At 39.0% G+C, this 231,420-nt stretch overlaps 42 protein-coding genes, 1 long non-coding RNA gene and 3 pseudogenes across 53 annotated transcripts; 26 read left to right on the forward strand and 20 right to left on the reverse strand.

Moving 5' to 3' along the window:
• Positions 1-2,804: 2,804 nt before the first annotated feature.
• Positions 2,805-6,547, forward strand: LOC126798864 (cyclic nucleotide-gated ion channel 2). The gene is made up of 8 exons (XM_050525939.1): positions 2,805-2,966; positions 3,204-3,849; positions 4,428-4,643; positions 4,723-5,048; positions 5,149-5,260; positions 5,346-5,582; positions 5,670-5,756; positions 5,835-6,547. Exons 1-8 carry the CDS (start codon positions 2,941-2,943, stop codon positions 6,327-6,329), a joined length of 2,145 nt encoding a protein of 714 aa, XP_050381896.1. The 5' UTR covers positions 2,805-2,940; the 3' UTR covers positions 6,330-6,547.
• Positions 6,548-7,786: 1,239 nt separating this feature from the next.
• LOC126800072 (phosphatidylinositol 3,4,5-trisphosphate 3-phosphatase and protein-tyrosine-phosphatase PTEN1) lies at positions 7,787-10,175 on the forward strand. The gene is made up of 7 exons (XM_050527354.1): positions 7,787-8,089; positions 8,184-8,360; positions 8,885-8,998; positions 9,202-9,390; positions 9,503-9,739; positions 9,832-9,933; positions 10,035-10,175. Exons 1-7 carry the CDS (start codon positions 7,787-7,789, stop codon positions 10,173-10,175), a joined length of 1,263 nt encoding a protein of 420 aa, XP_050383311.1.
• A 1,225-nt stretch (positions 10,176-11,400) lies between these two features.
• On the reverse strand, positions 11,401-12,276 carry LOC126799698 (uncharacterized; annotated as a pseudogene).
• A 5,955-nt stretch (positions 12,277-18,231) lies between these two features.
• On the forward strand, positions 18,232-24,049 carry LOC126801215 (probable ubiquitin conjugation factor E4). Its single transcript, XM_050528693.1, has 16 exons — positions 18,232-19,201; positions 19,540-19,738; positions 19,865-20,016; positions 20,101-20,371; positions 20,496-20,639; positions 20,840-21,043; positions 21,144-21,256; positions 21,343-21,472; positions 21,578-21,667; positions 21,780-21,983; positions 22,076-22,171; positions 22,270-22,392; positions 22,963-23,055; positions 23,202-23,366; positions 23,431-23,520; positions 23,605-24,049. Exons 1-16 carry the CDS (start codon positions 18,354-18,356, stop codon positions 23,779-23,781), a joined length of 3,099 nt encoding a protein of 1,032 aa, XP_050384650.1. The 5' UTR covers positions 18,232-18,353; the 3' UTR covers positions 23,782-24,049.
• A 134-nt stretch (positions 24,050-24,183) lies between these two features.
• LOC126797387 (uncharacterized) lies at positions 24,184-28,051 on the reverse strand. Its single transcript, XM_050524023.1, is given in 7 exon segments — positions 24,184-24,667; positions 25,007-25,145; positions 25,429-25,490; positions 25,710-25,802; positions 25,804-25,855; positions 26,180-26,843; positions 27,820-28,051. Coding segments are annotated over 7 exon segments (1,341 nt in total). The 3' UTR covers positions 24,184-24,568.
• LOC126799643 (probable mitochondrial saccharopine dehydrogenase-like oxidoreductase At5g39410) lies at positions 27,740-31,208 on the reverse strand. Its single transcript, XM_050526883.1, is given in 5 exon segments — positions 27,740-28,564; positions 28,707-29,356; positions 29,491-29,791; positions 30,607-31,028; positions 31,031-31,208. Coding segments are annotated over 3 exon segments (603 nt in total). The 3' UTR covers positions 27,740-28,564; positions 28,707-29,356; positions 29,491-29,788.
• Positions 31,209-39,940: 8,732 nt separating this feature from the next.
• On the forward strand, positions 39,941-40,708 carry LOC126797388 (ketol-acid reductoisomerase, chloroplastic-like). Its single transcript, XM_050524024.1, has 3 exons — positions 39,941-40,135; positions 40,228-40,435; positions 40,557-40,708. Exons 1-3 carry the CDS (start codon positions 39,941-39,943, stop codon positions 40,706-40,708), a joined length of 555 nt encoding a protein of 184 aa, XP_050379981.1.
• A 1,820-nt stretch (positions 40,709-42,528) lies between these two features.
• On the reverse strand, positions 42,529-46,560 carry LOC126799360 (uncharacterized). The gene is made up of 4 exons (XM_050526556.1): positions 46,316-46,560; positions 45,208-45,443; positions 44,426-45,077; positions 42,529-44,284 (listed from the first exon to the last, which is right to left on the reverse strand). Exons 2-4 carry the CDS (start codon positions 45,439-45,441, stop codon positions 42,648-42,650), a joined length of 2,523 nt encoding a protein of 840 aa, XP_050382513.1. The 5' UTR covers positions 45,442-45,443; positions 46,316-46,560; the 3' UTR covers positions 42,529-42,647.
• A 2,776-nt stretch (positions 46,561-49,336) lies between these two features.
• LOC126797389 (uncharacterized) lies at positions 49,337-50,408 on the reverse strand. The gene is given in 2 exon segments (XM_050524025.1): positions 49,337-50,197; positions 50,288-50,408. Coding segments are annotated over 2 exon segments (882 nt in total). The 3' UTR covers positions 49,337-49,436.
• Positions 49,337-53,438, reverse strand: LOC126797390 (pentatricopeptide repeat-containing protein At3g29230). Its single transcript, XM_050524028.1, is given in 6 exon segments — positions 49,337-50,197; positions 50,288-50,739; positions 51,007-51,818; positions 51,820-52,091; positions 52,093-52,497; positions 53,397-53,438. Coding segments are annotated over 4 exon segments (1,443 nt in total). The 3' UTR covers positions 49,337-50,197; positions 50,288-50,739; positions 51,007-51,094.
• LOC126798764 (chorismate mutase 1, chloroplastic) lies at positions 53,252-56,234 on the forward strand. Its single transcript, XM_050525815.1, has 6 exons — positions 53,252-53,683; positions 54,234-54,459; positions 54,544-54,630; positions 55,192-55,335; positions 55,518-55,610; positions 55,732-56,234. Exons 1-6 carry the CDS (start codon positions 53,511-53,513, stop codon positions 55,972-55,974), a joined length of 966 nt encoding a protein of 321 aa, XP_050381772.1. The 5' UTR covers positions 53,252-53,510; the 3' UTR covers positions 55,975-56,234.
• Positions 56,235-65,565: 9,331 nt separating this feature from the next.
• On the forward strand, positions 65,566-66,915 carry LOC126799199 (lamin-like protein). Its single transcript, XM_050526349.1, has 2 exons — positions 65,566-65,832; positions 66,338-66,915. Exons 1-2 carry the CDS (start codon positions 65,634-65,636, stop codon positions 66,679-66,681), a joined length of 543 nt encoding a protein of 180 aa, XP_050382306.1. The 5' UTR covers positions 65,566-65,633; the 3' UTR covers positions 66,682-66,915.
• A 1,762-nt stretch (positions 66,916-68,677) lies between these two features.
• Positions 68,678-69,976, forward strand: LOC126800218 (lamin-like protein). The gene is made up of 2 exons (XM_050527534.1): positions 68,678-68,843; positions 69,645-69,976. The coding sequence occupies exons 1-2, from the start codon at positions 68,678-68,680 to the stop codon at positions 69,974-69,976; spliced, it is 498 nt and encodes a 165-aa protein (XP_050383491.1).
• A 917-nt stretch (positions 69,977-70,893) lies between these two features.
• On the forward strand, positions 70,894-72,660 carry LOC126799908 (cell division topological specificity factor homolog, chloroplastic-like). The gene is made up of 2 exons (XM_050527169.1): positions 70,894-71,031; positions 71,878-72,660. Exons 1-2 carry the CDS (start codon positions 70,942-70,944, stop codon positions 72,493-72,495), a joined length of 708 nt encoding a protein of 235 aa, XP_050383126.1. The 5' UTR covers positions 70,894-70,941; the 3' UTR covers positions 72,496-72,660.
• A 162-nt stretch (positions 72,661-72,822) lies between these two features.
• On the forward strand, positions 72,823-75,285 carry LOC126799768 (uncharacterized). Its single transcript, XM_050527034.1, has 7 exons — positions 72,823-73,115; positions 73,368-73,462; positions 73,550-73,655; positions 73,777-73,895; positions 74,119-74,302; positions 74,455-74,598; positions 74,788-75,285. Exons 1-7 carry the CDS (start codon positions 72,837-72,839, stop codon positions 75,076-75,078), a joined length of 1,218 nt encoding a protein of 405 aa, XP_050382991.1. The 5' UTR covers positions 72,823-72,836; the 3' UTR covers positions 75,079-75,285.
• Positions 75,286-77,311: 2,026 nt separating this feature from the next.
• LOC126801073 (probable WRKY transcription factor 3) lies at positions 77,312-80,817 on the forward strand. The gene is made up of 4 exons (XM_050528525.1): positions 77,312-77,931; positions 78,850-79,508; positions 79,601-79,759; positions 80,227-80,817. Exons 1-4 carry the CDS (start codon positions 77,503-77,505, stop codon positions 80,507-80,509), a joined length of 1,530 nt encoding a protein of 509 aa, XP_050384482.1. The 5' UTR covers positions 77,312-77,502; the 3' UTR covers positions 80,510-80,817.
• Positions 80,818-81,852: 1,035 nt separating this feature from the next.
• LOC126797551 (cyclin-dependent kinase C-2 C-like) lies at positions 81,853-85,858 on the forward strand. Its single transcript, XM_050524195.1, has 9 exons — positions 81,853-82,770; positions 82,912-83,196; positions 83,284-83,601; positions 83,716-83,943; positions 84,096-84,193; positions 84,289-84,391; positions 84,473-84,898; positions 84,991-85,126; positions 85,220-85,858. Exons 1-9 carry the CDS (start codon positions 82,279-82,281, stop codon positions 85,243-85,245), a joined length of 2,112 nt encoding a protein of 703 aa, XP_050380152.1. The 5' UTR covers positions 81,853-82,278; the 3' UTR covers positions 85,246-85,858.
• Positions 85,581-86,798, forward strand: LOC126797391 (probable threonine--tRNA ligase, cytoplasmic). Its single transcript, XM_050524029.1, is given in 3 exon segments — positions 85,581-85,770; positions 86,345-86,638; positions 86,641-86,798. Coding segments are annotated over 3 exon segments (642 nt in total).
• An 873-nt stretch (positions 86,799-87,671) lies between these two features.
• LOC126797552 (protein ENHANCED DISEASE RESISTANCE 2) lies at positions 87,672-92,102 on the reverse strand. 2 transcript variants are annotated; one of them, XM_050524198.1, is made up of 11 exons: positions 91,339-91,365; positions 91,181-91,240; positions 90,645-90,966; positions 90,453-90,536; positions 89,579-90,004; positions 89,232-89,367; positions 88,955-89,117; positions 88,738-88,866; positions 88,346-88,540; positions 88,110-88,232; positions 87,672-87,996 (listed from the first exon to the last, which is right to left on the reverse strand). In XM_050524198.1, exons 3-11 carry the CDS (start codon positions 90,901-90,903, stop codon positions 87,886-87,888), a joined length of 1,626 nt encoding a protein of 541 aa, XP_050380155.1. In that variant the 5' UTR covers positions 90,904-90,966; positions 91,181-91,240; positions 91,339-91,365; the 3' UTR covers positions 87,672-87,885. The 2 variants fall into 2 exon arrangements, with proteins under 2 accessions (XP_050380155.1, XP_050380154.1); XM_050524197.1 differs by lacking the exons at positions 91,181-91,240; positions 91,339-91,365 and adding an exon at positions 91,698-92,102.
• An 11,501-nt stretch (positions 92,103-103,603) lies between these two features.
• Positions 103,604-105,653, forward strand: LOC126799311 (uncharacterized). Of its 3 annotated transcripts, none has more exons than XM_050526488.1 (3): positions 103,604-103,770; positions 104,583-104,872; positions 105,287-105,653. In XM_050526488.1, the coding sequence occupies exons 2-3, from the start codon at positions 104,605-104,607 to the stop codon at positions 105,364-105,366; spliced, it is 348 nt and encodes a 115-aa protein (XP_050382445.1). In that variant the 5' UTR covers positions 103,604-103,770; positions 104,583-104,604; the 3' UTR covers positions 105,367-105,653. The 3 variants fall into 3 exon arrangements, with proteins under 3 accessions (XP_050382445.1, XP_050382447.1, XP_050382448.1); XM_050526490.1 differs by having other exon boundaries at positions 103,628-103,770; positions 104,561-104,872; XM_050526491.1 differs by having other exon boundaries at positions 103,633-103,770; positions 104,565-104,872.
• Positions 105,654-106,612: 959 nt separating this feature from the next.
• LOC126797547 (SNF1-related protein kinase catalytic subunit alpha KIN10) lies at positions 106,613-111,075 on the forward strand. Of its 2 annotated transcripts, none has more exons than XM_050524192.1 (11): positions 106,613-106,762; positions 107,540-107,734; positions 107,828-108,012; positions 108,098-108,280; positions 108,377-108,508; positions 108,640-108,825; positions 109,145-109,234; positions 109,312-109,395; positions 109,755-109,904; positions 110,203-110,445; positions 110,645-111,075. In XM_050524192.1, exons 2-11 carry the CDS (start codon positions 107,545-107,547, stop codon positions 110,756-110,758), a joined length of 1,557 nt encoding a protein of 518 aa, XP_050380149.1. In that variant the 5' UTR covers positions 106,613-106,762; positions 107,540-107,544; the 3' UTR covers positions 110,759-111,075. The 2 variants fall into 2 exon arrangements, with proteins under 2 accessions (XP_050380149.1, XP_050380150.1); XM_050524193.1 differs by having other exon boundaries at positions 106,621-106,762; positions 107,545-107,734.
• Positions 111,076-112,214: 1,139 nt separating this feature from the next.
• On the forward strand, positions 112,215-114,420 carry LOC126799613 (endo-1,3(4)-beta-glucanase 1-like). The gene has a single exon (XM_050526851.1). The coding sequence runs from the start codon at positions 112,215-112,217 to the stop codon at positions 114,282-114,284; it is 2,070 nt and encodes a 689-aa protein (XP_050382808.1). The 3' UTR covers positions 114,285-114,420.
• A 1,292-nt stretch (positions 114,421-115,712) lies between these two features.
• LOC126799615 (endo-1,3(4)-beta-glucanase 1-like) lies at positions 115,713-117,827 on the forward strand. Its single transcript, XM_050526853.1, has one exon. It carries the CDS (start codon positions 115,713-115,715, stop codon positions 117,795-117,797), a length of 2,085 nt encoding a protein of 694 aa, XP_050382810.1. The 3' UTR covers positions 117,798-117,827.
• Positions 117,828-121,025: 3,198 nt separating this feature from the next.
• Positions 121,026-124,891, forward strand: LOC126797392 (probable endo-1,3(4)-beta-glucanase ARB_01444; annotated as a pseudogene).
• A 408-nt stretch (positions 124,892-125,299) lies between these two features.
• Positions 125,300-126,729, reverse strand: LOC126799919 (ethylene-responsive transcription factor ERN1-like). The gene has a single exon (XM_050527182.1). It carries the CDS (start codon positions 126,684-126,686, stop codon positions 125,427-125,429), a length of 1,260 nt encoding a protein of 419 aa, XP_050383139.1. The 5' UTR covers positions 126,687-126,729; the 3' UTR covers positions 125,300-125,426.
• Positions 126,730-128,482: 1,753 nt separating this feature from the next.
• LOC126797197 (CSC1-like protein HYP1) lies at positions 128,483-134,651 on the reverse strand. Of its 4 annotated transcripts, none has more exons than XM_050523862.1 (11): positions 134,265-134,651; positions 134,027-134,179; positions 133,559-133,622; positions 133,245-133,454; positions 132,873-133,052; positions 132,177-132,475; positions 131,813-132,089; positions 130,790-131,065; positions 130,099-130,332; positions 129,511-129,670; positions 128,483-128,950 (listed from the first exon to the last, which is right to left on the reverse strand). In XM_050523862.1, the coding sequence occupies exons 1-10, from the start codon at positions 134,552-134,554 to the stop codon at positions 129,512-129,514; spliced, it is 2,142 nt and encodes a 713-aa protein (XP_050379819.1). In that variant the 5' UTR covers positions 134,555-134,651; the 3' UTR covers positions 128,483-128,950; position 129,511. The 4 variants fall into 4 exon arrangements, with proteins under 4 accessions (XP_050379819.1, XP_050379817.1, XP_050379820.1 ...); XM_050523860.1 differs by having other exon boundaries at positions 128,483-128,961; XM_050523863.1 differs by lacking the exon at positions 128,483-128,950 and adding an exon at positions 129,007-129,260.
• Positions 134,652-135,739: 1,088 nt separating this feature from the next.
• Positions 135,740-138,729, forward strand: LOC126797788 (vesicle transport v-SNARE 13). The gene is made up of 6 exons (XM_050524507.1): positions 135,740-135,903; positions 136,016-136,126; positions 137,332-137,390; positions 137,477-137,665; positions 138,068-138,238; positions 138,420-138,729. The coding sequence occupies exons 2-6, from the start codon at positions 136,033-136,035 to the stop codon at positions 138,567-138,569; spliced, it is 663 nt and encodes a 220-aa protein (XP_050380464.1). The 5' UTR covers positions 135,740-135,903; positions 136,016-136,032; the 3' UTR covers positions 138,570-138,729.
• A 124-nt stretch (positions 138,730-138,853) lies between these two features.
• LOC126797786 (pentatricopeptide repeat-containing protein At5g15340, mitochondrial) lies at positions 138,854-141,074 on the forward strand. Its single transcript, XM_050524506.1, has one exon. It carries the CDS (start codon positions 138,905-138,907, stop codon positions 140,807-140,809), a length of 1,905 nt encoding a protein of 634 aa, XP_050380463.1. The 5' UTR covers positions 138,854-138,904; the 3' UTR covers positions 140,810-141,074.
• Positions 141,075-141,668: 594 nt separating this feature from the next.
• On the forward strand, positions 141,669-142,511 carry LOC126801019 (expansin-A23-like). The gene is made up of 2 exons (XM_050528466.1): positions 141,669-141,801; positions 141,886-142,511. Exons 1-2 carry the CDS (start codon positions 141,669-141,671, stop codon positions 142,509-142,511), a joined length of 759 nt encoding a protein of 252 aa, XP_050384423.1.
• Positions 142,512-143,499: 988 nt separating this feature from the next.
• LOC126797393 (F-box/kelch-repeat protein At3g06240-like) lies at positions 143,500-146,183 on the forward strand. Its single transcript, XM_050524030.1, has 2 exons — positions 143,500-144,934; positions 146,140-146,183. The coding sequence occupies exon 1, from the start codon at positions 143,506-143,508 to the stop codon at positions 144,922-144,924; it is 1,419 nt and encodes a 472-aa protein (XP_050379987.1). The 5' UTR covers positions 143,500-143,505; the 3' UTR covers positions 144,925-144,934; positions 146,140-146,183.
• Positions 146,184-146,192: 9 nt separating this feature from the next.
• LOC126797394 (F-box/kelch-repeat protein At3g06240-like) lies at positions 146,193-154,753 on the forward strand (annotated as a pseudogene).
• LOC126801020 (uncharacterized) lies at positions 150,741-152,968 on the reverse strand. Its single transcript, XM_050528467.1, has 3 exons — positions 152,681-152,968; positions 152,171-152,234; positions 150,741-150,927 (listed from the first exon to the last, which is right to left on the reverse strand). The coding sequence occupies exons 1-3, from the start codon at positions 152,906-152,908 to the stop codon at positions 150,902-150,904; spliced, it is 318 nt and encodes a 105-aa protein (XP_050384424.1). The 5' UTR covers positions 152,909-152,968; the 3' UTR covers positions 150,741-150,901.
• Positions 154,754-155,626: 873 nt separating the features above from the next.
• LOC126797395 (uncharacterized) lies at positions 155,627-156,753 on the reverse strand. Its single transcript, XM_050524031.1, has 5 exons — positions 156,538-156,753; positions 156,385-156,468; positions 156,125-156,274; positions 155,839-156,039; positions 155,627-155,722 (listed from the first exon to the last, which is right to left on the reverse strand). The coding sequence occupies exons 1-5, from the start codon at positions 156,751-156,753 to the stop codon at positions 155,627-155,629; spliced, it is 747 nt and encodes a 248-aa protein (XP_050379988.1).
• A 468-nt stretch (positions 156,754-157,221) lies between these two features.
• LOC126799244 (pectinesterase 31) lies at positions 157,222-160,264 on the reverse strand. The gene is made up of 6 exons (XM_050526406.1): positions 159,959-160,264; positions 159,772-159,876; positions 159,268-159,345; positions 158,748-158,935; positions 158,254-158,427; positions 157,222-157,726 (listed from the first exon to the last, which is right to left on the reverse strand). The coding sequence occupies exons 1-6, from the start codon at positions 160,202-160,204 to the stop codon at positions 157,564-157,566; spliced, it is 954 nt and encodes a 317-aa protein (XP_050382363.1). The 5' UTR covers positions 160,205-160,264; the 3' UTR covers positions 157,222-157,563.
• A 2,384-nt stretch (positions 160,265-162,648) lies between these two features.
• Positions 162,649-165,132, forward strand: LOC126797999 (uncharacterized protein At5g39570). Of its 2 annotated transcripts, XM_050524808.1 has the most exons (3): positions 162,649-163,744; positions 163,799-164,012; positions 164,799-165,132. In XM_050524808.1, the coding sequence occupies exons 1-3, from the start codon at positions 162,681-162,683 to the stop codon at positions 164,880-164,882; spliced, it is 1,362 nt and encodes a 453-aa protein (XP_050380765.1). In that variant the 5' UTR covers positions 162,649-162,680; the 3' UTR covers positions 164,883-165,132. The 2 variants fall into 2 exon arrangements, with proteins under 2 accessions (XP_050380765.1, XP_050380764.1); XM_050524807.1 differs by having other exon boundaries at positions 162,649-164,012.
• A 111-nt stretch (positions 165,133-165,243) lies between these two features.
• Positions 165,244-167,203, reverse strand: LOC126797998 (pentatricopeptide repeat-containing protein At2g20540-like). The gene has a single exon (XM_050524806.1). The coding sequence runs from the start codon at positions 167,200-167,202 to the stop codon at positions 165,739-165,741; it is 1,464 nt and encodes a 487-aa protein (XP_050380763.1). The 5' UTR covers position 167,203; the 3' UTR covers positions 165,244-165,738.
• A 365-nt stretch (positions 167,204-167,568) lies between these two features.
• Positions 167,569-169,594, reverse strand: LOC126798001 (transmembrane emp24 domain-containing protein p24delta7-like). Its single transcript, XM_050524809.1, has 4 exons — positions 169,244-169,594; positions 168,735-168,944; positions 168,304-168,380; positions 167,569-167,853 (listed from the first exon to the last, which is right to left on the reverse strand). The coding sequence occupies exons 1-4, from the start codon at positions 169,445-169,447 to the stop codon at positions 167,709-167,711; spliced, it is 636 nt and encodes a 211-aa protein (XP_050380766.1). The 5' UTR covers positions 169,448-169,594; the 3' UTR covers positions 167,569-167,708.
• Positions 169,595-170,704: 1,110 nt separating this feature from the next.
• On the forward strand, positions 170,705-174,916 carry LOC126800954 (phosphate transporter PHO1 homolog 9-like). Of its 3 annotated transcripts, none has more exons than XM_050528386.1 (13): positions 170,730-171,534; positions 171,685-172,000; positions 172,090-172,138; positions 172,228-172,299; positions 172,394-172,523; positions 172,671-172,791; positions 172,909-173,167; positions 173,263-173,367; positions 173,461-173,505; positions 173,606-173,755; positions 173,876-174,154; positions 174,239-174,378; positions 174,501-174,916. In XM_050528386.1, exons 1-13 carry the CDS (start codon positions 171,003-171,005, stop codon positions 174,598-174,600), a joined length of 2,298 nt encoding a protein of 765 aa, XP_050384343.1. In that variant the 5' UTR covers positions 170,730-171,002; the 3' UTR covers positions 174,601-174,916. The 3 variants fall into 3 exon arrangements, with proteins under 3 accessions (XP_050384344.1, XP_050384343.1, XP_050384345.1); XM_050528388.1 differs by having other exon boundaries at positions 171,388-171,534; positions 171,693-172,000; XM_050528387.1 differs by lacking the exons at positions 174,239-174,378; positions 174,501-174,916 and having other exon boundaries at positions 170,705-171,534; positions 173,955-174,082.
• An 834-nt stretch (positions 174,917-175,750) lies between these two features.
• On the reverse strand, positions 175,751-177,702 carry LOC126799104 (SPX domain-containing protein 4). Its single transcript, XM_050526225.1, has 3 exons — positions 177,291-177,702; positions 176,560-176,725; positions 175,751-176,431 (listed from the first exon to the last, which is right to left on the reverse strand). Exons 1-3 carry the CDS (start codon positions 177,597-177,599, stop codon positions 175,950-175,952), a joined length of 957 nt encoding a protein of 318 aa, XP_050382182.1. The 5' UTR covers positions 177,600-177,702; the 3' UTR covers positions 175,751-175,949.
• Positions 177,703-178,500: 798 nt separating this feature from the next.
• On the reverse strand, positions 178,501-182,093 carry LOC126797785 (cystathionine gamma-synthase 1, chloroplastic). The gene is made up of 11 exons (XM_050524505.1): positions 181,498-182,093; positions 181,257-181,360; positions 181,017-181,090; positions 180,737-180,905; positions 180,534-180,593; positions 180,236-180,439; positions 180,044-180,130; positions 179,695-179,802; positions 179,430-179,525; positions 179,234-179,352; positions 178,501-178,886 (listed from the first exon to the last, which is right to left on the reverse strand). The coding sequence occupies exons 1-11, from the start codon at positions 182,000-182,002 to the stop codon at positions 178,763-178,765; spliced, it is 1,650 nt and encodes a 549-aa protein (XP_050380462.1). The 5' UTR covers positions 182,003-182,093; the 3' UTR covers positions 178,501-178,762.
• A 5,931-nt stretch (positions 182,094-188,024) lies between these two features.
• LOC126799816 (uncharacterized) lies at positions 188,025-189,777 on the forward strand. Its single transcript, XR_007672656.1, has 3 exons — positions 188,025-188,124; positions 188,231-188,355; positions 189,462-189,777. It is a non-coding gene; the product is annotated as an uncharacterized LOC126799816 (long non-coding RNA).
• Positions 189,778-193,650: 3,873 nt separating this feature from the next.
• LOC126800872 (transcription factor MYB106) lies at positions 193,651-195,796 on the reverse strand. Its single transcript, XM_050528293.1, has 3 exons — positions 195,645-195,796; positions 195,433-195,562; positions 193,651-194,604 (listed from the first exon to the last, which is right to left on the reverse strand). Exons 1-3 carry the CDS (start codon positions 195,775-195,777, stop codon positions 193,749-193,751), a joined length of 1,119 nt encoding a protein of 372 aa, XP_050384250.1. The 5' UTR covers positions 195,778-195,796; the 3' UTR covers positions 193,651-193,748.
• Positions 195,797-208,809: 13,013 nt separating this feature from the next.
• On the reverse strand, positions 208,810-210,496 carry LOC126798286 (NAC domain-containing protein 92-like). Its single transcript, XM_050525205.1, has 3 exons — positions 210,050-210,496; positions 209,660-209,937; positions 208,810-209,573 (listed from the first exon to the last, which is right to left on the reverse strand). The coding sequence occupies exons 1-3, from the start codon at positions 210,234-210,236 to the stop codon at positions 209,001-209,003; spliced, it is 1,038 nt and encodes a 345-aa protein (XP_050381162.1). The 5' UTR covers positions 210,237-210,496; the 3' UTR covers positions 208,810-209,000.
• Positions 210,497-216,659: 6,163 nt separating this feature from the next.
• Positions 216,660-218,337, forward strand: LOC126799034 (pentatricopeptide repeat-containing protein At5g15300). The gene has a single exon (XM_050526144.1). It carries the CDS (start codon positions 216,664-216,666, stop codon positions 218,266-218,268), a length of 1,605 nt encoding a protein of 534 aa, XP_050382101.1. The 5' UTR covers positions 216,660-216,663; the 3' UTR covers positions 218,269-218,337.
• Positions 218,338-218,460: 123 nt separating this feature from the next.
• On the reverse strand, positions 218,461-219,778 carry LOC126799035 (casparian strip membrane protein 1). Its single transcript, XM_050526145.1, has 3 exons — positions 219,505-219,778; positions 219,288-219,411; positions 218,461-218,875 (listed from the first exon to the last, which is right to left on the reverse strand). The coding sequence occupies exons 1-3, from the start codon at positions 219,726-219,728 to the stop codon at positions 218,660-218,662; spliced, it is 564 nt and encodes a 187-aa protein (XP_050382102.1). The 5' UTR covers positions 219,729-219,778; the 3' UTR covers positions 218,461-218,659.
• Positions 219,779-220,806: 1,028 nt separating this feature from the next.
• On the reverse strand, positions 220,807-225,296 carry LOC126798248 (pentatricopeptide repeat-containing protein At5g15280, mitochondrial). The gene is made up of 2 exons (XM_050525155.1): positions 221,344-225,296; positions 220,807-221,240 (listed from the first exon to the last, which is right to left on the reverse strand). The coding sequence occupies exon 1, from the start codon at positions 225,279-225,281 to the stop codon at positions 221,517-221,519; it is 3,765 nt and encodes a 1,254-aa protein (XP_050381112.1). The 5' UTR covers positions 225,282-225,296; the 3' UTR covers positions 220,807-221,240; positions 221,344-221,516.
• Between the last annotated feature and the right edge of the window lie 6,124 nt (positions 225,297-231,420).

The following is a 231,420-nucleotide window of genomic DNA, read 5'->3' on the forward strand; positions in this document are numbered from 1 at the left end:
AACGATCACCAAATCGATTGAAAATTTGTATAGATGATCTTGCTATATGTACTTAAATACTAAACGGTAAAGATGTAAAAATGTGACCGAAAAATTGACAAAATAGGAAAATCTGCTCTTTAATTTCAAAGCAGACCTCCACTATGGAAGTGACCTTCACCCTTCCACTAAGGGATCCATTTTTTTGTCTTTTAAAGAGATAAGTCACTTGATCAACTTCTCGATCACATTTCAACATCTTCACTGTTCAACATTTAGATTCTAATATGTATATCACATTTGTAAAATTTCAGCCAAAATGGAGGTGTTTAAGGCATTCAAAACTATGAATTAAAACTTATAAGCATAGACGATTCATGTTTGACAGATTTGGTGCGTCCATTGTTTTCATCAAGTTTGATACTTAAACAATCACTATTTTGGTTGAAATTTTACAGATGTGATTACACATTATACCCTAAAAATTTAACTATAGAGATGTAAAAATGTCACCGAAAAGTTAATGAATGAGCTGTCATTTTAAAATACCAAAAAAATGGATCTTTTAGTGGAATGGCTCTCTATATCCATATATATATGGTGATCGTACGTGATATCATTTATTCCCGGAATAACGAGAAGAAACAATGAAGATGCAATACTCGAGAGTACACCCTATATATATGACATGGATCACCCATGCATTCACCCGAATCCGGCCATGCCAGCTACCTTATTGGGTCTAAACTTCTGCAATTTTGAATTCCGGTCGGTAATCAACTCCAATCGATCGATCGAGTAGAACTTTGACTATAAGGAAAAACCGAATATGATAGTACGTACTCATAGTAGGTAGTAGGCTGATTATTCTATCAAATTATTTGAATCTAGGATGATTATTCGCAGTCAAGCATATTAATTTGCATGCATCGATTCTGATAATAATTATAAATTAACTAAAGTTGATGCCTTGATGGTTTGTCCAGTACGTTAGGGTTTCATTTAGGAATCTTCCTAAGCAAGTGAAAAACTCTTCCGAATGACCATGCATAAGGGAAAACAAAGTTCGGGAATGACGCAGCGCTCTATCTCATAAGATTTGAGCATATTAATTGTTCGATTCCAAAAGATGTACTACGTACGTGATCTTCTTTTACAAAAGAGGCCGGAAAGTACAGTAATTAAACAATCCTTTTAACTAACCTGTTTAATTCATTATTGGATGCATTTGAGATGGGAGATATAACACCTCACCAAAGAAATGGTCTTCAATTAAATCAAATCAATGTCAAATGATACGGTGATCGCGAGTTCTTAAAATATCGTATAATTTAATTTACTTCAAACATACATGAACTGAATTCCAGAATATACTAATGTGGCCCCAAGCAAAGTCATCATAAACCTTCTAAGGAGTTTTCAAGTATGACACTCAATAATTCTTTCTATTGATGGAAGTTTCATCTACCCTATATGGTATTCGTTTATGTAATTTTACTCTGATAATCGTATCAAACATAATGAAAACGTCAAATAATTATGAAACCTTTTAAGACTCGTGTGGCCGGGAAATATATAAGGAATAAATTTTGGAGCATAGGAAATTAGGAACCGATCGATGGTTGTGAAATTTCTGGTAACAAAATACATGAATATTGCATTATGTTCGTGATGCAACAGCACATTCTTGGCTTGTTTAAGTTTAAAAGTCTATGAATTTATTTCATACAACTCTTTATTTGTTATTTTTTTTGTTGGTATATATATTAATTTCGATCCTTAGCCACAAGAAGATAAAGGAGAAAGGAAAATAACTGAAATCATTCCCAACAAGTAGAGATAATGAGATCGGAGAAACTGTGGAGATGATGCCTCTGACCATCAAATCAACCATCACTGTATATATTTCTGGGCCATTCCCCAATTGAATGACGACGAAGAGGTATTACGACTGTCAACTACTAAAGCCAAATTCAATGATTAACTTCTGATTCACATTCATCTTCTTTAATACTATTTGTGTGAAACAGGTTATGCCCTTTCGATGCATGATTGCATGGTACATCAATCTTTTTACCCTTTTATTTTATTTTATTTACGTTCTTTTAAAAATTGAAAGGAGGCATTTCATTTAACGGAAACAAAAACAATAATAGAAATGAATAATCCGACCTCACTTCAACGCCCAATTTCGTAACATGTGAACTCTTTTGGCTGTAGTTTCTATATTTTCCTTACCATCTCGTAAACGAAACGGTCAAAACTAGTCCTTCTTTTAATTTAACCCGGACGGGGAAAGGTAAATAGATATATATTAGGATTGTCATGAACTAATTTCCGAAAGAATTTCAATTTGCAACTTGGTCCATGCATGTATTTGAGAAACTCTCACAGAGAAAGTTGTGAAATTGATCGATCGAATCATCGTTTTGGGGTTCGATCGTACGTACACCCTGCTAGGGTTCAGTGAAACAGCGTACACGTAAGATTCCAGCCAGCATTGATTCTATTCTCAACGTTTAGAACTTATGAGACATGCTGTTACATCATTAACCATGAACTTACTGGCATTTTGTTACAGTGTAAGAAGGTCAAGTCTGGTAAGATCGAATATATGTAAGATGATGTGGGGTGGTCCTTCGGAAACGATATCGGCGGTGACATGGAGAGGTCAGTCGCGGACCCCAGATTTGCTGGGGCAAAAGGCCAGCTTAAGCTAGCCACCCTACCACCACGTTGCCTTGCTTCCTTAGATGTTCAATAAACTCCTTCCTCTCTTCGATCATGTGCTACCTGACACACTCACCAATTACCCTAATGACAAATCAAAACCCTTCCCCCCACCACAACTATAATTATCGTCTTCCTCCTCTCCCTTCGTTCATTTCTTCCTCTGCTTCTCCTTCCTTATTGTACTAAGATCCCATATATGGTTAAGCTCTCTTTCCTCTCACCATCACCATGTCCTCCAACTTCTCCCTTCCAAGGTTTCATGACTTTTCTTCTCTTATTGTCTCTTGATCTGATAATAAAACTCGAACACGATCTCTAGCTCAGAACGTGATGGTCTCTTCTTTCGGAATCATAGGCACTTCCATGAATAGACCAGCACTGAGCAGCTAAGCTAACCTAGCTCACCGGATCGTCTGTTAATTAGTTTTTGAAACAATCAATATTTTACGTGAATGAATTTTTCTCTAACTGTGTTACTCCCAAATGTTCAGGTGGACGGTATTCCACCGCCGGCAGAACTCACAGACCGGCGGCGGCCCTAGCGATAGTGACAACAGCAACAACGTTGTGGAAGACAACCCCATCTCAATCTCGACCTCGGTGGTCGAATGTTACGCTTGCACTCAGGTCGGAGTTCCGGTCTTCCACTCGACCAGCTGCGATGGCGCCCACCAACCTCAATGGGAAGCCTCGGCGGGGTCTTCATTAGTCCCAATCCAATCCCGGAGCGACCTCAAGAAGGGCCTTCGCCGTAACCCTGTTGGACCATTCGGCGAGGTCCTCGACCCGCGCACGAAGCGCGTGCAGAGATGGAACCGCGCCTTCCTCCTCGCGCGTGGGATGGCCCTCGCCATCGACCCGCTCTTCTTCTACGCCCTCTCCATCGGCCGCGGTGGTACCCCTTGCCTTTACATGGACGGCGGCTTGGCGGCAATCGTGACGGTGCTCCGTACGTCCGTGGACGCCGTACACCTCTGCCACCTGTGGCTTCAGTTCAGGCTTGCTTACGTATCTAGGGAGTCGCTGGTGGTCGGCTGCGGCAAGCTCGTGTGGGATGCACGCGCGATCGCGTCGCATTATGTTCGGTCCTTGAAGGGCTTCTGGTTTGATGCCTTTGTTATTCTTCCGGTTCCTCAGGTGAGACGTCGGAGAATAGTCCAGTTCAGTCCAGTCCAGTCAGTCAGAGTATGGCTGCCTATGATTTATCTGAAAATTTGAAATTACCATATATTTAACTCATTCCCCCTGTAAATTTTACTATTTAACTTTATGGTTCATCACCTGCTCAAGTAATCATATATATATGAACGAATGTTTTTTTGTTATACGACATTAAAAAAGAGAGAACAAAAATTTCGGCAGAGAAAATTGAGGAGTACTTATAGAAACAGTTTTCACGTGATGAATAGAAACTGAAGTAAAAGTATTTATAGCTGGTACTCTGGGACCAGTTGCAGTTGTTTTTGTCTCTGAGTTGAATCTTGGTCATAGATAAATTTGATTCTTCATGATTGAAGGAATATGTCAACAGTGAAAAAATTGAAAAATGGTGTCTCAGTTGGTTCAATGTCTTGGAAACATTTATATTGGTGCATCTAAATTTAAGCTGATTATCGAGTTGTTTCACCCGTATCTAATGACATTTACAAGCTATTGATCTGGATAGTGTGGGTGTGTGCTGAAAAGTGACGCTGTTTCTCTGTTATATATTGCAGGCTGTGTTTTGGCTTGTTCTTCCAAAACTGATCAGGGAAGAGAAGATCAAAGTGATAATGACAATTCTTCTAGTAATATTCTTATTCCAATTCCTCCCAAAAGTCTACCACAGCATCTGTTTGATGAGAAGAATGGCGAAGGTTACAGGGTACATTTTCGGCACCATTTGGTGGGGTTTTGGTCTCAACCTCATTGCCTACTTCATTGCCTCACATGTAATTTCTCTAACTCAGAATTCTACATTAAAAAACAATTGCGTGCTCATATGACTTGAATGGTGATCATGTTTTACAGGTTGCTGGGGGATGCTGGTATGTACTTGCGATACAGCGAGTGGCTTCCTGCCTAAAGCAACAGTGTGAATTGCGTGGGACTTGCAATCTCTCTTTGTCATGCTCAAAGGAAGTTTGTTACCAGTCTCTGATACCGAATTCCATGGAAGCAAGTCCTTGTGGTAATAACGTGACAAATGTGTTGAGAAAGCCTTACAGCCCTTACTGCTTAGATGTTAATGGAACATTCAACTACGGTATCTATCAGATGGCTCTTCCTATCATATCTAGCAACTCCGTACCAATTAAGATCCTTTATCCCATCTTCTGGGGCCTAATGACTCTCAGGTATCTTGCATAACAAGCCATAACCACAACGGCATGACTTTGCATCCTTTCATTAAACGAGTAATCTAATTGAGACCCTCTTTACTTGGAACAATTACAGCACCTTTGGCAATGATCTTGAACCGACAAGCCACTGGCTAGAAGTGATTTTCAGTATATGCATTGTGCTCAGTGGGTTATTGCTCTTCACTTTGCTTATTGGGAACATTCAGGTGAGTATGTAGTTGTTTAGATATACGCTTAATTTGTTATACGCTAACTCTGACAAGGAGGAATTAACATTGCTTGTGAATCAAGGTATTTCTGCACGCGGTGATGGCAAAGAAGAGGAAAATGCAGCTGAGGTGTAGAGATATGGAATGGTGGATGAGAAGAAGGCAGTTGCCATCAGGTCTGCGAAGAAGAGTTAGACATTATGAACGCCATAGATGGGTGACAATGGGGGGTGAAGACGAGATGGATTTGGTCAAAGACTTGCCTGAAGGTCTTCGAAGAGAAATTAAACGCCACTTATGCATAGACCTCATAAAGAAGGTAATTAAACATAGTCGAGGACCTGAGGTGAGATATTCATAATTGGTTATATGAATCCTTAACAACATACACTATTGTATTTTTCAGGTACCTCTGTTCCACAACTTAGATGATCTTATTCTTGACAACATATGCGATCGTGTTAGGCCTCTGGTCTTCTCTAAAGATGAAAAGGTAACAAATTCATTGTCACAAGAGAGTTGCACTATAATTACAAAGACATTCAATGATGGTGTGATCTAAATTCAACAGATAATTAGAGAAGGAGATCCTGTGCCGAAGATGCTATTCATTGTGCGTGGACGCATAAAGCGCAGCCAAGGCCTAAGCAAAGGCATGGTGGGAACCAATGTGCTTGAACCGGGTGGGTTTCTAGGTGACGAGCTTCTCTCATGGTGCCTACGCCGGCCCTTCATAGATCGCCTTCCAGCATCATCCGCGACCTTTGCTTGCATTGAATCAACAGAAGCGTTTGGCCTCAGTGCAAGCGACCTCAGATACATTACAGACCACTTCCGGTACAAATTTGCAAACGAGAGGCTCAAGAGAACTGCAAGATACTACTCTTCCAATTGGAGAACATGGGCTGCTGTAAATATACAATTCGCTTGGCGCCGCTACAGGCTGAGGACTATAGGTCCTGTGATTCCCGTAGAGACCACCGAACAAAATGGAGGCGCCGATCGTAAGCTCTTGAAATATGCTGCATTATTCATGTCACTTAGGCCGCATGATCATCTTGAGTAAATATATAAAAGCTCTATATAGTACTCTTGTCACTCTAGCTTGTTTTGCATTTGAGTCCCCGTACTCCACTGTTAGTCAATAAAGTCTTGTTCATTTAGGATGCTAAATTCTTTGCGTGAGTTTTCAGATCATGTCGTGGAGGTTTGAAAATATGGTACGTTACTCATGTAGAACTCTATTGTGTCTAATAAGATGATATATTTCTTTGTCAATGATGACATACATGAATCTTTCGTCGCGATTAAACAGCTTTTTACTACACTCTACTTTTCCTTCTAGCATTTATCGAAGGCCTTATCTTTGATTACAAGGAACAAGCCATCAAACAAATACACTTCAATTTGAATTATAACAAATTCCAAAACGTTGTCAAATCACTCAAATGTTGAAATATAATGATGTTCAACTACGTACCATATATTTACAATTGGATACGTACTGCATGTTTGCGTGTACAACGATTGAACCGAAGCTAGCGACATGAACACTAGAATTCAATGGACTTGTAAATATCACCAGCGTCTTTTCCCAATTCAGTTCAGACATCACAAGGTTAGTTTAGTTACTACGATGTTGTGTCATTTAACCTAATAATACGTAAGTCATTTACATTGTGATTTCGTATTCTCTCTGTTGGAGGCATATACAGAATACGGACAACATAGCATCTGGATAAACAATAAACGACACAGTAAGTAACTTCGGCTATCAGATGATTTCGATCTGCAACGTACGTATCCCGTTTGACTCCAGTGTGATATTGTCGGTGTCACTAGTCGATTTCTTCAGTTGCAACAAATATTTTACCTCTATCTTAAATCTTTGTTGGATAAATTGGGGAATTTATCCCAGTGAAAAGAAGATCGAAGAATTGAAGAAGAAAAATTAACATATGCAGGCCTGTACTGGCAAGCTAGGGCATCTGTTTGGTACGAACATGCAGTACCCCAACTCCCAGATTCCCGCCAATCCCAGCGGTAAGTGTGAGCGCATCTAAATTTATATTCTCAGTCAAATTTCCTTTGATTATTATTTTCTTTTGTCACAAAAAATTCCTCCAAATTTGGGGGCTAGGAACCCAAATTTAGCTCGGAGTTTTCAATCGCAATGAGGTTTTCACTGCCCCTCTCTCCTTTCTAAACTAACGGTAATGGAGGTCATCATCACCTTCCACACCTCCTGGCCACCCTGACCCCAAACATTGTTTCTTTCTCCCAGCTTATTCTAGGGTTCCCCATTTTGAATTGGGGTTTCGTCTGTTTTGCCCTAGAATTTGCTTCCATAATCCAATTACCAAAGCATCAAAATATCAATTGATGTTCAGCTCTGCAGGTACACGTACGTAAAATCTCAATTCATATTAAGTGTGTATGCAGTTCGGATTATTTTTGTTTGATTTCTTGGGGTTTCTTCATGATCTTTTTGATCAGGCACCATTGTACCATCCGCAAATAGAAATGGGAACGACCTTAACAAAGGAACAAGTGGTGAGGGTGCCGGTGCCGGTGCCGGGAAGGCTTGAAAACCTAACCTTACAACACCAATTGATCAATTGCCTAAGTAACAGCTTTTACATCCGTAACTTGGTGTCCAAGCAACGCAGGCGAATGCTTGTTGCTGGCTTCGATCTTGACATGTCTTACATTTCCGACCGCATATTGGCAATGTCCTTCCCTTCGGAGCGAATACGTGCAATGTTTCGGAATCCTCTCTGGCAGGTCAAGTCTGTGCTTGATATGAGGCATCCAGAACATTACAAGGTATTGGTTCTTAAATAATTACACAGGACCTCTTCATTTTTCTCCCTTATGATGTTAATGTAGTCTGGTGATTATGAATGGGGCCGTTTTCCAGATCTATAACCTCTGCATTGAAGAGCATTATGATCCGTCTCATTTCCATGGCCGTGTGGAGAGGTATCCTTTTGATGATAACCATGTTCCACCTCTTGCAATGGTCAAGCTTTTCTGCGAGAGTGTGCAATTATGGCTCAATAGTGACCCAGAAAACATTGCTGTTATACACTGTATGGTAAGCATAATGAAAAGAAAATTTAGGTGTTTTTTTATTTACTTGGAATCTATTTCAACCTCAATCCTCGTCGTCAAGTTGCAATATTGCAATGTTTCCAAAATTTGGCTAGTCAGGTGTTGTCAATCAATCTCTTTCATTTTGTTTTTTATGATTGGTATGACCCATCTAATTCCATTCTCCAATTCAAATAACTACACCATACTAGAACCCAAAAAAATAAATGTTCAAAGGAGCATCCCCTTGGTTTATACATATACCAAACTACTGTTATATATAGGGTAATGTTTCTTCCTTATTGATGAAATAACAGAAGAAACATTCTCCTGCTCTTAGTGAATGAATAGATATGCATGTGTTTGGCAGCTCAAGAACCAGTTATCCAGTGAAAGATAATCTATTTTTCAACAATGTCTTTGTTATCTGATCCAACGGCATTATTTTGTTAGATAAAGCTGTTAAATACAAGTAATAATTAATGTCCTTGCAAAATTTCCATATTTGGCACTTTGATCTGGCTGCAGGCAGGCAAAGGCCGAACCGGCTTAATGGTATGCGCGTATCTAGTCTACTGTGGGATGTCAGCAGAGGAAGCACTTCAACTCTATGCTCATAGACGGACTACCAACAATGAAGGAGTAAGTCACATTAGGTATAATACAAAAATAACAAATTGAAGTCATATTACCGTTCTGAGAAAGAACCATTTTCACTTAATACTTGGTGATAAAATTATAGTCTACGTACATAATCAGTTGCTTGGTTTGAGTATTGTTTTCTGTGATCTGAAACACTAACAAGAAACAAGCTCGTTGCCATGCCTATATATGTACTTGAACAGGTCTCGATACCAAGCCAACGTCGTTATGTAGGGTATTGGGAAAGTTGTCTCTCTTTCCCTTCGGAAGTTGAGGATGGACCTCCTAAAGTCAAATTACCTCAGATGTGTAGCAGAGAACTACGAAGAATCAGATTATATGACACACTTAACACTGATAAGATCTTTTTTGTGGTCTCTGAGTTGCAAGAGGTATACTATTTTCTATGTTCTGATCAGCTATAAGTTTTTTACTGTTCTGAGTTGCAATAGAATAAGTGTTTCCTTCTATCTACGTACTTAAGAAATCCACCCATATTATCAGATTCCTGGTCAGATGTATCGTCCATCAATAGAAGTTTCCAGGAGTTCTTGCAAACAAATCAAGAAAGGGTATCAGAGAACTAGCAGTCCACGCTATTATCTCTCTTTCATAGAAGGTGATGAAGATGACAAGAAACCAGATGCAGACAAACCTCGTGTTGTTGTTCAAATGGATACAGAAAGTTCCATACTATACCAGAAGGCATGTCTTGAATATTACTTTGACAATCCTGTGCAGGTAAGTTGGTAATGGTTATTGAATAGTACTTCTGGTTCGATGATATTCTGAAATGTCTGTTTCTAAGTCTGTTTGTCACATTGCTTGGAAAGGTAACCGGAGATGTGCGTGTCATATTCTATCAAAAAATGAACGGAGGGCGTCTCTTCTACGCTTGCTTCAACACTGCATTCATCAAGAACAGTTTGCTACAGGTATTGCCTTCTTTCCTAAGAACACCAGGAATCATGAAGATTTGAAGAATATATATACATGGAAAAGTTATAGGTTGTGAATCCATCGTGCTTAATTACAGCTCACAGTTCGGGATTTGGATAAAATTGGGAAGAAAGGAAGATCAATATGTGGCCCTAAATTCTGCTTGGAGTTGCTATTTGGTCCTGCCAATGCAAAACACTCACCCTCAACTCCACGCGACAATCGTGATGTGCTGTGAAGTCTTAGCAAGGGTGTGTTCAAGGAGATTAGTCTACTGGTGGTTTTATGACTCTGGGAAGTCTTAGCATAGATGTGCTCAAGGAGATCAGTCTACTGGTTGTTTTATGACTTATAAATTTCACCTCTGTAATTTTCTCAGGAATTGATCCACTTCTCTTGATAAAAGGCCAACAACCCTGCAGTGTTACTGCTTAACCGTATACTTATAATGCGAACCAACTCACTGTTCCTGCTTTGGTACCATTTATTTTTCGTTGGCAGAAAGTGTAGGAATAACAAGAAGTTTTGTATCATAGTACTTGGAGTATAATTTTGAAGATGTAGTTCAATTTTGGTATGTTATTCTTTCCTTTACATTTTCACCACTTAGATCTGCATACCGATTACTTTTCTGTCCTCTATTATTCCAATTACATGTATCCAGAGCCGCATAGTAAAGAAGATCAAAACCTAATTGGATAAATCATCCAATATCATTAAGTTATGTTATCATCAGCAGATGTATAACAGCAACTAGGTTTGTAAATACTAAGCAAGCGTTCAAGTTCTAAAAGGTTGCCCGTTAAAAGATCCAGAATGCACATGAGGTTCAAGTCCTCCCCACTTCAGCGTCCAACAATGTCCTGCATATAAAATTCATGCGTGGCAGTTTCCATCAACACCTAAATGCTAAAGATATCATACAAACACTAATTGACATTGCTTTTCAAGTGCTCACTTACATCAGGAAGCAATAGCAGATGAAGTGCTGGGTTAGTGCAGTTGCTAATGTAGTTCTGCTAACTGCGGAGTTTGGACCGGCAACAGTCAGAGATGACCAAATGCTGCAACTTATCAACTTATAAAAGGAGGTCTTAGAAGTTAGAACACGTCCCTGCAGTGACATTGGCTTCAGAGTTGATGCGTTCTACTCTGGAGGACCCGTAAAGAAGCATACATAACATGTGGCTCGCAGCAGGACAATCGCAGCTTGACACTGGATTTATAGGTAATCTCTAATTAGGTATCCCCCAATAAAATTTGGGCTATATTTTCGGAACAGTGTGAACTACAGGTACTAGGTGTTTGTTAATGATTCTTCTAAAAGACAGGCAGCCTCGAGACAATGTTCAGCTTGCTACAGAAGACATCCAAATTAGTTGCATGAAGCTTCTAAATGTCGGGACTCTCTGGAGTAGCCATTTTGCACACAGAACATAACACAACAGAAAGTTTACACAAAATGGAGCCAAATGTCCTTACAGGAACTGAGAGATTTTTATTAAAAATTGTACAAAATTGGAAATTTTAATTTCATTTGCACAAGATGTATAGGAACTGAGCAGAACAACCATGTTCAGTCCGCCTTCATACCTATGAATACACATATACTCTAACTCTTAAGTGACACGAATTAGAAGTACCACCATGATGAATATACTTGTCATTAGAAACATCAAAAGCCATGTGAAACACGAAGTCTTGGAGGACTTTGAGTATATATCAGACGCCCGTGCAGTGGCATGACCAGTGCTTGCCAAGCTCTTTTCAACAGCCTCCTCTGTAGAATCAAGTAGTTTTTCAGTGTTCTTTACGGAGTGGCTCATCACCAGACTAGTCTCTTTGAGCTGCCTTGCCAGCCCAACCATTTCATCAGTCAAATCCTCTTGAAGTCTCCTGTGTTTCTCAATGTGCGCTTGGGCGGCAGCGTCAAGTTTGACAGGCGACAAAGAACCTGCACCAAGAGTCTCACGAGTTCCATCTTGTACAGTTGAGTTGGGCACAACTCTCCTTCTAAGACCTGGAGAATGTGGACTCTGAATATCAGCTGTCTCAGACGACACTGCTTTGACCGAAATTCTTGCGAGGGACTCCTGCGGTTCTTGCAAATCAGGCAATGCAGCAGCTAATTTCGAAGCAATTGCTTCAATCTTCTCCGAATAGTCACTCAAAACAGCCTTGGAAACTCTCGGTAATCCTTCTGGTGTTCTCTCTTCGGCCAGTTGCTCTACCTGTTCTCGTAATGTAGCGACCTAATGGGAAAGCTTTGCCTGGTTTGTTTGCTGAGGAGCAGCTGCAAGCAGCCTCCTCAAGTTCACCTCTGTCTTACTGATTTTCATACCAAAACTCTGTCAAAGTATGAAACCTCAACTTAGGCATTATAGTGATTACAAAATGCAAATGTAATCCAACTCTGTTAGTTTACAGAAACAGATAGAATAATTCTGAACATACTTCTGGGATGCCTGAGAATTCTGTGCAAGTAAATAATGCTAATTGTTTAAAATCCTAACACAATAGTGAAACATATAACATTCATAAGATTAAGGGTAAGTCAATATAACAATCCAGTAATTAAAAGAGTTAAGAAGATCTAATCTTGTATATGCAGGAATCGAATTCAAACATAAACAAGAGATACCTGGGTACGAGGGAAGCCGATCGAACTGTGGTCGGATACTACTGGGAAGGAAAACAGAAACAGTTAAGAATGAAAGTGAGACAAGAAATAAGGTTCCGTCCGCCGTCCGATTAAACGTTCCGTCGCGACATCGGTCTCTCAAAGATTGAATCTTGCAGAATCGATCTTCTGCAAATCTTTTGTTCTACAGCCTACTCATTTGTTTGTTCTTTTTGGGCCTGGACTTGGTCAATGGTTGTTTGGGCCTTCAGACCCTTAGTTGTTTACGGGTCCATCAGTGCGTCAGTATAGACTTCCAGTAGGTGTAGTCTAATTCAAATGTTGTTTTTTTGGCAAGAAGAAAAATTCATCTTGTCGTTAAACCAAAGAGATCATACAATGCTCAGAGACTACCCTAGATCTCAGTCCATATGGAATGATTTTCCAAAGCCTAGTAATATTCTTAACTCATTTTCTCTTGATTGGAATGCTTGGATTGCTGCTCAGATTCATTGTAACTCCATTATTCAGAAGAATACCGAGTGGTGCAACTGGTTTGTTTTTATTTGCTGGTTTATATGGAAGTGGAGGAGTAAGGTTGTTTTTTATTCAAGTTTCATGATACCTCTCTGTCCTGATAAATTATTTGGGGATATGTTGATGAATGGAATGCTGCAAATCTCAGGAGAAATGCTGAAACTATCTATAACCATATCTTTTTGGCCTGGCAAAAACCTGTTGAGAATATTTTCAAGTTAAATGCTGATGGTTCTAAATGCACTGCCACTGGAAAGATTGGAGCGGGGAGTGTGTTTGTAACGACCCCAAAATTTCGAGCTTAAAAACTCAAAATTCTAAAGTCGTTAAACACCAAATAATCTCAAATAAATCGAAATCATTAAAGCGTAACAGCGGATCACATCTGAGTTTAAAATATGACTCAGTCAAGCCGATTATTACAAACCCAAATGATAATTCAACATATAACAAATGGAATTGTATAATCCTCACAACAACCTCACAAATAAAATCACACCAAATCACACACAGAATCCACGCTGGAACCTCACCACGACTGGATGCGATCGACTTCGAGTCTTCGGAGTCGTCACTCAATCACCACTACTCAGCACCTGCGGAAGTATCCCCTACACCATTGAAATTGGTGCACCGGGATTGCAACACAAACCCGGTAAGCTTTACAGCTCGTATGAGTAAAATATTAAAATAATTCTCGTCTCATAAAAGACACAACTCCACATCAACACAGTATAATGAAAATCATGAGAAAACTAGCAACCCATCTGGTTACTCTAATATTTTCACAAAATGGTAACTAATGAGCGCTGGTACACATCTGTTACCCCTCACTTAGTATACCGCTGATGTTGGGCAACCACCCGCCACCCAACATCCAAAACAAGCTGAGTACCCATGAGCAGATAACCACCCGTTACCTCCATGCAGTACTATGGCAGACAGACTAGAGCTCTAACTGTATCGTAACTTTCGCCCGGCCAAAGGCTAGGTTCCGACTTGCCTCACATGTACAATAATCTCACATCATATTGTACCACACATCACGTCCGAAGACAAATCACAATAGTTCACATTTTCCGTGATAAAATCACGTACAATAATCACACATCATATTGTACGTTTTAAAACTTTCACGATATATCCACAATAAAAATCATAACAGTACATTATATAGCAAACTATATATATTCGTATTTATTACCATTTATACAATATATACATAGCCCACTATATCCTATACATGTCATATTTCATAAACACCTGAAGAATTACGTACAATATTCTCACATACTCATGCTCAATTTTCCGTCACCGAAATGACTATTTTTAATGCATTATTAACAGTACGTAATTTAATGAACGATATATATATTATGTACCTATTACCATTATACTATATATATATAGTCCACTAAATTATATACATGTTATAATTCATTTGATAAACACACTTGCAAAATGTTGAATCACCACGAGGGTAGATTCGTAATTCAGTGAGATTTTACTCACCTTATCGACTTGAGCGTAAATCCTCAATTTCCGATGATAATTCCTTTCCTCGATTTAGCGATCACCTTAAGAAAATGAGACAAGCATTTAGAATCGTTTCGTAAACCTTTAAATGCCAAAACAGTAATAAACGGTTACTGTTCAGCAATTTTGGTCTATACGAAGTTACTGTTCACGGTTCACTATTCACGGTTACTGTGCAATACTCAATTAATACGCATTTCTGTACGTATAAGTACTATATACGTATTTCTGCACGTATAAATACTATATACGTATTTCTGTACGTATAAATATTAAATACGTATTTCTGTACGTATAAATAATAATACGTATTTCTGTACGTATAAATATTAATACGTATTTCTGTACGTATAAATATTAATACGTATTTCTGTACGTATAAATATTAATACGTATTTCTGTACGTATAAATATTAATACGTATTTCTGTACGTATAAATATTAATACGTATTTCTGTACGTATAAATATTAATACGTATTTCTGTACGTATACGTACGATTTAAATGTAAATACAACTCAGTAAATAAAATTTACTAAATTACCCTTTTACAAATTACTTTTTACATTTACTGAAAGTAATTTATAATTACATTTACTGAAGGTAAAAATTAATTACATTTACCGTAGTAATTAAAATTTACATTTACATTTACCGTTACACAGTAAATTACCAAAATACCCCTTTCAGTCAAAACTATTTACACCGCCGCCACACGGCGGCGCGTGTGGCACACGCGCCACCTCCGGCCGGCCGCGCGTGGAACCCACGCGCCGAGGCTAACCACGGCGCGTATCGCGCCACCGCCGCCTCCAAAATCACCCTCCTTCCTCCCTTCTTCCTTCACTCTGTCTCACGCTCCTCCAGGCCACCCCACAACCTCACACGCGCCGCCTCTAGGCGGCGGTAACCTCTCCTTCCAACCCCCTCCAACCCCCCTCCGATCTCCACACATCCAATCCAAAATCATCCAAAATCCACACACAACATCAATATCATCAATCCTTACCTTGAATCTCACAATAGAGCTCTTGAATCGACGATGAAAGTGGAGGAGATCGAGCAGCAGTGGAGGTAGACGGCAACTAGAGGCTCAACCCTTCGGCGCGGGTGCGAGGGTGAGCTGGGGCGGTGGCGAGCTTGCCCGAGCTCGTCGACGACGGGGAGGCACGGTGATGAGGTCCCCAAGCTTCAATCTGTCGCGTGGAATCGGGGAAGGGACTTGGTTTCGAGAGGAAGAGAGAGGACCTCGAGAGAGAGAGAAGAGAAGAGGGAAGGGAGGAACTCGGGTTGAGAGGGAGAGGTGAGATTGAGGGAAAGAGAGAGTGAGGTTTTCGGGGTGGGAGAGAGAGAAGCCGAGAGAGAAGGAAGAGAAGAGGGGAGTGCGGCGGGGTGAGTGAGGGGAAGGGGTTTCCACAAATGGAAACCCTAAAACAAAATGGTTCTATTTATACCAAATTCTAAAATCGGAAACAACTTCTATCGTTAATAACGTTTACATACGACGTCCGATTCGAACGCGTCACATACTCACGAACTCGTATCGACGAGCTCTACAACTTCCGTGAAGAAAGTTTTCACAACCGAGCGACGAAATAAAAGTCGATAAATTCGTTCGGAAACGTAACGTTTTCTTATTAAACGTTCTCGGAACGCTTCCGTTTCCGTTTCGTAACGATTGCAAACAACTCAAATTCGATTTAAAACAAAATTCACAACTCAATAGAATTTAATTAAATTCAAATATTGTTTGAAAACGAGGGTTATTACAGTGTTGAGGGACCATCTTAGTGTGGGTGGAATTCTTGATGCTGAGGCTTGGGGATTATTTTTTGGGCTAAAATTGGCTTCTGATATGCACATGTCCCAGTTGGAGGTGGAGTCTGATTCTACAGTGCTTGTGCAGCTGATCCAAAATGCTGATTTTGACACTCACCCTTTTGGCTCTTTGCTCTCTGGCTGCTTAAATTTTATGAAGAAGATGAGGAATGTTTGCATCAACCACATTTTTAGGGAATGTAATGCAACTGATGATACCCTTGCAAAGAATAGCATCACGCATGAGCTTGGTCTGATTGTCTTTGATAGTCCACTTGTCCATGCTGCCCAGGCTTTCCTTGATGATATTGCTTCTGCTTCTAAAGCTAGGAAGTGCTCTTATGTAAACTCTTAAGTTCCTTGTTTGGGTCTTTTTGATCCCGTTTGTAACCAAAAAGAAAAGAAAAGAGAGATGATACCATAAACCGGGTTGAAACAAAGAACAAACACAAACAAACAGTTGGAATGTTAGTAGTGTCTTTATCAATTTTATTTCGATTAGGGTGTCTTCATCGATTTGGTGAGGCTTCCTACTCGCTATTCTATTATTTCCACAACTGATTATCTCATTGTAACTATTCTATTATCGACCAAGAATGCTTGCAGCGCCGCCTTCGTCGGCGACCTGCTGACTAGCGCCACTAGACATGCCCAGAACCGCAATGGCGACGTCTCCAGAACCGCGTAGTCGGCCGGATTTTGAACCTGGCTCTCCAACGAACCCAGTGCTGCTTTTGCATGCCCTCGACGCCACAGCCAAGCCCTGTGCAATCCGACACCATCACAAGCTAGGCCCTCAGTCTAGCATTCCAGATCTCCGACGTTTGACGCATCTGGAAGACAGGGCCCCAAACACAGTCGTTTCTCGACCTAGAACCGGCGACTCTCTCTTCCGGCCAGTGCGCCAACGACGCCCACGAAGAAAAAAAGAGATTATAAGAAAACTAATAAAACTATATTTACCAAAAATCACTTTGATTACCCACAATGACAATAAATTCATTGTGATATCGGTATATAGGGGTATCAAATATCTCGAGGTATCTAAGAAAATTCCCTTTTGATTTATGGACATAAAACTTGTTTGGTGACATTAGTTTTTAATGGCTAATGATATTGAAAAGTAACTCGATCTGAGGGCGCTGTTCCAAGAGAACTTGGGTTCCAATCACTAGTATTGTTCTATATATCCAGCCAGACAATATATGGAGTATTGGATAAAGATTTAGAGGCAGAGTTGAAACACATTTCTAGCTCTTTATAGACCAATATCTAGTTCTCATAATCCTATTGATAAAGGTCTCAAGACATGCTGTTAAAACATAACAACAAAGTAATTGAGATAGTATACTCACGGTCATGTTTTGATTGACTTGTGAATTTGGTCATCGAAATGAAATACAATATGAATTATTGGAGACATGACCACTTATTTACAGGTTTACAAGAGTTCACAAAACATTGAGAAAACGTAAGATATAGAGTCTCAATAATATTATGTACAAGGCCTAGATAATATTTAATAATTAGTAACTAGTAAACTCTGGTTAGATTATATGTTATTCACACAAAATCAACGAAGTACTCCACACATACTGTTTACTGATTTCTCTTCCAGAGGATTTGAAGTAAATAAAAGCCTAAAGTTACTTATGGAAGCTACCAGAATACCCAATAGTAGCAAACCCAAACCCAAACCCAAACCCAAACCCGGCCCAAATTACATTCCTAATAGTTTTCTCGTATCCAAATTCCCAAGTCGTCTTCTTCTCCTTCCCAGAACTCATCAAACTTCTCAGAGTGAGACAATGGCTTCTCTCACTACCCTTTAGCTCCATCCTCAATCAAAAAACAATCAAAACCCAAAACCCTAATCACTCTTCTCTGCTGAATTCGATTACAAACATGGCCACCCCAAAACCCCAGAGGTCCAAGGAGGAGGTGGAAGACATCATCCTCCGCAAAATCTTCCAGGTCACCCTGACGGAGCCGCCGCCGACCGCCGACCCCAAATCCCCCGTCGTCTACCTCGAGATGACCGCCGCCGAGATTCTCAGCGAGGGCAAGCCGATGAGGCTCACGCGCGACCTCATGGAGTCGATCCTCATCGACCGCCTCATGGGCAACTTCTCCGCCGCCGCCGAGCCGCCGTTCCAGTACCTCGTCGGCTGCTACCGCCGCGCCCACGACGAGAGCCGCAAGATCACCGCCATGAAAGACAAGAACATCAAGGCCGACATGGAGTCCCTCACCAAACAAGCCAAAAAGCTCTCGGTCTCCTACTGCAGGATCCATTTGGGCAACCCGGACTCGTTTCCGAGCTCGGGTTCGGATCCGGCAACCGGGTCGCCGTTACTGCCGTTGCTCTTTTCTGAAGTGGCGAGCTCGGTGGGCGGTTTCGGTAGTGGCTCCACTAGTAGTGGGGCCCAGTGTCCTCCGGGTTTTTTGGATGAGTTTTTTAAGGACGCGGATTTCGATACCTTGGACCCGATTTTTAAGGCGCTGTATGAAGAGCTGAGGGAGATTGTTCTTAAGGTTTCGGCGTTGGGGAACTTTGCTCAGCCGTTGAGGGCTTTGTTGTACTTGGTTAGCATTCCGGCTGGGGCTAAGAGTCTGGTGAATCACCCGTGGTGGATTCCGAAAGGGGTTTACTTGAATGGGAGGGTTATTGAGAGGACTAGTATTTTGGGCCCTTTTTTCCATGTTAGTGCATTGCCTGATCATCCTATTTTCAAGAGCCAGCCCGATGTCGGGTGAGTTCTTTGTGTGTTTATCAGTCAATGTGCATTGGTTTGTAGAGTGTTTGCTGGGTTGGTTTTGGTTGTTTGGTGTGATATAGTAGACATGTTGCTTTTCTCTATAGGAGTCAGTTGGCTTGTTGCTGTTTTATTGTTTCTGAAGTTTAGCATCTAATGAGGGGACTATAGTATCAGTGATTTTATGCTTCTTCAGTTTGATGTTAAATCACGTATGCAATTGGTTATTGGTGTATCTATGTGGGTATGGTTATCTTGTTAAGCAGTTCACTTTTTTTATCTTTCGTGAGGTTTCTTATATACGTCGATTTTCTCTTAAATGTTGTCAACACCAGGCAGCAGTGTTTTTCAGAGAACACTAAGGAAAGTGAGATGCGGATTTCGTACACCACGATAAAGACATATATGAATGATTTATATGAAGGCCTTGCGGAAGTTCTCCGCACACTATTAAAAAATCCGGAGACTCGTGAGAATGTTCTTGAGTATCTTGCTGAGGTTATCAACAAAAACTCATCAAGGGCTCATATTCAGGTACGTGTATTCCATTATCTGTCTTGCCAGACGTCTTTCTCTTGTGATAACTGATGTCTCTGAATCTCTTGGTCTCTGGTTTCTCTAAAAAGTTTATTAACAACCTCAGCAAATTATTGGTCACAGGTCGATCCTCTCTCTTGTGCGAGTTCTGGCATGTTTGTCAATCTCAGTGCTGTCATGCTGCGACTTTGCGAGCCATTTCTGGATGTAAATTTAAGTAAAAGGGACAGAATCGACCCAAAATATGTATTCTATGGTAACCGTTTGGAGTTAAGGTAAGCATATTTTCAATTAGCGGAAGTGTCTTTTCTTTTCTAGATTTTATACATGTCTAACCACTGTTCATGGACCTATATTAGAGGTTTGACTGCTCTGCATGCATCATCTGAAGAAGTTACTGAATGGATCAACAAAGATAGTCTAGGGAATGCTGGTGGTGATGGTCAAAATCGTCTTACACAATCCCAAGAAGCCACCAGTTCTGGCACTAATATCTCTCAACCTTCTAATGTGAAGCTGGGCGGCCAAAAATCAAAATATACATTTATATGTGAATGCTTCTTCATGACTGCAAGGGTGCTTAATCTGGGTTTATTGAAAGCATTTTCTGACTATAAGCATCTAGTACAGGTACTTAATTAGTGTACTCTTTTTGCCGAGAAGAATTACCACACTTCTGAGTAACGATTTCAAATTATAATACTCTTCACTGTAAATTATGTTGTAATATACATGTCAAAATTACTCAATCCAGGACATGCAGAGGTCTGAAGATACACTAAAAGCCTTAAAAAACCAGGCGCCTTCTCCTCAATTGAAGATTGATATAGCTCGCCTTGAGAAAGAATTAGAGTTGTATAAACAGGAAAAGCGTTGTCATGAAGCTCAAATACTTACGGTATACCTAAACTTTGTGTGTCCGTTATCGTGTGCTTTTTGTGAAGTTGTAACTTGCATGTGTTTGTGTATGTGCGCGCACATTAAGTAGAGTTATTTATTAGTTCCCCTAACTTATTAGACTTCATTGGAGGTCTCTTTAATTTCCATATGGGCATTCGATTGATTTTGTTGCTGATGTTTAAAAATCACTGCCTTCAGGATGAACCACTCTTAGAGAGGGCTCTTTCATTCTACCGGTTGATGGTGGTATGGCTGGTTCGCTTGGTTGGTGGATTTAAAATGCCTCTGCCATCAACTTGCCCTGTTGAACTTGCATCTATGCCAGAACATTTTGTGGAAGATGCAATGGAGTTGCTTATATTTGCTTCGCGGATGCCAAAAGCATTTCATGGGATCATGTTGGTGGGCTTCCTATAATAAAGCAATAGGCTTTTGTTCTTTTTGTTATCCTCATATTCGTATGTTATTTTTTGACATGTATTTTTATTTTTAAATTTTGCAGGATGAATTTATGAACTTCATTATAATGTTCATGGCAAGTCCAGAATATATCCGGAATCCATATCTAAGAGCAAAGATGGTTGAAGTCCTGACCTGCTTGATGCCTCGTCCAGGGTGATTGAATATTTCTATTTTAGATTGGTCTGTGCATTTTGAAGATGACAATTAGGTACTTATAGATTTCTGTACTGTATTTGCAGTCATCAACCAACTGCTGTCACAGCTGCTGCTACGAGCTTGTTCGAAGGGCACCAACTGTCTCTCGAGTATCTTGTGAGGAATCTCTTGAAACTCTATGTCGACATTGAGTTTACTGGTTCTCATACACAGGTGAGTGCTCTCATGTTCATGTCTTTTACTGGGACTTTATATGATTCCACTCAGTGTTATCAATTGCGTTCCTAATGCCTGGTGTTTTGCTTTTGATCTGTGTAGTTCTATGACAAGTTTAACATCCGCCATAATATTGCCGAACTTCTTGAATATCTTTGGCAAGTCCCCAGTCATCAGAATGCATGGAAACAGGTACACAAATTTCATTGAAAGACTTGTTAGAAATATTAATTATATGTTCAGTATGGTGTACTCTTATCATTATTGCTTGTGCTTGACTACACGAACTTGTATATTGTTCCAGATTGCTAGGGAAGAGGAGAAAGGCGTATATTTGAATTTCTTGAACTTCTTGATCAATGATAGTATATATCTTCTGGATGAAAGTCTTAACAAGATTCTTGAGCACAAAGAACTGGAAGCTGAGATGTCAAACACTGCAGAATGGGAGCGTAGACCTGCTCAAGAGAGGCAGGAGAGAACCCGCCTGTTCCGCTCTCAAGAAAATGTTTGTCTTGTTCTCCCATAACAGAACTACCATAACTGTTTTTTTTCATGAACTAAGAGACTAATCAAATGAATACCTTTGTGCTTTAATAGATCATTCGAATTGATATGAAGTTAGCGAATGAAGATGTGAGTATGTTGGCATTTACTACAGAACAAATTACAGCTCCTTTTCTACTTGCTGAGATGGTAAAATCTTTATCCTGATATTAACCCTTTTATAATCAGTTTCTCGTAGCATTTCCACAATAATATTCATTAAAATCATTTGGTATTTGTTTTTCCAGGTCGAAAGGGTGGCAAGCATGCTCAATTACTTTTTGTTGCAATTAGTAGGTCCTCAAAGGAAATCTCTTAGTCTGAAAGACCCTGAGAAGTATGAGTTCCGTCCAAAGCAATTGCTTAAGCAGGTTGGAATACCTCTTTGTTGAACTCGTTATCTGAAATTACCTGTATTTACTGAATAATTTATGGAAGGAGCATTGGTTCATTACCTTCACTTCAAGTTGATGAGTTGGATCACAATCTTAAGATGAAAACTATGCTAGGCAGTGCTAGTTAACACCTCGGACTCTCTTAGGTTTGATTATGACTGAGTTATTTGCATTTAAGTGCCCTGGTGGCTGTGTGTTATAAATGAATGTTGAAGTAATGTCTGCGTTCCAGTTCTGGACAAAGAAAAGAATGCCCCAAGTTGTCTTCCGGTTGAAGATAAAGATAATGGGCTAAATTGGGACGGTGCCATGTTGAACATGTTGTTCCATACTGATGTTTTTCCTAACATTATTCTCTAGTAGCAGTACTTTTGAATTTAACATTGAAATTTCAACTATTGTTTCACAAAGCTGAGCGGTTGACCTATAATAATGTTTCAGTCTAATGGCACCTTGATTTTGATACTTTGGTTCTAATTTTGCATATGTTAATGCTGTTACTACAAGTCAAAATACCTGTCTAACTTTTTCTTTATCTCTGTGAAGATTGTGTATATTTATGTTCATCTAGCAAGAGGTGATAAGGAAAATATCTTCCCAGCTGCCATCTCAAAGGATGGCCGATCTTACAATGAGCAGGTAATTGAACTGATGAAAAGTTTTAGTTAACTGCCATACGGTTAATGTTTGGTTTTACGAATTAGGGGTATTCAAACGACAGTGATATCTGTCGGTTATAATCTCCTATCTGACTGGAAGAACCTGATATTTGGATATGGCTGCAGTTGTTTAGTGCTGCTGCAGATGTCCTAATAAGAATTGGTGAAGATGGGAAGGTCATACAGGAGTTCATTGAGCTCGGTTCAAAAGCCAAGGTTGCTGCATCTGAGGCCATGGACGTCGAAGCTGTTCTTGGGGATATACCTGATGAATTCCTTGACCCAATTCAGGTATATCTTGTGTTTTATGATAAACAAGTTTGAGCACACTTTGATTGTTTTTCTCTTCTTGCAGTACACTTTGATGAAGGATCCAGTTATCTTACCGTCTTCAAGAATGACGGTAGACCGACCCGTCATACAAAGGCATCTCCTTAGCGATAGTGTATGTCATCCCTGCCCCCCTTAATCTATACAGCTGATGCTATTAATACGCAGCTCCTACTAATATATCTGTCATGATATGCAGAGTGATCCATTCAATCGTTCCCATCTTACTGCGGACATGTTGATACCAGATGATGAATTGAAGGCAAAAATACAAGACTTTATTAGGTCGCAAGAGTTGAAGCGCAGGGAAAGCCTGAGCATGCAGAGCGACAAGGCAACAATACACACCACATCTAGTGAAATGCTAATTGATTAGATCATTAGAACCTTGTTAATATAATATTAGCTGCTGAGGTGGTGATTGTGATTAAGTGATGAACGAAGCAAGTGATCATATGGGTAATTTTATTTTGTATACCTACAATTACTGATCTGTAAAGTTATGTAAATTTATCAATACGTTGGCATCTGTTATGGTGGTAGCTTTTTTTTTCCGATGACGGCATTTATACTATTGAAACTGCTGATGTAATGGAGTCTTTTAGAATTTGACAACTTGTGATTGAAAACATAAGAAACTTTAATGGTGGTAGCTTTTTTTTTCCGATGACGGCATTTATACTATTGAAACTGCTGATGTAATGGAGTCTTTTAGAATTTGACAACTTGTGATTGAAAACATAAGAAACTTTAAACAAAATGTAAACGACATCAAAGATTCTTCTGAACAATGATTTAGCATCTGGTTTTAACTTTTTGCTTCTGAACAATGATTTAGCATCTAGTGTAAACTTTTTGTCCCAGGGATCATTGGTTCTATACTTCTATTGAACAATATCACAACCAAAATGGTATAGCATCAACCCGAATAGAGATAATCCTCCAGATTTTACAACGGATCCGGGCATGATGGTCTTCCAAAATGAATTCCTACTGACTTTTGCGTGCTCAAAGATAATGCCTGACATGCCTTGTTTGTTAACGGACTGCTCCCTTCCCGTTAATTTTGAGATACATGTTTGTCCTCGTTCTTCAATAAAGATCAGATATCAGACAACATTTTTTCATAGCCTTGGTACAAACAGAGCTGCCTTCCGCTTCACCTACTCATGAGCAATGCTAATTGAATTCTTGCTGTGACGCAGAGAGAAGTCAGCAAGAAGAATTTGGTTCTCCTCAGGTGTCAGGTCACCATGACTTCCCTGCAAACACCAAAAATATATCACCATGACTTCACAGTATCTTTCCCATCATTTGAGCTGTTTTACAGCTAAAGATCAAGTGAGTCATTGGGCAAAGCTGATAAACAAGCCCTGACGAGGACCTTCCAACAACTTTTTATTTTTATTTAAAAAAATATATAGCTCAACATATTCACTACATTCTAGCAATACAATTCAGTATAAAATTTGATTAATTTCTAACATCAATAGGCAGCATACAATATATGACTTTTTTTTATTGTCGTGTACTGAATCTCATAAGATGTTACTTCAAATATGCTTAAATAGAATCCAAGATAGTCTCAATATTATCCTTACCAGGCGAGAAGTTCTATCACAAACAGCATGGTGCATGAGAATGCCTGCAGCAACTGAAACGTTGAAAGAGTCCACCATGCCTTTCATTGGAATACTACAATGTAAATCTGACAAATCCAGTGCCTCATCACTTATTCCCCTACATTCATACATGGAAACTGATACTTAGGAAACTACATCACCTAAGAGAATACCATCAACAATGGATCACATCTGCAACTGTGCATCACACAGACCATGACACAGAATTAATAACTTTCAAGAAGGTTGTAAGCAAAGTATGATTTGCTTATCTTTCTTGGCTAAATGTAAAATGTCCTTTCAGTGACGAACGAATATTTTTGTCACGATAAAACAAGCAAACAAGCTAGAAAATAGCCCGGAGACTCATATCATTGAACAGTAGAGAAAAATAGCAGTACCTGTTTTCATTTCCAACTAGTATTGCTGTTGGGCAGGACCAGTCCATGCCATAAATAGACACCTTAATAAGTATGAAGGGTTACTCAGATAAGTGCTTCAAATATCAAGATGCAGAACAATAAAAGAAAAATACAAGACAATTCAATCACTTGAATTCAGAAAAAGGCCAAGTTTGAAACCTGTTCAGATCAGGGTGAGTTCCTGGAATTCATTACTACTGTTTTTAACATTGTTATTGATGCAAACAAATTCTACAGGAGGCAAAGAAGTGGAATATTACCGCATCCATCCCCACATGTGTTGTGGCAATTCAATAACCACGTGAAGTTAGAACCTCAAAGCACTCTTGAGTGGAGTCCCAAAGTTCAATATGACAATACCAACCACTCCTCTGCTCCCATGCTGACATGGCGATTTTCTCTGTACCTGAAACAAGAACAAGCTTTCGGTTAACAAAAAAAGTCATTCATCCATCACAAACTATATAAATTACAAAACAATGTAATGAGTTAAAATGACACATTCTAAAATATCCCATCAACTATATCAGTTTCTTATAGCACCTGGACACAACTATGTTAAGTGGCCTTATAGATGCTACATTGCACTTAAAATCAACACACCCAACATTCCTCATCAAAATAGACAAAGCTCAACCCCAAAAGCAACATTACTATCGAAAACAATTTAGAACAATGTACATTCTTTACAACTAAAACCAGACCCTTTTCACCTAAAATGGCGTTGCACCTTTTCGACGCGTCACAAGACAGCACATGAACCGACTGAATCCCGAGAGCATCGGCCGATCGGAACACCGCCGACACATTCCCAAAGTCTCCCAAACCCTCCACCACCAAGCACACCGAGTAGCTCCGATTCCTCACCACATTTCTAAACCTCTCCTTCCTCACATCCATTATCAAAGGGTCCACCGCTTCCAGCATGTCCCCGCTGCTGAGGTAAGCGCCGCCGCAGTCGAATCTGTCCAGGTACGGAAACCACCGCCCTCCGCCGCCGCTGCCGGACCGGAGATGGCGGCGCTCCATTTACATGAACTTCACGACGTCGTCTCGGTGCGTGAGGATGTGCTCCACCGTGTCTTGTGACTCCGACGGATCTAGGGTTTCGGAAGTTGGGGACGGAGCTTCGTCGGCGAAATATGCGGCGGCTTCTGCTGCAATTGAAGCGTGTGGCCGAGAAGCGACGTTGTTCTGGGAGAGTCTGAGCCCTAATTTGATCAAAGGCACACAATTTGAATCATATGGTTGTGATTTTTGGGGGTAGAAATTTCTAGAGAGAGAGAGAGAGAGTACCTTTTTTGGGGGAAAGAGGAGAGAAGCGAAGATTGAGGAGAGGGTTGAATTTTGGTGAATTTTGGCGCGAAGCTTGAGAGTGAGATTTCCAGTGAGAACTGAAGTTTTGGGGATTGGATAAAGCTCCGGGATTTTTACTGCAGCTAAACGACGTCGTTCGCGGGTCGAATGTTCGGAGCAATAATCATTCGGCCCATGCGACCAAACATAACTAGATCGGGCTTGGAGAAATTATGGTTTTATTTTTGTTTTAATATTTTTTTTCAATTTCCTTTCCTGTATCCTACCACTTAACTACGCAAAAGGGTCGCATCCGCCACAAACAAGTCTCTGTCGTGACCAAACAATTTACAGAACATCTGTATTCATCGCCGATCTCCCTTAATTGGTAACCTTAAATTTTATATTATCTTTCTGAAGAAAAAAAATATGCAAGAAGGTGATTAGGTGAAGCATGACATATAGGAGAGTGATATCACAAAATAGTGTACACCTCTTGTAATTAAGGATGTCAATGCCTTGGGAGGCAGAGTATTTAAAATTAAGTTCAAACATTGATTAAGTCATTTATTTAGTCTTTTGCCGAGGGAACCATTTCTCCGATATCCATGGCCTTGAGAACAGTTGGGGTTTAAGAGAAGGAGAATTTGAGAGAGAAACTTTAGCTCTGTTCTATCGACTTTGAGAGAATGAAATAGAGAAGAGCAGCTATATGAGCTACAAATCCTACAATGCTCTAACAAACTTGATGATCTGTCCAATGTCCATCACACATTCTCTAGTCATTAAGTACAAAGTTCTACCTAATTATGTTTAATAGTGTATACTGGATAGCATTAGCGCGCCTAATCTCATTTTTCCACCCTCATTTGCTTAAGATTTGAGAACGTTTGGTCAAAACGTGCGTTTACGAAGCACCAAACCATACAAACTATTTGTCTATATGTACTGATGTAGCTTGCACAGCACATCCACTCCAACTCTAATCGCCATGTCTAACTCAAAAGATTCTCATGCACAGCCTCTTCTTCCTCACATAGCTCTATTCCCATGCGCCGGAATGGGCCACCTGACCCCCTTCCTCCTCCTCGCTTCCATGCTCTCCTCCTCCCAGAACTGCCTGGTCACCTTGATAACGGCCTCCCCTCCTGTGTCTGCTGCAGAGTCCACCCACATCTCCTTGTTCCTTGCTCAACACCCCAAAGTCAACCGCCTTGAGTTCCGACTCCTTCCACCCGATCCAAGCACCAACACCATTCCCGACCCTTTCTTTCTCCAATGGCAAACCACCAACGCCTCTATCCATCTCCTCTACCCCTCACTTGCTTTCTCATTGCCACTTCTCTCGGCCATCTTCACTGATTTTATTGTAGCATATGGATGTGTGTGAATTGAAAGAAGCAATTAACCACTTTGGTTGACATGTTGACCTCTTTGGTTGACATTTATGGCTGCCACTGATTTTCTCTTGATGCATGCTTAACATCCTTTTGTTGACAATCTTGTAGAGAGGAGGAACGGATGTGCATGATTCAAGTAAGATTTCTGCTGCAACACAATTGAAGCCCTATTAGAGCGTGTGGATGTAAAACTGTTTGCTTGAATTGATGTCCAGTTGGTAGGAAGTGACTCGGAAATGGTTGCCACATAAGACTTAGAAGCCTCAGCAGTGACTGTAAATCTCTGTCTGAGATTTCTATACCGAAAATTGTCCTCTTGGCAGGCTCACATGCTTTCCTAGTTTCAGTACATGATGGTTCACAAGGCTTCTTAGAATCAGGAAGGCCAAAGCTTCCACCCAAATAAATTTTTGTTTGATCTGAAATGACACCATATATTCTATTAGTTTAACTCTGCAGACACTTTAGAGAAACCTACCGAATGAGGTACATTCTTAGAGATTGAAACAGACCAAGTTCTTGATGATGAAGAAACAAGAAATTAAAAAACTAGATTCTTACCCGCCTTGGGAGCATTTGTTAACCATTCCTTTTGGTTGCTTTCATTCTTCAAATGCAGAGTACTAACTCCTCTATCCTTTCTAAATTGTATTCTCTGGAAACTTCTTTGCCAAAGGCCAGACACCGTTGTGAAGGCAGACATTTTGTCAACCTGGATGGGTTCATTCAGAGTGGTCAAATAGCTTCTCTCTAAATACAAGCCAGAGCTCAAAGGACCACTATTATTGGCTAGATGCTTCACCATTGCGATCAAATAACATTTAGCTTCATTTCTCCAGATAGGAGGATTAGTTTCGGTTGCTGATCCCAATAAAACTCCTTCTGGTTCTTCTCCATCACTGATATATTCATCAGCGGGAAGTTCCAGGTTGAACAATCTCCGCTGGAGCTTTTTGACTCCACATTGGCTGGGGCCACAACTGGTTGGCTGGGTGTTTGCAATAGAATTACAATATGGTTGGCCGTTGGCTGCTGATACCAGTAGTCGACATAGATAATTTATGATAAATCAGAACTAACCAAGGGAAACCAGATGAAAAAAGAGGTAATTGTGATGCCGCTGCTGCTTTTTGATGTTTGAACAACTCATTGCTTTTTATCTCATTCATCAAGTCCTTTTGCCTTACGTAATGACGATGAGGTTCATTGAGCTGGACACAAAATCACAGTTAAACATGTTCAAGTATTCGATAACTATCTTGTGGGTACAGAAATTAGAGCTTTGTTAACAAGATCAGATTTCACAGCAAAAATAAACAAACAACCAAGTTTGTAGAACATAGACCTGATGTTTGAATATAGATTCGTGCTTTGATATCATTTGCTTCACTTGTTCCTTAGTGCATTCATGAAATCCATCAACAACTAGCCTTGTCGAGAGTATGTCATATTGTTCCCCATTCTTCAAGGTTTTGTCCTCGTGGGGTAGGGATCACCATGGCCAACATAGCTAGTTAGAGTCGGTATGGTATAATATCTTGGTAGATACATCTTTGACTGTATTACAGTTCCCGTTCCAGCAGTTGGCCCAAAAAATTGCCAAATTGGTTCAGACATAGAGAGAAGTACTGAACTTCTAAAAATCACTGATAAAGAAACAGAATACTTAGTATCTTTTACCAAAACAACCAGCAGACCTAAAATATGGTCTAACTAGAGACCAAAAATCAAATGCTGAGTGGAATCAATAACAGAAAACTAAGTAATTGAGTAAGCAGATGTCTTTGCTGAATGATCAGCAAGATTCCACATTCCTTCTCTCTCCATTAGTGTACTGAAACTACCATCTTCATTCAAAACCACAAAGATATGCAACAATCCATTATTAAAACCAAAATATTCGTTTATGTGTATCTTGGATATCAATTTTCTACTGCTAGACTCTGATAAATCTAAAAACTTCAAAGCAACTTGCAATAAGGATAAAACTGAATTTGTATGGCTAGTTATGACAACAGAACTAAAATGAACACTGTACAAAGATGTGTGTGGTATCATACCGCAATGGAAGTGCAGTATACACTATGCCCTATCAATAAGCAAACCACTGCTTCAGTCAGTAAGGAATTTTAAGGAAGCAAGATACAACAAAGAAGAAAGACACACAAGCTTCAACTGTTATTGTATTCTAACTAACCATAACAGAACTAAGAAGCACAAGCTTCAACTATTATTGTATTCTAACTAACCATAACAGCACCTAAATCTTGACTAGTATGACATCGATAGAGCTAGTATAACTTAAATGACAGTATACAAAGACATATACGGTATCATATAGCATTGGAAGTACAGTACTACACTATCAATAAGCAAACCATTGATTACTTCAGTATAAATTTGAACGAATACATCACAAAGAACAAAGAAACAAGTGTGGTACTTTAATAAAACTCATTACTTGTGGCCTCGGCTTTTTGGGTCTGGACCGCCGGAGCTGCATCAACTTATCGGCATTGGCCACACCCAACACCGCCGACTCAAACGTCCCGAAGTTACCGGCAATTCTCTTGTCAGATTCCAAGCTCAAGTGAGCCTCCACCCTATTCGGCACCGCCGCCCCCACCCACTGCCTCGAGTTAAACATGAGCCCAAACTCCGCCGGAACAGAGTCAAACCCACAAGCCGAAATGACCAGAGAGCCCTTCTCCGCCGCCTTATCAAAGTAACTGGCCTCCATTCTCTCCATGAACTCCGGCACTCCGCATATGTCGAGATAGTCGCAGCCGGTCTCGACGCATGCAGCGACGACGGGCTCGCCGTAGAGTCGGAAGGGCCCCACGCAGTTGAGGACGAGGCGGGTTTGGGAGCAGAGGCGGCGGCCCAGTTGAGGGTGTGGGAGAGCTTGGTGGGGTTGCGGCCGGCTAAGGCTAGAGACTTGAGAGGTGAGGAGGGAGTGTTGAGAATGAGAAACTTGAGGGCTTCTTTGACGACGTACTTTCCGGTGAAGCCGGAGGCGCCGAGGATGATGAGATCGTAGGGAGGGTTGGGGAGGTCTGACATGTTTGAGAGTGACTGAGACTCGGAGAAGGATGTTGAAGATGACGAGTTGACTACATATTTATATTTTATAATGTGACGCAAGTCCGATGAAACTTGTGTCCACTTGTAGAATGAGGCCTTGAGCCCAACACAGATTGCATACGTGGTGTGACTATGGACTGAATTTGAGCCATCCCGGCCCGGCCCACTTTTGAAATTTTAAAATCGCTCCCCGCCCTTTTTCAAAGTCTCTGTTTTCAGCCCCATTTCCAAAATACTGGAACTTCTCAATGAATCAATGATTGGGGGATAGTTCGTGGAAAGATCGTATCGGATAAGTTGACAGTAGAAGCAGATCTACATGACTTGGGTTGCAGCGTTGTGAGATTTGAGATTAATCAAAAGCCTATAGAAGTATAGAACCTGCTATTATATGATTTGGAAACTACCTTGTTAATTCCCTTGTGCTATTGTAATCATAATGCGACAGCTATCAGAATAAAACTAGCATTGTTATCGATCTTTTTCACGAAATTGAATTCTCTATTTACAGCCCAAATCCCAAATCAGAATTAATTTATTACAAACTTGTTCTAGCAGAGTGACATGTTCATATCTTTCATTCTATCTGATGTATCAAAGGTGGCAGATATAGAAATCAAACTGGTATCTCAGTGGTGTGGTTCTGGGATTCATGCTCTGTCTCGCGCCCGTTGTTCCTGATGACCAGGTCTTTCAATTTCTTAGAGGCACGAGCAACTGCTGCAATTGCATTGCTATCCATTAAGCGACGGTTCAAATCAATCAGCTTCTGTTTCACTTCTCCAAATACTCGAAAAACAGGTGCAAGTGCATTATGAAATAGTGTTTTCAGGGACAGGTAAGAGTCGCTCACAAACCATACAAGGCAGATGCACCAGAAGAAGAGTAGGGTCAGTCCGAAAGGTAAAAGAAGGACGAGCAGCTCTATAATAAGGGACAAACTTCCAAGTAAGAGACTGATTTTGATCATCATATCTTCCATATCTGCATTAATGTGATCAGCTAGCGGGACTGCCATCAAAAACAAAGACAGGCCATAAATGCATGTCACAATGATGAATACGTTCATAAGCTGAGTGCCTTGGACCGTCGAATATGGAGAGGCAGTTGGAAACTTGAGTTGGAGGCAGAAGCCAAAGACCCCGATGAGAGAAATTATGCATGTATGCAATTTCACTATAGAATATCCAGGAAGAGCAGCCTCCGTCCTTGTGTTGGTGCTATGACAGAGAAAATTAACTAAGTTAGAACTCTGTTCTTTATCTATGTCAATTAAATTAGAAGAAGCACCGCATTCTTAGAAAAATAAAACAAAGTGGGTTGTCTAAAGGTACGGTGTGTTAATTAGTCGAGGATATAAAAAAAAGATGATGGTTTAAAACAGGGGTTTCTTTAATCAATACTGTTGAATTTTGGTAAATCAAGAAGAGGATATTGGCAGCTGGTGTACAAATTGTATAGAAGCCAGGTCCCACGAGGCGGCAACATCCTTCCCACAAGGGTAAAATAAATCTTTCTCTACTCCCCAAACTCATTAACAAGTTAAAACCAACCTCACCAGTCACCATTGTCCTCCGAGAAAGCCAGCGTTGCTGCCCACCGAGACGTCATATGATGAAAAATCGACAACTATGAGCAATAGAAAGAGAGAATAGAGGTTGATCGAGAAATCAAAATAGTGTTCTGGCCTCTGGGAGTTTTGAGTAGTACGTGAAAATGCCAACAACATTATATGATATCGACAGAGGAAATGAGCGAATCTCATGAGATTTTAAGTCCCAAAACAGCATCTACAGTCTGAATGCAATTTAGACATAATAGAGATAAGGAACGCGGCGCTTGGCTATGATCAGGCAGCTCTCGGCTTGAATTGAACAGCCTGATATCAATGAAAGGTTGACTCTCTAACAAAGAAAGAATTCCTCAGCAGAATACGTAGTAGATATAAGCTAGGAAATTATATATTAGAAAGCAACCACAAGAGGTCGATCGAAGAGCATGCAAATGAAGCAATATTTGATATAAGCTGCAGAGAAAGGAAACATGCACGTCTATATTACTAACACTTGTAAACGGTGAGAGATAGCGATTCCTCTGTCCTCCATTCCTCGGCTTTATGCCTTTCGAGGGTGCGGAGGTGCCTCAGTCTCACCCTTCCTTCTTTAGCTTCCCAACTTGATGGAATATTGGGAATCGAAGTGCGAGGCATTTCAAGTTTACAAGCAATGCATTTCAATCCCGATAGGAAAGAGGAGAGACCGTCACAATTTTTGTCTTTGCCGTCTCTAACCGGCCTCTGCGTACCTTAATGCATTTCGTCTGATTATGTCTTTGTTTTCTATACTGTTGTCTTTCTGTTTTTCTATTTAGGGGTATTTATCATCTTAGAAGCCAAGGATGAGCAGTTTCTTAAACTATTACCAACAAAATTATTCACGAAATGTAAATAATACGATGTAAACATGTACCCTACATCTAAACAAGTGTTTGTTTACAATATTGTAGTTTTCCTACGGTCAGTCGGTCACTAATTGACCAAGAGAGTCTGCCCACATTTGCCAAAGAAGATCTGCCCACATTTGCCAAAGGAGGAATTGCCCTGTAATTGGTATCTGCTGTTTCTCAGATTAGCAAAGGAGGGACTACCCTGTATCTGTACTTTCTGTTTTAAATTCCTACTGGGATGATGGGATCACCACCATCCTCCACACTGGACCAGAAATTGTTTGTAATATTGATACTGAGACCCTCATAACTGAATAATATTCAAAGTGTATATATCCTGCACAATTCCTAATTTAATGTATATGCTTAATAAGTTTATATAGTCATTACAAAACATAACAAACGGCATGTATTCTCCAAATCGAATGACTGAATTCGTTGCAGTAATTTTACGTGGTAACAGTAGAAATAGAAATTACAGTTTTACACTTGGTAGCTTCTTGCTATGTTCCTTGCGTTTCCTGCTCTGTCGAATTGCAACTCCTCTTGATCAAATCCTTCAATTTCTCATAAGCGCAACTAAGACCGGTAACTGCACTACTTCCCATCAGGCGGGCTTTCATTGCTATCAGCTTCACTACTTGGAATTCACTCAAGGTTACAACAAGAGATGCACATAGTTTTTTTAAGGTCTGGTATGACTTGATCGCAAGGGTAACGAAACAGATGATCCAGAAGAAGAGTGTGAGCCATCCGAAAGGCGGAAACGGGATGAGCAGCTCTAAAACAGAAGCAAGAGTTCCGAGCAAGATGCTTATCCTATTCATCAACTCTCCGAAGTCTGTGTTGTTGTGATCGGTTTGGAGTATCATGACACCAAATGATCCACAGTAGGAGGATATGTCAATAATAAATAGCCTCATCAGTATGGTACTTCTGTGGTCCAGCACAAATGGAGATGCATTTGTGAACTTCAGTTGGAGGCAAAGGCCTAAAATGGTGATGAGAGAGAAAATGCATTTGTGCAATGCCATTACAGAATTTCTCCAATTTGGAAACTCCTCCATTCCACTACTGCTATAATGATCATGAGAGTATTAATTGAAGTGGAATTTCACTGAAATTTTATGTATATTATGCTGGTCTACCAAGCTGTATATCGTTAATCTTGCTATGAAGCAATATAAAGATTCAGAAGAGGTCCCCTGTTCTATTTTACTCTAGATAAATCTTTGGGTTTCCTTAGCTAACAATTAACTTTGTTCCCCTTGAATTTTGGGGTTTCAAGAAGAGCATATATATAGACTCACAGTTAAGAACAACTATGCATGGCTACTAACAAAGAGAACAAAGAGAACTAGTGCCATGTGCCAGAGTGACTAGAAACAAGGTAAGTATTTTCCTTAATCACAATATGAATGTATACAACATCAAACTAACTTATATATAAGCTAACTACAAGTGCTTCCTTGATTTCCTCCATGAATCACTCCCGTGATTTATGGAGTTAATGGAGTTAATCATGCTGCACTAACACGCACTAAACGCACTCACTAACACTCACTAACACGCACTAACACTCCCCCTCAAGTTGGCGCATATACATCAACCATGCCCAACTTGCTAAGTGCGTCATAAAAAGCCTTTTTAGACACTCATTTTGTGAGCATATCGGCAAGTTGCTCTTCTGTAGGAACAAAAGGAAAACTAATGATCTTCGCGTCTAGCTTCTCCTTTATAAAGTGACGATCAACCTCCACATGTTTTGTACGATCATGTTGCACCGGATTATGTGAAATATCAATGGCTGCCTTGTTATCACAGTATAGCTGCATAGCATACTCATGCTTAATACCCAAATCTTGTAGCAAATTTTTAAGCCATAATAATTCACACACTCCCTGAGCCATACCTCTGTATTCTGCTTCAGCACTAGATCGAGCTACCACTTTTTGTTTTTTACTCTTCCATGTAACAAGATTACCCCCAACAAAGGTAAAGTACCCTGATGTGGATCTCCGATCTGTAATATTTCCAGCCCAGTCTGCATCTGTGAAGCCACAAACCTCAAGGATATTACTGTGATTGGAGAACATTACTCCTCTTCCAGGTGCTGACTTCAAGTACCTCAAAATCCTCACAACAGCATCCATGTGGTCTACACTGGGATTATGCATGAACTGACTCACTACACTTACTGCATATGCAACATCTGGTCTCGTATGTGATAAATAAATCAAGCGTCCAACTAGCCTATGATAACGAGGTTTTTCAGTAGGCACTTGATCTGGATATTCTGCTAACCGATGGTTCTGCTCAATAGGAGTATCAATGGGAGTGCAATCCAGCATACCGGTCTCCGTTAGTAGATCAAGGATGTACTTTCTCTGACACAGATAGATACTATCACTTCCTCTGGCAACCTCAATGCCTAAGAAGTACTTGAGTGTACCTAGGTCTTTCATCTCAAATTATGTGGCTAGCTGTTTCTGTAATCTATCCACCTCAACAGTATCATTCCCAGTAACTACCATATCATCAACATATATAATTAGGGCTGTTACATTTCCTTGTTGATGTCTGAGAAATAATGTGTGGTCTGAGTTACTCTGTCTGTAGCCAATTTTCCTCATGAATTGTGAGAATCTTCCAAACCAAGCACGAGGTGACTGTTTAAGACCATACAAAGACTTTCTCAATCTGCATACAAATTTACTTGGAGAAGCGGACGCATATCCAGGTGGAAGATCCATGTACACTTCTTCTGTAAGTTCTCCATGGAGGAATGCATTCTTAACATCAAACTGTCTAAGTGGCCAGTTTAAGTTAGCAGCACAAGAAAGTAATACCCGAATAGTGTTTATCTTTGCAACAGGTGCAAATGTCTCATCATAGTCTATGCCATATGTCTGGGTGAACCCCTTTGCTACTAGGCGTGCTTTATACCAGCTCACTGACCCATCTGGATTATGCTTCACTGTAAACACCCAACGACATCCTACAGTCTTCTTGCCATGTGGTGGAGATACAAGCTCCCAAGTATTGTTCTTTTGTAATACTTCCATTTCTTCCTCCATTGCTTTCCTCCATTTTGGATCTCCCAATGCATCATGTACTTTGTTAGGCACTGATACAGTAGATATTTGATTCACAAATGATTCATATGACTTAGACAATCTTTTGGTAGACATAAAATTTGCCACAGGATACTTAGCTTTAGCCTGAAGGGTAGGTTCATATTTTTTTGTTGGCTGACCCCGAGTAGACCTATTTGGTAAGACATATTCTCGACTATTAGCCTCACTAGTATTAGTCCTAGTAGAATGACTAACCTCAGATGAGTGATCTTCCGTACCAAGAGAGCATTGGTCAGGTGTAATAGTAGTATCGGAGACATGAGGGGCAGTTGTGTTATCATCTTCTGGTTCCTGAATCTATGGAGTAATGACACCAGAATTATCGGATGGTGCTTGTGTAGCTGATATTTTGATAATCTCAATTGAGCCTGAACCTGTCACCATACCTACTGGTGTATTTGTCCCCCCCTTCCCATGATACAGCTCTTCAAAATACGAATTCTCCCCCTGAAGAGCAGTATCGGAAGAGGAAAAATAGCTCATGTCCTCAAAGAAAGTAACATCCATAGAGACATAGTACTTCCTAGTATGTGGATGGTAGCACCAGTATCCTTTCTGATGTCCTCCATACCCAACAAAGACACATTTAACAGCCCGTACATCCAACTTAGACCGCTGGTGTTTTGAAAGATGGACAAAAGCAACACAACCGAAAACACGAGCAGGAAGATTATGAAAAGAGGGTAAGGAGACATGAGATGCAAACACCTCATATGGAACTTTTCCCTGAAGGACACGAGAGGGAAGACGATTAATAAGGTGGGCAGAAGTTATGACAGCATCACCCCAAAGGGACGGAGGCATATGGGCACTAAAAAGAAGACACCGAGCCATATCAAGTAAATGACGGTTTTTTCTTTCAGAAACTCCATTTTGCTCAGGTGTGTAAGGACACGTGGTTTGATGAACAATTCCATGTGTGGTAAAGAACTCCTGAAAGACATGATTCACATATTCCCCCCCCCCATTATCAGAACGAAGAATTTTAACCGTGGTATTATATTGTGTTTGGACATTGTTATAGAAGGCCTGAAAAGCTGGAAAAACCTCATTTTTAGTTTTGAGGAGAACAATCCATGAAAGACGGGTGCAATCATCAATAAATGAGACATAATACCGCATCCCGGACACAGTAGACTCTTTGGAAGGACCCCAAACATCAGAATGAATTAATTCAAAAGGAAAAGTACTTTTATTAGAAGTACTAGGAGAATAAGTAGACCGATGACTCTTTCCTAAAACACATGTCTCACAACGTAAGGAAGACTCATCCACACTAAAAAACAAAGTAGGCATGGATTTTTTCATAATACTAAAATATGGATGCCTTAAGCGATGATGCCATAACCAAACTTCACTTAGCTTGTCAGAAGTGGAGATTAAAGCGGTCCGAGACTGTGCCCCTGGTTTCTCCCCCGCATATGTCTGATCCAGATGAAACAACCTGCCCCTCAGATACCCCCGACCAATGAACTCCCCGGTGAGAAGATCCTGAAATATCACATACATAGGAAAAAATGTCACAGAACACTTAGCATCAGCGTTCAATTGTGGGACAGATATCAAATGATGAGATAAAGCAGGTACATATAGCACATTGTGAAGTTCTATGGTGGGAGTAATACGAACTGACCCTTTTCCTAATACGGGGAATGCCTCACCATTAGCATTAGTAACATAGGGTACTGGTCGAGGAGACAATACGGTAAAATAAGATTTGTCATAAGTCATATGATCAGATGCACCCGAATCAATAATCCAAGTATCAAAACCAACAAAGGTAGAAATATTTAAAGCCATACCAATTTTGCCACGACCAGCTATGGATGGGTAGGTACTGCCCCTCCTGCGGTATGATGATCATGTCCAACCACACCATAGAGATCGGGATCCTGGAAAATTTGAATAGCTGCTTTTGCTGGGGGATGATAACTCGGTTTCTTAGGCCGAAGGTGTGGATACAGCTTCCAACAGGTTGCACGAGCATGGGTAGTACTATGACAATAAGAGCAAGGAGGGCGGGGCTAATTCCCGAAGCCTGGTGGTGGTCCTTGCTGATGAAGTGGAGCTGGAGGGACCCGCTGAAAGGGTGAGGCAGGAAAGCGAGCACGAACAGTAAGGCTGGAAACTTCAACTTGTGTCTGATGAAGACTCTCTTGATGAGATTCATCCTTCCGGATATATGTGAAAGCTGCAATGAGGCTAGGGGGTTCGGTTTGTCGGAGTAATTCTCCTTTCGCATTGTTATGTTTGGCATCAAGTCCTTTCAGGAAATGGTGAACTCGTTCAAGCTCCTTCTCACGTTGGTACCAAACAATATCCTCCTGATTCTTGATCATGCAAGGACGTTTCATATCAATTTCAGCCCAGACATTCTTTAGTTTAGTGAAATATTGCGCAACCGGTTGCCCATCTTGTTGTATTGCCAAAGCGGTGCACATTAACTCATGAACTTGGATGAAATCAGAGTCATTAGTGTATAAATCTTCAAGTGTTTGCCATATAGCCTGCGCAGTATCACATGCCTCCACCAGATCAACTATTTCTTCATTCATAGCTTTCCACAAGACGGACATCACAAGGCCGTCATCGTCGTCCCATTTAGTGTAGGCAACAATATCATCTGCACTAGGCGCCTTAGTAACTCCGGTGACATGCCCCATTTTGTGCATGCCTTGAAGATGAGCCGCCATAATTCGCTTCCATTTTCGGAAATTGGTCTCATTGAGCTTAGTTCCTCCAAATGACCCATTGTCGGAACTCTTGACAGATACTTCAAATTTCGGAACATCAGCTTCGTCTCCAGAACCCATTGAAAATTAGAAAACGAAGAAAAAAAAACTGTCGAGGGTGTACGTGCACTGTCGGTGAACCTACACTGACAACAAATATCACCAACTTGAACCGGATCGGGTCGGGTCAGATCTTGGACCGGGTCGGGTCGAATCCGGGTCGGGTGAAAATTTTCGGATCCAACAAATCTCTGGATGAAATATTATCAATAGCTTCTCCTTTATACCTTCTCTGGTTGGGTTGAATAAGATCTGATCCAACAAACTTCAGAGAGGATGCAGCGGTGCTGGTGGAGGGGAGCAGCGTGCTTGATGCGGCGGCGAACCGGCGAGCTTGATGCGGCGGTGGAGCTTTGCAGCGGTGCCGGATCCCTTCCAGGGTATTAAGCAGATCGGTGTTTTCGGTTGGGGTTCTCAGGGACCTGCTCAAGCTCAGAACTTGAGAGATTCTCTAGCTGAAGCAAAGTCTGATATTGTGGTCAAGATTGGGCTAGGAAGGGGTCCCGTTCTTTTGATGAAGCTCGCGCAGCTGGTTTCACTGAGGAGAGTGGGACTTTGGGTGATATATGGGAAACCGTTTCAGGCAGTGATCTTGTGTTGCTACTGATTTCTGATTCTGCACAGGCAGATAATTATGAGAAAATATTCTCACACATGAAACCAAACAGCATACTAGGTCTTTCCCACGGTTTCCTTCTGGGGCATTTGCAGTCAGTAGGACTTGACTTTCCTAAGAATATCAGTGTAATTACTGTTTGCCCGAAGGGAATGGGCCCATCAGTAAGGAGACTTTATGTTCAAGGCAAAGAGATAAATGTGGAGGTTAGACCAGGTGAGTATAAAATCAGCTAATTTTTCATGGGAAGAGCATTTGCTGAAGTCTACACTGAGAAATATAAATGTGGAGGTTAGACCAGGTGAAACGGTTGCTATATGTGGATAAGTTGGCTCAGGCAAGTCAAGCCTTCTAGCTGCAATTCTTGGAGAAATTCCAACTGTGCAGCGGTATGTTGAAAGAGAAGATGGCAAGCTTGCACAAACACGCAAGGAATGGAAAAACAAAAAAACCCAGAAAGGAGCAGAGCAATGCTCTGATACCAATTAGAAACAAGGTAAGTATTTTCCTTAATCACAATATGAATGTATACAACATCAAACTAACTTATATATAAGCTAACTACAAGTGCTTCCTTGATTTCCTCCATGAAGTTAATCATGCTGCACTAACACGCACTAACAGAGTGCATAACAGAGAAGCTTTACATTTTCAGGCAAATATAGAAAAGCAGCAAAACACTAAAAGTTTATATGTAAGGTAACATGAGTTACATAGAGAGATTATTTGGGCCCATTTCATTTCAGTATCTGAAGCTTTAGAGTTATGTTCCTGTCTTTTTCCAGGGAAAAATGAAACAGAGTTAGCTTAGTTTGAAGGGCCCTAGTAAGAGTTACCTTATTTTTTCTTTTCAGGTTAGATTTATGTCCTACAAATATCGGTCCAAGTCTTCAGTTCTGTTAGGCTGGCGTTTTTTGGATGTCTAAGAACAGTTTGGCTTGTTGGAGGTTTATCGAGGAGTGAGGGAGAGACAATGGGGAAAGTGCGCGGCGGAGATACGAAGATTTTTAAAACCTCCTCAGGTGATCATTCCATGAAGAACAACCAATGCAGTGTGTTTCAAATTCAGGAAGAATTATATTGAAAAACTAAAGAATAACAAGAACTTATATCCAGAGCAAGGTAAGAAATAAAGGAAGAACATACGAAGAACGATGAAGAGAAAAACTAAGGCAAAAATGCAACTTACAGTTGTGAAGAGGTGCTGCACTCAGGATACAAATCTATATATAGAGAGTCGGGAAAGTCGTTCTGGAGGAAGAGCTTGATTCAATAATAGTTGGTTCCGCGAGTGGGTGAGGATATATAAATATAATAAACTGTGATCAAGTTCACTAATGCTGATTTGTGTGTGAGTGCTCGTATGCTCATTTGTGTGTGTGAGGAAAAATAAATATAATAAACTGTGATCGATCAAGTTCACTAATGCTCATTTGAAAGTTCACTTCTCATTTGTGTGTGAGGATATATAAATATAATAAACTAAAAGTTCACAAATTTTTTCAACTGCTGCGAATTATAAAAGGGCTTCAGTTGGAAATGTCCAATGACTCCAATCTATCCATAAGAAGTCAAGAACCAAACGGTTCTATTTTACCAAAAATCCATAGGAGACGACCGTAATTTTTCCTGCATGAAATTTTTCGACACCTGATTTTGGCTTGTACACATGGGACTTTTGGCCAAGCAATGTTTGCGCTGTAGACCATTTCATTGTTCAATGTATGATGGAGAACGTTCTAAGCGCCTTCGCTCCGAGAGCTGTGAAAATCTGAAATATGTCCAAAAATTAAAAATTAAAAATGATCGACTGTGAAAAGGTTTCCAACTGTAAAAGTTTAACTGTTTGATGTCTGGATGAGTTGTTTTTAAGTCCCTAGAAAATGGTCCTTCCAATTACTTGATTCTAAAAGATGAAAAAAAAAAATTCTGAAGTCTTGTCAAGTTTAGATTGGTTGATTTCTTCATTGCTGCAAATTTTTGGTTAGTTTTGGTCTAGTTAAAATGAGACATTAACCAAAAAAAAAAGTTAAAATGAGACATTGGCTTAGTTCCCCTCTGCTGTAATTTTTCATCTTCATTGATATCTTACCAGTCAGTCAGATGTTGATTTCTTCTCCATCCTGTTTGGCCAAAAAAGAAAGTTCATACCATGGTCAATTTCTCAATGACTCGACTCTGATATATAAGGGTATGGAGATTTTGTTATCACCTGTTCTGCAGAACACCCATAACAATCGAAATATAATTAAATTCAAGGTAGAATGGATAACCAAATCGTGCTCAAATATAATCTATTCGATCAGAACAGCTCTATCACACTCTTGAGTCTTGCAGCAATGTTACACTTTTCAGTTCAGCATCACTTTTCTATGAACTTATTATATGATTCATCATACAAGTACACTAATTGAATGAATGATCTCCTTTATTTTTGAGAAACAGGACTATAAATCGGATATCTCTGCCGCGGTGGACGCCTTGTCCTCTTACCCCAGCCTGTCACTGCCGTATTTCTTTCCTCAGGCTCCTGCAGCAACACACATTGAGGCTGCTGCTCCATCTGAGGCTGACTAACTCCTCCCTGTACAGTACTAGTAGGGGATAGTGTGCAAGTTCCCAAACGCTTCCTCCCTCTTCCCCCGCTAGGCTTACCAGCATTTTTCTGTGAAAAACCAGACTGCCAGCTACCACCACTTGATCTAATTGACCCTTCAAATGTTTGAAGATCGTCAGTCACCTCATTTCTTGACAAACAAGCAATACCAGGGAGAACGTCCCTCTGGAAATCCTTCCTTTGCCTCCCTCTCCTCGTCTGGCCCCTTTGTGGCCGCTTTGACAATGACATTTCTTCTTTTGGGTTTTCCGGGGCCACATTGCAGCAATGATCTATCTTGGTTTCTGCCATATTTAATGTCATGTACTCAAAGTAATCCATTGAGTTCAGAGAGGAATCTTCATCCGTCTGTCCAAGATTTTGTTCGTTTGAAGAAGCTATTTCTGCAAACCACAGAAGGGAGTTGTCAACGACAGTCACATCTCCTTCACGGCAAGAGCTTATTTGGTCAAGACAATGTGCAGCATTTTCTTGCATCGTATGAGCTTGTGATGAGATGGCAACCAGAGCCTTAGCCGCAACGCTAATTAGGCCATCATGAGCCTCTTCTTTACATTTTTTTTCCTCAGAAACTTCTCCAACATTGACATCTCCTGCAACTATTACTGCTGCCTGCACATCTATTGGAGTTTCTTCTTCAGTTAAACATCTGTTCAAGTCTATTTGATGCCCTGCGTGAGCTTTGTCATTCTGTGCTTCGAGTTGCTCTCTACACATAAGTGGTGCATGATCATGAATTGCATCGCCTTTAACAAACCCAACTTTAACAGAAATGTCATTGTCAACTGCTGAAGCAACAGGACCTTTACAAAGTGAAGCAGATTCAAGCCAATGCAATCTTCCTTGTGGGGCTTCTTGGTTCCCCAGTCTCTGGACAAATTTATTATCATGCACATAAGTTGAAGGCTTTGCATCCGGCCTGCAACCTCCACTCGAATAGTGCCACTGAGCAGCATTTGGTGTAAAACCATCTGCATAGGGGAAGCCTACGCTGATTAGAGGCTTATAACTTTGTAATTCATTGCTCTCAATCTTGGTACGAAAGCAGACACCATTCTGGTGTGACAGTTCACCTTTCAGACCTGGAGTTGATGATATGGAATTGCAATCTAAAAGCAATCTCTCAATGGTAACTTCAGGTTTCTGCTGCAACATAATTGAAGCCCTATTAGAGCGTGTGGAGGTAAAACTGTTCGCTTGAACTGATGTCCAGTTGTTGCTCAAGCTGCTAGGAGGTCCTGCCCAAGTAGGAAGCGACTCGGAAATGGTTGCCGCATAAGACTTAGAAGCCTCAGCAGATGACTTTAAATCTCTGTCTGATATTTCTATACCGAAAATTGTCCTCTTGGCAGGCTCACATGCTTTCCTAGCTTCAGTATATGATGGTTCACAAGGCTTCTTAGAATCTGGAAGGCCAAAGCTTCCACCAAAATAAGTTTTTGTTTGATCTGAAATGACACCATATATTCTATTAGATTAACTCTGCAGACACTTCAGAGAAACCTACTGATGAGGTACATTTTTAGAGATTGAAACAAACCAAGTCCTCGATGAAAAAGAAACAAGAAATCAAAAAACTAAATTCTTACCCTCCTTGGGAGCATTTGTTAACCATTCCCTTTGGTTGCTTTCATTCTTCAAATGCAGAGTACTAACTCCTCCATCCTTTCCCAACTGTGGATTCTCTGGAAACTTCTTTGGAAAAGGCCAGACACCTTTGTACACGTTCGTTGAGGCAGACATTTTGTCAACCTGAATGGATTCATTTAGAGTGGTCATATAGCTTCTCTCTAAATACAAACCAGAGCTCAAAGGACCACTGTTATTGCTAGATGCTTCAGCATAGCGATTAAATAACACTTTAGCTTCATTTCTCCTGATATGAGGATAAGTTTCGGTTGCTGGTCCCAATAATACTCCTTCTGGTTCTCCATCGCTGATATATTCATCAGCAGGAAGTTCCAGGTTGAACAATCTCCTATGGAGCTTTTTGACTCCACTTTGGTTGGGGCCACAACTGGTTGGCTGGGTGTTTGCAATAGAAATACAATATGATTGGCTGCTAATACCAGTAGTCGACATAGATGGTTTATGATAATCGGAACCAACCAAGGGAAAACCAGATGAAAAAAGAGGTAGTTGTGATGCCGCTGCTGCTTTTTGATGTTTGAGCACCTCTTTGCTTTTTATCTCATCCATCAAGTCCTTTTGCCTTTTATAAAGACGATGAAGTTCATTGAGCTGGAAACAAAATCACAGATAAACATGTTCAAGTATTAGATAACTATCTTGTGGGTACAGAAATTAGAGATATGTTGACAAGTTCTGATTTCAGAGCCAACAAAAAAAACAAAGTTTGTAGAAAATAGACCTGATGTTTGAACATAGATTCATGCTTTAATATCATTTGCTTCACTTGTTCCTTACTGCATTCATGAAATCCATCAACAACTAGCCTCGTCGAGAGTATGTCATGGTGTTGCCCATTCTTCAAGGTTTTGTTCTGGTGGAGTAGGGACCATCCACCATGGCCAACATTGCTAGTTAGAGTCGGTATGGTATAATATCCTGGTAGATACATCTTTGACTGTATTTCAGTTCCCATTCCTGCAGTTGGCCCAAAAACATTGCCAAATCGGTTCAGATGTAGAGAGAAGTACTAAACTTCTAAAATTCACTGATAGAAACAGAATACTCAGTATCTTTTACCAAAACAACCAGCAGACCTAAAATATGGTCTAACAAGAGACCAAAAATCAATGCTGAGTGGAATCAATAACAGAAAACTGTCTAACTGAACAAGCAGTAGTCTTTGCTCAAAGATCAGCAAGATTCCACATTCCTTTTCTCTCCATTAGTGCACTGAAACTACCATCTTCATTCAAAACCACAAAAAAAAGAAGAAGACAATTTCGTTATCTAATCGTATGCACAATTGATAGAAAATTAGAAAAAGCATTCATTTTTAGTCAAAACCATTAACTATACGTCCGGGTTGGGTAGATCTTCGACCAATCTTACTAACATCTGAAAAGGGAATAAAATATCATCTAAACCCTACTGCAGCTCAAGATTACCAAATTCGCAACTTATTGTCCATCTTGTGACCAAAAGAGTAAATATATATTTTTTTCATTTGACCATGAACTCAGCTAAAATCATATATGATTCTCAGAAATGAACAATATTTAGTCTCAACCAACAAATAATTTCCAGAAATGTACAGGTGTTGAAAGCAATACTGAACATCCAGCTAGATAGTCCCTTCAGACCGGCACAGAGAAACCCAAAAAGGAATAAACTTGGCTAATCAACATCAGAAGATAACAAAGAAATCAAAACTTGACCAATTACCCAAATCAATGTTAATGTATTGGCTGAAGATATCAAAAGAGCAACCAACAAACCAGAGAGATAGACAGAATCAAACCCAACAGAAGCATCAAATTCTAAATAAAGACACAAAATTTAGAATATACCTCATATGGTGAATTGGTGATCCTCCTATCTAAGCTGTCCGAGAACCAGAACAGAAAGACAAACAGTGAATACAAGCCAAACAAGGAAGTGGGCACTTCTCTACTGCCATTGAAGATTGCAGATGAAAACTTAGCCTAATTATCCCCAGACAGAAGAATATCCAGAAAGAGAGAAGAGCAGTTTTGTTTCAGATCTGCTGGGCCAGAATCTAATGAGAAAATAGAGGGATCCCACATCCCAAACACAAGAAAATCTTTCCTACAAATGACTTCAATTTTGTCAACTTGTGGTCTGCCATTATTCTAAATATTTATATATATAAATAGATAAAATCAAAGAATACATCTTTGCTTCACCTATGGCCTTGGTTTCAATGATTTCTCTCTAGTCTCTACCCCAATATAATAAATTACTTTTCTTTTCTGGGTTTTTCAAGATGTGAAAGATAGCCCATTTTCTTCCACATTTTTATTTTTCTAGATTCTCTCCATGGTTTTTGGGTAACTCAATATTATAATGTAGGGGGAAGTACTTAAAAAGATGTAGACACCTGGGTTTTACTGACGCAACCCTAACAGTTTCCTAATGTGGCTCAGACCCTACTTCCTTGGACCTTTCTAAAACCCCACGCGCGCGTGTTTCTCGCAGGATAAGATTTTCCTTTGTCTTTGCCAAGTACATGGTTGTACGAGGACGACGTCGGCTGTCGGAGAGTCTTATCCGTGCGCCTCCTCTAGCGCGTGGGGATTACAATTTTACAAAATCAAAATCTTTTTCACTGCTTGAAGACTTGAACCAGATTAGATAGACAGTAAATTGGAATATGCATTGGAGTTACGTTGCAATTATGCAAAGGGGAAAATAGAGACTGTTTTGTTGGGTATTGGATTTGTTTTTGTTGTTCTTCCAAATTTGATTGGATTATTCTTCCATTTGTATAGGTCAACTGGAATATTTGGGGGATGAATTTTGTTATACGTTTATATTACATCATGGCTATTATGGTACATAAGTATTAGGATAATGATATTTAGATTCTCTTTATTGGTTTTTGATTGTTCACAATGTTGTTCAGACGTTGACGTTTTAACTATAATGCTCCATGACAACCAAGATGGGTTCTTATCTTCATTATCTTCTGGAAACGTAGAGCTGGGTCTAATCATTTAACTAATCACTCATTTATTGGTTTCCAATCTTTTATCATTTATTTTTATTGTGTTGAGCTGCTTTGCTCAAATTAACAACTTACGTAAATTGTGACGTCTATAATTGCGTAAGGATTTATTAATTAATCAACCTAAAAATAAATTTACTTATCATATATTCTCAGATTAAATATGTATTTGGTATCATAATTTAGTTCCATTGTCTAATCTGAAATTTGTTTCTCTTTTAAGAGAAAGACTAGGATGACCTAGAGTCAGAGGCAAGCACAATGGTACTTGGAGTACTGTTAGTAAAAAGGAAATACGCACTAAGTATTGCATCTATAGAAAAAATACCATTCTTCATATCTAGTTTGACCTGTATATAAGTATATTAGTATACATGTTACTTCGTTACAACACATGGTATTCCTTTCTTGTCCAAAAATCATATACCTTTCTTGTATGCACTGTGCAGGGTGTAATTTATCGTCATTAGTTAGAAATAGCACATAATCTTGGAAGGAAATCTTCCAATCATCGGAATCATCAAACGGCCAGTTCATCAAATAAATGTGAAGGACATATTTCAAGATAACGAGTCACATTAGCTAGCTAGATGAGTTGGTTTACATTTATTCACGAAACAGAAAATGACATGACATGCATATTAATTATGAAGAAATCCATTCACTTAATTAGATGGTTTTACATCTACTAAACAGAACATGACCAAAGATCAACCTTCTTTACGTACTAAGTTTGAGCTTATGATCTTCTCTTTCTCATCTGCTGCTGCTGCTGCTTCAATGCAACTTTGTTTACGTACGACTTCAACCATATTTCTTCGACCTATTTAATCTACTGTTTCGCCCTTACCAGCTTACAGGTAGACAGTGTCTTCTGACTCTTCTCCACAATTATTACCCACCTCATCCGCAAACATATATGCTATAAATACACTGCAACTGTAGACTTGCAGAAGAAGATCGAAGTTCATAAATTTGTTTATGTGTGGGTGTGCAGAGTTACATAAGCATGGATGTGCATGAAAGCTGAGATGCTGGTCCTAAGATTTGGTACACAGTATTTTTAAAGCCAGAAGCTTATTTGTACACTACTGCCCAACTGCCTGTATGGAACATGGTCAGTTAGTTTCTTTGTAACAGAAGCCAACCTCTCTTGAAGTTCTTACCTAAGAATTTGCGAGTCAGGTACACAATCCAGAGTTGAATTTTCTGTAACAAAAAAATGGTCCACAATTTCATGTTCACTAATACTCATATTTATTTGACCCAAAAAACAAAACTAATACTTGTATAGTTGTATTTGAACACTATTTCTGTCGAGTAAAATGAATCTTTATCATCTTCTTTTTAAGAAAGAAAATCAAAAAATTGAGACCTGAGATCCATGGTGAGGAATTGCTTGAATTGAACATAAACAAAATTAAATCTGAATATCCCAGACATATATACAGTAGTATTACTTCTAGTATATGCAACGAGATAAACAATGTTTGACCCCAAGAATAGGCATACATATCAACCCTCCACATAGCTTTTTATGTGGAGATGTAGCCCGAACACTACTACTGTTCGACAAACTTAACAAAAACTCTACAATACATGATGTTTTTTTTCCAACTAAGATTTGGCTGATCTGCAACATCTGCAACACACTTGAGTTTTTTCACTTCTTAAAAATTATTTTCAACAATCTTGTTCTTAAGATTTCTTAGCGCATTGCGTAGATTAACTCATAGGACGTGAGAAGCAAATAAAGCAGATTATCTTTCGAAAGTTCACTAACTTTCTAGAGATGCAAATTGATCATTACGAAGTTCATTGATCGGAGTTAGTACACTACAAATTTTAAGACAAACCTTTCACAAATGAGAAGAATGGAATTTGTACGTGTACATACAGTTTAACCGATTAACATAAGTTACATTAGATAACGATTAACGATTTCAGCGGACCTTTCTACGGCCCATAATCCCAAGAACCTTCTCCCAAAGCCCATCACTTCCCACATGAGTAAAGTCAATTACACTTGGGCTACAAGCTGCCACAGTCCAATACCCAGCACTTATCTCATGCTTCAATTGCTCCTTTTCCCACCCACAATATCCATCAAAGAACCTAAAGTCCCCAAGCCCTACCATATTCCTCTCCACCATTTCAGCTGCACAACCCACACTTTCCTTTGTGCCATAATACAATCCCTTCATCACCTCATCAAAAACACCACTTTTCCCAACTCTATCACCACCCTTCTTGGGCCTAACCAAGAACAACCCTTCCTCCAAAGGCCCACCAAAGAACAGCGGCCTATCAGAGAATGTCCCGGCAACATCTAACGCCGTCGATCTTGTCTCCTTGATCGACATTAGTGAGGGTCGGTTCAGTATAATGCCGGACGGGCCCAAAGGCCCAGTGGACATAACCAAGATAACTGTCCGTTCGAAAATATGGACCCCGTCGAGCTTTTCGGTGGCCAGGAGTAGGCAGCCTCTTTCGGGCTCGTTGATAGTGTCGGCCCACCTGTCACCAACAGTGATGGACTGTGGTTGATCCACCACTGTATCTAGATCAGCAACTGAGGAAGTAGGCAATTTGGGGAGTGCTACTTTCTCTGCAGCTACTAGTTTTGCTCTAAATGATCGTCAATCGGTGTCGTTGGAAGGTTTGTGGTCATCACCGGACGGTGAAGATGACTCCATTCGGAAACCTATGATTTGACAAACACTCATGAGTCATGAAACCAATGCATGAAAAAAAGAAGCAGGAAGTACTATTTGAAAAAAAAAAAACAACTTACATGCCATCGAAGATGAAATGCCAACTTTTTTGCTTTGAAATTGAGTAGAATTTCTCTTGGGGAAAGTAGCAGACTCCAAGGTTTTGGTGAAGGAGTTTGAGGCAAGGAAACAAGCTTCCATGTCTAGTTCTTTTCTGCTCTACTTTCTTCGCTCTTCTGAGTTTTGATGGGTGATCAAAGGTTCAAAGCTGGCAAGGAATAAAGAGCAAAATGATTCTGATATATACAATATGTTAGGCAAATGTGCACCACATGAGTTGTGTTTGATCCAATCCCATTATTCATATCCCATCCCAATCCATGTTGGAGGTCTCTTTTAGCTTCCAAAGTATGGGCCAGTGGATATGTCATTACACTTGGCACAAGAGAACAAAGACCTAGTCCTTTTTTCTGGGTGATGACCCGTGATCCTCATGCCCAGGCATTTGTGCAGCTCTTGTTTCCCATAAAGTCTGAAACACCAACTAGTGATTAGTGATTTATCATAATTTCAAGAACACGGTTACATTCTTGAGCAAACTGTAGAATTTTTTTTGGTAAATATAAATAATTTCATTGACAAATTAAGGTAAGGTTCCAACCAAATCAGCCAGAATGATCAGTGACACAGTAAGGCAGTAACAAATCATCCTGGCAATTGAAGATGGTTACATGAGCAAGAACCAGATCACCCCCTTCTATATATCAAGTTATCAACAGGTAAACATAAATATTCTTACACTATATTGGTGAGAAGTTTCTCTTTTTCGCCAATGTAAGAGGCTTGCAGAAGTGTTTGTTGAGTGCACCTACTCTAATGGTAATACACTAATACTTGTTGAGGATGTGTCCGCTGGCTTCAGGTCTGTTAATCATCCCATATATGTCGCTTGATCTAGGATGAACTCTATCAAATACTGTAAACTCATGTACCTCATCATCCACCTCGATGGAACTAGCCCCTGAAGTTTTCTGCATTCCTGTGCTCCTCATTTGTAGCCTGATATTGGCCATGTTTTCCCAATCACCAGCCGCAGCATACATATTTGACATAATGGAAAAAATTCCTGGATCTGATGGTTCTAACTTAACCAGCTGATCCAGGGCCTTCTCTGCTAGTTCAAGATCATTATGCATCCGGCACGATCCCAAAAGTGTACCCCATATAACAGCATTTGGTTCCATCGGCATGCTTTGCACAAGCCTAAAAGCTTCCCTGAGACGGCCTCCCCGACCCAAAAGGTCAATCATGCAACCATAATGCTCAACTTCGGGTACAATCCCATATTTTGTTTCCATCGTATGGAAAGCATCAAGCCCCTCCTCCCCAAAGCCTGAATGCGTGCAGGCACATAACACGCCAATGAAGGTGACTTTATCCGGCCTAAACCCATCCTTCTCCATTCTAGAGAACAGATGAAGGGCTTTCTCACCATGTCCATGCATGCCTAACCCTTGGAGCATAGAATTCCAAGACACCAAATCTTTCTTTGATATCCCATCAAACACTCTATACGCCTCCTCCAAGCCACCACATTTCGCATACATATTTCAAAACGGGAGTACTACACTTAAACCTATTCCTCTCAATAGACTCATGAACTTTCTTCCCCAACGCAATCAAACCAGACTCGGCACAAGCAGCCAATATACTAATAACAGCCCCATTATCCAGCTTCAATCCATCTCTCTCCATCTCATCATACAACATAATCGCCTCCCCCTTCTGCGCATACCCCGAAATAATAATCGTCCACGGAACCAAATTCTTAAACGGCATTCTATCAAACATCATCCTCGCCATCCCCATGTCCCCCAACTTTGCTATACACCAACACCATAGTCGACCACGACACCACATTCCTCTGGGGCATCCTCTCAAACAGCTCAAACGCTTCCTCCATCTACCCCGCCCTCGCGTACCCATCCAGCATCGAGTTCCAGCTCACCGCGTCTCTCTCAGGCATTTCACCGAACAGCTCCCGTGCATCACTCACCTCCCCAGCGATGAGCTCTGGGGCGGTGTGGGGGTCTTGGTGGAGATGGGCTTTGAGGATTTGGGCGTGGATTTGTTTGATGTGGGCGAGTTTGTGCAGCGGTGGAGGTCGGAGAGGTTTTGGTCGAGGAGTCGGCGTCGGGAAACCCAACCGGGAGAGCGGGCTGGGAGGCACATTTGCATGGCGGGAAATGAGCGGCGGTTCAGATATGGGTTCGCGGCGGTTTTTGTGTGGCTAAGGTTTGTTGGGCCTAGAGAATTGGACTAAAGGGAGTCATTTTGTTGGGCTCTAAATTGGGCTCGGTATTTACGGATTTAACGACTTGTGTTTAGCCGGAAAGTCTCATGTTTGCCCGGAAACGTCAGACTTGTGTTTAGCTGAAACACGAGTCGGGTTAGGTACTTTCCTTTTTCTAAAGTAATGCAAATTCCTTTTTCTAAAGTAATGCAAATTAAGCAATAACGATCAGGTTATAATTGTGAATAGTGTGGAGCCCTCATGAAATACGAATCAGGTTGAAAGTGTCAAAACGTGTGGTGTCGTTTCACACTTAAGCGCATAAACGTATGTAACGCCTTACATTCAACATGAAAGCGTCTCTAGTCGATGAAAATGAAATTTGAAAAGTTAGTATAACTAACGAAAAATTGGGGTCTAGTAATACCAATATAAAAGGGAATATAGAAATGTATAACCCGATTGATAAAGTGGCTTTTACATTCCTTAGATTTGAACATAGATTTTGGATTAGTCTTATAATAAGAGAAGTTTCACTAAGAAAGTGGGTATCTAATGGCCATTTAGGAACAATTTATGACACTTAACCTCAATAATATTCCGTAAGCACAATTGTCCCCATTATCATATTGTCGCTACAAATATTCCACATTTGAAGGAATAAGCAGGTGTCATTGGGTCGGTAGCACAAGCAACCAGTCTTGTCTTTTATGTATCTAAGCCTAGCAACCTAAGCTAAGCAACCAGAGGAAATCAGAGACTCAAACTCAGTGCCTTGTGTCCCACATCGAACCACAAAGAGAACCCAGACAAAGTCACCTCTCAAATCGAATAGGTTTATGAGTTTAACATGACTTAGTTTCATGTTTCAATCTACCCACTAAGTAGCCACCTACCGTCTCCCACCCACCACCAAAAATCCCAATTCCTAATCCCATTTTGTTTTTTCTTCTATTTATAGCTTCAATCTTTGGACCAAAGCTTCAATCTTTTCTCTCTGTTTGTGATCAATGGAGGCTCAACTGTTCAGGGCCTCTTCGTCTTCTGCGATTCTCGCTGCTCCTCGAGCCTCAGGATTCAATTACTCGGTGGCCCTGAGAAAAAGTCACAGCTTCACATGTGTCAGTTCTGGCTTAGCTAAGAAAGGAAGCCTGTCAGTTCAGGCGACCGTAACTTCAAATGGGTACAAATACAGCAACTCTTTTCTCTCAAATTGATAAATTTTGTTTCTTTAGATTCATGGATCTGTGGATTGTTCTGTTATCAAGATATTTCTGTATATTTTTCTGCTTGTTATGCCTGTATCCAAAACCCAATGAACTGCATTGATCAAAGTCATAAAACATTTACGAACATCTAACTGATCTAAGTAAGCAAATATATAGTACATTTCCGGATGACATGCATAATTTAATCCTATAACTGGAGCTCAGTAATAGGTCACCATGCTGTGATGTCTGAGCTGATGTTCTTGGATGATTGACAGCTTAGCTTCTTTTCCACTTTGTTATTATTAAATATATTTCACTCAGTAATGATCTTTTGTTTCTTTTTGGGTCTCAACTCAAGTACTCACCCTAGATGTTGTGAATTTGGCAAGTTTTACCTAGATAAACTCAAATTTATACTTCATCATACCAGTACGCAGGTTTATGATTGCTGGATAAATTGGAAGCAACTTGCTTTCAATCTACTTCAATCAAATTCTGACATTAGTCTGCTGATATTTGTAGAACGTTGGTCACAAAGAATAGGGTGGATGAAACTGATAATTTGACCCTAGAAGGTATAAGACACTCTTTGATTCGTCAGGAGGATAGCATCATATTTAGCCTTCTGGAGAGATCTCAGTATTGTCATAATGCGTCTACATATGACCCCAATGCTTTTCCTATGGACGGGTTCCAGGGCTCTTTGGTAGAGTACATTCTTCAAGAAACAGAAAAACTTCATGCTCAGGTATGTAAACCTTGTTTTGGAACAGTAAGAATAATTGAACAAAGAGAGTTTCTGACTTTGTTATTAACATTTCATTGCAATCAGGTGGGTAGATACAGCAGTCCTGATGAGCATGCTTTCTTCCCAGAGCACCTGCCTGCTCCTGTGTTACCGCCTCTGCAATACCCTGAGGTATATATCGAGAAATTATGAGCTTATGAACTTATAACATTTACTATGCAGGCAATGACAACCTCTGAAAAACACCTTGTATCATAGTGATCAACCTGGTTTGAAATTTATGAAACTTGGTCATTTTATGGTATATATATCCTAAAATTAGCTGATATAACTTTGAAATGACTGTTATATGATTTATTAGATCAATTTAACATGGTAGTCAATTATATCTGCTGCAAAATTAAATTAGAACACTTTGAGATCTTATCATGATCTATGGTACAAATTAAGAATCTTATCAGTGAAGCGAAGCAGCTCTTTTTTTATCTTTATTTTTCTTTTTGGGAATAGAGTGATGCAAACCAGTTAAAGAATAGATCTCTTCATAGTCATCCCTTAACAGAAAACTCAGTACAATGACAGCTTGCCTGTTTTTAAAGTTTGTGTTGTCTGTGACTCTGTGTATGTCTTCTTTGTTGAGCATCTTGTGTGGTAGCCGCAATTTGTGTTCGAATATTATTTTGGGTGGTAACAAATTTCATGAACTCAACGTATGTATAAACTTCCAAATAGGTGCTGCATCCCATTGCCCGCTCAATTAATATAAATAAAAAGGTCTGGGAGCTGTACTTCAGAGATATCCTTCCAAGACTGGTTAAGGAAGGAGATGATGGTAATAATGGATCAACTGCTGTTTGCGACACAATGTGCTTGCAGGTATTCATTTTAATTATGTATTGCATCATATAAATTTGGAGACTATGCAACTTTTGCTCTTGTCAGTCTCCCCATAATGTCTATCACTCAATGTAACAAGTGCACTTGTTGCATGCTGTAATTTCTATAGTAAAGTACTTTATTTCCTGAATGTAACTACTGACGTTATCCTTTGGTGGCAGACTCTTTCAAAGAGAATCCATTATGGTAAATTTGTAGCAGAGTGTAAGTTCCGCTCCGCTCCAGAGTCCTATGAAGCTGCCATTAAAGAACAGGTACATGTTGTTCAATGCATATTCTTGGTTTCTGTCACAGTTTCTTTAATCTTAAGTTTTGGATATTTCCTGCACTTGCTGATGCAGCTCTTTCTTACGGTGGTGCTGTTTAATATTTCAGAATAGGGACAAGCTGATGGCTTTGTTGACTTACCCAACTGTTGAGGACGCAATCATCAAGAGGGTGGAAATGAAAGCCAAAACTTATGGGCAAGAGGTTACAGTGTACAAAGTGAAAGAGGAACAACCCGGCTTGCAGGTTTATAAGATGAAACCAGAATTGGTGGCCGATTTGTATGGGGAATGGATCATGCCATTGACAAAGCAAGTTCAAGTTGAATATTTATTAAGAAGGTTGGATTAAGAGGTTATCTCCAATACCTATTTGACTGAAGTACAAAAATTTGTGTTTCTTTAGACAACTCGCTATATGTAATTTGCCAGTTCATGTTATTATTTTGTGATTATAACAAGCACCGTCCTATTTGATTGTGTAAGTTTCGAAATAAGCATCATAGCCATAAAATGGATGGACTTCCAATCTTGATTGGTTGCTGACCTTGCTTTGTCTACAAGCTTTATAGAATATATTGAAAAATAGCCATGAGCCAGAAGGCTGTGCATATTCTCTCTCTCTTTTGGATGCAATACTAGTTCTGGAGCAATAACTAGTAAAAACAGAGTTCTGGCAGAGAGATCTCTATGCAATTTGGTTGATTAGCTGAATGATCTTAGACCAACATACTGGTATAACTATATATGCCAGTTCGTGCTTTGTACAATCATCATCAGACATTGAATGAGCAAATGAAAAAGCATCATAGTGATCATACAGTGGGTTACAGGTGGTCAAGATATATAGTTCCCGCTGAATGTGACTAGTCATTACTATCTCTTGGGTGAGCAACGGCTTCAGCGATGCAGGAAAGAAGCTCACTCTCCGAGTCCAAAACATGGAAGAAGAAAAAAACGAAGGACAGCTTCTCCAAAAGATGAACAAGATCAGCAATGAACATTCATAGTAAAGGACTAAAAGGTCATCGACTTGCTTGAGAACAACTATGCTTGTTACATGTATGCTTGATACTTCTAGAATCAACATAAAATTATATTGGCCAGATACTAATTTATGAAGTTAACGACGGGCAGATTTGTATGGTAATATGTGCTGAAACTGCTGATACGTTATTATGCTAATTCTACAAGAACAATCATTATGAGTCTATGACCCTTCATAGAGTCGCACATGGAAGACAGAGTGATCTGGCCTTTATCTCCCTTCCCACCAAATCCTCTTAAGTTTTGAAACTTTTTAGGGGGAACCCAGACAAATCAAACGCCAGTTGCACTATATTATCATATCCAGAAAAGCTGTCTATTTATCATTAGTTATTGGTAGATGAACTATTTGACTATTTCCTTTTGCCAAGAGTCTGAAGTACAGACTACTTTATCATTCCATGTGAACTGTTTCTGTAAAATTTCATGGTTCAATAACCCCTCAAAACTTAGGAAACAAGAGAGGGGAAAGGGATTAAGGCCTAGTTTGGTACAGCTGAGTTGTGAGTAAAATAACTTTTGAACCTGTTGTGAGCAAAATGGTTTTTGAAGAGAAAATAGTTGAGGTGTTTAATAAACTGTTTTCATAAGTGTTGTAAGAGCGAAAAACAAATTTTTTTGCGTTTGGTAAGTTGTAAGCAAAATAGTTTTAGGTAGGTATAATTACCAAAATAAGAGTGAAGCCGTGAAGAAAGAGAGAGTTTTTTTTTGTTGGGGTACATTATGTAATTTCATCAAGTTTCTAAGAATACCCATTGGGATTTTGAAAATTGCATTTAATCATTGCTACAGTAGCTCCGTGTTTTTTGATAAAAGCAGCTTTCAATTTCAAAAACTACTTCTTCCTAGCTTTTAAATTTCAGTTGTTGGAGAAATCAATTTTAACCAAAAGTTGTTTCGGAGATTTACCAAACACCATATATCAACCCTAAAAGTCATTTCAAAAGCCATTCCAAAAGCCCTCCCAAACTGCGCCTTAAGTAAATCTAACTTTCAGAAACCCTCCTATATAGACACTCCATTAGATAGAACTTTCAATGTTAACTTTTTATTGGACAAATAGGTCTTGCTTAGACTTAAATTTCTGGAAAATCCATGAGCTCTATGAAAGTCACCATGAAAGTCAAATCATTATAAAAGTTACACATGAAAGACAGTAGATGATTGTGGCCCAGCTATTTCCCAATTCAATTTGGTACCTTATGAGGGAAACATAATTCTATTTTTAGAAGTTTTATCATCAAAACCCCTTAAGAAAATGGCTAGAGCTTTCTTTACACCAATTAATGGTCAATACAATGCATTATTTCATGCAATGCTTACTCATATTCTATTGCAGGTTGGTGATGACAAATGACAACCATTAATTCGATGGAAAAGCCAGATATTGAGCTGTAATCATTTTGTCCAAAATCAAACGGCAAAGAAAGGCTCATTCCGCCTTGTCATATCATGATAAACTTTATCCATAATTTTGTTCCTTTCAGTGGCTTTAGTTCACCATCTTCTCACCGCAGCAGGTCAGTTCACCATCATCTTCAGAGAGAGAGAAAAAAAACCATGCCACAAAAACATTGATTTTGTTCCGGGAGAATTACTATTCTACCCTTATGTGTGTCTTAACCTAATAGGTTTCATGTTATAAGATAGATTAGCATCTCCGTAATAGATTAGGACTCCGAATCCTACGGGATTGTGGTTTTGTAATGCCTATTTATAGGCCCCCATATCATTCAATAATACACAATTATTTCATCCTGAAACACGTTATCAGCACGTTGCTCTAAAAACCCTGAACTTTTAGAGCCCTATTTTTTCTCTCTCTCTCTCTCCTCCGCCGGCCGCCGTCGATTCCAAGCTCCGGCATCTCCTCGCCGGCGCACCTCCTGCAGCCGCCGCACCGCAGCCCCCCCCCCCCCCCCCGCAGCCCCAGCCCCGCAACCCCTGCGTGCTGCCCCCGCAGCCCCGCGCGCAGCCCCTGCACGCTGCCCCCGCAGCCCCGCACGCTGCCCTGCCCTGCAGCCCCTGCGACCCCCCTGCTGCCCCTGCACGCAGCCTCCGCAGCCCCGCAGGGTATCCTCCGCAAAAACATCTTTTTGCCCCGACAAACCCCGCATCAGAGGATTCAAAATTGCTCCTCCCGCATATATACGCAATGAACGCGAACTGCACAAGCAAACTCTTCGCTCAAGAGAAGCTAATCCCGTCTTCTCTACCCTTTTGGGCCTTTAAACTATTTCTCTTTTTTCCTTTTTCTTTTCCTATTGCTTATTAAATCATTTATTTGCACGTTTTCGTTTTCTAACTCTGTTTCGCGTGCTTGCATAGGAAAAGTGATTACTCGTCGTACTATGGTGATGACATTCATGCTGAGATGGACGATACTTTTGCCATCTACATACGATTCCGATCGTATCCTCCCAAGATTTTTATGTCATCGGACGAAGATCGAAAAGGAATTCAACAAGCAACTTCATGCATGACGATCGATTTGCAGAGCAATTTACTTATATGCGGTCTATTTGGCAGACCAACAAGTATGTTTTTCTTAAAGTTGCTGCTTTTGAAGATATATATATAAATTATCGGGCGCTATTAGCCTTTTTTTTCATGTCTTCTTTTCCGGCCTTTCTTATAACGCCGATGAGACCAAAGAGGGATATGATTCCCCTCTTGGTCGACGTTTTTCGTGTGACGGTCCTGGGGGAGTCACTTTATTATTTAAAAAGGAAGATATCGATTTCGTGTGGTCGCCTGAGTGCACCGCTGTTTTGGGTGCGATCATGAGAATCGCCGATATGCATCGATTATTTTGTGACCATATACATCACAACCCTTCTAATTCCGGTTACATACTTGAATATTTCGATTATTCGAAACCTATACAACCCTCGTTTTTTATGGATGCGTCGCCATCGCGACTGTTATTTGAATGTTTGAGTTTTCTTAAACTCATGTCTATAAACGATAATCCCAAGGTCTACGTACTCATTTATTTGAGTTGATTCATTACTCTGATGCAGCACTATTTGCTGACAAAAGATCCCAAAAATAAAGAATTCTATGGGACACACTTAAAGTGATTTAATGAACGTCTATGACGTTGTATTATCAGAGTTGACCTTGATGCATACTCCACATCCAATAAACACATGCCATTTTTGGCACCTGTATCTATTTCTTGAGGGAATTTTGGAGATGGAAAAGTAACATTCTTCCATTCTCAAGTAAGCAAACATTTTTGAGCCTCAGGCTAAGGCTCCGCCCGATCCGATATGCAAGATTTTGTTCCTACGGACTTTTGATTAGTCAATCTATTTTGACTATGTTTTCTGCTTACTATTTTTCAAGTATGACGTTGGCATTGCCATGATTATTGCTCGACTTTAGCTTAAGTCGTCTATTGGAATTGGAAGCTTGGCTGTGTTGTATTAAATATTGGCATATTCTATAAAATTTCTCGTATTTCTTGTTTACAAGATGGACTCGTGAGAATTTTATTTGCCTTGGCTTAGCATGCATGGTCAACGTTTGCAACTCACGTGGTTTTTAAATTGGCCGCTTTTGGGTTACATGGGACCCCAATAGCACTACATTGTGATTTTGGACCTTCAAATTTGGAAAACGGACCTCGGAACGTCAAAATTGACGTCGTTTTTCCCGGTTACTGTTCCGGCGTTTCCGGAACATTTTCCGGCGTATTCGCCACCTTCCGGCCATATTCCGGCGTTTCCGGCACCGCCACCCGGTTCCTACCAGCGTCCCCTGTCGGACCTGAAGTTCCGGCCTACATACCGGTCAGTTTCCGGTTTTCCGGCAATCGGTGCCGCCGGTTTTCGGCGAGTTTTTTCGACGATTTTTTCATCGTTTCTCGTCATTTTTCCGGCATATTTCCAGCAGTTTTTACTGCCACGTTTTCCGAGTCCAAATTTCACCTGGTTTTGAGTTATTTTGACATGGTTTTCCGGTTAATTTTCCGGTTTTCGCCAAGTCGTTTCATAGCTCAAACGATTTTATTATTATTAGTGACCACCCGCACCAATTGGATGGTCTTTACCACCCAAATTGTTTGGTATTCAACTGCTCCAATACCATGTCTTTCCAACTCTTGAGTTGAAGAATGTAGTTCTATTGCCATGTGATACATTCGATGGGATTGCCATTTGTTTCAATCCCCTCTCTTACAATATCCTACGGCGTATTGTGTAGAGAAGTTCACCGCGTCGTTCACTCTCTTAATCTTCATTTTGAGAATGTCCCGCCGTGAAATCGAGTGTCTTGCTAATTGCGTAACCACCCACACTGTCCTACGGCGCAGGTAGTTGTTTTACGGATCTCATGCGGAGATTGTGTTGTATATCTTCGTGCCTTGCTAAGTTTTAAAGGCCATACATGCCAATGATGGATTTTCATCATGATATTTGTGTTAAGAATGGAGAGGAATAAATCTGTCTGATTTCATTGACACTATCTTTTTCAAGCTTCGACAGTAGCTTTGTTAGCTTGCAGACATAGTTTTGCTTGCCTGCAGCAGTAGTTTATGTAACTCCAGATTCTTTGAATCATGGGTTCGGTTTTACTGTCTTCTCGGTTTTGATATGATCATTTTTGGTCATTTTGAACAAGATATGATGATTCGAATTCTTTGAAATTCACATTATCATCTATTTTTCATGTTCACGAAGCGATTGGAGGACCACCTCACCCATGCTCCACACGGTGAGGCCGAGCCTGCCTATTTCGGCGGCTCCATGGCATTAAGGCCGTCGGTGGCGGCATCCCATCCTTCACAGGAGCTTGTGATGCCTCCCGTGTTTTCTAATGCCTCCATGGTAATCTCTGATGCCCATCGCTCATTTTGCAAAGCTTGTTCTTTTGCTAGATTTCAAGGAAATCCTTATTTGCTAAGGCTCCAACCGAGAACATTCCATTCTTACAGAGTATTTAAGGTGACATTAGTGGACCCTATCCAACCGAATACAGACATTTTTCGGTATTTTTATGGTATAGGTTGAGAGCATCGACGCGTTGGTCACATGTCGCTTTGCTTTCCACAAGAAACGCTGCATTCACTAAAGTTTTTAGCTATGATCATCATACTAAGGGCTCACCACTCTTCCTATCCTCTCAAATCTATTTGAATGGATACCGTTGGAGAGTTCACCTCCACGACTTTGATGATTTCGTTTTGCATGTCTACTAGGATCGTCGTTGAACATATTATTCCTCATGTTCATTCTCAGTACGATCTAGCAGAGCTCAGACTTGGTTATGGGTACTAACCTGCCGATTTTTGCATGGAGATATGTAATGATGTTGCATGCAGCGACACTTATTCGTTTTAGACCCACAACTTGCCAAGCGTTTAGTGCATACCAGATGGTTACTGGATACGATCCCAACGTTCTTTTCCTTAAACGCCTATTTGGTTAAAGTTGTTTATGTGCCTCTATTGTAGTTATCTCAATGGGTCTACTTGAAACGATTAAGTATTCTGGTTGGTTATGATTTATGAATCACTAACACTTGTCCGCTATTTCCAATCTACAACCGTTGATCTCTATCCTGCGATATTAGCAGACGGTCACTTTGATGAGACATACTTCCCGTCGTTAGGGGGAGATATGGAATGCTCCCATTCTGGTTTTTAACGCCAGGAATTGACGTGGTGTGGCACTTTGTCTCATTAAGATCCCGCACTAATCAAAGTGAGTAAATGTGCAACGCATTATCGACCTCCAGAAAGTCAAAGATTCGATGCTCAATGACATTACCGATATTGCGAAAGTGACGAGATCGCACATAAATGCTGTGATGTGCCGGTAAGGTTGGGACTCTCAGAATATGAGAGAATTTCATATGACCTGGTCCTAGCACCGTTGGCACCATCCCTGACAGTGGGAAGGAAGCCGGCGATGGCACCATCGTACGCTGTGGTGTTGTCGGCGCCCGTGGCGTTGCACCACAAAACAAGGGCGGCAAACGCAAAGATGGACTAGTAAGGGTCATAGCTTCGGTCTTGGCTCCTGCCTAGATGAGGGGGAGACCATTATTCTCTGGAATCAAAACCAGAAAGAAGCGAAGTGCGTAGGCACAAGTATTTCGCCTATCATCAAGAGATATTCTCTAAACATGTGTATCAACTAAGTTTCTGTGGGACGCTACAGACTCCTTTTGTTGATGTTAGAGAAGAACATAAATCTCACAAATTGATCATATACAGCGCGCGCGCGTGTTTAATGGATTGATATCTCATGATTGATGATGTATTCGCTTATGCTCTTATTCCGTTGTAAAGCATCAACGATGAGCAATTTGACCGAAGTGGAAAGAATCAATACAGGCTGAAATAGACTTGTTATGTTGGTCGTTGTTCGTAAGTGTAATGAGAAAGATGAAGTCATGCGATATATGCAGGACTTATGGCGCAAAGATTGTCTCATTATCCTAGTATTGACTACGATGAGTTATATTCTCTCGTTATGGACATAATTGCTTTCCGCTACTTGATCAGTAGTAGTGTCCATGAAAACTGATTTGCAGCATATGATAGTGGTCATATAATATCTGTAAAGGGATCTTGACGCAGATATGAGAGTGCTCGAGGGACTTTAAATGCCTCCAGACCACGGAGAGATTATGTAATCAGATTGCGACGTTCGAGAGAACGTAGTACAATCGGTTGCAAGAACGCATACCCATATGTGTTCATATGAAGCTAATTCTAGATTCTCTATTCCGTCTAAGTATAGATGATGAAGAGATTCAATGAGCTATACATTCATACATGTTAGTGTTGTTGGGACACTATTGCTTTCATTATGACGTGATTAACTATGCGCCTATGCATTGTCATTGGACTTGCATTGCTTATTTGACATGGGTTTAGTTCTACACTTAGTGAACCAACACAAATCCTATCCACACCAATGCCGCCAGCAGCTCCAGTAACATCAACGTACGCCTTGGTGTAGCAGTCGACACTGGTAGCGTAGGGGATGCGTACGGTTCCGTCTAGGACCAAAATCAGTCCTTCATTGGTCTATTCCCCCATTCTTTTGTGAAAGACACATTGAATGTGACAAATCAGAATCTGTCCAGTTTCGTAGGTCAACTTCAACGAGACCTACATGACAGCTCGCTCGATGAAATATGGTGAAATTAGTACCGTTGGAAAGGTCTATGTGTCTACTTTCCAGGGACACCAAGCATTCGTTCATAGCTATCATATTGAGTGAGTTATGGCCGTTTTAGCAAAATAGGACAGTTCTGTCCGGAAATTTGCAAGTCAGTTAACTTCGACAGAGCATTGTGAACTGCTCCAATCGGATGAGGTTGTGAACCTTATGTCACTGGAAAGCCACGGGTGTCTACTTTTCAGAACATTTTACGGTTCGCTGATACCTATTTTGACGAAGAAGTTATGGCCGTTTAAGTGAGTGAACGTCATTCTATCCGAGAATCTGATTTTCATTGCAAACTCTTGTTTTGAGTTGTTATGCAATCTTGTTTCCTAAGATCTAAGTTTGGCTAAGTATAGCATGGATGATCTAAGGATGTGTGGCTAGATTAATGATTAATCATTAGCCCAAGACTACGTTTGAGAAGCATGTAATGAACGTTGTATACGTTGTTCTTTGTACTCCATGATTATGGCACTAATCAGGGGAAGTTGTTTCGTAGACTTCAGGAGGAGTCTACCTCACATGATGCTATCAAATGTAGACGGTGCGTTGTGCTCTTTTTCCCTTCGATCAAGCTTTTGTTTTTACCCAAGAGGTTTTTATTTTGCTTGACAAGATTTTTACCGAGGCAACGATGTGTGCACCATGCAACCTAGGCATGCGACACAAGGGGGAGTGTTCCGGGAGAATTACTATTCTACCCTTATGTGTGTCTTAGCCTAATAGGTTTCCTGTTATGAGATATATTAACATCTCCGTAATAGATTAGGACTCCGAATCCTACGGGATTGTGGTTTTGTAATGCCTATATATAGGCCCCCATATCATTCAATAATACACAATTATTTCATCCTGAAACAGATTTCTAATAGAGTTTGGTATTTATTAATACTAAGTCTGTTAGAATCTCTTAAAATCAACAATCTAATAAATCTCTTAAAATTAGTAGAGTTTTGAATACCACCTAATTTAGCATGATTTTTTTAAATCATGATTGAATATCTCAAGATTTTGAATGAATTTGTAAAATCGTGATTGAATACCTGCTGATTTTTAAGAATTCTTGAAATACAACAAAATCCTATAGATTCATGATTCAATACACCCCCCTTAATGTTCTCGCATGGTTATTCACACAGTCACACGGTACCTAAGCCGAATATATAAATTAGTTTACGTGCACCATGTAATATGGAGGAATTTACTTCGGTAGAAAAAAAAATATCATGTGCTGAAATTTGTCTATTATTCCTGCTTATTTGAAGTTTAAACGCTACAAGATTATAGAACATGCCAAAACATGCGTAATTTGAGTTATAGCAATACAGAAGGTAAACGGTCGTAAAATTTAAGTTGATGAGTTGATCAAGGTGATTGAAGTTACTGCCTTACTGGAGTTGATCGAGGTGATGGTCATAAAGAACGAGATAAGAGAATCCCCTAAATTGTTGCCTTCAACAGCATTGTTTTCTATTTTGGTTACAACTTGCAACTATTTTTCTAGTAAATTTGATATTGGCTTGAAACAGATAATTAAACTAAAAGTATTTAATCATTTGTATTTATACTATATAGTAATCAGATTAACTAACATGAAGGATTCAAGATAAGTAGCCTCTGGTCTGTAGATCTGAATAGTGAATCACTCATCCATTTCTTTATAAATTTAGGGCCCCATTATAAACAAACTCCTCTGACAAAACAAGTCTAAACCAGAAACAGAGTGTTCCAGACTGAGAGAGAGAGAGAGAGAGAGAGAGAGAGAGAGAGAGAGGGAACAATGGAGGTGGTTAGAAGAGGGTTTGGCTTTGGGTCTGGTTCAGCTTTGGCGGCTGTGGTGGTCTTGGCCTTGGTTTTGGTCATGGTTCCAGAAACCTCAGCTACTCGTTTTACTGTGGGAGGTAACAAGGGCTGGACTACCAATGTTAACTACACTATTTGGGCTCAAGACCGGCACTTCTACAATGGAGATTGGCTTTGTAAGCTCTCACTATCTCAGTTTGTTTGCCTTCCAGATCTAACTTGTTGTTCTATAACTGAAAGTTCCAATCTTTGGTTCAAGTTTTGCTTCATTTGGAGTTTAAGTGAGTCGGATCTGTATAATGGCATAGTAGGTTCTGCTTCAATGTGCTTATGTGGGGGTTTTGTTTTGCAGATATTAGCTGTAGTTTGCCTCGACTCTGCTTAAATTTGTTAGAGTAGCTTTACTTGGGTGGTTTCTGAATCTTGTTTCTTTGATTTAAAGCTTTCATTTTGCACACTGAGATAAATGTAGGAAAGAGAACATTATTTTCCTCAAATCCATAGATTCCTTACTTAAATGAGGTTCCTTGTATAAGTTCTGAATAAGTCTTTCTTAAACCGCTAGCTGAATCAGATCTGCAACTGGTCCTATTTTTGCTCTTGTTTGTTGCTGTGAAGTAATCTAATTGCCTTATTACTACTAAGATGAACTAATTAAGATACCATATTTGGTTTCCCCAGATTTTGTGTATGATAGGAACCAGCAGGATATCCTAGAGGTGAACAAGACAAACTATGAGTTATGCAATTCAGATCATCCACTGCACAATTATACTACTGGAGCTGGAAGAGATGTGGTTCCACTAAATGTGACTAGACACTACTATTTCTTGAGTAGCAAGGGCTTCTGCTACAGTGGTATGAAGATGGCTATCAAGGTGGTAAACCCACCCCCACCTCCCAAAGCTGCCCCGGCGACAAGCAAGGGCGGTGCTCCGTTATCGCCTGTATTTAGATCTCAATTTGTGTTGCCAGCCATTTTTGCCATTGGGGCAGTTTGGGATGCATTTCTTAGGTTCTGCTAGCATAAACTAAGGTAACATTGATGGGTGAGGATATCGAAATGAGTAATCAGTGAGGATATCCAAATCATATTTTAGACAATTTCTTCATTGTTTGTCCACATTAATCCTTGTACCTTAGGTTTCTTGTTGCTTTTTTGGGTTTGTGATTTGTTGGTGTTTTAATTCATGTTGGTGGAATTGTTGAGAAATGAATGCTGTTGGTAATTTCAATTGATATTCTTTCAGATTGGTATAGTTTTCTTTATATGTTGGACTTGGAGTAATTAGTGGCGTTGATCATGGAAGTGATAGCGAGTTGTTGAGATTTGTTGTGTTATTCAATTAATGCCCTTAATTTAAGCATGGTGCTCATGTGCTCCATCTATACGAAACGCTTGGGTTTTGAGGCAGATAGGCCTCAACTTTATCTTTGTATTAACACCGATGTTCTAAATATCTCGATATATATTTAATATATATATTTGATATATTCACGATGTTAAAAAAATGATATGATAAATTGTTTATTGGTTTATTATATCGGTCAATCAAAAAAAATTAAATTAAATAACGATATATCAGTGTTTTTTTTAATTTTTTTTTTTTAAAATCACGTCATTTTGAAAAAATAATTTAAAGAAAATGGAAATTTCTTTGATAGTATTCGATGACGAGAGAGTTTATGATAAATGATCACCTCTATTTTTATTAATTAATATTATTTATGTATTTTACTTGTTAAAATAATCAAATAAATTTTTTATGAAGTTTATTTACTACATTTATTTCTATAAGTTTTAATTTTTCAAGTTTATTTGGTATATTTTCATGTATATGTTTATAAATATATTAAATTTAATTAAAAATTAGCAAAAACGATAAATCCGGTATATCGAGATATATTCCCGTTATATCATTATTTTATAAAATCGATACAATGACGATAACGCTATTTAGACCATTAATTAGCACAACATGGATATTGGTCGTGTGTCATAATCATAGTTGTCTAACTTCATGATCTCTTGGGAACACGAGTGAATGACAGCAATATCAATTTGGATTTGGGTAATATACTAATACTACTTGTGTTTAGAGTGATTGGCATTCATATAATGCAATCCGTAAACTTCGATGGAGCAATGCCGAATTCAAGTTAGAAGATGAAAGAGTTAGGGAAGGTTTCAGGAGCTAGCTTGATCATTTGTTTGTCATTTTCGTTGAGCACTAAACATTTCATACTAGACATTGGTCTAACACAAATATTCTACCTTTACTTAAAAAGCCTTAACCTTGATTAATTATCCAAAACATGATCGATGAAAAAGAGTTGTATATCACATAAACCTTGATGAAAAAGTTCTCATAAAGTCCCAAATCTCAATGAACCATATCTCAAGGACTCATTCCAAGGGGGCGGACCGGCGGATCATGCAAATCAATCTTCCACTTGGCTAATTAATGGCTAGTGCTTAGTTAAACCCTAGCATATTAATCCAATTAGCAAGTTTCACATTGAGGCTTGAAGTTCAAGTCTTCAAGACTCGTTTTCCCTTTTCTTTTCATTTATTACTTTTTCTTTCTCTCAAATTTGTCTCTATTATTACGAATCTCACTTTGCTTACTTACCACTGTCATTAGAACGTGGATTTCGCTTTGCCTTTCACAAACCCTCTTCCTTCTTGTTCTGCTTTTACTGACAGTAAACGCAGAGAGTTGCATCCTTCTTTCTTTCAAATAGGAATACAGAGTTTGGTAGATTTGACTTGGACTCGAAAGTGACTAGAACCTGCGAGTAAAATGTGACAGGTCCATACGTAAATTTCGAAGTTTTTGACAGAAGTGAAAAGAGTAATAGCCAGCTTGTAACGTTCGAGATTGATCCTTCTTCCCATATATATACATTCATACCATATATACCATATACCACATTATATAGATGTCCCCTTTCAGAGAGTTTTGAAGAGAATTCGCACACTGAGAGATCTAGATTTCTTTGTGTTTGTGGGGGGAATTGATGAGAATTAGAATGATGACGGTGACGGTGGTAGTGGTGGTGGCTTTTCTACTGCCGGGTGCGATGGCCAAGCTGTATAAAGTGGGAGACGAACAGGGATGGAGCCCGAACGTGAATTACACTGAATGGTCCGCGGATAAAGAAGTTAACGTCGGTGAATGGCTGAGTACGTACCATAACTTCCTCCTCCTCGCTGATTCACTACTCTCTGATTATGCATGTATGAGTCCTTTCACAAAATTGGGATCATAATTTACAGGTTACCACAAATCAATGATGGTTGTGTTTTGTTTCAATCCATCCATATCATGTTTCATTCCTTCTCCAGATTCCCGTAGATATTGATAGGCTCTTAGAATTACCATCATAAATTCATAATTATAACTTTCTCAATTTGACAGTTAATTTGCTCGGTCAACTTGGACATATTCAGTCAATAATAAACAAGACATGCTTAACTACTGGAATTTCATCACTATAAGCATGGTTTCAGTGAAGTTTATATTGAGTTTACAGTATGATTAATCAGGCTCTTTTTTAGTTCTTGGCCCTTCTTGTCATCTACTTTATCAAAAAATGGGATAATGTCTTATCATCCGGCAACAATATTCGTTCTCTCTTTTATGTAATTGAACGCGCGTGCACCCTCGTTATATCAGCAATTTATGATTTAATTTCTGGTAATTGATACCATTCGTTTGCCGAGTTTAATTTTGGTGTGTCAAGATTAAAGCTTTATAAGAGTATATGGAATGAGGAACACATGATTGATACTAAGGAAGAAAGAAGAAAAAGCAATGATATTCCAAAGTGGAAAAGCAAATAATACGAACGATTTTGCATTTCCATGTAGTATATGTGTTTGATAGCTGATACAACACTACATTATTAATCTACTTGATTAGTTCATTGATTTTGCTTAGCATAAGTATTGACATTGCATTCTTCTTATGGTGATTCAAACTAGTATTTAATTTCGACAAGAGGTACTACAATGTGCTGGAGGTGAATAAGACTAGCTTCGACAGCTGCAATGACCAAGTATTCATAACCAATATCACCCGTGGCGGGCGAGATGTGTTTGAACTGAAAGAGGCTAGGCCGTACTACTTCCTCTCAAGCGGAGGCTACTGCTACCATGGAATGAAACTTGCTCTTGTTGTCCAAGAACAGCCGCCGCTTGCTCCGGCACTGGCTCCCGCCAATAATGCTTATCCCAGTTCATTAACCTCCTGCGGTCAGATCTCCATTCTGTCCCTGATTTTGGCTTCCATTGCTTTGATGACAAACTTTAGTTAGTACGACTTGGAATTACGTTTGGGTTGTAGAAATGAGGAAATGAGATTGTATTTCATGGTGATGTTTATGTGACTTGATATTGTGCTCGGTTGCTGATGAACATTATCTAATTTACTTCTTTTTTTGGCTCTCTTGTGTTTAATGTATCTATGGGCTCTTTTGCTTTTTGTGGCTCGCTTCTGCTTTGTGTATCTCTATATTTAGTCAGATTAGTGACCTTTTATCTTACTCAATCTAAAAGTACAGGAAATCTGCAAGTATGACACATATTATATATATCACGGTTTTTCTAAAGACAAATTGACTTGGAAGTTGGAAGTATGAAATTTAAATTCCTTCGTATAAATTATTCAAATTGGCTATATGCTCAATGATAGTAATAAGGATCTTGGGTTTAACTTTGCAGTTCACACAATCTAACTCGATTAGGAGATCGAAGTATGCTAGTTCTTAAATTGAAAAATATGAATCATAAACGAGACAGCCTTTCAGGCTATGATAGGCTAGCTCCAACAGTAGTTGATGGCGCTCATATGGCTCAAGCTTAATCCCCTCTCTAGCCTTTAGCAGATTCTCCTTGAGTTCATTCCTTACGCTAATTGCTTGTACACTTTCTCATCATCTGTAGTGGAGTCTATGCAATTTGCCTGCATATTTTTATGTAAGTACCTCTCTCATCGTTGAATCGCTGGATCATCTGTGTTTCTTAGAAATTGAAAGAATGTGTGTTTGGAGGTGGAGATGAGCGTTTTATAAAGAATGGCGAGCCCTCTAGGGTTTGAAGATTTCAGGGTCGATTACAAATTTCTTGAGCTCAAAGTTTCACCGAATTACAAAAACACCCCCTTTCAGTTTTCCTGAGTTTTGTTGACTGATACTGTTGACCCAGCCGCCAAATACACTCTTGAGCTCAAAACCCAACTGATAATAGTTCTGAGGAGAAGAGAGCACATAGTGAAACTAAAATGGCGGTTTCTAGGGACTTTGGCATCTCCGCAGCATTGGGTTCTTGTCCTTTTAAGCACCGTCTGGGAAGCTCGTTCCAACCTCCTAAGGTTTGCATTTTCCCCCAATTTGTTTTTTGTTTTCTGCAAAATATTTAAAATTTCATGCATTATGTTACTGGGTGTTCATTGTTATCTTCATTTCAATCATATATTAGTATGCATTTTCCATTTGGGTACCCGATTTGGATCTTGTTGGCTGCTGGTTCTGTTTTTGTGAATTCTCAATTCAATTAGTTACTGTCTGAGTGTGAAAATTTAAGCTCAGAATAAATAAGTTAATTTGCAGTAAGCTTTCACAGCAAAAATGCTTTTTGGAACCCGGTAAAACTCAATTAGAGGTTTTGGCAGAGCAATAAATTAATAATGTTGTATTATCAAAAATAGGATTTACCAAGATTCAAGAATGTGAATAGTTAAATAGAGTAATTATAGAATGTGAGAGTAAAGATTGCTATCTTTGTTTTGCATATCTTGTAAGTGTTCAGCATAAGGGATTGTAACCGCTGATACCTTTTATTCATCCCTGTCTTGTTTTCATTGAAAGTTGTAGTTTTTAGTGATGCAGGACCTATTTGTTAATAAATTTATGGAGTTGAGTTTCTTTATGTTTAGTTTGGGAATGCATTAGCTCTGCTGTAAAGTAGATTCAATAAGTATGGATTTGGCTTGGTTTCTTTTGAAGAGTGTCTGAAGCAGAGATCTAGGACAAGAGTTTTGCCCCCAATCTCTCATTAAATAATATAATGTGTTTGCATACCTTTGTTATATTAAATTCATCACAGTGCTCTTGAATGCAACATAATATTGTCCTATGGGTTCAAGTTTGGGGCTTTGAATGTTGAAGTTTGAAATTTTGTTACCAGATTGATCAATTACCGATCACTTCTCATGCAGGTAAACTTTAAGGGTTGTTATGGTGGAATTGTCGGTAACACATGGGAGATGAGTCGGATGACACAATCATCGTGCTTAAATACGGAAGGATACAAGTCTAACTGCCACTATAACCAGTCGTTGGGGATCGCAGAAGACAGTGAATTTAATGTTGAACTTGTAAGCCTAGAAACAGAAGGGTTTCTCCTTGACGCTATCAACATGAGCTTCTTCAAGCGTTTGAACTTGGCATGGAAGATAATGTTCCCTTCACCATTGACTAGAAGAAGTTCCAATGCAAGGATTGCCAAGCAACGGTTACAAATGATCCTGTTATCTGATCGATGTGCAGTAACCGATGGTGCAAAGCAGAAGATTGTGAGCAACATTGTGAGCACTCTATCTGATTTTGTGGAGATAGACTCAGAGGACAAAGTCCAGCTTAGCGTCTCATCAGATTCAGAAATGGGTACTGTGTACTCTGTTACAGTTCCTGTTCGGCGCGTGAAGCTTGAACATCAAGCTGTGGATGAGCTCAATGTCATGACAAATGCTGAGACAGCTGAGTACAAGGACACCAGGATATCATCAGATTCTGCTGATGTTACCTTTGATTTCCACCTCCCTAACAAGTCTTAGTAAAATCCATGCTCATTGACCCTTTTACTCAAGTAGATAACCAAGTTGTTTGGTACTCAAGGATCAAAATTTTGAGATGTAATTTGTAAATGTAAGCTCTTGCTTTGTAGGTAGCTTTAACTAGAGAGTGGTGTAGCTACTAGCCTACTAGCTAGTTAGTTCATAAATGACATTGCCTTTGTTCTCAATTCTCAACTCTTATCAAATTCTTAATGTGTGATGTACCAGGTTATGTGGGCAAAGCCCAAAATATAAGCCTGGTTTGAATTGACCCATTTGAGATAAGATATTATAACCCAAGCTCTGCTCTCTTCCAAAGAGCTCCACCTTGCTCTGTTTCAATGGCTTCCACTTACAGCTGCTATTCACTCTCACTCCCTCCAATACCCAACTCACCAAACCTTAAAAAAACCCAACTCTTTCCCACAAGGCATTACACCCCAAACATGTTTTCCTCCTCCATTTCCAAACCTTGGATCCACGGAATCCGAGCTACCAACTCATCGGCACCTTCTACGGCGGTTGAAGAAGCTCTCAAGGCTAGCCAGGAAGCAATGAGCATTGAGAATCTTCAGAGCTTCGTCAAACTCAACTTGGGCAAGTGGAATGGCTCCTTCTTTGTAAGTACTTAGTGTTTAAACTTGGCCATGAAGATGTTTGGCTGCAAAAGTTTTAAACTTTACTGAGCTAAATGCAAGTAGCTTGTTGGGTGTTTGGTTTTCTGGGTTTAGTTAATAAAAGATCAAATTTTTAATTCTTTTTTTTGTACTATTATGTCTTGGCAGCTAAACAAGAAAAAGATAGAAGTAAGGTTCTGGTGATGTATTATTGATTTATTGGAGATTATTCATTTGTTTGAGTAATATTTTCAGCAATTTGATGCTTTGGGGAATCTGTTGCACAAAGTGAATACCAAGCTTTCAGCTGGTTCTTATGGAGAAGATGAACTCCTCAGTCTTATTCAAACGTAAGCTTCAGTTCCCCTCAATGTATAGTGATATCCGAGGACAAGTTTTGACTGTCTAGAATGACTTGATGCTATCATGTTCTGCAGATTATATATCAAACAAGCCGCATCAAGTGGATACGAAGATGAGGAAGAATGGGCAGAATACAAAATCAAGGAAACCAACATGTTTACTGTGGATAAATATCAACAGGTGGGATTTTCCTAAGAACTTTGTGTTGCCTTATACGTTATTTTCAATGAAGAGATAACTGGTAGAATAGTTTTCATGATTAATTGTTTTATGTTGAATATCTATTGTGATTAGTCTGCAGATTGGCTTCTTCCCCAATGAGAGAGCCTTTTCCCTAAGGTACCAGACGGCTGGCATGTTGGAAACTGTGTTAAGACAAGGGGTTCTTGGGGAAGATGACACTGGTGAAGAATCACCAAAGTGAGTGCTTCCACTTTCAAAAGGTGTTATAAGGAATTAGTGTATAAGCATGACTGTTTCCATTACTGCGTAGAACTAAGGCAGCAATTGGTTGAGATGTCTCATGTTGTTTTGTTCTTGTTTCTTTTCATTCATGTTTATACGCAGACTTTCATTCTTTCACTAAATAAAATTGCTCACTGATCCCAAGTCCATTGTTCTCATCAAATTTTATTTTGTGTAGAAATCTAAAGCTTCCCTCCCGTAAGCCTTCTATTGTATGTGAAAGTTGTCTGTATTCACTAGAGAAAGATATGCGAATACGAGCGTTCCATATCATGGACCCAAAAGGTATTAGCGAGATGCTTCTCATCTTCCTTGAGGAAAGAGGTGATGGAGTGCTTCCTCCTTCCATCAATAATACTGTTGTAAGTTTTACAAAGAAAGCTATCATCAAGGTCTTATATATGTATTAGAAACTGAATACACAGAAAGCTTGTAGCTATCAACGCCTTTTAATTATGTCATTTTGTTTTTGAGTGTTTCATTATTGATTTTTTTTTTCATTTGTCTATCTCAGGAAAGCACAGATAGGATTTTGCCATTTCTTGGCAAGTGGAAAGGTCATTCTATAACAAAACGAAGTGGTGTTTATGGATCAACAATGGCTGAATCTGATACTGTAGCGTCACTTGAAATAGATGATAACGGCCAAATTATTCAGGTATCTTTCACTCTATGGTGTTTACTAATCATATATCGTACTTCTTCAGATAAGAATCCACTACCATATCTGTGATTTAATTATTCAGGCATATTTAATAATGGATTATGTTCTTGTCAGGTATCTGTGATTTTCTTCTTCTTACTTCCATCTCTTTTATTTTCCGTTTTTGATATTCAATACTATCAGGACATTACTTCCACTTCCGCTGCTGGTGATGTTACCACTAACGTGCCGTGGACAGGCATCAAGTCAGACAATTTGGTTACATTTGAAGGAGGTTACCAGATGATACTATTGCCCGGTGGCATGTACATGGGATGTCCGTGTGATGTAGGCAAGAATGTTGCGGAATCCGTATCATTCCATCTGGAGTTTGGTTGGGTTGAGTCCCCTGGCAAGAGACAAAGACTAGTTCGCACTTATGATGTTGAAGGTTTGGCTGTCTCTACGACTTACATTTATGAGACAAAAATTTGATTATTGCAGATATACTCGTAGAACTTTAGAAGACAATTCTGCAGAATCCCATTTTGCGTTTTGGTCACGATTCTGCAGAAACCTATCTGAAGTGCCAATTTGTATTATGCTCGAACTAGTTGAGAGTTGAACCTCGAGTAACGTATGTTTGATTATTGTTTGTGATACATGCTGTACATTATCTGTGTATGGAGTTTCTAAAGCCTCAATTACACAGTTCATTAGTATGACCACATGCTGTATATTGTTATCTTCTTTGATTCAAACTGGAGCAAGACTGAGTTCTGTTTTCTGCATTCTAGACTTGTAATTGCAGAAAACCAAAGCTGGTTTGTGACAATATTACATTTTATTAATCTTAACCTGTTTTCTTCGAATTAGTAGAAGCTATCCAGATAATGCAGATATGATTTTATAGCCTCACACTTTGTTTAGGGCCAGTTCGGATATATACTTGCGTAGATTCATGTATCTCGGAACCTAATGAATCTGAGGCACTTTCAATCCAATGTGTCTGAATGAAACCTCAACAGCTTGAGGTTGTTTAAGCAAGAAACGTGCAAGTCGGCTAATAGGAGTAATAGCCATGTCTCTCTCGGGGCCCTTGAATCCTTGATCGATGTTTGTCGTAAGAAACTCGTCGGCATTTTCAGTGCATAAAAGAATTTGTTAGATTTGTAATGACGTGCACAACTTGATAGAAAGATCATGTCATTTGGTTCTAAACAGCTGGGACTATGAATTATATGTGCCCCCAACCAACCACCAAATTGCACGTCAAATTAAATACAACCACTCCACTTCCTACCTTATAATATGGCATTTTGACTTATTTTACATGTAAACAGCTATAAATGAAAGAAGCTTTAGGATTAGCCATTCATGTATAAATGAAATAGAAGCAAACCCAGCTTTTTGGATGAGTCGTTCATAAATAAATTCAAGGACATGCTCTTTGTCAACAACAGAAAAGAACACGTAATTTAAAGTATGATTAACAAATATATATGTCAATTTTGTTGCGCAATACTATATCATATGAACGTGATCGGAAATTCTTGATTAAGATTTTTTAGAAAGTTCTGCTGCAAAATAGAGTTTGTATGTTGAAATTAAAATTATGAACATGAAACGTACCGTCTACTACTTGCTGCTTCTCATTTCTATATGATGATTCGACTGTCTAAAAAGTCAGAGGAAAAATGATGATGGGGTGCACATAGAATTTGAATAACGAAGTATAAAGAGTGATCGATGAGCTCAACAAGGTGATTAGAAGATAGATGTTCAGTTTGGAAGAATAATTAAATCGACAATGCAATAAGATGATTAATAGATGGGAAAATAACATTTATGAATTTTGGGTCTCCATCATGATGATGACACGACGCATAGCAACTTCTGCAGTTTTGTCACTGATTTTTAATTTTCCAACTCTGATATTTGTTCAAATCCAAAACCTCTGATATTTATTTATCTACAATTATAATTCACAAACAATAAGTGTCTCATAAAGCTATATATAATTTAATACATGTCTATTTCTTGTTCTATTTTCATCGAGTAAACGCAAATATTTCGATGTTTACAATAGTACTAACTGATAATTTTTCCTTTGTTCGTAAGAGACTCACTTGATGTCGCTCTAACCATATTACATCTAGATTCCAGTATAGAATGATTAGAATCACATGAAACATTTAGACAATTAGTACTAAAACATTGAGAATTCTTCTAAAATTTGCAAGTTGATGTGCACAAGTAAATAAAATATTGTTTAACAAACACTAATTGTATATCGAAAAACAAAATCAAAATTTATTCATTCAAGTAATTCCCCTATTTTCTTGATTTCATTTTGTTTACCACCTGCGAATTTAAGTTAACTGTTCTTTTTCTACATCTTCTCAAATTCATCTACACCACATTGAGATTAATCTCTTCATATAGACATGAACAAAAAAGAGAACTTATTACATACCCTAGAAAGTAGAAAATTAAGGTTTCTTTTGTTGTATTGGCCTTGTCCTGATCTTAGACGCCGGAAAGATTAGAGTCATCATCATCTATCCATCTTTCCCCAAATTAATTTCATTTTTGCATCAGATTTTCCCATTTAGATTTAACCAAAGCCATTAAAAACCTCAATAAATTAAATAACCCACTAAAAAGAAATTTAATTATATAAACCAACAAAATTGTCCATTTTTTTCATTTCAGCTGCCTGGACTTTCAATCCCCCCACTTGAAATTCAGGATAGCACGAAATCCACAGAGAACAAAATCACCCAACCGAGCAGTTGCAGAGGAAGATAGAACTCAACAAGCACAGATTTTCTAGAAGACAGAGAAAAGGACAAGACACTTCTTCACAGAACAGAGTTCAGAAACAGAGCAAATCATCATTAAAGTTCCCAACTTTTAATGGCGGCTAAGCACCAAGACTCGATTTCAGCACCGCAGCCTCAGCGGCCGGTAATAACACTCCCTCCGAGGCCTTCCGCGGAGGCCCTCTTCGGCGGTGGATCTGGAGCCAGCCCTGGCCCGATGACTCTGGTCTCAAGCTTCTTCTCTGATTCACCGTACGACTCAGACTTCAGGTCCTTCTCTCAGCTTCTTGCTGGAGCTATGGGGTCGCCTTTGGCGCAAGTCAGGCCTATTATGTTTGGACAGAGCCAAAACCCAGCTGGGAAAGAAGGTGGTGGGTCTGAAAATGGAGGGGAGAAGAGTTCTGGGTTTAAGCAGAGTAGGCCTATGAATTTGATGGTGACTCACTCGCCATTGTTTACTGTCCCACCAGGGTTGAGCCCTTCAGGATTGCTCAACTCGCCTGCCGGGTTCTTTGCACCTCCGGTAAGTAATGAATCGGTAATTTGTGAATGTAATTGTGCTCTGTTGTTTGCTGGTCATGTACTTGTTTGAGAGAGTTGAAGGTGCTGATTTTGTAACTGTGTAATGCTTGGTGTATTTTTGGGTTGAGGATAAGATCTAGGTGGTTGTTGGTATTTACTTTTTTTTTTTTTTTTGATTTTGTGTGGTTCTTAATGTTGAGAAGTTGGGGTCTTGGATGCTTGTGATCTCTGATGTTGGGGATTTTAATGGTTTGTTTGGATGTCATTCTGGGATTCGCAGAGTTTGTTTATATCTTTTGTAGTGGTATGATGTAAGCACAAGGCTGTATAATTTTCTTTTTAGGAGATCAATTGAATTAAGTGTTGGGACAGAATGCATGTAATGCCTTTGATTTGTAATAACTGGCATTCAATTGCAACGTCTGCCACTTCCTGATACTCAGTTCCCGGAAGGATTTCTTCATGAACTTGTATGCCAATAAAAGAGAACTTCAGTTACTCTTCAATAAAATCGGGTCCTAGGTTATGATGTTGGCATAAAATTGTACAAATGCAGTGCATCTATAGCTAACTGTAACTTTGCTTCATTTCCCTGTGTGTTACCATAGATCTTCAACCGCATTCAAAGTCGACTAACTGTGATTATGCATGAGTTAAGCATCTTGGATCTCTTTTGCCTAAAGCTGTTCAAATTGATTAACCATATAAATCAGATGTTGAGGCTGAGGAAAGGTGAACATATGAAAAACAGATATTTTAGCCATACAATAGTGTTGCATATGTCACAGGTGATATGCAACATATGGTGATCTTGTTGCTTGGCACCTTATTGACTTTCAACATGGTACCATATTATTTTGTAAAAAGGGCTGGCTAGTATTAGTATCTGCTATTGATAATTTCTCTTGTTTCAATGCAGAGCCCATTTGGAATATCACACCAGCAGGCCTTGGCACATGTCACTGCACTAGCTCAGTCTAATCTGCAGATGCAAGCTGAATATCAATCTTCTTTAGTAGCTGCTCCCACAGAATATCAGCCAAGTAATCCCTCTGCAGTCCCTAACGAAGCTTCTCAACAACAGACAACACCCTCAACATCTGAACTTGGAAGTTCCTTGGTGCAATCAATAGAGGCCTCTCAGTCCGAGAGAAATTATTCATCATCCCATGTCACTGATAAACCCGCAGATGATCGTTATAATTGGCGAAAATATGGACAGAAGCAGGTTAAAGGCAGTGAATATCCGAGAAGCTACTATAAATGCACACATCTGAACTGCCCTGTCAAAAAGAAAGTTGAGCGTTCTCCTGCTGGTGAAATAACTGAGATTATATACAAAGGGCAACATAACCATGAGCCACCTCAACCGAATAAACGTACAAAAGATGGAGGTGGTCAGAATGGACATACGGATTCTCAGCCTAAGCTTGAAAATGGTTCACAGGAAGCTATGCCTGAGAGGGGATATGAGCAAACTCAAGCTGCTCCTGTGCAGTTACCAAGTGACAATGAAGACTTAGGTGATGTGGAAACCAGGGAAGAAGGGAATTTTGATGAACCTAATCCAAAGAGAAGGCATGTCTCAAATCTTGCTTATATATACTTGTTCAATACTAAACTCCTTTCTTTTTTCTTAAAATCAAAATTTCTATTGTGTGGAATTGCAGGAACATTGATGGTGTCGCAGCCGAGGTAGCTATGCCTCACAAGACGGTGACAGAACCTAAAATTATTGTGCAAACAAGGAGTGAAGTTGATCTTCTTGATGATGGTTATAGATGGAGAAAGTATGGACAAAAAGTAGTCAAAGGGAATCCTCATCCAAGGTGGGTACTTTCTTAATACGTTTATTTGCTTATTTTGAGTTACTAATCATATAGTCTTCAATTATGGTGTTAACATGTTGATTTGAGAATATATAAAGCATATAAAGTAATAAACGGACAAGTGAAGTTGTTTGGTTGTTGGTCCCAGTTGGAAGGATACTGAAGTCTCTTTGCTTTCTTCACATTTACTTATCTTGTATATGATCTAGAAGATATTAACAACAATTAGAAGATAAATAGAGTTGAAGATATAGATTTAGGGATTGCCATGAACTCACGACTCTCTTGTGGAGCTACTCACAAGTCATTTGATTAAAAAATAATATAAATATTCAAGAGCTAGTCCGCTAGCTATAACTTATAAGATTAGTGGTGCATGAAAATTGTTCTCCATTATTTTTTTATGCACTAGGTGCATGCTTTTCTGTTGCGAGCGTTGTTTCTAATATAAATTTTTGAATTAACAGAAGTTATTACAAGTGCACATATGCTGGATGCAATGTGCGGAAGCATGTTGAGAGAGCTGCCAATGACCCCAAAGCTGTCATAACCACGTATGAAGGCAAACACAACCATGATGTTCCAGCAGCTAGAAATAGCAGCCACAATATAGCCAATAACGCCTCGCAGTTTAAAGCACCCACAGTTGTGGCAGCCGAGAAGCATCCCCTACTTAAAGGGAGAGAATTTAGCAACAATGACCAGAGACCAGTACTTCTTCAGCTTAAAGAAGAGCAAATTGCTGTGTAATTAAGGTGTTTGCTAGTCAAGTACAGCGAACTAACATGGTGCAAAATGAATAAGAAAAGAGCTATAAAGGTTTGTTGTTGTGTGTAATAGTTGTTTTTCTTTTCTTTTTCTTTTCTGCATATATATACATATCTATTATATGTAGATGCTTAATAAGTTTTGCTGGATGGTTTGTACATGTTGAAGGCAGTTCTAGTATCACAGTATATAATTATTTCACACTGAAACTAGGAATATACAACTGATATATAAATGTACCTTTGAACTACAGTTGCTGTTGGCTTGGCTATTCTTGGTCTATATATGTTCCTATCTGTTCAATTTTTTGGTCAGTTGTCCCTTTCTGTTATTGTGACTAGCACAAAGCAATAAACCAACCATCAAAGTTTGGATGTTTGATCACTCATCTGCCATGTTAGAATTTGCCGTCCTTTTTTTTTAAATTTGACTGGATCTTTGATCTGGTTTCTAATGTCTACTAGGGTATGTTTGGGAAAAACTAAGGAACACTGTCGAGCATTGTGTAAAACAACAGGCCAAATGTCCATAATTCCGTTAAAATGTATTTTTTTTAGCTATCAGAATTCTTTTAGATACTTTAGCAGCATGGCTTCATAAAGATTCTGACCCAAAATCTCAGGAACATTGACCGACACCCTTGAACCAGAAGGGTCTTAACTTTGTCCTTTACACTAAACTATTTGGTGTACACTACTGTACAGTAACAAGATCAAGATGAGGTCAATTTTCTGTTCCTCCTTTCTTAAGATTTTGGTCTTCTTAATTTACTTTTCAATACATAGAATTCAGGTGACAAAAGCTAAACAATATTCTAACTAGTTCTGTTCTTCATGTGTGTTGGAGATATAATCAATCATACAATGCAGTGGGGCTGTTAGGCAGTTGGCCTGCAACCACCATCACCTCCCCTCAGAGTGAGATGATGAAAGAAACATGCCAAAAAAACAACCCACCAATTTCTTTCTCTTTATTTTTTTTAACTTCCTTTTCTATCTTCTTTGAATTCAAATATGCCCCTCTCTGTTTGACTGCATCTGTTACCCCAAAACCAACCCCATTACCAAAGCTTGACAAAACAAGAGCAAACAAACTGAAATAACTAAGCTTTGTTGTTCCGGAGTATTGAAACTCGAATAACTAAGACATCTCGTAAATTGTATATTAATTCAACGGCTCTCGACTCCAAAACGGTTACAACATTTCCACCTGTATTTTTGGCAGTGATTAGGAAACAAAATTGAAGACAATTAGAGAGAGAGAGAGAGAGAGAGAGAGAGAGAGAGAGAGAGAGAGGAAGAAGAAGTAGTAGTTTCTTTGTTCGGACCCACGTCGTCTCCGGACAATTTGGCATTTCCCAAACTCATAACGCTGCCCGCACATTTGGCCGAAATCGAGCAGCATTGGCGTAATGGGAGGCAGAGATTCACAAAAACAATGACCACCCCATTCTGACTTGCCTTTTTGCATTTTCCTTCGTCCTTCATTTTCATCGACCTTCATTCTTCTTCTTCTTCGTCTTCTCCAGCGATCTCACCAGAGTTGCTGCGACCCATTCATTTCCCAGCTGCTCGTGTTCCGTAATGGCGGGGTGAACTCCCCTTCCTTTATCGGACCCTTGCTCTCTCGCTCTTCCATTTCTCGATCACAAGGCTCTGCTTCTTGTTCTTGATATTCATTATAGGTCGGCAGCGTAACTTTTCCGATTACTATTCCATGCTGACGGGAATTTGCGGCGGCGGAGGAGACGAATGGGTTGCATCAGCTCGAAACGGGCGGCTCCGAGGTCCCCATGTATTGAGTATTCAGCGGCATTGACAAAGAACGGCTCTGTTGTTCTTGAGCCTTCCTTGAGCAGCAAGAAAAAGACCGAGCAGAATACTAATAATCTCAACTCGTGTCATTCTTCCGAGTTGCGGAAGATCGGCAGCAGTAAGAAGAAGGGCAATGGTTTTAACAAGAAGGATCAGGCTGATCAGACCCACAATGTTGAGGAGAAGGACAACAACAGTAAGGACAATAAGCCGTCCGAGGATCATAAGAGCAAGGAACTGAAGAATATTAAGTCCAAGAAGGAGGGCTTTGGGAAAGGTGGTTTCAGCTTCAAGTTTGGTTTCTCTCATAGATCTTTGGAGGCTGAACAAGTAGCCGCCGGCTGGCCTTCTTGGCTCAGCGCTGCTGCCGGAGAAGCCATCTACGGTTGGGTGCCCCTCAAGGCTGACGCTTATGAAAAGTTGGAGAAGGTGATGAATCACACCATTCTCACCTAATATGTGCATTTTTTTTATCTGTGGTTTTGATATTGAGAACTAACTTGGTACAATGTTGAGATTGAATTTGATAATGGTAATATGTAATTGCTCTACTTTGTGAATTTGATGTAGATTGGACAAGGAACATACAGCAGTGTATTTAGAGCACGGGAAGTTGAAACTGGGAGGATTCTGGCACTTAAGAAAGTGCGTTTTGACAACTTTCAACCAGAGAGTATTAGGTTTATGGCTCGGGAGATTATGATTCTTCGTAGGCTTGATCATCCGAACATTATGAAACTGGAGGGGATAATAACATCTAGATCATCGAGTAGCATATATCTAGTGTTTGAATACATGGAGCATGATCTGGCTGGACTAGTTGCTGCTAATGACATCAAATTTAGTGATGTGCAGGTTGGTTTTTGCTTACCTTCTTTACCAGGTTTTGCAGGAGTATGAGACTCTGTGTATTTGATTGAATCTTAATTGCTTTCTGTATAGATTAAATGCTACATGAGGCAGTTATTCTCGGCAGTGGAGCATTGTCATATGAGAGGTATTATGCATCGAGACATCAAGGCATCGAATATATTGGTGAACAATGATGGGATTCTGAAGTTGGCAGATTTTGGATTGGCAAATGTGGTAAACTCAAAAAGCAAGCAACCATTAACAAGTAGGGTGGTGACATTGTGGTATCGTCCTCCGGAACTCTTGATGGGGGCAACTGAGTATGGAGTATCCGTGGATCTCTGGAGTGTGGGATGTGTGCTTGCAGAACTCTTTCTAGGGAAGCCTATTCTTAAAGGAAGAACTGAGGTGATTAGTGCTTGCAATATAACCTGTTTTCATTACTTAAAAGTCCAATTCGCCACAATGTCATGGATATTGCAGCTGACATTGGTACAAGTGTATAACCCTCATTTACTGCAGGTTGAACAATTACACAAAATTTTCAAGCTTTGTGGTTCTCCACCTGAAGAGTACTGGAAGAACTCGAAGCTTCCTCATGCAACAATGTTTAAACCTCAGTATTCTTATGAGAGCTCTCTTAAGGAGAGATGCAAGGAATTTCCAACCACATCAGTGGACTTGTTACAAACGCTTCTTTCAGTAGAACCTTACAAGCGTGGAACTGCCTCCTCTGCCCTTATGTCTGAGGTAATAATACGGAACTGCTCTCAAGAAGAACTGCTTCTGTGTTCCAGTTGGGGCTCTCCATTGTGAATTTGTGATTTGTTACAACTTCCTAGAACCATTCATGAACTTAGCCCTTTGCTGATCTAGTGTTCTCATGCCATCTTTTCTTGCAGTATTTCAGAACAAAGCCTTATGCTTGCGAACCATCAAAGTTGCCCAAGTATCCTCCTACCAAGGAAATGGATGCTAAGAGTCGTGAAGATGCACAGAAGTAATAATTTTTTTAACTTGATCATTATCCAAACTGAGAACTAATGCAACAACTTTCAGGCAACTTATTTTCTAGTATCTGAACTGTGTTTTCAGGAAAAAGCATGGTCCTCGAGCACGAGATACAGCAGCCAGGAAACCAAGGAGATTCCGAAAGAATTTGCAAGAGACCAACTCTGCAAAGATAGCACTAAAAGAGGTTATCTCTGCTCTTTCATTTGGGAACAAGTAGTAAGCAATCCTCAAGCTAATTTAACAGAATGTATCCTTGATTATGCAGGATGGACAAGACGATAACAGTAACCAATCTTCTCATAGAAACAACGGAGGTTACCCCCATATCTTAAGGCCAAAAACAAACCTTCTGCATAGAGAGTCTCAGAAAGCAGCATTCGATACAGTTTCAGAGAACTGCGAGTTCAATGCAACCCAAGGAGACAGCACAGTATCGTCTGCTGCAGACGCACAATCAGGAGGAGCAAGCGGCTTTGCATGGGCTAAAAGGCGAAATGCAGAATTCAGTACTAAATCTGTGGTTTCAGATGGTTCAAAAAGCCAGTTCAGTGTGTTAGATACAACTTTCGCCAAAAGTGCATTTGATCTGTCAAAACCAGGGAATGAATATGCCAAGGCAATCCGAAAGATGCGAACTTTTGATGGATCAGAACTTTTCGATGCAGAAGTTCCCGAATATATAGAAAACAGGGTATGATTACTTTGGACACAATCAAGAATCATCACGCTTTATACAACAATGACTCAAATACTAATGATGTTATTCTCTTACAACTTTCCTAGGTTCACAAATCAGTAGACAAACATGTCATTGACTTCTCGGGTCCATTACTAACCCAACAGAGTAGAATGGATGAACACTTGCGAAGAAACGAGAGCCAAATTCGACATGTGGCTCGCAGATCAAGATTCGAAAGAGGTACAAATCCCCTATCTTGAACCCTTTACCATGAACTTCCAAGTACAGATCACACATTCCCTGCTCACATCACTCATCAACATCCTATTGCAGAAGCAGAACCAGCACCCTCACAGTGAAACACCCAAAAGTTCGGCAATGCTTGTTCAAACAAAATCATCGAAAACCGTCCCGCATAGCTGGATCGACATGATTCAAATTGACATATATCTTGTGTTGAGTTCCATTCTAACGTGTTCATTAGTGATTCCCTTGGAGAAAGTTTCATACCAACAGTGTACACAGAAACACCTTAGAAGACAATGTAGTGAACAGAACCCAAACAAACAACAATTTTTTTAGAAGCGAAAACTGCTCTGCTGTGCTCTAATTACCACTGTCTATCTCTATCTGAATTATTACTTAATTGGGTATTATACAATTTCATGTGCAGTACAAAATCAATACGATTACCATGAGCAACAAATTTCTACATAAAATTGCAAAATTGATGAACCCAATTGAAAAACTGATGAACCCAGATGGGATCAAGAGCACAGGAACTGAAAGAAGAGATCTTGAGAGAAGGAAAGAGAATGTAGGGCGAATAGAACGCTCTCAAGCTAGAGAGAGCAGGAGAGCGGACATGGATGCCCCCAAAGCAAGTTTGTTAATGTGCGCCCAACGCACTAACGTGCGCCACGATTAAACCTCTCCCGTGGAATACCACGCCACCCCTAACTCAAGAGGGAAGCGCTCGGCCTCGGGCGCTTTGTTTAGCTCCTCTTCACCTTCTTCATTTCTTTATATAGCCCCCTGAACAACCCTAATCCTTTTTTGTTTTTTTTTTCATAATAAAATTAAAATATATATTAAAAAAAAGCCTGTGTGAAAGCTAGTTGAATAAGGACTTATTTTCCCAATAATCTTAGGAACAAAAGCTCACATGGTATAAGTTTTTAGGAATAACAAAGCTCTATATAAAGGGTCTTGTGAAGTTGATTCACATTGTCTGAACCAAAACAATCGTAATTATGCATAAGGAGGTGTTGATTCTAGCGACTTCCTCAGCTGTTTGCGTCCTAATTGGTACTTTAGGAGGCTACTTATTAGGAAGAGCCAGTAGAAGCCGTAAAGGTCAAATTACACCACAAATTGATCAGCAACAAGATGAAGCATCCGTGGCGGACCGTCCCGAAAACAATGTGCAACCACCAACCGTCGCGGTGGTTTCCTAAGCTAAAGAGGAGAACATGAAGTCCATTATCCGCAAAAGAATCGAACTTTTCGAGTCCATCAAGGCCAAACAAAAGGCCCACATTCAGTCTCTCCCTGAGGAATTCATCAAGATTACACTGGATGGGCAGGTGAAGGAGGGGAAGAAGTGGATAACTTCCCCTTTGAAGATTGCTGAGGAGGTTTCAAAGACTTCGGCATCAAATGCTTTGGTTGCTGAGGTCAATGGGGCTCTATGGGACATGACAAGGCCTTTGGAGTGTGACTGTGAGCTTAAGATATTCACATTTGAAGACGAAGCCGTGACACTTTCTGGCACTCTAGTGCGCATATTCTTGGACAGGCAATTGAGGCTGAGTTTGCATGCAAGCTCTGTATTGGTCCCTGCACAACAAAACAAGAGGAGTTCTACTATGATGCATACTTCGGCGGTTTGGGATTGAATAATAAGCACTAAAAGAAAATTGAATCTGAGGCAAAGAAGGCTGTTAAGGAGAAACGGTACTTCGAGCGCATTGAAGTAACAATGGAACAGGCCCATGAGCTTTTCTCTGATAACAAATTCAAGATTGAGATCATCAATGAGCTTCATGCAGATAAGACTATAACTGTATACAAATGTGGCAACTTGGTGGACTTGTGCAGTGGACCTCATATACCAAATACTTCCTTTGTCAAGGCATTTAGATGTTTGAAGGCTTCTTCAGCGAGTTTATGGAATATCGCATCCAGATAAAAGTTATTTGCTCCGTCTCACAGAATTCCACGTCAGGCAATTGTTTGCTCCGTCTCACAGAATTCCAAGGCTTATGCTGTTCAGGTTCAGGAATGGATTCGGCGCGCTGGTTACCATGATGTTGATGTTGGTTGACACAAGTGATGAATCAGTAGGTAAAAAGGTTCTAAGAGCTCAGCTCGAACAGTACAACTATAATCTAGTTGTTGGTGACAAGGAAGCCAAAAGTAACCAGGTGAGCGTACGAGGTAGAGATAAAAAAGATGAAGTGGTAGCATCGATCATCTCCTCCAGTCCTTTGAAAAACAAGTAGAAGATTTCCGTTAGCAGTTTCTCAGTTTTTCTTGTTCTTCAATTGTACAGTAATTATACTGTGATATTTCTTCGCCGAACACCAATATATAATTCGTACTTCTATAAATTATGAGTTTAAGTCTTTGTTCCTCTTCCCAGTTAATTTTACCTACTCAAATGAAAGTCAGAAGCTGGTGAGGGAGTAAAGTTGATTAATCAAGATTAATAAGCGGAAATATAAATTATATTTGATTAACTAGGGACTAGTTAGTTGGTTATCATGCTTGCAAAGACCTTGTTGCAAACTTGCAATTACATACATGTGAACAAATACCTAGTCCTAACTCCCTCGGCCTCACTCCTAAGCAGCTTATGAAGGTAGTACTTACAAAGCTGCTGGGAGGTAGTAGTCACAAAGGAAAACCTTCCTGGGTGTACAGAAGGACGGCTTGGTCACAACATTCAGGAGTATCTTCCATCTCTAAATTCCAAGTCTTGCATCTAATCATCTATGTCATTCATCATTAGTGATTAGACTTGGTATTTGACCATGATCAACAAAATCAATCTTGTTCAGTCTCATACAGCACAGCACTTGCTCAGGCAACTCTTCCTGTTTTTGTGCCTATAAAATGAGAGGAAATATAGAGTTAGTGAAGATGTTGAATGTTTGTTTATTTTCAGATGATGAAGAACATTCCTCACAAAATGAATGAATACTATATACAAAATGGCTACCTGGATAGTTAAACCCATATCTAGTATTCCATTCTGCAGACGTTCTCTAAAAGATTCAAGTCCCTTCCTCGATATGTAGCTGAAGCGATGAATGTCCAGATCAATCTCAAAATAATTAGGACCCTGCGTGTGAGAAAGCTTGATGATGTCAGAAAAATGTATCCTTGTACCGACATGGTAGCTCTCATCATTCGTAACCCACAATATGAAAGCTCATTAAAGTAAAAGAGTCTTACCCTATAAAATTGGTGCTGGGGGCGTGAAAGTACTGGTTTATCATTATATGCATGTAAAAGCTTCTTCTCAGCAGAACTCAAGTTGAGTTCATCAGGGTTAACCACTCCAGCCACGATCTTTAACCTTTCTCTAAAAGGTACAGTTGAATCCTTTGCAAAGCCTTTGACCTTTTCTGTTTCATCTTCAACCATTTTCTGAAGCATAATTGAAACACATCATCAGATCAAGTATATTGATTATATATTAAAATCACCAAATGAGACTGAAAGTCAGTAAAGGAACAAGTCATATCTAAGAAGAAATGCGAAAAATTACAATTCGTTGAAAACAAAACAACTAGATTCTTTCAATGTCCTGAGCAGTAAGTGTATCAGTAAATTAGTGTCCTTACATTGATGCTTTCCTGGAATTGGGGAGAGATGTCTCTATCAAAATTGTCTGAAACTTTAAAATACAGTACAAGACTCATTCCCTCGCCATCACTATCACCAAGGAACATGGCAGCTGGATAAGTTGGCAACTGCAACCAGGCACAAAACAAGAATATGATAAGCTGTTCGGGAATAAAAGCACATATCTAGCTGATCAGGTTCTGCATTTTGAAGTACCTGTATATTTACAATGAGGAGTGCAGGAACTTTTACATCTGCGTTTACTTTTGGAAGCTCAAGATATTGAGCTATGTGATGTATCTTTTGGGGGCAGACAAATAGATCAATGCCTAATGGAGTATATGGACTGTAGTTCGCAGCCGGTACCTTTCGTTTATCTCTACATGGTAAAGCCAATAGAAAATTATAATGTGATATGAGTAACTAGGGACTAGCTGTAAATCAATAAATTCAGTCAAGATTAATTTTAACAAAGAAATTGCCGAAACTATACTTGAAATAGTTCTCCCCACGGAGTTTGAAATTGGAGGGTGGAATCTCAGACCAACATCCTGGAGTCACCTTCTCTCCTTTACAACAAGGAATGACAAGTCCTGCTCTAGGCCGACTCAGAAACCTTTTTGATTGACCTGCACATGTATCAATTCTCAGCCGTGCAACGAAAGTAATGCAACCAAGACAACGTGTTCTACAACCAGGACTACCAAGTGATGCATAAATAACTTATATATACTGGCCATTAAGGAATTGAGAGTAATGAATGACCTTCTGAAATTGCAAAGAGAAGATATGTAATTTCTTTCTACAAAGAAAAAAAAATTAAATTATGTGAACACTTACATTGTTCATTGGTTTCTTCTGCATCACAGGACCTCCTTTTGAAAGAAAGTCTGAAAACTGATGATGGTTTTCTTTGAGAATTTGTTTGTGCGTGTAAATTCTTATCATTGAAACTTAGAGAATGTATCAAGCGAGCCAATCCCGATTTCTCATTAGAATTACGCCGATCCTCCCTCAGTCCTTTAAAGCTTCCACGAGATTGGTCTAGCAACTGCTTCCTGTCTACGCCCTGGACACTAGTATGGGGAAACCGATTTGAATCCCTATGTTCATCTTTGCCCATGACTTTGCCTCCATCTATTTTTGTATAGCTCTGGTATTCTTCATATTTGCACCCATTATCAACAAAGCATGCAGATCTTTCATACTGAAGTACTTGACCACCAGGGATATTCCCAGTTGCATTGCCCGCAATAGGAAAACTATCTGTAACAGAAGGGAAGATTATATAAAAAATAAAAAATCAGCTCTTTTCCATAATGTATCTCTGAACTTTGCTTCAAATTTCTAAAAATAATTTAGAATATATAGATTTCAAATATATATCTATATATGCAGAATACTGAATTTAGTAGATGCAAGAAAACGTATAAGCAGCATACTGAATTCTTGGGGCACCTCAATCAATTATTCAATTTAAACCCACCAAGAACACTGCCTATAATATGAAAATGAAAGTTGTCATGATCTTAGGTATGCTACTTATGGTATTCAGTAGAAGTTGTGATTTGTGAATCGTGGACATCTAAGTATGCATCTTGAGGTTAAACTAACTTAAGTTTACTCCAGATTGTAACGTAGCCATGTCAATGGATGTAGTACACATTTTTTACATGAAAGAAAGCTATCATTTAGACCGGTTTGAGGCCATTACCTCCATGTAGACTAACATAGTCGTCGTCTGATTCAGATTCCAGAATACTAACAGAGTCAAACCAAGATTCATCTTGGCAAATTGCTGCAAATGAATAAATTCTAAATGTGAATTTCAACAGAAAACTAACACTGAAACAGTAAGTATTGGCCAAAATATAGTTCAACTTCAAAAGGAAAAGAGAGCACAAACCATTTGCATTATTAGATGGAGTGTGGTGCCATTGCAGCTCGGTGAGATGGAATTTCGAATTAGAAACCTTAGACCTTGTGCAAGTAGCTGTTGCACCATTCTCAAACCCCATATGTACATACTCGCTGACAGAATAGTCTGCTACTCGAGCTCCTCCATCACTATTCCTCTTCTTAGTGCCATTTACCTTCCCACGGCGTTTAATGCCCCTACGACTTTTTTTCTGTGATTTAGATGGAGTTGAAACACAACCACCCATTTGCAGCTTCTAAATCAGGCAAGTCCCTCAGACACAATTGTGTTCAAAACGTAATCCAACAGCCTAATAACATGAAACAACTGAGACAAATTACACAAAAGAAATAAAGATTGCTAAGAGAACACAAGGATCATAAATAAACACATGTAAGATTAACGAATACAATGAGTTTATCACATAATACTTGGCCATAAGCTGACAGGTAATGTAAATACCACACTAGTAATTCAACCAAAGATTCATCCTTGAACATGAATATCAAATTTCTGATCCATACCTAAAACAAAGTCACTGATCGACTCTTAGTCCCTCACTAGTTTTAGAGCTTGTGACTCCCCTTCCACACACAAATTAGTTCAGAAATCAATACCCACAAAATCACTGCGCATCTTCTAAACTTGGAAAACAGATACATAAAGAGAGAAAGAGCGTCACCCTCAACCACCCTCTGAGTTTCAAGGAAGCTCAAGCTTCTGTTTTTAACTAATAAACTGGCAAAAGAAAGGTCGCAGAAACGGCACAGGGCCCACATCCAACGAGAACCAAAAATACAAACGAATAAGACTACTTGAAGGTTCAAAGTTCAAGCAATCATGCATAAACATTACATCAATAAACAACAACGCCAATGATTCATCATCATCCCAACCACAATATAAGAGTGAAATCTTTCTGCAGATATCAAAAACATAGAAGCTGCAGAACATGATTCCATTACAGACCCAACAGAAAATTTTAAAATTTGACAGCAACCCAGAAGTCTAAAGCAATCAGTTATGAGTCAAAACCAGTACCTTGTATCTAGATTGATGATTAAGACTCCCTCTCTCTGAAACAACAAACAGAGCCAAACCCAGAAACCAGAGAGAGAGAATCAATGCATGGGAGCGGATGGGTCCGACAATGTCGGATCCGGGTCCGAATGCTGATTCGTTGCTCTGTTTTTCCTGATGAAGCTTTGGATTGGAGTAAAGGGATGAAAGGAAAAGAAGGTAGGATATAGAGGAAGTTAAATTTATATAGAAATGGGCACTGTTTTTGGTATTTGTGATCGTCTCCGGCCTTGAGTTTAGCAATGCTGTCCGAGACTTAGCTGGCCAATATCAGATAGAAAGAGAGTTGAGGTTGTCAAACACTTCTTCAGGCATTGGCCTTGGCTCCACGTCTGTCTTTCTTCAACAAAATTCGGAAATATCAGATTTTTTGTTTCTGTTTTTCCCACTCTGTTTGTCAAAATGCGAACCACTTGATCTGTTTAAGATGTCAGGTTCTAGCTCTGTGTTTACTGTTGTGCATGATTGAAGCTTTTAAAGAAAAGGTCTGCCTTTGATTGTTTTTTTGGTTTCAAAAGTGTCTCTTTTTTTGGGTTTTAGGGAAAGAATGTTATTTGTATTTAGACATCCTCATTTGCTAAAGTTTGATTACAATATTATTCACTAGATACAATTCGAATGATAATAATTTAGCCGCTCTACTAATTTGAATGATTCTAATGACAAAGTAAAGTGGGTGTGAAACTATTGCAACTATGAGTGGACCTAGCCGCTCTACTATTTTGGGTTTTCCAAAACCTAGTTTTATCTCTAGTCGTCATGTCGTCATGCATTCTTTCCCTCTTCCATCCCCTACTCCTCTCTTAAATGATACTGCAGAGGTCTCTCAATTTAGTTAAGTAATGTCAAATCACTAATTATTTTGAATTTTTTATCACATCGTCTTGAATAACACTAACGTGATTTAATCATGTTGACTTTACATGTTATGGAGTCAATTATTCCATGGAATTTGATGATCACAACCTAAGATTCTTGAAAACTACAACATCCCGTGTTTTAAGTTTTAACATGTAGTTAACCATTAATTCATCATAATTATCCACTAATATAAGTCCCATTTGAGAATTATTAAGAGGTTTATACTTGTAACATATAATTCCTTATTGCATGCAAGTAGAGATTGGCATATTGAACCACATGATCGTACATGAACTCATGGTAATAATATAGCAATTGGAAATGATCGACCTCAACCAATTAAAGAGACTGTCTTCCTAATTTTGCATAATTATTTGGTCTGTGTCTTGACATGATCATATGGTTTACAGCTTCAAACAGCTGCTTTTGTTTCTCTGCCTGCCATTCGTATAGTTTTGATATATAATCACTTTCTCTAGATGCATCTCTACAAACAAAAGAGAAACTCTGAAAATGAGTGATGGTGACAACCAAAACACTAAAAGCAAACTAACCTATAATGATATTTGTAAGCATAAAGAGAGATTAGGAGGCTTTGTTCTAGCTAGGTCTTATAATTCTCAGTTCGATCTTGAGCGATAGGGGTATCGCAATCGCGTGCCAACTTTAATTTATTCGAATATAACAACCATATTCAGCTTAATGTTTTCGTTGCCGCTGATTAGAATAAAGGAATTGATTGATCGAAGTAGTAGATTAATATATATATATATATATATATATGAGTTTTTCAAAATTTAATCATAGCATTAATACTTCAAATTTTAAGTATTGAAATATACTTTATCGATCATTACAATGCCTGATTCTTAATTTAGAAGTATTTACTACGTCTTTTATTTTCAAGTTTCTTATTAAAGAACTCATGACACGATCGAGAGACGTGAAAATAGAACACCGTACCATAGTGATGGAGAAAAGGATGGAGATAGGGATAGATCGATCGAGATGGTTTTGTGATCAGTTTTTATTATGAGAGTAATACCAGAGACGAAAAAGAACCCTACATTTCTAGCTTGCGCGCTAATGATCGAATCAAAGTGAGCTCGGGTAACAAGCTAAAGCAAATTGATGAAAATGATGTAAATTTAAATATTTAATGATGAGGTTTGAGTATGATGCAAAATTCCATCGTGGCGTAGAACTCTACTTAACCTAATGACATGACCAGCTTATGCTGCATGCCCTCATGATTTGCCCAAGAGACTCATTTCCTCTGTTTTGACATCTCCAAAGTGGAACATATGCATGAAGATATGTATCAGCTTTGGAGCTTTTGGACCTAACTGAAGTTAGTTTTCAGACAATTATTGATGAAAAAAAAAACAGGTGAATATTACTTGCAACTTTGCAAAAAATGAATGAATAATGGTGAGTATGTTGTTTCATTCGGTTGTGAATATCTCAAGAGTTGAAAAGAAGACGAAGGAAGGAGCTGCCCCGAAATATAGTACGTGTATTAATACTGTACTTAATCATGTCAAAGGGACCGATAGACACATAATTGTCCGTTTAATTATACGATTGCAAGTGGCATCACTGGCATGCACGTACTACGTAATTATAATTAAACAATCTTAACATAACAATATGGTGCACCATGATTTGCCTAATTAGGTAAATACTTCAATTCGATGCTTAAACAGTTAAACATGCAAAATTTTGATTAAGTCCTTAATTAACTCTTCCGATACATGAATGTAACAAGTACTTACCCCGCAGTGTAGTAAAACTATATATAAATTAAATTACTACTTGTGTTTACCATTACATGCATGCTTATTCAGTGTTCATCACCTCGATCAAACTAGCTAAGGATGGATCTATAGATTTGATGAAAGAGGTGTTACCAATAAGTGGCTAGCAGTAGAAAAAAAAAAGTGGCGATCGGTCGATGAGAAAAGTTGAATTGCTTGAGTTTTTATTGATAATTCATATACAAATTGCTTCCTATATATAGGCTAATTCATTCACCTACTCACTCCACTATCTCCACCACTATACCTACTACTCACACCTACTACATTCCACTAACACTCCCCCTCAAGTTGGCGCATACACATCAACCATGCCCAACTTGCAAAGTGAGTCATAAAAAACATTCTTGGACACTCCTTTGGTGAGTATATCTGCAAGTTGCTCTTCTGTAGGAACAAACGGAAAGCAAATGATCTCAGCGTCTAACTTCTCTTTTATAAAGTGACGATCAACCTCTACATGTTTTGTACGATCATGTTGCACAGGATTTTGTGAAATATTAATAGCTGCCTTGTTGTCACAGTATAGTTGTATAGCATTCTTAGGTTTAACACCCAAATCTTGTAGCAAATTCCTAATCCACAACAACTCGCACACTCCTTGAGCCATACCTCTGTATTCTGCTTCAGCACTAGATCGAGCTACCACATTTTGTTTCTTACTCCTCCATGTAACAAGGTTACCTCCAACAAAGGTAAAATACCCTGATGTTGACCTCCGATCTGTAATGTTTCCAGCCCAGTCTGCATCTGTGAAGCCACAAACATCAACGATATTGTTGTGATTAGAAAACATTACTCCTCTCCCTGGGGCTGACTTCAAGTACCTCAAGATCCTTACAACAGCATCCATGTGGTCCTCACTGGGGTTATGCATGAACTGACTTACTACACTTACTGCATACGCAACATCTGGTCTGGTATGTGATAGATAAATCAGGCGCCCGACTAGCCTCTGATAACGCGGTTTGTCAGTAGGGACTTGATCTGGATACTCTGCTAACCGGTGGTTCTGCTCAATAGGAGTATCAATGGGAGTGCAGTCCAACATACCTGTCTCTGTTAGTAGATCAAGGATGTACTTCCTTTGACACAGATAGATACCTTTACTTCCCCGGGCTACTTCAATGCCTAAGAAGTACTTGAGTGTACCTAGGTCCTTCATCTCAAACTCTGTGGCAAGCTGTTTCTGTAATCTATCCACCTCAACAGTATCATTCCCAGTAACTACCATATCATCAACATATATAATTAGGGCTGTTACCTTCCTTTGTTGATGTTTGAGAAATAACGTGTGGTCTGAATTACTTTGTCTGTAGCCAAGTTTCCTCATGAATTGTGAGAATCTTCCGAACCAAGCACGAGGTGACTGTTTAAGACCATACAAAGACTTTCTCAATCTGCATACGGAGTTACTTGGGGAGGTGGCCACATATCCAGGCGGAAGATCCATGTATACTTCCTCTATTAGTTCTCCATGAAGGAATGCATTCTTGACATCAAACTGCCTAAGTGGCCAGTTCAAGTTAGCAGCGACAGAGATCAATACCCGGATAGTGTTCATCTTTGCCACAGGTGCAAATGTCTCATCATAGTCTATGCCATATGTCTGGGTGTACCCCTTCGCTACTAGGCGTGCTTTATACCGGTTTACTGACCCATCTGGATTATGTTTCACTGTAAACACCCAACGACATCCTACGGTTTTCTTGCCATATGGTGGAGGTACAAGCTCCCAAGTATTGTTCTTTTGTAATGCTTCCATCTCTTCCTCCATTGCTTTCCTCCATTTTGGATCTCCCAATGCATCCTGCACTTTGTTAGGTACTGATACAGTAGATATTTGATTCACAAATGACTCATATGACTTAGATAATCTTTTGGTAGATATAAAGTTTGCCACTGGATACTTGGCTTTAGTCTGAAGGGTAGGCTCATATTTTTTTTTTGGTTGTCCCCGAGTAGACCTATTTGGCAAAACATATTGTCTACTAGTATCCCTAATAGAATGACTAACCTCAGGTGAGTGATCTTCTGTACCAGGAGGGCATTGGTCAGGGGTATAAACAGTGATACGGGAGATATGAGGGGCAGTTGTGTTGTCAGCTTCTGGTGTCTCAATTGATTGAGTGACAACCTCTGGTGGCGCCTGTGTGGCTGATGATTGAGTAACAACCTCTGGTGGCGCCTGCGTGGCTGATACTTTGGTAATCTCAACGGGACCTGTTACCACATCGACTGGCTCACTTGTCTCCCCCTTTCCATGATATAACTCTTCAAAATATGAATTCTCCCCCTGAAGAGTAGTATCAGAAGAGGAAAAATAACTCATATCCTCAAAAAAGGTAACATCCAGAGTGACATAGTACTTCCGAGTAGGGGGTGATAGCACCGGTATCCTTTCTGATGTCCTCCGTACCCAACAAACACACATTTAATTGCCCGGGCATCCAACTTAGAACGTTGATGTTGTGGAAGATGAACAAAAGCAACACAACCGAAAACACGGGCAGGAAGATTATGAAAAGAGGGTAAGGAGACATGAGATGCAAGCACCTCATAGGGAACTTTCCCTTGAAGGACACGAGATGGAAGACGATTAATAAGGTGGGCGGAAGTAATGACAGCATCACCCCAAAGGTATTTAGGCATGTGGGCACTAAAGAGAATACACCGAGCCATTTCAAGTAAATGACGATTTTTTCTTTCAGAAACCCCATTTTGCTCAGGTGTGTAAGGACACGTTGTTTGATGAACAATTCCATGTGTGTTAAAGAACTCCTGAAAGACATGATTCACATATTCCCCCCCCATTATCAGACCGAAGAATGCGAATGGTGGCATTATATTGTGTTTGGACAGAGGTATAGAAGGCACGAAAAGCTGAAAAAACCTCATTTTTATTTTTAAGAAGAACAATCCATGAGAGACGTGTGCAATCATCAATAAATGACACAAAATATCGCATTCCTGATACAGTTGACTCTTTCGAGGGTCCCCAAACATCAGAATGGATTAATTCAAAAGGAAGAAAACTTTTAGTAGAAGTACTAGGGGAATAAGTAGATCGATGACTCTTGCCCAAAACACATGTCTCACAACATAAACAAGACTCGTCCACATTAATAAATAAAGTAGGCATGGATTTTTTCATAACACTAAAGGATGGATGCCCTAAGCGACGATGCCATAACCAAACTTCACTTAGCTTGTCAGAAGTGGAGAGTAAAGCGGTCTGAGACGGTCCCCCTGGTTTTTCCCTTGCGTATGTCAGATCCAGATGAAACAACCGGCCCCTCAGATACCCCCGACCAATTACCCGTCTGGTGAGAAGATCCTGAAAGATCACATACATAGGAAAAAAGGTCACAGAGCACTGAGCGTCAGCGTTCAATTGGGGAACAGAGATCAAATGATGAGATAAAGCAGGAACATAGAGTACATTGTGAAGCTCTATGGTGGGAGTAATACGAACAGACCCTGTCCCTAATACGGGGAATGCCTCACCATTAGCATTAGTAACATAGGGTACGGGTGGAGGGGATAATACGGTAAAATAAGATTTGGCATAAGTCATATGATCAGATGCACCAGAATCAATAATCCAGGTATCAGAACTAACAGAGTGAGAAATATTGAATGCCATACCAATTTGACCACGGCCAACGATGGATGCGGTAGGTGCTCCTCCAGCAGTATGATGATCCTGCCCAACCACACCATAGATATCGAGTTCCGGAACTAAGTGAAGAGCTGTTGTTGCCTTTGCCTGGGGACGATAATTAGGCCTTTTGGGCCTAAGATGTGGATATAATTTCCAACAGGTCGCACGAGCATGGTTGGTGTCATGGCAATAAGAGCAAGGAGGGCGGGGCTGATTCCCGAAACCTGGTGGTGGTCCATGTCGATGAAGGGGAGCGGAAGTTGCTTGCGGAAGAGGTGGTGCCGGAGATCGAGCATGAACAGTAAGGCTGGAAATGACAGCCGGTGCCGGAAGAATACTCTCTTGCTGAGACTCATCCTTTCGGATATAGGTGAAAGCGGTGAGTAGGCTAGGTGGTTCGGTCATTCGGAGCAATTCGCCTTTCGCACTGGTATGCTTGGCATCAAGACCTTTCAGAAAATGGTGAACTCGTTCAAGCTCCTTCTCCTTTTGGTACCAAACGATATCCTCTTGATTTTGAATCATGCAAGGACGTTTCGCATCAATCTCAGCCCAAATATTCTTTAGTTTGGTGAAATAGTGCGCCACCGGTTGCCCATCCTGGTGTATGGCCAAAGCTGTGCACATCAACTCATGAACCTGTATGAAATCAGAGTCATTACTAAATAAGCTAGTTAGTGTCTCCCATATTGCCTGTGCGGTAGCACATGCCTCCACCAGATCAACTATCTCATCATTCATAGCTTTCCACAAGACTGACATAACGAGACCATCATCGTCGTCCCATTTAGTGTAGGCAACAATATCCTCAGGACTAGGAGCTTTAGTGACGCCGGTGACATGTCCCATCTTATGCATGCCTCGAAGATGAGCAGTCATAAGTCGTTTCCATTTACGGAAATTGGTTCCGTTGAGTTTGGTGCCCCCAAATGATCCACTATCAGAACTTTTGACAGATACTTCGAAGGTCGGGAGCTGAGAACCCTCAGTTTCGTGTCCAGAACCCATTGAAAAGAAACAAAGTATTAAGATAGCAAACAAAAAACAAAAAATGAGAACAATCTGTCGTCGGTGTATTTGCACTGACGGTGAGTATGAACCGACAAAATCTGGCGAACCGGGTCGGATTGGTGGACCGGGTCGGGTCGGGTCGGTGGACCGGGTCGGATCGGTGGACCGGGTCGGGTCGGTGGACCGGGTCAGATCGGAGTACCGGGTCGGGTTGGTGGACCGGGTCGGATGACCGGGTCGAATCTGTTGACTGGGTCGGGTCTAGAGCGTTTTTTTTGGGGCCGGGCCGGGGCGAGCTCTAACCGGGTCGGTGTAGAGAGATCGGGGAAATGCTTCGGCGAGCAGCGGCGACTGAGGACGTCCGGCGAGCAGCGGCGAGGAGCGGCGAGCAGCGACAAGCGGCGGCGAGCGGTGGCGAGCAGCGGCGAGCGGAGGCGAGCAGCGGCGAGCAGCGGCGAGCGGAGGCGAGCGGAGGCGAGCAGCGGCGAGCGGAGAGACTACTTCGGGTCGAGTAAGATCACCGGAGATCGTTGGATGGCGCAGGGAAGGAGGCAGAACCCGACCGGAAGAGATGAAAGGCAGAAATGGAAGGCAGAACCCGACCGGAAGAAGAAAAAAACGGGAAAAAAGTCCCAGAAAAAAAACAGAGCTCAATGCTCTGATACCAAGTTGAATTGCTTGAGTTTTTATTGATAATTCATATACAAATTGCTTCCTATATATAGGCTAATTCATTCACCTACTCACTCCACTATCTCCACCACTATACCTACTACTCACACCTACTACATTCCACTAACAAGAAAGAGCAAAGATCTCACATGCCATGCACGCAAATACAGGAGCACGAAATATGGCAAAGAAAAAGAAAGTCGCCGGATACATTCATCGTTGGTTTAAAAAGCTTGTTGTTCTTCTGGATCGAAGTTCATGTATATAATATATTTATATACGTGTGTGTGTAGTTATATATACCTGGGAATGACTTCATGCAATATTTAAGTATATATCATCTTTCTCATTATTGATTATCACCTGCACATGCTTGTCTACTGTATTATGGAAACTAAAAAGACGACGATCGATATATTCAATTTGTTGGTAATTAGGATAGATGCATCATCACTAGTTCTGAAACTAACAAGAACATATACGCAAAAACAAAACCATATATATATATATATCATATCTCTAAAACTAAGAAGATCTGATTATATATTGGAACTGGCGTAGCTTTTCTTGAATATATATTCAGGTTCAATTAATGTGTTGGCATTCTCGCTAGCTACTTGGATCAGTGTGGAGAAAAAAAAAAAAGCAAAGCAAGAGCATATCAGCACATGATATTAGAGATTAGGTTAGGGTTTTGAGGGAGAAGCAGTAGCATCAGCTAGCAAGAGCTTTTCCACTTTTCTAGACTGTGGTTGCTGGAAGCTTCATAAAGCCTTAAGGCTACACGCATTATTTATAAATTGACACTCCATATTTGTGATATTCAATGCAATTGGCAATGATAGAAATCGTAGAATGCCCCTTCCTATACAGTAATGAGTGGATACGGTATACACCCAACACTATTACGTACTTGCATTCACGTATCAGGAGCCACGGGTGGTATACTGATGTCCCGTACGTTCCACTTATGTTGGTAGTTAGTAGCATTTGAGTCTCCACTATTGGATTATTGATTTCGAGCCTCATAGTGTAAATGATAGATTGTAGCTCTATATTTGGGAAAAATTTAGTATATATCAATGTATGCTATACATTTCACATCTGACGGTCAATATTGTTTTATGAGTGAGGTTAGAAAAATAATATCTATTATCAACCGTTGGATGTGAGTACATATCATACATTGATGTATAGTAGATTAACTCATATATTTGTCCTCTCTGACAAGAGAAGTTAGGTTACAAGTAGGCCAAATAATAGTTCCAATGGCCCCTTGTAACAACTTCTTATTTATGAATGAAATGTTTTCATTAGATTTCAATTAATGAAGTTAAAATTTCAAAATTACAAACGAATCATTGAAAAATCAGTTTAGTATACAATATCCTAACTTTGTTTTAAAACTTTAAGAGTATCTTATATGCACGGTCTACAAAACCCACAATGTATTTATATGATTTCTTTTAATTTAGGCCGTCAATACTATGTGACAAAATTGAACAAACGCATTATATTTTATTTGTTCTTATTTATGCCAGATTGAACAAGCACGTTATATGCTCATTACCATCGTCCATCTTATAGGCAAACGAGTTATTTATATTTAATTTTGACAATATCATCATGCTAAAACCATATTAAACATTGGTCACAATAACAAAGGATCCTTGCTCTTGAATGTACATTAGTGATAGTAACTGAGACTTAAAATTGGGGTAAAGTGATATGGAGTAAATCAATTCAACATCGCAAAACTCTTGTTGTTTGGAAGGCTCTCTATGGGCATTTACTAATTGATGATGTTTTACAACGACGATGTTTTTCACTTCTATCTCGTTGCTTTTTTTTGTGGAAGTCATGCGGAATCAGGTACATATATTCTTTTGCATTGTTCTGAAAAATGTGGCTTTATGGAAATGAGTTTGCCTTCTATTTTATCATTCATTCTCGCCTTGGGGTACCCTTGATGAAGTGTTTAATGATGTTGGTGTTTCAACGTTCCCAAAACCTAAACGTTGATTTTGGTTTCTAGTCTCCTGTAATCTAATTTGGTTTATTTGAATCATTAAGAATCTGATGCGTTTCAAATGTAAGATTTTTAATGTGTTGGAAACCTAACGTCATATTTTGGAATTGTTCAGAGAATCTGCTCTTTATTCTTTTCATCTTTACAAGAAGCATCACGATATGTCTATTTTCTCTATTCTTGGTATCTCACAACTGTTTGCCAATGCTACCAGTTTCATCCCGTCCTTTAATTAAGAGTTTCTTGGCTGAAGGTTTGCTATTTGCTACGAGTTTTTATATCTATGATTTTGCATGTGTGAGTGTACACATACTAAATTGAGTTTTTGTTTATCTTCTTTGTTAGAGTTTATCAGACATATGAAATTATGTTCTTTTGTCAAAACCGAGACTTAAGTAATGAGCCGCAGCCGGCATAGGGCTGGATTGGTTGGTATACCAGTCTTAATTTTCCAATACCATATACCAACCAATATATATTTGGTATGAAAAATCCACAATTTATACCAACCAATAACGTTGGTATACCAATTAAGTGGTACGGTTGGTACTCGGTTGGTACGGTTGGTAATGGGCTTGTACCAACATATTTAAGGCCCAATCCAAATAAATAATAATAAATAAGTGAAATAACAATAGAATTCTAAAGTCTTATATAACTTCAACCAAATTACCAAATACAAAGTCATAAATAGAAAGTCAAAGTCCAAATAGTCAAACTGTTAAAGTACTTATGAATTCTCAAAACAATTGAAAAAATAAATGATAGGTTTAAATGCGATATATGTTGACATGTTGTAAGCAGTGATGGTGCTACTGATAGGTCTAAGCATTTGTACTTGGGAATTCGATTGAATCGATTCATTCATAATTAAATAAAGAAATTGAAGACGAGAAAAATAGTGTACTTGAGAAAGAAACTTTCAATAATCGGGTTCATTGATATTCCTGGTATAGTAGATGCTATCACACATACAATCATACTCAATTCGATGGAATTGTTTGATCTTAAAGGGGATCTTCTATAATTTCGCACGTGAGGGGTTATTTCTTGGTTTCGTCCAGTCATTAATAACTTGATTATTTTTAGATAATAGTAGATAGAAACAACGCTTGTAAGGAGTCCTATTGAAACCAAGAAATATAGGCCTGCCTGCCATCCACACCAGAATAAATTAAGTTTTCCGAAAAAACCTGCTAGTGGAGGAAGACCTCCTAAGGATAAGAGACATAGGGCTAAAGATAGAGCCAAAAAAGGATCTTTTGTGTATAATCCTGCATAATCTCGAATGTTATCAGTTCCGGTACGTAGACCAAATGATACAATGCAAGCAAAAGTTCCCAGATTCATGGAGATATAGAACAGCATATAAGTTATCATGCTTGCATATCCACCATTTGAGTCTCCAACAATTATTCCAATAATTACATATCCAATTTGACCTATGGACGGATTAGATTAAGGTTAGTAAATATATATGGTTTGAATTTATTTTTCAATAAATCTACAATTGAAATTTAAAGATATATATATATTTTTTTAATTAAATAATTTAATATAATATAAGTTGGTAGGTACGATATACCATGGTATATGGAAAATCTATACCACCTACCTACCGTATTTTTAATATTGGTACGGTATACTGTACCATATACCATGTACCAAGTATTTGGTATACCAACATATTTGGTACGGTTGGTATATGAATTGGTTGGAATGGTTTTCTATACCATTGCCACCCCTAAGCCGGCAGATCAAGATAACAAGGCCCATATCAAAGAACCCAATTAGCACTTTTCTTCCTCTTAAATCTTCAATTTTCATTCTTATTCCATTTCCACCTATCACTGCTGAACCCCCAATTGATCCATTTCTTATTGACTTGACCTGAGTTACATTCCAATTTAGGGTTCCGCCATTATCAGACAAGAGTTTTCTGGCTTGGGATCGCTGTTCAGGTCGAAAACACAAGTCTCTGTAAGTAGATTCTGACAGTTCTTCTCATTTGGTTCATGGGTTCCGTGAATTGGATTGGATTGAATTGAGTACTTTTGTTTTCAGTCTTGATTCCATTTGGGTACTTTTGTTCTTTGATTTCGAGTAACTTTATTTAATTGGGTTATCTAGCAGAACAAGGTTTAGTCATGTTTGATCGAGTGGGCGATTTTGTGCATCTTTGATTTCCTAAAATGGTTTGCATAATCGTGCCTGGATTTAGCTCCCCAAGCTTTGTTAGTTTTTACAATGTTATGATCGACTGACCAGAGTGTTGGATTATAGAGGGTTTGCCTTTTCAATTCAAGTATAAGAAGATCTGAACCTGCATCTCCAAAAAAAAAAAAAGGAAATGGGAAATATGTCATTGAAGTAAAGTAATGAGAACATAAACTCACTGTGCGCATAATTACTCTCTATTCCTCTAGAGGCAAATGACACTCAATATCTATGCCGAACTGAGCTTGTACTAGAGTTCTGTTTAAACTTTAAACAGATTGTTTCGTCTTCGATAGGTTGCCCTTCATTATATTAACATGCATATCATTAATGGTTCTTTAGGGGTTTAGTATGTTGATTTTGAAAATTGAATTTGGGTGCTTTTGGGTATTGCGTTGTGGTTTAGCTTCCATGCTGTGGTTGAGGAAGTCCGTGTTGATTTGTAATTGTCTTTGTTTAACCTTTTCGCTGTCCTATTCTTTATGCATGCATGGCTGGATTTTGCTCGTCTGTTGAAACAAATGTAACATTATGTATGTTTTTGGCTACTTAGTCAGGTTCATTATTGATCTCAGGTCTTCTTGAACATCATTTGGTATGGCATCTAGGCGCAATGTCCAGTACAGCCGCCTTGCTACTGATGAAGATGATGATTATAATGGGACAGGCAATGACCGTCGGTTTGACTATACACCAAAGTCGTTTGATAAAGTTCCATGGAAATCCATCGGCCTTGCTCTTTTCCTCCTTTCACTTGGATCATTCCTTCTCTTTCTTTCCTATTTCATTTTCACTGGTCACATGGGAGGGGAGATGTCCCAAGCCTATGGCCTTTTAGCTCTCGGCATTCTCACTTTCCTCCCAGGTATGTCAAGATATACTTTTATTTCATAGTTGTCAGTCCTGTGTGTACTGTCAACTTATAGTTCTACGACTTATGGGTTATATAATGTATGCTATCTAAGTTGAGTTTTGGATTTTATTCAGTGACTTTATTCCAAACAGTCGAAAAAATTTCATGTAGACTATGACACACGTATATGCTGTACTTCCCCTAATTCCCTTGTTATATTTAATTTCAATGTAACTATATTGCTATTGGAGTAAAGCATAAACCATATATGTGAAAATGACTACCATCTAGCTGGAATGTATTTTCTTATATTCTGCTTGCATGTGTACCTGGATGCCTTTAGATGATTCTTGAGCTTTAAGTTGCAGAACTTCTTGATACTTTTCAGGAGGTTGATTAACTGACTGCATGGTTTCATAACTGCAGGCTTTTATGAGACGCGAATTGCTTATTATGCATGGAGAGGTGCAAAGGGTTTCCGTTTTGCATCCATACCCGACTACTAGGCTGTTGTTGTCCGCCAACTTTTGCGAATAATGCTGTAATGGTGACACTTTTAGTAGACACAATCATGTAGATCCACATTGTAAAGAGCCACATGAATGATATTTGTGGCATGTTTGTTTCTTTATTGTCAAATGACTCAGTCTGCAATCGGCTTAGAGTTTAGTAAACAGTAAGTGAATGCCTAGTTGCCTACTTTGTTCATTCTATAATTGCTCTTCAGACTTTGAGGTTGTACTACTGTTCATCTAGCCCTCTGAATCAAGCGTACTTTGATTTCATTCTTGAAGCTATGCTGTGTGCACTTAACTATTTTGCATTCCAAGAAGTTCTGATGGTGATATTTTACACTGTCATTGGTATACTTTCATGTTTCTTAGAATCCATCAGTTCTTTAAAATAATCATCAAGCCGGTCAAGTTTGAAAGCAATATCCGACGTGTAGGAAAATGATAAGAAAGATTTACAGAATAAAAATATCACATCTGTCTTAGTTGTAACTGACTCAGCTAGCAATATATTTTTGAGCAAGAATAAACTTATCTCCACAAACAAAATTAGCATCTTAACATCGATCCTATCAATCTATCATCCCACAATATCATACCAAATCTCATTTGATATGATCTTGACATTCTGTTCATCTAGAAACCAGGTTAATTTGTACTATTTGTTGTTGTAAATGCAAATTGGTGTTCTGAATCTCATTGAATGTACCAGAGTTAAGATAAAGTAAAAATGTAAGATTGTATTTTTTTTACATGTCAAATGAGTTTGGCTCCGAGTTTTGTATAAATTATGAGTTTAAATTCTTAAATAATCTGACTACTAAGGTGTTTAGTAAATCAACTTATTTCTTAACTTCACGAACTCTAATGCAATTTATAGGTAGATTATAAAAAACGCAAAATAGAGTTTTTAGAAACGGTGCTACTAATAAAATCTGCAAATTCGGAAGAATCACCTAATTTGGCCCGGAGTTTGTCAAACAGAAACGGTGAACAGTAAAAATAAAGAAGTTGGAATCAATACGTTAGCTATTTTGGCCCCCTCAACTACCTCGAACTCTCTGATTCCCATAACCACCCCACCGAAATCCCCATTCTATCCCTCAAGCCAAACCCAATACTGGCAATTGAACCTCAACTCCTCCGTCATTAATCCAAATCATATGGGCGAATCAGTAATTACATCAAGGTTAACAGAAATATAACAGTCTCTGTAAAAACAAAGAAGGAAAGGAAAGAACACTCGGGCGCCCCAATCTTCTTCTTCTTCTTCTTCTTCTCTGAAATTCGAGTTTGGGGTCTCTGCAACTTGATTCATTCCGCCATCAAAATTCCACAGAGACCCTTTTCGCCTTTGCATTCCCAACTTCGATTTCGGATTCTAATTTCTGTAATTACTTTTCTCAATCTCATTCAATTTTCTGTTTACTATTTTTTTCATGGATGAATTGTTTGGTTGCTTCATTGGTTTGATATCTGTTTTGGGTTTATGGGATCCCTTGTGGGTCTGATTGGAATTGGGTTTTTGTTTCTGGGTTTGGGTGAATTAGGATTTGTTCTTTGGGTAGAGTGTGATTTATTTTATTGGGGGTTGGTTCTTGTTTCTAAATTGGAAGATGGGTTTTGTAATTGGATGGGTGTCTAGCTTAAAGGTGTTGGCTTTCTGTGATTTTGGTTTGTGATTTAGGAAGATGTGTGTTTGTTGGGTTTGGATGAAATCTGATTTTAATCTTGTTTATGGAGCTGTCCAATAAGTAATTGAAGATTTGAGTATTCAAGCATACTGTAAAGTTCATATCCCTTTACACACTGTGGAGGAAATAGTTGTTATGAATGTTGACTTTTCCGAGTCGGTGGGGTTTAAGTTGTTCTATGCTTGCACTAGAAGAATAATATGATGAGATTTTGAGTAGAGGGTTAAAGTAGAAGGAGAGTGAATTATTTACAAACGTAACTGTTCATGTTCCTTGAGTTACTTGTGGAAATAGGTGGGGGTTTTCTATTGGTGTAGGGAGTCGTTTTATGATAGCTTATGTATGGAACACAATTCTCGGTTATTGTGATGTTATAATAACATCCTGTATATCACTATACAATATTTACAATTGTGTCGTTGTTTTGAGTTCCTTGCATGTTTTTATGAAATATTTATCATGCCATGTGATAGGAAAGATGGATGGACCGGTTGGGCGTGGAGGCAGCAGCGCAGATGCGTATCTACCGAATTACAAGCTTGGAAAAACTCTTGGTATTGGTTCTTTTGGCAAGGTCAAAATTGCCGAGCATGCACTAACTGGCCACAAAGTTGCTATCAAGATCCTTAACAGGCGCAAGATAAAGAACATGGAAATGGAAGAGAAAGGTACGTCTTGCTCAGTTGGTGCTCTCCTCTTAACTTTGTCAATCCATGGTTGAAGTATATCGTTTGAATTTGATTGTTTTTCTTGTAATTCAGTGAGAAGAGAAATCAAAATATTAAGGCTGTTTATGCATCCTCACATTATACGGCTTTATGAGGTCATTGAAACTCCGTCGGACATTTATGTTGTGATGGAGTATGTGAAGTCTGGTGAGCTTTTTGATTATATCGTAGAGAAGGGTAGGCTACAGGAGGATGAAGCTCGTAACTTTTTTCAGCAGGTGTGTGACAATCTCTTAATCATCCTCTGCGTTAATTTGTATCTCATATCAGTTATGGAAGGTATTTGTTTTTCCTTTGAGGCAGATAATATCTGGCGTGGAGTACTGTCACAGGAATATGGTTGTTCATAGAGACTTGAAGCCAGAAAATTTGCTGTTGGATTCCAGATGCAATGTGAAGATTGCCGATTTTGGCCTAAGTAATATTATGCGTGATGGCCATTTTCTCAAGACAAGTTGTGGCAGCCCAAATTATGCTGCTCCTGAGGTATGGAGACTGAATACTGTGTTAGACAACTTGTGAATGTGTAAGTGGGAAACTAGATTTTTCTTTTAACGTGTCTTGATTTGATCACATGTGTAGGTTATTTCTGGCAAACTGTATGCCGGACCAGAAGTAGATGTATGGAGTTGTGGAGTTATATTATATGCTCTTCTCTGTGGTACTCTTCCCTTTGATGATGAAAACATTCCCAACTTGTTTAAAAAAATAAAGGTAATGTTAATTAACTAAACGCCTATGTTTATACACAATTATATCTCATAAGGTTTTAAAGACCTAAGCTAGTTTTTGGAAAGTTGTTAGTTATGATTTGTCTTTATAAAATGAGCTCATTTTGGATGCAGGGAGGGATATACACTCTTCCAAGCCATTTGTCACCTGGTGCAAGGGATTTAATCCCTAGGATGCTTGTGGTGGATCCAATGAAGCGAATGACCATTCCTGAGATTCGTCAGCATCCATGGTTCCAGGCTCATCTTCCTCGTTACTTAGCTGTACCCCCACCAGATACAATGCAGCAGGCTAAGAAGGTTGGTTATTTTTTTTTCTGTTTGAGTTGTATCTCTGCTCTACCTTTATTTTGTTTCAAAGTGTGGCTGTGAGCTTGTTTTGGGGAGATGTTTTTGGGGGTTTTGGTCTGTACTTTTCGTGAGTTTCCTAGTGACATAGGCAAACAACAGTTTTCAGGATTTCTTTCCATATGCCATTTATCTTCACCCATGGTCCATACCCCAATACGTGGACCTTTTCTTCTGTGATTATCAAAGATCTATTTTGTGAATCTTTGAACCCTTTCTTTTGTGTGCTTTTTGCTGACAAGTTGCTCAATTGTTTCCTTGCTATTTGCAGATTGACGAAGAAATCTTACAGGAGGTGGTGAAAATGGGATTTGACAGGAACCATCTGGTTGAATCTCTGCGTGGTAGATTACAGAATGAGGTGAGACCGTCAGAATCTCGTTACATCTATGCTTTTAGCTGGTGTCTTATTACTTACCCTGTTGCAACGTGTTTCAGGGAACTGTTGCTTACTACTTATTATTGGACAATCGATTTCGTGTATCCAGTGGCTATCTTGGAGCCGAGTTTCAGGAGACTGTGGTGTGTACTCTTTTGCTGTGCTTCTTGATGTACCACTTGGTTGGAAAATAAAATATCATCTTTTCATGCCTGAGTCCTTTACTGACTAACTGATGATGGACACATTCTACTTAAATTTTGTTGAGTAAGATGATTATTTCTGAATATATAAAAAACAACCTAAATATCTCACATGATTGAGTTAAAAGTATTGAAGATTTTTCACATGATTGGGATAAACCTCTTCAATAATTTGCTTCTTTCATCTATGGTTTCTTCAATGCTGTGCAAGTTCGCGTTCTCCTGCAATAGTTGACCTCATTTGAATTTAAATTTCAGATACCGTTCACGTTTTTTATATTCTGTTTTGTTTTGTTTAGGAATCTGGCTTTAACCGCATGCATCAGAGTGAGCCTGCATCTTCTCCTGCTGGGCACCGCCTTTCGGGATTTATGGATTATCAAGGAATGTGTGCTTCACCTTTCAGACAACAGTTACCTGTTGAAAGAAAATGGGCTCTTGGACTTCAGGTTAATATTTCCCTGTCTTCAACTGTTATGTGGTGATGGACTAGAGTGCATAATTTCTTAGGCTGTGTAATGAATTGATAGGGTGACAGATATAATTTATAAGTATGTTAGAACAGTCAAGGCTATATGCTGTAGTTAAAAGATTGTGTTGCTTGATTAGCAGAAGTCTATCATCTTCTTTGAGTTAATGAAATTATATTGGCCTCTAAGCATGTGGAATAATGGTCATTTGTGTGGTATAAACTTTGAAACAATATTTTTTTGATTTTTGAAATTTCTGTTGCTGTTGTACTTGCAGTCTCGGGCTCATCCTCGTGAAATAATGACCGAAGTCCTTAAAGCATTACAAGAATTGCAGGTGTGTTGGAAGAAAATAGGGCACTACAACATGAAGTGTAGGTGGGTTCCTGGAACTCCTGGTCATCATGAAGGCATGGTTGACAATCCTGTAAACAATAACCATTATTTCGGGGATGAATCCAGCATCATAGAAAATGATGGCGTTATGAAGACACCCAATGTTGTCAAGTTTGAAGTGCAGGTAAAATTTTAAAATTGATGGCTGCTTAAAATGTCAATGTTATCCTTATAGGTCATGTACTGGGGTAATTACAATTTGTCTTTTGAAAAGAGTTGCAGATTGATGATGTTCAGTAGCACATGTTTACGGTTCAGTGTTTTTTTTTTCTAATATAATGTGCTGATATATATATACTTTTTGTTCTCTTGGGACTCAACAGCTTTTCAAAACTCGAGAGGAGAAGTATCTGCTTGATCTTCAGAGGGTTCAGGGTCCGCAGTTTCTCTTCCTGGATCTATGTGCCGCTTTCCTTGCACAACTTCGTGTTCTTTAAAGGTAGAGGACGTCCAAGAACAACTCCTTTGTGAATCTGTCCCGATGCTTGTGAAAAAAAAATCGTAGTTTGTACATAAACTCCTTCAGTTTGGGTCGCTTTACTTTTTCCTTGTCGATCCCAGTTTTATATGGGTAATAGTTCTGTTTGCGCCAATTTTTAACACTGGGTATTGGCCAAGTCATTTCTATTTTGGGTTTTTGAAGTGGTCTGTCCTAATGGGGTGCCATCCGATACCACACAAATTAGTATGCAAGAACCTACCTCTTTGGAGGATGCTTTAATGCAAATTTCCTGGCCAGTTTTGTATAATAGAACTTCCTTTGCAGTCTTCTTTTTATCCTTTTTACACCTTGATGTTGTCTTGGCTCATGTTGGTGGTAACAGTGCTCATGGGACACTGATTTGCATTATAATGCACCAACTCTGTTACACTCATTATACATCAGGTCAATTTAGTTAAATTCCTAGTTTACTTCTTTAATAGGAGATTTATGTTAGGGTGTTACTAAATGTACTCGGTAAATATTTATTTGACCCAACAACAAATCATTTTTTGCCAACCTTCCGATTCTACCCCTTATTCTAAGTAAGTTGAGAAAAAACTCATCATCGGCTGGACTTGTTCCTCCTCGTCCCTGGTCCCCAGATTTTCTCAATGGCTCACCTCTAGTTGACCTTCTCAAAGTTGATTTTGTCATCTCATTTGCGGGAGGAGGACTTATTTGATCTTTCTCGAAAGCCTTGTACATAAATTAGGTGTTCTTCTTAATTTGACCAGAATAGATTCTTTGGTAACAATTGAAAGTTTATGAGGTTCTAACAACCCTTGTATTAATTGAATGGTATATATGCATCTACTGTAGATTCTTTTGACTAATAATCAATCGCATATATGTCAATATATGATAGTAGATCGATCGAACTGGCCGAGATGGAATCATGGATATGCAAGTGCAACAATTCAATTTCACTTTAGGGCTCTGTAACTTATGTTTTAAGGTTGCAACTTGATAATCCATCATATTCAAGATTATAGTAACAAAAATAAGAGGAAAGAGAAGAAGAAGAAACAACGATAATGGAAGAAGCAGAATGGCGTTGGACTTTTGGAACTTGGTTGCAGTTAGAAGGGGTAGCAATGGAAATAAAAAATAAAAACTATTTTGCTGGGTCAACTTAGACATTTACATTTAGAAACACCCTTCTGTTAAAGGGTATATCCTCCCCAAAACAAAGGTCAAGTTTCATCATCAGAGTAAATTCAGGACAACGTAGACTGCAACAGAATCCTCCACGTTCCTTTTATTTCGTCTCCACTCAGCTCCTTAATTTCTTGCTCACTCTGTCTTCTACCTACTATTACCACTCGCTCTTCCAAATACCTCATCTTACCAACAAAGCTATATAGCCTATATTAGTTAACACATACATGCACAACCAACACCAGGCTCCAATGTCGTCGTCTAAGATGACTTGGTTCATCTTCATTTTGGCTTTCTCCTTCCTTCAATCCCAAGCTAGTAGAATACTAGTATCCAAACCAGCTCCGGCCACCGGCTTTGTCTTCCCTCAAGTCCAATCCACTGTCCTCCCTGACCCTTCACCATTCTTCAGCTCAAACCTCCTCCAAACTCCACTCCCCACAAACTCTTTCTTCCAGAACTTTGTACTGAACAATGGCGACACTCCCGAATATTTTCACCCCTACAGCTTCAGATTCTCCGACTCATCCCTCACCTTATCTTATCCAACCCGTATCGCAACCTCCGCTTCGATACTCCAAAACTTCACAGCTGACCTCACCATCTCCGCCGAACAAACACAAACACAACAACAACATCAGGTTGTCTCTTCCTTCAGTGACCTCGGTGTCACTTTGGACATCCCCTCGTCCAATCTCCGGTTCTTTCTTGTCAAGGGAAGCCCCTATCTCACGTGCAATGTGTCCGTTCCCACAGCTCTTTCCATCTCCACTACTCATGCAATCGCCTCACTTTCTTCAGATACAAAACAGACCAAGCACACGATCAGCCTCAACAACAACCAGACATGGCTTCTGTACTCTTCCTCCAAGATTGGTCTCACCAAAACCAACCCTTCATTGATCACATCCGATTCATTTTCCGGCGTTATAAGGGTTGCATTGTCGCCAGGTTCTGATTTTAAGAAGGTTCTGGACCAGTTCAGCAAGTCTTACCCAGTTTCCGGTGAAGCCCTTTTCACGGAGGCGTTTGGTTTGGAGTATCAGTGGGAGAAAAAAGGGGATGGAGAGTTGCTTATGCTGGCTCATCCTCTCCATCTCCAGCTTCTTTCTGTTAAGGACAGAAATGTCACTGTTCTTGACCATTTCAGGTACAGAAGCATTGATGGTGACCTTGTTGGCGTTGTAGGGGACTCTTGGGTGTTGAAGACACAGTCTATTCCAATCACTTGGCATTCCATTAATGGTATCAAAGAGAAAGCATCAATCCCAGATATAGTTGCTGCTCTTAATAAAGATGTTCAGGCTATAACTTCAACGCCAGTGTCGACAACGGCTTCGTATTTCTATGGAAAGACGATTGCCAAGGCGGCTAGGCTGGCATTGATTGCTGAAGAGGTAGGTGCTAATAATGTGATTCCAACCATTACAAAGTTCTTGAAGAATGCAATTGAGCCGTGGTTGAGTGGGACTTTTGAAGGAAATGGTTTCTTGTATGAATCGAAATGGGGTGGACTTGTTACCAAAAATGGAGCAGTGGATGAAGGTGCAGACTTTGGGTTTGGAATGTACAATGATCACCATTACCACATTGGTTACTTTCTTTATGCAATTTCAGTGGTTGCAAAGCTTGACCAGGCTTGGGGGTTGAAGTTCAAGGATCAAGCATATTCTCTTGCCGAAGATTTCATGAACATAAACAGGCAGCAAAATTCAAACTATCCACGTTTGCGAAACTTTGATTTTTACAATCTGCATTCATGGGCAGGAGGACTAACTGAATTTGAAGACGGTCGCAATCAAGAGAGCTCAAGTGAAGCAGTGAATGGTTACTACTCAGCTGCTTTGATGGGGCTAGCTTATGGAGACACTAATCTCACCGCCACCGGATCATTACTTGCAGCACTGGAAATTCTAGCAGCTCAAAAATGGTGGCATGTGCACCAAGGAGACGGCATCTATGAGGATATCTTTACTAGTCAGAATAAGATCACTGGAATTGTGTGGTCTAATAAGAGGGACAGCGGTCTTTGGTTTGCTCCTCCAAATGCTTCAGAAATCAGGCTTGGAATTCAGGTTCTTCCCATTTCGCCTATCACTGAGGTCTTGTACTCTAATGTCAGCTATGTCAAGGAACTAGTACAGTGGACAGCGCCGGCTTTGACTAAGGAAGGAGTTACAGATGCTTGGAGAGGGTTTGATTATTCCTTAGAAGGGATGTACAACAAACAAGATGCTTTTCAGAAGATTAAAAACTTGAGTGGTTTTGATGATGGGGACTCACTCACCAATCTTCTGTGGTGGATTTACAGCAGAGGTTAGTATGTACAGGAGCTTGAAATTTGAAGTTAAATGCTTAGATGGCTTGTATTACTTTGTTAGAAATGTTATTTAGAGTTGTGCTACTGTGCTAGTAGCCCTCTCTCCTTTCTCTTGTTCTTCTTTTTCAATTTTGATCACAAGGATGACACAGTTATCTCAGTGTGCCTTATAATTGCACATGATTCATGACTTGATTCGAATAAAAGTGAATAGTCTTGTAATACTCGCGCAATGATCGATACTGATCCTGTTAAAGCTACAGATCGATATGAATCTAAGTAAAAGCGTCTCTACTAATCTAGGCTCATAAGAATTCCTATTTGATATGTGTTGATGCTTGTGAAGTATATAAAGACCATTTTGGTACCGGGGACTTGTGTCATGTTGGATGTTCATCATTTTTAGTTCTTGCAGAATTGACCATGGCGATCAAAGTCGTATTATATTTTGGGGTTATCTTCGATACAATCATACAAAGTTTTCATGTAATCGAAGTTTCATGCAATAGTCTTCTTGAGGGGATGGTCAGTACTATAGGTGGTATACCAGCACTACCAGATTGGAACCAATATTTTGCCTCTGAAGACAGAGAAGGTGGTGTACCAGTCCAACCAGATTGCTATTAAAGCCACTTTGAGTTTTTCCGATGATTATTTTCCTAAACAATGAGTTATCACCAACGTCTTCTGTTGCTGTTGTCACTAGTCAGCTACTTATGTTTACAAGTTCAATAATTCCATATGCTAAATGATAAGAACTTCATTGTTATTGAAACCCATCTTCCTAAATAGATTAATCGAGGAAGCAACTTATGATGCAAGTTGTTTTGGCAAGTCTTGTAAAAGCATGCATGTGCTAGAGCATCACTAGCCGGATCTAAGATGTGCTCAAGATATAGCAACATTGGGCATATGACGCATATCTATTTGGTTAGAGGCATATGTCCAATGTTGCTATTTCCAATTCAGAAGTAGTGAGTTGTTAATAGTTTCAAGAATTATTTGCCACACAAGATCAAAATTCACACACCACATTTAACTTTGTCTGTCCCTAAAGTAGTATGGAACAGATCAGAAAAAAAACCCAACAGGTAGGAGGCCTGGCCCAAATCGTGAACCCTCCAACCCATATTATTAGTGGGCACCAGTTGTTAAACACTTGAACGTTGTCGTGCACTTGTGCATATACAGTTATACTTGCTTGGCAAGTTCGGATCATGTGTATGGCAATTGTACAACACTACGTGTTTACCTATATATACATGTATAAATTCTCTATTGATCTAATAATTAAGGGAAAATTAAATCCAAGGATTTTTTTCTATTACTATTTACTAGTCACTCATCCTCTTCCGAGTTCCAAATACCTCCTCTTTTAGCAACAAATTAAGCTATAAACACATACATGCACAATCAACACCGGGCTCCAATGTCGTCGTCTGAGATGACACTGTTCATCTTCATTTTGGCCATCTGTTTCTCCTTCCTTCAAACCCAAGCTCAAGTACTAGTATCCAAACCAGCTCCGTCCACCGGCTTCGTGTTCCCTCAAGTCCAATCCACTGTCCTCCCTGACCCTTCACCATTCTTCAGCTCAGAGCTCCTCCGATCTCCCCTCCCCACAAACTCTTTCTTCCAAAACTTTGTACTCAACAATGGCGACGCTCCCGAATATTTCCACCCTTACAGCTTCAGATTCTCCAACTCATCCCTCACCCTATCTTATCCAACCCTCATTGCAACCTCCCCTTCCATTCTCCAGAACTTCACAGCTAACCTCACCATCTCCGCCGCACAAACACAACAACAACAGCAGCAGCAGAAGCAACATCAAGTTGTTTCTTCCTACAGTGACCTCGGTGTAACATTGGACATCCTCTCCTCCAATCTCCGGTTCTTTCTTGTCAAGGGAAGCCCCTATCTCACGTGCAATGTGTCCATTCCCACAGCTCTTTCCATCTCCACCACTCATGACATCACCTCATTGTCTTCAAATAAAAAGCAGAACAAGCACACAATCAACCTCAACAACAACCAGACATGGCTTCTGTACTCTTCCTCCAAGATTGGTCTCACCAAAACCAACCCTTCATTGATCACATCCGATTCATTTTCCGGCGTTATAAGGGTTGCATTGTCGCCAGGTTCTGATTTTGAGAAGGTTCTGGACCAGTTCAGCAAGTCTTACCCAGTTTCCGGCGAAGCCCTTTTCACAGAAGCGTTTGGTTTGGAGTATAAGTGGAAGAAAGAAGGGAATGGAGAGTTGCTTATGCTAGCTCATCCTCTCCATCTTCAGATTCTTTCTGTTAACGACAGAAATGTCACTGTTCTTGACCATTTCAGGTACAGAAGCATTGATGGTGACCTTGTTGGCGTTGTAGGGGACTCTTGGGTGTTGAAGACACAGCCTATTCCAGTCACTTGGCATTCCATTAGTGGTATCAAAGAGAAAGCATCAATCCCAGATATAATTGCTGCTCTTAAGAAAGATGTTCAAAATATAACTTCGACGTCAGTGTCGACAACGGCTTCGTATTTCTATGGAAAGACGATTGCCAAGGCGGCTAGGCTGGCATTGATTGCTGAAGAGGTGGGTTCGAAGAATGTGATTCCAACCATTACAAAGTTCTTGAAGAATGCAATTGAGCCATGGTTGAGAGGGACTTTTGAAGGGAATGGTTTCTTGTATGAAGCTAAATGGGGTGGACTTGTCACGAAAAAAGGAGCAGTTGATAAAATTGCAGACTTTGGGTTTGGAATATACAATGATCACCATTACCACATTGGTTACTTTCTATATGCAATTTCAATAGTTGCAAAGCTTGACAAGGCTTGGGGGATAAAGTTCAAGGATCAAGCGTATTCTCTCGCTGAAGATTTCATGAACTTAAACAGGCAGCCAGACTCAATCTATCCACGTTTGCGAAACTTTGATCTTTACAATCTGCATTCATGGGCAGGAGGACTAACTGAATTTGGAGACGGTCGCAATCAAGAGAGCTCAAGTGAAGCAGTGAATGGTTACTACTCAGCTGCTTTGATGGGGTTAGCTTATGGAGACACTAGTCTCACCGCCACCGGATCATTGCTTGCAGCACTGGAAATTCTAGCAGCTCAAAAATGGTGGCATGTGCACCAAGGAGACGGCATATGTGAGGATATCTTTTCGAGTCAGAATAAGATCACTGGAATTGTGTGGTCTAATAAGAGGGTTAATGGTCTTTGGTTTGCTCCTCCAAATGCTTCAGAAATCAGGCTTGGAATTCAGGTTCTTCCCATTTCGCCTATCACTGAGGTCCTCTTCTCTAATGTCAGCTACGTCAAAGAACTAGTAGAGTGGACGGCGCCGGCTTTGACTAAGAAAGGAGTTGCAGATGGCTGGAAAGGATTTGATTATTCCTTGGAAGGGATATACAACAAACAAGACGCTTTGCAGAAAATTGAAAACTTGTGTGGTTTCGACGATGGAAACTCACTCACCAATCTTCTGTGGTGGATCCACAGCAGAGGTTAGTAGGTTGAGGAACTTGGAGTTTGAAGTTAAATGCTTAGATGGCTGGTAGTATTAGTTTGTTAGAAATTTTATCTATTTCGAGTTGTGCTGCTGTGCTAGTATAGCCTGTTCTCTTCTTCCTTGTCTTCAAGATTAACTCAGCGTGCCTTATAATTGGAGCTTCACATGATTCATGACCTAATTTCAATAATATATAAATTTTGAATCTACATTATCATGTAGAGTCTAAGAACTTGTGCTCAAACGATCTGCTATGTGATATGGTCTGATGCTTATTTATATTTTAGTAGGGGGACTTGAGTCATGTTAAAAACATGTTCATCTTTTTTTGGAGACCTTGTGGTATCCAACCTGACGATCAAAGTCGTGTTATATGGGGTCGTGTTCGATACAAATTTTCTTTCCAGTTTTATGTGGTTGAAGTTTCATGAAATAGTCTTATTGGGTGTGATCAGTAGATTCAGTACTATAGGTGGTGTACGAGAATACCAGATTGGAACCGATTCATTTTTTTTTATCAGACAAAGAAAGGTGGTGTACCAGTCCTACTTGCAGATTGCAAATAATGCCCGTTGGAGTTTTGTTTTTTTACGATGTTTATTTTTGCTAGACAATGAGTAATCACCAGCATTTGCGGTTGCTCTTGTCACTATAGTCAGCTACATATGCGGACAGGTTCGATAGTTCCATATACTAAAAGATAAGAATCTCATTGTTATTGAAACCCACCTTCCTAGATAGATTAATAGAGGAAGCATGTTGCAAGTTGTTTTTAAAGGATGTATTTGTGCAAGAGCATCACTAGCCGGATCTAAGATGTGCTCAAGTCCTCAAAAGTCGAGATATAGTAAGTAACATTGGGCATATGACGCATAATTAGTTTGAAATGAAATGAGGAGGCCTGACCCAAACGGTGAACCCTACGGCACATGTTAATAATGCGCACTAGCTAAACGTTGGTGCGCTTTCCAAGTATGTATGTACATATGGCACTTTTGTAAAATACGAGTGTTGATGCCTGAATTGAACTATTCTTATGTATGGCATAAATTATAGCTATATGATTCAGTCGTACTGCATACCATACGTATTACTTAAGTTTATGGAAGTTTGGCAAGAGTTTACTGCAAAAATCTTTACATGTTCTAATTTAATTGAGGATCAACCTTTACTGACCTTGAGCCAATATCCTTCAGAATTGATCAGGTAGGAACAATTTCTTATGGAAGTTTAGCATAAAAGATATAGCAGAGAGATCATTAGTGTAAAGTTTTAACCTTTTAAATAGATCTCTAATCATTATGACTCCAAAGTTAATCTAGTAAGTAATTTACTCATAATCTAACTCGTGTAATAAACAACTATAGAAAAATGGCAAATTAGAAAAAGTACTATTTTCCACTTTAAATTATAAAAAAAGTCACAATTTATTTTTCATTTATAAAAAAGTCATCTAAATTAATTAGAAATAGAAAATAGTCAACAAGTTTAAAACAAATTAGAAAATAGTCACTTTTTAAATATTTTCCGGACTGTTTTGCTATTTCTTATTAATATTTTTTTTCTTCTAGTTCTGGCCATAACTTTTTCGTCCGGCGATGGATTTGATAGTGATTGGTATCATTGGAAAGATCTATCTCATTCTTTCATTTGATACTTTCTACCCACTCTGAACCAACCATCGTACAAAGTGTAACAACCCTTGCAAAGGGCTGCCACTTTCGGCAATTCTGGTGAAACCAGAGCTCAATGTTCCCTAGTTCTAGTTATTCTCTTTATTATGAGCATACTCATAACAATCTCCTTTGAATTTGAACATAATTTCACAAATTTAGACATTTGTTCTCGGCATGTCACACCCGCTGTCACACTATCTGTCGAACCCGCTGTCATAGATGCTGTCACACTTGTTGTCACAGATGCTGTCACACTTGTTGTCACACCTGCTGTCACACCTTCTGTCACACCTCACACCTGTTGTCACACCCATGTCACACTACTTATCACACCCGTTGTCACACAACCTATTACACTAACTGTTACACCTCCTGTCACACTATGTATCACACCCACTATCACACCTACTGTCACACCCGATGTCACACTGCCTACCACACTAACTACCGCTGTCACATTGCCTATCACATTATTTGTCACACTACCTGTTACACCCACTGTCACACCTGCTGTCACACTACCTATCACATCCGCTGTCACACCCCATATCACACTCGTTGTCACACTACATGTCACACTCGTTGTCACACTACTTATCACACCCGCTGCCACACCTGCTGCCACACCTTTTGTCACACTACCTGTCAAACATACTGTCACACTATCGGTCACACCCTTTTTCACAATACCTATCACACTAACTGTCACATTACCTGTCACACACCATGTTATATTACCTATCACACCCGCTGTCACACCCCATATTACACCACTATTCACACTGTCACATCCGTTGTCACATTACATATCACATTATCTATGACACTAACTGTCACCCCACTGTCACACTCTCTATCACACTAACCAACACACCCACTGTCACACTCGTTGTCAAATCGGTTGTCACACTATTTTATGTGACTGTTGTGACAAGAATAAGAAGAATAAATTACTAGAACTAACGAACCTTTGTTTATTGTTATGTCATCTGAAACTTCTCAAATCAAATCATACGATCCAAATATTGACATTAATGTGATGTCATACCCCCAGCCACATTATCTATCACACTTTTTATCAGGCTTGCCACACTACTGACACTAGCTATCACACTATCTGTCACAACAAAAAATTATTGTGACTGGTAGTGTGATAGCAATTTTCTATAAAAACAATTTGTCCAATATCTGAGGTGGGCATCCAGAAAACTATTCTAGGCACCCATATCACAATCTTCACCGATCTCATATTTTTCCGGCACGCCCAGAGCACCCAATGCAGAATCTGCTTTGATCTTTCTCCTAGTTTTTTCGGCGGCCCCTGCATCATCAACATTAGCCTTGGTCTCCTCAACTTCAAGTTGTCGTCGTTCTGCACAATCCTCTTGAGCTTGATTTCCTCCAACCAAGATGGATCTAACTCCTAGCGCTGCCTAGAGACTACGACGCAACGCTGCTGATGAAGACCAATAGTGATGATGCATCAATCTCCTCACTTGCAATCTCCGTACATGCTCCGCCGACAAGTTCTGCACCTGCTCCGCCGACAAGAATGGCCGCCCCAACGATCTTGTTGAAGATCTGGCTTGAGGTTGTTGTTCTTCTGGTTGAAGTCTTGAGGTGCTTGGTGAAGACGATCGTGAGGTCGAGATCGAGAGGACTGTTGAGGGCAGGAGGGGGAGGCTAGAGAGAGGCGACATGAGGTGAGTGTGTGCTGGGGTCGATGGCGCGGTGGACCACAGGTGATCGCGACTATGTGGAAATAGATCCAATGGCAAGGTTGTAATTATTTTAAACTACATGGGCAACACTTTAACACTTTTACATGAGTGACTTTTTTTCTAATTTTTACATCTTGACTTTTTTCACATTTCATGTGTTAAAATTGACTTTTTTATAAGAAGCCCTAGAAAAAAGGTTGTCGAATAGCATTCCTGAGCAGTGATCGGAACCTAGTCCAGATTTCATACCCGAAGCACTTCTCCTTGCCAAAATAAAAAATTAAACTTACCTAATCGAGTTTTTCCCGCCATGTTTTCCTATTAGCTCTTGGAATCCTAATTTATTTGCCCAAACTTTTTTTTCCCTCTCTCCATGTACGATCCCCGTGAGAGGTAGGAAACACCATCGTTGTTATATATAAACGACAGTGTGGTGAGAACCATAATTCACACAACCATAGAGGCTCTCTCTCAATGGCTTCGATTGCATTCTTCCTCATTATCTCCCTTAGTTTTTTCATCATCCTCCCTTAAACCCAAGCCAGAGTACTACTCTCCCAACCACAAGCAACTCCGGCCACCGGCTTCGTCTTCCCAAAAGCCGAGTCCAAAGTTCCCCCAGACTCTTCACCTTTCTTTGCCCCAGACCTTCTCCAAACCCCACTACCAACAAACTCTTTCTTCCAAAACTTTGTACTCAACAATGGCGACCAGCCCGAATATTTCCACCCTTACCATTTCAAATCCTCCAACTCCTCCCTATCTCTTTCCTACCCAACTCGCATCGCTACCCAAGATTCCATATCTCAAACCTTCACTGCCGGACTCACCATCTCCGCCACCCAAAACAACCAAGAAAACCACTTAGTATTTTCCTTTAGTGGCCTCAGTGTCAGTGGCAGATCCAGAAATTGGAGTATAGGGGGACTTGAGTTTGTTAATTAAATAAATAAGAACATTTTAATGAAAAATCTCAAACAATAATGAGTCTTACTCCTCAAATACAATACACAAGTATAAACTAACTAAATTTAACTCTACGATTTGATAAATTTTCAAAATTCTCAATCACCACCGCATTGTCAATAAAATCAACATACTTCTTCTCAATGCGAAGGACCATGCAATAATCAAGAAAATCATATTTCATCTTACTTGTGAGTCTATTCTTAATGATATTCATCAATGAAAATGTATTTCCAGTGGTTGTCGTAGACACTGAAATAGTCAAAACAAGACAAAACACCAACAAAGCATAGTAAGTCCTCAGCAACACTAAACATACGATAAGGTTGTAAACTTGTAATGGACTAACTACTGGATCCACATCCATCATTGAATGATTCAATGATATATACATATCATTCTATCTTGATTAGATTTCTCCAATTGCAGATTACCAGATTTCTCTTAAATTTTAACTCTAAATGAGTAAAATTTGTATTGATTCAATTGCAATACTTACATTAGGTTTGAGTAGGATGACAGAGAGGATGGAGAGCTCATAGGGACTTGATTTCCAATTCTGGGAGCTAAAAATTAAAAAAGAGAATGAGTGGAGATTGGATAAGCACGTATGGACTCAAGGAGTATCGAACATACATCTTTTTTTTTTCTCTCTCTGTTTTTTAATGTTTAGAAAAGGAAAGGCTAATAAGTATTTTGACAATTTGACCAGATTTTGGGCTAGGTTTTGTTTTTGGGTGAGTTTGAGTTGAGTCTTGAGATTATAGGTATATATTAGTACTACTATTTTTTTTTGTTCTAAGAATTTGGAAGGGACTTGAGTCCCCCCAGACTATATACTGGATCCGCACCTGCTCAGTGTCACTCTTGACTTCCCCTCCTCCAATCTCCGCTTCTTCCTAGTCAAGGGAAGCCCCCTTGACATGCAATGTGTCCAAACCCACCCCACTTTCCATCTCCACCTCTCTTTTAGTCACTTCACTGCTGTCAAACGCTGAAAACAACAAGTACACATCAAAACTCGACAACAGTCAGATATTTCTGGTGTACTCGTCCTCCCCAATTGGTCTCATCATCAGTAACCCATCACTGATCACTTCGGACGCATTCGCCGGGGTTATAAGGGTTGCATTGTTGCCTTTTGGCTCTCAAGATGTGGAGGCAGTTCTAGACCAGTTCAGCTCATCTTATCCGGTTTCCGGCGAGGCAGTGTTCATAGGGCCAACTACATTGGAGTATAGTTAGGTAAAAGAAGGAGATGGAGATTTGCTTATGCTAGCTCATCTCCTCCATCAACAACTTCTATCTACTCAGGACAATAATGCCGCTGTTCTTGACTATTTGAAGTACACAAGCATTAATGGTGTTCTCCTAGGCGTTGTGGGAAACTCTTGGGTGTTGAATACACAGCTTATTCCAATTTCTTAGCATTCGATTAAAGGTGTCAAAGACTTCGAATAGGCACTACCAGAAATAAAATCTGCTCTTGCTGGATATATTCAGGCTCTAATTTCGACACCAGTATCAATAACAGCTTCTTATGAATATGGAAAACTGATTGCCAAGGTGGCCAGGCTAGCTTTGATTGCTGAAGAGGTGGGTTTTGATGATGCTCCAGGCATTACAAAGTTTTTGAAGGATGGAATTGAGCCATGGTCATAGTTTAAAAAAACGCGCCTCAGGCGAGCCTTAAGGCGTAAAAGGCGTAGGCTAAAAGGCATTAGCCTTAATTGCGTAGGCGCCGAGCAAAATGCGCAAAACAAGGCGCGTTTTGAGCGAAGGCCTAAAAAAAAAATTTGTTCTAAGATTTTATTTTTGAATAGACATATTTTTTATTTAAAAAAAACTATTTTTTTGAATGGCCCATGGTTGAGTGAGACTTTCAATGGGAATGGTTTCTTGTATGAAGGTAAATGGGGTGGACTTGTAACGAAAATGGAGCAGTTGATAAAGGTGCCGATTACGGGTTTGGAGTGTATAATGATCACCATTACCACATTGGCTACTTCCTCTATTCATTTTCAGTAGCTGCAAAGCTCGACACGGATTGGGGGATTAAGTTTAAGGATCAAGCTTATGCTCTTGCTGGGGATTTCATGAACTTAAATAGGCAGCCAGATTCAAGTTACCCGCGGTTGAGGAATTTCGATCTCTACAATTTACATTCATGGGCAGGAGAACTATCTGAATTTGGAGATGGGCGTAACCAAGAGAGCTCAAGTGAAGCAGTGAATGCTTACTACTCAGCTGCTTTTATGAGGTTAGCCTATAAAGACACTAATCTCACTGACGCCGCATCATTGCTTGCAGCACTGGAAATTCAAGCAGCTCAAAAGTGGTGGCACGTGCACCAAGGAGATAACATGTATGAGGATGTCTTCACAAGTGAGAATAAGATCACTGGAATTGTGTGGTCTAATAAGAGGGATAGCAATCTTTTGGTTTGCCTCAGCGTTGTCGAAAGAAATGAGACTCGATCGGAATTCAAGTGCTGCCAATTTCCCCCATCACTGAGATCCTGTTCTCCAATGCCAGCTACGTTAGGGAGGTTATTGACTGGACACTATCAGCTCTAGATGAGGGAGTTACGGATGCATGGAGAGGGTTTGCTAATGCATTGGAAGGGATATACAACAAGGAAGAGGCTCTGCAGAAGGTGAAAAAGTTGAAAGGTTTCGATGATGGTAACTCACTTTCAAATCTCTTATGGTGGATCTACAGCAGAGGTTAAAAAGCACAAGAATTTGGAGTTAGAACTATTAGAAAGTAGTTGTTTTTTTTTTGTTTTTTTGTTTGTTTTGTGTGTTTTTATTTTTATTTTTATTTTATGGAAAGAGAGTCTGTTTAGGGCTTTAGGCCTTTAGGGGTAGTAATGATTTTTTTGTAGTATTTGGCTAATTTAATGAAAAAGTGGTGGCAATTTGATCATTAAATGATTATAAAGCGCAAGATCTGCCATATTTGTACTTCTGCATGTTACCTTAACATGTTGACAAATCATGAATTTTAATGAATCTTCAGTATGATTCAGCCATGGAAACTTTTTTTTTTCTTAACCAGTAATTTTACTAATGCATATGCATCATAACACAGACTCAAGATATTAAAAAAATGACCTGGATTGCTTCGTTGCATTGAATTGAAACCTTAAATTACACTTCATTATTTCTTTGACATTCGTTGCAAGTGCAAAGAATCAATAATGGTGAATTCCCTTGTGGAAATTAGAGCATGAATTGTTAAAAACTAAAGGTAAAGGGTCTTGTTCAATTAGTAGACAAAAAGCAGATAGGCTGAAGATCAAGTGAATTCCAAAGTGACAACTCACCATCACCATTCACAGCACTTATCGAAGAAAAAGGAGAAGAGGAAGAAGAAGATCCCATATCAGTTGTTATCTGCTGGTTCTCCTCTTCTTTCTTTCCTTCATATGCTTGTTTTTCTGCAGCTTCCTCTTTGTTCTTGTTACTGCAAGCCCTCTGCAGGTCAGAGATTCCTCTCATTGTGTTCCCTGTTGTTGAAGATCCAATCCTTAACTTTAAGCATTCGGGTATGCCATTGAAGGCATATAGAGAAGCAGAGAATTTCCTCTCATATTTCATTCTCTTCATGGCTGCTCTAAGCATGGAAGGCTCATCTGCATAGGTCTCTGGTTCCACTGCCTCTTCTATATCTTCAGCAATCTCGAAAGGAGAAGGAGAATAGTAGTCTGATGATCCGATATCATCCACAAATTGGAAGTCGATGGCACCCACCTGACCATTAACTTCTTCGTCTCCCACATCTTCCTCTGATCCTGCACCTACAAAATTTGCATCCCCGCCGCTATAAGTAGTCCCAGCCACTTCACTCAAATTGCCACAGTCCATTTGCTGATCAGATTCTCTTGCAGTGGAGTACTCTTCCTTTTCTGTCAAGCATGACTCAAAACTTGACGTCATGTAGTCGATGCTACTTGCACTAATCTCGGGGATGTTGTCATTGTTACTTGTGATGTAATCTTCTGGATCATTAAGGAAATCAGTGTATTGGTTTTCCAGGAACTCTGCTGCAGCTTCTTCCTGATACTGCTTCTGTTGATGGTTAATAGGCAAAGGAGCAGCAGATGGAGCAGAACAAGAGGTGTTGTTGATCCTTGCTTTGAGCCTCTGAAGAAGAAGGTTTGTGATCTTTGAGGGAAGTGCTGGAGTTGAAGATGGTGATGGGGAACAAGGCCAGAAATTTGTTCTAGTATTGGCACCGCGGAGCAAGCAAGCAGCCTCATCATAGGCCCTGGCTGCTTCCTCAGCTGTGTCAAATGTCCCCAACCACACCCTTATCTTTTGAATTGTGTCCTTAATTTCTGCCACCCATCTTCCAGAGGGTCTTTGGCGAACACCAACAAAACGCTTCCGAGCTCTTCTTGCTGCTCCTCCCAGTGCTGCAGCAGCCGAGGCTTCCTGCACCATCTCATCCCAAGCCATAGTTCCCTCACTGCAACTTTTGGTCTCTTCTACTCCCTCGCTAACTTTTCTCTTCCTTGCCATATAGTCTTCTGTTTGTGATGTAATGTTTAGTTTTTAGGCTTTTGTGTACGCAAGTGATTTACTTGAAGCTGAAGGTTTGAGATGGTTTTGTGAGATTTGGGTTCTGTTGGCATGTGAATTTATATGTAGGGTTGAAGATCTTGTCAAATGATTGGGGAGGGCTGAATTGGTCTTAATTGTTCTTATGTTTTTGTTTTTGTTATCCCCGGCCTCACTCTGAACCAAATGGAGTTTTCTTTATGTTTGAGGAAAAGAACAGGCATACAGCCATTTGACCCAGCCAATGATGCCATAGGAATATATATCTCTCTAGTTTCTTCTATCACATTATTTAAACACATTCGATAGTAGGCTTGAATGAGTCAATATCCCATTTTTTCCTAATATAAATCACAAAAATATCTGTAAGCACTAAGAAGATAGAAAACAATGATGCAATCTCTGTAGAGAAAGGGACTAATTGTAGCCTTGTACTGAAGCAAACATAAATAATTAGCAATAGCAATCAAAATGATGTCCAGAAGAACAAATGGAGGCTAATCAGCCAATACAGACTATATAACCATTTTTCACACCAGTAAATAGTATAGAACGGTATATCTCAGAAATATACTCATCATCATAATTTAACTGAGAAAATTTACCAAGTTGGAGTCTTATTTTTTTCTAAATTGAGAAATTTACTCCTAATCCAACTTTTCCAGGTTACTTTTTTTACTGCTAATCCTATACTCACAACTCACAAGACAATCATTCCTTACAATGAGACTAGTCACTCTCAGAAAAGGTACATATGAACTTATCCTGATAATATATTCTCTAAAACAATGGGATTTCCATCAGATACAAACAGCACTACTTTTCTGGTAATTGTTTTGGCGATAGTTTCAATTTTTTGCCCTATCCTTATTTAACACAAAAACCAGAGGATCTACATCTTCATCTGATGTTATGAGACAAACTATGCCAGTCGTTTTCCACTTGAAAAGACAAACAAAGTAACACATACACAAGAATTATGGAATTTTTATGGGGCAAAATATATTTTCACCTGTGATGTGACTTGTGATATACTCATATACCGCGTGGTATGTCACTTTCATAGCCAAAATGATAACAAATAAGGTCGATTTCATTGCTTTGGATTGTTAACCATACAATAATTAACTAAACTCCCCTGATAACCTTATTATCTTTTTGATGACCTAAGTTAAAATGACGGTTTCTCCAATGCCTCCTCAACAATGAGCATGTCTCAATCAGGGCAATATTTACTTATACAATCATGTATATACTATCATCTAATAATTGTATGGTGCGTCATAACCAGTTTATTTCAAGATGGTAAATAGTTATCTTTTATGTGTAGGCTTTACTGGTTTATGTCCTAAATTATCTCGAGACTGTAGATCAAGAAACACTAATTTACCAAAGGCCAGACCAAGAATTTAGTTGGATGCATTAGCCTTAGATAACAATTTTCCCTGGAAAGGGGGGCGATCGCCTTTACCGGGACCCTGCCACCAATATTTTCAATACTGATTCTTTGTAATTTTCCGATTGGACATCACGATGTACAGGATTGATTGATCGATAAATTTTCCTTACATTACGACATTAAGATGATGATTACTTATTTGGATCAAACAATAGTGCACTTTTGCAAGGAGACGTCTGATAATGACATTTTTTTTTAAGGACAACTTTGGCAGAACACACCATCGATTGGACAAACAAATGAGGTTAGCTTGAACACACCATTAAAGAAGATTACAATAAAAAAAACACACAGAATATACAAGAAGGAAAACCAAAGGTAAATGGGGCACCAAATCTGGGGCTGTACTGTGCCACAAATAAAACAAAGTCCTAGAAGCGAATCTCCATAGGTTCACACTAGTTCAATCAATCTTACGCCACTTTGGAGCTCACCATTAAAACATTGATATATAGATAAGAGACTCTTAACCACAAACTTACAATATGAATAACGGTCTGGCCTAGAAAATAACATAACACACCATCAATATGAACATCTTCTTCATTTTTTCTGCATTTTTTTTATGAAGAAACTTAGACTGGCGCACTTTTTGCTGATGCTGAAAGCTAAGTGTGATGTTTGCATGAAAAGGTCGAGCTCTGATTGCATCAGAGTAAACCAGAATTTCATGAACCTAAGAGGAAATGTCAAAAAGCTCTTGTTGCTCCACGTGGAGATACGAAAACTAAGCCAAAGTCTCTTTCTCAGTTTCTCTAATGAAATCCTGTAAAAGTGCTGAATCAAATCGTCAGCATGTTTACACATTTGCTCATTATCATATGATGGCTGCTAATCCACAGGGAGCAACACCCCCAAGAAGGAAATGAATGTGATATAAATATAGGAATGGTTGACAATTAAGGTTTATACACTTTGAAAACAAAACTAAAAAAAGAATGCAACAAAGAAAGGGTCTAATTCAAATAAGATTCCTGTCTCCATAAGATGGAGAAGGAATGGTTCCAAGAGTTTTTACAGAAGAGGCGTGCTTTCAAAGACAGGTGGAACGTCAATATCAGCATGCTTTTAATAGTCTGGCAACCAAAAGTTAGTTGGTTCGGTAGTTAGTTGCCTATGAGATTACAAGGGTATTTTATACATGTTTATATAGGTCGTGTCTATATTACAGCAGCAAGAATGAACAAATCAAAGACAAATGGTCACTGGAAAACAAGCTCAACACACAGATTACAGATCATATACTTATTTTACAAGGACACAGTAACACGGAGTTATTTATTGGTTTGTAGTTGTCAGTATGGTGAAAGAGGACAGATTGCTTACTTCAGACTTCAGCGGGAAGTAGTGGAGAGTTGTGACCATCTGTGCTTCTTCGACGTCGGATTGGCATCATAGCTGGATCCTCATATGCAGAGCATAATTTATCATAAAATGCACCCATTGAAGAATCACTCTGGTCTTCTTTGTCTTTCTTTGCCAAACACTGCACAGATACAGAAATGAAACCCTTAGCCAATGAGATAGAACAGATACAACAGAAGATGAAGGATCTATTTGACTGTGCTTCTAGAAAGTGTTTTTTTTTTACCCGCGGCCACTTTTGTGGGAAGCACTTCTCATAGAAGTCATCTTTTTTAAGGAAATAATAATTGAAAAAAGAAGAAGTAAAAGTGCTTCTTAGAGATGCACTTGAGAGCACTACAGTTCTTTTCAAAGAAGCGCTCCCCTTATAACACTTCAGCCAAACATGATAAAACCACTTTCAGAAAAGTTTCAAGTTTTAGAACCGATTAGGACAGTCAAATACAAACCTCTAGTTTAAGATATAACCTAAGCAGCGGTGAAATGTTAACTAATTTATATTTTTTGGAATCTGAAAGAATAACTTGACAGCAATTAGTTCAGACATACCTCAACAGGATATGATTTGAATATTGGTAGAAATCGGTTGCGACAGAACCCATTGAAAAGAAGAGTGAGAATTGGGAGAGGAATCATAAAACTAGAAGCTAATGCAAGCTTTTTAATCCCGAATATCCCAATTCCAATTATGTGCATCAGTACCAAGGAAAATATTGTCGAATTGTGAACTATAGGCCAAAATGTTCCGCCAGTTTCATACTTGGGTGCATATACATTCAATAGCTGTTCAAATATGTTTACAGAAAAGTATCAGTAAATTTAATGACCAAAATCCCACAAATTAAAAATTATATAAAAAAAATTCCACAAAAAGCAATTCAATATGATGAAAAAAGGAAGTTGAACTCAAACCAGGTTAATGTTTAAGTTAAGCAGAACCATCAATATGGAAAAGTATATATCAAATTTACAATGAGATGATGCACATTTGTGAAATAAGTTCAGACAATGTGGGTGTGATGGTATTCACACAACCTTTTGTGTTAAAAATGACTGATCAGTGATCACATACCCTTTTATGTGTTAATTAGAACACAAAAGGGTGTCTGAATAATCTCTCTTTTCCCATATAGCTGATCTAATTATCAAGCTAAGATCGTTATAGACAAGTTGTTTTGTGTTCTGATAATATAATACAATTATATCAAATAACCAGATATGAGAAAAGTTTTCAACAAACCTGATTGCGGTAGATTAGGTATCCCATACAACAGTAAACCAGAAGGAAAGGTAGAATTAATGGAGCCAGTAAGAAGTAAGTTACTCCAAGGACTCCAAAAAACAGAATCCTAGGAATTTCACTGTGGTATGAAATTGAAGGAACCTCAAATTCATCACTATCTTTTCCTGAAAATAGTCTTTTTATAATACTGAAAATCAGGGGAATCATGCGGAAGAGTTCTGATGATACACTGGTCCATCCAGATGTCACAACATATGCAATGAAGAATGATGCCTGCATCAGAAATAAGGAATTTATATGGGACCTTTGATCATTGTTTATCATGTAAACAAATGGTTTCAAGAGTTATAAACTTTCAAATTTAAAACTTCAGCCAAATATCAAGCTCCTCGGATATGGATACAAGAAAGGCAACACAAATGTTTTATTAACGACAGAACATCTAACAACAAAAGCTCTTAAAAACCTGAGTATTATCCAAAATCAGTATCTGAACAAATTTTAGGTAGGAAGAACACTCTACCAGCAAGTAGTTAGTTAGCAACAAATTCACATGCTGTTGACTGTGACCTTCAGAAACACTTAATTCATCTTTGCAGGTAACAAAATTTAAGAGCAGGGAAAACAATGGTAGATCGAGCTCCACGGTAATGGATACAAGCAGGGCAACACATAAATTTTTTAACAATAGAACATCTTATAACATAAGCTCTTAAAAGCATAAGTGTTATCCAAAATCAGTATTTGAACAAGTTTTAGGTAGGAAGAAAACTCTACCAGCAAGTAGTTTTTTCTTCTTCTTTTTTGGTGAAACACCAGCAAGTAGTTAGTTAGTAACAAATACATGCTCTTTACTGCGAGATTTTGGAACACTTTTAATGTCTTTGTAGGTAATTAAATTTATGAACCGAGAAAAAAATGGTAAAGAGTGAGTCATGAAGTTTTCAAAGGCTTCTTAAAACTCCATATTTTATTTCATAAAGATAAAGTTATAAACTGATAATGCAGATGCATTTTCACCTGTGCCGGAACAGCATCAGCAAGTAGCCCAGGAATCTTTTTGGGCTCAAGAAGGATATTGACTCGATAGAGAGCTGTTCCTGATAATACATTTGCAAAGAAAATGTTCCATATAGTAAACCACAACATCTTCTTGCATCCACCTTTTTGTATTTGACTGAAAGAGATGTATCCTTCCACAGACGACAACACTATCATGATGGGTGGCACAAAAGAAAGGGACCACTGAAGAATAAGACTCGGAAGATATCCAGTTATGACTTGACTGACAATTGTTCTGCAATAAAAGGAATTGTATAATTCAGCATCATGGAACAAATCAGAAATTATTATTATTATTTTAAGTTGTAGAATCTGCACTTACAAATTCAGTATGCTTGTAAGAAAAGGAAACCAGGTTTCCAACTGTTCAAGATTAGCAAGGCCTTGCACAATTGCAACTGGAATGAGGAATAGAATTGTAACAGCAACATATGCAATCACCACCACCAGCTTGGAAACCCATCTTTTTATAAAGGATGAGGAAAAGAAGGGCCAATGAACATCTCGAGGCTCCGGGGCACTCTCTGTGACCCACTCTGTGGGATTTGTTCCTTGTTGAATGTGTAAGGCTACTGCAGCAGCAAGCCGGGACTTAAATGACACAAAGGCAGCTCGAACTTCCTGTTTTTATGGGCATCCCGGAAACAATTGACCACAACAATACAAGGTCAGATCAATCAAACAACTAGACTTATCAATTGGAAGTTTACTTTTCTCTTCCCAGACTTGCTGATATGTCTTGTCTTCTAGAAATCAAAAAATGCCTAGTAAGAAGCACTAAACAACAAAAATGGGGATGAGTGTGTCTGTTTTTATTGCTCATCTCTAATGATCTTTTCTGAATTTATACTCTTTTGCAACTATATGTTGTTTTTGAAAAGAAAAAAAAAGTAGTAAGGGAAAAACATCTTCATGTAAGTTGATGCTAAAGAACTATAAGGTGGTGGAGAATTTTATTTATACCATTTAATACTTATATTCAAGCTCTCCCCAATTAAGAACATGGATAGCACCCAACCTTTCCTGCCAACGATGATTGCTCTATTCTAACACTATCTTCTAAGTCATCCAGCTTCTTTCCATAGTGATCCAAACCATCAACTTTGCTTCCAAAAATCCCATCACGTTCAAATCTTTTCTGCGGCTCCTTTTCTGACTCTAGACGAGCAAGTGTTCTGTATACTTTATCTGCATCCCTCTAGAAGGATAAAAAAAAGTTACGAGGTATTTGTCGAAGATGTCACATAACATGAAATGTTAACAGCTACAACCTTATGAAATTCAAATTAAAAAATGTATTTGAAGCCATTTACTGATGTGTGAGAAACCAAAGACACACATAGTAATTACAGACAAATCCCCAAGCCTTCAAAAATAATAACATACTCACCGTGAGACGTTCGAGTTTACTGGTCCGACGAACCACTGTGTGCGAAAGATAAGTAGAAGAGTAATATTCTGAAAAGAATTTGTCAACAGTGTCACTGCAACCACTCCCAGATGGGACAGGAATACCACGAACCAATATTGTGAACTGATTAGGCTGAGGTTTGGATGAATAGAAGTGAGCAATTCTTCTTGCTGAGATATAACTATACTCCTGCATAGTAATGAAGCTGAATACTGTTGATCCCATTCTCTCTAAATAAACCACACAAAACCCAATGGTTTGAAGCCACAGCAAAGAAACAAAATCTGACTTACATTGTAAAGAAGATAGCAGACGATTGCAGTGAATATATATGCCGCACAAAAATGAACCCATAACCTGGGAAAACCAAAAGTAACAGGCAGAGCCTCCTCAAATTAGGCCTACCATATGACTACATATATATGAACTTGGAAATATCCGGTGACAACTCTAATGAGAAAAAAACACTGACGTAAAGATTAACTGATCTGCAAGCAGGTAATTCAATATCCTCTTGAGTATATAAATGTTCCGACACAACAGGTGAGCGAAAACTCTGATTCAGGTGAGACTGGGGAACACATCCTATTCATAGTAGCTATCAATTTTATCATAATTCAACCAAATCTCGACCTAAGCTCAAGGAGCCCTCAACTCTCATCAAAAGCTACAACAGCTAGTGTTCGAAATCGCAATTTCAGTTTTTCATACTATTATGAACAGCCACATGTCATAAAAAAAAAAAAACCAAACAACATTACCAGTTAGAGCCATCATCAACATTGGAAATGCTAAACGAGTCCAAAGACTTGTTGCCGAAATCCGAAAAGTCCGCCGCCAGCTGGCTCCCAAAGAAATTGATTGGCAGCAGTACAACAACCCCAATAACCGCACCAAACCCAAACACCTTCAAACTGCACCACCACATCAAACTCAACTTCAAAAGTACCATCAACAGTTTAACACCGCTTGTGTTCAATAACTAACTAACCAACTGACCTGAAGACGAAAATGCGCATGAACACCACGGCGTCCAAGCTGGTGACAGACAGGAGCTGATCCTCGGAAGGGTGCCAAGCGCGTGTGACCCAGCCCGCCGTGGGCAGCAGTCTTTCGAAATTGAAGGCATTTGATTCCGTCGGCGCGTCCTTCTCCTTCGCGGCGACGGAGCGTGGCGCGTAGACCTTGGCGTTGCTGGGCTGCTTCCGGAGAATAGAGTAGAGTGTGAAGAAGAGCAAGCACAGGCCCAGATTGATTCCCACTGAGGTTAGTAGCGCCGAGAGGATCATATCTTGTCGAATTCAAACATTAAAATCTCAAACAAGGTCTGCAATTTTCAAATTTGAGAGAAAGCACGGTGATTTCAGATGATTGGGGTTCTCAGTGTATTGCGAAAGTAACCGACTTTCTGTTAGGTGTGAAATGACGGTGATGCCCCTTTTGGGACTCGTTGTCTCCCGCCATGTGGCCTTTCAATGCGGATCAAGACAGGTTGTGATGTCCTTTTCCTTTAGGGCCATGCCATGGCCCAAAACGTCTTCATCAATTGCTCTCAAGTATTTTAACCAAATGAGGATAGAGGGGCGCGGATTATGAATACCGCAGTGTCAATTTCAGCTATATTTTAGCTATTAGTATGAATCGAGATTTGATGTTTGTGCTTGAAATTGATGTCAGATTTTCCTAAATACAACTAAACAGTTTTTGGAGCAAACTTTACTAACCGATTATAATTGACAAGCGAATAATAACAATTCACTAAACTTTTTCCTTTTAATTTACGAATAGGGCTAAGTGTTTAGAAAATGAACTTACATGCGATGTTGATGATATGATGAGCTAAATCTTCTATTTATAAAGTCATGAGAGAAATCTAAGAAGTCAAATGGTTAAAATTTTGAATTATCCAATTTGCCCAAAGTTAATTAATCACAACTATATATAGATATGAGTGATAAATTTGTAACTTGACAAAGAAAAAACTTTTTTCTAGAATGAGTGATCTCGTACCGAGGGGAAAAGAGAGACAGAGAGATAAAAGAACGTGGCGGTTGCCGACTTGCTACCCCACAATCTGCACTGTTGAGAGGAACTGTCTGATCATGATCTCGATAAGAAAACAATAGAAAATAATTTTTGGTGCTGATTTCATCATGTGTAAATCTACTATTGTTAGTCAATAATGAAACTGGAACCAGACTAGTAATCGATAAAGATGTGTATGAACTATGAAGCATGCCTAAGATCGAAACCGAAGTTTACATTTTTCTACTCTTAGCAATTTAAAAGAAGGGTGATGGCGTAACCTATAAATCAATAAATGCCGATAGAATTCGAAGACTTGCTGATATGGGAATGCTTAGTTGCTTACCCCCAGAGCTGTACACAAAATCTGTACAATTTTCCCGCGACGGCCAGCTGTCAAAAGCAAAAGCAACCGTATATAAGGGAGCATACCACGTGGGGTAATGTTATCTCATCGTGGACAAATAGTTGTAGCGCACCATCTCTATCTCTCCGACTCATTCACGCGCGTTGTCGTTTTGATCACCTCTCCCGACAACTTTCTCAATTCAACACCTCCCACCGCCCTCCGGCATCGATTCCGGCGACCCATCCGACTCTCCGATCTCCTCAGGTTCGTATCAATCTCAGATCGATGCAATTTCTCTTACAGTTCACCAATTGGGGTTCGAAATCGTCATCGATTTGCTGATGAGGTTTCGATAGGTGTTTGAATTCGATTGCAGGGTGAATTCAGGTCAAGATGAGTGAGGTGTTCGAAGGCTACGAGCGCCAGTACAGCGAGCTCTCCGCCAATCTCACCAAGAAGTGTACAATTGCTGGTGGGCTTCATGGAGGTTAGTCTTGTTCTATCTCTCTTTTTAAGTATTCAATTTCATTTGATTTTTATGCTTAGATTGATTTGTACGCATAAATTTGCAGTCTTTAGGTTGATTTAGGCTTTAGGTTGGCGAAAGGTGATGTCAAATCTTAGCAATCTGTATTGTATATGCCTTAATAATGATAAGATTGTGTCTTTAATCATGCTGAATGGTGTTGCGTTAACCCGAAAACGGGTTGTGTTGCACTGTGTCTATGGGGCTGTAGTTTTAGTGTTGGTTGAATATGTTGAACATGGTTTGGCTGATCATGTGTGGCTAGTTTGAATAACCTTAGGTTGAACATAATATTTGATCATCACTCTCTTCTTTGCCTAAACTTGGTGTGGCTCAATCTGAGTCTCAAATTTTCCTTCACCCTCTGTAACACACATAGAAGAAGGCTACCTCTCATGCAGCTCCATCTTATGCGGATACCAACATCCTTGATCGAGTTCCATTACATGAAATCATGCCGGTGATTGATCTTTGATCTGTTTGTTATAAGTGTTTGTCAGTTTGTAGTTAGGGTTAGGGAGGTGTTAAATATATTATAGATGAGGAACACCTGAATTAGTACTGAAAATGATAGTGGGTGTCTGGTTGAAAACTTTAACTACTTAATGAGCATGTGATATTGATCAGTTCCTTGTAGCACTGGAATTCTGGAACTAGCATTGATCCCATTTAATCTTCATAGCTAGCTAGTCATGAATAGTGATCCTATTCTTCAATGAACAAGGAGCAGAAATGTGAATTCAAGACCATAGAGACACAAACATTCTGAATAGTAGTCTAAATTTTAATTATCCAAATCCAACTTACACAATGAGAGGGAAAGCACAGAACATATAGGACAAGAACTTTTACAAACCAAATCATAAAAATATGGTTCTTGATACATAATCCAGGAAGATATGAATACCCTAATGGCCCACACTGCCATATAGTCTGGAACGAAAGCCATGCAAATCTTCACCATGGATTTTTATTTAGTCGGTCTCCATTCTAAATGGCTCCCAGATAGGAGTTGTAATACTGAAGTATCTGCCCACTACCCTTGAATCCAGTATTTTCATGGCTTCCTCAGATTTGATGCACCTAGTTATGAATAATTATTTTCACTTCTTTCAAGCAAAGAAATGCTGATTTTGAACAGCATGATTGTCTGTGTTGATTTGCAGAGCAAAAGAAGCAGAAGATTTCTGAAATAAAGGCGGGGATAGAACAAGCTGAATCTTTGGTAATTGATCATCTTGTTCTCCGTTTGAAGATTGGTTATGTCTTTATTGGATTGGCATTGACTGTGATGTTCTTTATAATTTTCAGATCAAGCAAATGGACCTTGATGCAAGAAGTTTGCAGCCAAATGTCAGGGCTGTTCTTCTTGCTAAGTTGAGGGAATACAAATCAGATCTGAATAATCTGAAAAGCGAAGTTAAAAGACTTGTATCTGGCAACTTAAATGCATCTGCCCGGGATGAGTTGTTGGAATCAGGCATGGCTGATGCTTTGACGGTATGTATTGATTTCCTTAGCTCCTTAATAAGTTTTGAATAGTATCACTATTTTGTGAAGGTGTTTAGATACTTGGGTGATGAGTTTCTCATGGATGTTGCTATGCAACCAAACATAGTTGTATTAATTATTAGTTACAGTAATCTAAACTTACTAGTCCAGAAATAGATTTTGAACATCCTTACTGGTTTCCAAAGAGGCATCTTTTTGGAATATTGCATGTCTAGCAAAATGTCAGAAGCTGCTTTTGAAGGATAACAAATTTAGTTGTGTAAATTTGTTTATAACCAAGCTCCTTGTCCTATGCTTCTTTACTTCCTGCGGATGCGACATTTGATGCTACTATGCTTTCTTGTATTTGCTGATTATACTTTAACACAATACTTGATGCAAATGTATCAGGCATCAGCAGATCAGAGAACGAGGTTGATGATGACGACAGAGAAATTAGACAAGACCAGTGACAGAGTTAGGAACAGCAGAAGAACCATGCTGGAAACAGAAGAGCTTGGTGTTTCAATTCTTCAAGATTTGCATTCACAGCGACAGTCTCTCTTACATGCTCATGGCACGGTAATTATCTCTATAGGCTTTTATATTATTTGAGTAATTTCTTATCAATAAAATCATATAGGCTTTTATATTATTTGAATTTGAGACATGTCTTAACAATAAATCATAGAAGATTGCGGTTGTACATTCAAAGGTTAACTATTGTCATAATCAATTTTGACTGTTTTCTATTTTATTGCAGCTTCATGGCGTGGATGACAACGTAGGCAAGAGCAAGAAAATTTTGACATCCATGACAAGGAGGATGAGCAAGAACAAGTGGATAATTGGCTCGATTATTGCAGTTCTTGTCATTGCTATCGCGTTGATATTGTACTTCAAACTTAGATAGACAACATATTTCGTCTTTGTTCAGCTTGCCTGTGTTCCAAAATGACACATTTCTTCATTTTCTTGTTTCTCCTTATATTTTGAGTGTGCAAATTGAGTTCTTGTAATGGTGATCCTCGAGTGTATTAATGACAACATTACCGATTTGGTCTTTTGTTGGATGTTTTCCTCTATTTCGAAGGAATGCTTGCTTTTGCCAATTTTCGACACCTGCGCCAAATTTCGGAAAATAGCCTTACGCATTGGTTTTGGTTTTCCCTGTAACAAAACTATTCTTCAATAAAAAGCTTTCATCAGTAGTACTTTAGCTGAAGTAAAGGGCGCCTCTTATGACTAATGAGATGGTCAGCAAATACTGCCTTGACATTACTCTCCACGCGCCACCTCCGTTCTCTTATTCGGCAATGCACGCGCCGTTCCGCTTTCGACGTCGGCAAGAAGCTGCACGCCACCATCATTACCAGCGGGGTTGCTGCCTCAGCAGACTCGTTCCTCTACAACGCCCTGCTCCATCTTTATGCGGCTTGTGGGAGTCCAATTCATGCACAGAGGGTGTTCGATGAAATTCCCAAGTCGCACAAAGACACTGTGGACTGGACTATCATGATGGGGAGCCTTGCGCGGCACAGCATGCATCGAAATGGGCTTGGTATGTTTGTGGAAATGAGAAGAGAGGGAGTGAGGGTCGACGATGTTGCCGTGGTTTGCTTGATGGGTGGGTGTGCTCGGTTGGGCAACATTGAGGTTGGAGTGCAAGGACATGGGTTCATGGTGAAGGTGGGGTTGAGTTCTAGCGTCAAGGCGTGCAATGCGGCTATGGATATGTATGTCAAGTGTAGGGAGTTGAGTATGGCGAGAAGGGTTTTCGATGAAATGGGGGAGAGGAGTGTTGTGTCTTGGACTGTGATTTTGGATGGTGTGATCAGATGGGAAGGTGTGGGGAGTGGGAGAGTGGTGTTCGATGCAATGCCGGAGAGGAATGAGGTTGCTTGGACGGTTATCATTGTTGGTTATGTTAGTGTGGGGCTTGTTAGGGAAGGTTTTGCTCTTCTGCGAGAAATGTTTTTGGGTTGTGGTTTTGGATTGAATTATGTCACACTTTGTTCAATTTTATCGGCTTGTGCGCAATCGGGAGATGTGGTGACGGGCAGTTGGGTTCATGCATATGCTTGTAAGACAGTGGGGAGTGAGATGGATGTTATGGTAGGCACAGCTCTGGTTGACATGTACGCCAAGTGTGGTAGAGTAGATGCAGCGTTGAAAGTTTTTGAGCACTTGAAGTACAGGAATGTAGTGACATGGAATGCTTTGCTAAGCGGGTTGGCAATGCATGGAAGAGGCAGAGCTGTTATGAAGATGTTTCCTCGAATGCTGATAGAGGCCAAGCCAGACGATTTAACCTTCACTGCTATGTTGAGTGCTTGCAGCCACTCGGGCCTTGTTGAACAGGGTCGCCATTACTTTCAAAATCTTGAACCATTGTATGGTGTAACGCCTAAGATAGAGCATTATGCTTCTATGGTGGATCTTCTAGGTAGGGCTGGCCATCTAGAAGAGGCTGAGACTTTGATAAAGATAATGCCAATGCCTCCGAATGAGGTTGTTTTGGGTTCACTTATTGGCTCATGCAGTGTCCATGGAAAGCTACAGTTAGGTGAGCGCATTCTACAAGACCTGCTTCAAATAGATCCCCACAACACAGAGTATCATGTCCTTCTCTCAAACATGTATGCATTGGGTGGAAAGCAGGACAGGGCTAATTTTTTGAGGCAGGGTCTTAAGAATAGGGGTATAAGAAAGATGCCTGGTATGAGCTCAGTTTATGTTAGTGGCCAAGTTCATCAGTTCAGTGCTGGAGACAAGTCACACCCTCAGACGGCTGAGATATATTCAAAACTGGATGAGATGATACAAAAATTGAGAGTGGCTGGTTATGTACCAAATACGGCTTGCCAAGTCTTCTCTGGTTTTGACAACAGATATGAGAGTGATGCAGAAAAGCTGGAGGAGATAGAGCAAGCATTGTTCTGCCACAGTGAAAAGCTGGCAGTCTGTTTTGGGCTTATATCCACAAGAGCAGGTTCACCTCTTCATATATTCAAGAATCTACGCATCTGCCAAGACTGTCATTCTGCTATGAAACTGGTCTCTCTTGTTTATGATCGAGAAATCGTCATCAGGGATCGCAACCGTTTTCACTGTTTCAAACAAGGTTCTTGTTCGTGTTCTGATTATTGGTGACCGCATTCTCCTAGTGTCTGCAAACTCTGCATAGATGATAAAAGTGCCATTTTAACAAAGGCCTTCACCAATATTTGTCAAACAAGTGATTCCTAACTTCTGCAGTAGTGTCACTGTTAAGGATCTGCATCTAAAAGATTGTATCATTTTGAGTTATAAAGATTTAAATGCCAATTCATTAAAAAAAATTGTGCCAACATTACGTTTATTTCTCGCAAACTTGGGAAAATAATATATCATTACATGTTACAGCATGTTGACTGTACTTAAATCTTAGACGATTTTCTACAATCTAGTTGCACTCAATCAAAGACTTCCGAAATTTCTATCAAAAATCGACCTCTTATTCCTTCTTTTTTTTTTTTTTTTGAAAACACTCTTGGTATTCCTTAAGTAGTTATTAGTTTGAAAGGTAAAATGATGAATGTTAATGGATTCTAACATCTAACACATTTGGTATGTATGTATATATTACAGAAAAATGATGCAACATCCAAGAATTTCTGAGGTGTGCCTTTAAATATTATCAAAATCAATAAATTCTAATGAATATAGATTGTTAGATTTGGAAGATCGTTGTAAGACAACAGCAGAAACTGAGGTGCACATCCGTCACCCCTTTTCATCGTGAAACCAAAACACCTCTGTCAATCGAATGGACCATAGGTTGTTTCTTGCCTAATCACAATTAAATCAAATCATTTCTCTTCACATATACTATGGAAAGTCCTGCATACATTCCTATTATGAATCCATCCGGACCTATAAATTAACCCCATAACCATGAGGTTTATACAAGTTTGCAATAGCATCATACATTCTAGTTCTATTCTCTCAGTATCCTATCATTCATATGGCCATGGCTAAGTTGCAGAACTCAACAACATGGTTGGTAATCATCCTCAGCACTCTTTTGGTGCACGCCATGGGCCAAGCTTGGGAGCCCGGATCCGCCACATTTTACGGTGACATGACTGGAAAAGAAACCATGCGTAAGTAGCCAACCATGCTGATAATATATATACTGTTATATATTTACATCAAGTCCTAACCTATTTCTTTGTTCATCTTAACAGAGGGCGCTTGTGGATATGGTGATCTCATCCAACAAGGCTATGGCCTCGAGACAGCAGCTCTGAGCACAGCACTGTTTAACAATGGATTAACTTGTGGTGCTTGCTTTGAGATTATGTGTTTCAACTCTACAGAATGGTGCATCCCTAATGCTGGCACTATCAAAATCACTGGAACAAACTTTTGTCCTCCAAACTACGATCCACATTTCTATCCCTGGTGCAACCCCCCAAGAAAACACTTTGACTTGTCCATGCCGATGTTCACTAAAATTGCTCAAGCCAAAGCTGGGATTATTGGAGTACAGTTCCGTAGAGTCCCATGTGTTAAGACAGGAGGGGTTAGGTTTCAGCTCGGCGGAAACCCTAATTTCGTTACTGCAGTTCTTTTGAATGTTGCTGGTGCTGGAGATGTTATCGCCTTAAGTGTCAAAACGCCTACTTCTAATTGGCTCCCAATGTTGCGTAACTGGGGACAAGTTTGGAATATCGGAGGAGGTACCCCCCTGGTTGGGCAAATTTTATCGTTCCAAGTCACTACTAGTGATAAGAAGACGCTTACGTTCAATAACGTTGCACCAGGAAACTGGCAGTTTGGGCAAACATATGAAGCATCAGGCAATTTTTAAGCATATAGATAAAAATCTGTTGAATGTCCCTTAATGTTGTGTGTTTGGTTATATGATATGTAGTTGGTTATTTATGTTCCGAGTTTGAAAGGCCTTGTAATCGAGCCATGCTCAACCGTTAAGAAATGTTAAACTTCTTTATAATGAAGCAGTCTCATGGCTCTCATCGCAGTTTATTTATGTGTTCATGTTTTTCTAAACATCTAATGTTTGCATATTATAGAAATCGAGTTTATGTCATGCCGACATTTAAAATAACGATGAACTTCATTTTGGCCTGTCATCTATACTACGATTTCATAGACTAGTGAATACCAACTCACAATCATATGTCTGCAAGCAAATCATGATTTTGAGATTCCGCAAGCTCAAAATGATAATCAGCATCATCTAGTGAATTAATAGGATACCATGCCCCCTGTTATATACATATATAGTGCATATCTTTCAGATTATTAACCACTTCACCGTTTTCCATTTTACTTTAATAGCGTCTTTAACAATTTTATATAAATTCTCTACTTTACAGGAGAAATCACACAATTTATATAGTTCTCAACATCTACATTCGAAAACTAATGTAGATTAATTCCTTATATGTAAATTATAATACTTGGGAATTGTAATTTTATTCTGTGCTGAGCTGTTGAAGTAAAATAGAGGCTGAGTGAAATAAATTTGATAAATTTATAACTATGTTATTATAAAAGACACGTAGTAAGATTCTTAAAGTGATGGGCATGAGCGAGAATAATAAGAGAGGCCACAAAGTTTGTCTTGTCTGCGGGAGAGTACGTGTATACTCTGAAGGGTGTGTGCTGTGTGCTGATCTTTGGCGGAGGGAGAGGTCAGGGACTAGGACAAGGACAACTGGCGCGGGGGCAAATTAGTCAATTTCTCAGCCACCTTATTTCACCAATCACCGTTGTCCTCTTCAATCTCCATTACCCTAGAACCTACACCGAAACGCTCCGACCGCTGTTTCAGAGAAAACATGGCGGAGGACTGCAGTGGTGGGGGTGCGGTAAAGCGAATGCGGAGTGACTACTTCGACGAAGATATAGTTTTGGAGATACTGGCAAGGCTCCCAGTCAAATCTATACTGCGGTTCCGGTGTGTGTGCAAATTTTGGCGCGCTCTAATTGCCGCTTCGTACTTCGTAAAGAAACACTTGAGCTACGTCGAGAGTGGAATCGGCAACACCAACAACTCCAGGCTCCTGTATCTGCAGAATCCTCCTCAGTCTATAGACTACGAAGCACTGAAGAAAAAGCTTTGGGATGCAAGCAGACATCTCCAGTTTCCGGTCAACTTTCATCATCGCAAATCTGCGCATGAAATCATTAGGGTTTTGGGTGCATGCAATGGGCTAGTTTGTTTTGAATTCCAAAGCTTTGGAATTTTCATATGTAACCCCTGCACCGGAGACTCCAAGGTGCTACCGAATCCTCCTACTGAGTCTCATCGTTTAGATTTTTATGGGTTTGGGTATGACTCCAGAATTGATGATTACAAAGTCGTAAGAGGGTTTTCGGAGAATGCCCTGGTTCATGTGTTTGCGCTGAAATCAGGCTCGTGGAGAACGATTTCGGATCTCGATTGTGCCCGGGTTCATGGTAAAGGGTGCTTGTTCCATGGAGCTTTACATTGGCTTGTGCAAGGATCAAGAATTGTGTCCTTTTATATGGCGGAGGAGAAGTTTAAGGAGATAGTCCCTATGCTGGATCATGATCGTTCTTTTGGTGGTGTATTACTCTATAAAGATCGTCTGTGTGCGTATAAAATTAAGGGTGGCACCCCTGGTTTTGTATCGGTATGGTTGATGCAGGAATATGGGGTCAAGGAATCCTGGACGAAAGTTATACACTATTCATTAGAGAAGTCAGGAAGAGAGGAGTATAGACCCCTGTGCATTTTGCAGAGTGGAGAAATTTTGATGCACAGGATTCTGTATGAGGATGTTGATTTCTATGATGATCCTGAGCCTGATGAGTTTGATTATCCTGCTGGTCCTGATGAGTTTGATTATCCTTATCCTGATCCATTTTATGATTCTGATATTTATGGTTATCCTGATGAGTTTGAATATCCTGATCCGGATCCGGATCCATTCGATGATCCTGATGTGTTTGGTTATCCCAGAACGGATGAGTTTGATTATTGTGATGCGGACGCTGATCCTGATCCCTTCCATGATCATGATGTGTTTGGTTATCCTGATGAGTTGGAGGATCCGTATGACGAGCTTCAAAGATTGTATGATCAACAAATGTGGGACAGAGAAAGCTTATTGGTGATAGTTGATCAAACCACATCAAACCATGTTTTGGAGGTTGACTTTGGTTTTGGAGCTGCCATTTACAAGGAGACTTTAGTTTCACCACTAACTGGGGGCACCATTGCAGACATATGATATCAGCATTGTGAGTCTTTTCTCAGTTCCTGACTAATGTGGTTTTTACTTGTATGCAAGTTTTTGTTTAAATTCAACAGCACATTTTGCACTGCTAGACTCCAGAAGTTACCTAGTTCTTAGCTGGGAATAACTTTTTCATGTCATAAGAAGTTCGGTAAAGTGACCACTAGAGGCACGTACTACACTGAATATGGCTTCCCCGCCTGTTCTAACTTTTAGCTCAACCTATCTGTATACTTCTTTACCTTACCCTAGCTCTTCCTACTGATATGAATTTTCCAATGGAATTCCTTAAACTTCTGTTGGAACGATAATGCTAATCGAACAGCAATTAGTCAGTCGTTTTAGTCCTAGTCCCACTTTCCTGAAAAAAAAAGTCTAAAATTTGGGTATATCCGTATATGTGCGACATTAGTTAGTTGTACTGTTAGCATCAGCTGCATAGCTATAGATTATATTAGTAATGAATGTTTATGGAGAGTTATTCTAGATTGAATATAAATATATATGTGGTTGACATAGTTAGTATCTGAAATGGATGTGGGAATTTAAATATGAATCAATTAAAGGCCCTTTCTTTAAATGGAACGTTAGAAAAGAAAAATGATTTGATTTCCTTTCCAAACTAATACGGAAATAGAAAAAGTTTTGTTAATTTCATATAAGTATTTGGTAGATATCATAATTTAAAATTAGAATTATTTTGGTAAGTAAATAGAATGAAATATTTAATCAAAAGTTTCATTAAAACTCATTATAAGGAAAGAAGATGCAATTTAAAAGAAAATTAGTTTTTGCTGATGGAAATGGAAATAGAATATCACTCTTGGGTATGTAATTCATTTTTGGTTTTAAGAGGGAGTCAATTTCCAGTCAAATCACATTTTTTATTTCCATTCTAATATTCTATAACAACCAAACAACACTTAAGCATGTAAATTGAAATAAATTCATTTTCTAATAGTAGGATTTCCTGCTAACCAAACGGTGCCAAAGAGATATAAGAGGCTTGATGAATATTGTGGAATCATCTGAAGTGAATGCTCTTAGAGAACTGTAAATGGTGGTTCGTTCTTTCCATTACTTTTCATTTGGTTTATGGTGCTTATTCAAAGCGTGTGATCGACTAATGATATTCAGGGCAAGATTTCCCCCTTTCCTGTATTTATTTATGACCTGCAGTTTCTCATTCCGTTTACTTTTAATTTTCAGATAAATATTGACGGTGAAGTAGTGGAAATCTGAAATGGTGTTTAAATAGATACATGGCAATTTTGCAATCACTTTTGTTAGTAGTAGCCAAGACTTCTCGTGCTGATGTCATGTGCTCATGGCCGGTTCCAGCATTCTTTGTTGTTGGTAAGATGCTAGCCTATATTACTAAAAAAAAAAAAAAAAGATGCTAGCCTATATGTACTTATGTGTTCTATGTGACAACCTTATATATGGTTCTGTAAATATATATATGGCTTTTAAACTAGAAGCAAAACATCTTGAACAGTAAGCAGAAACAGGCCCTTGTGTATGAAAATAGGATTTTTCTTGGGACGTAGGTGTTGGTACATCAAACCAGTCACCATGCCTTCGGTTTGTTAATTCATGAAATTGATCTCCACTATTGTTAAACTAGAAATTTGATCAACTTTCAGATATAGCTAGCTTTGAAGTGTTTGAAATAAAATCTATGTTTGAAATACGATAGAGAAGTGAATATGTAATTAGGGGGTCAAGCATAAATGTGGTGTATCATTTTGTTGAAGAGCCAATCTTTTCTCTCTCTCTACCTTCTTGGACTTCCGGACTTCAATACCCGTTCTTGTGACTGAAATATTCTGGTACCATCTTCATTGTTGCGTCGCCTTTTCCCCTCTTATTATTGCCTCCAGTTTCTTTCAGTTTCCGGAGACTCAGATCGTCAGATGTAGATAACACAAAGAAAGTTAGAATGGTTAATATATCTCAATTCGATCTTGATCTAATAATAAAGTCAAGAGATTTGAAGGCAGGCATTGCAACACTTCATCGTCATTAAAAGTTTTAACGGACAATGTAATTTAGTATCTCACAGCACAAAATGTGCTTAATGCTCATACTGCCCGTACAACCGATCAAACATGTCACGATCCCGAAATTTCAAGTATGAAATTCGAATTCGAAGTCATGAAAAACTCTAAAACAATCTCAATAAATCGAAATCAATTCAACGTCACAGTAGATCATTACTGAGTTCATGGTACAACTCAGTCAATTTGATTATTACAAACCAAATTTATAATTCAAACATTATATCAAATGGAAATGTAAAAATCCTCTCAAGATAAAATAAAACAACTTCAAAATCTTCAGAGTTGTCCGTCGATTCCGCTAATCCACACTTGCGGAACTATCCCCTACACCATCGAATAGGTGCACCGGGATTGTAAACACAAACTCGGTAAGCTTTGCAGCTCGTATGAGTAAAACAACAATATAACTCACATATAAATACATAAGAAAATACATAAAGCATGTAATCATAAATGCACTCATGAGTCATTAGACGGCCCATCTGGTTGTCCAATAATATCTTAGAATATATGTGCTCATGAGAAATCGGGCAACCCCTTTGTTTACTCAAATACATTTATAATACGGGTACTCATGAGCGTTGGTACGCCTCTGTTACCCCTCATGTTAGTACGCCGCCCGACATTGGGCAACCACTTGCTACCCAATATCCAAAATATGGGTACTTATAAGCCAGTAACCCATCTGTTACCTCTCATGCCAGTACCCTGGCAGACAGACTAGAGCTCTAGCTATATCATAACTGTCGCTCGGCCAAGGCTAGGTTCCGACATGCCAACACGTCCAAAGACAGGTCCACAGACCACAAAAACGTTTTAACATAACTCAAGTTAAAAACCACGTACAACAATCATCACATATTATTATACAAATCCAAGAAACATGCTCAAATAAGTAAATATCAACACTATAATGAACTCATTCGCAAATGGAAATTATGACAGTATATATTATAGTAAACCATATATATGTACCTATTTTACCAATTATACACATACACAATCCACTATATCATATACATATCATAGTTCTTTCTTTTTAATTAAGCGTAATTATGAATCTCCACAAGGGTAGATTCGTCACTGTGAGATTTTACTCACCTTATAATATTGAGCGTAATTTCCATGATTCTGCAAGTGAATCTTTTACTTATTGTGTCGATCACCTATAATAAATAAGAAGTGAATTTAGAAGCGTTACGTAAAACCTTAAATGCCGAAACAATAATAATGTTTTACTGTTCAGCAATTTCTGGTTTTTACGAAATTACTATTCATGTATTACTATTTAAATATGGACTATCTACATATTACTTTTCATATATGTACTATTTACGTATTAATGTACACCAATGTACTATACATAGTAAATACTGTCAATAAATACAAATAACTGATTTACCCTTCAGAAATTACTTTTACAATTACTGTACGTAAATTATATTTATATTTACTAGTACGTAATTTATTTTTACATTTAATGTACGTAAAATAATTATATATTCATCGTACGTAAAATAATTTTACAAAAATTTACTGTTTTCAAAATTTACTGTTCATGCGCCGTCGCACGTGGCGGCACGTGCGGTACACGCGCCACCTCAGGCGGCTACGCGTGGCACTCACGCGCCTCCCCACAGTGGCGTGCGTGGACCTCACGCGCCGCTCGAACCGGCGCGCGTGGCTTGCCCACCGCCGCCCATAACCTCTCATTTCCTTCCCCTCTTCCTCTCCACGGCTCAAGGCCACCTCCTACCCTCCTCACGCTCCCTCACGCGCCGCCTAAGGCGGTGGTATTCTCTCCTCCTCCTCCTCCGATCCTCCACCAAATCGCCACAAAATCAACAACAATTCATTACAATCAATCAAATCGACTAACCCTTACCTAATTCAAGCCGTGGAACTACCGGAGAGTCGCCGGAGGAGCTTGAGCTGCCGACGGAGTCGAGTTTGAGCAGAGGCGAGGCAACGCGCGAATTCGATCTCCAATCTTGTCGCATGCAGCACCGGGGGTGAGGATCGGCGTCGGGATACTATCCTCTGCACGCTTGAGTCGCCAGAGATGAGGATTTGGACGGCGTTGAGTTAAAGATCGATGAAGGAGCTTCGGCGTGGCGAACGGCGGCGAGGGAGGACACGTCCTGCTCGGGGTTTGTCGCGGAGGGCCGTGCGAAGCTCTTGAGACCGGCCATGCGAGCCACGGCGGCCCAGGGGAGGAGATCGCCGGCGAGGAGTTTCTGAGGGAGATAGAGGGGTCGGGGAGAGAGAGAGAAGAGGGAGGCGGGTGCGAGAGAAGGGGTTTTCGAAAATGGAAACCCTAACTCTCAAATTTTCCTTTTTATACCCATTTCTAAAATCGGAAGCTAACTTTCGTCGTTAATAACTTTCGTGTACGACTTCCGATTAGGACGCGTGACGTGTCCACGAACTCGTATTGACGAGCTCTACAACTTTCGTGAAGGAAGTTTTTGGAAACGAGCGACAAAGTAAAAGTCAACTCCCGCGTCACGGAAAAATAACTTTTTTCCAATTAGATTTTCTGACGACGGTTTCGTTTTAGATTTTACGACGTCGCGAAGCGAAACAATTGCGGTTTAATAAATTTACACACTCATTAAAGTCTAAGAATTCAAATAATTTGATTCCGAAAAATCGGGTCATTACAAAACACCTTGTACCTGTTGTGCTGGTTGGGTTTTTGTTGTTGTAAGATATGTCTGACCATTATATTGAGCAATCGATCTCAGAGTAGTGTCTGATCATGAGTACTACTGCAATAATTTAGAGGTTTACAAATTACAAGACAGTCGTTAGTCTCTATTAATTTCGTCCAATGAAACATAGGTTATTGCTTTTCATGAAACCGTGCGTGAGCGTACATGGTTAAGGTGCCTGATTATATATACATATTAGAGGTATGTGCGTGGTTTGTGAATTGTGATCATTCACGGATAAACCTACATACATTTATGAGGGTAATAGCATGTTTGAGCAAATGATTGAAGGCTACGTTAACGGCGACAACACCAAACATACTTCGCTGCCTCTTAAAATCAGCAATAACAGAAGGTTACGTTATAGATTAATTCATGTTAATTCTGAGGGTAATACTAAGTCGATTCTTCTATAATCCATATTAGCATCAGTAATGGTAAACTTATATCCCAAAACGGGCGTCTTTGCCTTCCCCATACTGCTTCATGGGGGATCGTTAGTTTGTTTTGTCCCCCAAAGTTTTTGTTACTCGCATAAGGAGGACTGGAGGAGTGTTGCTTAGTCAATCCTCTAATCTAGTTAAATAATGAAGACTCATTCTCCTAGAGTTGCGAGTTCATGATAGATTATAATTCCTAATCTTATCAGATTATGTACTTATACGGCTATGCTTTTAAATAAAAGCCCCTCAATATTATAGTACAGATACAAAATTAAGTCCGCCTGGTCTGTGTTGTGGTAACACATCACACAAGGGAGGATGAAACGGACGCGCGGGGGCAAATTAATCAATTTATCAGCCACCGTATTACACCAATCACCGACTGCTGATCAAAGAAACATGGGGTCGGGGTAATGTGGTTAAGCGAATGCGGAGTGATAATTATTTCGACGAAGATATAGTTACAGTGTAACGTCCTCAAAATTTCGAGTATAAAAACTCAAAATTTCAAAGTCGTTAAATACCAAACAATCTCGATGAAATCGAAATCATTTAAAATGCCACAACGGATCATCTCTGAGTTCAAAATACAACTCAGTCAAACCGATTATTACAACCAAATTATAATTCAACATTATAACAAATAGAAATGTATAATCCTCACAACAACCTCACAAGATAGTCACACAAAATCCTCACATAAGCTGGAGATAAATAACTTCAAGTCCTCTGAGTGGTCCGTCAATTCCCGCTAATCCACACCTGCGGAGTTATCCACTACACCATCGAATTGGTGCACCGGGATTGTAAACACAAACCCGGTAAGCTTTACAGCTCGTATGAGTAAAATGAAAATATATAACTCGCATATCAATATATACGAAAATTCACAAATCAAACAAATATAAATGCACTCATGAGTCAGTGGACGGCTCATCTGGTTGTCCCAAAGAAATATGAAATAAAACGCTCATGAGAAATTAAGTAACCCTTCTAGTTACCCAAATGCATTTATATTACGGGTACCAAGAACGCTGGTACACATCTGTTACCCCTCTCGTAATACACCGCCGACGTTGGATAGCCACCCGCTACCCAACATCCAGAACAATCTGAGTACCCATGAGCAGATAACCACCCGTTACCTTACATGCAGTACTAAGGCAGACAGACTAGAGCTCTAACTGTATCGTAACTTTCGCCCGGCCAAAGGCTAGGTTCCGACTTGCCAAACACGTACAATAATCTCACATCATATTGTACCAATCACGTCCGAAGACAAATCAACATTTTAACAATCTCAATGTTAAAAATCACGTACAATAATCTCACATCATATTGTACCAAAAATCATGTCCGAAGACAAATCAACATTTTAACAATCTCAATGTTAAAATCACGTACAATAATGTCACATCATATTGTACCAAAAATCATGTCCGAAGACAAATCAACATTTTAACAAACTCAATGTTAAAATCACGTACAATAATCTCACATCATATTGTACAAATCAAAATCACATACTCGATATTTAAATCTCGTCATCGAAATGACATAAATCACGATAAAATCATAACAGTATATTATATAGCAAACTATATATATATATATACATATTTACCATTTATACAATATATATAATCCATTATATCGTATACATGTCATATTTCATAAACACATCCGAAGACAAAACTCGTCCGAAGACAAAACTCGTCCGAAGACAAAACATTTTAACAAACTCATGTTAAAACCACGTACAATAATCACACCTCATATTGTACAAAAATCACATCACATGCTAAACATTTAATTCTCGTCATTCGAAACGACCAATTCCAATGAATTCATAACAGTATATAATATAGCAAACTATATATATATGTACTTATTACCATTTATACGATATATACGTAATCCACTATATTGTATACGTGTCGTAATTCAATATTAAAAACTCTTGCAAAAATCTTGGAATCACCGCAAGGGTAGATTCGTAAATAAGTGAGATTTTACTCACATTCTTTCCTGCGTGCAACTTCCACGACCCTGAAAGTAATTTCCTCACTCGTTTCGTCAGTCACCTAATAGCACGATAAATGCTTAGAAAATGATACTTAAAATATCAGGTGACGAGTTCAGCAGAGCTAAATGTTGTTCATAAAACATTGTTCACGGAACACTGTTCATGTTTACTAAACCACTGTTCACAGTTACTGTTTTTACCAAAACACTGTTCAAAGTTACTGTTTTACTATGACACTGTTCACATTTACTGTTACAGATCACTATTCACAGTTACTGTTACAAATCACTATTCATGCTGAGTTACTATTCATTCGGTGTTACTGTTCATCGACCGCCACCAATCATCACCAAATTTCACCACCACAACCTAAACAACATTTCCAACAACTTCCTAGTTGACACCAAGGTCTAAATCCGAGTCTAAACAGTCCAAACAACGAAGAACATGAAATCGGCACTATTCACAAACCCTAGAAATTGAAATTTTGATTCGGGTACTTACACTTCGATTTGGCTCGATTCCTTTTGTGGGAATGTTGCTGGGACTGAGACAAGCAAAACCCCCCAAGAATCTTGAGCCATGGTGGCCGGAGGAGGCGGCGCCGCCACAGCAGTAACTTCCGGCGGTTGTTACACCGTGTGTGGTTGTCGCCGGAGTGCAAGGCGTAGCCCAAAAGATGGAGCTCGTCGAGCCCGTCAGTTTGATAGGTGGCACGACACGAGGCGACATCGGATGGTGGAGAAATCGGCCGGAGAAGGTTTTTTGGGTCGGGTGAACAGTACCCGAGCTCGGGTGTACAGTACCCTGATCTGATTTTTAGAAAAAATCTGATTTTCTGATTTTTAATCTCCTCTCCTTCCTTTTATACTATTTCCAAAATCGGAAACGAACTTCCGACGTTAATAACTTTTGCATCCGACGTCCGATTCGAACGCATGACGTGTCCACGAATTCGTATCGATGAGCTCTACGACTTTCGTGAAGGAAGTTTTTGCAACCGAGCGACGGAATAAAAGTCGATCTATACATTGCGGTAACGTTACGGTTTCTAATTAAACGATCCGAGAACGTTTCCGTTTTTGTTTTGAAATGTCGCAAACCTCCAATTGTCGTCTTGAATTAATTTCACAAGTTTAACACTTAAAAAAATACTCGACATTTAGTTTCTAAAAATTCGGGTTATTACATACAGAGATACTGGCAAGACTTCCAGTGAAATCTATAGTGCGATTCCGGTGCGTGTGCAAATCATGGCGCGCTATAATTGCCTCTTCGCACTTCGTCAAGAAACAGTTGAGCTACGTCGAGAATGGAACAACCAACAGCAACTTTAGGCTCCTGTTTTTACAGAATCCTCCTCAATCTATAGACTACGAAGCACTGAAGAAGGTTTGGAATGCAAGCAGAGATATCCAGTTTCCGGTAAATATTCCTTCTTTCTATTGTCCGCATGCTCCAATAATTAGGGTTTCGGGTGCATGCAATGGGTTGGTTTGTTTTGAATTCCAAAACGTCGGGATTTTCCTGTGTAACCCCTGCACCGGAGCCTCCGAGGTGCTACCAAATCCTCCTACTGAGTGCGATTCTTTAGATTTTTATGGGTTTGGTTACGACTCCAGAACTGATGATTACAAGGTAATAAGAGGACGTAGCACCTGGGAAAGTGTTGACGTGTTTGCGCTGAAATCAGGCTCGTGGAGAACTATACCGGGTCTTGATTGTGCCGGAGCTGAGGGTATGGGGTGCTTGTTTAATGGAGCTCTACATTGGATTATGCATGAATCTAGAATTGTGTCCTTCTCTGTGGCGGAGGAGAAGTTTGAGGTAGTTCCTTTGCTGCATGATGATTTTGATGGTGTATTAGTCTATAAAGATCGCCTGTGTGTGTATGAGATTTTGGATGGCGCCCCATGTTTTGTATCAGTATGGTCGATGGAGGAGTATGGGGTCAAGGAATCCTGGACGGAAGTTATACACTATACCTTACAGAAGTCAGGAAGAGAGGAGTATACACCCCTGTGCATTTTGCAGAGTGGTGATATTTTGCTGCATAGGATTCTGTATGACCATGATTATTTTTATGATGATCAGGATAATCCTGCGGATGCTGATGAGTTTGATAATCCTGCTGAACCTGATCCTGCTCCTGATGAGCAAGATAATAATGATGATGCTGATGAGTTTGATTATCCTGCTGCTCCTGAAGAGATTGATAAACCTGTTGATCCTGATGTGTTTGATTATCCTAAACCTGATTATCCTGATCCTGATTCATTTGATGATCCTCATGTGTTTGGTGAGCCGTTTGATGATATTGATCCGTATGATGATGATATTGATCCGTATCGTGACTGTTATCAACAACTTATGCCTGATGATCCTGATGAGATTGAAGATCAGTATGAGGAACTTGATGTGCGGTATAATCAACAAATGTGGGAGAAGAAAAGCTTATTTGTATTAGTTGATCAAACCACCGCAAATTGGGTTTTGGAGGTCGACTTGCCGGGTTTTGGAGCTGCCATTTACAGGGAGACTTTAGTTTCACCACTAACTGCGGCAGGCGGCATTTAGTTAAAAGTTGATTTCAACCATTTTCTAGAAAGATTGATAAATTGTGTCTTCCCTTGGAAATGTGATGATGGAAAGATATATACTGCAAGCTATAACACAAGGAAATAATTGACCTATCAGAATCCAGTGGAATTTGAACCGCTCTCTTATCTTGTACCTTCTTGCACTTGAACTTCCCATGTATGCTAGTTAAATATTGCTTGAGAATATCTTGCTCCTCATCATGATCTCCTCCCCACTTCCTCTTCTTGCCTCCATTCTCTTTCTTTTTCTGCAAAAGTAGATGATATGTATGTAGAATTGTAGATCACGGTCACGTCGACCAACTAAGATAAAATTTATAAGCAAAGGTTATTTATTTAATCAGGCCAAATAGGCATACTTTTCTATCAAATAGCTCTGTTGTGCCATAATTTACTGGCCTATTCATTTTCTAGAAGGGAAAGTTCTTTCAAGTTAGTCACTGAATATAGAATATTTTCATAGTCAATGCCCAATTGGGGATGTAGCTCAAATGGTAGAGCGCTCGCTTTGCATCTCCACGGCTCCACCAACCCTTTTCGCCTTGTTTGCTTTCTTTTTTAGGCCAAGAGAACTCGAAAATTCTTCTAGCTTGTAACTTAGGAATCAGTAGATAATTAGAAGTTTATGTATATCTTTTGCCATAATTTGTCAGAATAATATAATGGTCACCTTAAACTGCAGTTACTACTTCAAAGAAGTACAGTGTACAAGACAGAAATGAGTCATATTGATTCTAAACAAAGATCGCTACATTTCCTGATACAATCCATCAATGGAGTCCTTGGTAGCGACCCAATTCACACTTGAGTAAACCAAGTGCTTAACATATTCATTGTTTCAAATGCTTAACTAAACCACATTCTTGAGTTTCTCCCTCTTGAATTCATCATAGTCTTCTAGCAATCTGGCATTTGATGTCGAATCCACCATTGCTGTCTTAACCAGCTATCCATAAGAAAACAACAGAGATTTTTAGAGAGTCAATGTCAATTGGCTTGAAATGATTACTTTTCTTTTCTACATCAAAAACATCTGCAATTTCAGGAACTGGAAGTACTAACCGCTTCTGTAAGGCCTTGCATAACACTCTGAGGAACCCAACCAAGCAGAGGTGATACAATAAAGCTCAAGTTCATGTCAAACTGGCCTTTAAGCCTGCTTTGTGTCCCTTGCTTTCTATCAGGATAGATGGTTCCTTTGAGGGAGAGGCTCAAGTCACCTGGCTGGTACTCCTCAGAGATCCCTCCAAGTTCCCATCTTGTCTAGGGAGAAAAGGACACAGGAAAACATGTGACACATATAGTGAGTGAATCGAATTCTACGAGAAGTATTTGACAATTTTCTTACGAGTTCAAGCTCAATAATCTTTGGTATGTGATGAGGAACATGAGGAGGGTAGTCTTTCCCCATGGATTTGTATCTTAACTTGATGTAGAATGCAAAGTAGAAAGACATGAACAAGAGTTGCATGGTTGGCAATTGAATCCTCCACTCTTTCTGCATACATCAATTTGATCAGTATGAATGTTATTCATCCGTAATCACTCAAAAGCAGATCAAATTTAAAAGCATAGTAAATGAAATAATTCGAAAAGACCATTAGTCACCTTGTGAAGTTTCAGATCCTGTGCGTCTGGAAAGAGTGCTTTAATAACCCTTTTTTGATCCTCCATGTACTGATCAAATGTAACCTGCAAGCTAAAGTAGCATCACTCACCATTTACTGCTTTAATAAGAGAGACAGAGATGAATATATTTACCTCAAGGGACTCATACAGAGGTGCATCAGAAGTCGAACTGAGGTTCACGGTAAAAGGCTTATTGTGATCCTTCTTTGGCTCTTGTTTTGAATTCAATACCGCTTTCGCATAATGGCAACGTCTGTCCTTCATCTTGACCTTCAATTTCTCCGAGCAAAAAGGCAAACCTCTGCCTAGAATGAACGAGGGTTGGCATAGAGTAACTGCCTCAACCATTGTCATTTCAACAAAAGTGCATTGTAGAGTTCTTCTACACTTCTAACACGATTAATGTTTATACCACAGTTCTGCAGAGTTGCAGCTACGAGTCAACAAAATCCAATACCAGTCTAGTAGTGACCAAGACGCAAGTAAAAGGAAGTTGCAAGCTCTCCTACATGTCATCAACCATATGCAACCTGTGTACTCAGATTCAGCATTGTAAACGCAAGTTCTACTAACCATATCTAACTGCGTGCTTTGAATGAGCATGTTGAACTATTAAACGTGTGCGCTACTGTCGAGCTGAAAAGCCAGTGGTGACTGGTGAAAACTAAAACATAGTCATCGCTGTTTTGTTTTGTTACGCTGAATCTTACATAGTTTCCCACCCACCTCCACTAGTTGAGGGCTAAATATGTGCCAAAACTGAACGCAATCAGCTTATAATATACGAAGCAATTGAGGAACAGAAATCACAATACACAAGTTTAACAGTTGGACCTTAATTCGTCTGAACATAAATCACATTCAGCGAGCTGTGTCGATATACTACATTACTATCTCATAAAGCCGAAAATCAATCTTGCTGCAACATTAATCTGATTTAGCCAAATCAAAACTTTAAAGTTCTGCAACATACATGCACTTACTTACTTCAGCTAGGAAGCTTACATTAACATACACCAGGAGATACCTTCCGTATCTTCGCAAAGCAAAATTCGAGACAGTAACTGTGTGCTTTTTTATTCACTCACCCTAGGATGATATCGAAATATTCTCTTATCATTCGTTGGAGTCTTCCCCATGTCATTCTGATTTCCAATTCTATGCAGAATATGGTATTCTTAGGGCCATTCTCTGAGCAAGCCAAGGCCTTTGGGGGTCAGGGTCGATGTAAGAATGTTTGAGGAACTGGTCTGATTCCTCATCCACCAGTTCTCTAGCCCATGTCACTCGCTTTGATGGGCAACTACCCGGTCCAAAACACCTGCAATTTTGATTCAATAATGCAAGCCTTATCAAACTTCTGGTCCTCACTTGAAAAGAAATGATTCAACAAATACAATAACCACTGGTTCAACATGTTTTCTACATCCAACATCACATATCGTACTTTCTTTGTCAAGGGCATAATATTATCTTCCATCAAAAGAAAGCACAAACACATTTCACTAATACTGGTACAGTGGTACCGAAAAAGGAAACAACAAAATATTTACATTAAATGTATATACTTATATGCTTTGTTTTGTGTTATGTACAGGCCAACCATCTAAATTAATACTGAGGTGATAGTGCATATGGTCTCTCCCCAATTACTCAACTACATTACTAAACAAGCTAGTCTATTGTGCAGAATTCTTCAGTTAGATATAATTTTGATCATATGTTTGATAATGTCACACCTGTATTTGGCTCAGACCCAGAGGGGATGGAAGGAAAAGCTAATGAGACGTTTATTTATGGGAAGGCTTTCTGGAGTTGTAGTACTACGCAATGGAAAACACAATATACCTGTATTCGTAAAAGCACGCACTTCTTTCATTCTCTGTTTTGCCCCAATTATTCCAGCCTACGTGTTTGATGCATGCATCCATATATGTATATGCAAAGACCACTCTTCCAAAAGGTCCCCACGGGCGTCCTAGAAATGCATATTGACTACCCCCATTTCCGGTGATTACACATCTGCACCAATTCAACAGATAGTCCATCAATAAAGAACATAGAAAACACAAAAATGAAAAAGCAAACACCAGACAGTCAACTCAGTTCTGCATTTTTGCTATTTTTCTTTGATATTACTTTGCATTCGCTTCTCATGTTGCAGTACAACTCAATTGCTTTAAATCACTGAACCTAACTCAATTTCTTCTCCAAACATCATGTGGGTTTTAAAAGCATCTCTCAAGTTCGCAAGTCCTATTTGAAACAGAAGGAATGCCAACATTCACAGATTCAATCACTTGGGAAAGAAACAACAAAATAAACGCCTAGTGACTGGATACCTTAGAAATACATATCCTGTTGTTTCCTGGGATGATTTCCTGCTTTGTGCAGTTATGTAACCTGCTGACTTGCAGTGGATATGACAGTGCTCCAAAAGAGCTGTGCTATTACCGAAAATAAAGTCTACACTTCCTTCAATATAACAATCTTTCAAATACTGCTTTCCATAATGCAAGTACAGCGTATCCTGTATTGAAATGGACAAAAATATATATATCATCCATTGGAGTGATTACTCCTCTTACTATTCATAGATGAAAGAGACTATGGCAAGCAAGTAGACTACAAATGCAAATATCTAGGTAGCCATCGTAAACCAGAAATGGCATATGCAAGGATCCAGCAGGAAAAATACTAATAGATAACTCAAATAATGAATCTACTCCCATCCCCATAATAAGATAAACCAGAAAATTGAATAAGACAGGCCAAGATGAACAACAGCATCAGCTGCAATTGATACAAAAGTGTTCCATGAAAGGCTATGATCAATCAATTACTATGAAACCATGAGTTTACCTGCCATCCAAGGAATCTGCAGTTATAGAACGCACAACGATCAGCCGTTACTCTAATTGCCACAGCTTGGCCTGAACCCTACCAAATGTAAACAAAGAAAATCTTATATGCAATCCTGGTGTTGTTATGACATATTACAGCCTCAATTATCACATTTTCTCAATTTCTATCCATTTGGACAAATACAATCCGGGTGTTGTTAGATTCTGATTATGTCAAACACATTAAAAACCTTTTTCTGCCTACAAAACCAATCAGTATAAAAAGAAGTAAACATAGCTCTCTTCTTTCTCAATCATGTTCATTATCTCACATCATTACTCTTCTCTCCTAACTAAAAATTCAAAACACTCTTCGAGCAAATGAACAACTACCAATAGACTCAAATCTACAACATGGTTATGATCGAACCACAAGCTCAACATATCACACCACTAAAATAAAGAAACACCAATCAAAAGATGCATTATTGAATCAAAATGAAACCAAGAACTGAGCTTTAACCTCAGGAGAAGAGTTCTCAAAAGTGATATTCTCAGCAATAAAGTCCTCCCCTTCCACAATTGCACTCCCACATCCAAAAGTCCCAGTCCCAATCACCCTAGAACCCTGCAACGCAAAAACCAAACACACTCAGCCACAACACGTGTCAGAAACCCAGGTCGGCAGCACCGACAACTCACTGCCTCACCTGGTGGTGCTCGATTTTGGTGGCCGTGTTGTTCCACGTCAGCACAGTCTCCTCCGGGCGCAGACCCGCGAGAGTGATGAGGTTCTTGGTCTTGGGAACATACACCGGCTGCCGGTAGGTGCCGGGAGATATACGGATCACAGTGCGACACGTGTTGCAGAGAGGCACGGCGTCGATGGCCTCCTGTACGGTGAGGTAGTCACCGGAGCCGTCCTGTGACACGGTAATGGACACATAGGCCGACATTTCGAGGGGGTTAATGAGAGAGAATACGATGATGTGGGTTAGATTGTTTTGTAAGTGAGTTTCTATTTCTATAAATAGAAGGGTTGGACTTGAAGGACTGTCTTGACTTGCATGTTTAGAGTTTCGGGGCGATGGAATCGATAGCGGAGATAAAACGCAGAGAAGATAGACCTGACAGAGACATTTCCAGATGAGTAATAAAAGTCATGGTCCTTTGGATTCTTACTCTCCATATTCACTTTCATTTTTTTTTCTTTTTTCAAAATGTTCGTAATATCTATGCTATTAACACACCATGTTCAACACAAATAGATTTAAATATAAAGATAAGAAGAATTTTTTTAAAATTGAGTTATTTTATTTTTAACCCTTAAATTTACATAAATTCAATGGTCAGTAACTAACCGTGTGAACGAGACTAATTAACACAAAGAGGTTTTACATAAATTCAATGTTGTATCATTTCAATTCAAAGAGGTGTGCTAATAATAAGAAAAAGTGTTAATAACATCACCCTACAATTATCGTCTAAAAAAATGAAAATTTAGACCGACATGTTATGTAATAACGTTAATACATTCAAGACTTTGTCTATAAATAATAACGTCTCCACATGTGAATCTCAATTTAAGAAAGAAAATAATTAATGACCAAACGCAAATTCCGCAAGTGTTGTATTCGTCAACGCTACCATCTCTCATGAAAAAAAAAACTTAAAAGAGCACATCTCACATTTTGATATTTTCGTCAAATTTTGTGTTTTTTTTTTGTATCATCTTATCTTTGTAGTTATAATTGATGACGCGTTATTACTCATACTATTCAACAAATCATGACGGGGCAGACGGCTTCGATGCTTATGATCCAACACCGTATGAAGGAGGATACGACATGGGTTTGATTTACGGACGTCCTCTGCCACCGTCGGAGGAGATATGCTATCATCACTCGGCATCTCTTGCAAAGGATAACAACTACGACCCGCCAAAGTTCGAGTCGTCTGAGCCGAAGGCGTACGATGAGAATAAGTTGAAATCAGAATACAAAAGCTACAACAAACGATCACACGAGACACAATTTGAAGAGTCGGATTTGACACAAGATCAAGAACAACCAAAACCGCAAGAAAAACAAGAGAAGTCGAACGCATCTAACGAGGAGGAAGAGCCTACTCTCGCCGGTGAAGGAGGCTATGGTCGCAAGAAAGTAAGAACTGGGTTTGATTCACTTACGTTAATTATTTGTAACGAATAATATATAGACTGAAGGATTTAATCTGACGAATGTGTAATAATCGACAGACAAGCTCAAGATGGTGGCGGTCGGGGTCGTGTTGTAGCAGCAGCGGCGCAATTCAATGACGGAAGTCTGCCTAAATGTCCCCGGCCGGTGTTTATTTATGACAATTGTTGTATTCGTCTTGTTCGTTACAAGTTCATATACTGATATATCATATAGTCATATACACTTGTCTCATTTTTTGTTACACTCATTGTTACAAGGCATCATATATATCTTCCTAAGTTAAGGTCAGGAACTACAGTTCCATTGTCGAGGAACATTTGGTGAATTGTTTGAATAGCTAGCTTTTGTCCCATATCCCATTTTGATGTTTCAATTACAAACTTATGGTATAGCCATGAATTCGTCTATTGTGCAGCGCTGCATAACATACATACCGAATCAGACGGTGGATAGAATGTGTCTTAAAATGCACATGGGGCCTGTGTGTTGTATGGATAGTGGATTAAAGGCGTTGCACGCATGTAGCGCTGCACCATAGAATTTCCCGGCCACAGTGGAATCATGATGAAGCAAAACTTGATCGTTACAGTGCAATGTTCATTACTAAAGAATAACGTAATGATATTGGCGCATGCTAATCCAACAACTTAATTCAACCAACCATGACAAGAAAAACGCGTACATCATTTCAATGCTTTGTTTTATCTCCCATTTACACCACAATTTATATACTATTAAGTGGTTGGACGTGCGTGCAATTAGGCAGTGAGTTATAATTTTAATAATTTATGCGATTGAGTTTAAAATTAGTCAAGTAAAATACTCAAAAATTTTAGGATATTCAAAGCTAAATCAACGCCTCTATTTGTGCTCAATGAATTTCACACATTAAGATTACCACGTGGACGGATATAAGCTAATTGTGGAATTAGTCCACAGTTTTTAAGGAAAAACTAATTTTGGTGTTTTTAAATACCATGATATCATACTTTCAAATAAAAAAAGACCGTGAAAGCATTAGGTTATAGGCAATTTTTTTAGTCTTTAATCTGAATATATAAGTTCACTTGCCGACATAAATTACGACTACTCAAATCATATTCAAATCCACGTGTCAGCTAACCACAGCTCCACCATGGCGCGGCCGTTACATTATCCAGACTATAAATACCCTACCCCCAAAATTTCAGTCCACACTTTACCCAATCAACACTTGCCGATCACCACCACAATGCCGTACTACTCTCACGAAGATGAAGTCCACGACTTCGACGAGTACGATCCGACCCCCTACGGCGGCGGATACGACCTAGCCCTCACCTACGGCCGCCCCCTCCAGCCTTCCGAGGAGACCTGCTACCCCAGCTCCTCCGCCCCCGACCGCGAGGACGACTACGAGCGCCCCGATCTCTCCTCCTACAGCCAGCCCTCCGCCTACGCCGACGAGGCCCTCCGAAACGAGTACAGCAGCTACCAGCGCCCCGGCGGAAGACCCGATCAGGGAGGCGGAGGAGAGTATGGATCTAGGCCCACTAGGCCCAAGCCTCAAGCGGAGTATGGATCCGGTTACGGGCGGAGACCCGAGGCTGATGAGCCGAGCTCCGATTACGGATCGGGTTACGGTCGAAAGCCGGAGTTCCAGGCGCCTCAATCGGGCTACGGCCGGAAACCGGACTCCGAGGCGCCGGTGTCAGAGTATGGATCCGGTTATGGCCGGAAGCCGAGTTATGGCGGTGATGAGAGTGGCGGATCGCCGCCGAGGAGACCAGGGTTTGGTGGCAGTTCACCGCCGAAGAGGCCAGGGTTCGGTGGCAGTTCGCCGCCGAGGAGACCAGGGTTTGGTGGCGGTTCACCGCCGAAGAGGCCAGGGTTTGGTGGCGGTTCACCGCCGAAGAGGCCAGGATTCGGTGGCAGTTCACCGCCGAAGAGGCCAGGGTTCGGTGGCGGTTCGCCGCCGAAGAGGCCAGGATTCGGTGGCGATTCACCGCCGAGGAGGCCTGGATTCGGTGGCGATTCGCCGCCGAAGAGGCCAGGGTTTGGAGGCGGTTCACCGCCGAAGAGGCCAGGGTTTGGTGGCGGATCGCCGCCGAAGAGGCCAGGGTTTGGAGGTGATTCACCGCCGAGGAGACCGGGGTTTGGTGGAGGATCGCCGCCTAAGAAGCCAGGGTTTGGAGGCGGCTCACCGCCGAGGAGGACTGGTGGTTATGGTGAAGAGGCGGTGAGGAAGCCGAGCTATGGCAGGAGTAGCTATGAGACTCCGGAGACTGAGGAGTATGGGAGGGCGAGCTATGGGAGGCCTAGCTATGAGACTACTGAGACTGAGGAGTATGGGAGGGCGAGCTATGGGAGGCCTAGCTATGAGACTACTGAGACTGAGGAGTATGGGAGGCAGAGTTATGGGAGAAGTGAGAAGCAGGAGTACCGCAAGCCGAAGCCGAGCTATGGGCGTGGGAGTGATGATGATGATGAGGATTCTGAGCGTCGGCAGAAGCGTGGGAGTGATGATGAGGACTCTGAGCGTCGTCGGGGGTATGGTGGAGAGAGCCATGGCCGTAAGAAATATGTGAGGAATCTCTGACTTTGATGCCTGTTTTTGTGTTCTTAGTGTTTGTGCTGCTAATTGTTTGCTTGTGTGTTTATACATTTATACATTTCTGTGCGCATTCATATCAGCATTGCCTGTTCTTAGTAGTGTTAAGGCATACCTAGTTAGCCAATCGGGGAAATCACTCTTATCGCTTGTTGAGGGTTGTTAACAGTTAATCAGTGAATTTGCAATATCTTGTGTAGAGACTAGGGTTGTCCATCTGCATGTTGCTTTCATAGTTTAGCAATTTACATGTTATATTGTACAGTAGAAGATTGTAATATGACTTAATGAGGGATCAGACCTTAGAGAGTGTACACATATTATCAACGCACTTGAGTGAATTAGGAATTACACAGCCTGGTCATCTATTGAAGCAAATTTTCTGTTGCACACATGTATCCTTCCCTCAAGGTTTAGTTTTGCTCTGTTCTTTTTACTAGTTGAACCTGAAAAGGAGCTGTAGGTAAGTTTTTTGACTTTTTCTCAATCATGTCTCAACTTGTAGCTCTGAAATGACTATGTTTGTTATGTTCTTAAGTCCTGAACAACTCTATTGTCTGAATTCTTTGGATAAATTATTCTTGAAGACCATCTATTCTGTTGCAAGTCTGCTTGGCTGCAGAATGTAATAAATATATACAGATGAACGCAGTGTATTAGTTGGGTTTCTGGTAAAAGAATGAAAATGTAGATGTATGCTCTTTTCTCTTCCCTTCAATGTTGATTGTCTTACTTTGATCTCCTATATGTTTATCACAGGGAAAAGATGACTCTGATGACTCTGATGATGAGGAGAAGAAACAACGTCGTCACCGCCATCGCAAGAACTATGATGATGAATGAACAGTGACTGATGAGCTTGTTGCTGGGATTCATGCCGTATTGAGCTTCTAAATAAAGGGTTGATGCATGTTTGGATAATATTACAGCTTTGCATTCCTTTGAGTGGCTTTATATTACATGTTTGGATTCCTTTGAGTGGCTTTATGTTACATGTGTGAGTTTCAAAACTCTGAAGGCATTTGCCTGTTCAAACTCAAGTACTTGTGTTGTTTTGAAATAAAAACCCAGTCATCTGGATTGGAGTGCTTAATTATATGCAATTATTTTAAATGATGATCATATTTTCACTTCTTTTCTATGGAGTTAAGACATTTCAGATGACGAACACAGAAGATATAGAAGAGCTATGCTCCTTTCCTTTCAATTTTTTGCTGCGTTGCTAAATTTTTAAGAATCAATTTGAGGTGCCTTATTGAAAATTTAGACCTTAGTACACTATTTGCGGGGTTTCCCCAGTATAGTTCAACCCTCCCCATAGTTTGTTCATAAATTAGGTCATAATCTCCATTTGGAATGGCTGACCCCTGAAGATTGATAAACACCATATGACACTTCAATAGCTAAATGTAATCTCTTCCTGGCAATAGTTATTTTGGCTAGCAAACGTCAACTCTTTCGACTTGGCTGCATGTCATCTAGCTCTGCACTGAAAGGTATAAAGACCAAAGCATCCTGAGTTGCTTCTGCTGTTTGATTGTAAAGTCCCAGAATTTGGTGTATTTTCTGAATATCCCCGGTCTTCAGTTTGCCATTTCAGCTGCCGTTTAATCCAGTTTCCCTCTTGGTCTCTAAGCTCCATGACAATCAATGCAGGAGCTCTGTATGGGCAATTCTGCGGAAGCATTGGAGGTAAGCCTTATGTTCCAACCCAACTTCGTCCGGGAGTCTTACTAGCACCACTATCCATCATTGCCTGCCTCATATCATTAGCTTCTGCCGTCCTTCCTGCTGCAACATAAATATCACGAAGGAGAATATAGTACCCACCTTCATCCGGTTTCAGCTCTACTAGCCTCTTTACAATCCTTTCACCCATATCAACATTGCCATAAGTTCTGCAAGCTGCAAGCAGTATTCCCCAAACAACATCATTGTCCGGAATCGGCATACTACTAATTAGTTGGTATGCCTCCTCCAATCTCCCTGCCTTGCCTAACATATCTGCGACACACCCGTAATGCTCCATGCGAGCCTCGATTCTGTACTCCCTTTGCATTCGTTCAAAAAGTCTGAGCCCTTCATCTACCAGTCCCTTGTGTGTATAAGCAACTAAAAGGGCCAAGAATGTGATCCCATCAGGTGGAAAACCAGCACTAACCATACATTCAAACAACCAAAATGCATCATCTGCATTGCCATGGTTTGCACATGCCGAGATCATAGTATTCCAAGTCACGAAGCTCTTCCGGTTCATGCCATCAAATAGTTGCCATGCTTGGTCCATGCATCCACACTTTGCATACATATCAATCAGCGCATTGCAAAGCGAAACCATCCAAGCAAATCCATTCTCCTCAATAAATCGGTGGATGCTTACCCCCGTCTGAACATCTCCTAAATCAGTACAAGCTGATATCACACTCACCAATGTCACCTCATCCGGCAGCACACCCTTACGATTCATCTCCCAAAACAACTCGAGCGCTTCCCTCGAACACTTCCCTTGTGAATACGCAGATATCATAGCGGTCCACGAAACAACATCCCTCTCGGGCATTGCATCAAACACCCGCCTCGCCGAATCCAACTCATTAGCCCTCACATGAGCAATAACCAAACCCGACCACGACACAACATCAGTAGCCACAGCCTCATCGAACACTCTCCTAGCCGCACCGGGAATCCCCCTCCCAGCATACAAATGAATCAACGAATTCTGCACATACAAATGCAAAGAAAACCCACACTTCAACGCGGCCCCATGTATCTCATCACCCTCCATACTCACATTCATCCTCGAACGCGATTTGAGCAAAAACGTGAAGGTGAACCCATCTGGGTCGATCGAGTTCAGTCTCATACGGTTGAATAAACGAATCGACTGCCACGGCGACGAGCTTTGGGAGTGACCCCGGACGAGGAGGTTGTAGAAGAAAGTGGTTGGTTGAGGCATTTGGTCGAACAACTGATGGGCATAGTTTAAGTCACCCGCGGGTGAGACTGCAGCGAAGCGGAACATCTTTCCGAGGACGACGGCGTGGTTGTGGAGGTCGGAAACGATTGCGCGGGCGTGGATTTGCTTGAGTTGTTTCATGGAGAGGCAGGTCTGGGCCATGGAAGCGAGCCTGGAGCTCAGGCTTGCTTGCCATTGTTGTTGCATTGGTTGAGACTTGAGAACTAGGGAGCGTAAAGTTGCTACTTGCTAGCTACTCTAGTGACATATATTTTGGTGAACAAATCTTATGTGGCAGCTGATGTAGCAGAATGTCCGACCTTATAAGCATTGCGAGGATGGACAATTTCTCCTATTGAAATCTGGAATGTGGTATATTGTGACATTCACTAGCTTCTTCTCCTTTCTTTACTTTTATATGTTGATTCAGAATTGTCAGTGTCGAATATTTATAGTGCATGGAGTATAGAAAAGTCAGCAGCTTGAATTAGTTAGTTTCATTGCTCTGTAAGAGTGGATGAGTATAAAGCTAGTTTCAGCAAAACCAATGGCAAGTGTATAAAGGATCCAAAATCCTTTTCTAGCAGCTAACCTCTCTCTCAGTAGAACCAGCCAGTACCGAAATTTCGGAATATGGCCTCGTAATACTGAAAAGGAATAGGATCTATATAACTGCAGAACGGATGAGTTAAACAAGAGGCGAAGTGGTGGAACTAGAGAAGCTTCTTCCTCTCAAAGAACATCTTGAGATGCCATAATTGCAAACCAGCCACGGACAAGCAGACTACAAGGGAAAGGAAGCTAAACGTTGCCATCTTGGAGTTAGTTGATCTGTTAAGTTGTTGCATTTCTTCCTCCCTGAAACACCAAGACCAAAAGAGGACAGAGAAAATAAATAAAAATAAAAGAGGACTAGCATAGCCAAAATCCAAGAAAGAAATGAGGGTCAAATATTTCAATTCATTCACTTAATGAATGAACAATGTTGGTGCTTTTCTACAATACTACTGATGAACCCCGAATCAGGCTACAAATTCTAATCAAGAATTGCTCCATCTCAAGATACCCACACTTGAAAATAAACACAGTCTCGCCTTTCTCAGAAATCAAACAGTACCAGTCTGAAATGAGATGCTTAGTTTAAGATCCTTTACCCAAAAATCCAATCACAAGAGGCATCAAATGTCATAATGGAACCAAATGCAGACCAAGCTCGCACTCTAATGGCCAAAGCTAAAACAAAAGGGAGACGTATAGAAAGAAAGGTTTAAACTTTAAGCTACTACTAAGGTTTCATTGATTCTTTACCTTTCACGAAGGTAAAACATTTCATCATGAATGGCCGTCACGGTATCGTACAATTTTTTAAGCTCAAGTTCCATCATCTAGCAAGGATGATCATAATATCAGCAAAACACGTAAAAAACCATAAATTAACATCCCTAAAGTTGGCACATGATTTTAGTACATTGTTGACTTTGCCTGCTTCTCATATTTCAATGTGGAATCTTAATGCTTTAACACCTATAATCTGTATATAAGACTCTCTAGCTCACTTGCTTTACAAGATAGTTACTTGGAATGTTTTGTAATTTCTAAATGTATCAAATTTAAAGAGATCTGTCGATGATCAACATTCCTATTTTGTGTGAAAGAACCTAGAATTCCCTCATATTAGAATTTTCAATTGAAAGGATCAACACCAAGAACAAAAATGCAAGTGCATGCCAAACTCTTACTTCAATCTGCCCTTTCTTGGCAACCTTAGACCAGTCCTTGGCAGCAACTCCAGTTTTCCAGTCAAAATCAATAGTCACCGTCGTCTTTGGCTTGTGATCAGTCACCCAAAAGCATGCCGAATAATCACCAGTCTCTGCCGCAGTGAAGGCAAAGTTACCAGAATCCACAAGATCTCCATGGTGATAACTATTCCCATGAGGTGAGGTTACCTGCAACATATATAACACCACATCAAACCTCCAGAGATGCCAACTTTACAACATCACTCATCAAACCCAATTCCTTACACATCTACAACACATAACTACCTATTTGAATCACATTCCACATTCGTTTCTGGCATTGCGTCAATAAAAATCAAACCTTTACACACCCCAATCTCCCAAAACAACATTAAACAGAAAACCCAATTACAAAAAAAAAGGTCCAAGGACACAACCCAATTCACATTTTGATAAGAATGTAGATATGGAAACAGACCCAGAAACACAGTGGAAGGCTTACTTACCCTGACAGTGAGCTTGTGCGAATCAGGGAGAGGAAAGCCATCACTGGGATTAACAACAGAGTACTTGCCAACAGTCATGGAATTGCTTTTTATTTCGTCTGAGATGCATTTAGTGGCGCCAGATTGAAGGTCGAATCGCATCGAAATCACCATTGTTGACATTAACCCCAATATCAAGATTGTACTGATCAATATCTGCGACATTGTGTCAGAAACTGGAAGGTTCCAATGAGATAAACAATGAGGGGTTCGATTTGGGGTGACAAAAATTGAGAGATTCGGTGGGGTTGGGAGACAGTGTTTGATCGGAGTTTGAGCTTCTCGGAATAGAGAGACTCCAAACGGAGGAGATCGGAGATCTGTGTTGTTTGTTAAACTGACTGTGTTTCAAAAGCATTATGGTATCAAGTTCCGGGAACAAATCATGTTTTGACATGTCAGCTCATGTATTGGTTTTGTTTTATTTTTGGGTTTTTTCAATTAATGAAAATTCCTCTTATGATTAAAAATTCTTTGTGATGATGAAAACTAACTGTATAAAAGGCTCTTTTAAAGTAAAAATTATTCCCTAATGAAAATCAAATAAATCAGTATCACTAATGTGAAGCTATATACATGTATGCATAAATCTATGACTACGACTTTTGAAGAAACTTAATAAACATTGACCAATTTGGATGGAAAACTCTTGTGCATGAACTTGGAGTTGCTATGTGACAACATCATTTTCTGAGATTTCAAAGCTTTCATAAATGTGGCACTATAATAAGTAGGATTCTATTATACGATAACTGATCATCTATGAGTTGCACTAGAACTCCTACCATATGCACAGATTTTTCACCAATAGTTGATAGTTCGACGCGTCGCAATGGCAGTTTTGGAAGTATTATCCTTTCCTTTCATACTTCCTAGTTTCCTTTCCTCGTTTGGATGGTTTGCTACCTGCTTGGACTTGTTTTTCGTTTGTTTGTGTTTTAACTTTTTCCTCACTTTGTAACCTTCTACGTGTTCTTGGATAAGTTCCACCGACAAAAATATAATGGTAAAACATAATTTCGTAGTACATTTACTACCTCTCTTTGTCTATTTTCTCTCTTGAGAGGAAGAAAGACCATGTAAGACGTGCTACAATGGACTACTGAAACCGAGTACATCAAAAAATAATTTGCAATGCAAGCTGGATATCGCGTTTGGCCTCCATAATGAAAGCTGAACAACTCCAATTATTACTGTCAAAAACTGACCCGACAAGTAGACCTGTCTAAATCATTGGAAATAGCTCCTATCCAGTACATGGATGATGATGACTAATGCATCAGACTCCAGCTACAGCTAAGTTTCTATTAGGAAAAAAAACACACAAAAAAAAATCCTTGACAATCTTTGAACTTAAACAAATCTTTAGTATAGTAATAACGTGAGATTAGGGAAACACAATCCGTGATTTTAGGTTGCCCAATTCTATGATTTTCTTGCCAACCTCGTATTGTTTATTCAGCCTCTAAAATACATGAACACAACAGAGTGAGAAGAGAAACAAAAGGCTCAATCTTTATACAGAACCTTCCAAGAAGGAAATAATTGAGAGTGGTCAGTACTGTAGGGGTTGTGTGACTAACATTCCATATATGCTTGCACGTCTTTTGTTTTGCTTTCTTCATTTCATGTTTCTGTCATTGTCACTGTGAGCCTATAGCTCCACTTGTGATCTGCAGAGGGATATTGGTTCTTGGTGAAGAAGAAGAAGAAGAAGAAGATGAAGTTTGGGAAGGAGTTCGTGTCTCAAATGGTGCCGGAATGGCAAGAAGCCTACTTGGACTACAACTCACTCAAGGCTCTCTTGAAGGACCTCCTGCGTTTTCAACAGACCAGAACACCAGCTTCCATGGCTTCAACTCCAAATGGTTCAGCTTTAACGAGAAGGGCTTCTCTTTACAGAGCCTTTAGTGGGTTGACAAGCCGTCATAGGGACTCTCCGAGGGCACAAGAGGATGAGGAGATTCTGGTTAGTGGGGATGGGGAGGATGGGAGGTACCATACATTTGTGACTGTCTCAGATGATGAAAGAGGGTATGAGGTCAAGTTTTTCAATAGGCTTGATGATGAGTTTAACAAAGTGGTGGTGTTTTACAAGAAGAAAGTCAGGGAAGTGGTGGAGGAGGCTGATGAGTTGAGTAGGCAGATGGATACTTTGATTGCTCTGAGGCTCAAGGTTGATAATCCAATGGTGGATTTTGGGGATAGTAGTCCAAATTCAGCTGTTCACCCCATAAATGGTAGAAGAACAGGTAATAATTGGATGAGATGTTCAATTTTATTATGTAGATTTTCAATTTGTAGTATGTATTGGATTTGTTGTTCTTATGTCATAGCAGATTCATATGAATTATTATCCTTGAATTTTTTTCTGTTATCAAATGTGGCTTTTGATTGTGAAGGAGGGCAGACTATGGGCGTGATTGAGGAAGTTGAGATGATGGAAGATGAAGGGAGAGGAGGGTATGAACCAAAAACTAGAAAGCAGATTGGCAATGGAGGTAATGATCGATTTAGACCTCCTCAGCTAGAGATTCTGGAACATGTAAAGATCAATGTCACACCTGAAACTCCGGTCTCTACTCTGAAAGGGATCATCCTCAACAGTGAGAAACAAGACTTGTCATTCAGCAAGAAAGAATTGAGGAAAGCAGAAGAGCAAATGAAACAGGCGTTCAATGAGTTCTACCAAAAGCTTCGACTATTAAAAAGCTACTGGTACTGCTAGAACATAAACTAGATTTCAGTTCTTTTCATTTCTTCAGCAGGGTGTACTGACTAACATTTGCTAAATATGGATACAACAGTTTCTTAAACCAACTGGCTTTGTCAAAGATCATGAAGAAACATGACAAGGTTTGATCATTTTGTGTCCAGTTCATCAGTCTGAATCAGATGTTATTTGTTCCAAGGCCTATTTATAATGATTTGCTCTGTTGTTGCAGATCACTTCAAGGAATGCATCAAAAGTTCACTTGAACATGATGGAAACCTCTTATCTAGGGACCTGTGATGATGTCAGTTATCCTTCAACTTTTTGTATACTATTAATCCAAGGATATGTATGATCCCATCTGAAACTTTGCATTGTGAACTTTTTTGCCTTCACAGGTTACTAGGCTTATAGAAAGGGTGGAGAATACCTTCATAAAACACTTCGCAAATGGAAATCACAGAAAAGGAATGAAGATATTAAGACCAACAGCCAGAAAGGAAAAGCATAGAAGTACATTTTTCTTAGGTAAGAATAGCTTTGTCAGCAGAAGCAAGTGTCCTTTTGTAGTCAGTGTCGAATATTTGTGAATCTTTTTTTTCTCTTGTGATTTCAATGTTGAGGAGGAATTTAAAACTAGATGTTGAAGATCTTTGTACACTTCTTGATCTACAGGAATGTTCTCAGGGTGTTCAATTGCACTAGTAGTTGCCATTATAGTGCTCATACATGCAAGAGGTCTCCTAAAAAGTGAGGGGCGTAGCCTGTACATGGAAAACATATTCCCTCTTTACAGGTTTGCCCTACTACTCCTGTGTACCGATGGCTGAAGTATAACCACAGTAGTCAGTACATTAGTACATATGTGGTTGAGTTTGAGTTCAAAGTAAAACTTTTCTGCAACTTTTTTCAGCTTGTTTGGATTCATAGTCCTTCATATGGTCGTGTTCTCAGCAAACATATATTACTGGAGGCGATACCGAGTAAATTATTCATTCATCTTCGGCCTCAAGAAAGGCACAGAAATTGGGTACAGACAGTCTTTCCTCATGAGTTCCAGCCTTGCAGTTCTGGCATTGGCTGGTGTCCTCTCAAATCTGGATATGGAGATGGACCCAGGTACAAAAAGCTTCAGAGCCTTGACAGAATTAGTCCCTTTGGGCCTAGTCATGGTAAGAATTCAGAAAAAAAAAATTAAAATTAAAAATACCATGGACATCATGATAACTTTCTTTACGATCATTCTTCATTAATGTCACATTTGCAGGTTGTGCTTGGTATAATGTTATGTCCTTTCAACATACTATATCGTTCCAGCCGATTTTTCCTCATCCAAACTGTAGTACATTGTGTTTGTGCTCCTCTTTACAAGGTAATTGAAGTTAAATTTCTTCAACTTAGATATAGTAGCCAAATATGCTGAGGTTTAAATAGATAATGAATTGTTTGCTGTTCTTTTTGGTAGGTTACCCTGCCGGATTTCTTTTTGGCTGATCAGCTTACTAGCCAGGTAGTTATAGTTTGGATTGAAATTCCTAATTAATTTACTTCTATTTATGACATGATGTAGTTTACTCACAAGAATCAACTCAATGCCACTTAACATTCAGGTTCAGGCCTTTAGGAGTCTGGAATTCTATGTTTGCTATTATGGATGGGGAGACTACAAAAAGAGATCACACAATTGCCTAGACAGCGATGTATACAAGACTTTCTACTTCATTGTGGCAATAATCCCATATTGGATTCGTTCCCTTCAGGTATCCACTGGTCCAAACTCAATCATCTTTTTTGCAGCAATGACTCAATCACAATCTATTGTATGATTTAGGCTTCTTTTTCTATTGTATGGTTTAAATGCATTCATTTTCTTGTTCTAGTGTCTGAGACGCTTGGTGGAGGAGAAAGATGGTATGCAAGGTTTAAATGGGCTGAAATACTTCTCAACAATTGTTGCAGTTGCCATGAGAACAAGTTTTGATTTGAAAAAAGGGATGACATGGAAGATCCTTGCTATGACTAGCTCATTCATTGCAACGGTTGTCAGTACTTACTGGGATATTGTCATAGATTGGGGTCTGTTGCAACGGAATTCTGAAAACCGTTGGCTCAGAGATAAACTCCTCATACCAAACAAGAGTGTTTATTTTGTCGCCATGGTAAGGATTTAATTCTCTGAAAAATTTCTGCTACCATCATTTGTTCCATTCTTCTCATTGTACACTAACTTTTGTGAACTGCAGGTGTTAAATGTTTTACTGAGACTTGCTTGGATGCAGTCAGTGCTAGGATTTCGAGAAGCACCATACATCCATAGAACAGCCTTAGTTGCAATAGTTGCCTGTTTAGAAATAATCCGCCGAGGCATTTGGAATTTCTTCCGGTATGTTCTACTTCCCCTTGAGCCTTCTGCCTTCGATTCTCCCACCATTTTAGGAGGGCCAAAGCTATAAGTATATTACAACTTGAAATACTGAAAAGCTTTTGTGGCGTATTACTGAGCAGGTTGGAGAATGAGCACTTGAATAATGTTGGGAAGTATCGAGCCTTCAAGTCTGTACCCCTACCTTTCAACTATTACCATGATGAAGGCAAGAGCATATGAACATTGACAGTTTTATACCATAGAACAGAGAAGACAGGAGCAAAGAAAAGTAGCAAAATAGAGAAAGTTATAACAACAGGTAGAGGCATCAGCATATTGAAAACGAAAAATGCCCCCATATTATTTCAGCAAACTATGATTTAGCAGTTTTTGATGCTTTTGGCATGGATGGTGTAGTCTGTAGATTTACGTTTCTAGCATATATCTAAGTATCACCACAATATATTTTTGGGGGTGTTGAGGTTTTCATAGTTTGTGAATTAGTCCATCCAAACTCTAATCACTTCATGGATGATAAACAAGCAATGTTCTTGAACCTTAGCTCTTCCCATCAGATCACACTAGTTTTCAATGCCTAGCATAAGTTTCTACACCTATTTTGTTTTTGTGAAACTTTTTTTTATTTACTTAACAAGAGAGGGGGGGGGGGAATCTGACCTCCTATGTATGTCTGATAAACTCCAACAAAAAGAATAAACAAAAGCTCAATCCGGCATGTGTACACTCACACATACAAAACCATAGATATAAAAATCTCTAGTAAATAACAAACTCTCAGCTAAAAAACATTTAATCAAATGACGAGATAAAGCCGGTAGCATGCATAGTTTATAAGTCTTATGGCTGAGCATGCTCAAGCTTCGCCAATTGAAACATAAGATTAAAAATATGTAAACCAGTGTATATCTAGCTTTACAATGTCACATTTCTATCAATGGAGTTACCAAGAATAGACATCTTGTAAAGTTCGTAAGCAATTGTATCTGTGGTAATAAGTTCATAGTCATATGTAGAATCATCAGAAAGCCGCAGCTGTTTAACTTTTTGAAAGAGCGTCTTCTCTATATCTCCTTCCACTTTAAGATTGAAGCAACGGCGCAAATCAAGTGACTCAAGACATGGACAACCATCAAGAATGGCTCGCAGGCCCTTGTTAGTCACCCTATTTCCATCTGAAGCTGTTGTAAACCATGCATGGTTCCTGCTATAGCAAGTTAGCAACTGCATCACCATCATCTAATCCCTCGCTAGACATGTTACTTCCGAAAACCTGATAATGGTGCTGTCCTCTGGCTAGTTCATCTTTCCAATTAAAGGGAAAAGCATAAAGGAGATCTTCACAAACAAGTACGAGTAGAAAGATTACGAGTACCACTCTTTTCTATCAAAATTTTATATCTAAATTTAAATTATTACAACATCAACTGTAACGATGAAATCTTCTAAACCAAAACTTTTGTAATTAAGGCATAGCATTAGCCAATTCAGAGCCTGCCAAAACATATTTCGATATGTTACGACTCAACAAGTGAAGTAGAATGTACAACATCATCTGATAAGATAATCTATTAAACAGACTGGTTATCCTCGTCATCAGCCTCCTCTTCACTGTGCAAGGTAGTTACAGAGTTTGAAGCAGAGTTCTCAGCTGTGACAGCACCAGTACTCCCATCATCCTGATTCCTAATGTGATTTGAAAATGACCAAGGATTCCAAGTCGAGCTTGCTCTTTGAAGGCCTTGTATGGCTTTCATTGCAGCAATTGTTCCACGGTATATATCCACACTTGCCTCCTGGTTTGAAGGCGTATCAACAGCAACAGTTCCCGAACTGTTCAGTTGTGGGTTGGACTTGTCTTGCATGTTTGGAGTAGATTCAACGACTTCTGCTTCCAATGGGAAGAGAAGCTCAAGATTTGCCTCGCATTCACGAACGAGCATCGTGAGAGGTTGTGTTGTAAAGAAAGGCGCTCGTAGAGCATGTTGTGTGAAAGGTAGTCGCAACAATCCTCCAGTTCGTTTATCATACTTCTTTAGAATTTTGACTAGCCCTATTAAAGTAAGTACAACAATTGTTTTAGAACTTCACCGAAAATATAAACATGGAACAAAAGAGCACAGTTGGACTTGATCTCCCATAATCAAGTTAAAATATTGGAGCCAAAAAGAAAAAATGTACCTGCAAAATTTAGTGAGCTATAGTTTTTGAGAAGCACCATCTCCCCATGAATGGTGACGAAGTCCTTACGAATGTCCATCACTTCCTCACTAAACTCACTCTCCGAGGTAAACACTCCGCCTCTGCTGCTCTTTTCTTTAACTACCTCGATTCTTCCCTTCAGCTCCTGTCATTATTTCAGTTTAAAGACGAAAAAGAAGTTGGTACAACATCGCAACATAAATAGCAAGAAGATTCCTACCAAACCCTTAAACCAGGTATCCAAAGGGCTTCAACCAAACGTGATCAGATAATCCAGAAAAAAAAAGAAAGAAGAAAAAGGACCACACTCCCAAGCACAAACTTACTAAACTCGAATCTCAACCCACTGATTCATGAGAAAATCTCTCACTAAATCCTGCAAACCATTTCTAGAAATCGCTCCTGCTCTATTGCCATGAATAAGGAATCTATCTCAACAATATTCCACAACAATTACAGAACATATTGTTTGGTCTAGTCTCAGATGAATTTTCTCACTCCTTCAAGTTTTTTTTTCACATTACCAAAAGCTGCATAATTCACATGAATTTGATGTTTCATTCTATATGTACTACTCCAATTCCCATTAAAAACTTTGTCAAATTCCATAACATGCAAACTAAATCTGTTAATTACCCAATTCGATTCAATCTCACAACTATTCATTTTCATTTTTTTAAAATTTTAAAAAAATCAAACTAAGAGAAAACCTGGAAGCGAATAATGAAGTCCTCCTCTTTATCAACGTAGAAGTCATTGAGCTTCTCAAGCTCGTCATTGAGAATCCCCACAAACCAATCCTGTAAGTCCCCCAAGGGCCGGTCGGGGCCGGCCCCACCACCAGAAGCGTTGGCATCGGAGAGGCGTCGATCGAAATGAAAGGGGTGAGGCAGAGCATCGACGGCGGAGGCGGGGAGGCGCTTGAGGAGCTTCTTGAGGAGCTTGTAGCAGAGGAACTTGTCCCTCCACTCCGGGATTGTCTCCTCCAAGTGGTTCGTGAACTCTTTTCCGAATTTCATGGGTTTCTTCTCCAAGTGGGTTTTCTGTTTGTGATTTGGGAATAGTCAGAGGAGGGGGTTGGGTTTATATGTGTGTTAATCACTTGTGGTAATTATGGTTATGGCATGGATTGATGATGATACAAAGAGAGAGAGAGAGAGAGAGAGGGGAATCTGAATACGGATGAGTGGAATTTAGCATATTTATAGCATTCTGATGTCAACGAGTGTATGTATATAATGGTGTATTTATACGGCTAGGCAAAAATACATCGCTTGAAATACGCGTAATTATTTTAAAAATAACCAAAACAGATTTCACGCACCAACGAGCACTTAAAATTCATGTACGAACGGCGAGCAACAATATTTATGTGCTAATGTACACATAAATTTCAATGATTGTGTTAGAGATGATTATAAGTTTATAACTTCAAAAGAATGTAGGGCGAATAGAAACGCAATACAACCTCCCGAATAGTAACAGAAGACGTTATAACGATAATGTATTCAATCCTACACCAATTAGTAAAAAGCATAGTTGCATAGAGATGATTAAAAGTTTATAATTGTGTATGGGCGCACTGTGTCCGCAAGTGCGTTTTCTGTGGGTGCCATCCCAATTTGGCTGCTTGCTCTTTTGTTGATAAGTACTGGTTTGGCGCATTTGTTGATTTTTATGTTTGTTTCTGTGGGTATAAAGTTTCTAAGGACACTAGTAATTCACCAGCTAATCAAGTGTAGTCTTGTTTATTGATGCCATCCAATCTAAAATTGGTTTTCAAGACAGTTGGAACATTCATACGCATATACTCAGTACCCAGAATACGCAAAGGGTGGGTGAGTCTTGATTCTCTCGATAAATCCGTCATCATGGAAACTTGAAATGGAAGAAATGGGGTAAATTTGGGACCTCCAAACAAAATGCAAAGCTTTTTATTTCATGTCGATTTTCATCCTCAATTCTCATCCAACTGCTGGTCATATAGAAACTAAACGAAAGCAGCATAGTGATTAAGATTAAGGAGGAATTCAAAAGAGCAGATTACAGAGGAATTACAAAGGTTTTGGGTCCTAATGGAATTGATAACGACCGCTTCCGGTGATCAAACATCAATTGAAGCACCAAAAGGAAATGAGAAATAAATTAAACAGAAATCCGCATATTAGGTGGTCGGCTCACTCTATATTTTCTCCAGGGCCTGCAGAATGTCAGCCTTAAGATCATTGAAGTCTTCAAGACCGAAGCTGAAACGGACCAGGTTATCCTTGATTCCATACTTGAGCCTATCTGACTGGCTCAGATCCCTGTTTCAAAAGCATGATAACAAAAGGCAGTCAGGAAAAGGAGACATTCTGACTGATCGTAATCTAAAGGTAACATGAATTGGTTATGCAAAGCCAAAGAACCCCCACCCACGCACCAGTACTACATGGTTTAGAAAGTGAACTATCAGTAGAACCCTGATCTTAGTAGCAGAATAGATCGTAATCTACCTATCTTATCACACTCGGATGGAGATATTTTAACGTTCAAATGTTGACACCTCAACCACAGCAGAACTTGGCACATAAGCAATTTGGGTCTCTCTTTTAAAGTGACAATAGAAACTGAATACAGTAACCAAATATAAGATTAGGAAAAAGAGGAATACCAATAAGACATTATGGCTGGCTGGTCAACAATGCTCTCACAACCACCAAAAGAGGGGGCAATATATGGGATTTTCAGGGCATCAATAAACTTGATTGTTCTCTTCAAGCCTCCATCAATCTGCAAAGTTAAGTAAGAAACTATGTTAACAGCATGAGTACACAGATGATGATGATGATTATGCCAATGATAATTACCTCAAAACTGACAACACCGCCGAATCCAGTCATCTGCCTCTTGGCAAGCTCATGTTCAGGATGACTAGGCAAACCAGGATAAAAGACATGTGCCACCTGGATAGCATTTCTAATTGTTTCAGTTTGTAGATACAGAGTTATATCCTAAAGAAATGCCAGTAACAAAAATTGGAAGTGGTGGGTCTACTTGAGCCGAAGATCACTGGTTTTGCCCTCTTATATGATGACACTTTCAAAGCCTACACAACCCTTAGAAAAAGAATACCTTAGGATGTGCCTCTAAAATTTTGGCCATCCCCAATGCTGTAGAATTCTGTTGCTGTACACGAATATGCAAAGTCTTCATGCCTCGAATGATCAGGTATGCGGCATTCTGTTTGGCAGGAAAACATGTCAGTTATTATCAAGAAATCTCAAGTTCCATGGGGATACTCCATAACCAATAGAGGTGAAAATCAGTAGGCAAAAGTGGAAAATCTACAATCATCTATACTTGAAAGCCCCAGCACTTTTTATGGGGATGGAAAGTACGATCATTGTCATCTCATAAGGACCTATAAGTATAATTAAGATAGAATAAAAGTCACCTACAGTACTTGCGGACCATAACTCACCGGGTTAAGAGCACCACCCAAAATGTGGTGCAATGTACGAATTTCAGAAACCAATTTCATTGAACCGCTAATGCAACCAGCAAGGACCTGAAATAAAATACATGTACTTGCTTAATGCCACAATTAGCAGTAACTGACAACAGAAGTATTTGCACTCCTTCAAATGACTTGCATTGATATCAACTGACTTACATCATTGTGGCCAGCAATATATTTTGTCGCAGAGTGCACAACAAGATCAGCTCCAAGGGCAAGGGCCTTCTGATTCATAGGTGTGGCAAACGTGCCATCAATACAGACTATTGCCCCTTTTCTATGGCAAAGTTCTGAAACCAACTTAATGTCCACACACCTCAGGAAAGGGTTTGTAGGAGACTCTGTGAAGAAAAGAGAAACCTGCACAGAGGTACAAAATAATGTAACGATCCTCATGATGTATTGAATCATACAGAAATTTATAAAACTAAACTAAAAAATATTTGTTACTAACATTATTCTCATTCAATGCAGTTTCCAGGGCTCCCACATCAGCAGGGTCAATAATTGTGGCCTGCATACAAGGTATCAAGCAAGTATAATCACTATCAAAAGTATAACCAGTAATTTGAAACATCACAGCAACTATCCTATTACAGTATTACTAGAAAATCAGGATGGCTCATAATTTCCAAAAGTAAGAACAGAAAACCATACCGTGATACCCATTTTGGGAAGGATGGTCTCAATAAAAACCCGGGTCTTCCTGTAGCAATCTGTAGTCGTCACAATATGCCCACCCGCTGGAACCAGTGCCATCAACAAGACTGTGCTAGCACACATTCCGGATGCCAGCAACAGTGTAGATTCCGCTCCTTCAAGAGCACTGTATAATACACAAACACAGCTCACCCTCAATATTCATTCATCATACAAAATTCAACGCATACCAATACCAACAGCAGGCTTTGTAATAGCATATAAACAAGATACCAACCTGATCTTCTCCTCAAGAACCACTGTCGTAGGGTTACCATAGCGCCCGTATTCAAAACTAGTTGCGCGCTTCTCCTGCAACAAAGTAGGTACAAACGAGCTAAATGATCACTGAACATGAACAATCAATCAAACAATGTACTACTGCTCACTCCAATCACAGAAGCTACATAATAAACTAATAATACACAAAATAGCAAGGTTAACATATTGCAACGATTATCATCATGGCATGGCATACCTTGAAGTCAAGGAGGTCAGCAGTTTTCTTGAAAAAGTAAGCGGAAGTATTAACCACTGGAGTTGTAATTGCATCAGTTACTATACCGCGACCCAATCTTTCACCTACACACAGAAATTATCCAATTGTTGACACGCTAATCATAGCATAATCATCCAGAAATGAATTAAGCCAATTGAAATGAAAATAATCCAGGACAAAATTAATAAAATGATTAAGGTATAATTACAGATGCAATTACCGGCATGAATTGCGATGCTCCCATCGGAGCTCAAAAACGAGGCGTCCTTCAAATCAGGCATGCCTCCCAGCTGTACACCGTTCCCACACACCGCATCCACGGCGGCGGAGGAAGCGGCATTGGCGGCGGTAGCCGCCAGGTCATCCTCGGCCTCGATCTGAGCCGGGACGACCAGATCGGTGGCGGTGGCGGCGGCATCGAAGGCACTAGCCGCCGCCGGCACCGCCGAAACGTCGGAGTCTTTGTTCGACCACGACGCCGCGACGATCTGCGCGACGCCGATGTTGCTGCAGTTGCGGCGGGCCTTCGTGCTCAGCTGGCGGACGAAGTTAGGCGGGAAGCGGAGAATGAGCGACGACAGGCCGTGGAACGGCGCCGTCGGCAACCCGGCGGCGAAGCGGGGGCCGGGCTTGTCGGCGGCGCGGCGGGTGGCGAGGTCGGGGTGGTGGCGGCAGCAGTGGGAGGAGGGGGAGGTGAAAACCCTAGGACACGTGTACACGGCCATGGTTTGGAGATGAGTGATGGGAGACGATGGTGATGAGGATCGAGTAGGTTTAAGCAGAGAGTTTCTAATTTTTCGGGAAAGAGGTTAGGGTGGTTTTGTGTTTATAAGAGTGTGAATTTTAGTCTACGGTCCATAAAGGGCGTTTCATACCCGCTCTTTTTTTTCGTATATTGTATCGTTTTCAGTGGGAGCGGCTTTTGTGAACAAAAAAACGACACTAGCGAGTAGCGGCCAGTTGGATTGGTGCCGACGTGGAGACACAGAGGCAACGAGAAGAACAAGTTGTGAAATTATTTTTTGGGGAATAATATTCTCTCTTTATATAGGGATGACTCAGATGAGGCTTGGTCTCGTTTATTCACTATCATATCAACTAGATATATATATTGAGGAATGTAACTTTGATGATCCTTAATCAATTCCTTTAGCTGTTTGTTTCATTTTGTGTGATGGCGACACTCATTGATGCAAAAAAATGGAATTGATTTTGATTATTGATCAAATAAGATCATAAACACTCGAGGTCTGCAGCCACTGTGCTAACCAAATTACGAATGATATTAGGTTTCAAGTTGATAGGTTTACGGATTCCAGTCAGTAGGTTCCGTGTTAGTTCCTCTAACCATTTTACTAACTGCTTAACTAATTAAACACAAAAACAAAGTTGTACGTTGCATAAATATTAAATTTGTTACTGCCCATTTGAATTATGCACGATTATTCATTCCAACATTCCAAGAGCATATTTGAACAACTTTGCCATGTAAATCCATAAGAACTAAAACCCAGTTGCCAATTAAAGATCACATATCTCATAACCTTGGCTAAAACTCTGAGAAATTCATACATTGATAACAACATGCACAAACCAAGAACATATTGTCATATGGGGATATTGGGATTCATGGCAGATATTGCGATGTTGGTTGCTGAAGCATATGAGAGAATGTTGAAGAGCTCAAGGAAGGCTGGTGATCAAGCTAGCACTGACTCGCATTGGCTCGAAACTTACAGGAGAAGATTGGAAACGAAAAGATGGACATTCTTTGTAATAACCCTATTTTTCAAACAATATTTGATTTGATATGAATTCTATAAAGTTGTGAAATTCAAGTTAAATAAATTTGATTGTTTGTGACTTTACGAAACGGAAACGGAAACGTTATCGGAACGTTTAATTAGAAAAACATTACGTTTCCGAACTAATATATCGACTTTTATTCCGTCGCTCGGTTGTAAAAACTTCCTTCACGAAAGTTGTAGAGCTCGTCGATACGAGTTCGTGGACGCTTCACTCGTTCAAATCGGAAGTCATACGTGAAAGTTATTAACGTCGGAAGTTCGTTTCCGATTTTAAAAACTAGTATAAATAGAAAAATTTAGGGAAATGGAAACCCTTCACCCGCGCCTCCCTCTTTTCTCTCTCCCCCTCGCGACTCTCTCTCCCCTAAATTATATATATATATATATATTGTATAAATGGTAAATAGGTACATATATAGTTTGCTATATTATATACTGTTAGGATTTCGTTTATGAATTATGATCATAGTGGTGATGAGAACTATATGTTGAGCATGTGATGCAATTTGTACAATAATGAGTAGATTATTGTACGTGTTTATGTCTTCGGACCAGTCTTCGGACGTGTGTGGCATGTCGGAACCTAGCCTTTGGCCGGGCGAAAGTTACGATACAGTTAGAGCTCTAGTCTGTCTTCCGGAGTATTGCATGTGAGGTAACAGATGGGTTATCGGCTCATTAGTACTCATATTTTTGGACATCGGGTAGCGAGGAGGTTGCCCAATGTCGGGCGTTGGGTAGCGAGGAGGTTGCCCAACGTCGGCGGTGTACTACATGAGGGGTAACAGAAGTGTACCAGCGCTCATTTGTTACCCGTATTATAAATGCATTTGGGTAAACAGAGGGGTTGCCTAATTTCTCATGAACACTATCATTTCGTATTTTTGGGACAACCAGATGGGCCGTCCATTGACTCATGAGTGCATTTATATTTGTTGATTTGTGGATTGTCGTATATGTTATTATGCGAGATATATTGTTTTATTTTACTCATACGAGTTGTAAAACTTACCGGATTGTGTTTACAATCCCGGTGCACCAATTCAATGGTGTAAGGGATACTACTGCAGATGTCGATTAGTGGGAATTGAAGGACGACTCCGAATACTCGAAGTTGTTCATTATCCTGCTTGTGGTGAGGTTTCTATTGTAGATTTGTGTGTGAGAACTTGTGAGGATTTATTTTGAGTTGTAAGAGATTGTGAGAATTATTACATTCCTATTTTTATGTAATGTTGAATTATAAATTTGGTTTGTAATAATTGGTTGTCTGAGTTGTATTGTGAACTCAGTAATGATCCGCTGTGCATTTAAAACGATTTCGATTTGTTGAGATTGTTTTGGTGTTTTTTTTTCGACTTTAAAATTTTGAGTTTTCTGCTCGAAATTTTAAGGTCGTTACATTCTTCGCATTGTCAAGAGCCCAGGAGTCAGATTGGTCTTGAAGCCTCCCAAGGATTCTTCTCCACTTAATTAATTACTTTATCTTCTCTTAAAGCTTTGAACTTACCGTTGAATCAGGAAAAAAAACGAAAACAAAAAAAACCAAGAACAAATAGAAAGGGAAACCAATTCAGAGATCGATGCTTAGTAAAAGTAGAGCTCATAATCCATATAATTGTGAGTTTTCAGAGGTTTGAGCAAATTGAAGTAGCAGGTTGTCATTAGTGGCGGATCTAGGATAAAAATGTCAATTGGGCTAATTTTAGGGACAGACCTAGAATTTTATGGGGTAGACAACAACTTTGGCCGAAGGTCAAAAATTTTTTTTTTCAGGTTTACAATATGGAGTGTATGAAGTTCATATAATTAAAGCTAAATATTCCTACTATTCTCTAATTCCCTATAGTCTTAAGTTCTTAACTAACTCATATAGGCAAATACTCAATCTCAAATTCGGCCATTCTCTAACATACAACCAAATTTCAAAAATTAAATTTTCAATCATTCCAAATCTTTAGTTTAACTAACAAACTCATATACCAACACTAATTCCCTATAATCTGAACAAATAGAAAGGGAAACCAATTTCAGAGATCGATGCTTAGTAGAAGTAGAGCTCATAATCCATATAATTGTGAGTTTCAGAGGAGCAAATTGAAGTAGTAGGTTGTCATCAGTGGCGGATCCAAGATAAAAATGTCAATTGGGCTAATTTTAGGGACATACCTAGAATTTTATGGGGTAGACAACAACTTTGGCCGAATGTCAAAATTTTTTTTTTCAGGTTTACAATATGGAGTGTATGAAGTTCATATAATTAAATGTAAATTAAAGCTAAATATTCCTACTATTCTCTAATTCCCTATATTCTTAAGTTCTTAACTAACTCATATAGGCAAATACTCAATCTCAAATTCGGCCATTCTCTAACATACAACCAAATTTCAAATTCTAAATTTTCAATCATTCCAAATCGATAGTTTAACTAACAAACTCATATACCAACACTAATTCCCTATAGTCTTAACAAATCTGAATATGCAAATAAAATACTCAATCTATTATCATAATTTATTCAGTCATTCAGTAAGATAGTAGCAAGACTAACACATTAACACTCAATTTCATATAATCATATTCCAAAATTACAATAAGATCGGTTTAACCAACAAAGTGAACAAACCCATATACCCACCAAATTTTAGAATCTAATCATTATATAATCAGTATCTAATGATTTTAATCAGTATCTGATTAAATTTTAAAAGAACGTAGATGAGAACTGGAGAAGAGCTAAATATGTGGGTTATATAGTAGAACGGTGGAAGTGTAGTTGAGAGCAGAAAAACATCGTACAATCAATTGGTTTAATTTTTTTTAAATAGAGGGTTGTGTTTGTTTTTTGGCTGAAATCTCACATGGGTTTAGCCCAGTCAAGCCTGGGCTGGATACGCCTCTGGTTGCCATGAGATCAAACATAAAAGTTAGGTGGAAGTGCGGAACTGCAAAGTGAACAGAGGTGAAGGCTGAGAGAGAAGCAGAGGATGAACCCACTTTGTTAGGTTTGTTTTACACGTAGGGCAAGTCGTAATTAACTGAGGAAGAAATGGCTGAATGAGCACCGATTACTGGAAACTATATGAGCCAAGCCATGCCTTGCCTAGTCGAGTTGTAGAGGAAGACAGAGTTGATAATTACACGGGAAAGTGATTAAGCGCGCCGAGTGTTCCGTTGGTTCCGACACTGTTCATTAGCCGATAAACAGTGCATTGTGAAATAGTATATAGGAAATGGTTGGATATCTAGTTTGAACTTGGTAAGCATGTGCTCGTCTGGTAAGTGAAATTTCCAACAGCCTAAGTAAGAACCAAAGTTGGGTATGGCCGTATTGAATAATTAGGTAGGTGATTAGTCAAGAACACAAGAATTTAACACTCCAAAAAGAAATTATAAAAAAGAAAAGGGAAAGAGAAAAAGGTCTCCACTTCGCAGCAAGTGGTTAGAGACCAAATAGGAGTGGCCCGTAAGTGACAAATCAGCATGAAATATTCCTTTTTTAGCCCAGATATGTTTTGATTTTATCATTTTTCTGTGACGAAAGATGACCGCCGAATAGTGTTTCATCCGTTATTTGATTAAGCTCCTGGATACATAGAGGCCAAATGCAAGTTTTGTTTCTAAAATGAAATTATTGAAAATAGTCGCAAACCATGCCCCATTTACAAATTAGATCACTTATTTGTAGATCACTTATTTGTATACATCGGTTGTCGGGAGAAATATATCGTAAATTCGTAATGTGAATATTTATGACAGATTATTATAATTCATCGCGGGTTTTATTTTCTTAATATTTGTAGAGACTATTAGCGACGAAAAGGTGTTCATTACTTTAATCTAAGAATTATTTTACGTGACAACTCGATCAAGAACGCATGTGCATGTGTCTCTGTTACTTTTATATACAACTTGCAAGAAAGATGTGCCACTTGAGATGATCCGCCATTTGTAGGTGGACAAGGGAATCTAATCTTGTCGTGATCTATGATTCTATTCTATACTTATAGGTCGGTTTGTCTCTTTTAGCCTATATATATATGTAAGAAACGACCGAGTATGCTTGGATGTATAATATGACGGGGAGTTGGTGCACTATGAAATCGAATAAGGATCATGATGATGATTAGTCATGTTTTTCCTTTTTGATTTGGTGTATGATGAATAAGGCCATTATAAAATGTCCAGTGCCCCTTTATGTTGAATGGGATTATGGTAGAACTGTATTATCCGTCTCCTAATCTATCAAAATCTCTATGAAATTATGTTAAACTTTATTATCTGTCTCCTAATATGTTAAAGTACGAGTGAAGTAGCAAATGGCAAAGGGTACAAAGTATGAGATTTTGAGTTATGTTGCCGCCACAGCTTGTTTGAGTTCTGGACTCATAAGAGAGATGTTAGAAACTTGTTTTGTCAGATATATGCGTCCGAATTTGTGAATAAGGTAAAGAAAGAATGTGAATAATGGAGACTCAAAGAATACGAACAATCGAGAAAATAAAGGGGATTGATTGGACAAAATGATAGTCATTCATTCAATTTTTAGTAATTCGACAGTTTAATTATTTTATGTTTCAATTTCAACTTATCACTTCTTATACTTTTAAATTTTAAACAATTTGGTCATTCCGTTAAATCTCCGTAAATTTACTACAAATTAGAGGAGTGACCAATATTTTATTCAAATAACAATGTCTCCAAAACAGCGAGATCATGTATTTCCTCATGTAAATTTGAAAGAACAAAAAAACAGTTCTTATGCAACAATAAGGGTTCGACATATGAGAACGAGTGACTTGGGCCTACTCACTATATTGGACCCAAGTTGTTATGGACTGGAAGACCCGAGAGCCCATCTCTTTTCTGAAAGAATGCCCTAATTTTAGAAACCTGTATATATACAAATCTAGGGTCTTCACTCTTCACGGTCTTCGAGCTCTCTTCAGCAGCCGAAACCTAAACCTAAAGGGATCTTGAAGAATCATTCTTCATTGTCAATGGATTTGGCAAATGAAGATTTCATTGTATACAAATGGGTATTGTTCTATAGCTTATTCAGTCGTTTCAGTTTGCCATTTCGAAATGTCTTGATTGCTCCATTTGAACTTAATGATCTAACTGTTACACCTCTACTCTGTCTAGGTTTACCAATGAAGGATTTGCAAAACTGCAAATAGGATGTCTGCAAGGCAATCAGAACACTAACACACTGGAAGAGACCTTCGGTCTCATTAGTTTGCCCTCCTCGTCTCCCAGCTCCTCCAAATGTAAGCTGATGTGAATTAGTTTAAGTTATAATTTCTTCTGAAAATTTTGGAGGTCTGTGAGAGTTAATCTATGAATTAGTATTGGGTTCGACTGTTGCACTATTACCTAGGCTCCATGAGTTATGAAATTATTGGTTGCCTTTTATCAATGTGCAAAAATAGATGTTGGGAGCCGCTTTGCAGCTTAAATCTATAGTGTTCTGCTGCCAGTAAGACCCTCACATTGTAATTCCATTAAGTACTTTACTTGGACAAAAAGGATCCAGTTGGGTTTATTTTTTCTCATAGAAAGTCTAGTTCTATAGCTTCGATTTAGAGTGAAAGGAGCTGTAGATTTTGTGAAGTGGCATTATGTTTGATATTGTATTGCATAATTGGCATTAGACCAAGGCTCCATGACCATCAAACTATTGGTTGCCTGGTCTGAATTGCAGAAATAGATGTTGGGATTCACTTTGCAGCTTGAACTTTGATGTTTCTGCTGCCATAAATCCGCATACATGTTTTAGCAATCTGTAACTTATGAACAAGTTAATGTCACTAGAACAAGATACTAGTTCTCTATTGGTTGTCTAGTCTGAACTGCGGAAATATTGTGTGAAAGGTCTTCTCTGGTGTGGCTAGCATTAGGTCTGGTTATTGCTCTTTTACCTAGGCTCTATGACAATACGATGATTTGTTGCCTAATTTCATTGAGCAGAAATAAAAGTTGGGATCCGCTTTGCAGCTTAAACTTTTAATGATATTGCTGCCAGTAATGCCCTTACATGGTCAAGGAACTTTTGTTGTTTGATCATTTTGAATTTGAAACTCGATTTTGCTAGTGAATTGTACCTTGAATATTGAATAGGTACTCAAGACCTGGTCATATATATCTAGTTGTTTGTATATTGTTGAGAGGGAATACTGGATCTGATTTGTTTGCAAGTTCCATATATGGTTGGGGTTCAGGTTTGGAGGATTGCATGAATCAATTGATGAACAACATAACTGCATATAAAGTCTATATCATGATTGTAATAATTACGTTAACTTTGTATATTGTAAGTTCTCAATTTCAAAACAGGTTGCAGTCTGTATTAAATGTGTTTTTTATTGAACTACAGCTTGTATCTTTCACAAAAGCTACAAGAGGTTATGGAGGCAGGGGAGCAGGCCAATGATAAAAATGGCGTAGCAGTAGCTTATACATTTGTTGTGAGGGAGAACTCCTCGATGTTGTTTTGACTCTGCAAGTCTCATTTAAAAAAAAAGATTCAACTATTGCATTCAACAAGTCTCACTATGAAGAACTCAATTCAATTAACAAGAGAATCGTGTTTTACAAGGAGCTTTGTTGCGTTTAGGAAGCGAGTATATTTTCCCCGCAAAGAAATCATAATAAGGTGATTAGCTGTTGTGTTTTGAAGCTCGTACTGTTCGATTATGTAAAATCTTTCATGGAATAAAGTTCCGCTTATTGCCAATTACTACTGTTCAAGTACGTGTGTTGGTATAGTGATGCACCAAAGAGGCTGTATTCGGCTTTTGTTACTCGAATCGGTTGTGTAGCCTTTTGAACATCCTCTTGGATTTGCATTCTCAGCATTGTACATCTAACTTTCAACATGAGTGAGGATGCTGAAACATAATCAAACACTATCTTGACTAAGAACATAGTTTGTTATGAACACTTTCCCGAATGCAGTGGCTGCCTGCTTCGTTGAGAGCCCTATTTATGATGCGGGTCAATGCTGGGCCCTTCTCAGTTCTCACTTCAACCCGAAAATTTCGTTACTCTATCAATCTACCATGAGGATATGCATGAACTTAACTCTAATAATTATTGGTTTCGCTCAATTCTTGTACCATTTATTTCATCCAGAAAAACAGTTATTCAAAGTACTGCAGTGACGCTTCTGTGGCTCCATCATTATTTATCGACTGAAATTTCATGGCCATCGGAAACCCTATTTACTACCCGAACTTGGAAGGCAGAGAACTATTTCATCAGTTTATACAGTTGATGCTGAAAGCTGGAATCGATCCCAGATGGACAAAAATGGCGACAGGTGCTCTTCTCGCTCGTTCATATTTATTATGTTCTTGTGTGTGGTTGCAGTCGAGGCGATTAAAGACCACCCCATGTGAAGGTGAAGTGCCATTATACCACTGAAATAAATGAGTTCATGTGCAGTTTTTATTTGAAGCAAGCATGAAGGAAAACACAAGAGATTACAGAGAAAGAGAAGACTGTAATATATAGCTAGGATGCAGAACAAGATCTGTCTCTGACATCCAAGTTGTGGAGGATATTCGATTCGATCTCACCATTGCTCCATCCACACGACCCCCACTGCTAGCTAAGCTTTCAAGTTTCAAACACCCAGACTGGCTTCTCCGATCAGTCAATGAGAGACAGATAGAGTAACCCATATGCACCTTAACTAATTAGTTTCTTATTTTCTTCATATATTTACGTACACTCGTTGAAATGAGTCAAATGACCTCCTGTGTACATGACGGACAGTTTAGTGTGCTACGTACATATACGAACCCTCAAATTACATGTTAAAGTCGCACAATCACACAATCGAAACCCTAACGGATGTAATATGCACAAGTCTCACAATCTATGTATGTGAAAAACTTTTAAATGCTAGTTGTTGATCTCAAAGCTCAAACTAGACAACCTTACGTAATCGATAAGTATAATACGAACATGAACAAAAATTTAGCTCCACAATTAATCTTGAGCTTGAGGTTCTTGACACATGTGGTGGTAGTACGTAGGTGTTTTTCACAAATGTAAAATCCACCGACAAAGGAGCAATAGAAAGGTCTTCCGATGGGAGTTTAGAGAATCTTAAATGCATGTATAGTTTGAGTCCTCCTATGTTGGTGAAATTTCTTTGGAAAATTAATTCTTGTGGCATTTAAACTTTGCCGGGCACCCGTCCTCCTGCTTGCATATTCGATCATCGTACTGCTTGCTCTGGAATCAATCTCAAAGGTTGATTCATTTGAACAAATTCAGCAATTTATATAGATTTTTCGTTTATTGGTGAGAGGTGTTTTCTGATTTAACTTGTTGATGATCGAGGTCTGAATTCAGTATATTTGTTCAACTGATCGAGTAAATAAATTGAAAAGTGAAACTATTTTCCATCTGAATAAATTTCCATCGATCGGGTTTTGATTCAAACAGGAGTCGTATATACCTTTATAATGACAAATTTTCTCAAAATTACGAACGAAGTAGCTAGTCCTGATCAGAAGTTAGAACCTGCTCAACCTCATTCAAAACCCTAAAATCTACAGGTGAGTAGTGCTTTGTTTAGTGAAGCACTCAAGCCTAAGAGATATGACACAATTATCTTGTTGTCGCATTCATGCATGAAGCTATATTTTCTCTAATTGACAGCAAACGAAGACGCTGAAATAGACCTCTAATTAAATACAGAGGGGCATCCGTTCAATTAATTAATCGAAGCGTGATTGTGCTCCACCCTATCCCCCTCTTCTCAAAATAGTACCATACAGTCATACACGTTGAAGACGTATGACGTATCAATCGCGTACCGTTTACGTTTAATTTGATTATTTCATTTTCGTTTCTCCTCAGATTACTTATAAGCAGACCAGAGATCAGTACCAAGATGGGGGTCCATATATGAATTTGCGATATGTTTGTCACACACACTAAGTGGCTATTATATATATAGAAGGTTAAACAGAGACCAGTTTTTGTTGGACCATTGTTGATCGATATATGCGTGCCATTATGATGATTTGATCTGTTCAATGACATTTATTTTCATGGACAAAGCTGGGATCATTGATCTACGGACCACTGTTAGGCACAGAAGCCAAATTAATTTGTGCATGAGGACGCGATGGTTAGCTCCTTCAAATTAATCTTCACGTACGGTTACTTCAGATTCTAATTGAGTCACGCTGATCGATTATTTTTCATTCCATCATATTCTTTATGAAGAATATCTTAGGTTTACTTACAGTTTTGGATATGTTCATTAACCCAATCAACATAGTTTTCCGTTAACTTCACCGGGATGGATTCATTATTCAGCTTCAGATTCAGCTAGCTACAAAAGATACCATGCATATATCTGGTGGTGGTAGTCTGATAGAAGCTAGCTGACGTTTCATGTGCAATATCTAGTAGCTCTTTTGTAAATGACGATGATGTTAATTCTAAAAAGCTAGCTTAAGCATGATGCCATGCAACTGATCAATTCGGGGTCTCAATCATGATAGAGAAATGGTCGATTATTTATAGAAAGATGGAATTAAGGAAGAACCTTGTTCTGATTAGTGATCGTCAGGAATTTTAGTGTCTTTTAGTGCCTACACGCAATCTCAACTACAATCCTGCATTGACTGCACTTAATGATGGTGCAAATATATGTATGTGCATATCATCAATAATACAAATGAACGAATGGTTAATGGCTAGCTCCGTTAATTAATTAGATATCTGTGTAGTCAATTCAAATCATTTGGACTATAGCGCTTAATTAGTGTGTCATGGACACTAATATATCATGGAATGATTGAATTCGAAATGCTATATCTGTGTGTGTGTGTGTGTGTATGTGTGTGTGTGTGTGTGTGTGTGTATAGATAGTACGTACGTAGAGATTGGTTGGCAAGCGACATTTACTGAAGTCTTATAGTTCTGATATGAACCATATGATGTAACTACTTGTTAATCCTTTTTCACATTAAAATATACTCAGTAGCGCTTGTCATACCATTTATTAAAAATCACAGTGTTGCCGCAATATTAGATGTTTCTGAGAAAAGCTGCAAAGTTAGATGGAATACATACAAAGAAAAGTATCACATTTCATCAAGATATCTACGTTTCTGGTACATTTGCTAATTAGTTCAGATCGATTGAGATGCTCAAAATGTGAGGATTTATTATCGGTACCTGTGTACTTGCCTTCAAAGAACCACTATATATGCTTTCATTTTCAATTAGGCTACCTTGGATAACTGTTAGCTAGCAATATATACAAGTAATTAAGCAAAAGCCGAATATATGGTTCGTTTAAGAAACAAAAGACTGACATAGATTCCAAAGGCGTTACAAATATGTATACAAAAGTCGGAAGGGTGAACTAAGTACGTACGTAGCTAGTATATTAACAATTCACGTGAGAGCAAAATACAGCCAGAACTGTAAATTATTTGCTTTCACAAGAAGACCAATGAAGCATACGCATATATGCATGCATGTCAAGCTTATTACAATTCTGGTCCAGTAGTTCTCGTTCTAGCTATGAAAATCATTGCATAAGCAACCAAAATCTGCTCTGGCAATTACCGCACATGAATCCTATACCGTGAAAATCAAACCTCTACTAATCAAGACAGTTGAACTTCTCTTAGAAGTTTGGAGAGCCATCATGTGAGGGAGAAGAATTCACCAAATTGAGAATACTATTCCAGTAATTCTTGTTATCTTCATAATAGTCACTCCCGGCACTGCCACCGTTTTCTGAATCACAACCACCTCCATCCGACATACTCTGATCACGATCAACGGAGTTATTAAGTAAGAGATTGGTAAACCCTTCTTGATCCGCCACCTCATCAACGCTGCCAATTCCCCGATCATGACGAACTTGTTCATTAGTACTTGTCCATGTGACATTGTCATGAATGCCAAAATGGGTTGATGATGACGGCATGTTCCCAAACCCTAGTTTCCAATCTTGAACTTGTATGTCCCCTTCCTCTTTGGCGTTAATGGCAGCCGTCTGATCGTGATGATCACCGGAGGAAGCACCGGAACAACCCACAAACTCAATCATAGAAGATGGCATAATCCCAGGTGCCACATTCTCAGAGTTATAAGTTGTGAGCGTAGATGTTGGAGAATCAAGACTTTGACCCTTCATGAGAAGCAACTGATGAGCTGACGAGGATGACGTTGAAGCAGCAGCCGCGGCCGCGGCCGCCGTCAGCTGATTGATGAGGGAGCTGTGTGAGCGGAGCTTCGATTCCCTAACGAGCCGAGCTTCGGCTTCGAGCCTGGCGCTTTCCCACTGAGCCATGTGGCTGAGGTTGGCGGCGTTCTTGGACTGACCGTCGTGAGTGGAGAGCAGGGTGTCGTTTTTAGGCTTGTGGGTTACAGGATCGATTCCCATTTTGGCCAAGCGCTTCTTCAGATGTGTGTTCCAGTAGTTCTTTATCTCATTATCTGTTCTCTTCGGCAAGTGTGTTGCTATCGCCGACCACCTTAGGCATACAAGACAAGTAAACGTCTTAGTAACTGGAGACCGCAAAACTATGAAAACACCGAACTGCATATAAAATCGATCTCTCCACGAATATGCTGAGTGAAAAAAAAAACTATTTTTTTTCTGTTGATACGAAGTAAGAACTAGTTATTCAATCGATCGAAAATGTCAGGTTTGGAGTACTGTCAAATGTTTTTTTTACGAATGAGCTCAGTAGCAAACACACACACACACACTATCATCATCATCACACTTCAAAATTTGAATTTTGAAAGGATTATACATTTTGAAGATTCTTCATTTTCATGTTTAAAGACGAAGAATAAATAAACTATGAGATGTGTCAGGAAACCCAGAAAAGATTGATAAGTCAATTCACAGGTCAAAATGAAAATTTTGCAAATGTATGTAGGTGATGTTAGATACTTAGACAGTGAGTTGTTGAAAAGTAAATGCGAGAAGTCATTTCACATTCAAAGGTCTTCCAGTGATACAGTAAATCATATGGTACTTAATTAGCGCAGTTCTGAAGACCAAAACAATGCAATGGTTTTGAAATTGAAGAAAATATGAAGAAAATATGTTATTAGTTAGATGATGAAGTACTTGTCGAAATACACTACTTCTGCATCTGATCGAAGGGAAATCACAATGAATGAATGTCGTCATGTAATACTAAAAAATTTCTTCCATCGATCTGTACTTTGGTGTCGCAGAGAAAAGTAAGACTGGTAAGTAAGATGGACTGAAGCTAGCTTGATCCATTATGAAACAGGAATAATTAATATTCAGAAGTATACAAGAGATGTATTAGTTCTGCTTATACCTGTTGCCTAACAGGGCATGGAGTTGAATAATGGTCTGTTCTTCTTGTAAACTGAATTTCCCCCTCTTGATATCTGGTCTCAGATAGTTTGTCCATCTCAGTCTGCAGCTCTTTCCACATCTCTGAAGCCCTATACAATGAAATTAACAAACTTAAACTCAGAACTAAAGTGAAAGATAAGAAGTACTAGTGGTTGTAGGGATGAAACTCACCAGCTTTGATTGGGAGGGCTCTCCAACTTCCATGGCCATGTTCTTCGATATAAGCCAAGAGCTTCTGGTCTTCTTCTGGAGTCCAGGGACCTTTCTTTAACCCGACTTTGTCGCAGCACGGTGACCGTCCCATTTCGACTTGGCAAGGACTCAAGTACGTACTGGAGATCGTCGACACTAACTAGAGTGAGTATTAAGTGAGGGAAGTAGGTAGTGCTCGTGGATCTTTATATGAAAGTCGAAAGAGAAGGCATCATGATATCTCTGGTTTGCAAATTAAACCAAAGAAATGGGCAGAGGGATGAGAATGAAAGGTCAGCGACATGAATGGGATAAACAAATTAATTTCTGGCAGAGAGAGGGTCTATATGTACAGTTCGAATGACAGAACTACCCTTGGTTCTTGCCCTAGTTACCTTCTCATTTCTTACTTTGTGTAAAATTCTATGGGCGGGTTTGGTTGACAGAAATGCCAAGATATGGAAATAAATTAATTTTATTCCAACCTAATTTGGAATGAAATAAGTTTTTGTATGTTTATGTTGGTGTTTGGAAGATGTTGAAATCTAAAATTTAGAACTATTTTGATAAGTCATTAGTATAGGATATTCCATCAATTTTTTTTATTGAAAGTCATTTATAAGAAAATAAGATACAATTTAAAATGAAATTAGCCTTTATTGATAGGAATGGAAATAAAATATCACATCGGGGTATGTAATTCATTTTAAATTTTAAGAGAGAATCAATTTTCAGTTAAATTACATTTTTATTTCCATTTTAATATTAAATTACAACCAAACAATACATACACATGGTTAACTGAAATTAATTCTTTTTTCTATAACATGATTTCGTATCAACCAAACGGGGCTATGGTTTTTATTGTCTTTTCCCGCAAGGTTGAGGACAGAGGACTGGATTTCTTGGCAGACATTACCAAGAATAATTGCATATATAGGATCACCCCTCCTCGTTTCCAAGATTTTATTTTTTCTCTTAATTAACTTCATCTCATATTTATTCTTATCTTTGGATTTCGCAATGAACACTCATTTCCCGCAGTTTCAGTGTGCAGTAGACTCATCATTTAAGAAGGGAATAGCAGTACTCCACCCCCCTACATTATTGAGCCCTTCTTCAATTCCAACTTAAATATTCGTTCTCTTCGCTTATTTATTTGTCTTGGTGTTTCTCAAATTTATCGATGGATCAGGGAATGGTAATGAAATAAAAAGAAAGGTAGACAAGATAAGAAATAAATGAAGAGTGAGTAAAAATTGTCCCTAATAATATGTCCAAAAGATTATCAGACTTGGTATGAATTAATTCTATGTTGAGTTGTGGACCATATATCAAATTTATGACAATGGTATACTTCTACTGAATAATTCTACTAATGTTTTTGAAAAACTAAGCAACTTTTATTATTACTTGTAAGAAACTAGCTAGCTAGGAAATGCCCATTGGACCAAAACCAAATTCTACAAGAAACTGAAGACTGTATATATAGGTATATATATGCGTCAATATTATACACTATCCCTGCAACAGTTCATTGATAAAAGTCATATTCAGATCGAGAGGATCGATCTGAGTAAATTTAGCTAGCTAGCTGCATATATATAGAGCCATAATAACTCCTAGAACAGCATCGTTGGCCACCTCTAGGTTGTAATTATTCCTACGCAAAATTAACACTCTTACTGGTTCAAAAGGATCACCCCCAATATCTGCTTTAGGGTTTCAAACACTAAAAGAGGTAAAGATTTAATGTAAGCACAACCAGAGACCCCAGTGGTCCGCTTCTGATGTAGTGACCTATAGATAGTGTGATGCATCATCGATCATTAATATATGGTCGTCTCTGCAGGACTTCCATATTAGCAAGCAAAGGATCAATGACCACTTCTCTTTAATTCTTTAACCATGTCCAGAAACATCAAATTTACTGCTGTGGTTTCTACCTGCTCCTCGTAGTTATTGGCCGCTGCAGATATAATTGACTGCAAGAAGTCTCAGTTATTGTCGATCATATTCAAATCTGTCCAACCCGTCAAAGGCATTTAAGTTTCATCAGAAACCTGTAGCATGAAAGTTTGCAAAGTCGATCTGGTGAGATTAAGGCTACCTCCCTTCGAATAACAACACGTTTTACTTCAACAACGTACACCGTTAAATACCTATACGAATTATGTTTCGATCAGTTAACTGACCGGTTTGCAGTGTGGATAACCGAAAACTCTATGCACGGTGCCTGGCGTAGATGGTTGTATTTTCAATAGAAAACTCATAATCTTGTTTAATTCACATAATCTAGTACTGATAAACTCTTTATCCCTTCTTAATAAGTTGAACTGATTCAATCATGTACGTATTTAGCTCAGTGTGATCGCCATAAGGCCGGGTACGAATTGAATATGCATGTTTAGAGTTACTATATATAATTTCATACAGAAAACAACGGCACTGGCTAGGGTTAGGTTGGATGCATGGATTCCAACTTCTACAAGAAAGTCTTAACCACTTGCATGATAAGTTACTGCTTGATCAATTATTCGATACATTTGCCTTACTCTTAATAATGAGTAGCTAGGCAGCTCATATTATGCGCAGCAGAACAAAGACCTATAAATTGTAGTTCATGCATGCTGCATAAAGCTCTACCAGACCGGCTGCTTAATGAATTCGTCATAGATCCATATATTGATTACAGTATACACTATAAAGCTCAAAATCAGAAGCAGACCGTAGACTAAACCAAGTGTTGCCCATGATTAATCGTCATATCATCATCAGAATAAATATAGCATTTCTTTGCTTGCGTAGGTAGAAGCTTATTAACTTTTTCGTGGGTCTGGTTAGCCATTACTGAACCAGGTCCAAAAGGGTTCCCTGACGAAAGAGGTACTTAAGCGCTTGATGAAGGTGATTGTGACCTAGCCACTGCTGCTACAGCTGCAAAAACCATGGCAGTATCATTGGAATTCAGAGGGTTAGTTTGGTAATCTTGAGGTGCATGAAAAAGCAGATAATTATGAGATCGATGGGATCTACAGTTTTGTGGGGATGAACTCGGATAATTTGAAGCTTGAAAAGACAAAAGAAGGGTCCCCATTGAAGACTCTGAAACACATTTGCGTTTCTGGAGTGGATGACCAAGCTTGAAGAAGAAGAGATGAAGATATTGGCCAATGTTAATGGGGACACCATCTTAAATTCTACTCGATCACTGCCAGCTCTAGTGTATCATCTATGGTCCAACAAGTTCTTAAAGACCCTCTTAAATGAGTAGATTACACTTGTCAAAGCAATGCTGCCCCACGTGGTTGCTATATATGTTAATAAAACCGAAAGTGAAATATATATAAGAGCTAGACTGAGAATGGAGAAAATTTATATATGCATATGGTCCATTCCAGCAAGCTAGGGTTCATACATATGACTTAAAAAAAAACTTCTCAGACATATATTATCTTTGTTAATGTTAGAGTGTTAATTAAGTCTATGGTCTATGTCACGACCTCGAATTTCGAATAATAAAAATTTGAATTCGAATCTATGAAAACTCTAAAACAATCTTAAGTATATTGAAATCATCTTATCATAACAATGTATCGAAACTGAGTCCACATCATCAGTCGACTTGAATAATACACAACAAATGGAAATGTAAAATTCACTAAATCCTCACCACAAACAATAGAAAGAAATCTTCGACAATCTTCAGCGAAAGCCCTCTAATTCTGCTAATCCACATCTACATAACTATCTCCGACATCATCGAATAGGTGCGCCAGGGTTGCAAACACAAACCTGGTAAGTTGTGCAGGTCGTATGAGTAAAACAACAATATAACATGCATAGTAATACGAGAGTAAATACTGAAAACATTCAATTATAAATGCACTCATGAGTCACAGGACGGCCCATCTGGTTGTCTAATAATATCTGAAAATATAAGTGATCATGAGAAATCAGGCAACCCATATGTTTACCCAATTACATTTATAATACGGGTACTCATAAGACCCAGGTACTCATCTGTTACCCCTCATGCAGTACACCGCCGGGCATTGGGGAACCCATCTGTTACCCAAATATCCCAAAAATATGAGTACTCATAAGTTGGTAACTCATTTGTTACCCCTCATGCAGTACACCGACAAACAAACTAGAGCTCTAACTACATCGTAACTTTCGCCCGGCCAAGGCTAGGTTCCAACATGCCAACACGTCCGAAGACTGGTCTAAAGACAGAAAAACACGTCCGAAAACATAACACACGTCAGAAAACAAAAAAACATGTCCGAATACAGAAAACGTTTTAACAAAATTGAATGTTAAACCACATACAATAACAATCCACCTATATTATTGTACTACAACAATCGACTTTTGCTCAAATAAAATAAATATAGTTGCCAAAGTATAATTCATTTGTAAATAAGAACGTAACAGTGTATAATATAGCAACTCATATATATGTATCATATTTATCATTTTATACACATACACAACCTACTATATTATATACATGTCATAGTTCGATCTTTTTAAGAATACGTGAATATGAGTCACCACCAAGGGTAGGCTCGTCATAGTAAGATTTACTTACATTCACCATAGTCCATAATCACAAAAACATTTTCAAAATTATTTATTAAAATAGCGTTTTACTTACCCATGAACCGTAGACGATCAAGTTCATGTAATTTAAACCAAAATATATTTTTAAAATAATTTTTATAAATTAGTGATGCAACGACTATAGTGACAACTCAAACTAAATTCAATAATTATAATACTACTTCGATCATGATGATCATTGTGAGGTTTACTCACCTTATTTCATGCGTGCAACTTCCACGACACTGAAAGTAATTTCCTCACTCGTTTCGTCAGTCACCTAATAGCATGATAAAATGCTTAGAAAATCATATGTAAAATATCATGTGACGATTTTCAGTACAGCTAAATGTTGTTCATAAAACACTGTTTTCACAAAACAGTGTTCATGGTTTACTGTTTTACTAAACATTGTTCAAATTTACTGTTTTATTAAACACTGTTCATATTAACGGTTACATAACACTGTTCACAGTTATTGTTTATAGAGTACTTTACATGACCACTGTTCACAATACTATTCATGAACACTGCTCATGCGACACCACTGTTCATCGACCGCCACCAATGACCACCAAATTTCACCACTACAATCTAAATGACATTCCTAACAACTTTCTAGTTCACAACAAAGTCTAAATCAAAGCTTAAAACCTCCAATTTTGAAATTTCCAAAAAATCTCAAATCAATAACATTAGAATTAAAATTTCTTGGTTCGAGTTCTTACATTTCGATTTAGCTCAAAACCTTTGCAGGGGTTGTTGACGATGTTGAGGCAAGGAGTTTGAGACCGGTGGTGAAACCTAAACTCGCCGGAAAATTGAAGAACATAACCCGGGTCACCGACGAGTATCCGGGTCGACTTCCGGGCTTTGATGCGTGGAAACCGGCGTGCTACTCCACGATTCATCACCACAGAGAGGCGCACAAGGAGGAGACAAAGCTATCTGGGTTGGCCCGGTCGCCTGAAACCGCCGGAGTCGGCTGGATCCGGGTCAAGTTGGAAGGAAATTTTCGCCTCTAAAAGCGCGGGTGCAGAGAAAGGGGGAGAAAAAAATGGGATTATGATAGTCCATTCCAACTTGCAAATTAATCCTGATCTTCAAACTAGCTAATGAATTGCTACAAGTTGAACTGTAATGTGCAATTTATCAGCAGTAAAGAGGAGTCTAATTGAGTGAAAATGTAACTAATCTTGTATCAAAAGAATTTCTGCAATATATATTATGAGTAATTCGACCAACTTTTGCAATCGAGGAGTCATTTTCAAATATAAATGGAGTGTTGATTTCCATACACCATATGTTCAAGTACAAGCTAAGCAATCGTCTGTACATTTAACTTACAATAAGAGAGATATTTTATTTTTTTAACTATTACTGGAGATTACAAAACTACACTTAAACTTGTACAGTAACTTGTATAAAAGCTACCAATTAACTTTCTTTCGATCATGTTATAACAATCCCGTACTTGTATTTTTTAACTGTATATATCTCATGTGGATATAAAAATACGTGTCATGACAAAGAAGAACTACAAGTTTGTATAACGAAGACATTTTGAAGACACAGAAATCAAATCTTTGATTTGGTATTGCATTAATTATATAAAGGGAAAAATGGAAAAAGAAGCAACTTGCGATCGAGGTCACCTGAATTATCATGCATGCCTTAGTTTGTTGTTGGGAAATAGTTCCTACCTTGAACTATGATATTAAAGCACATGATTTGATATAGATAGCATAATTTGATGATCAATGATCATTAGCACAAAGTTGTTGAGTTGTTGAGTTAGAACAATCGAATCAGCAGCGGATGATCATTGTCTCGTCGGTCTAGCCATGAAGAAATTTGTTAGAGTACGTACTAGTCTTTTGGAAGAAGCATACATAACAATTAATTTTTTATTTGTATTTCAGACAAAAGAAAATTAATAGTTGATTAGCGAATGATTTATTTCACTAATTTGATGAGTCGCTTTAGTCTGCTATATGTATGTGGGCTTGCAACCTTGTTGCGACTCCATGATCTATAATTTGGTATATGGGCCCGATTCTAGGTTCATAAGTGCTTTCGTGGCCATTTTACTTTTAGTATAGACTATAGACAAGACCAGGTGCGCTGTAGCCCGTGAGCCCAATATTCTATCGGAAATTAGATCAGTATCTACTCTTTAACTTAATTCTCAGCCATCTTCACGGCAACAAGAGTTTATGGTCTCTTGACCAAAAAACAAAGTGTGTTTATGGTCTATTGATATATGCTGTGCATATATATGTGGCTGATAATAGCGGCCACATGATATTAAATTGCATAGCATACACCGATATACGATATAATAATATACGTCTTTATTATGTAATTGCGCCAATCTTAAAAAGTAACTAATACATTTTTTTTCATTTAAGTTCAGTTTTTTTATACGAAAAGAAATTACATTAACTTAAACGGAAGCCTCTCGGACATCCGGCACTTACAATGTCAAATAAAAACGCATTACGCGCTTCACTTGGAACAAAGTCGTTCCAAGTTACATCATTAGTATAACTATGACCTACACAAGCAATTAGGGGTGGGCACGGGACGGGATGGGACGGGACGGGGCTCATCCCACGTCCCGTCCCACTCTTTTGAATCGGGACGGGATCGGGACGAGACGAGGGTTTTTAAGAATGCATTCCACTCGGGATTAATCCCGGTTGGGACGGGACGGGATCGGGACGGGACGGGACAAATCCCACCTTCCTATGAAGTTAAATAAAAACCTATATTTTTACTTTTTCATTAACAAAGTAACATTTAATAATGAATTTTTAACAAAAAATGCATATTATGTTCAAAATATTATAATTTACCATTATTATTTGAGTTGATAGAATTTTGGAGTTATTAAGAACATAAATTAGTTTCATTTTCATACAAATATATAAGAATTTTTAAGTTTTCATTAAAGGTAGGACGGGACGGGACGAAGCGGGATATAAATTATTCGTCCCACGTCTCATCCCACTATTATGAAACGGGACGGGATCGGGATTTCCGTTTTTTATGCCCACCCCTACAAGCAATATCATCGGCCACAAAATTTGCTTCTCTTAGAACATACTTAAACACAACCACCTCAAAATCATTTGCAAATGGTCTTGATATCTTGGATTAGGCTGCGTAATCTCCAAGGGATCTTGACATTCCCATTTACAGCCCCAATCACCAACTTTGAATCACCCTTTACCTCAATGTGTCTAAATCCTCTATCTCTTGCCAACAAAAGGCTATCTCTGAGGGCTGAGGCTTCGGGCACCGGAACAAAAGCATCTCCTATCTTCCTTGCTGATGAGAATAGTGGTCTTGAGTTGTGGTCTCTGAATACAAAACCACTACTAGCGGAGTTACCAATAACTGAACCATCAAAATTGATTTTAACATTGCCAGTATCATGTGGACTCCACATGATTGTGGAATAAGTGTTTTGAATGTCCAACCTGCTTTACAAGCAAAATTACTGTTTTGCAAAAAAAAAAACAACCATTAAGATAAGCAGTTGTGACAACCCCAATTGGGCTCACTATTTTTCATTGAAAATAACTTCATTTGTTGCTTTCTAAATCTGCCAACAAGTAGTAATAATTTTTTTCAAAAAAAATAGCAGTTTGTCAATGAACAAACTTTTGAAAACATGGATATAGCCGTTGGACCAATCCATACTCGTATCAAAATTCAGATGTTCTCCAGACCTTAGATGCACAATCACATCCACCAAAAAAGGTGGTCAACTGTTTCATTATCTGAATCACACAGCGGACAAGAATTGTAATCAATAACACCAAATCTAGAGAGTCTATGTATAGTTTTTAATCTTTTTATGAGAAGTAACCAACCAAAGATTTTTGTTTTAGGTTGGATATTTGATTTCCAGAGTTTCTTTATCAAGTCAATCTGATCATGTTTAGTATTATCATTAATTTGTAACCAAGTTGTAGATTTAATAGTAAACATGCCTGAAGGAGAAGGACCCCAAACAAAACAATCATCCTGATCACTAGAAGGAATAGGCACTCCCAGGATTTGATTAACTATATTTTGGTCAAAATAAACCAAAAGTTTATTATAGAAGGATTTGATGTTAACCGTGTCATGCGCGATTGCACCGTGTTGAACAATAATTCACCCTAGCTACCTGATTGATCAACGTACACAACTTATATAATATAATATATCCTTTATATATATACCTTATCGTCCTTCATCTTTGTCAGAGCTTTTCAGTTTCCAAATTCAAATGAACATGATCGAAGGAATGAGAGCGAAACGTAGTTCAATGCATTTAACCTGTGCAAAAGAACAAAGGCCCGAATGCTTCTACACTACTGATTGACTTTATTTTACGTGGTGCCTGCTGCTGAGACGAATAGATCAAAAGAGTTCTTAACTTTTACCAAATAAGGCAAACTTTCAGTCCTCGTTGACCATATCAGGAACAAAGAAAGCTAGCTAAGCAAGAATAAGAGAGCTCCACTCCGACCTCTAGCTTCAACCTTTATTGAAACATGAAAAAACTAAGTAGTACATAATTCTGTAACAATAATAGAATGCAAGAAACTAGGGGCAGTTTGCCAGCTGGAAACTTCCTCACCTCTAGCTTCTACCTTATCCGGAACATAAGTAAATGCATGTACACTATTTTCATCCTGGATTTTATCCACTCATGATTACACTCGACACACATTTGACAAACTTTATCATCCTAAAATTATATATATCATGAGCGTAACTTATTGTGATCACCTTGATTTCCTCCTTTCATATGCAGCACTGAGTTGTTATGGATACACCGGCCTGCAGCTACCTTTACGTGTTGTTAAATGTTACAATCCTATCAAGTATCAACAAACTGATCTATACATGCACGCATGACTAACATATCATATTTCCTTTTTAAGAATTCATATAACAATATTCTTGGTAACTAAAATATTGATAGACGCATTGCGCTAGCTAGCTATATATAGTAAGTAATTAAATCAAATATGCATTCGTCAATATATATATATAGGGAGAATAAAAGTAGGTTTAACGTATAAGTACCCGGTGAAAGATTTGAAAAGACTGACGACTAAGAATGTCATTACGTCAATCATGTCATATTGTCATATACAAACTTTTTTTATCAAAAAAAAAAAACTTCATGAATACAGAATTATTGTTCGACCTCACCAAAGAAAACGACGATACCGGCTTCTCTATCTCATAAGCGTAGTAGAAGACAGTAACAGTATAATTAAAGATCGATAACTCCAGAAGACAGACCTCATAAGTACATGTTTTGTAGCTTAGATGGGCGAGTTTAGATCTCACACTGCAGTTCTTTCATATTCATAAAGTGATCGATCATACCATATTTTTAACAAAGAAACATGTTAGATACATTGATACGTTTGGAGACAAATCTGTACTAATTAGTCATATAATCACAATTAAGTGATTCCAAACTATACTATTATACGCAATTACAAACTAGCTAGGAGATAAGGATTATGCTCCTTGTTTCTTGTGGTCATCCAACTTCCAATTTCTATCTCAAGCAAACAGACGATCCATACTCAAAACTCATTCTCTCGATCACACGCAGTGATGAAACAATCGTGAGCGCATAACCCAGCTCCCTGCAAAACTCCAACTCTTTCGCGCCAACATGCCACCTGGTCAATTATGAGCGGCCACTTAAGACGGGCCTGGCACCAGAATGACCTAGCGTGGTTCTCCGCCTGCCACGTGAACGATGGAGATGACGCATTGTGGGCCCACACGTTGTTATCTACTTCCCTGGTTTTGCACGGGCAAGCCTGACCCCAATCCGAGTGTAATCTCTCTGTCGAGCGTTCGCACTTATATTTCGAGAGAAAGGGAGAGTGGCTTTCGTCGGTTTCTAGCTAATCAGTAATGGTCATAAACCCTAAAACCCTTCATTTCCATTTCAAGAGCAATGCCTGATCTTATCTATAATCCCTTCTTCACCGATTAATTTAGTATATATGTAACTATTGAACATAAAATAGATAACAGTCCAAACATGATGGAATCAGATTCATGAGTCGGAAGTACGCGTATAAAAGGAATGTGTGTATATGTATTATAATAATATAATTAGTCGTGCGAATCATAAACTCATAATACATCTTATTTTACGCTTATAGATACCGTATATCCATGTATTTCGGAAGATCAATTTCTTGCCCTTCATATTTGATAGTGAAAAAGGCCATATGGTACGTACGATGGTTTACGGTGTGAGAGTTTGGATGAATGAGCTAGCTTTTGACTTATGAGCATATATATTAATTCCTTTACTGTTCATGATACTTCATAGTCACATAGGCCAAGGCCAAGTGGGTGAATAATATATTGGAGTATACGTTCGTTTGTTTGACGTAACTCAACAACTAACGATATATGTGATGAAACAGTAAGGGACGAACTAGCACTGTTGTTAGGATACCGAAATTCATGGTTTCATACCAAGGGTGAGGTATTACGTCTACATACATATATACTTCCAAAATATGAATTATATACGCAATGAACTTTTGTCTCTTTCTGCAGTTCCAGACAAGACTAACTTAAATGGAAGAGCGAGATCAGAAAAGTTCAGAAAATATTAAATTCCCATATTCGAGAAATGGCATGGATTATTTCGTGCAGGGCTTGCAATTAGGAATAGGGTTCCGATATAATCAGGTCCAGCCAGTTTGGAGAACTAACTAAAACATATATGAACCTGCAAACTTGTATTGTACAACTCGATCTGTACGAACTGTATATGCTAGCGTTATTATTCAGAAATTCATTCTGGTTTTGGGAGAAGCCGAGAAGTTTTGTACATTAGGTTTAGAACATGCATGGGTAAGCAAATTACCTTGTTAATTGATATTAATACATATATAATCATGCATAACACCTGATTTGATATGTAAATTATATATAAAACTAGATATGACATATGGATTCTTCCGGGTGACAAATGACAACAGTAGAACATGGTGTCATATTACAAAGAAACCGTTATGTCTTATGTCATTTCCTCCATAATGGGACCTTTAAGTTTCTGAGAAAGTGTTCACCAATTTGATCAACTATAGTTGTGTTCAAGGCAAGGTCATACACGGTAGTGCGGGGAGGTGGAGCAATATATATGTGGTGTCTGCGTTTATACGTATTGCCTGAATTCAAGACTTTAGATGCAATTAAGTATATACATAACTTCCGCTATGATCTATATAAAAACACAATTGTCATGCTTAGCACATTCATCGCTAATAGTGTCTTCGAAACAAAGCGGACTCGGATCTGGATTTAAGATATGGATCGTATGTGGATTCAGATATGGGGACCAATTGAGGTGGAAATAAGAGGCTGAATGTCAGAATGTGAACTCCGGTCCCATACATGTTTTTGAATCCCACCGATGGTGATTGAAATTTGAATCACACCAATGTATTCTTATAGCTAAAGGTGATGAAGCAATTTGACATGATCTAACGTCACAATTAAACTAATCCCGAATTTGTGAAACTTTTTGTTACATATATCATGTTGTCATGTTGGAGATAAAAAAAAAGGACAAATAAAATTGTAAACTACAAAAAATTCTATCTAATTATGCCGATGTTTTTTTTGTGTGATTTAAACCCAACACATTATGGATGGTTAAATAAGGATTATATTTGTTCAAAAATGGATCTCAGACCACATCTTTAAATGTTTCTAAATATCAAGAAATTGGTAAAGGTATGGATCTAATTCGAGACACTTTCTATGTGTTGTATGGTTTGTTGTTCTTTAGCGATGCTTCATGTTTTTCTTAAGATAAATGATATATACTCGTTGTCACGTTTAGTGATACATTTGTTTATCTTACCGTGAGAGATGAATATTCATCGCCACATTTAATTCAGTATACGAGAATGATTTATGTAAAATGGTGTATTAGATACGTTTGACACTTTTTCAAATAACCCAAGAAATCCGCCATATATCAATTTTTTTTTTGCTTTTGAACATTTATCAACAATATAACTACTGAACATTAATAATTCAATCTCAGTACATGGATATGATCTAGTACACTTTTAATGTTGTGTATCACCATTATCTGTTTAGTAATGTAACACGTTTCTCAGATGAAATATATCCGAGTTAATTTGTTCAATGATACTAATTTACGTTATTTTAACGTGAAAGAGTGAGCATATATTATATCTGTTATCCAAAATGAAAACAAGGGAAAATTAGCTTATCGATCAGCACTTTGCTTTGTTTAAAGTTCACATTTTTCATGGTTTCCTTCTTTTGGCTGCTGAATTAAGGCTTTCTATGGCATGTACGGCATGTAGAATTATCGGTTGGTGACCTAACGACTGAACTTGAAGAGAAACAACACAAATCATATATGTCACCTTTGCCACAGTATAACAAATCTACCAAATCACAAGAATTATCAAACCAATAACGAATTGAGTTTACACTACTAACACAAGATTACATTCCATTAAGACTTTTTTCTTTTCAAGTAAATCAACTTGTCTTTTTTTGTTTTTTTTCAAATACATGGACTAATTTCCCTGGTGCTTCTATAACTCCACGAGGACGATCTAATCTATACAAGTACACAAATAGTAAATGATATTAGATTATCCCACAAAATCTTCAACCTTCACATCTCTGAGTTCAGTAATTCCAGATGGAATCAAAGTCCATTGGAGCAGCTGAGTATGACGGAACATCTTGACCCCCCAAATAATTTGATGAACTGCGCTTCATGCTTGGAGCTTGTGGCTCAGTCAGCAACCTCATAATAGACTGGTCTTGCGAAAAACCAGAATCGGGGTACTGCATATTTCCGGTGTTTGGTGCAATTTGGTTGGAGAAGTAAGAGTTCTGGACCGAGGACTTGAATGGAAATGAGGTTGAAGAAGCTAACGGATGACTGCTGTTGCTGCTGCCGATGCTGTTGTCGTTGTTGTTGTTGTTATTGTTGTTGTTGTTGTTGTTGAAGCTGTCGATAATGTCATCCTGGGTTTTCTGATCCTCCATTGGATCGGAGAAGCAGGACACATGCGATGTTTCGCCAACGGTGGTGGTTCTTGTGTCACTGTTGTTGTAGGGTGGAGAATCCATTAATGGTGGCAGAAAAGAAGGGTGGAATTCATTTCCAAAAGGGCTCTCCCTCACCAACCCCGAAATATGAGTTCTCTTCCCATCACTACACTTTTGGAAAATTCTGCAAATCACCCACTCATTCTGAAAACAAAACAAAACCAAAAGAGATCAGAAAAATATACGAAACAGAGGAAAACAGGGGAATAAACGAAGATGAAAGTTCCTACCTTGGCTGTTTTGGGGAGATTATATGGAGAGTATTTGCCTTCCAATCTGTATTCATGCATGACCCAGTTGGTCTTTTCACCCTTTGGAGCCCTTCCTTTGTAGAAAACAAGAGTCTTCTTCATTCCAACAAGGGCTTTGGCCTTGTAAATCTCCTTGTCTTTGCCTGTGGCTTTCCAGTACCCAGCTTCAGTCGCCCGGTTAGTTCTCAAACCAGTTGGGTATTTTCTGTCCCTCACACAGAAAAAGTACCATTCCTTTTCACCCATTTTAGCCCTCCCTTCATAGCACAATCACAGAACACAGTCAGAAAAAAAAAACATCACAAATAAATCCCAAATTGAAAACAGAGGAAAACAGAGACAAATGGTTTCTTGGTTTTGAAGACTCACATGGCAAATCCCAAGGCTCACACTTGTTCAAATCCACCTCTCCAATAGCTCTCGCAGAGAAGCCACTGTTGATAACCTTCGGGGAGAGGTATTGGCTTATGAGTTCTTCATCTGTCGGGTGAAATCGGAATCCAGGAGGCAACTCCATCGGCTCATCTCCCTTGATAAACGCAGACACGTTTTCCATTTCTTCTGCTCGACACTCAATAGCTGTTAGCCTAAGAAAATTTGATGAATCTGAAATCTCTAAATCTCAAGATCAACACAGAAAACCAAGCAAATCCTGTGAAACTAGAAACTGCAAAGGGTTCAATTCTAACGAAGACTATATATGCAGAGACCTATATATCAACGATACAAGGCTACAAGCTCTTGGGATTTTGTCAGATAAGGTAAGCTATAGAGCTATTCTATTACAAGAAGAAGAGAGAAAAACTATGAACTGAGATATTGAAAGGGGTTTGTTGAAGAAAAAAAATTTGGGTAGAGAGGTAGAGAACCACCTTATATACTGATTTTGTGAGAGAAAAAGAAGCGTGGGCTTTAAGGCAACTTGGTGGATAGTTTCAAAATTTCAGCTCTCCCCTTTTAACTTTTCTGTAATTAGTTCCATTTTAATTGACCACGATGAGCTAGCAATGGACAATTGTTATGAACTCTTCTTTTGAAATCCAGATTAAGAACAGATTAAGCAAAGAAACAAAAACCTCTTTCTCTAATCCAGATTAATTTGATATTAATACTTCTATCCTAGTACCTGTAGTTTAGCTTTTTTTCATCTGTAAAGAGAGATTTTGCTATCTAGGTACAATTACTTCTGTTTAACCAAAGTCATCAAAAACGGAATTGCTGAAAATGTGTGATAAAGTATTGATCACTAAATAAAATAATTATGCTAGATGATAAAATAATTTGCAAATGGTTGATGATCTTCTAGTATTTCTTTCTCGAGCGTTATATTAAACCGATCATGACGGTTAAGTTTGAAATTGTAAACTAAAACAAGGTAAAATATACCTTCTCAGTATTTTGGCACACACATCAAACAATCTTATCATCAAGTTTGGCTCGAACTCGACCTCGTCAAGGGGAGCCTTACGTAGCATTTAGGTCCATGCATAAAATGTCCCGAAAAACAAAAAAAATTAGAATACATATATTTAGCGTGTAATATCTTGTATGAACATAACAACAATATAGTCATTTTTATTATATCAGGAACTAAAAAAATACAAAAATAGTATATCAGCTCACAAGCTCTCACTCACTACTAATTGGGTCCGCCTACACATCATTCCACAATTTGCCTAGGATGTAAATAAGTTTGAATGAAAAAGTCCTCGTGATATAATTAGTTGGAAATGACCCAATTCTGCATTATATTAGTAGATTTTATTGATTCTTTAAGATATCAAACAGCTTAAAAGCTGCCTTTCCCATCTCAAAACTAACGATATCAACCAAACCTCCAAAAGAGTCTTCTTCTATACTCGTTGAACTGATCCAATTGCCCTCACTCTCCAACATGTCGTCCACCTAATAGATTAGCTGTTTCATATATCATCTCTAAGTTCTAGCACAAATCGATCGTTGCAACTTTCATTTCAAAGAAAAGAAAAAGCTAACCTTGCAGCTTACTATTATGCGTAGGGCTTGGTTTGTTATACTAGTAGACAAACAAGACCATGCTACCATGCTATGTGTGACGACATTGTCCTTCTGCTCACTACTTCTTCATGCATGCGAGGTGTGAACCTCTTTCGATCTCCCTTCTGGTATTATATATCTTACAGGTGTAGATCATGGTGATGATGCATGTGTCACAATTAGTATTACCCTTTCGGGTTATTCGATCCGGTAAGTCGATCATGGACTAAATACATGCGTGATTCATGAAATAGCTTTGCTGCAGAAACTTAAATTAGCCAAACAGACTCATAAGATACAGCTAGCTATGGTTAGCCCATACTAACCAAAAAGGAATAGCAGCACACCAGATATGCTCACCCCTAGTTCTATACATGTATTCAACGTACCTCATGATATAGTAATCTTTTTGGATAAGTTAGTGAGGCATCAAAATTTCCCACTGAACTTTCCGAACTTTTTTAGTAATTGTACGTGATCTTTTCCTCTTTGGCACCCATCAACGAATTAGCTTTTGATAAGAACAAGAACTATTGTCCTAAAGCGATTAATTGTTGAATAAAATGGACTCTATGACCTGCCTAACATTGTTAATTGTACTCTGGTTTATGATTAATACTACTTAATGAGCATGGGTTCACGTAATGAAGATTAATAGGGCATCATGTATTTACGTGTTATGAGTAGGAATATTTCCTCGTTTAATTTGTCATGTGGTATAGTGGTACAAACCCTAGCTAAGGTCATGCAAATTATTAGTGAGTTGAACTAAAACAAAACTATTTCATTTCCAAATTACATATGAGAATAATAAACACGCATTAGAGAATATTGGATACGTAGATAACTAGTAATAATGCACTAGTGTGTCCCTAGCTATAGCAAGTAATATTCCGTATGTTCCTTGTCAAAGTTTTTTATGAGTTATGGATGGATGCTATTCTGCTCTATGATTAGCTCTTGATTTGTAGAATGCTAGTAGTTAGCATATCTCTATCACCCATTTAATATACGAGTTCAAATGAATCAAATTTAAGCAGTTTTGTTCTTTCAACAAGTGATGATCAACTTGAAATTCAGCCATTTGTTTGTTAAATGACCGATAATTTTTTTTAATATAATCCTTAGGTAAAGTCAGTCATCTCATTTATAAACTAGTATATACTCGAACCCATGGTAAGTATATAATATGTATATTACGCGGATTAGACTCATTAGAGAATAGAAACCCACATTCTCACCCGAGAGAGAGAGAGAGAGAGAGAGAGAGAGATGCATTTGTTCCCTTCACCCCTTGTCAAAGTTTTTTGTACTAGTATAGTAGTATATTATCGCTTAGTATATGCAAATCAATAAGAGAAGTGATTTTATAATTATAATTTTGTTTTCTAAATCCTCTCTAACTCAAATATAGAATGTGCAACAATATCAATTTAAAATTTAGAAAATTCTATTATACATTAATGCATTTTATACATCCTAACATTATGCAGTTGTTATTATATTGTGATTTGTGAACGAAGTGAGAAAAATAATATCAATTGTTAATCAAACGTATATATTGCATACACTAATTGCTTACTAATTAAGCAACTATGCAGATATCTGATTTTCACATGTCCTATTTGTAGAGCTCGGCTTTTCACTATTTACCACGTAAAACCAGCTCAATCAAAATTAATCAGCAAAAATCGTGCTTTAACCATGATCAACCTTGGTATATCTTAATTAAGTTCGATAATACCAATCTAACCCTTTCCCTTTCAGGAAATATTACAATAATGCAGTTGCATGCGTTTGCTTCTGCTAACTTGATCGATCTTCAGGATTTCCAGTAATCCGGGCAACCTTTCATGATTAGACGGCTCATATTCTCTCTTGCAATCAGTTCCTTAATTTAATAACATTATCCTCTGGTGGAGTCCGAGAAAATAGAATGGAACCATGGACACTGCCGCCATTGCCGACGGGGAAATTGTGGTGGCGAGTTCTGATTGGCTTAGAGGGAAAGCTTCGTGCCGAACTAGTTTAAAATTTAAGTTGACCGGGAAATTCGAGGGCTGAGTTGGCAGCTTGGGTTTTGCTTCTTGTGTTCCGACATTAGACCACGATTGAGACAAAGCACTTGGAGGAATATGGTTCGCAGAAAATTTTGACAACGGGGAAAAGATTATGCGTTTGATACTATTCAATCGATTTGTAATTATAAACTAGAAAATTAGAGAGTAGGCTACCCACAATGCTATATTATAGGCCTAGCCAGCTATATTCACCGAGCAATTTGTTTTTTAATGAACAAAATTGTTGGAAAAATGATTCGTTTATAAACATTAATATTAATTTAGTGTGAAATGTATAATACAAGACATGAGAGTGCTTAATAGTTCCGTGTGATATTATTATTTTTATTCATTGTTGTCATAAGAGTGATTTGTTATTGCACCATCTAATTGACACAATTGTTTTTCGAAGATTATCGATCAATCTCTTGTGTGGTTATACGGTTTATGATAATATAAATTAATTTATGACCATAACGAGAAATATGTATCAGTATATGTACTGCAACAAGACTTCAGCACCCTCGAAAAAGTTAGAAAATCTTGAGAGAGAAAGTCATAATTATAATTGATTCATTTACGTAGTACTTTGTCACCAACCAATGAAACAATTGAAGTCAGAATTAATGTATTTGACTATTGTGACTAAAAATGAATGTGTTGTGACTTGTGAGCAATGAAAAGAACGGTATATAAAATAGAAGATGAGAATTCAAATTCGAAACCTTGGGTATGTGGTCAAAGTTCTTACCTTATGGCATGCCCATAAGTTCCAACTACACGTACGCACTCTATGAATGAAATTTAATGTTACTGCCACCATCCTTAATTTAGATTAATTAGACAGCTAGTTGTTGATCATATTGTCATTTTCCCATCTTGATTAAAGTCGATTGGTTGAGTATTAGGTAGCTGTAGTGATGCTCGATCAAGTTCTAATGTTGTGCTGATCTTGACCTAATCCTAATGCATGTACTTAAAATTATCAGACGATTCGAAATAATTAGATGAACATTTCACTATTTGAAGCATTTTGGGAACATGATCATAAAATATCTCATCAATTAGACACACCAAGTTCAAACAATTCACAAACATATTGGGAAATGTCCATAGCATGCTTTTGCACTGCTTAACCAAAACTGGGAATTAGAAAGTTGGCATATCAAATTATAATCTTCTTTCGAGTGATGTGGATCAAAAGAAACGATGAAAATAAAATATCTTCCGCGTCGATTATCAAAGTGATTAGCATATAAGAACCATGAAAATAACAACGTGTACAAAAAACCTGCACCACACAATGCATCTTTACTTTTGTTGTAATCTAATCATTTGTCACTTCCTATCGATTAAGAACATAGCTTAAACTTTATGGACGAAGATAATGACATAAATAGTTAGAACTAGAAGAAGAACACACATTAATTCAATATTTTTCACAGGGAAATAAATTATGGTGACATATATATATTTATATTCTAAACATACATGTGTAATCTGTATTATTCAAGTCAATGGGAACATATGGATTTAGACTTTAGAGAGGTATAATTTTGAGGGATGTTTAACATATATAAGTACATTATATCCAAGTAGACGTGTGTGAAGTCTATTTTACAATATTTATATTCTGTGAGATATGATGACCTAACTGAGTCTAAGTCTCTAAGAGGTTATAATTCTGTACCATATATGACCAGCCCACCTGTAAATAAATATATATTTGATGTTCTATGTTTTATTTTTATTTTTGTGACATTTAAAGCTATTATATGGTCGATAGGATAGGATCTGGCGGGAAAGGCAAACACTGGGTATATGTGTTGATTTTATGACAGCCATGGGTTCTACGCTTCGAGCAGTTCCTATTTTTCTTATCAGAGGTCTGTAATGTTGGTTTATTTATACCTATATATTGAGTATCCAGAAGATTAAGACTGTTGAAATATTTTTTGATGTGAGTAGTTGTACTGCTACAACTATATAGAATGCATTGATCTAGCTACAAGTCTACAACTATCACTTTGCTTTCTTTATCAGTTTATCAATCATATTCTCAATGTAAAGTCTATAAACAAAGTGCTTATTAATTATTACACAGTCTTTGGGTTAAGAATAAACTCTCCAAATAATTGAGGTATTGATGTGATGTGAGACTCAATGAAGTTTTTTTTTGATGGAAAGACTTGGTAACTAAGTAGTACGGATACAGACACGAGTGTCTGTATTCGATACAATACGATACGAAGACACAATAAATCAATTTTTTTATACGGACACATGGTTGACACATTAATTAACTATTATTTTTATTATATATGAATATTAAAAAATTGAAATATAAGTGAAATAATTTCTTAATTTAAAACATTTTAACAAAGAGTTAAACCAATGACTAAAAATATTGATTTTTGAGGAAAATTCGACATTGTAAAAAAAGATATTGATAAACTTAAAAAAAATTGATTTATATTCTATAGAATTATTTGGATTACTATATATGTTAAATTGTGCATAACTATTAACAAAAGCATTTCAGCATAAATGGTTGAGGAGTTCTCATGTGTATTGACAACCCATGTTCGAATCACAACATATGCATTTTTATATGAATTTATTATCTTCGCGTGTTCAATTTGGAGAATACGTGTGTCCATTTCAGATACGGCGTGTCCATAACGTATCAGAAAAAAAAATGGTGTGTCCGTGTGTATTATTTGTGTATCCGACTGTATTATGTTCGTGTCCATATCCGAAATGCGATACGTGAGTGAATGCACGTGTTTGTGCTACATAGCTTGGTAAGTTAGTAGAGTTGGATTGAAACCTAAAACAAAGAGAAGACTTGGGCACCGAAAACCCAATTCACTCTTGGGTTTCATATGTACAAAACTACAAATAGTAATGATCAGGAAGCGACCAAACGACAGGAGCGCCAACCGTCAACAACGGTCAACCGTTTTTCAAAAATGTACCAACCTCCGAGCTCTCAAGCAAGTTCATGCTTCCATGGTCGTCCATGGCTTCAACTCAAACCCTTCCGCTCTCGGTGAGCTCATTTTCGCAAGCGCTATGGCAATTTCAGGCACCATTGGCTATGCTCACAAGGTGTTCGTTCATATTACTGAGCCAAACACTTTCATGTGGAACACTATGATCAGAGGCTCAGCTCAGAGCCTGAGACCACTGAATGCAGTGGTGTTATATACCCAAATGGAGAACCGGGGTTCGAGGCCTGATCACTTCACTTTCCCATTTATTCTTAAAGCCTGCACTAAGCTCTGCTGGGTTAAGATGGGAATGGGGATTCATGGCAAGGTTGTGAGGTTTGGATTTGAGTCAAATGCCTCTGTGAGGAATACCCTTATTGATTTTCATGCTAAATGTGGTGATTTGAGGGTTGCGACCGCGCTTTTTGATGGCTCGGCTAAGAGGGATGTTGTGGCATGGTCCGCGTTGACTGCAGGGTATTCTAGAAGAGGGAAGCTGGAGGCTGCTAGGAGGCTTTTTGATGATATGCCTGTTAGGGATTTGGTTTCTTGGAATGTGATGATAACGGGGTACACGAAGCAAGGGGAAATGGATAGTGCAAGGAAGCTGTTTGATGAGGTTCCGAGAAGAGATGTGGTGACTTGGAATGCAATGATCGCCGGGTATGTGAGCTGCAGGTGTATTAAGCAGGCATTGCAGATGTTTGAGGAGATGACAAGTCTGTGTGAGAAGCCTGATGAAGTGACAATGTTGAGTCTGTTGACTGCTTGTGCAGAGGTTGGAGAGTTAGAAATTGGGGAAAGGATACATTCCTCTCTTCTAGAGATGGGTTTGGGGGAGATAAGCGTCATACATGGCAATGCACTTATAGATATGTATTCCAAGTGTGGCATCATTGAGAGGGCACTTGAAGTGTTTCGGTGGATGAGGGAGAAGGATGTGTCTTCATGGAATTCAGTGATTGGAGGGTTGGCATTCCATGGCCATGCCAAGGAGTCGATTAATATGTTTGAAGAGATGCGGAGGTTGAAAGTCAGGGCTGATGGGATCACATTTGTTGGAGTCTTGGTAGCTTGCAGCCATGCTGGAAAGGTTGAAGAGGGGCGTGAATATTTTAGTCTCATGAGAAATAAGTACAAAATCGAGCCAAACATAAAGCATTATGGCTGTATGGTGGATCTATTAGGGCGTGCTGGGCTGCTAGATGAAGCATTTGACTGCATTGAAAACATGGAGATGCAAACCAATGGCATTGTTTGGAGGACTCTTCTTGGAGCTTGTAAGGTTCATGGAAATGTTGAGTTGGGCAGGCGCGCAAACAAACAGCTACTTGAAATTAGAGGAGATGAGAGTGGGGATTTTGTACTACTATCAAACATATATGCTTCACGAGGCGAGTGGCATGGGGCTGAGAAGGTGAGAAAACTAATGGACGACAGTGGGGTGAAGAAAGAGGCCGGCTTTAGCATAGTTGAAGCAGATGATAGTGCTCTCAAGCATTTTTTGTTGAATCCCTAATCCAACTTTAATATTATGTGTTAAGTCCCAGATTGATATGTCTATTCCCCAATCTCATAAGTATGAGTCTTCAAATAGTCATTATTATAGAATTCAACGTGTTAGCACTAGCAGTATTGTAGTCTAAAACGTACTGTCTTTGCAACTCAGCAGATTGAACTGGTTAAGGAACACTCGAGTTGACAATCAAATTGAGATACAATGCTTTGTCAAGCAACGGAATCGGATTACATAAATAAAACCGAAACATTTCATATGCAATTGTGATACAAACATTTCAAATGGCACACAAGTCACACCAATTCAAACTGTAACTTTGAGATGCACAATAATTGACAAACTGATGCACGCCAGTACACAAACAAGTGTGCATCATTAAAATATATGACACTCAACGCCGAGAAAGGGCTCCAGCTGACATCAAGATCAACAGAACTAAAATAGTAATTGCCACAAAAGATCCAATCAACGAGCCAGAGATTCGTTCGCAGAAGGAATTGAATTGTTGACAGATTGCAAACCAGTTTGCCTTGACATTTCCCTTGTGTGCTAAGTATACAATAGCTGTTGCGGCCGAGGCACCTGCTGTCAGAAGAGCCAGCATTCCCTGCATAACGTTATGTCCAAATCCATCTTTGTTAGATAACTTCAAGAGCAAATGCATTAGTTCTTGCTGTTTAAGGTATCCGAGAAGAATGATAAAGAAAAACATCAGCAAATAGAAAGTTTAGGAAGTATGTTAAAAAAGTTGCATGGCTTAATAAGCATTGATGACCCCTTGAAAACCTTTCCTGTAACATAAAATCTCATCTTGCCTATACCTTCATATATATATATATATATATATATATATATATATATATGTTTGAAATTGGGATGATGTGATGCATATTTATGCATGTTTTTCTAAACCGTAGGTAATATGCAGATCAACTGTCTTCCCAAATTTGGTTCACACTTGATGGTATATTGATTAGGTTACACCGATTGAACTACACAAGATCTTATTTAGTCATTACCGTGTCGAAGAAGATCAAGATAATTCTACTGTTCTTTGCATTGCTTCTTAGGATGTGGAAGATAGAAAGAGCTAGGGAAAACATCAGATAGGCACATACGATGGAATTGGCAACCACAAAGAACCTGTCATCATATATAATAACCCAAGTTTAGCAACATAAACCAAAGATATCAAAATGAAAACACAATTTAAACATGATGGTTGGTAAGACATACGTCAATGTTGGAAGATCATCATACTCAGCCCTGAACTGAAGGAACTGTGTGAAGAACGGAAGTCGTTCCCTGGTTGTTCCCATAGCTATAGCACTCACTAAGGTACCAAGAAACGCGATTATCCTTAGAATGAAGTCGAGTATGGCTGCCCCTCTGTTCACCCCGCTTCTTGGTGTTAAACCAACTTTGGACTCACCAATCTCCATAGCTGCTGCTCCCTTCATTTTTTTTTTGCTGTGGATTTAGTTCCTAAACAAACTCTGTATTTTTTGTGTTTTCGAAGCTCTTAACTAGCTGTGCATGGAAGAGGATAGTCCTCGTGGTATTTATACATGCATTGTCTGAATGCACCAATAGGGTTCTGCAATAGCTTTTGGAAGTCTTCATTGACTTAAAAAACAACCTCAAAGTCTACTTTTGCGTCATGATTCAAGACCTCAACTGTTGAAAACCCTTAAAAATATACTCAAAATAGGAAAGTTTCTCCAGCGAGGACATATCACATGATTTACAGAGTTTAAAAGACTACCTAATCGTACTTGCTCTGTTGTTCATATATTTTAGACCAATAATGAGATCAGCACCTCTTCCAACTCCAACAAACTCTAGGCCCCAAATGGCATAGTGTCTTTTAACAAAAAAAAAATTGCATAGTGTCTAAACGACTCATTTGGAAACAAATACATATGCATTATCATTGATGAAGCAGATCAAAAGAGAAGCCCTATCATCTCGGATGGAGTTTGTGAACTGTGAAGGGTGAATTATAATGGGGGCAGTTGGACAAGGTGGTGCTTGGATCTTATCATTTCGAATGTTCATGACAAATGGGATTTAGTTTCTAAAGAGTTGGTAAGCTTTTCGGGTTTATGTCAATCCTTGTTCTGGCGAAAGCTATGCCTAAGGCTGGAAACTAAACTAGATTCGGATTGCCTATCTGTACTATGCTCCACGTTACCCATTATCTGCACCATGCTCCTATATGATCACTGATCACATATATGCCTTAAAAGATAGCAAGATTTTCAGATTACAGCTTCTGATGGTTAATCTCTCAATGTTGACAAGGACTGCATCCATGCAATTCGTGAACTCAGTTCAAGAAGTTGCATTCTATCCTTCGTAGAGTCTTTAAGTTCTGCATTCTCTTCACTTTCAAGTCCCAAGTTCCAAAAAGAATTATAGCTTCCGGACTATTGTCCAGAAATAATCAAATTAAATAACAGAAAAGAAACAAAATTACAAATGCATCAGTTACCATGAAAAACCAAGAAAATTAAGCAGCAACTCTGATTAAACATTTGAACTGCACAGCACGTCCAACACATCTCTGTAGATGTTTGCATTGCATATGTTACAAACAACACAGCCTAGTTTATTGTACAACAAATGTACGTGGTTTGTATATAGGTATATCATCTGACAATCTGACATATATACACATACTACCTAGACCTGGGAAGGCTGTCCTTACGTAGTTATGTACCTAGACATATATCATATGATCACTCAATAGTCCCTTCAGCCAATACACTGGCTCTTGTTTCCACTGTAGACACTTGAAATCCACGTCCTCTATGCCATGCACGAAACCCTCGTCCACGACCTCACTTTTGTTCCCCTGTTCTCCGCATCATAACAACAGTTGATTTTGGTCCATTTTTCAACATGGTCGAAGAGCTTTCCATATGGTTCGATCACAGATTTACTACAATCTCCAGCTTCTAAGAATGGACCTTAACAGCGCATCATTTTAGGTACCAAGCAATTCTTTATACAAGTTTTAGTACCATAAGTTGTATTCAAAGCTAGTTCTAGTATAACTGGGAGAGATTTTACCTCAGTTATTGACAAAGCAGAATGCACTCTTTTACTTCAATAGCCACAGACACTGAGATCCTTACTGATAGCAAAACCCTCCATTCAATTCTTGTTTGGACTACACAAACTGACAAAAGTATGAATGAATCAATGAATCAAATCACAGCTACCCCTGTTTGGCCTTGGTTGGATTACTTTTGCCTAGAAAATCCACTTGCAGAGAGAAGCTTTGACAAGAAACCCTTGCTGCTGTTTGCATTAACCTTGTCACTACAAAGTCTTAGGTTCCTTATGAGAGACCAATGCGTCTCAAAGTCTGGCTCATACCCACCCTGTTGCATTGCTTGCATGAGCTCCAAGACCTTTTCAAGATTATTCTCTGAGCGATAACTACTAATTACAGACAAATATATCTTCCTGGTCACTGTTTCACCTGAACAAACCATAGACTTCAAAAGCCTTTCTGCCTCTGCAGTTTTTCCATCTCGGCAAAAGTTATGGATTAGAAGATCCCAAGTCTCGATGCTTGGGTTAAGCTTTCTATCCATCATCTCAGCATGAAAATCCATGGCTTGCTCCAGATTATCAAGGGCACAGAAAGAGCTGATGATGGAATCATAACTGGTAGAATCTGGAACATTCCCTTTCTTCAGCATTATATTTAGAAGACCAACTGCCTTGATCGGTCTTCCATACGAGCAAAACAGTTTGATTAGATTATTATAGTTGACATTTTCTGGAATGAGACATTTCTCTACCATCCTATCCAGAAATTTTACAGCTTCTTGAAGCCTACCACAAGAAAGAAGGCCCTCAGAAATCACATTTTGAATCATTGAATCATGAATCCAGCTTCTCAATTCCATTTGTCGATTCAATTCCAAGGCTTTCTCAATCTCCCCAATATCACACAGGCCGGTTATAACGTTTCTCAAGTTGCGGTTGCTTGGTCTGAAATCCTTAGAGATCATAGTGTACAGATGGTTCACAGCACTCGGCAATTCTTTACATCGACAAAATCCATTTACAAGGAAGTTGTAGGTTACTTCATTAAGTAGCAATTTCGAATCTTGCAAATTCTCTACAAGCTTCTTGACAAGCAAAGTATTTCCTGTTGGGAAAATATGGAATATCAGAATATTGTAGATGCTGAGATCGTGAAGATCACATTGTCCAATCATAAGATCCTTCAGTTTCCATGCATGAAGAACCCTACCTTCCAGACACATCAAATGCACCAACTTGCGGTAACTTGAGAGCGAAATGTTGGAGCTCTTTCTTGTCATTACAGAAAGCAGCTCCCAAACTTTCTTTAAGTCATTGACCTTGCAATGACCCTGAACTAGAAAATTATAAATTTCAGCATCAGGATGTATCCCCTTTAACAGCAGATTCTGTACTTGCGTGGTTGCTTCTGTAACTTTCCCTGAAATACAACAGCCTTCTATTAATGCTCGATCTAGAGAAAGTGAAGACGATGATTCTTCTCTTAGACCAATCTCTCTCAGGTATGCTGCCTTTCCAAATCTATCCGCCCTGCACAACTGTGGAATCAATTGGACAGTAACATCCAAACATGGCACCAAATTTTTAGCCAGCATACTGTCCAGCACTGTAAAGGCTACACGAAAATTCTTCTCCGTGCACAATCCTCTTATAAGATTGTTATAAGCCATCTGATCCAGGATGCTGCCACGCTGTTCAAGTTCGTCTAACAACATGCTTGCCATTTCTGTACAACCTGTAACTGAAAGCTTGTCTAGGATCAGATGACACATATCTGACCTTAAGTCTGGGTAGGATATCAGAATGCTTTCAAGAAGCTGCATTGCTTCTCTTAGCATTTCTTTACGGAGAAGACAATCTATCAAGTCTTTACAATCTTCTGGTCCAGGTAACCATCCGTCATTTTGAGCAAAGTTCCACCAAGCATTAAGCTCCCTCAAGTTTCCTTTCTTACAAAAACCTTTTATTAAAGCAGTGTGAGTCTCGCTGTTGAGTTTTATATGTCTTTCTATCATTCCATTCACTACTATCCTTGTATTATATGTCAATCCTTTCTTTCCATATGCTTGAGCAAGAAAATTCAGAGTTTCTTGGTCTAGCTGATTTACCAAGTGAAGCTTTTTATCTACAATGCGGGTGATTTCCTTGGTATGCAAACAGGATACAGAAAGACCTTTCAGTAAGTCGAAGATCATAGACAATGACAAATCTTGTCCCCACCGGATCATTTCATCTGCCAAAACCAATGCCCCCTTCAAATTTCCATGAGTGCATTCTTTCTTCATAATAGATTGATAATCCGGTACCATGCAATCTTCTAGGATCACAGTGATTCTTTTATCATACTCATCCAGGTCTGTATCCAAATAAAGTCCATTCCCAAGATCATCATAAAACTCCGTTTTAGCGAATCCCACATCATTATCTCTCTTTAACGTCACAGCTAATGGCTTGAAACCCAGAACCATAAATGCTTTGGATAGTGGATCCTCATCTGAAGAGTTCTGAATCAGTCCATGGCTTGCCATATCAAGAACTATCATTTTGGCTTCATCAAACTGTCTAACCTTACAATAACCTGCTAACAGAATCCTGAAAGTCATCAAATCAGGTGCAGTGCCCTTGTCTGCCATCTCATCAAGGATTTTCCCAGCATGCTTCCACAAACCCTCCATAAAGACCCCGCTGATAAGAGCATTATATGTGCATATATGGGGATTCAGGTGTCTTCCCAACATTTCTGATAGGTAAACCAAGGCACCTTTCAGTTTTCTTTCACGACAGCTCCAGCCAATCATGATACCAAAGGTTACTTCATCAGGATTAAAGCCTAAAAGTTCTAATTCTCGCAAATATGGTTCAGCCCTTCTTGTCCCAAAATTGCTACAAAGAGAATTCATAATCCTATTCCCAGCCACAACTTCTGGGGCACACTTAATCTCAGCATAGAAGCTCATCAAATCATCAAAGTCCTTCTTCTCACAATATCCATAAGCAACTTCATTTAAGACCAAATTGTTAGGCTTGAGTCTGAAAGCCAAAGCCTTCTTGACAAAATCTCTTGCCTCCTGAATCTTTCCATCCCTGCAGAGCAATCTAATGACACCCTCAAATGTGACCTTCTTCACATCTCTCAAATCAAAACCCATTTCTACCATGTCACTACAAACTCGAAATGCCAACTGGGTCTTCCTCATTCCCACCAATTGATCAAGTAGAACACCACAACACTGCAATGATGGCACTACACGCCCCGTAATTCGATCATACACCGCCATAGCCCTATCTAACTCACCAACAACAATATACCCTTCAATCAAATCACTGTATATTTCTTGACAACATAACAAACCTCCTTCACTTTCCACTGTGGAAAGCAAGAACTCAACTTCTCTAAGCAATCCCACCCTAACAAGCATTGAAGCCATGACCTCACATGACTGAGGTTTATGCTTAAAACCCTTAACATTTTCACTAACCCACTTGAAAACTCCCCACAAAGACTCAACCTTTCTAGCATCAAACCCAACTTCCCCACACTGCAATTGGAAACCCAGTAATAATTCAAGCATATCTTCGGGTTTCGGCTCCGAAACCCGCCTAAGCCTACGAGTCTGTTCAGGCACTAAATCAGAAATCTCCAAAAGAAGATCTTTTAGAGAAGCATTGGCAAAGTCTTTGCCTTTACTCTTGTCAAAATATTGGGGACATCTCAAAATGACAGATTGGGCTATACCAATGAAACAATTAGAAGATAAATCTACTTGGGTGTTGTTAATTTGTGCTGTTAAAGATGATGGTGACGAAACTGCGGTGGTGGTGGTTGAGAAGAGTGAGAACAGAGAGTAAAGAGAACCAACCTGTTTGATGTGAGACTTGTGGGGTGAACAGGTAGACAAAGCTTGAAGAATCTCATTGTATAGAGCTATGGTAGTGGTGCTTCGTTTCATCTATGTAAGTGAAGCTTTACACTTGGTGAGTTTGGTCGTTCTGGGTAGAGTTTCAGGATCCTGTCAGTCTGCCTTTGTTTTATAAATCGTCAGAATAACACTGCTCTTTGTATGTTAGTGTCAACCGAACCCTTTACCCCCTTGGCCCTTTTTTTTTTTTGGATTTATAATTACTAATTAGTCTCTCGTAAGTCAAACTTTCATTCTCTTAGGATCGCCACTTATGTAACTAGGTGATTCTTTCAAAAAAAAAAATAGGTGATTCTTTCAATTTTCTGTTGAAATTTTACAAAAATATCTATAATTGAAAATTAATTAAATAAATAAAGACTAAATTTTAAGAACGGTACATAGGTTTGACTCACTAATAATCAAAGTTACTTTATTTTTAAAACTATCATATAAGTACATAAACTACATAATTCGATATACTTTTGATACATATTGCTATTCACTCGGTTAGTTGATATGATTACCGATATACTTTCAAAGATAAGTTGGTATTCTCAGTAGTGATGAAGAAAGTAAAACTACTCTTACTCGTTTTACATTATTTATCTATCACTTCTTTGTATGCATAATGGAAAGCTTCATCAAAATTATGATGTAAGTGTAATCAATGAGATTATTGGTCTTAATATTATTAACAATTTTGCTATGGGTATTTGGGTCTTAGAGTGATAAATAATTCCCCCTCCCCCTCTCCTCCCTCATAACATGTTGATTGAACTAATAATTAGGGTTGTGCAAGAGGGGGAGGAGGAGAGAGGAAGCAAAATGCAAGTAAAAGACTCATATTTGACGAGAACTATGGTTTAGAGCAAGATGAGGGAGAGGGGGGGGGGGGGGAAGAAATTATTTATAACCCTAAGACCCAAAATTGTTAATAACCCCAAAACCAATAATCTCATTGATTACACTTACAACATAATTTTGAGGAAGTTTTCCATTACACATACAAATAAGTGAGATAGAAACAATGTAAAATGAGTAAGAGTAGTTTTTCCTTCTTCATCACTACTGAGAAGACAAACTTACCTCTGAAAGTATATCGGTAACTATATCAACAAACCGAGTGAATATCAATATGTATCAAAAGTAAATCGAATTATGTAATTTATGTACTTATATGATAATTTTGAAAATAAAATAACCTTGATTATTAATAAGGTAAATCTCATGTGCCGTTCTTAAAGTTTAGCCATGAATACAAGTCTAAACGATTACGAAGGTTGCAAAGTAGATAGTAAATTGCTAACATTCTCTTTATTTGAGTCATTGGGGATATCTAACTTTCTATCTATAATAAAGGAGTAGCGAATCACACAGACGAAACCCAAAAATATTGAGGGATACAAGTTGCACGTTCTTTCAAGAGTGCATTTTTTTAGTAAATATCAAATGTGTTGAAAAATGACACTTAACAATAGATAAAACCAAGATTAAAATGTTAGCTCACATTGGATCATGATAAGCATGGGATGTTTAACATATCTATTGTTGCCTAGTTTTGCCTCGCTCTACTTATTAATGAATTTTACGCACCACATTGATTACACACAAAAGGTCAAATATATCTATTGTGGCCTTGGTTAATACTTGATACTGTAAGCATTGCATCTTAAGAGTTCCAGAATTTAAAAATGAGGACATCCACCTAAGGCCTGAGAGTTTGACTAATTCTGGTGGGTGTTCTTTATGAACACCCAAGAGGCATTCTCATGTGATGCAAGGCCTAGTAAAGAGTTGACCTTTGATCAGCTTAACCTATCCAAAAGCAAATAAGAAGCTCAAGCTCTCTCTCTCTCTCTCTCTCTCTCTCTCTCTCTCTCTCTCTCTCTCTCTGTTTTCATCATCAATCAGAATCCTCAACTTTCATCCCAGTAGTCGTCTCTAAAGCAAGGAAAGGAATAGTAGGCGGGCAGATCAAATATGAACACAAACGTGAGTGCTCTTATGATCGGGTTGGCGGGTGCAACGATCACCTTGTCTGCTTACTCTCAGTCTGCGGTGTCTTCAACTCAGTGCATCACAGTCGGCTTCCTCGTTCTCATGTTTGGCTTGCTTGTCAAGGAAGGTCTCTTACCCTTATAATTAGCTCGATCATCAGTTGTTTTCACTTTCTGGCACTAGCTAGGATTGTATCTCTGCTTTCCCTATGTATATGAATGAACAAATTGTGAGACGGAATTGTGTTTGAGTTTAACTTTCTTAATATCTACCAATTTTGGTGGAGATCTATTTGTATGGTTAATGGTTTTAAATAACATTGTTGTTGTTGTTGGAGATCCAGGGATATCTCCAAAATAAATTAGTTTTTTGCGGAAATTAAATGAGAGGATCGGTTACATGTAATATTGTTATGTAATGACATTCTATACGATAAACACAAATTAGTAGTCTGGGAGTACTAGCTGTGTCCCATAACAATCGAGCTTGTTGAAAAGTTTGTTTTCGATTGGAGTATTCCGGGATCATGAACCATTTACCTACCAGATTGATCTTTTCTTGAATATTTATAGAAATAATTTAAAACAGGATTCTCTATTAAGAAAAAAGTTATATCCCCATTCAATAATAATAATAATAATAATAATAATAAAAGTTACATGAGGAAAAAGCCCAAAACACGTCGATGAGAAAGAGGCCCGAAAGCAGCCCAAGTAGTTGTGTAGATAAAGCTTGTTAAGAGTAAAAGATGCAACGGATTAGGCCAATATTGATGTTTATTAACCATTAGAACTATTCACACAAAATAGTGTGTATATAATAAGGCTTAGGACATCACACTCGCATTTGTGTGTTATATAGTATTGCACACAAAAATCAGTGTGAATTAAGAAACTCATTTACACTGTTGGACAAATTGAGCATGATTGTGAATATTTATGGGACCCACGTTAACACGAGTTTTTAAATTCGTTTGTGATAAGTATTATGTACTCCTCCAAAGTACACTAATAGATATTTCGTAATTGCATTGTGCCCAATAACTTTTTCACACTAACATCCGTGTGAAATGTCCTTAATTCTCACGGATTAAAATCAATGTAAGAACCCATTTTGCTAGTAGTGGGAGACTGACATTGTGTGCCGCCGGTGGAGGAATCTTTGGAAGCTTACAGTACCGGCAAGGCCCAATCTTGAATTAGACATTGCAAATATTTTTGGATCTGTGTATATATGCTCCGGTCGTCGCAAGATATGAGAGGTACCATAATTTTTCATGCATGGGCCCTCGATTTGATAAACAGTGGTTTGAGATCGAGTTTGCCATTTACATTCTTAAAACTGCAACAAATTAAAGCTCGAGGAAATGGTAATTGATCCACTTGGATCATACTACGGCGGTGCTGGAACCTGGTACGATCTGAACTGTAGTTATCAGGTTGGGTACGAGGATGAGAACCCTGACTTAGTACATGTCGACGTAGGTGAAGTCGTGAAGATGAGAATGTGGACAATGTGCGTTATGAACTTTTCTGTTGGCAAAGAAGAGGTATAGCAGCGGTCCAAGAAAGGCTGAAAGATGTAAAGACTGATGCTCAAGTCATCATCCTCTAATGGTTGTAATTTGTAAAATCTGTTTCAAGTAGCCAGGAACTAGGAAATAGTACTAGTGAGTACGTTCCGATGATTTTAATTGTAAACCTATAATGTGATCGGGAATGCAATAAGGTACGCGACTTGAGCTCAGACGTACTATTGATGATTTGGAATTTTGTCATTTTTCTTTTAAATCGATTTGACTATATGAAGAAACACAACTCACACAAGTCTACAAGGTCTTCTGAAATCACAGGGATTTCGGCACGAAAATGAATAATATAGTGACCGAACCGGTATAGAAACAACGTCTCATGGTTCGTAGTTTATATTCATAATCTTCCATGCCAAATTTGCCGATGATATACATGTGTGGAGCAATCTGCGGTTTTGGTATTCTATCAAATATTAACTCTATAGAGATAACATAAACTACCATTCTACCAACTACAAAATGATGTGCATCACAGGGTTAATTTGTCAGAATCAGCGTTGTTTCCTCATTCGGTCCGCTATTTGTAATTTTCTTGCACATGATATATCAATGCCATTTCTAATCGTGTGCTCCTTGAAAGCCTCACCTTGAGGGAATGCACCGTGGGATCAAATCTGATTATTGGTATATCAGTGCTCGTGTGTTTCCTCTACCATTTAGAAAACGTAAAGACATGCAGTGAATCTTTGCACCTAAGATTTTGAGAAGGGATGGCCTAAAGGTTCATTACCTAATGCCCTATGCTCTCCCCTAGTGTGCTAGACTTGAGATTCTTCATTTGCATAACGGTGGTAATCTAGAAAGTATGCCACTAAGTGTTCCGACATGTAGAAACCTCAACAAACTGAACTTATATCTCTTCAGTGTTGGAGAATGCGGAAGAATAAATTGTATAATGAAAATCGAAATAACTCACAATCACAAACGAAAAATAAAAATAATAGAGAACACCAGAATTTAACGTGGTTCGGCAAAGTGCTTACGTCCACAGTTAGCAACAATAAAAAATCTTTATTATACGAAGAAAGGTTACACCGAGAGAAACACTACTTCAAGACTTACACTTGAAGGGATACACTCACACACTTTATTTTGCTACACACACAAAACTCTCTACTTGGAGTTCTCTCTATTTTTCACTCTTGATCACACACAAAATGATCTCTCTCTTATTGTTCTTCTATATTTATTGCACCATTTCTCATGTCTTTATATAGGCAAACATCTTTGTGCAATTCATGCATTTGCATGTAACATGTATGGAAACAAAGTCAATCTTCTTCCTTGATTTATGCTCAATGTTGGCATGTTCATCAATGCATTTTTCTTTGTTTGTCAAACAAATCAGCCACCTACCACCCTAAGGTTGTAGCTTTGTTTCTTACCTTCAACAAAGACTGCTACAAATTTCAACAAAATCAACTTCATCGATTAATGTGTCACCAAAGCGATATGTGTGTTTAATTTACTCATGTGAACTTCACATAGTTTTCTCATCTCTATCAAGGATGGACTGACCCTAGGGTCATTCAAAGTTCAACCTAATTAGGAGTGTTGTGAATATTCTCAACGCTGCACTTCTATTGAAAGATCACTCATAACAGCGACGTGAGTAGAATACCATCAAGGAGAGATGAGGGATCGTAATGGATTCTTGCTCGATCAATTGAGAAAAGTAAGGATAGAGGGTTGTTGAGGTATGTGGTTTGAGATAGAGTTTACTATTTGCATTCTTAACGTTGCAGCAAAGTGCGCTTTGAGGCAATGGTGTGATGGAAGGTGGATCGAGATGGTCTGTTGTTATGTGGATGGGAACGAGGATGTATGAGAACCCTGAAGAGGATGAGAAGCCGAGAAGGTGGACAGTAAGCTTGATGAACTCTGGTTGGTAAAAGAGTCAGCTTGTGTCCAAGAAAGGCAGATAGAAGTGAAGACTGATGCTCAAGTCACTATCCTCTAATGGTTTGATCAAGACTGTAGCCTGTAACCTAGCTGATGCCATATTTTATTAAGATTTCATGTATTATTCACATTATTTTGAATTCTTGATGATATTTCTCGGTCATCCATAATGAGATAGGGTAATACAGCTTGTGTTAAATTCTCACTACTCAGTTCAAGGAAGTTGATCGAGGTTGGAGAAAAACGAGGCTTTCTCATGATTCAACTACCCACAATCAAATGACAAGAACCATTCATGAGACTAACTAAAAGACCAACGCGTACGTACATACGAAGATCAAATGAAAATATCAATAAGCTGCTTATCATCTTCATCTTTAAAGTTTACAAAACATGATTTACACATATAGAAACGAAATAAAAACACACAAATGATCGAAATAGCAGTTCGATCTTAAGGGATTTGATCCAACAAGCTGGTAGTATGCTGTTCCCATCTGCAAAATTAGCAACTGAGCGGATCAATGAATCTGAACTTAACTCATATATAGAAAGAAAAACAAGTACTGGCAGAATGAAATTATATATAGAGTTATGGACAGGTAGAGTTATTAAGCTTTTCAAGTTTCTGAGGGCTAGACAAGCCAAGCTAACCCTTCAACATGTTGCAGAACACTAGAAGCTAAACTCAGCAAT

The sequence above is a fragment of the Argentina anserina genome, chromosome 6 (genome assembly GCF_933775445.1).
Source record: "Argentina anserina chromosome 6, drPotAnse1.1, whole genome shotgun sequence".
Lineage (NCBI taxonomy): Eukaryota > Viridiplantae > Streptophyta > Magnoliopsida > Rosales > Rosaceae > Argentina > Argentina anserina.

Excerpts from the sequence above, each read along its gene's own strand:
- LOC126798864 (XM_050525939.1), top strand. The coding sequence starts at position 2,941 with ATGTCCTCCAACTTCTCCCTTCCAAG. Across the intron at positions 2,967-3,203 it reads TCCAACTTCTCCCTTCCAAG|GTGGACGGTATTCCACCGCC; the intron begins GTTTCATGACTT and ends CCAAATGTTCAG. Across the intron at positions 5,583-5,669 it reads GCATAGACCTCATAAAGAAG|GTACCTCTGTTCCACAACTT; the intron begins GTAATTAAACAT and ends TGTATTTTTCAG.
- LOC126800072 (XM_050527354.1), top strand. The coding sequence starts at position 7,787 with ATGGGAACGACCTTAACAAAGGAACAAGTGGTGAGGGTGCCGGTGCCG. Across the intron at positions 8,999-9,201 it reads GGACTACCAACAATGAAGGA|GTCTCGATACCAAGCCAACG; the intron begins GTAAGTCACATT and ends GTACTTGAACAG. Across the intron at positions 9,391-9,502 it reads TGGTCTCTGAGTTGCAAGAG|ATTCCTGGTCAGATGTATCG; the intron begins GTATACTATTTT and ends CCATATTATCAG.
- LOC126801215 (XM_050528693.1), top strand. The coding sequence starts at position 18,354 with ATGGCCACCCCAAAACCCCAGAGGTCCAAGGAGGAGGTGGAAGACATC. Across the intron at positions 20,372-20,495 it reads ACTATAAGCATCTAGTACAG|GACATGCAGAGGTCTGAAGA; the intron begins GTACTTAATTAG and ends TACTCAATCCAG. Across the intron at positions 21,044-21,143 it reads CATTTCATGGGATCATGTTG|GATGAATTTATGAACTTCAT; the intron begins GTGGGCTTCCTA and ends TAAATTTTGCAG.
- LOC126797388 (XM_050524024.1), top strand. The coding sequence starts at position 39,941 with ATGCGGCGGTGGAGCTTTGCAGCGGTGCCGGATCCCTTCCAGGGTATT. Across the intron at positions 40,136-40,227 it reads TGATGAAGCTCGCGCAGCTG|GCAGATAATTATGAGAAAAT; the intron begins GTTTCACTGAGG and ends GATTCTGCACAG. Across the intron at positions 40,436-40,556 it reads AAATGTGGAGGTTAGACCAG|GCAAGTCAAGCCTTCTAGCT; the intron begins GTGAGTATAAAA and ends AAGTTGGCTCAG.
- LOC126799360 (XM_050526556.1), bottom strand. The coding sequence starts at position 45,441 with ATGGGAACTGAAATACAGTCAAAGATGTATCTACCAGGATATTATACC. Across the intron at positions 45,078-45,207 it reads AATCTATGTTCAAACATCAG|CTCAATGAACTTCATCGTCT; the intron begins GTCTATTTTCTA and ends TTTTGTTTCCAG. Across the intron at positions 44,285-44,425 it reads AACAAATGCTCCCAAGGAGG|ATCAAACAAAAACTTATTTT; the intron begins GTAAGAATTTAG and ends GTGTCATTTCAG.
- LOC126798764 (XM_050525815.1), top strand. The coding sequence starts at position 53,511 with ATGGAGGCTCAACTGTTCAGGGCCTCTTCGTCTTCTGCGATTCTCGCT. Across the intron at positions 53,684-54,233 it reads GCGACCGTAACTTCAAATGG|AACGTTGGTCACAAAGAATA; the intron begins GTACAAATACAG and ends TGATATTTGTAG. Across the intron at positions 55,611-55,731 it reads AAGCTGCCATTAAAGAACAG|AATAGGGACAAGCTGATGGC; the intron begins GTACATGTTGTT and ends TTAATATTTCAG.
- LOC126799199 (XM_050526349.1), top strand. The coding sequence starts at position 65,634 with ATGGAGGTGGTTAGAAGAGGGTTTGGCTTTGGGTCTGGTTCAGCTTTG. Across the intron at positions 65,833-66,337 it reads CTACAATGGAGATTGGCTTT|ATTTTGTGTATGATAGGAAC; the intron begins GTAAGCTCTCAC and ends TGGTTTCCCCAG.
- LOC126800218 (XM_050527534.1), top strand. The coding sequence starts at position 68,678 with ATGAGAATTAGAATGATGACGGTGACGGTGGTAGTGGTGGTGGCTTTT. Across the intron at positions 68,844-69,644 it reads TAACGTCGGTGAATGGCTGA|TATTTAATTTCGACAAGAGG; the intron begins GTACGTACCATA and ends GATTCAAACTAG.
- LOC126799908 (XM_050527169.1), top strand. The coding sequence starts at position 70,942 with ATGGCGGTTTCTAGGGACTTTGGCATCTCCGCAGCATTGGGTTCTTGT. Across the intron at positions 71,032-71,877 it reads GCTCGTTCCAACCTCCTAAG|GTAAACTTTAAGGGTTGTTA; the intron begins GTTTGCATTTTC and ends CTTCTCATGCAG.
- LOC126799768 (XM_050527034.1), top strand. The coding sequence starts at position 72,837 with ATGGCTTCCACTTACAGCTGCTATTCACTCTCACTCCCTCCAATACCC. Across the intron at positions 73,896-74,118 it reads ACTGGTGAAGAATCACCAAA|AAATCTAAAGCTTCCCTCCC; the intron begins GTGAGTGCTTCC and ends TATTTTGTGTAG. Across the intron at positions 74,599-74,787 it reads ATAACGGCCAAATTATTCAG|GACATTACTTCCACTTCCGC; the intron begins GTATCTTTCACT and ends CAATACTATCAG.
- LOC126801073 (XM_050528525.1), top strand. The coding sequence starts at position 77,503 with ATGGCGGCTAAGCACCAAGACTCGATTTCAGCACCGCAGCCTCAGCGG. Across the intron at positions 77,932-78,849 it reads CCGGGTTCTTTGCACCTCCG|AGCCCATTTGGAATATCACA; the intron begins GTAAGTAATGAA and ends GTTTCAATGCAG. Across the intron at positions 79,760-80,226 it reads AAAGGGAATCCTCATCCAAG|AAGTTATTACAAGTGCACAT; the intron begins GTGGGTACTTTC and ends TTGAATTAACAG.
- LOC126797551 (XM_050524195.1), top strand. The coding sequence starts at position 82,279 with ATGGGTTGCATCAGCTCGAAACGGGCGGCTCCGAGGTCCCCATGTATT. Across the intron at positions 83,944-84,095 it reads CCTCTGCCCTTATGTCTGAG|TATTTCAGAACAAAGCCTTA; the intron begins GTAATAATACGG and ends CTTTTCTTGCAG. Across the intron at positions 84,392-84,472 it reads CAAAGATAGCACTAAAAGAG|GATGGACAAGACGATAACAG; the intron begins GTTATCTCTGCT and ends TTGATTATGCAG.
- LOC126797552 (XM_050524197.1), bottom strand. The coding sequence starts at position 90,903 with ATGGGTGGTTGTGTTTCAACTCCATCTAAATCACAGAAAAAAAGTCGT. Across the intron at positions 90,537-90,644 it reads TCCATCTAATAATGCAAATG|CAATTTGCCAAGATGAATCT; the intron begins GTTTGTGCTCTC and ends ATTCATTTGCAG. Across the intron at positions 87,997-88,109 it reads ATATGGGTTTAACTATCCAG|GCACAAAAACAGGAAGAGTT; the intron begins GTAGCCATTTTG and ends CTCATTTTATAG.
- LOC126799311 (XM_050526488.1), top strand. The coding sequence starts at position 104,605 with ATGGCATCTAGGCGCAATGTCCAGTACAGCCGCCTTGCTACTGATGAA. Across the intron at positions 104,873-105,286 it reads CATTCTCACTTTCCTCCCAG|GCTTTTATGAGACGCGAATT; the intron begins GTATGTCAAGAT and ends TCATAACTGCAG.
- LOC126797547 (XM_050524192.1), top strand. The coding sequence starts at position 107,545 with ATGGATGGACCGGTTGGGCGTGGAGGCAGCAGCGCAGATGCGTATCTA. Across the intron at positions 108,826-109,144 it reads CAATGCAGCAGGCTAAGAAG|ATTGACGAAGAAATCTTACA; the intron begins GTTGGTTATTTT and ends TGCTATTTGCAG. Across the intron at positions 109,905-110,202 it reads AATGGGCTCTTGGACTTCAG|TCTCGGGCTCATCCTCGTGA; the intron begins GTTAATATTTCC and ends TTGTACTTGCAG.
- LOC126799613 (XM_050526851.1), top strand. The coding sequence starts at position 112,215 with ATGTCGTCGTCTAAGATGACTTGGTTCATCTTCATTTTGGCTTTCTCC.
- LOC126799615 (XM_050526853.1), top strand. The coding sequence starts at position 115,713 with ATGTCGTCGTCTGAGATGACACTGTTCATCTTCATTTTGGCCATCTGT.
- LOC126799919 (XM_050527182.1), bottom strand. The coding sequence starts at position 126,686 with ATGGCAAGGAAGAGAAAAGTTAGCGAGGGAGTAGAAGAGACCAAAAGT.
- LOC126797197 (XM_050523862.1), bottom strand. The coding sequence starts at position 134,554 with ATGATCCTCTCGGCGCTACTAACCTCAGTGGGAATCAATCTGGGCCTG. Across the intron at positions 134,180-134,264 it reads ATGCGCATTTTCGTCTTCAG|TTTGAAGGTGTTTGGGTTTG; the intron begins GTCAGTTGGTTA and ends GTGGTGGTGCAG. Across the intron at positions 131,066-131,812 it reads CTGATGCTGTTCCGGCACAG|GCATCATTCTTCATTGCATA; the intron begins GTGAAAATGCAT and ends TTTCTGATGCAG.
- LOC126797788 (XM_050524507.1), top strand. The coding sequence starts at position 136,033 with ATGAGTGAGGTGTTCGAAGGCTACGAGCGCCAGTACAGCGAGCTCTCC. Across the intron at positions 136,127-137,331 it reads TGCTGGTGGGCTTCATGGAG|AGCAAAAGAAGCAGAAGATT; the intron begins GTTAGTCTTGTT and ends GTTGATTTGCAG. Across the intron at positions 137,666-138,067 it reads GCATGGCTGATGCTTTGACG|GCATCAGCAGATCAGAGAAC; the intron begins GTATGTATTGAT and ends CAAATGTATCAG.
- LOC126797786 (XM_050524506.1), top strand. The coding sequence starts at position 138,905 with ATGAGATGGTCAGCAAATACTGCCTTGACATTACTCTCCACGCGCCAC.
- LOC126801019 (XM_050528466.1), top strand. The coding sequence starts at position 141,669 with ATGGCTAAGTTGCAGAACTCAACAACATGGTTGGTAATCATCCTCAGC. Across the intron at positions 141,802-141,885 it reads GACTGGAAAAGAAACCATGC|AGGGCGCTTGTGGATATGGT; the intron begins GTAAGTAGCCAA and ends TCATCTTAACAG.
- LOC126797393 (XM_050524030.1), top strand. The coding sequence starts at position 143,506 with ATGGCGGAGGACTGCAGTGGTGGGGGTGCGGTAAAGCGAATGCGGAGT.
- LOC126801020 (XM_050528467.1), bottom strand. The coding sequence starts at position 152,908 with ATGTCGCCTCGTGTCGTGCCACCTATCAAACTGACGGGCTCGACGAGC. Across the intron at positions 152,235-152,680 it reads GAATCGAGCCAAATCGAAGT|GTGACTGACGAAACGAGTGA; the intron begins GTAAGTACCCGA and ends TCGTGCTATTAG. Across the intron at positions 150,928-152,170 it reads AGTTGCACGCAGGAAAGAAT|TGGATAACTCCGCAGGTGTG; the intron begins GTGAGTAAAATC and ends TCGATGGTGTAG.
- LOC126797395 (XM_050524031.1), bottom strand. The coding sequence starts at position 156,753 with ATGGTTGAGGCAGTTACTCTATGCCAACCCTCGTTCATTCTAGGCAGA. Across the intron at positions 156,469-156,537 it reads CTCTGTATGAGTCCCTTGAG|GTTACATTTGATCAGTACAT; the intron begins GTAAATATATTC and ends TTTAGCTTGCAG. Across the intron at positions 155,723-155,838 it reads TGCAAGGCCTTACAGAAGCG|CTGGTTAAGACAGCAATGGT; the intron begins GTTAGTACTTCC and ends TCTTATGGATAG.
- LOC126799244 (XM_050526406.1), bottom strand. The coding sequence starts at position 160,204 with ATGTCGGCCTATGTGTCCATTACCGTGTCACAGGACGGCTCCGGTGAC. Across the intron at positions 159,877-159,958 it reads CCAAAATCGAGCACCACCAG|GGTTCTAGGGTGATTGGGAC; the intron begins GTGAGGCAGTGA and ends TTTGCGTTGCAG. Across the intron at positions 158,936-159,267 it reads GCAGATTCCTTGGATGGCAG|GATACGCTGTACTTGCATTA; the intron begins GTAAACTCATGG and ends ATTTCAATACAG.
- LOC126797999 (XM_050524807.1), top strand. The coding sequence starts at position 162,681 with ATGCCGTACTACTCTCACGAAGATGAAGTCCACGACTTCGACGAGTAC. Across the intron at positions 164,013-164,798 it reads GCCATGGCCGTAAGAAATAT|GGAAAAGATGACTCTGATGA; the intron begins GTGAGGAATCTC and ends TGTTTATCACAG.
- LOC126797998 (XM_050524806.1), bottom strand. The coding sequence starts at position 167,202 with ATGCAACAACAATGGCAAGCAAGCCTGAGCTCCAGGCTCGCTTCCATG.
- LOC126798001 (XM_050524809.1), bottom strand. The coding sequence starts at position 169,447 with ATGTCGCAGATATTGATCAGTACAATCTTGATATTGGGGTTAATGTCA. Across the intron at positions 168,945-169,243 it reads CGCACAAGCTCACTGTCAGG|GTAACCTCACCTCATGGGAA; the intron begins GTAAGTAAGCCT and ends TATATGTTGCAG. Across the intron at positions 167,854-168,303 it reads ATGTTTTACCTTCGTGAAAG|GGAGGAAGAAATGCAACAAC; the intron begins GTAAAGAATCAA and ends TTGGTGTTTCAG.
- LOC126800954 (XM_050528386.1), top strand. The coding sequence starts at position 171,003 with ATGAAGTTTGGGAAGGAGTTCGTGTCTCAAATGGTGCCGGAATGGCAA. Across the intron at positions 173,368-173,460 it reads TTTGTGCTCCTCTTTACAAG|GTTACCCTGCCGGATTTCTT; the intron begins GTAATTGAAGTT and ends TCTTTTTGGTAG. Across the intron at positions 173,756-173,875 it reads ATTGGATTCGTTCCCTTCAG|TGTCTGAGACGCTTGGTGGA; the intron begins GTATCCACTGGT and ends TTCTTGTTCTAG.
- LOC126799104 (XM_050526225.1), bottom strand. The coding sequence starts at position 177,599 with ATGAAATTCGGAAAAGAGTTCACGAACCACTTGGAGGAGACAATCCCG. Across the intron at positions 176,726-177,290 it reads ACTTCATTATTCGCTTCCAG|GAGCTGAAGGGAAGAATCGA; the intron begins GTTTTCTCTTAG and ends AAATAATGACAG. Across the intron at positions 176,432-176,559 it reads TAGCTCACTAAATTTTGCAG|GGCTAGTCAAAATTCTAAAG; the intron begins GTACATTTTTTC and ends TTACTTTAATAG.
- LOC126797785 (XM_050524505.1), bottom strand. The coding sequence starts at position 182,002 with ATGGCCGTGTACACGTGTCCTAGGGTTTTCACCTCCCCCTCCTCCCAC. Across the intron at positions 181,091-181,256 it reads CTGACCTCCTTGACTTCAAG|GAGAAGCGCGCAACTAGTTT; the intron begins GTATGCCATGCC and ends ACTTTGTTGCAG. Across the intron at positions 179,526-179,694 it reads TTTTAGAGGCACATCCTAAG|GTGGCACATGTCTTTTATCC; the intron begins GTATTCTTTTTC and ends AATGCTATCCAG.
- LOC126800872 (XM_050528293.1), bottom strand. The coding sequence starts at position 195,777 with ATGGGACGGTCACCGTGCTGCGACAAAGTCGGGTTAAAGAAAGGTCCC. Across the intron at positions 195,563-195,644 it reads AGCCCTCCCAATCAAAGCTG|GGCTTCAGAGATGTGGAAAG; the intron begins GTGAGTTTCATC and ends TTCATTGTATAG. Across the intron at positions 194,605-195,432 it reads CATGCCCTGTTAGGCAACAG|GTGGTCGGCGATAGCAACAC; the intron begins GTATAAGCAGAA and ends TGTATGCCTAAG.
- LOC126798286 (XM_050525205.1), bottom strand. The coding sequence starts at position 210,236 with ATGGAAAACGTGTCTGCGTTTATCAAGGGAGATGAGCCGATGGAGTTG. Across the intron at positions 209,938-210,049 it reads TGAGCCTTGGGATTTGCCAT|GGAGGGCTAAAATGGGTGAA; the intron begins GTGAGTCTTCAA and ends TGTGCTATGAAG. Across the intron at positions 209,574-209,659 it reads ATCTCCCCAAAACAGCCAAG|AATGAGTGGGTGATTTGCAG; the intron begins GTAGGAACTTTC and ends TTTTGTTTTCAG.
- LOC126799034 (XM_050526144.1), top strand. The coding sequence starts at position 216,664 with ATGATCAGGAAGCGACCAAACGACAGGAGCGCCAACCGTCAACAACGG.
- LOC126799035 (XM_050526145.1), bottom strand. The coding sequence starts at position 219,728 with ATGAAGGGAGCAGCAGCTATGGAGATTGGTGAGTCCAAAGTTGGTTTA. Across the intron at positions 219,412-219,504 it reads GATGATCTTCCAACATTGAC|GTTCTTTGTGGTTGCCAATT; the intron begins GTATGTCTTACC and ends ATATGATGACAG. Across the intron at positions 218,876-219,287 it reads TCTTGATCTTCTTCGACACG|GGAATGCTGGCTCTTCTGAC; the intron begins GTAATGACTAAA and ends AACGTTATGCAG.
- LOC126798248 (XM_050525155.1), bottom strand. The coding sequence starts at position 225,281 with ATGAAACGAAGCACCACTACCATAGCTCTATACAATGAGATTCTTCAA.